Source organism: Xiphias gladius, chromosome 18, assembly GCF_016859285.1.
Source record: "Xiphias gladius isolate SHS-SW01 ecotype Sanya breed wild chromosome 18, ASM1685928v1, whole genome shotgun sequence".
NCBI lineage: Eukaryota > Metazoa > Chordata > Actinopteri > Istiophoriformes > Xiphiidae > Xiphias > Xiphias gladius.
In genome coordinates, this window is record NC_053417.1 from 28,268,730 (window position 1) to 28,557,087 (window position 288,358).

At 44.5% G+C, this 288,358-nt stretch overlaps 5 protein-coding genes and 1 long non-coding RNA gene across 17 annotated transcripts in view; 2 read left to right on the top strand and 4 right to left on the bottom strand.

Moving 5' to 3' along the window:
• LOC120804085 (neural cell adhesion molecule L1-like) overlaps window positions 1–16,963 on the bottom strand; it is a 56,619-nt gene extending 39,656 nt beyond the window's left edge. For 5 of the 6 annotated variants that reach the window (XM_040153289.1, XM_040153288.1, XM_040153286.1 and 2 more), the window contains exon 1: window positions 11,376–11,410. The gene's annotated coding sequence lies outside the window, so the exon portion shown is untranslated. Of the gene's footprint in view, window positions 1–11,375; window positions 11,411–16,879 lie in introns of those variants that run through there. The other variant, XM_040153285.1, reaches the window with a different exon arrangement.
• An 11,941-nt stretch (window positions 16,964–28,904) lies between these two features.
• LOC120803300 lies at window positions 28,905–38,977 on the bottom strand. 4 transcript variants are annotated; one of them, XM_040151641.1, is made up of 10 exons: window positions 38,672–38,977; window positions 35,921–36,974; window positions 34,101–34,400; window positions 33,318–33,451; window positions 33,116–33,206; window positions 32,660–32,761; window positions 31,362–31,469; window positions 30,628–30,665; window positions 30,491–30,541; window positions 28,905–29,841 (listed from the first exon to the last, which is right to left on the bottom strand). In XM_040151641.1, exons 2-10 carry the CDS (start codon window positions 35,958–35,960, stop codon window positions 29,689–29,691), a joined length of 1,017 nt encoding a protein of 338 aa, XP_040007575.1. In that variant the 5' UTR covers window positions 35,961–36,974; window positions 38,672–38,977; the 3' UTR covers window positions 28,905–29,688. The 4 variants fall into 4 exon arrangements, with proteins under 4 accessions (XP_040007575.1, XP_040007573.1, XP_040007571.1 ...); XM_040151639.1 differs by having other exon boundaries at window positions 33,116–33,451; window positions 35,921–36,801; XM_040151637.1 differs by having other exon boundaries at window positions 33,116–33,451.
• A 1,307-nt stretch (window positions 38,978–40,284) lies between these two features.
• On the bottom strand, window positions 40,285–45,722 carry LOC120803462 (polymeric immunoglobulin receptor-like). Of its 4 annotated transcripts, XM_040151930.1 has the most exons (8): window positions 45,239–45,722; window positions 44,438–44,782; window positions 43,386–43,709; window positions 43,030–43,068; window positions 42,679–42,843; window positions 42,331–42,480; window positions 41,860–41,975; window positions 40,285–40,852 (listed from the first exon to the last, which is right to left on the bottom strand). In XM_040151930.1, exons 1-8 carry the CDS (start codon window positions 45,276–45,278, stop codon window positions 40,814–40,816), a joined length of 1,218 nt encoding a protein of 405 aa, XP_040007864.1. In that variant the 5' UTR covers window positions 45,279–45,722; the 3' UTR covers window positions 40,285–40,813. The 4 variants fall into 4 exon arrangements, with proteins under 4 accessions (XP_040007864.1, XP_040007863.1, XP_040007865.1 ...); XM_040151929.1 differs by having other exon boundaries at window positions 40,285–41,975; window positions 43,386–43,706; XM_040151931.1 differs by having other exon boundaries at window positions 40,285–41,975; window positions 42,679–42,704; window positions 43,056–43,068.
• Window positions 45,723–51,297: 5,575 nt separating this feature from the next.
• On the top strand, window positions 51,298–53,786 carry LOC120804193. The gene is made up of 4 exons (XR_005709419.1): window positions 51,298–51,466; window positions 51,829–51,930; window positions 52,019–52,059; window positions 53,380–53,786. It is a non-coding gene; the product is annotated as an uncharacterized LOC120804193 (long non-coding RNA).
• Window positions 53,787–59,606: 5,820 nt separating this feature from the next.
• On the bottom strand, window positions 59,607–116,376 carry LOC120803992 (PDZ domain-containing protein 4-like). Its single transcript, XM_040153084.1, has 19 exons — window positions 116,317–116,376; window positions 93,878–93,931; window positions 89,652–89,754; window positions 87,509–87,749; window positions 87,284–87,368; window positions 84,107–84,205; window positions 83,569–83,631; window positions 79,667–79,768; window positions 74,593–74,596; window positions 72,593–72,717; window positions 72,275–72,561; window positions 71,838–72,039; window positions 69,211–69,664; window positions 67,493–67,892; window positions 67,297–67,367; window positions 65,648–65,994; window positions 63,691–63,831; window positions 63,403–63,515; window positions 59,607–61,413 (listed from the first exon to the last, which is right to left on the bottom strand). The coding sequence occupies exons 1-19, from the start codon at window positions 116,374–116,376 to the stop codon at window positions 61,170–61,172; spliced, it is 3,195 nt and encodes a 1,064-aa protein (XP_040009018.1). The 3' UTR covers window positions 59,607–61,169.
• A 42,144-nt stretch (window positions 116,377–158,520) lies between these two features.
• The window catches only part of LOC120803864 (IQ motif and SEC7 domain-containing protein 2-like), a 147,041-nt gene continuing 17,203 nt past the window's right edge, over window positions 158,521–288,358 (top strand). Inside the window, exons 1-6 of the mRNA XM_040152844.1 lie at window positions 158,521–159,671; window positions 282,098–282,266; window positions 284,309–284,476; window positions 285,138–285,311; window positions 285,471–285,566; window positions 286,135–286,766. Coding sequence (XP_040008778.1) covers window positions 158,941–159,671; window positions 282,098–282,266; window positions 284,309–284,476; window positions 285,138–285,311; window positions 285,471–285,566; window positions 286,135–286,766 — 1,970 coding nt within the window. The 5' untranslated portion in view covers window positions 158,521–158,940. The remainder of the gene's footprint in view (window positions 159,672–282,097; window positions 282,267–284,308; window positions 284,477–285,137; window positions 285,312–285,470; window positions 285,567–286,134; window positions 286,767–288,358) is intronic.

The following is a 288,358-nucleotide window of genomic DNA, read 5'->3' on the forward strand; positions in this document are numbered from 1 at the left end:
ATGTTGTTAAGCGCATGGAGCGGTCAAAGTTCGGTTAAAAAAAAAGACTACCAAAACCACTTGGTTAGGTTTAGGGAAAAAAAATTGTGGTTTGGGATAAAAGAAGTTCTTTGTTGAGGTTAGAGGACCGTCGTCGTCACGGCTACACCAATAAACAAGCAGTTCGGGTTGTGGAAGGGTCACGGTTACAGGAAACACAACACTGTTTTAAAAGGGAGACAAACGGCGGCTTCCTGCGTGACGGTCCTGTGTTTTGTCAACTTGTCCGTCCATCCCAGCCTCCTCCTAATGCGGACTTTGTTTCATAGCAAGGACGCCTAACGATAAAACACAACTCTGGGTTGTAATAAGCTGCTGGCAAAGCCGGCCTATGGGCTCGTTCTTTTTTCAGGAGGACAGTCTCAACGTGTGTGTGTCAAAACAATCTAGTAGTATATACACATAACAGACCGGGCTGGTGTGTGTGTGTGTGTGTGTGTGTGTGTGTGTGTGCTGACTTCATCACCGTCAAGATGTGGGTTTGTTTCCCCGAACCACAGTGACTCAGCATTTCTGCTGCGGTAGCCTGGGTTCTCTTCCAAGCCGCGGGATTTGCCGATTAGGGTTGGAGTTGCGTCACCTGTCACAGTACGTGTGTAAAAACCTTCGTTTCCTCTGCCCCTTGCAAACGTTTCTTTGGCTCCACGTTGTCACGTGCTGCAGCCCTATTTTAAGACAGTGCACATCGGAATAATGCAACAGGAATTTTGTGCACCTGTGTGAGACAGAGAGGCAGATTTTTTTTTTTTTGGATAACCGCCGAGTTAAAGATGGACCTAGCATGGGGTCAACATAGCACCAATGCAATACCCTCCTCTTTCGAACTCGAACGCGTCCCAAGTTTTCGATGCGAGTCTCAAGCCCAAGCCGAGATGACCCCGATGACATCATGATGACATCATCAGGGCTATGGTCTTTAGACGAGAAACGCCCCCTTTAAATTGTTGGTATCAGAAATATTGAAACGCAGTGACAAGAAGAACATTTTTTATATCCTCTAAAACTGAATTACAGCCTTCTGGAAAACGAGCCTTTATATTATGGCAACAATGAACATTTTGTTTTGGGTGAAACTGACACTAAATTCTGTTCTTTTCTGCATCTGCGGTCAGTTTGTTGTCCTCATGGCCGGACGCCCACCGCTGCTGGATGGTTCATTGTCCAGACATGAGATGTGATTTCACCATATTGAGTTCCACGGCATTCGGTCCCGTGACAACCGGCTATGTTTCTGGTAACTGACGCACTCGTTTTTTTTTCTGCTTTATGACGGTGTAAGACACAAGTCGCCGCTCCGATGTCATCATCAGCTCCCTTATTTATAGTGAATGACCTCAACTCGATGAATGCAGGGACACACACACACACACACGTGCACACACACAGCCTGGTGTCCGTGTTAGGCTGCCTTTGTGTGCGTATCTCATAGACTGGGAGTCCCTGTGGATGAGCGGAGATGAATAACTCAACACGAGGAGGTTTCTGACCCAGGAACAAAGCACATCCACTGACAGGCCTCCAACTACCCGCTGTCGTCTTCCTCCTCTCTTCCTTTGTTTTCTCGCTGCTTGTACCTATTCTTTCATCATTATCTACTTTTCTGCCATTCTGTTCGTCGGTGCAGCTTCTCTTTCTGGCTCTATACCGGGGACATGTCTTGCTCGAGGCAAGACTTAAATATGAAAACTCCCCTGTCTTATCAGCTTCAAACATAAAAGAAGGGCTATTAGCAGGAGAAGCACATCCAACCCCCATTAATTGAGACACTTTAGATTTGCCCAAATAACATTCTGGTGATGGGTATGACCGCTGGCTGAGACGTCTTAGCTATGCTAATGGTCTGGTTCTACTGAGGGCAATGCCGGTCTTTCAGCTGGTCACCACTTTTTCCCAGATTGAAGTGTCTCAGCAACGATGGGAGGGACTGCCATGGAAATGTGTACATTCGTGCTCCCCAGAGGATGACTCCCACTGACTCTGGTGATCCCCTGACTTTTCCTCCTGTGCCACCAAGAGGTTACCAGTTGTAGATGTGAGTGAAATGTCTCAACAATTGTTGGATGGATTGCCACACAACTTGGTTCAGACATTCATGGTCCCCTCAGGATGGATTACACAGATCCATAAACTGTTTATCTTGATGCGTGCAATTCCTAATATTTACATAACAGTAGTGGATGGAATCATGCATTAATCCTGTTTTTCTTTTTGCCGATTTTCAGGAAATTCTGTTAAAATTTGCACCAAATTCGGATGGAAACTTGACCAGAGAGCAGCTGGTGTAGCTGCAAACTCTTAGTTTTGTTCCTCAGAAACACTGAAACACTGAAAACTTCCTTCAATCCAAAAACCTGAAATCCAGTTGATCTCAACAACACGCTACGTGGAATAAAAAAAAGAACAGATAATGAAAAAGAAGAAACGCTTTGAGCAAGAATCGAGAGGACGAAAAAAGCCTATTATTGATTTCATTAGATAACTATTAGTCCATCAGCCTCTCAGTGCCTGCTTCTATTAGGGCAGCAACTACTGATTTTTTTCATTTATCTGTTGATTATGTTCTTGAATAATCTGTCCCAGTTTTTCGAAAGAACAAGGTGACAGGCTTTTTGTTTTTCCCCGGCCAACGGTCCAAAAACACTTTATTGATCGACTGATCGTTTCAGCTCCAGCGTCTATAGATATGTATGTTTGTCGGACTATTGAATTTTGCCTTTGTTTACCACTTCTGTCTATTTCCTTTTCAAATTACCCGCTGGTCCCAGAGCACAACCCAAAGCTTTTCACATTCAAATCAGCTCTTATTGGCGTGACATTGTTTAGCCACCTCTGGATTACCCCCGCCCTCCTCCGACCGCACACCCACACACACACACACCTCTGCAGGCACAAAGCCAGTTTCACGTGTTTGTTTCTTATTTGCCTCTCTCCACACGACAAACGAAGCAAGTGCATGGGAGCGCGTAAATCAGTCATTAGCGACGGTATGTTCCCGGATAAACAACAGCTTCCGCGCTGGGCGGCTTCCCGGGCTCGGCTGGGGTCTATTAGATTTAGCCGAGGGGGCGAGTGGCACCAGCTGTGAGAGGCCACAGTGTAACAGAGCGCTCTGGGCATACATCTATCACTGCCTTCACACAAAATAAACAGTGAGGAGAGAGCAGAGAGAGGAGGCAGCAGGGACTTATACAGTAATTTAACCGTCAGTGAGATAAGTGAAAGGAACAATAAAATACCAGCATGAAACAGGTCACGTTACAGAGGGATCTACGAGGTATTTAAATGAGGTAATCCTCTTAGTAGACTGTAATTGACCAATCTAATCTAATGATGTTAATAAAGTCTGGATTAAAACGTGAACTCATGTCAACGTCAACAGCGATAAGTGCGGAGCGATGCTGTCGAGCCTCAGCCCCGGCCTCGGTGAACGAACGAGGTGTCCCAGCCAGCGAGACGGTTCGTCGTACGGCAACTTCTGTCAATACGCGGCAGGATTATACATCACGTGCGGGACGGGTGAAGTCAACCGACGCCGTGAGAACACTGCTGACCGACCAGATCGGTGAGCAAGACCCACTCTGTGTCTCCTCCCTCTTCTCTGAGAGAGAACTAGAACAAAAACAGGTTTGAGGCAGGAAATGTCTCAGACTTCTGAGGACCCAAACAGGCCAATCGTTATCTGCTGAGACTCATCCACTGTTGATTCTTAGGTTACTGGCATAAAGGCATCATTTGTTGCAAACTCTCTCTGCCGTGTCTGCATCTGATTGTGTTTTTGCACAAAATGGATAAAAGTGAATCAGGCTCTAATGAGAAATCTACTACATAAACATAAACATGCTCTTTTTCAGGTTTCACAATATATATATATATTTAATGTTTCTTTTCTATGGGCTTTCATTATATGTATACTGTATAAAGGCCTGTATTGCTTTGTCAGTCCTGGGGAAAGTCAAACGGACCTGGGATTCTCTACTTGTACACAGCTGTATAAGTCTGGTGTGTGTCCTCTTTCAGATTGTGAGTCTGGCATTTGGGGGTTCTGTGAACCTGCTTCTGGGAATTCACATGTCTACATCCGTTTCATGACTGGTTATATGGGATGGGGAACCTCCAATGGTTGTAGCGGCTTTAAAATGGCACTTCTAGGTTTCCGTAGTGAGCAAAAAGGACGTGGCTGCAAACCTTTGTGAGGCCTGAGGCCGTAGCCAGCCTAAATAGAAAAAATGATCCTACATACATAGTTCCACAGAAATGATTGCACCATCTTCATCACGCACACACACGCGCAGTATCACCCACCCGCCTACACACACCCTCGCTTCCACCCACCACAACCCAGCGGCCCATCTGGCTCCCCTCCTCAGACTCTGAACCTTTTTTCTTCACAGCTGCCGCCAATCCACTGAGAGCAGAGACTCCCCAGCAGCTTCAGCAGACACTCACATCACACCTAATCCCTGCTGGCAGGTGGAAGAAGTTACCCTGCGCTTTGATTTTGGCTCTTCACTTAATAACCTCGTCCTCTTGATCGTCAAGGTGTGAGGTCAAGCCCAGCGGCTGCTCTCCAGCTCAAGAGGATCGGCGCTTTCGTTTCGGGACACAAACACTTGGATAAAAGTCACTTCTGTGATGAATTGACAGCAAAGGTACGGCGGCCCCGAGAGCTCAAAGCGCTTCAAACCTAGAAAACACAAGCAATTGAAGAAAACGGCTTCATCTGGACGGATCATGCTCAGAAGCGACATTCGCTTTCGAATGAATGAAGCACTGCATTTATTAATGGCCGCAGAGTCACACATGGGGTGGTTGGGGTGGATGGTGGGCGTACAAAGCGCACGGGAGTCCAGGCTGTAGCCTGCAAACACGCTTCCTGCAAAAAGTAGTTGTTATACACATCCTTTCTAGGAGACAGGGTGGCAGGAGCACACATGCAGATCGACCAAACACAAGCAAATGAAAAAAAAAATCCGCCTAATGAGAAAAACACAACCAAGTAGAGAAACACTACAGGTCACGCTGAAGACAGAAAGGAGTCACAGTCTTTTTGGACTCACATGCTGTTGCAGGTATCTGCTGTTAACCTAGCGTTAGCCTTTGGCTGATTACTGGCTCACCCCTTCAAACACTGGGACATAATATCGGAATCGTGCGCTTAGAACACGGATTGCTCATTTTGACTAAGTGAAGTAAATTGTTCAGGGACTAATTTCCAGTGCGTCTCTATGACTGTTGTGCTTTCTGCTTTTGCACTGCGTGTCTGTGTTTGGTTGTTTTCTCATTTGTTACCAAACTGATGAAGCCGTTTTCTTCTGCGCATTGTTTTCTCTATCATGTTTTGTCTAGGTTTAAGAGCGTTGAGCTCTCAGGGCCGTTGTAGAAAGGCTTAATTAAGTAAATGTCCTCTGGGAAGCACTTAAAAAAAAACAACCTGTCTGATCATGTCCTTATGTCCTTTGTCCAAAAAGCCCCAACTCTGTCTCCGAGTTACACCGCTCCCAGGCGGGAGATCGCATTTCTTCATCTCCACTCAACTCAGAGAGCCTCTCTCTTTATCTCCCGTTCTCCTTCATCCCTCCCCGGCATCTTTCCCTCTCCTCCTCCTCCTCCTCCTCCTCCTCCGCATCGTCCTCGTCCTCCCCTCACCCCACTCTCGGGGAACAGGAAGGAAGGTTTAAATTAAAAGGAGATTTGATCCTTATCATATTATTCAATCAGTCGGTGAAAATGTCAATTTTATATTGTGTTGTAAGTGTGTGTGTATGAAGCCAGTCTCACTCCCATCCCATTCTGTCTTTTCCCCATCACCATGGTAACCCCCTGACTCCAGCAGCACACAGTAATGTTTCTCTCCCCCATCCCCCACGCTGCCCCTCCTTCTTTTCTCCCATCCCCCACTCCATCCCTCCACACCTCTCCCTCGCTTTCTCTCCGGTGCCACTCCCTGTATCTCCTCGATTCACCTCTCTCTCTCTCTCTCTCTCAAACAAACGTATATAAATGTGCGCACACACACACACGCACACACACACACACACACACACAGTTTTTGCCATTGTCTCAGTTCCCACCTGCCTCTCCTCCTCGGCAGGACACGACTGGTCTGCAATGTGTTAAAGCAGCCGTCTGGTTTTTTGGAAACATTTCTCCCTTCTTTTTTTCCGCCTTTTGTGCGGCTTCTTAACGTGCAGCGACACAAACTCGTCAATATCCCCCAAATTCAGGGAGACAGATGGTCGGCTTTGAGAAAAGTTATGGCATCAGGGACAAACTGCAGGTATGAGGAGATAAATGACAAGCACGAGGAAGGTTCTGCTTCTTAAAAGGCTCGCTCATAATTTTGCATTATAAGGGACATTATTTTTATGTCTGAATTAATTAGTACGATGCCAAAAGGGTTTTTGTTACCCAAGACTTTTTTTTGTTTGTGTATATAGGTATTTATGTATGTACCCTATAGGTGTATGTATTTATTAAATATGTCTCTTAAAAAAAAAGATTTTTTTTATCCTGTAAAATAATCTTTTTCAAGTTTTTCAGGTTTTCAAAATTTAAAACCCAAAGATTTCATTTGAAATTCAGAGAGCACTGATATTTGATCAGTTGATAATTCAAAACAGTTAATCAATTCCAAATAGGTGCAATTAATTTTCTTTGAATTGATTAATCAAAATCGACAAACCTTTGTAGTTGTAGGTAAATGTTTTATCTATATTTTTAGGAGTTTTATCACTTCTAAGACAAATATCAACTAAAAAACCAGGGCGATAATCACACGATCAGCACACATTTTAACGTCTTTAACGTTTGAGCACACATTTTCACATTTTGTGTGGCCAACAGTTTAAAACCCAAAGATACCCAGTTTACTTTCCTGTAAGACAAGGAAAAAGCAACACATCCTCACAACCAGAAAATGTTTGGACTTTTTGCTTGAAAAACAACTTAATGGCGTATGTGCAAGTCTTGCCTCTCATATATTTTATTGGAAAATGGCCGAGTTGTGCCATATATTCACTACAGATGAGACACTATATTTCACAAAGGTGAAATATAGTGTCTCATCTTGCAGACTGAAAGGTTCCCGCTATTCACAACTTGCCCACGTATGGGAAAACACTTGTGTGTTATGACTCAGATTTACGTCACATGTGAGTCTGCCGCTGGTCACTGTTCTTTACGCTAAGTCCGAAATATGGTTCACCATGTGGTCATTTGTCAGTTGAGTGACTGATGATATTGTTGGTCAGATGTTTGGCTGATAAAGTGTCCTCTGTGTTTGCGGTCGCGGCATGAATGGACTCTTGTCACGGTTCAACCACACTGGCCAGAAAAACACAGAAGGCACATATTTGTAGCAGGATATAAGTGCGTGCGCGTGTGTGTATGTAAGTGTGTGGACGTGTGCGTGCGTGCGTGTGCGCTTGTGGGCTTGTGTGTGTGTGTGTATGTTCACACGTGTGTTCACTGCATGTGCTAAGGCCATTGAAGTTAGATTAGCCCCAAACACAGAGGCGCTGTTAAATCCGCCTACAGTCCCTAATCCGAGCTAATGGACGCACCCCCATCCAACGACACACACACACACACACACACACACACACATACACACACACACACAAACACACACACGCGTGCTCGCGGGCACCCATCCAGAGGAAGATAAGGGTTGAAGGAGGGAGACGATGTAGGAAGAAGAGCCGAGACTATGACAAGAAGAAGAGGAAGAGGGGGAACATACAGTAAGAGGCATTCCTCCCATTTCTCGACACAAAGGCCTCATTCTGTCGAGGAGAAACCGAAAGACAAGAGGGAGAAAAAGGGAAAGAAAGGCCAGAAGAGAGGAGGGATGAATCAGAGGGGAGGGAGCGGGGGCATGAGAGAACTGGATGAAGATGGATAAGAAAGTTTCAGATGAGAAATACAGAGGAAGTGAGCAGCAGAGATTAAGGGAGGAACTGAGAAAAAGCAAAAGTCAGACTAATCTAATTTTCTGGGCCCAGACCTCCTTCTGACCCACTGTCCTGCAGCTCAGACCTTTTAGTCTGGCGCTGAACTGCATCCTCAACCTTTCTCCTGGGACTTTTATTGACTTTATAGACCTGCCAGCACAGGAGAAATTCACGTTGTCCTTTCAGTCCAAACACACCGTTGTACAAATCCAGATGCTACCACGAGGTCAGAGAGTCTGGCTGGCCGCCTACAAGGTACAGTGACGCTTCCACAGTCAGATAGAAAGCAGCTGTCTGACTCTGACTTAACGTTAAATACCAGTACAAGTACAGGACTTACATGGAAGCCGAGAAGGCGTCTTAATTGATACCTACTTTTTTTTTTTTGGCACTATTATGGGGACTGAAAAATCTTTCTAAGACGGCTCTGGCAACTGTCTGAAACAGGTTCCAGAGCCAAGGAGCACATCATTAGCTCACCGTACTACATGATGTTGTGGGGTTTCGGCTGTTCGTCCGCATACTGACTACGGTAGCAATGCTAACGTTGCATTGCTTCCGAGGCCGAGGAGCGTACCACTGGCTATCCACACGAATTTGTGGGGTTACAGGTTCATTTGGAAAAAGCCCTGTTCAGGACTGGGACTTCCACTGTGTGTGAGCTTAGGCAGTGACTCTGTTCTGCTTTTACCGGCATCGAGAGCTGAGTGAAACCGGAACTTTAAAGGTTGTGATCCAGAAGTAAGAAAACTGTCAAAACCCCTGTATTGTCATAACTACGCTAATAACTATAGATCCAGCCTCAGAACACAACCTTTGTCAACAGTTTCACATGTTTAGCCAAGGATGACATTAGATCCTTTGAAAAATGATCTAATATCCTTGTTGAGGCAACCTGTTTCAGTTTCCCATAAGCCCGAGAATTTTGCGGGCTAAACGTCACAGCTCGACAGAAGAGGCTAATGTTCAGGCATGTTTTAGGACTTCAGATCTTAAGACTAGAGTCATGTTCTGTGAATATGGATGAAAGCAAGTGACAATGACGTAAGTACCCGCGATGCCACAAGGTTTTTTTCATAGCAATGATCTGTCCCAGAATGTGGAAAGTAAACTGCCTGATTTTTTTTCATGCTGACCAATGAGAGAAATCCTGAATGTGAGAAAGTGCGAAAGTGAAAGTGAAAACATACTGTTTCAAAATACTATAAAGCAGTCCGGAAGTTTGGATTCTCTGTAAACAGGGTTACGATAAAGAAACAAGACCCTGAGCTTATATTTGTCTTATACCTACATTACTACGGCTAAGTAGCTCTGCGCTGCAATACAGGACCACTCATTTAATTCCGTGTCTTCTACATGGATCATCAGCTGGATGGTTGGATGATGACTGTGAATTCTTTCAGTCTTTCAGCACAATATCCCGGTTGTATCCATAAATATGCATTTCTGTATATTTAGGACCATTTCCCAGGGAAAAAGCCTTCTCAACCAAACCCGAGCGTTAACATTAGCTTGCTTAGCTGGATTTCGTCTACCCCGAGGACCCATTATTTAAAAACCCCAGTGGTAAATCTGCTATCACTGTAAACTGCACGTCTCCTCTCGTCTGTCAGTTTGGAGGTTGAGAAGTACAAATGAGCGTTGATATAAAATCCCCCCAGACGGTTTCGGGCAACTTGTCTACTGTCGAGCGTGACTGGAGGGGACAAAGAAAGACACTGGACTAAAAAAAATCCTCCTACGCCAGTCGACCCTAACTTTCCCTCCTCCTCCTCCTCCTCCTCCTCTACCTCTCTCATCCTATTCCCAGCCCAGACTTTCTTTTCATCTCCCTATCTGTCCACCCATCCTCTCTTTCCCTGCTCTTTTTGGATTCATTCTCTCCTGGACTAAATCTTTCCTCCTCCCCGCCGTTAAACCTCGCCGATCTTTCAGCCTGTCTTTCACCCTCTATTATCCCCTCCGTTCTCTCCTGAGCTTATCAACTTTCCCTCCTTCGGTCCTCCTGCCTCTCCTCTCCTTTCTTCCTCCGCCTCCTCCTCTCAGGTTCTGGCCTACTTTGAGGCGATCCGCTGCCAATGCAGTCACGGTGAGAAAACCCCACAATGCGAACGACAGAAAGGGAGGCAGAGATGTTTGTGTGGCTTAAATGACGTTGCTATGAGTGAAAAGAGGAATTCCAGAGTAAACAGACAAACAGAAACCTGGTGAGAGTATGAAAGGGGCACACACACCAAGGAGCAGAAGACACAAAGTGAAATGAATCCTCTTTGTACATTTGTCTGCCTTAAGCGCTTAAAGCTGCAATGAGTAGTCAATTAATTGATTAGTCGATTGATAGTAAAATTATCGTTTTAGTCATTTTTTAAGCAAAAATGCCAAACATCCAGTGGTTCCAGCGCCTTAAATGTGAGGATTGGATGCTCTCCTTAGTCATACATGATAGTAAACTGAATTATCTTTGGATTTTGGACCAGTGTTCGGACAAGACGGACTGAAGCTTTTTGAATTTTTCTTTTTCTTTTTCTGCAGAATAGTTGATAAGTTGCCGCCTTACTTCAAATCATGAGAGCCGACAGGTGAGGAAGCCCGAGTCTCTGCCCTGTGGCACTCCGCGCTCACGCTATGAAATCGCTGCCACAAGAAAACACCACCCGCAGAACAACGTAAATCTACCGCCCCGTCTGCAACATCAGGGGTTGAGGAGAGAGAGGTAGACAGTGTGAGTCAGTCGGGAGAAGCCAGGACGCACACAGAGCTTGTGATTTCGCAGATATGGAGATGAAAAAGAACTAAATCATTCCTGACAGAAGTGTGTCTGAGAGTTTTGGCATGAAAGGACGCATGCCACAAATCAGTCTTGAATAATTTACCACTATATTGTTGTACAGTGCATTGTTTCATTCAATATTCATAAAAATGTGCTGCTGCAGATGCTTTTCAGATACTGAAAAGCTGTGTCAGGCCAATCAGACACTCCCTACAGGCAGATTTGCCCTCACAGAGCCTGTTTGTCTGCACATGGAAAACCCTGAATGGTCATCTCAAAGGTTTAGACAGTGAAAACAGACAGAGGGGGAAGAACACACATACACCCACAGGCACGTATGTACAGTGACACAAACGCACACACACACACACACACACACACACACACACACACACACCTTTAGCTCAGTGCACACCCAGATCAGCCAGCACACTTGTTCATATCTGCCATCGTATTATGTAAGACATCATCCACATCCCCCGGTCCACACACACACACACACACCTATACACACAAACACACACTGATCAGCGTGGATACAGATGCGCACACACATTCATGCATGGAAACCCAGACGCAGGAAGCATGGTGAGATGCTATTGTTTTCATCTTACTTCTGCAGGTGTTGCGCCTCTGTCTCCTCTGCTCTTCTTTTCTCTCCTCCTCTCCTTGTCTTGCTTCTTGTCTCTCTCTTTATTTTTTCTTTCCTCTCCACTGAGTCGTGCCTTTTCTCGTTTCTTTTTTGCACTGATGCTGCAGTGGTACATAAAACACACCCTTCTGAGCTCTGCCTGTCATCCCTCCCTCCTTTCCCTCCCTGCTGCTCTCTGGTTGGCTGCTTCAGAGGGATGACATCAGCCTCTTTCATTGCAGCCTCGCTCTCTCTCTCTCTCTCTCTCTCTGACTGTATTCCCCTAGTACCTCCTGCCCCTCCCTTCTCCGTTACCTCCATGCTACCCCCCTCCTCCTCTATTTTTACCTCTCTCAATCCCTCTCTGTTTCCTCTCTGTTCTGGTTTTCTTCTCATACTGGTGGCCGACTGGTTGGATAGTAGGAATATCAGCAAATAATATCCTGATTATGTGGATTTTGAAAATGTCACAGGTTATTTTAAATAAGTAATTAACACACAATTGAATTGTTGGAAAGAATTCAGCGATTAATTTGTGAATTACTTCAGTTAAATTTTGCGAGAGGCTGCGTCATGATCAGATTTATACAATTTTCTTGAGGCGATTTTCTCGCTAAACCAATTAATGCATGCGGTGCTGTCATGATTGTGATTAACCATTAAATTGGCAGCATTGCAGTCACACGTAATTACATTTTTGTGCAAAAGACTTTCATCACTTCTCGATTGCATCATATGACCTGATGTAAGCGAAACAATATGACAGTAAGCGAAACAGCACAAAGTTGTCACTCTTGACAGTACTATCCTTTTTAAGATCTGCTCTTGATCAAAAACTACATTTGAACTTTATTTAGCTCAAGCTGAAGAGGCTGTTTGACTTTGGACACTACAAATCACCCACACAAATTACTACAAACGTCTCCCTATTATTAAAACAAAAGATACTGCAGGTGACAGGGATATAGAGAAGTGAGCAGTAAATGCGGAGGTGAGAGTGCTGCAGCAGCCCAACCGAAACCCTTGGCTAAGGCTGAGTGTGACGCCTTGGTCTGAAACCTCCAGCTGTGTCTTACTCTGTCCACCTCACTTACAATGACTTTTCACACATCGCGGTGGAGAAGAAGATTCCAGAACAAACTCACAGCAAGACTGCTTTGATGGATTTAAGCACCATATTTTAGCTCCGTTTAGCTCTTTCAGTTCTAAATGTTAAACGTACTTCGCCAGCTGGTTGCTAATTTTGTCTCCCCCAGATAGCGTACAGTGGGTTTAGCAGAGCTTGTTGTTGAACACTGCTGCTGCTGGAAACAGCGCGGATGAGAGCTGTGAGACTGAACCGTAAATCAAAACAATAAGCTTAGAGAGGCCAGAAGCTGCAGACTTGGATGATAATTTTGTGAAAGTTCGTCACTTTGAGTGGCCCCTGATTCAGTGTTAATGTAAAAATATTGATTTAAAGTGACTATAATCAATATTTTTATAATACAAATTATAAATGTTATTACTATTTTTAAGTGAAAAGTGTCGCTCTCAGTGTCGGGTCTCAGGTCATTGTTTGTCTGCGCTGGTTCAGTCTCACCGCTCTCACGGCGTCGTTTTCAGCCGCAGCAGGCAGATGTTTTCCGAGAAACAGCTGTAAAAAAAAAAGCCACTGTCCACTACCTGCTAAGCAGCAAACAGCAGACGGACTCAGTCAAGGACCAGCTGGTGAACACAGAGGAGCGTTTAGCAGCTAAAGAGCCTCAGGAGCTGGTGGAGACCAAAACGAGAGCTAAAAGAGAGGGAGAAATGGACTTGGATTCATCAGGTGACGCAAACACCAGGTCCTGATGAATGATCATGTTGCTCTGTAGCTGCTGGATGTGGAAACAAGCGTTTGCTAAAAAGTTCAACATCTCAACATAAAATGTGATGATATGTTAACGTTGCGTTCACAACTTGTTTCCACTGCCCCCAAGTGGCCAAAAATATACTGCAGGTTTAATTTAGCTTTAAATTGAATGCACTATAAAACAGCGGGTAAACGACTGATCTCGGGATTAAAATCAACAACGTCATCCTAAAAAGCTGCAGTGGACTATGACAGACTGAAAAGAGTACAAAGTACCTTCAGACCAGCTCAGGCACTGCACTCAAGCAGCAGCATTAGTAGACCACGTCCTCCTACACATCAATCTCCTTCACTCTCCGTTCGGTCTGTCTGGATGCTTTTCCCGCTCGGCTCCTCCTCCCTCTCTTTCTCCTCCCGTTCTTCTTCTCCGTTACTGAAATGAAGATTCTGTTCTCTCTTAACCAGACTATAAAGGCCAGTAAAACTCATGTGACATTGTGTTATCTGCCAAACAGAGCATCCAGCCAAAACACCCCTGCTCTTCCTATGTGTGTGTGTGTGTGTGTGTGTGTGTGTGTGTGTGTGTGTGTGTGTGTGTGTGTGTGTGTGTGTGTGTGTGTGTGTGTGTGTAAGAGAGAGAGAGATGTACAGAAAGAAAAGAAAAATGTGTGTGAGAGGACAGATGGACAGGGAGAGTGTCTGTGTTTACGGGTGTTCTTTGGCAGCACTATACAACAACACAACAGTGACCAGTTTTTATGTGTGTGTGTGTGTGTGTGTGTGTGTGTGTGTGCGCGCGTGTGTGTGTGTGTGTATTCCTCAGCTGTCTTTCCTCCTCTATCAAAATAACATAAACCAGCAGTCAGCTAACAGTAAATCTGCACTGTGGTTGCTAAGCCGATGTTTGGAGCACAGGTCCTCATGGTTCTAAAATGCTGGACCTGAGTCCACTGGCATCAGTTAACAAGCAGCTGCCGTCAATGAGAGCAGCAGCGTAAACGTAATACTGTTCTAAAAGTGAAACTAAAGTCACAGAAATCCTGAAAATCCTTTATTCTCCAAAGGCTAATCTCTAGGAATCAAAGTCCTGATTTCACCTCCCGCACCAACAATCAATGATCAGCCGTTCGCAGTTTTGTCCGCTGACAATAGGTCTTTTTTCTCAGCAGATATTTTGACCTGTAACAGTAAGAAAAGATGTCGCTCGTCACACTAGCGACGGCGCCGTGTGTCCCGGTAAGGAACGACATTGTGACAGTGAGCCAGCATGAGCGACAGCAGGACCCTGAAGCTGAAGCAGCTAAATGGAATTCAGCCGTCAGCAATGCTACGGTTCCTGCGGGTGCTTTGGTCAGAAACCCAAGTATTGTACAAACTGAATTTCCGACCTGTTGACGGCACGAAGGGAAAAGTCAAAGTTATAACAGTTCACCCTGAGGGGGGGGCACGGATGTGTGAAACGCATTTCACGACAATCCGTCCAGTAGCTGTTGAGATACTTCATAAAAAACTCCACAAAACGAAACACTTGGTGCCACTCCATTAAGTAAATGTTGACATATTTCACAGCATGAATGAAAACTTTGACCTTTAAGGGAACCACCTTCTGGGGACCAGTGTCTGTACTAAATTTCATGGTAATCCATCCAGTTGTTGTTGAGATATTCTATGACACCACAGCGCCGGTCGTAGAGCTGCATTGCTAGCATGGCTGAATAAAAGTGAATTTGGTGTAGGAGAATACCATCCAAGGCGGCCTTAAGACAGAAACCGGATTATCTCCACATCTTCCTGTATCGCCTTCTCTTTCATTTTCATCTCCTCTTCTCCTTCTGCACAGCAAATTGAGTTTCCTCTCAAGCAGACAGCAGCTCCATTATCTCCTCCGCCTCCTGCAGGTCGTCTTGGCCTACCACTCTCCCCCTCCCATACCTTCCCTCCATCCCCATGTCTTCCCTCACTTAAGGCTTAATTCCCTTAACCTGCGTGCGTGCGCTGCGTGCGTGCTTGTGTGTGCCCGCGCACATATGGGCACGAGCGTCCTTGATGACATGTCCCAGACGGTGTCGGACATGGGACAAGGACGTTAGAGAGGAGAGGGAAAGATTCTCATCTGCTGTATTGATCACTGCATCTTAAGAATCGGTCCTCGCCCACACACACACACACATCCACTCCGTGCGCATGCAGTTTACCGTAAGTGTGACTCAGCCTTTCTGACTGGAATACAGAAACACCAAGGCTGAAGCACACAGATAGACACGGCTCGTGGATTAAATATGACCTGTCGTCTCTGTCATCTTGCATGAGGGTGGAGTGAGAGAGAGAGAGAGAGGAAAAGGGGAGAGAATAAAGAGTTAAGGGAAGGAGAGAGGTGGAGAGAAAGAGCGGCACCGATGGAGGGAGAGACCGGGAGAAGCAATGAGAAGATATACAAGGGTTAACAGTTTTATTTAATTACACATCAATAAATCCTGTTAGGCAATTAGACCCATTAGGCTTATGAATTCTGTACCCACCCAATTCTGCTGCCTCTGTTCTCCTTGCAAAGCTCACCGCTGCTCACATATCATTGTAGCTTCATCCTTATTCACTTCCTGAGGTCTAACCTGATCCCTGTCCAACAGTGCCTAATTCAAATTCAACTTCTTTTGCTAAACCCTAGATCCTGAACTACTAGGAAGGTTAATCCCGATCTAATTTAAATCCTGACCAAATCGACAGTTTAAAATAAGAGCAGCTTTTATGTTAATTTAATCTCAATCCTAAATCAGTGGGCATTAAAACTGTCTGTACTTTTGCCTCAACCTTAAAGGAATAGCTCCACATTTTGGTAAATAATTTTTGCTTTAGTTGGGTTCTTGCCAAGAGTCAGACGAGAGGATTGGTGCCAGTCTCGTGTCTGTGCAGTTAATATGAGGATACAGCCACCGAGGCGGAAAGAGAACGGGGAAACAACTTACCTGGCTCTGTCCGGAGGTAATACAACCCACCTTCCTGCTCCTCTAAACCTCACTGATTATGTGACATGTTTGCTTCATCCATATCAAACCTGGCGTAAAAATATGTATTTCCCAACATGTTGAACTTTTCCGTTAATCCTCATCCTAACTCAAACCCCTTCTGTCTCACAAGTCCAACTCTCAAGTTGAAATGTAAACATAGTCCGAATGTCTTCTCAGGAACTGTAAGTTCCAGCCAACTGGTTACATAAAGGTGGTTTTCAAAGGACTGTTCAGTCCACTCGGAAGCTGAGCACAGATTTGTTGCAATCAATATCCGTCACATAACGAGACCCAAGCTTAATTTATGCCTGTGAATTAAAGGGACATGTGGAGCCTACGACAGTTATGTGCACGGGCTTCGGGTTCCCGGAGTTCACTACGCCATAGCTGTCATGTGCCTCCTCAGAAATCTGACTACACATCAGGGCTATGGGAGCTGTGGAAATACCACATGGTGAAGACGAGAACTGTGATTGGACAGCGTGGGTGCTTGGGTTATTTATTTATTTTTCCTGGTCTCTGATGCAGGTGAAGAATGCTGAGAGTGAAGACGACAAACTGAGAAAAGGCTCTGCTGTCTTCTCCTTCTACTGAGTAACACATAGCTGTGTCCATCAAAGCCATTTCCCCAGCAAACCTTCTGCTCACCTGGCGCCTGTACTGCAAAGCCGGTTCAGCGTACCCAGGACATCTTATCCTTATCTGGCTTCGCTGATCCTGACGACCGTAAACACGCTAAGCGGTCACACGGCGGTGGTTATCAACTTCGGGGCGGTGTTTGCAGCATACGACCGATTGCGAACGTGGACAAGTCCACTGGCAGCAGAGCGGCGGATTTTACAAACCAGGAGCCAACTATAATATTAGACCTGTAGGAAGAAGTCAAACACGTTATCCAGACTAAAAGCAACAGTTGCAGGGACATCTCTAGGCGAAAAAAAAAAAAAATCACAAATGCATGAAAGTGTAGGTTAAACGGATTATAAAATCATGGCCCCATCGTTAGGACATGAGTACATCTGACTGTAATTACATTTGTGTATTCCATTGAATTAATGCGTCGCTCAGATGCATTCTAATGGCGTGTGTGACAATTTTAGCTTTATTCTTTTAGCTGCAATCCCCGCTCCCAAGTCGCCAAACCGACTTGGGAGCCAATAAAAAATAAATATAGAAAAAACAAAAGCACAGTGAAATGTCTCTGACATTGCTTTCAGCCAACAGGAAAAAAAATGAAAATAAGTCCTGCTGAGGAGCTGGTCCTCTGCAATGATGACGGTCGCTCATGCAGAATAAAAGATTGTCAGGGAAAGCCAAGGGGGTTTGCCGAGCTCAGAGCGCCAGAATTGACCGGTCGGTTGGCGGGGCATTCACACGCATTGATCTGTTCCCTCCGACGTTAGCTGCTCCGGAGCAGATTAGGTAAATTACCATGGTGACGGTAAGACGTGAGCCACCGTCGTAACCCTGAGAAAACCCGGGTGTTAAACCCGAAGTTACCTCGCTAACCACAAACCCTGCTTGGTCGTACAGGCCTGAGACCCCTCCCCGCTCCGTCGCAGTGAATGAAAGAACGTAAACACGGCGACTACAGGGAATAGTCTCATGTTCAGTATGAAACGAGGCAAACCCTCCCACTATCACTCACGTCACAAAGCAAATGTGCTCACAGTTAGGCTACTTTAGAACAGGGGGACTCAAATACCACAGTGACCACACGGAAAATTTCGACAGCGTCAATTATGTTCACCAAACACCACTCTGCGTTCATGGGGGAAGTTACACCTCAGTTGTGTAACCAAGTCTTGCTGTGATGGCCAAGCACAGACACTGATCCAAGTGAGTTTCTGCAGAAAGTTGTGGTTGAAAATGCTGATTTCATCATCTGCTCTTGTTGTGTCATTGATTTACAGTAATTCAGAACAATACAGTTATTGTGCTGGTGGCTTGATGTGACAAATTCAGCGAGGGGACGTTCTCTGAGCTCTGCAGACAGAATTGTTCAAAATTGCCACGTGTCTGTGTCATAGTGGCCTTTCACCATTCTTACCAATGACCACTGCTTGATTTCAAATTAGGCAAATCTGTCTGGCACTTTCCCCACGTAAAAAGAACACGTTTTTCCTATGTGCTCATGCATAATTTGAGCACTTATCTCTGATATTTTTCTTGCTATCGTGCCTACTGGCCGCTGGGAGATGTGCATGGGAGGTGACACGATACTGTAGCAATATGTCACTAACAAGTGATCTGCTCCGCTTCCTTTGGGTCCAGATTAAATTGTGTTTTGGTCCGGATCCAGACCAGAGTCCATCTACTGAGAATGTGGGACGTAGAGAATATAGTTAAAGCAAAGTACGGCCAGATCACATACAAGACACAGGTCAAGTGCTATGGGGGTGAAATCCTACGTTTAACTACAAATCAGCAGCTATGCCAAAGGTATATACGGCAAGACTCCTGTTACCCTCCTGTGTCAAACACAACTTGTCTAAAGACTCCAAAGCCAAACTAGAGGCTCTTGTCACTGTACTTAGCGTTAGCTCGCAAACATGTCCACAATTACAATGCTAACGTGCTGATGTTGAGCCGGTATAATGTTCACCGTGTTAGCATTCTAATATTTGCTAATTAACACAGAGCACAGCGCACAGCTGAGGCTGGAAGCCTGGAATGCCATTAGATTTGCAGGTATTTGGTTATAAACCCAAGTAACTGACAAATTAAGACTTTTACCTGAGGATGGCGCCTGATGAAAAGTCAGGCGATCAACGACACTACAATTCATCCTGAGAAGAAACATGAATTTCTGGATCAAATTTCATCTCAATCTATCAAATAGTTGTTGAGATATTTCGCTCAAAACCACAAAAGCCACGACCTCACTGTGCTGTTAAACGGATTCAGGGGATCACCGAAGTCGTTAGGGTTCACCATCTAGTAAATCGTCCAGTAACCGTTGAGATAATTCAATCTGGACCAAAGCGGTGGACCAACAAACTGACGACAGACTGAGCAACGTTTCCATTCCTAAAACATGCTGCTAATGCTGCCAAAATGACCGATGGGCGCCACAGGTGTCTAAACCCGCACAGTAGCTCATAGTCGTACCAAGAGCATCAACTTTCTCTTTAAATTTTAGATACACAAAATGTCTGAAAAATGAATACAAGCCATGCAAAACAGCAACAGTGCTGTAAGAGGATGACGTTGTTGATGAGAAAAGTCTCAAAATCCCTAATTCTGCACTCAAACTGCGGTTGTTCTGTTCCATCGCTGCGTGTCCCTGCATGTATTTAGCAAAACTAAATCAATCAATCACTAAATCAATAGAGACAGTGACTTATCGACACCTGCCTCGATGAGAGCTCTGCATCACCTCTTTAGGAATCACATTAACAAATTTAGACGAACTCAGTGTGGCTCAGTTATTTTCTTTCATTACTGCCAAAAAGAGTCAACTAATGTGAGCTAGCGGCTGTCGAGATTATTGGAGAAACAGAGCAAAAATCAAACTGGGAAAAGACAGAAGACCACACACACACACACACACACACACACACACACACACACACACACACACACACACACAGTCTATGGTTGGTCTCAGTGTCCCTGTGTGAATGTCTCCACCCACAGGACTCTCTGTGAACAGCACTTCCCTCTGCATGCTGGGAAATCCGCAGATCACAGATGTGACTGCGCCTCATGAATCGGCATCGGCATCACATCCATGAGCCTGCAGCATGACAGGGCACTTCAATTCACTTTTGCTTTTATGGATAGACCTTATCTCATGATTATGCGAAAACAGCTCCTGTTGTCTCATCCTACACTGGATTCTGTGACCTATATTGCCACTGTTAACGTTCATGGTCATACTTTATTGCAAGCTTTATTTTGATAACTGTTACCAAACATTGTGGTATTTAGATAGGGTGATTTTAACAGGTAATATTACATATTACATATTTAACCGTTTTATTTTTGATGTTTATCGCTTATTGCTCCAATTTTGTCAGTCAGAGCTAGACACTAAAGTTTGTGCTATAACAGCTCTCAACATTTTAATATCTGAATATGCACTCACCGAGCACTTTATTAGGAACACCAGACTAATCCTGGGTAGTTCCTCCCTCTGCTCTCAAACAGCCTCAGGTCTTCGTGGCCTGTATTCAACACGATGTTGGAAACTTTCCTCTGATATTCTGGTCCATGTTGACATGATTGCGTCACATCATTTCTGCAGATTTATCAGCTGCACATTCAAGCTGCCAGTCTCCTGATCTACCACATCCCAGAAGTGTTGTGCTGGATCCAGATCTGGTGACTGGGGAGGCCACTGAGGTTCACTGACTCATTGTTATATTCATGAAACCCGTTTGAGAGGATTGTTGACACGGCGCATTATCCTGCTGGTAGTATCCATTAGAAGATGCTAAACTGTGGCCATAAAGGGAAGCACATGGTCAGCAACAAGACTCAGACCGGTTGTGGTGTTCAAACCATAATTGGTTGGTATTAAGGAGCCCAGAGTGGAGCCAAGAAAACCTTCCCCCCACCATTACACCACCACCAGCCTGGACTGTTGACTCAAGGCAGGTTGGGTCCATGGATTCAAATTCTGAACCTACCATCTGCTGCCTCAGCAGAAATCCAGATCCATCAGACCAGGGTCCGTTTTTCCAGTCTTCAGCTGTCCAGGTCTGGTGCAGCCTGTGTCCACTGCAGCATCAGGATTCTGTTCTTGTCTGACAGGACTGGAACCTGACGTGGTCTTCTGCTGTAGCTCATCCACCTCCAGGTTGGACGTGTCGTTCGTCCTGAGAAGCTTCTCTGCTCACCACAGTTGTAGAGAGTGGTTACCTGAGTTACCGTAGCCGTTCTGTCAGCTCCAACCGGTCTGGACGTTCACCTCTGACCTCTCTCACCAACAAGACGTTTCCATCCACTGAGCTGCTGCGCTCAGTGAGTGTATGGAGTCACAACTTTTGGTTGGCAGCAACAAAAATTTATGACCCAGTTTGAATACTGTTTTGCTCCAAAATGGGCCTTCCTTTCACAATAAAGTATTATAAAATGTGCAGTGGCTGTGGAGTTGAAATTCGTCATCAGGTCACAGAATCTGTTGTGTCAGGTGAAAAAAAATACAGGGAAAGCAGCTTGGTTGCATTTCAGATGCACGTGTTTGTATCCATGAAGCATCCTGTGGTAGATCAGCTGCTCCTGAAGGAACAGAGCAACTCTGAGCAGGTCCGGTCAGGCTCTCTGCCCCAGTTGGCAGTTTATTAGGGACACCCATCTAAAACTGATGCAGTCTAATACAACAGTCCCGGAATAAACCATCCCTTCAAGAAGGTTATAATGTTCAGTTTTTGTTGGAACTATTTTACAGAGGTGCTGATTCAACTTTACCATCATTTTGGAGGCTGCAGTTTGTGCGTCTGTACCTGTTTCTCATGATACAATGCACACTGCCACCTACTGGTACAATGACCGTACTGCAAACAACCTGGCACTTGAGTATTCCACAGTGGACACAAGGCCACTAGTGCCATAATGAACAGTGTACAGGGGAAAGAATTTGGCTTCCACGCTAATTTCATTCCCCTGGGGTCACCAGTGTCTGTGTGTGTGAGTGTGTGTGTTTTAATCATCAACGTTTTTTATTTCACATTTGAAGATTACATGTCTGACAATCTTCATAGGAAATGTTGAAATAGAAAGTAAATGAAAACCAGTAAACGAGCTCCTAGGTCTTGTCTAGTCTGTGCCGGGGCAGGCTACGTCTGGAAGGTAGGCCGACAGGAAACTCAAAATCCAGAATCGGATTCTTTTATATTGTGTTTGTTTTTTGACAACATGGACGAACCAGGCAGCAGCCCAGCCGCGCCGCTGGTATGGCAGGTAAAGCTGTGGAAGTGTTATATCTGTTGTTTTTGATTCAGCTGCTGTTGCCGCCTCTAGTTCTCAACGCATGCAGTGGTGCAGATGGAAAAAACAGAGATGAAGAACCTGTTAAATCCGGTTAACCTGTAACAAAGAAAGTTTGCTTTTGTTACTGCTAAGTTTACCTGCTACTGGACAGTTTAATGTTCAATGCAAAATCGGAAGGAGACTAGCGGCTGAAAATACAGTATTACTAGAAATATTTGTAAAAGATAGAGACCATATAACTGCACAATTAAATTCATGTTAAGTTGATTTAATTCAAATATGTAATTTACTGCTTCTTTTCTTTTGTTCTTTTATCATCTTAACTTCGGAAAGAGCTTTAGTTTGGTTTCTTAATTCTTAACAATCTTAATACTAGTATTTAAACAATATTTAATATTTATGTTATATATTACATAAATAAAAAGTAATATATTTCTCTTTTAATATACATACTTTTTCTTGAATATACCCATGCAAATAGTTTTGGTCTTAAAGTGTTGAGGATTTCAGACAGTTCCCAACAAGAACCACAGTATTTTCAGTGTGACCAACTGTTCGTGTCATTGCAGAACGAAGTGAAAGAGAAGCATTAGACTGCAGCTGGCCGTCAGATTTGGGTTGTGAATTATCCTGATATAGACATGGTGAACCCCAACTTTATCTAGAATACCGTCCACTAATTTTAACAAAAAGTTCAGTTCCTCCAATAGTACTACTTCAGTAATATTAACCAAAATTATCTAAGATAAGCGAAATTAAACCTAGAAGTATTAAAAGCTGCTTTAACCTGAAACATATTGTTGTCACAGCAAAACAATGTCGGCCACTTGGTAGAAACAGAAGATCTCGAATGTTTGCTGCATATCAGTGGAGATCGTACAGTAACTTAAGATATCCATTCTTCCGATTGCTCACATTTGTTAGTGTGCTAAACCCATTAAAAACAGTTGAGTCATGTCTGTTTGTGATGCGATGCTTTGGGAGCCTTGCTACCCTTCACGTCTAGCGACACTTCGACCTGAGCCAACTTGAACATTCGACTATATTTCTTATATTTCGGTGGCGCTCTCATAGAGGTGTTAACTCAGTTCTAAATTTAAGCACTGCGGTCATAGCCGCTGGTGGTTTCGTAGAGGAGACCATTATATTCACAGGTTTTTAGAATGTTTTGCCCACTTGAAGTATGTAAATAGGGAGGATGAAAAACCACCTTTAACTACGACCTTGCAGATGAACATTCAGTCCAGACTGTAAGATTGCAATAGATTGTACAGGTTTCCCCAATAAAGTGGCCACTAACTGTGTTGGCCGGTGAGTCAGTTCTCTTGCTGTAAAACATGTAAAGAGCTGCTCAGGGTTTTTTTTTTTATTGACAAATCTCTTGTTCAATATTGATATGAATATCTGAATTTTTGTGTTGCAGCTCTTCCTGTCCACATTAAACGGATGGTCTGAGGACTTCCTGTTCGATACACCAGAAGCTTGTGGCTTGAGGTATGACCACAAACTGGCCAGGTTCCTGATTCTAGAGAAACAGCTGCTGTGAAATGTGTGAAGATCAAACTATGACCCTGTAGGGTTATTGCGGTGGATAAAGCCTAAAGCTGCTGTTCTGAGCACAGTCCTACCACAGGTTTTCCTTACTTTGTGCGGAGAACTGGCTGCGTCGGTGCAGTTTGGGTCGGGCGAAGCTGTAGTCGTCGTTGGTTGCGACTTGGGTTTGGGTGTGGTTTGCACAGGAGGAGGTCTGCGCTGTCAGTCCTGCTCCCTGATATCCCCGTACACTCGGCAGGCCTACTGGAGATGAGGGCGGGTTTGTACAAATATCAGATGGATGCACAACACAGATGATCCTCAGACGCCCAAAATGTCCCCGAGCTCACCTCAGTGACAATGGCTGCACTGTTTCCATGGGAGGTTCTGTAAAAACATGCAGTTCCAAACATTATGAACACTGCTAAAAACAGCTTGGTCAAAAAAGAAACATATCTTTAGAAAAAGACACCGTCAGGTTCAATGTTGAGTTTTGGTCCATGACTATCAATAGTAGCCGGCAAGCTAGCTAGCTTTGACCTAGTTAACTAAGATCTGTGTGAGGAGACTGGAACCGTCCTCAAGTTAATACATGAAACAAACAGAAGTGTCAGATTTCCATCATGTTTTCTACATTGTTTTTCACCAACTGACCTTTGACTGGAGCTCAATCAGTGACCTCATCTTGTTGCGTCCTCTTCCTCTGCAGCGGTTTACTGGCACTGACTGCAAAATCAACCCCTAATATTCGCACAATGGTAGCGGATAGAAACGCACATCCATTCGCAGAATCTTAAAAACTCGGTTAAGATGTGTGCAGCGTTTGGACGGACACCTAAGCTGGTGTAGAGGGTTGCTACATTAATCCCACATCCCTCTGTCTCGTCACAGAGGTCTGGAGAAAATTGCAGCAATAATATCGAGATGACAGGATCCTCAGATCCTGACACCGAGCCAGTCTTTGAGTCTTTAGGTGGACGCCTGCTAATTATTTGTGGTAATTTTGTTCCTCTTCCTTCAAACTGACTTTTGTGCATGAATTTCTGTTAGCCAGCCTGATTCAGAGTCTTTAACCTACCGACAGTTGCCGTTCACATGTGAAATCCAGCAGAGAGGCAGTTAACAGCCGTGTGTGTCTGTGGGAGTGCGTGTTTCCTGTCAAATTACTTTACTGGCATTTCCCCCTGCAGAATAACAGCACAGCCAGTGATAAGGCAAAGATCTTGACAAACAGAATCCCACCCACATACAGTGGAAGCGGTGGTTTCTTTTGCACTGATGCTTCCTGATTTAATATAACATAAGATATGGTGAATCTGGGAGCCTGGATAACAGGACTCCAGGGCACAACGGACTTCAGAAGCCTCATTCATGCAGTTACTGTCAATCTACAACTCCAATTCAATATTTAAATCTTTAAAGACTTTACGACTACTATATAATTATTTAAAATGTTAATGAATATTAGTTGTACACATACAAGCGCACTCATTAATTTACGTACTGACCATGCATATACTACTGACTTTATGCAAAAAACTGAAGCACACTTTTGTCAACAGTTTAACCATCTTTCTAAATCAGTACTCAAGGTGTATAAATATCTAGGTAACCATAGCAACATTACATGCTATAGCCGCTAGATAAACTGTGGGAATTATCATCATTTTAATTCATATATAAATCACTAAGTATAGATTATTACATGGTTATATTTACTTCTACATGTCTACACACAGAGATTCCTATTCATTAATGTCCAGTTAAAGTTTGGGAGTTTTAACCAGTTCTGGGTGCAGGAGCGTTGGCTGGACTGTTAACCATCAGGGGCTAAGCCCAGATTCTTCTCCATCGCAAAACGTTTAAAAACGTTCTTTTAATATGTCTGTGGAGATTCTCAGTCATCGAGGTCTCGGTTTTCTGTAAGTGCTACGCGAAGGCAACTGGACTTGCTTGGCCTCTTATCCGAAAGGCTTCTCCAGTTCTACCTGACTAGTTGGGAGTTCCAGGTATTGATCCCCTGGTGAGATCAGCAGCACTCGTGAGTCGTTGACTCTCCCGGTCATCATGCGAGTCGTTAGGACAACATTAGGGTCTAGGTGTGGACGGGTGCTGACACCTTGAGGGTCGTCAGGGTGACAAGCGAGTCGTTGACCCTCCCGGTCATCATGCGAGTCGTTAGGACAACATTAGGGTCTAGGTGTGGACGGGTGCTGACACCTTGAGGGTCGTCAGGGTGACAAGCGAGTCGTTGACCCTCCCGGTCATCATGCGAGTCGTTAGGACAACATTAGGGTCTAGGTGTGGACGGGTGCTGACACCTTGAGGGTCGTCAGGGTGACAAGCGAGTCGTTGACCCTCCCGGTCATCATGCGAGTCGTTAGGACAACATTAGGGTCTAGGTGTGGACGGGTGCTGACACCTTGAGGGTCGTCAGGGTGACAAGCGAGTCGTTGACCCTCCCGGTCATCATGCGAGTCGTTAGGACAACATTAGGGTCTAGGTGTGGACGGGTGCTGACACCTTGAGGGTCGTCAGGGTGACAAGCGAGTCGTTGACCCTCCCGGTCATCATGCAGTCGTTAGGACAACATTAGGGTCTAGGTGTGGACGGGTGCTGACACCTTGAGGGTCGTCAGGGTGACAAGCGAGTCGTTGACCCTCCCGGTCATCATGCGAGTCGTTAGGACAACATTAGGGTCTAGGTGTGGACGGGTGCTGACACCTTGAGGGTCGTCAGGGTGACAAGCGAGTCGTTGACCCTCCCGGTCATCATGCGAGTCGTTAGGACCACATTAGGGTCTAGGTGTGACAAGCGAGTCGTTGACCCTCCCAGCCATCATGTGAGTCCTTGAGGTCACATGAGTCCTGGTGTGGATGGGTGTTCAGCTGTCTGGGGACTGAACTTAGAACTGCATTGTAGGTGGTCCGACAGGTGGTGTCTCAGACCACCTCCTCTGTTTAGTGACGGTTGTTCCAGATTCTTCTAAATAGACGGTTTCCATGCATGTGAGGGCTACATATGAAAATTGGTTTATTGTTACTATTATTATTACTGCTTAATTGTTGCTATGACATTTGAAGTAATTTGCTTTTCACAGTTGAAAAGACATCTTTAAATGCAGGCCCATTGTAGGCCCAACTACGGTCCTTTTGGATCCACGCAACTCAGGTAACGTGAGTTTTTCTATTTTCTCTGTCTAATTTCTAGTTCCCTTTCTATCAGTGAACCACATCATTTTTATGACCACGGGTTGTTGACTGGGTGGGCGTCTAGCTGCCTGTCAGTTACACCGCAGAGTGTGAGGAGGACAGAACAATGGCAGCTTTTCTTCCATCCTAGATGAAGTGCAAACTAGTGGGGCATTTTCTGACAGGCGATTGTTCGTCCACCGCCTGAAGGCCCCCGCTACGTTCGTGATCGTTCAATGATCACTATCACGGACACCTGACACTGACCCGTGGTGGTGTGTATGTGTTAGGTTTTAAGACGAGATTTAAAGCCAAGTAGGGGTGTTCATCACGTGTACAAACAAGTCTTTAACAAAAAATCTTCAAAGCGAACTGACTTTACTGAATCCCCCTTGCCACCACAGGCGAACATTCGGGTGCGGACGGTAGGGACATACCAAAGTCAAGGAACTGCCGAAATGTCCTTACCAAAATTTCGACAGATCCCATTCATCTTGTCATTTTAACTCTACGTTGTGTTGCTGGTTAGGTCTATGCAGAGTTGTCACGTTTGCGTGTTTTCTGCAAAATGTGGGCTTTTATGACAAAATGAGGAAAAGTGGCTTATGGGGGATACCTGCCTTGACGGTCTGGCACACCACAGTACTACGCCTTGTGACCTGGCTGCAGCACTGGCGGTATAGTATAGAATCTGAACAGTAATGAATGGCGGTTTAAAGCGGTACTGTACTTTAAACGTTATAATTAAAAATGTCTTAGCTGTAAGGCACGTTTTTGCTCGCTATAAGCATTCCTGCTGTTTCAGTGTTCATATAGGCAGACTTGAACCTTATCCTTTAATTTGTCAGTGGATGAGGGGCTGTTTGCAGCCGGAAAGGAATACCTGCAGACACTACTCTGGGCTGAATAAGCAAATTCGCCTGGTCTGCATGTTTTTTTTGGATTAAAAAAATGTAATCTATGATTTTATTAATGAACACAACATAAAACAAAGACTAGACAGTCTGTGATAAGAGTTCCTTATTGTTAAGGTGCAAATACAATATTATCTACCAAGGAAACTAATCAATTTTTTAAACAGGGCTACTGCATTAACAATAAATATGCGAAATATAATATAGAATTTTCATTTTTTTCTATGTCATATAAATATGCTTCTGAAACCAAATCAACACTTTTGTGTTAAGGTGACACTGTTTGTAAATGACCTCAAACCTAGTTGGGCATTTCTGCTGAGCTGCACGTTCACGTTACTCATCGGCCGACCAGTATACCTGCAGTAAGTTAACTCACCTTGACATTGGTGGGGGGCACGTCTCTACCGTCCATACCCACATGATGAGATTGCAGAACTGCAGCCAATCGGTGTAGTGGATCATCAGTAGTAGCCGGTATGTTGACGAGCTGCGGCCTGTTTCGGCAGAGGCCGACGTGAGTCCACCTCAGGTGAATCCCAGCAGCTTCCTCAGGTCACCGTTTCAATGTGAAGTCAATCGTCAACGCGCAGGTAAGATCAGACCCTGCAGCAGGGAGAGAGACGGATGGAGAGTGGAGCCGTGTGTATTCAGCCCGGCGATAACCCCATTCGGGTGACGCTGCTATTACACGTCACATGGCTCCGAATAGATGTCGATGTTGCTCGGTGTGCACTGGACGTGTAGATAGGTGCCGGGCGATCACTGTTTCCTAACGTGATCGCCCAGTATCAGCTTTTCAAGGTGCTAGTCTCAGTGGGGGGGTGCGAAGATCAATGCAGGCAGGTTTCAAGTGCTTAAAAAAAAGTGGTTGCAGAAGAAGAATGTCTCTCGCTATTGACATCATACCTTAGTATATGCTGGTAAATGCGAGGAGGACCCCTAATGTTCGCTAAGGATGCAAAGGTTTGCTGGAGCCGCAGTTCATCAGCACAGCTGGAAACACCTGGGTCCAGCGCTTCACCAGCTTCCTCAGTCAGTCACGTCTTTGTTTGATTTATGCAACGTCACACACACACACACACACACACACCCTCACTACTGACTGTATCCACTGCAACACCTCAGCTTGTTTTTTGTTCATTTTGTGTTAACGTTAGGCTCCTCTTTTAAAATAAACGTGTCATTTATCAGCCTTCAGCCTGCAGCTCCCTCTCTTTTGTCACTGTTCTTGATAACCGAGGAGTCTCAGAAAGACGCGTGTCCCTAACTTTACAAAAAGACTTTTCATTACAAGGATTTTTCATTCAAAATGTTGGTTGCCTGTGTTATTAGTTTGACTGTGCCACAGCAGTGTATGAAAACCAGCATTTCTACTGACCTGCTACAGACTGTACAGAACCTTTCAACAAGTACTAGTCATGACCAGATCACACCTTTACAGATATCACACATTTGGGAAAATAAGTTGTCACATTTATTCATTGATGTTACTGTTTTTATCCTATTATTTTAAATTTGTGTAAATTTAGCCTTTATCCTAATTCGAACCAACTATTTCATGGTAAGCCTTATGCTGTCTTCTCCAATAAAGAGTTTACTTTAACCCCAATAACTTACTGTGATAATAATACTTTAATAAAATTAACTTAAAATAAGATTAGCAAAAGTAGAAGTAGTAAAAGCAGCTTACAAAGTGTTGAGGCAGCACATGTGTGGTTACGTTACCGAGGACAGAAATATGACTTTTGATAAGATGTCACAGGAAAAGTCATGTTCACACAAACACACTTCTAATAGGTTTCAGATTATTTGCACAGTTGTTGCTCGTTCAGACCAGTTTCCTGTTGTACGTGAGCGCAGAGGGCAGAGGTGGGTCTTCTCAGGTGCGACTGGCACCGGAGCTCGCTTCTGCCTGAAGGACGGAATAAATAACGGAACCGTCGTCGCCGCAGGGGTCGCTGCTGGATGGACCGGCGGTTTTGCTGGAAAAATTCACCCTGGCGTAGATGCATTTACTGGAGTCATCTTCATCCTGGAGAAAGAAAACGAAGAGAGAGTGTAAGGACTCAATTACAGCCTGCCTCACACGTAAACAACGTAACGGGGCAGCAGATTACCCGAACTGAGTTACTAACCGGTCTAACAAATTACTTTTAGAGGTGCAAAAAACAAACAAAGTAATGTTGACATTCAGACATGAATTATTGAGGCTGAAAAAAACCTGTTGAATGTATTTCCTTCCACCTGAAACACATGTAAAGAAATCCAAAACCCTGCATTGTTTAGAGCCATGCTCAGTGGCTAGTGTTCTTCTCCTCTCCTGCCATTGCTGGCACACTTGCTACATTTCTTGGCAGGTTACCACCACCACCGACTGTCAGCCTGCGTCAAACTGTCTAACAGTCCTACACTGAAGTAAATTCACGCATACGGCTTCACACCCCAAGTCCTGTGGCTACCAGACACAGACGTTGTCCAGCTGAATCAAGGAAAAGCCAAAAACAGAGTTATTTATAAGAACTAGAGATCTGGAAAACCTTTCCCAACTACCGTTCTGGGTTGGTGTCTGCGGCTGGAGAGACAGATTGCGAAAGGTGTAAAAAAAACAAACCATCATCTTGTCCAGTTTTGCTACTGTTGTCTGAGCCCAAAGCTAAAATCCTATTGACGTTCTTCCTTACTTTGCGCTGGAAACTGGCCTCCTCTCTGATATCGTCGTACACTCTGTTGGCCTACAGGAGATGAAGAGAGGTTTGGTTTGTATTAATATCAGCCGGTCTCACAAACTCTCAGGTGTCTCAATTTTCCTCAAACTCACCGCTGCCACAAAATCATCCTGTTTCCCCTCAGGAGGTTCTGAAAAAAAAAACCAAAAAAAACCCCACAACAGTCAGTGCAAACCATTCCAACCAGTAAGAGGAAACCATTAGGGACAGGTGTTAGTTATTGTAGTTTGGCCCACTTATCCACACCGTCAGCGGTTGGAGCTACAGCAGTGAAAGGAGACAGTTAAGCTGCTGTGAAACCCGTAACGCCCGACTGTTGCAATTTGCGTCGCAATTCGTGTTCCTTCTCACGTAATTCAGTCAAATCTGAACACACAGCCATGACATACGTGCTGTGTTTTCAGACCTGTGCCTCCCCAGGAAAATCGTTATGTCCTATGTCCATCTTAGAAACCACAGGGGAAAAAAAAAGGAAGGGGGCCCACAGAGTCAGACTCTGATAACCCCTGCTCTAGGGGCTCATAAACAGATCTCATTTCTCCAGAACTACCGGTCTTGAAAATGAAAAGGTTTGATTCCAGTGACTGATACGAGATCAATTTCAATCATTAGGAAGATGTACAATCCTCTGGAGCTGGACAAGTTGTGCAGCAGTTTTTTTACTCCTGCTAATGCAGTGATTCTGGATTAAGTCCAAGTCTTCAATGAACTGGAAAAACATTATGTGCTAATAAATAAACTGTAAGGAACTAGGTTCCCTAGTATGGTTGCCTGCCTGTGTGTGTGTGTGTGTGTGTGTGTGTGTGTGCGGTTCCTCTTGCCTCACCCTTGGGTTTATAAATCCTCTTTTTGCAGAAGATCAGCACAGCCACCGTTAACAGGACGACAACGGCGGCGAGGGTCAGGCCCACATACAGCGGCGTATCCGTGGCAGCTTGAGGAGAACAACGAGCTTGTTTCACAGCAACACTGACCATGTTATGATACTCATGTTATGTACTGTCCCGTGAAGGAATGCACACAGTATACGTACACATATTTCACTTAAATACACATATGCATACACCTGAACATAAATACATCTGTAAACATCATATACCTGTATGGTAAAACCTCGCCATTTACAGGTTGAGTGGGAGGGGGGAACTGGGAGCAGGGGGAAACAGCCAGCCTGGCTCTGCCCTAAGGTAACAAAATCCACCTACCGGAACCTCTAAAGCTCGCTCTTTTAACATGTTCTACACAAAAAAAAAACGATATGTAGTATTAAGCGTACGGGCAAGAGCGTGGCATCTATCTTCTCATCTAACTTGTGTCGAGAAAGTGAGTGTGTCGCCCATAATGTCAAACTATTTCTTCAAGAAACAGATGACCATTCGGACACAGCTTCTCTGTGGCCGTGTTATCAGTGTGTACATATATCGTTTCTCAGCTGATTCTGGAGCAGTTTATGACTGCGACCAAGGAACGCGAAACTCTACCGCGCCGCAGGAAATGTTTCGTCACGTTCATCTCTGAAGTCATATCATTTTGGTCCCATCCGTTACGGTGGCTTCTGTCGCACCGGCTTCCATTCCCCACACTATTTTCTCAGAGGGTTCTCTCATTGGTGATTCGTTTACCATAGACGGGTCTGAGTTCTCACTCGGTCCTGATTGGTCGACTGTTAGCATCTGAAATTAATGATGGTTGCCGTTTGGAATAAGGTTGGATGAAGTGGTCACGTCGTTTGTGTTTGATGGATGCGATGTCTTACGATATATACACACACATTTACACACGCATAGAAAACCGATGCACTTACATAAACAACACGCCAATCTGCTGTACACACACACACACACACACACACACAGTATATAAGCTCTGATGCCACAGGCTGGGATCTGGAACTGAAGCTCGTGGGTAATGTAGTATTTATTCATTCCAAATACCTAAACTGACGGGGAAAAACTCTTTTTTCCAGGAAGCCACTTCACTGAGAGGCGTCACTAGCTACTGAAAGGATAATTACATGCAACTGTTTAAAAAAAACCAAAAAAAACCCCCCACCTTGCATCTCTGCACTCAAACGATATAAAAACTCTGGGTCATGGACCTTCATCTAACAGTGTGTGGATGTACCTTCAGTATTTGGTGCCTCAGACTCGGGTGGCAGGTTGTTGATTTTACGGAAGGCTGATGAAGTTGATGATGATGTTGCCGGTGGCGTGGAGGCCGATGGGACTGAAAGAAAAAAACACACGATAAGAAAAAAAACTTGACACAAATGAGACGATGAATTTGGATGCTGATCGAGGAAATCTGGGGCAGGAGCGTTTTGAAATTTCTTTGCAAATTAACGGCACATTATGCTTAATTCCTAAAAAACATGTGACTGGGTCATTAATACGCAAATGAAACAAAAGTTTGCACATTTGTGTCACATGCTTGGGTTTGCCAGTTATTTTCCGGCAGAGCTGTTGTTACCAGGGTTGTAGGACTAAGTCTCAGGTTCTTTAAAACATCAGCGGCTGTCAGTGAATAAAAATATCCAGAGACATTAAGGACATTTTTTTGTTCTGGTCAGTGGAAACTCACCATCTGTTACAATGATCTCAAAGTCCCAAAAGTTCTTTCGTGACCTTCTGCCCACACCACACCTGTACCGTCCTGAGTCAGACTTGGTCAGCTGTGTGACGGTCACAAACACAAATCCTCTCGTCAAAGAATCCGTTAAATATCTGAGGCTGTATTTGCCTCGCTGATCCAAGAAACCAGGTGTTTCAACGAGAATGTCTACCTCTTTACATTCTTCCTTACAGAAGTATTTCCATTCGCCTCCGTTACGAAAGATGCATTTAACTGTGACATTTCCTCCAGCTCTTTTATAGAGGGGTTTTTCCTCCGAAGGACCGCGGGTTCCATCCAGCTGCACTGTTGAAAGGACAAACGACAGTTACAATCTGTACTTACTGACTGCTCCACAGTCAGACTGGGAGCCTCCCAGTTCAACCAGTCTGTGACTGGGGCAGTGTAACACAACAGTTAATTCATCAGTGATCGGTTTCTATTTGATTTATTAATGCTGACACTTAAATAGAACAACCGGCTTTGCAAGTGTAGTTTTCTGCTTCGACAACGACATTTTCACCTGCTAAATTGCCTCTTTGCAAATGAAAAAACGATTTTTTTAAAAACAGTTTACCTATATTAAAAATATCCAGTGGTGACGACTGAACACGTGGGAGAAAAATACTGGCAAATTTCCGACCTACTTTATCTTCAGAGGCACGAACAGCGCATCCAGAATCACCTGCTGTCATTGGTCGGCTCCTGCTCCCCGTGTAACACAGGAAGTTATGTGTGCGTGTGATCCACTGACGTCCAAATGAACCGGTGTGTGTGTGTGTGTCGCAGGTGGAGTTGATCAGCTACTTCACAGCAGCCCTACTGGTTTTACAACGAGCATCTATCAGCGTTCACAGTGGTAGAGAATCTAAAGCGTGACATACAGCAGCAGCTGTCGGCGAAGACCTTCAGAGACGAGACAGAAACATTTTCATGGATTTTAGTAGAAACTCACCATCCGTGACAATGATTTCTAACTTGGTTTGTACAGTTGTTCCTCGCGAACAGCTGTACATCCCCGAGTCGGACTTGGTCAGCCCTGTGATGGTCACAGAAACCCTATTTCCACCGTCGTCGATGCGGTATCTGCCCCGCTGAGAGCTCTCTCTCGTATCAATGAGGACGTTGCCCGTTTCACACGTTTCCTTGCAGAAGATCTTGGTCGTTCCCCACGAAAAAACGGGACACTCAACTGTGACGTTTCCTCCTTCGGGGCCTGAGTAAATGAAGATCTGTGCGATTCCACCCTGCAGAGCTGCCGGACAGATGAACAGTCAGCAGCGTTAGTATCTGTATTTCCTGTGAGATGCTGCAGTCTGATCACCGTATGTCCTGCTTCACACTGGCAGAGCTCCACAGAGACTCGCCCGCTGAGCCAATGTTACTGTTTTGTTTGACGTCTTTGTCTTTCCTCTGCCCATAATCTTCTATTCTTACTGCAGGACTTTCCCTGGTTTAATAAAGTTTTCAATGGGTCAGTTATAAATTGGATCATTTCACGTGTTTCGGTAATGCCGTCATCCTCTCTTTTTCGCTCTCATACACCTGGGAGCCACCATTGGCATCACAGCAAATAAACCCATGTAAACATATAACCGAGGTTCCGACGTCAACATTCACGTTCACTCACTGTAGAATAGAAACTCTCTGCGACTCGCGAAGGCACAGAAATTTACGACAGCACAACATTTGGCAGAAGCAACAAAAAAAAAAGAAAGAAGAAAAAAAAGGAGCCCAGACTTTAAAAAGCTACAGCCAGAAAGCCACAGCGGCCCAGTGCGACTTTCAACGTTTCACTCAGTTCCCGTTTACCAGAACAAGGAACCGGCGGAACGTACCTACATTCGGTAAACCTCGAGCTGCTGCGCCGTTAGATGTGTTATCAGCCATCAGTGGTTTGTATTTTAGGAAAAAATGATGTAAATGATGTCACTAGATCCATTTGATTTCCTCCCACCTTTTCAAACCAGTGCGGTTCTCTTTTCTCTCTCCAGCTCTGAGAGGGAAAACCTGCGAGCCAACAGCGCAGGACGCCTCCACACCACCCTGGCTTTTCCCAACGCTGTGGCTCACAGGTTGGTGGCCATCAGTGGGGTCTGATATCGTTTGGTCAAATCTACCGCGGGCTCCAGCCTCTCAGATGGGAGGATCTGACGGTTTTCTGTCATGTATGATGGTGAACTGGGCGTTTTTGGGTTCGGGACCGAGGGTCAAATTAAAACCAGCCACCGAAGTAGATTGTCTTTGGCTGTGGAAATTTTGCAACTGACTGATTATTCAGAAACTCTTGATTCGTGGTTTTTTTAAGCAAGAATGCCGAACTCCTGATTTCAGCTGCTTAAATGTGAGTAGCTGCCACTTTACTTCATCATATATGATAAGGGAAAGTAGTGGTGTGAGTTTGTGCCCTTCATTTTCCCTCTGATGTACTGTTTATTATGAGGAAGTGCCTGTAATGATCGACTTTCAAAGGAAGTGTTGACATTTTTAAATGTGTGGTAAAACAGCGCTCAGGCGACTTTTTGTCCTCTGTAACCTTCTGTCCATACTGGGATCCCTTCTTAAAGTTATTTCAATGCAAGTGATGGGGGACAAAATCTACAGTCCTTTAAAGTGAATCACAACTGACTCTGATTATCACGTTTAGGCACATAAACCACTCACGAGAAACCACCGGTGCAAATGTATCGTCGACCAACTGTGAATAAACCTAAGACGAAATGATGAAGTTAATGACAAGAGAAAGTGAAGGAAATGCAAAGCGAATACACTCACAGAGGTAGAAGCAGCAGATCAAAGTGTGAACGATTTTCATGTTGAGGCGCCGAGGGTTTACCGCTGCCTCTCTTCCTTCTTCACTGGAGAGTCCTGAACTTCTCTAAACGATGGAGTCCCTCCTCCTCCAAGCACACACACACACACACACACACACACACACACAGCTCCACTCTCCATCCGTCTCTCTCCCTGCTGCAGGGTCTGATCTTACCTGCACGTTGACGATTGACTTCTCATTGAAACGGTGACCTGAGGAAGCTGCTGGGATTCACCTGAGGTGGACTCACGTTGGCCTCTGCCGAAACAGGCCGCAGCTCGTCAACATACCGGCTACTACTGATGATCCACTACACCGATTGGCTGCAGTTCTGCAATTTAACTCTATCACATGTCTCATGGTAAGACGATTCAATAAAATAAACAATATGTAGGAGGGTGGCTTTTTATTTATTTTGTCCTACTTGCTGGACAAAATACTGGTGGTGCCAGATGAAAAGTTCAGTGATCAGCAGAGTTATTAAAGCTCATCCCGAGAGAAACATGAATGTGTGTACAAAAATTTCAGGGCAATGTATTCAATAGTCACTGAGGCATTTAACTACAAACCACAAATGTACACCTCCTGGTAGCAGCAGAGGAACGGTCCAGGGATCACGACAGTCAGGAGGCTCCGTAAGCCTCCGTAGCAAACTTCACGGGAATCCACCCAATAGGTGTCGGGATATTTCAGCCTGGACCGAAGTTGGGGCCTGAGCAACGGACAAAGCCATCCCTAGAGCCGCACTCCCGGCGCGGCTGAAAATGCCCAATAGTCCCAGTAGAGACCTAAGCACGGTGAGCACACTGTGGGGCGCAGGTCGCTGTGAAAATCTTTTCAGCTGGTAAATAGAAGAAAGAAGAAATGGGAAGTTTCAGTTGCTCGTGTTTTTCCTGTTGCCTCGCCATCAGGTTTGGCGTCGCTCTCAGTGCAGATCACCATCAAGGCCAGCCCTAGGATGAGGGCAGGGACGACGAGAATCCCGAGCAGCTACAGCAGCACGTCTGGGCGCGACTGAAGAGAAGAAAAAGCCGGTTTTACGGACGCCTCCTGGTTGAGGAGGATTTCACATGTGTTAGTCCAGACATGTGAGACCACAGGCCTTGTTCATGTAGTGCTGTCAAACTAATGTCGAGTGAGGACGATATAATAATAAACACAAGAATAGAGGCTACATACACGCAGACACATCCATGTATTTAAGTACATATATGCATTGACATACACAGTTAAAATCGCAGGTCACATGACGTCCCTCCGACCCAAACAGATTTCTCTGACTCTACCGAGAAGAACAAGTACTCTCCATGTACGACGTGAGACTCTGTGTCCTGGAGGAGTTAAAAGGGTTAAAAGGAGCTTTCTCGGTTTTTAGTACTTGGGTCACTACGAGGTGCATGCGGCCAGTCGGCTCGGCCAGAGACGGACTCTAATGTTAACGCTCTGACCATGAGCCCAAACAAGAAGGAAGCCTCAGCACCTTTCACCACACTGGAGTCCAACGCGACGACATAGTTAGTCTCTGTACTGTATAAAAAAAAAAAAAAGAATATTTGAACTCAACTTGTTTTGCTTGTGATAAGGAGCCATGAATAAGTGCAATAATCTGCCGGTCAGTTACTGAGGTTTGTCTCAGCATGTAGGTCTATAATTGTCAGCAAAATTAGTTCAGCTTCTAAACACGAGGGAGGGACAGATGAAGAGAGGTAATTTCACTGCCACTACGTGTCTTGCTCTTCATCCCGATTTGTTCAATTTGCAGCCAGATGTATTTTACTTTTGCATTAGTTTTGACATCTGTCAGTCAAAACAAAGCACATCTCTTGCAGTCCGTGATCAGCAGCTCTTGTTAAACAGGATCCTGCCACCACTTGCTCGTGACAAGTGCTCGCGAGGATCTTCTGTGAAAGGGGCCCCTGGTGGGGACTCGAGACATCCAGCCTGGTCTGCAGAGCGTCAGCTGGTTAAACTTCTCTTCAGTCCCGTCCCGCTCATGATCACATGTACTGTGTTTTACATACAGGCACATTCAAGATTTAATTCTTCTCTTTACGTGGATTTTTTTGTTTCTGCCCACAGACCAGTAACCGCTTATGGACCGGATTTAATCGTCTGTCCGGTCATTCCAGAGCTGCTGCACTGCTGATCATGTCATTATTTTATGACGACAGCATCTGACAAAAATCAACGTGAATACAAGCAGCTGTACGGTGTGACCGGCTACACTGACATTTGAGACGAGCGGTCAGAGGAGATGACGTCTTCTGTCTTTTAACAATACCGGCATGTCCATACACCATGTACATTGAAAGATGTACGGGTTGTTCCTCCAGGCCATACTGGCCCTGAAGAGATCCCTTAGCTTCTTACGCACTGTAACGTAAGTGATGGGGAACAGTAAACAGTCCTTGTTTTGTGCAAAAATGGACGCTGACGTTCAACCGAAGCTAATGTGAGGCTGAGTTAGACAAACCGAGAGGTTATTTTCCAAAAGCTACAGTCATTTTTTAATGACTTGCTTTTTTGCTTTGCTTTTTTTTTAAAACAAGGACTGAGGCCAGTGGATTTTTTCCCCCCGTCACTTACACCGAAGGGACCTCTTCACAGCCACTATGGACAGGAGGAACAATTACCACAACCGATAGCTCTTTTAATGCAGATTGGCATTTCGAGATTGCTCTAAGATACACTTGAAAAAAGATGGAACCCACCTTTTTATTTCACAAGTCCCTCGACCTCCGCTGGGCAGGTCTATCTGCCGGTTGGTGTACGGAGCACAGGAAGGAGGATCCAAATGCAGACGCAGGTGGGCAGGTAGGTGCAGTGAAGAAAAACTTTAATCATGCGCATAGTGATGACAACAAAGTCTTACAAGCGGGCAGGCTCAAAAACCACCAGTAAAAGCGAAAGAAGCAGGTGGAAGTCAAAGACAATGGCAGCAGGAAAGCGGGAATGGACCAGTATGTATGCTGGGGAGCTAATGAGGGAAATGGGAACAGGTGAGTAAGGTGGGTGTGGGGTGTCAGGTGACTGAGACAGGGAGGAAAGCCCAGGACGGGACCAGCGCATCTGGGGCGTGGATGGAGATGAAATGCTTCCAGTGGACACCGAAACCGTGATTTAAAGCGCGACTTAAGCCCTATTAGGACTGGGGACTTGATAGTTTCTCCACTTCCACAGCACAGCATACACCACACACTTTATGCCTTTGACAGACTTTAAACATCTCAGCACTTTATTATAATTAACATAACACTTGTTTTAGATCAAGAGACTATTTTCCAAAACTACTTACTTCCTCAAATTTAACATTGTTCCAGTACAATTTCTTTAAAATCAAACATGTTGGTAGTACAGATTTGTTGTAGTAACACACATACTGTAGTTACATAATGAGTATATGCAGATCTCAGAGATTATCACAATACCTTCTCAAACCATTGCTTAAATGACTACCCCTTTTCAGCCCTCCCTTCATACTGCTGTGTCCTCTGGTTGCTGTTGTAGCTCTTCGATAATCAGAAATTAGAGACCATTAGAGTTGCAAAGTGGGAGGAGATGCTGGTTTCCACAAGGGTTTTTCCCCATTCCGTATTCCCATTTCAAATTTTTCTTTAAACTGTATTCTCAATGTTGCTTAAAATATAAACACAAAACTCTCCCAGATAAAGTAAATATCCAATAGATTTATGCTTTCAGTTATTTAAACATTGTTTTTATAAAACCGGTTATGAACCGATGTTTTTTTCAGTTCAGAAATAGGTGCCATGGCTGCAGAAGCGACCCAAGAATGACCCAAAATCGGAAAGCGAACCGACCCGAGCTGCAGATCGTATCGTCGGCTTTCTCAGCAGAGTTTCTCACCGAAATATAAAAAATTAGTCGTTGCAGTAAATTTCCCCCTGGTTTTTTTTCGTACACAGGTTTGTACATTCGAATTTAATTATAGAACCACATATTTTCTAATGCAGTTGTTCATCGTAGTTTCATTCCCATCCAAGCCACATGAGTGCTCCAACTATTAGTCACATAACACTGACAATGGAAAACAAGACTAGGTCAAAACCTAGTATGTAGCTGCACTCGCCCTTTACTTGTTTCCTTCTCTCCTGCCCTCTGTGCTCACATTTACAGTACGGTACATTTACACGTCTGTGTCTGCTGCTTTGCGGTCAATTGAAAGAGAGAATGAGATATAGAGAGGTGTGTCTACGGAGGACAAGCTCAACCTTGAGCTCGTGGGGTAAAACTGGCGACTCTCTTCTACAGAAAGTAGCTAAGGTTTGTCTAAAAGTCGCTAGAATTGTCGCTAGGTGCTTTTGTGAAGAAAAGTTGCTAAAGCGGTGTGAAAAGTCAGTAAATCTATTGACAAAGGCGCTAAGTTGTCAACGCCGCCTGTGAACGCCCCCCTGATGACCAAATAGAAACCGTTTGCATAAGTTCATTCGAAAGAGCAACCGATGGAAAGAGCCGATCGTATGACGTGAGCACTCAGTCACGTGGCATTCGGATGACCAGTGGTGTAATTTTATCATGGACATTCGCGTTCGTTAGGTTGGCCCTGCTCTTGCGGTCCAACCAAAGTGGACACTTTACTTCCAGAACCAGGGGGATCTGAAATAGCCTCTCCCATTTTGCAACTCTGTTGGGAGTATTGCAGAGAAAATTCCAGTACAGATATTTTTAATGGCCTGTGTCATGTGTGAGGGTTTAAAGGCCTCATACTGACACATGTTGACCTGAACAAGTGACAAACAAAGAGTCCAAATTGAAACATTATCAGTCGTCTGCTGTCTGAATTACGTGTAGAGTAGGTTTGCTCCTTATCCCTGCTGGTCTCGTAGGTGGAGTCTTCACATGACTGGACTAACCTTCTTATAGATGACAGCGAACTAAAAAAATGACATCAGAAACTTTACCAAGTTGACAAGAAATGACCCCACAACTGAAATATAGAAGTAGCCGTGGTACCAGAGGGAGAGAGGTGACGCAACGATACTGTGTGTGGTGAAAGGGACAGGTGCAACAGGAAGTTAGTTATTGTAGTTTGGCTGCTTATCAACACAATCAGCGCTCGTAGCATGGAGGCAATTAGGGAAGGCTACATCAGAACCCTATTGTCCAATTGCTGCTGAGTCACACAGACATGCTACACATATTTCAAGATTCAGTGTGCATTACACTTCCTGATGATATCATCCTCTCTGGTATCCATCACAAGTAAAGGTTCATAAACCTGCTCAGAAAGACACACACTCCTCAGAACTCCAGAACTTGCCTGCGAATAGTCAAGTTTTTCCTGTTTTCTTGTAACATTTTACATCTGACTTTTAACTTTTAATGTACCCTAAGCGTTGTTTTTTAAAAAAAATAAGCCTACATAATGATAGTCACCATGTGTGCAGGAATTACCTGCTAGCTTATGTTTTAAATCAACCGACCCCATGATTCCCTGCTTTGTAGTCAGAAAACACATTTCAGCTAGAAAACGTGGCACCCAGCCGGCGAGAGACTGGAAAGAGGTCGGCAGGATTGACCAAAGGCTGATAAACTGTCATTTAACGTGTTTTTTTTTCCCAGTTTGCATCTCACTTCATTTGATTTAGGCATTTAAAATCTTCCAGAGTTTTCAACCAACTCAACAGATTGATATTAAATAGCTAGCTACCTGCGGTAAATAATATCCACCTGAATTCTATCCATCTAAATCAATAGTTGCTGAGTCACTAAGAATGAGAGGCCTGCTTTTGTCTACTTCTATCTGAAGTCAGACAGGTTTCCCAGGTTTTCTCTTAAATCTACAGTGAAGTTTCAAAGTTCCTTTCCTGTCCTTTTACAGAGTAGAGGTAGAGGCTGTCAGTAAGAGTGAACAGAGACATACACAGTCAAAGAAAGTCACCTCAGTGTTTCTGCTGTTTGTGGTCCTTGTCTTCCGTATGTAGAGGAGCAGCAGAAACGCAACCACCAGTAACACACCGACTAAGGGCGCGCATACAACCAGAGGCAAGAAGTAACCTGGGCGAGGGACATATGACAAAGCAGGGAGGGAAGAGAGAGAGAGGGAGCGAGAGCCCCAGTCAGTGTACATAAAGGAGTTTAGCCTGTTCAAACGTATAACAGGGAACTAAATAAACGTTTTAAAAAACCCTCTTGTAAGGAAATTAGTCTTACTTCATTTAAAACATATGACATGTTTAGCATGATATGTGAAACCTGATGAGGGTGACATCGTGTCAACTTCCTCATACTCTTTGAACTACTCTGAAGATAATCACATTTTTTCTAAACCATTCCTACGCGTGGAATCGGAAATGCTATTATTCTTGGAGTTGGCAAGTGGACCAACAGTACGCTGTGAATTGTCCTGTACTTGCAAACTGTGCGGTGCTCTCAGAAAACACTGATGGAGTTGCCGAGCTTCCCCAACCGGAGCCTAAGCTCCGCGTTGTTGCTGTGGAGGCTAACGGGACTGATGTCGAAAAAGGTCGGCGAGTCCAGCTTGGTTTCGAAGTGGTTGGAGCTGTGAACAATGAAAACACAAACAAGAACCACATACTGAAACAACACCGGTGTAAATCTAAATTCAACAACCCTACATAGGAGGATTTCATTCAAAAGAAAAGAGAAGTAGGTAGAAATGCAGTAACGTTTGGAAAAAAATGGTGAAGGTTTTTCATGTTGGCCTGAATGTTTGAAACAGCAAATCCATGACGTGTACCTGTGGTTGCAGGCTGGCCTTTGGTTTCAGGGAAAGCCGATGAAGGTGGGACACTTCCTGAACCGGAGCTTAAGCTCTGTGTTGTGGATGGTGTTGCCATGGTGGCTGATGGGAATGTTGTCGAAAAAGGTCGGCGAGTCCAGTTTGGTTTCGAAGTGGTTGGAGCTGTGAACAATGAAAACGCAAACAAGAACCACATACTGATTCAACACTGGTGTAAATCTAAATTCAACAACCCTACATAGGAGGATTTCATTCAAAAGAAAAGAGAAGTAGGTAGAAATGCAGTAATGTTTGGAAAAAAATGGTGAAGGTTTTTCATGTTTGAAACAGCAAATCCATGACGTGTACCTGTGGTTGCAGGCTGGCCTTTGGTTGGTTTGGTTGGAGCTGTGAACAATGAAAACAGAGTGAAACAATCAGATACTGAACCACTAGAAATCCTGACGAGAGAAATGAAATGCTGCTGTAGAGGGATAGATCATAAAAAGAAAAATATGGTCAGCTCTTCATTTCTGTTTCTGTCTAAAAGGACGTTTTGTCAGTACAATGGAAAAAAGGAAGAAAAATTGTTTCTCATGATCTAAAAGACAATAAAACAACATCTCACTCTCTCTTCCTTAAAAAATGAATGTGCATCTAACAGAAAACACAAGGATTATGAAGAAACATTTTCACGACTTTCAAGAAAAAAGAGAAAAACTCACCGTCTACAATAACGATTGAAAACACGTAGTATGACTCTGGAGACAAAGCTCTGCCATAACCACACCTGTACCGTCCTGTGTCCGACTTGGCCACCCGTGTGATTGTCAGATACAGTCCAAATACAGATCTTTCTTGATATTTGAGGCCATATCTGCCATTCTGAGCTCTGGTCTGATCTGTTTCGATGAGGATGTCCTCTTCTTTTGTGCATTCGCCCTTACAGAAGAACATTCTGCTCCTTTTGTCGGCGTGCATGCATGGGTATGTGACGTTTTCTCCTTCAGTATCTGTTCTCAGGAAACCAGACTTTCCAAGCGGCTCTGCTGCAGAAGAGATGAACAGTCATTATTTACAGTCTGCACGTCCTGTAAGATGCTGCACTTACTGTATCTACAGAGTCACACGGGGAGCTGCTTAGTTCAACCGCAGTCTTTGACTGGTAATGCAGAAATGTTATCATAATCATAATAATACTTAATGCATGATAAATAACCCATGTTCTTTCTGCAATTTAATTTGATTCCATTTGATTTAATTTATTCTTACACTCTAAAAGTCCCTAAATATAGCGAATATACAAAATATATCAGTTTTAATGACTTTAAAGGTCGAATTTTTGACACTTTTCCGGTGTTTTATTTGAAGTTTTGATATCCACAAGAAGACGTATTGTATTTCTGTATGTATTAGCTTCCTGACGTCCATCGATTGTGCAGCGTTTCCTCGACAGTTCTCTGTCTCGTAGCTTGCTAGCTCAGCGACAGAACCACCGCTTGGCGTCGTGCTGTTAACGGAGTTAAAACCAAAAAAAGGTTGGACGGTGGGTCCGGGTGGGGGGCCTTGATGTGGGTGAGGGCGGCGACTGTTTTGTCGTGACATCACAAAGTTAGGGAAGTCCCGACGCTGCGCTTACAGGCACAGTTTCTGAATACGGGCTTGGTGCGTTTTGATACGTTCACGGTATTTATGCAGCATCTAGACCTGCTTTATGATCAAAAGAGACATGGAAATCTCACTTTTTACAGTACGGGACTTTTAAGAAGAAACTCACCATCTGAAACTCTGATGTCAAAGTCCGTGTACGAATCTGGAACCAAAGATGTGCCCAAGCCACACCTGTACCATCCTGAGTCAGTCTTGGTCAGATGTGTGAATGTCACAGACACAATTCCTCTTTCAGCAGATTTGTTTCTATATTCAAGGCTGAATCTGCCATTGTTTGCTCTGACATCGTCCGTTTTAATAAGAATGTTTTCTCCTTTACATTCTCCTTTACATAAGAACTTCCTGCTTCCAGGCAGAGTCAAGTAGCAATTAAGTGTACCGTTTCCTCCTTCAGCTCCTGTATAAATGTTGAGTTTTGCTCTGACGAGCCCGGAGTCTCCGCCACACAGTGCTGTTGAAAAGATGAACAGTGAATACCGGTGGTCAGAACTCTGTGTACTGTAGACTTCCTGTAAAACAGACTGAAGGTTAATGAGGGTTTAATCCGTCACTTCACAGAGGAGCCGGGACGACGCAGAGGCAGACGTTGGCAAAGTTCGACTTCTCCCCGACTCCGCGGCAGCTGCTGTCGTTCTACCTGTAGCTGCAGTAGAAGGAGTCACAGTGTCTCCGGGTAACATCTGTACCTTCTAACATTAACCGCATAAACAGGCAGCAAAATAATGGATAAATGACAAACCTGAAATGAAACTGGGTTACATTTACTGGGAACAGATTACATCAGGGAACAACGGGACATCTCAAAGAGAAGACAGCGACTGAAGAAGACCGACAAGTGTGGACAACAAACGTTGAAAAGCCGTGTGTGCTGCGGCATCGAGGAGACGGTCAGGTAGTCAGTCCTCACCTGATAAGGAGCCGAAGAAGAGAAGATGGTGGACGTTCATTCTGAATTTGGGTCAGAGGGAGAGAAATCATGCGACCGCAGGACAACTGTCTCTGTCGCTTCACTCCTTCCACTCGCTCTCTGTCTGGTCAATCAGAAAGCTGAAGCTGCCCAATTTAATGATTTACCTGACCTCCAGTGGCACTGCACATCTTTACTTTTACTTTTTACTTGACGTTGACAGATGCCTAAAAACTCCATCTTAGCTGTTTTTCTTCCTCTTTCTGATATCCCATCTGCTGATGGACGCTTCCCGTTAACTCCCCCGCCCAAACATCCTGTTTTAGCAACAAATATATCAGTTAATGGAAAGAAGATCAGAAATGCGTATCAGAGCAGAGCACTGTCTCAGAAATTCCCAAATGAAAAAAGTCGGTTTAAAAAAAAACAGCTGCAAACGGAGTTGCGTGCGCTGTCTATGTGAGACACTGTGACCCTGACAGATGCAGGACGACTTGTCGGATACATTCGTTAAAACATTTCCACTGGCATCCCTGCAGCGTAGGAATGAAGACGCCGGCCTTTGTTGTATCTCTTTCTCTTTCATTTGCTGTCACCTCTCCACCGTCTCTCCGTAATGAAATGCAGAGAAAACACATTGAAAACATTTCCTCATTAAGTCGATAAAGAATGGATTTCTCTTAGAACGTATCTGCTGTTGTGAGTGAATTGCACGTGAAGGTCGTTTTCCTTCGCCGGCTAAATCTGCAACTTTCCGCACATTTAAACTACATCGAATGAACAGTCACTCTCATCAGTTTTTAACCCTTTTTTATTTGTATGCAGTGGAAACGTTATCATTGGTTTGTTTAACACATTTTTTTAAATTTACTTAAGTAACAAAGGGAGAACTGTAAAAACTTGACATTGTGACATCAACTGCTGATTCTAATCGTGTCAGTTCATCTGCTTGGTAATGGTCTGAACAGTGAGCTCATGCCTTAAATATGTGGTCTAAGCTGCATAAATGAGTTCCTCTTTTGTTCTCCTGGAAGATTTACATGTTTCATAAAAATCTTCTGACATTACAGGAGGTTGCTCTGTCTTTCAGGCAAGCCGCCACGGCGTCTGATTATAGGCTGCAGGAAACCCCTGATTAGAAAAATACTTACTGAGAAACAAAACAGAGAGACAGAAAGAGTAAATCACCCACGCCGGGACAGTTCAAACGAGAAAGGCACCGCAAGTGATCCAAATACAGATGCATGTTAGCTTTCTGATATTTATCAGTTGATGTTTACACCACTGCACCTTGATGACACCAAAAGAAACTGTGCCCTTTGCACCCACATCACTGACCTTCAACACAGAGGATGACACACACCCTTGTTGTGCGCTTCACTCAACATGGACACTCCTCCACAGACATTTACTGAAAAGAAAGATTCACTAAATGTCACTGGAGAAACCCGTGCACATGCTGATTAAACAGTCCCGCTCGCCCTCTTCTCCAGGAGGAAAGAGGAAACTAGCAAACTAAACACATCAGAATGAAACCTCTCTAATTTTTGCTCATCTGTCCACCAAAAAATATTTGGGGATTTTGTTGAGCCATTAGATGGAATAGCCCCCTCTTGTGTGTAATACAAGAAAACCCCCAAAAACTGGACTCACTTTCCACTTCGTCCGAATCACACAGCTCACATTTTCCTGCTGAATATTTCTGGATCAACCAACCGCAATGGCCAGAAGAGAAACCCCAGTTCTCCACTACCACGCGACAGGAGATCTTTAGCTTTGAGATAAATTAGGTAGAAATTGTGATTCAGGGCCAAAGTTTTCACAGCTGTTTGGCTAATGTAGCTATGTTAAGACATAGCTACAGAATAAACCTTTCAATGTTGAGTGAGACGAGTGTTAGACGTAAAAGCGCATTCAAAAGTTTATCTGACGCCAATACGAGGCTTCAGCAGCTAAATCAACTGGATTTTTTTTTTTTCGTTCCAGTTTGGTGACTCGTTTACCTACAAATGTGAAAATGGGGACAATCCAGATGTCTTCAAAGTCCTGCGTGTCTGTGTGTAGACGACCTCGGTCGAGCGGATCATAACTAAGCACCTACAACTAGATCCGGACACGCAAGGCGCGATGCATGTAAGTGGTATAACCGCAGCAGGGCGTTAGCCAGCAGCGAGCACTTGGAGGTAGATTTTACAGACGTGGCTGTCGTCATTAGTAAGATGAGCGAACCGGCGGACTCCCTTTGCTGTTTGATTTGAAAGACTGTGGTATTTTTCGGTCTCTGCTGTCGGAGCGCAGTGCCATCCGTCGCCGCACAGGCCTCACTGCTACAAACCCGGGAGCAGCTGTTTCACTAGTAATTTAGGAAACTCCATGAGAAATTTGAAGTACGTGGATCCAGCAACGGGATGCAAATAAAGTAACCTACATGACAAAGAAAATGCTTTTGGTTTTTCATAATGACAATAAAAACCAGATGATAAAAGTCTGGCTTCCCTTTGCTTTCCGGAGACATCTTTAACCACACTGACCGACTGGCAGTTTACCGGCTGTTACAATCCAGGGACAAAGTTTCACGAATGTCAAGAACTCAGTGTAAAATTGGGAAGAAAGTTCTGCAACGATGCGACACATTTACAGTGGCAAAGAAGAGGATTTAATCACAATATCATCTTGAATATCAGGGGAAGTCTGGTTTTTCTCTGCTTCCAGGAGACATTGCTACTCCTCCGACATGTCAGCCGGTCCAAGCTAAAACTGCACTGACTTCTTCACGTGTCACTCAAAGTTTAAAGGAGCAAATACCGAGGACATCTACATGTTTACCGAAGGAAATGTATTTTAGAAAAATATCCAAAACCAAACACTAGCAGCTACAGAGAAATCTACGCTAACCACAGACAAGAGTCTTGAAGAACATGCGAACCTCCACAGTAACGAAATCCAAGTCTGATTTCAGACAGTCTCGTGTGTGTGTTTGTGAGCGTTGGAGTAGGTTTGGTCCTGATCCCTGCTGGCTTGCGTCTTCACATGTGGCGGCTAGAGGACGGTCCTCACAAGCGACACACTGAAAATACAAGTTAACCATCATACATGATGAAGAAAAGCCTTAAATATGTTGAGCTCCTGACAAGATTAAAAATCAACAGTCGTTGTCCACAGAGTTCAACCACAGTCTGTGACTGGCGGGGTCATGATTTAATCCAACAGACAGTTAATGTGCCATAGAAAGTCTAAAACGATTCTGCCCACAATTTAATCTGATTCTAGTTCATTTCTGCCCAAACCTGCCCAAACTGTACCGTCCCGGAATCAGACGTGGTCCCTGTGTGATGCTCAGACCGACATCCTCCTGTCGTCGGTCCACTCTGACCTCTGTCACCTGTTCTTTCAATAAGAACAGGTTCTTCTCGTAGAAGAGCGTCCTGCATCCACGGGAAGAAAAAATACAAATATTAGCATTTCTTCCTCTGGTTTTTGGATTTCTGTATCTTCAGTGAAACGCTGTAAAAATAAATTTGACTGAAGTCACTTTTAAATCCCACATCGCCTCCTTCCGATGAAAGATCAACAGAAACATCAACGGATCAGTGAGAGACATCCACCTGTGTTCGTGATGTATCTGACAAACCTGATCATCACATTGTCCTTCAGCGGCATTTCACTGGCCGTTGCTGCAAAGTGAATGTGGCTCAGCTTCATTATTCATTTATAGTCTTTGTTGGTATGAGAGGATGAGAGTAAAGCAAATCCTAGATATCCACTCGGAATTGAGGATGACCCAACCACAAGGCTTCAAACAGCACACTGACATCCCAGCGAGACTCCGGCTGGTTCTCACCGATCTGACTGAGCTTTGACAACTTTAAATCTAAACCCGCATTTCTCAGACAACTGATTTTGTTATTTTTCTTGGAGGATCACGTAGTGCAAATTCACAGAGGGAGGAAGGAAATGTCAAAATGTACAACTTCTGCTTATTGATTGACCAGACAGACATCGAGCGGAGTGGAAGGAGTGAAGCGACAGAGGCAGGTCACATGATTTTTCTCCCTCTGAACCAAATTCAGAATGAAGGTCCACCATCTTCTCTTCTTCTGCTCCTTATCAGGTGAGGACTGACTACCTGACCATCTCCTCGATGCCGCAGCACACACGGCTTTTCAACGTTTGTTGTCCACACTTGTCGGTCTTCTTCAGTCGCTGTCTTCTCTTTGAGATGTCCCGTTGTTCCCTGATGTAATCTGTTCCCAGTAAATGTAACCCAGTTTCATTTCAGGTTTGTCATTTATCCATTATTTTGCTGCCTGTTTATGCGGTTAATGTTAGAAGGTACAGATGTTACCCGGAGACACTGTGACTCCTTCTACTGCAGCTACAGGTAGAACGACAGCAGCTGCCGCGGAGTCGGGGAGAAGTCGAACTTTGCCAACGTGTGCCTCTGCGTCGTCCCGGCTCCTCTGTGAAGTGACGGATTAAACCCTCATTAACCTTCAGTCTGTTTTACAGGAAGTCTACAGTACACAGAGTTCTGACCACCGGTATTCACTGTTCATCTTTTCAACAGCACTGTGTGGTGGAGACACCGGGCTCGTCAGAGCAGAAAAACGCGTTTTCTCAGTAACCGAAGGACAAAGTATAACAGTTCAATGCCACTTTTCTTTCTCTGGAAGCGAGAAGTTCTTCTGTAAAGGAGAATGTAGAAAAGAAAAGATTATGATTGAGACCACTGCCAGCGTGGCCCACAACGGCCGATACAGCATCGAGTACCAAGGATCTTTTCTTTTTTCTGGGTCTCTGTATGTGACCATCAGACGGCTGACCAAGGCCGACTCGGGACGCTACACGTGTGGTTTGAGCATTTTACTGGATTTTTGTGTGGACGTTGACCTCACAGTTAAAGTCGGGGAGTTTCTACTGAACGTTATAAATATGATCTTCATTGTCGGTTCAGTCTATACCGCTTTTAAAGTGAAAAAAAAAAAATCAGAACTTTTATAGTTGTAACAATTTGTGTGAGCTTTCCCTTTTTTCTTTTTATTCAGACAGAAATGAAAAACAGAACAGTTTCATGATTGGGAGCAGAATGAACGATTATTTTTTCCTTTGCATGACATCCGTTCCATTGGAAACGGACGTCGTTTTTCCTGAATTAAAAGGGCAACATTTGTTTTATTTTTATGTGTTTGAAAACAGAATTCTTACATTAGATGGTGTTGCAGCCTGATATGTTTTAGACAGCAAACAAACTTTAGCCAGCGAACTGAACTTATCCAGTATTCTTCAAAAGAGAATTTAAATAGCGCTCTATAAGAAGAAGAAAATGGAGTGAGGGAGACAGAAGAGAAGAATGTATATTAACAAGGAGAAGTAAAAGGTATTAAAGAACAACAAAAACTGTGAAAACACTGTGGGGGTTTTGAATAACTTTTTGATTAAGCAATGAAGCTACCGAGCTTCTTTTCCGCTCCTCAATGAATCTTTATTTGAATGAAACGATGTAGAACCTTGAGAACAAAATGCCTCAGTACTTCATTAAATATCAAGCCCATCTTGTGGCAACACTTCACTTCCTGTTTTTGTGACAGTGACACACACACAAATATATACATATATATCCACACATATATGTATTTATCTATATGTATAGATTGATATATATACATCTATATACATATAGACAGACAGACAAGTAGATATAGATATGTGGGATGGACAAAAACCCTCCTCTCCTAAACAGGCTCTAACTGGTCAAATCGGGTAAGACTGTTCATAATGAAAAAGAAAATCACTCTGGCAGTTTTTTATGGACATCCTCGTACTTCTCTCCTTGCAGCTGTAACCTCTTGCTTGCGCAGCCATGACAGTCATGACCAAACAGCCGGTGTTGTCATTTTTTCTGGAGAGGACAGTCTCGCAGTGGCGACCTTTGGGGCAACATGAGGAAAAAAGATTTATTGGCCACTAAAGACAAAAGACAAACAAACGACTATTTACAAATCCAGCAGACGCAGAGTAACATCATCATAAATGTTAGTCCAGGACTGACTGTCCTTTTTGGATGTGGTTTGGTCTTTGGCTGATCCGTCACGAAGATGAGATCATGATTTTTCTGTATCAGAACTGGATCAATATCTGATGTTTTTTTTTCTCACGTCTCTTCGCTTTCCACAGGTGCAAACACCACTTCAAGCGTCCTTGAAGCCGCCAAGCAGGCATCAGGTGCAGGTAGGCTCATGAAGTGCAGGTCCAAAGCTGCAGAGCTGCTCGTCTGATTTCTGCTGTAGCACGTGACATCAGTCCGCACACGGACGAGTGCATTTCACATGGAACCTGCAGCGCGTACAAGATCTTACACAATGTTTGCGTGATGCAAAGCTTGTCACATGTTTCACGCGATAACATGATAACAATCTATACTCATGGGAAGTTAAGAAACACTGAGACTCCGATTTCTAAACTTTTTGACCAAGGTCTGATCACAACAGTTTTTCTTCTATTTTTATTACTAAGATTCCCACAGTTCAGTTGAGTGAAATAAGATCCCTCTCTCTCCCTTCCCTCGCTCTCCTCCTATGTCTGTCGCCCAGGTTACTGCTTGCATCTGGTTGTATGTCTCCCTGTGATTTTTTTGCTGTTGGTTTTTGTTCTGCTGCTATTCTACAAAGTGAAGAAAAGGACGAACTCTGATGGTGAGTATCCCTCCAACGCAACTCGATCTGCACCTCGATAATTCGTCCAAATAGAGGCCTAAATGCTTCCCGTCTCTATGTTTCGCAGGCTTGAACACGAGGGAAAACGTGGACGACCGAAGCACGAAGGTGACTTTTTAAAACTCCGTGTGCGTGCTTTCTCTCATCGTTGGCTTCCACAGTGGCACCAAAGACAGGAGAACAACATTAGAGACTCATGACGGCTCAGGGTGTAAAACATGTTGGCAGCAGGGCAAAGCGATAGCTGGCAGGCAACCACACCTTTCAGCCACAACATTAAACTCGGTGACTGGTTTCAGTGTTGTGGTTGATAAATTTAAGCTTGACTACTTTAGGCCAAAAAATTAATAAATGAAGGATTCAGTGTTTCATTCCTTGCTTTTATTTCTCCGTTTTCAAAAATCTAATTTACAGAACATGTGACCATCAACAGAATAACATTAACTCAGTAAGTACCTTACAAAATATCCACATGATTGAAAAATCAATGAAAATGATCGCGGCTCCCAGCCGCGAGCAATACGACCGTTTTTTTCACCCACGACAACCTGTTCAACATAACGAAAAGCACAGTTTCACGGACCTCTGTGGGTAGAAAGGTGTAAGTCTGACCACAGGGGTTGTGCTCTGTTGTACCTGAGTAAAAGTAGCAATACTATCATGTAAAAATCCTCCGTTGCAGGTGAAAGTCCCGCATTTATAATCCTACTTACGTGAAAGTATGGAAGTATCATCAGTAAAATCTACGTAGGGTAAGAAAAGTAAATTTACTCAGACCCCCATGAGTTTTACATTAGTATTTATGCCATTATGGCTTAATTATTACTGATGCTTCACCATTTCACCGTTGGTTGAGCTGAAACTCATTTGAACTATTTTATATGCAGTTTAGCAGTTTATTGATCAATAATACATTGATCTTTGTATGTAAAATCATAACATGCAAAGTAACTCGTGACGAACGCTGCGACACACTGTAAACACAGCAAAGCATCGAGTGCAAATATCTCTCCCTGAAATGTAGTGAAGCATCGGTATAAAGTAGGTAACGGTGATACTCTAGTAAAGTACAAGTACCTCTAACTCGTACTTAAGTACAGCACTTGAGCAAACCTGCATTCCCCCACAACCAGCTGTGCCGCACAGAGTGTGGACAGAGGAGACTGTCACCAGCAGATGGCAGCGCAGGCAGGACTGTGAGAGTAGGTGCAGCAGTTCCTTAAACCGGGGTTTCACACTTGGACTGAAATGCAATAGGACAAACGATGAGTAACACTGGAGGAACCATGGTCACGGACGTTTGCTTGGTTTAATTTAAATGCCGAGCACAGGACTCGGGTCAGACGGAGGACTCAGCTGGTTACCCTCGCATTTTAAAATGTCTCACTGCTTGTCACCTACTTGAAGCTGTTGTCTCTATTTTTACAGATTTCCCACTATGAGAACTGGCCTCTGGTCTACAGGTGTGAAGACCCCATCTACCAGAGCCTCAGTCCGGCCAGCAGGGATCAGGACCAAACCTACGCTACGCTCACACACTCAAAACAGACATGAGAGTGTTTGGACTTTTACTCGTTTAACCAGTATATTCTAAGTTAGTATGGAGCCACTTATTCCCCAAGCTTTCTCAGATGCGTGCCTTCTTAAATTCTACTCCTTAGGGAGCTTGATGAAACATTCAGTGAAAGAGTCTGTGAAAATGTGTTTCGTGTGAGGTGGAATTACACGTGTATAGTGTATGTACTGTGTATTCTGATCCACCTAGAAAAGGCTCCACCTCAACCTCTCTCGCTCTCTCTCAGTCAGCAGACTCTCCCCGAGCGGAGTCTCCCCACACACACACCTTGGTCGTTGTTTTCATTTTGTTTGCTTAATAAACTTAAAGTTTGGTTGATCCGACTTGGTTTCCTCCTCCTTGCTGCTTCCCCCTGAGCCGGGGTCGGAACATACTGGGGCTCGTCCGGTCCACAGCCACACGTTTCCTGATTGTCCCTTAGATTTTGGTGGCTTTGTGCTTTGTTTGGTTTTCTGGTGTGGTGCGGCGGGAACAAGTAGCCCGCGTCTGCTTTTTCTTTGTTGCACTGTGCGGCATGTTATCTTTGTGTTTAGAGGTAAACTGCAGTACGTTCGGCACCAAGGGATCCAGCTGAACTGATTTCTCACTTCTTCCATTGGATCTACTTTGGCCTTTTTTTGTTTAGGGGTAAAAACTTGGTACATACCTACTGTAAGACCATAGAAGAATGCATCTCACTCAATATATGTCATGCTTGATTCTCACATGGGAGAAATTATTTTACAAAATCACTGACAAAAATATGAGAATATTTTTCTCTCAAAGTAAATATGTAGATCAGTCAATCAGCTGGGTGTAGATCCACGCTGAAGCAAACACATACAGAAGGTCTAAGGTCAAATACTAAATATAGGCTACAACCATCAGGAAGGGTCCTTCTGGGAAGAACAGTGTCCACCTTCTCATTATTTCAGTCACTGCACTGAATGTATTATTACATTTTTTATCTGTTTTTTTTTGTAGGAAACGTTTTACAGCAATTCTCTTCTATTCATCTTTTCAAAAGCGGGAAGGAACAGAGTTGCGTGACCTGGAAATTCATTCCCTGTTCTTCCGCAGGGATGAATGTAAAGAACAAGAGTTTCTCACTGATGGCAAACAGGTCCAGGGCTCAGGGATGTGGATTCAGGACTGAATATGAGAGGAGCTCAGAGTGACAGAGGTTGAGTTTCTACTGAGAGTCATGAAAATGCACCTTTCTTTCTTTCTGTTTCTATCTGTCTGTATTGATTAGTGTATTCGGTATCTGATACATTCCACTTCAGCGTGTTTGCTGTTCACAACTCCGACAACTTCACGACCAAACTGGCCTCTCCTGCCTTTTGTATCAGTCGTATCGGCCACGCAGTTTCATCTCCAGCTCAGGAAGCTGCACAACTTCCACAGCTTTCCCTTCGATCACCACCGTGTCTGCAGGTACAGGTAAGTACAGGTCATATATGTTTAGCCGTCGGTTTATTAGGTACACCTAGCTAAAACTAAGTCCTGCAGTGAAACCCTATCTTCCAGAAGGTTATGATGTTCGGTATAAAATATTTATTTTCCAGTCCGGTGTTCATGTTCCTCAGTCTCTTGATAACAACCTGACCATCCTATAACCACGCTACTGGCATGGATCTAATGATGGCAACGTCAGTGGGTTGGTCCAACACTCTGAAATATCCCAACAACAGATGGATGAACCTCTACTGGACCTTTTGGCACAGACACACACACTTTTGTACAAACATTCATGGATCCCAGACAACGAATCCAAATAACTTCAGTGATGCGCTCACTTTTCATTTAGTGCCACCATCAGGTCGACATTTGTGTTTGATGGACTGACATTCATGGTCCCCTGAGGCCAAACTGCAGTAACTTTGATCTCCTGACTTTTCATCTAACATCATCTTCCTGTTCATACTCCGTCCGAACGCTTTGTGTGATCGTGTCCCATAGTCTTAGCTTCAAATCCGTATAAGTTCATGAAAACTTGCTTGTTTGCTGACAAAACTTTCTCCTGTGTCAAGGATGGTTCAAATTGAAGACGCGGAGACAGGCGACCAGATTATATAGAGATTAAATTCAATTGTGCAGCACTCAGCTCCCATTAAGGATGTGACAAATCATAGACAGTGCGTGAGTGTGACCAGATCTGGTAGTGTGACATTTTACAGAACCAGGTGTTGCCTGACTTCACATTTCCAAACACACGTATGTATCTACTGGCAGAAGCTGGAGGCAGGTGAACCTGCGAGTCTGCACCAAAACAGGAAACCCATGCTCCAGTTCGTCCGTCGTTTGGGCTTCAGTTGAAGTAAAGAGGAACCAGCGCTTTCACTCCTAGAATCAAAGTGTAACGTGACCATAAATTAACAGACAGCAGCGGCTCGTAGCACTGCATTTTCAGCTCAGCTTAGCTCGGCTGCAAAGACAGAATTTCTTATTACAGGTGTGCTGTCATCACTCGATGAAACTGTTCATCTACTTGTTTGTTTTTTTCAGTGGGCCACATTTAGACTTTGCTCCTGTCTCCAAACGGACAGACTCCACCTACCACACCAGCAAATCTACGCTAAGAGCGCGTAGCCTGTTACCAGCGTCCTTCTTGTCGGATGAGGACCTGTATTTGGTTACTTCCGCAAATTAGCATGTGCTCCGTGTTCCAGCTTCCGCTAAAGTTCGATTGCTTTGAACATGCTGCAACTGCAATATACCGTATAATCTGTAAACATTTAAAGATGAGGCTTCTGATCAGCATTTGGAGAATATTATGGGAATGAGGGACGCTGTTAGGAGCAGGTTGTGTTCTAATGTTAGGTCCTTAGAGGGGCAGTTTGCCTCAAAGCAAAAACATGCGTCCCTATGTACTCACCTCTCCGTTTTCAGCGATGAGTTCATTTCGCTGTAATGATCGCACAGCTGTAAACTACATAGTCAACTACGTTCACAACAAAGACAGGACGCTGCTCAGCTTTCAGTGTAGTCAAGTCATATACAAGGACCAATGTCACATCAGCTGCGTTGAAAAAAAAGGACAGGAAATTTTTAGGACAAATTATGTTCACAGGGTGTAAAGCCAAAAGTCACCAGGAGATCAGTTTGAAGCGATTTTTGCCTGATCCCCACACATTGAAAATTGTTGGGTTTCTTGCTGCAAGAAGACGCCGGTCACTGCGACTTCCAGTGAACAGGAGTCAGAATGTAATCGTGGTGATACAAGTAAAGAGAAACGTTCAAATGAGCTCAGTATTTTGCACATGTTTCCCTGGTGGTTGAACTTGAAACCAAATGGTTAAACAGCGGAGCATTTGCACTGTAAAAGGCTTTTTTTTAAAAACACATTTTTTTAAAAACACGCTGTTTTTGTGTAGTGATAAGAGTAAAACATATGATAATATGTCCAAAATAACATTCCAACAAAAAAATGACAGCATAGGTGGTCTGTTGTGAGTATGTGGAGACCTGGTCCGGTGTCAGATAATCCCCGTCCAGCGCCGTAGGCCCAGTGTCTTCCCTCTGTCTCTCTGTCTGCTGTTTCCTGTGCACGTCTCTCTAACCCTCACTCTGTGTCTTTAACAAATGCTGGACAGGCCCGGACCAGCGCAGTCCGTCGCTCAGGAATCAGGCCCGCTCTGGTAGTGAGACTGTGATCGATTGGGCTCGTCACCATGGAGACAGAGGATTAACGAGATGCTGTGCTCTGCCTGCTGCGACTACTCCTGTCTCCATCTGCTGGTGTTTCATTGACGTTTACCTTTCTGCTGGTAGTCGTATCATTTCTGTCTTTCTTTCTCGCTCGGTATAATTCTGTCCCTCTTGTGCTGTCTGGCCTTCTCTGCCCAGCCTGCTGCCTTCCTCTTCTTCTCTCCTTTGCTTTTTGTCGTCCCTGGTTGTTTTGTAGACTCACTCTATTTGAGATTCTCTCCTCCTTCATCTGTACATTTTCACGCATTCCCATCCAGTCCTTTGTTTTAAATTTCCTGTGCTGTGCCAGAATAAGAATGAGCCTCTCTTCATTTCTTTTTCTTCTTTCCTTCAGCTCAGTTCTCTCGTCTCTCCTTCCTCCTTCTCCTCTTCCTCTTCCTTCGCTCCCAGCTGATCTCCGAACTCCCTCAGCTTGTTACTCATTGTGCCGAACCATCTCATTTTTCCTTTCTTTCACTCTAAACCCTGGATTCAGCCCATTACCCAGTTTCTCTCTCTCCCTCTCTTATTAGCTCAGTGGATCAGGGCTGTAACACTGACTGGACGTGGAAAGATGACAGATTCGGGACTACCCTCCTTGTCTCTCTCTCTCTGTCAAATCAAATCGCTGCAACTCTTTGTTTCATTCCCACGTCTTTTATTTGTCTCGTCAGTGTCAAGTCTACAGTCCTAGCTAGCACCCCCTAGAGGCTGTTGTGTTCGTTACAGCCACAGTGTCAAAGTGTTGGACTGAAAGAGAACCCAACACACTGGGGACTTTTCTAATCCTAGAGCCTCAGAGGTAGTGAAGCTAAATAAATGAAACTAGATAGATTTATCATGATACAATACAATTATGGGACTATTCCAACTAGCATGTGCCCAACAATAACATCGCACTTCTTTTGTCGCTGTTAAGTGTGATGCACGTGTTCAAAAGATTGGAGTACTTCTTCTGCCACCGCCAATACTGAGCTGCAGCTGATGGATGGGTGGTAAAAATACAAATGGAGACCCTGTGCCAAAGTTTGTCCAGGGCCACCGAAATACTAAATCCGCCCCTGCCCGGGGGGGGCGCCAGATCAACAGAGTTCACCCTCTGGGGAGCTGCAATGTTTCCCATCAGATTATGACATATTGTTACCTGTGTACGAAACTGCCATGTGGTCGTCAGGGAGGAAAGCTGATGGGTCTTCTTCCCGTAGGGAACATGGATACCCACGCAGTTTTTGGAAATCCAGCCAATACAATATGAGCTACGTTGTCACCAAATGAAGACTCGGTCGGAGGGAAACTTCTATCTCATGGTGGCGCTACAGCTAAAGTCACTAAAGCATGAATAACCAGAGGAAATTTCTCTGGATCCGTGTGTTACTGCTGTTTCCCCGTCCTCAGGTGCCGCCACTGTGTGGGTTGTAACAGAAACAGGATTAAATACTGAAATAATTAAAAGCGTTCATTATTAAAGCCACTTTGTAGGATTTGAAAAGTCCTTATGTTGGCGCCATCCATTGGTTATATAGAGAATGAGCACCTCTATGCTTCCTGCTCTTTGCAGAAATTTTCATCTGCACAGTGGAAGCAAACACACTACTGAAGAAAGGTAAAGCGTGTTTGAAGATTTTGCAATGAGTCCCCTCATGGCACTGAGCAAACTCCAGCCACTGACCTACTAAACTAAACACCTATAAACATGGTCATTTAGTTTAGACATGTTTGTCGAGCTACTGTTCTGAAGTTAGTGCAAGTGTTGTTCTTCATTCTTTCACCCGTAAAAGAAAGATTTGTTACATTGGTTTTTTCAGTTCGGGGGGAGAAATGTACTATTCAGCCAAAGTCAGACAGAGAGGAAAGTTTGTAAAATGTTTAAACAGCCAACTTAGTTTATCTTAGCGCTGCAGCTACATGTCAAAGATACCAAATAGCAGCTCCAGTTAAGAGTAGGGGAACACACCTAATCCTGTACACGGAAGGTTTCATATCTTCTTCCCACCATTGACTGACTCAGAAAGAGCAGGCAGCACGTCGTGTATCTCATTTCACTTCGTTTAATTTAACTAACTCAAAATCTTCACGATTCACCACTCAAAATGTCTGCGCAAGGCTTTGTACACTACATCACTTTAGATTCAAGAATTATGTCCAATAATCCACAATGTTCAATACGTAACTCATGCATTTCATTACTCAGTATTAATATTTCATTTTACAAAGGCCCAACACGGTCGTAGACACAGCCAGCCTTCTCTGAAGCCCCGGCCACGCTGTGAACCATCCTGCTGCCAAGGAAAAAACCCCATAAGCAACACAATTGAATGGACATAAAATTAGCAGTTTTACATATTATAATAATGTAAAAAAAAAAAAAAATTGCAATCATACCAGTCCCCATTCCCCCTCAGGAGTCTCAAAAGGCATTCTGGGAAAGTGATTTACAAATGATGCGCCTGTAAATGTAAAGGCAGGTGAGAGGTAAAACAAGTCTTCATCATAAATTAAACAGTGAACTTCACAGATCAATGAGAGCTGACGGTCAGATATAAAAGGGGGATTTTTCCTTTAATGTACATAGTGGTTGGATACTGAATATTGGTCTTCAGCTTCAGTGTATCTATAATACTTCATGATTATTTTGTCAATATGTTCCTGCACCAGTTTCACCACCGTACATTTCTGTACATTTATTGTCCTCTGAGAATAAAGGGGCTTATCCTCAGACGTGAAGTCAAATTCTGCAGAGGAAAAATCTCTCAGCTTTTCCTTCGGAATCTTCTGAAACTTTTCTTTTTTTCGATGAAAACCGAGTAGGTAGCGTTCAAAAGTTCTTCTCTCCAAGGTTGTCATCGTGTTTCCAAGTTCTTTCGAGCATCTCAGTGTCCATGCCGGACGCAGAGGAACTGTATTACCACGTGTCACGTCGCAGTCGTGGAGTGTGGAATTTCAACCGGAGGAGGCGGCCATGAGCAGGTTGGCATTTCAAAGTTTCTTTACATGTGATGGGGCACTTTGTCTAAAGTGTTCAGACTTAAAGCGAAGTCGTGAGTTAGCCGGCAACCAACCATGCGTGTAGTCAGTGTCTGCAGTGTGTGTTCAGCTCAACCTCTGACCGGTCTCATGAGTCCTTCCTGTAATTTCCCTCCAGTCTCTCTCCTGGGACAAGCAAAGGTTTTGGCGTCTTTGCCTCGGCTCGTGCCCACTCACATCCCTCCTCTGACTCGGTTTTTAGTTGCCACATCCGTAAAATTCACCTCATGTCTTGTCTGAACACACTGAGAGAGACTAGGAGATCAAACCTGTGTCCTTCTCACTCAGAGGACAGTCTCTCTACCTGCTGCGCTATCATGGCACATTTTCAAGACTGGGGCAGAGACATAGAACCCTCCTTTCCTCAGCCTTTCAAAGCCGTTCCCTCCTTAAATCTATCTTTACTAAGTTCGAAGGGTCGTGCTAAAAGAGAGAGGATGAAAAAACCTGGTCCCTATCAAGTGTCGTCCTTATATCAAAGATGTTTCGGTTTGAGAACCATGTCCCCATCAGGATCCAGTCCAGTACCAGCTGCAGAGTTAAGCATTAGCACTTATTTTATACATCCTTTCTTTCGGCTATCAGGACCTATTTTCTGACCTGAAAAGTTGTAAAGTTGCTTGACTTTTCAAGTTTATTCACAGTTTTTCTGTGAATATAATCCAGAATAAAGGGTTGTCCCAGATATTTTTGAGGCCATTGCCGTTTGTTCAGTGTTAACTCCAACTTTTCAAAGTCATCGCCAACCTTCCAGAACTATTTTCTGACATTTCAGGCTTCTCCTTCTGCCTCACTTTTTCCGTACAATCCATCCTCTCATTTCCTTTACTTCTTCCTATTCTTCCTTCCAGCTCAAAGAAATCTGAATCTTTTTTATCTTTTAGTTCCAAGTTTGAATTGCCAGTTTCTTCCCTCTTCTCTCCTCTTCATCCTCCTCTCTGTCCTCGGATCACACCGTGGTCACAGAAAGCAGAGGGTTGTATATTTTCTTTCCGTCCGGCGACCTCGAGCCATGAGCCAGCAGCTCCTGGATGGTGATCCAGTTGTCGAGGATTCGCCGGTTCCTCTTCTTCATGATCTTCTTCTGGCTCAGTAACAGGATGTTGTTGCCGGGGGAGTCCTGTCGGGATTGAAGCTGGGCGCTCTGGGGGGGACAGCGGTCTTCGGTGCTCCCCGTTGACGATGAAGGGTCCCTGGAAGTAAAACCCAAAAGTAATACTGGGTTAGATCACTGTCTGTGTTTTAGGAGAGATCAGCTAAATCTGTAGTGGATTTTCTTTTTTATTTTGTGCTCACATGTTTATATGTTGTGGGCACAAGTTGCTGTTTCAGGTGAAAAGATGGACCGAATACCCTGGCTGAACAGGATTATAATTTATCTTGCTCTTCATGATAACTTAGGATAAAAGAATATGATCTTTCCGGAGTTTGGGGCCGTTGTAATTTAGCCCATTAACTACAAACACCTTAAACCTGCACTAGGATACATTTGACTTACCTGACTGTCTGTAACATGATTAACTGCAAAACCTTCCTTGTTATCAAGTATTCTGACTGATTCTGTGGTGCCTCTGAAAACATATCTTGCATGAGCAAGTTTCATATCATGTTCCCTCACGATTCTATCTTGCGAGTGTAAGTTAATATCTTGTACGTACTGTCAGGACTTTGGGGACCTCGTAAGTCTCATTTTTTTAAACCAATTGGAAAAAATCTGTCAGTGCAGTAAGAGTAATTCAACCTATTTCCAATGCAAATTAATTAGTTTGAAGAAAATATATAATTCTACTTCCTTTTCCTTTTTTTTCATTCTTGTGCAGCATCCGGCAGACTCTCGTTTCTAACAAACTTAAAATAACTTGATTTCTGCGGGAATCATGGTGAAATGCTCTCGTTAAATTTGCAGATTTCTCCAGTTTTCTTTAAGAAGCATTTTAATCATTTTTAGCCACTGCCAGGCCAACACTACAGCTGCGTGCAGCTTTTATCCTCTTTTAGTTTGTTGTTTTGGTTTTCCGGCACATACGCTGAATGACTGAGTGTCGCGACTCAAATCCCGGCCCACTATTGATCATACATAGCTTCATGTAGCTTTAAACTTTTTGAAGCGCTTCCATCAGAGTTGAAAGTTCCACTTGCAGAGACTTGAAACTTGCTCGAAAAGCAGGGATCTGTCTTTCATTTCTTCTGGTCAAAGTTCTGTGATCATTGCTTGGTAATACAGCTGTGAACCGGGACTCGTAACTAGTGTGACTGCCTGCGAGTCAGTTAGCGAAACGCAGCCTTTTCTGTTCAAAAACAAAAGATGGAAGATGAGAAAAGAAAAAGGAAGCCTTCAGTTTCAGCTTTATGCTTGTAAAATGCCTTTCAGCGCCCCATGAATGACTTTAAACAAAGTCTTATTTCACAGATAAAAAGTTATTGAAGTTTTTATATGACATGTCACAACTTTTCACTTATTATAGTCATGTTTTATTCCTCATTTTGAGGACTGGCCCTTTAAAACCTTCCCTCACAGGTTTTCGCTGAGCCCACAGGTGATGGTAATCACAGCTCAATGTTGCAGTGTTTAGATCTTAGAGTGGACTCTAAGATTCGACTAACAAGAGAAGATTCACTGATTTGTTTGAGCCTCAGTGTTTCAGAATGTGGGATTTCCATAAATTATGCTGAAATGACTGTTTGACTGACGGATTATTGGTTTGGATTAACAAGGAGTTTGTCTTTGGGACGTTTTATGGATTCTCACACTGAATGGCATCTTATCGGCAGCAGGAGGTAAGAGGATTTTGCTGTCATTGACATTGATCTCATCTTAATCTCATGTTAGTGTGTGTTATACACAGAGATGGATAAATTCTGAGCTCTTGGCAGAGACAAACCTCAAAGAAAACAATTACTTGAAAGCAAATACAAGGCTTATACACGTCCAAAATAGCCCCCTTCATCTCGACCAAACCTCTTCATGTAAATCAAGAATACTTAAAATGACACCCAAAATATTTCACTCAATATTTTCCCACTTTATAAAGTTGGATGACAGAAAAATTTACCTAAAAATATATTTTGTGTGGTCACTGTACGTAATCCATTCTGCAAGGAGAAATTAGGCACCGTTTAGCTGTTACCTTCAGTCCTCGTGTTTCTTTTGAATTTTGAGGATAAAACGGGACTTGTTGTACCTGTCTCCTCTGAGGTAGTCCAGGCGGCTCTGCATCATGAACTCTCTTCTTCGTCTGTACTCTCTGGCTCTCAGCAGCTGCTGCTTCCTCTCCTCTTTGCTCCAGTATCGGCCCTGTTTGCAGAACGGATTGTAGAGCAGTTATAGGTGGTTTTAGGAGCAGTTTGTCACCCTGTATGATGGATACTTTGCTGGTCGAGTGATGTGGTGCGTAGGCGGTTGGATGCCTCTATGTTCTACATCCATACTTGAACCTTCTCCATTTCTGTGATCGCTGTGCAGACTCTACCTGTTTCATCTCGCTGGCAGCATCGTCGTCGGTCGTCATGCCACTGCGTTCCTCCCTGATCTTCATGGCTCTGGCCTTCAGCAGACGATCCCTGACCGGCCGCTTGGCTACGTAGCGAGTGCCATCACTGCGGACCTTTACCTGGACACAAAGAGGACAAATCAATAGCCTCCCGTTTTGGCCAAAGTCACACTAAAAGCACCCACTGGGGTTAATTTAGCTTTATGTTATGTTTATGCTTTAAGTTATTCTTGAGAGGATTCTTCTTTTCCTTGATGCTGGACTTAGGAAATGGCTTTGATTCTACAACTCCATGAAGCTGAGTTCCTCAGACACAGTTGAAGGGGGTCCTTTAAAAGACTGTACTGTGGGTTATACAGATTCAAACCCACTAACTACAAAATCATGTATACTTTACATTAGGGCTCGATATGACTGAAATCAATGTCATGATATTGAACATTTTTCTAATATCAATATGCACTCACCAAGCACTTTATTAGGAACACCAGACTAATACTGGGTAGTTCCTCCCTCTGCTCTCAAACAGCCTCAGGTCTTCGTGGCCTGGATTCCACTTTCCTCTGAGAATCTGTTCCATGTTGACATGATTGCATCACATAATTTCTGCAGATTTTTCAGCTGCACATTCAAGCTGCCAGTCTCCTGTTCTACCACATCCCAGAGGTGTTGTACTGGATCCAGATCTGGTGACTGGGGAGGCCACTGATGTTCACTGAACTCACGGTCATGTTTATGAAACCAGTTTGCTTCCTGCTGGAAGTATCCATTAGAAGGTGGTGAACTGTGGCCATAAAGGGAAGCACATGGTCAGCAACAATACTCAGACCGGCTGTGGCGTTCAACCCATGATTGGTTGGTGTTAAGGGGCCCAGAGTGGAGCCAAGAAAACCCCCCCCCCCACCATTACACCACCACCAGCCTGGACTGTTGACCCAAGGCAGGTTGGGTCCATGGATTCAAATTTTGACCCTACCCTCTGCTGCCTCAGCAGAAATCCAGATCCATCAGACCAGGGTCCGTTTTTCCAGTCTTCAGCTGTCCAGGTCTGGTGCAGCCTGTGTCCACTGCAGCGTCAGTTTTCTGTTCTTGGCTGACAGGACTGGAACCTGACGTGGTCTTTTGCTGTTGTGGACCCTCCTCCCCAAGGTTCTGCTCACCACAGTTGTAGAGAGTGGTTACCTGAGTTACCGTAGCCTTTCTGTCAGCTCCAACCGGTCTGGACGTTCACCTCTGACCTTTCTCATCAACAGGGCGTTTCCATCCACTGAACTAATGCTCGCTGGATATTGTTACATTAACAACATTAACTGAAGCCCCTGACCTGTATCTGCAGGATTTTAAGCTTCGCACTGCTGCAACATGATGATGAACAAGCAGGTGTCATAATAAAGTGTTTGGTGAGTGTATGTCACCATATGAACATGCGAAGGAAAAATACATGTAAAACACTCAAATTTATGCTCAAAGCAATAAACTGTGTACGGCTATTTATCTCTTACATCAGACAATTTGTTAAATTTGAGTTAGCTTTAGCATCATTAATTTGTACAATACAGTTTTAAAAAAATAACTATGTGATCTAAAGATGATTATATGATCATACTGAATTCTCCCTTGCCCTTGTTTACATTAGTGACGGCTGTTTTCCACAGTATACCATCAGTTTTTGGGTTTTCTTACCTTCCAGCCAACCATTAGTTCCCCTGCATGATGTTGATTGTTGCAGGTTGATTAGGAGATTTGATTTTAAGTCACTGTTAAGTTTAATGTTTGAAAAAACAAAAAAAACAAAAAAAACAGCAGGGTGACTCAGATATCAAAGAAAGACTTGCACCTCAATGGAAGAAGCCCTGAGTGAAGTGTTTGTGAGCAGCGTTTTTACATTTGACCCTCCATGTTGACTTTCTATTACCAGTATCATCACACTATTTACCTTCCACTCCATACGTTGCGGCGAGGCAGTTGGTGATGAGTGTGTCAACCCAAGTGGTAAGGCCAGTCCTAACCGTGAGGCACCTGTATGATGGCCCTCCAGACCGCAGGGGGCGCTGCTCACACTTCTGGGGCTCGCCGGGCCGCTGCTGCCTGTGCCCATCCCTCTCTCCTCCCCCTCGGCCCGTGCTCTGCCTCTCACTCGGTCCAGAGGGTCCACCAGGCCCTCGGAAGGCAGGGTCATACAGCTCTGGTAGCGCTCTAATGGTTTGTTGTGGTTTTGCTGTCGCCTGGCGAAGTAGGGACTGGACTCTGCGCTACCACCTCCAGACCTGTTGGTGGCTCCGCCTGCAATGGTAATGAATATAGTATTTGGTCAAAAAAGAATAAATAGTAAAGGAAAATCACATTTAAAGGTACAATTTTGGAGTTGTGTTGTTAGCAAACACAGCTCTTGTCACTGTTAGTCAGCAAGAAACGCTGTGTGTATCCTCGGGGTCTAGCAAATGTAGTCGCATTTCCATCCTCATAAAACATTTGAAACATTTTTGAAATCCAGTCTTCTTCCACGCCACTTCTGTTGGCACACTGTAATGCTTACTGGAGCGTTACTGCCACCAGCTGCCGATGGGTGGAAAAGCGTGAAACCAAGGACATGATGATAAAGTTTGATGAAGTCTGATTTTCAGCTAGCAGACTGCTTGGCATAGTGCTAGCATTGTCGCTACAAAGGGCAGGACATGTAGTGGCCACCAAGGCAACCCCGTCTCTCGTGCTGGGTTCTCCAGTGTCGGCATATTTGAAAAGCTCGGGGGGCAAAAAGCACATTTCTGCGGCACCTGACATGAAGGTAGTTCAGCTGAACAGTAAAGTAGGCTTCACTCAGGAGGCCTGAGTGTTGTCCTGCCAGTGCTATAACCAGTGCTATGCCAACTGAAAAATCCGTGTTTTCTCAGGTATTAGATCCTTTAATGATGCTACTTTTTTCAGGTCAATAAGTTTATTTAATAGAAAAGGGGAAAACAAAAAAAAAGGTTGGCAATACTTTTTTTTGGTTTGTTTTTACCTTAACACAGCATTTTAGCATGGACCACTTAAATTTGCTGAGCAGAGTGAAAAGACAGACCATCTCATCTATGATGCTGCTCTGCTAAATAACGTGTTACAGGCTTTTGCAATTAATGCATTTTGTTGCACAATCTATGTTATGATGATGCAGATCTGAAATTGCACTGGTCAGCCATTTACTGTAAAATTGATGGTTCGATCCTGGCTCCTTCTGTCTACATGTGGACATTGAACCCTCAATTGCTCCCAATCAATGTGTGTGTGTGTGTGTGTGTGTGTGTGTGTGTGTGTTTGAGCACAAAGCAATGTTTGAGTTTGGATCTCTCTGATGGAGAGAAAAAAGGAACCAGGCATCACTTCAGATTTTGGGGCCCCTGAGAGACTCGTGTTGTCTGTCTTTGTTCATAAAGTTTTCCTTTCCTGGAATTTTTACGGCCATAAACTGTCGCCCTTCAGGCAATAACACAATTGAGCTTTTGTGTTTTTCGGTCTTTTTAAAAAATGAACTGGTTTTGTGTGAGTTAATCAAAACACAGAGTTAGCATTTTAAGTTTTTCAGATGCAGAAGCTCGTATTGTGTACCTGCTCCAGAGCCCCGCCCTCCGTCAGACACACCCCTCCTTGAAGACGACCCCGCCTCTCTGGTCAGAGACCTGGTGATGGCACCAAACACAGCGAAATATCCAGTATTATTGAGGTGAAAAGCTAAAATATACATGCAATTCGAGGAAGTTTATACTAACAATGTGTTAACAGCAGTAAAAACCATGAAGAAGACCTGAACTTGGAGGGTGTAGATGGGGTGGAGCTTGAGCCGCTTGCCACGTTGCCGTTGGCCGTTTCATACTTCCTGTAAGTGCTCGGGGAGAAAGAGCAGCTGAGGTTCGAGTGGCGTCTCTCTCTGTCGCGCCGGTGACGCCGCGGGGTAAGAGGGGAGTTCAAAGGGGGGAGGTGACCAAGGGGGAGGAGAGGAGGCGGAGACATCAAGCGTCCGCCTCCTTCGTCTTCCTCTTCAGGGAGAGGTGGGATCTGCTCAGTGCTGACCAATGGCGTGCTCCGACAGCTCTCCCCTCCGGTGTTGTAGGCGCTGGTGCTGTCTTTGTCGTCCGATCGCTCTCGTTCCGGGAGCTCGTTGATGGCCGACAGCTCGTGATGGTGAGGGTCGTCGTTGTCGTCATTATCATCGTCCATACCTACAAGAAAGGATTTTGGATTTTTTTATTTTTTAAATTATTTTCAAGCTTGAAAAAGATTAATACATGCGCAGTTACTAAAGTCCACAAATTGTATTGAATTAGGACCTTTCACTACAGGCTTTACCTTTTTATCAGATGAAGGAAATTTTTGAAAGCTGAATTTTGGCAAGTTTAACGATAACCTTCGTGTTACCTAAATATCAAATGGTAGCTATATCACTATAATGGTAGCTCATGTGTCACTTTAAGATACTATCGTATCCAGGTGAAGGCTGATTAGAAACTCAGTACAACAATACTGTTTGTGGGGATAAAGTAACTGACACTGAATTTTTTTTTTTAAGGCAAGAGCAATGCTACAGGGAGATACATCTTTCAAAAATTATGTCTGCATACATGCATTTTGCCAAATACGTTTTGAAAGAAAAACATAATCGCAACCTGGATTATGTTAATTTCCGAAATTTTTTTTTCTCCACTCCAGGAAGTGGTTATGTTCTTTTTATGTAACTTTATGCCACCAGGAAAAGGCTTCACTGAGAAGAAAATAAAAAGCTTTTTTCAACAAGCGTCCTGGTTCCTGTACCGGACAGACATCATGATGTGGTTGGGGTGGATGGGGGGCATACGAAGTGCTGTACTTTGAATGAATCCTGGAACCTGGTCTGTGGTTTGGTTCAGATTGCAGCAAGTGCTCTGAGAAAACACAGATCACGCTGTGGTTGCCAGGAGTGGCCATTTTAGAAAAATATTAACGACATCCATACTTACTGTATGTTTCCTAATTATTCTGATAAAACAGTATTTTTAGTGACAGTTCCAATATTTTGTAAAATGCGCTGAGAGTTAGATGAGAAGATCAATACCACTCTCCTGCCTGTCCAGCAGCCGGTTAGCTTAGCCTTGCGCAAAGAGTGGAAAGAGGAGGAAAAACAGCTAGCCTAGCTTTGTTCATAGGTTGAAAAAAAAATCCTCCTACCAGCGCGTCTAAAGCTCACAAAAAAAACAAAAACAAAGTTAAAAATCGTCAGGTTGTGGTTTTCCAGGCGACTACTTCTTGGCTCGGCGGTGACTATCTCTAATCTCCGGCAGTTGCCTGTCAATCCCACGTCACAACAAGACAAAGAATCACAACGTGTTGAACCATTCATGAGCTAGCACAAGGTGGGATTCCTCGATTTACAGAAAGAAAAAAAACTTCCTAGAATGCTCCCGCCGGGTCGTAATTCACATCTCCATGGACACTAAACAGATCAGACGCCAGACTTTCCTCCACACATTCCCTGTCAGTTGTTGTCATGGTTACCTGCTTCAGAAGGGCCCGGTCGCCCCGCTCCGGCTGCCACCGTCTCCTCCTCCATCATCCAGGCTTTCAGGCATCTCTCTCTGAGCTGCTGCATCTTTTGGGCTCGGAGAATGTTGCGGCACTTGAACTCCAGGTGGCGTAACTCCTCATCAATGAGCGCCATCTCGTGCTCGCTTGAAGTTTCGTTGCAGTTCACATCCACCACAGAGGAAGAAGCAGCTTCCTCTTCTCCTTCCTCTTCCACCGTTCCTTTTCTTTCTTCCTGGTCGTTCACTTCTGCTCCGATGTCATCGCGATCTTTTTTCGCCGCCTCCCTTTGCTGTTTTTCGTTACGTCTCTCGATCTGGCATTTTATCTCCAGCAGCTGCTGGTATCGCTGGCACTCCTCCTCTGTCAGGCCCGGCATCATCATCATCATCGTCAGAGGCGGCTGGTGGTGATGGTGGTGGTAATGCTGGGGGTCAGAGGTCAGTTAGCAGCCAGAAACCAACAACAGGCCATGGGAGAATAGTTCATAGCTCCCGGTAATCGTAATAATTTCAATCCAGAATTTATTTTTGTGCTGGAGAATAGCTCTGATAAAATATCATAGATTGTTTGACACAATACTTTTTTTTGACATTGATTTTGAGGACGATTGTCTGTGATTGTCTTTCCATGGCCGACTTGTCCTCTTACGGACTCCCGAAGATTTGTTGTCGACCTCCACTATACATGGCAGTTTCAAACCAACCACTGCTCTAGAGCTGAAATGGTCGGTTGATTCACAGAAAATAATTGGTAGCAATTTTGATAATTAACTGCTTCAGTCTTTTTCTTTCTTTTTTTTTTTTTTTTTTTTTTAAAGCAAAATGCCAAAAACTCACTGTTACCAGCTTCTCCAATGTGAGTATTCGCTACTTTCAAAGTTTTCTTTGATAGTAAACTCAGTAAACAGTTAGTAAGAAAAAATGACACAGTTTCAATATGTTAACTTGGGTTTCAGGGAATAATGATGCATATTTTTCACTATTTTCTGACATTTAATACACTCAAATGACAATTAAAGAAAATAATTGTCAGACCTTGACTGTAGCCTTTCAGTTCTCCTTTGATGGAACAATACTACCTTTACTTAACAAACAGAAAAAAAAGAACTTTGATAAAACACAACCTCAACAACAAATTATCTTAATATGAACTAAAAACGAACAAGGTCTTAAAATGAGATTTTGACACAGATTCCCTGGAGGACGTGTCATGGCTGATACTGTAGTTCAGTGGTGCAGATTTCAAGCAAATTTGTGAATGATCAAATTATTTAGACAGAAATAGAGTAGAGTGAGCCTGGGGCTCTTTGGCGCCCTGAGGGTCTGAGGCCTCTGGGCAGTTGCCCACTTTGCCCAGGTGGTGATCCAGCCCTAGTGCTTTCAGAAGATATTCATGTAAAGGAATTTTTTTGATCAGCGCGGAAAGTCATTCAGGGTTAATATTAGCAAGCTCAAACAGTTGAACAACGCTGCTGTTACATGGCCTACACTGAAAAGCAACACAGCCCTGTGATAGAATGGCGACCTGTCCAGGGTGTACCCCGCCTCTCGAGCCAATGTCAGCTGGGACTGGCTCCAGCCCCTCCATGACGCTCAAAGGATAAGTGCTAAAACTGATGGGTGGATGGATGGATGGATGGATGGGTGGATGGGTTAACATTACAATAATCCTCCCAATGTTTTGTTTCATGTCACAATATTGGTTCATCCTTCTCTGTGGAGAACACTAGTGAAATCTTTTCTTCCTATTTGTCTCTGAGCTGAAGATACTGATTATTTTCATTACTGAATAATCCACTGACGACATCTTTGGTGTATTAAATGCCAAATACTATAGTCAACAATTATCATAGTACGCTCACATGTCTCCGCCATAAGATTTGTGGGTAAAAATTGTTTTTTCACAACTGATAGAAATGAATTCCAAATCTCTTAAAAACAAAAACAAAAAAACTGCCGTATAAAAGTGTCCAACCATACTGAATGTTAGATGAAAGACAAATTTTGCTTTGACAGGAATCTTCACCCTGACAGCAGGTGTAACTTTTTACCTCTTTTTATCCAGCAGCACTAAACACAGATGACACAGAGGCACGTGAGTGCTTACGGTAAGTTATTGAGCTCATCTCAGCAGTTAAAAGAAGAGGTCAAGCTATATGCTATATTTTTGTTGTTGTCAACAAATTTCATGAAAAGACCAAAACCGACAACGTCTTGGTCCGTCTGTCAACACTTTGCGACTTCCCTCCTCTTGTCTGTGGCTCTCAGCTCCGAGCCCATTGGTTCCTACTGAATATTTAAATCTTTAAAGACAGCTCATGAACATATATAATTAAGTTGTTTAAAAAATAGAGGCTAAAGCTGCTGCTCGCTGTAGTTTTTAACAAACGAACAGGAGGAAACAGTGCATTTTTTGGGGACTATTTTCAGTGGCGGATTAATCCACATTTTGGTGCTGTACTGAGTATTTTGGAGCAGGATGGCTCAGAGGAACAAGATATATGGATCTTTTTGGGGAATTTGTTGACAGTAAGTAACACATAGAATATCCCCAGACTTATCCATTAGCAAGACCTCATTTTAATCTACCATGTGGTGGTGGTGGTGGTGGGGGCTGTACGCTGCCCCTCCTGTTCCTCCTCCAGCTGTCCAGTCGAGGCCGGGGAAAGAGTCTGAGCTGAGCTGGAGGTCACGCAGGTGGAGGGAAGGAGGGGTCGTGTCTCCTCGTCCGTGCCCAGGGCTGGAGATTGGCCTGGTGCTTGGGCCAAGGCCGGGACTGGGCCTTGGACTTGGCCTGGGCACAGGAGACAAGGAGGGGTTTTCTGTGGTACACTAAAACTGAGAGTATTAGATATTAAAATTCCCCCTAACATTTGTACTTGTTACTGTTCACATGGCTAAAGTCAGTTTTAAAAATGTAAATTTTGCTGCTCTCATGAAGAAAATTTGGCAAAGTCGTTCTCTACAAATACTGACATAGTTGGATTGGATGTCGGCCTTTAGCACCGACACTAAATCTCCCGTCCTACCTGGGGCTGGGTCCCGGTCTGAACTTCCTGGTGCTGCCCGGCGTGTTGGTGGTGTTAGTGTTACAGCCACTGGTCTGGTCACCCAGCAGGTCTTGTTCGGACAGCTCCTCATAGCGGGTGCTGTCATCGGTCCGCCCCACTCCGCTGTCCAGCTCCTGGCTATTGGACAGCAGCGGAGCCAGGCTCAGCAAAGGAGGGAGGGGGACAGGTGGGTCTCTGTCCTCTTTCTCTCCTCTGTCTCCGTCCTCTCCCTCTTCATCCTCTTCCTCCTCCACTTCCACATCACCCTCCTCCTCCTCCTCCTCCTCCGGGGCAGGCCAGGCCGCCCCCCCCCCGGCAGAGGCGATAGTAGCCAGGAAGGTGAGACGAGTTGAGGGAGCAAGAGGAGGCTCGAGGGTTTGGGTGGAAACCTCCTCCCTCCAGAGTCAGCGCCATGTCCTCCTCTGGATCAACAGGGTTGTCATTCTGGAAAGAAGGGCAGAAAATTTATGTGACTATCAAAAAATATAGTTTAAGGGTTCAGGATCTATATTGCATCGGGGAACAAATGACTTTTGAAAGGGTTTGTCTTGGTGGACAGTGACTTTTAGCAAGTTTAATTTAGAGGGTAACAGCTGAAGCAGGTGGTGAGCTGGACGAGTAGGATCTTTAGATAATTTTCCATTATCTTTTCAGTCTGTTTTTGGGAGGGGGTTGTTACTGATGGGGGTGCCAATGATTTTGGATGACCCATCAACAGTCCACCGCAGTCTTTTGTCTTTTTTTTTCGAAAGTCTAAAATGTTTTATCAGCCTTTTATGGACAATGTGTTAATACTCTCAGCTGGTGTGGTGTAGAAATGGAGCAGGAGCTGTCTCAGTCTAAACTTCTTGAGCGTCCTCGCTTGGGTTCTTTGACAACGTGGTCTGTGCTGAGGTTCCCTTTGATTGTGGTGCAGATGTGACTGTCAAGAAAACTGAATGCGGCAGAGATGGACATGGGGTCTCTCTCTATGTACGTGGGGATTTTGTGTATGAGGGGTACGGGGGTGTGGCTTATGCCTGAAGTCAATAATAAATGAATGAGTTTGGGATGTGATGAGTTTCAGATTATTGTCTGTCCAACAGGTAACCTCTTGATTTACTTGTTCAGAGTGGCGTCTTTCAATGTTGTTGGAAATAGGAGCTGCTGTTGTTGCTGTGGCGATTTGTGCATAGTAAGACTAAGAGTCTACAGCCATGCTAACAACCAGAGGTTTGAGATAAGTGTTAAGGTTGCTCATAGTCCTGTAGGTACTGTTTTTGACTGAAGGGCTGAGAGACTGGATACAAGAACTAAGCTGCTGTCCTCTTCTTCCTTACAAATTTTGATCATGCTGCAAAAGTTCTCTAGGCTTCCAGATTTTTTGGTCCCATTGCACATGCTCAGTAGAGTCCCTGCTTCAGTGGCTGGCTGAGCCAGCCAACTCCCCACAGACATGCACTTTGCATTTGGGCCTAACGGCTCACGCGCAGCCTGGCGCTGTTTCTGCAGAGGGATCGTGGCCAACAACTGCGTTGCACCGCCAAGACATATCATCCCTGCATATGATGTCAAAATCAGACTGATGCAGTGTGAGGTGTCAGATTTGATAGAGGATGGGGAGAAAGTTACCTTCTTAATTTTATAATTAAAGGTGGGAACCTGAGAAACCTCTGGTTTTTTGTCTCAGCGCATCGATTGTTTCTTGAGAAACAACTGAAGAGGAAGAAGGAGAGGTAGAACAGGCATGAGCCAAGGAGCTAAGAGGAGCCTCCCACAGTCACACACCAGTGAGTGTAAAGATTTAAAAGTTAAATTTCTCCAATACTGTCAGCGCAGTGACACAGAACGGCGGAGAAATGCTGCCAACTCTATTCTGTGTTTTAATGGGATTATCTACTGTGAGAAGCTCCACCAGCTCTGTTGTTGTTGACAAGAAAAAGGTCTCCTGTGCTGGATTCATTTAACTTAAATATGCTTTATCGACACTGCAGCGTGGTTTCTTCTTTACAACCTCATGTGTCTGCGTTTCCTACAGGAACGTATTTGCCGTCTTGGAAACGATGCTGTCAACATTGTATTGTTTCCTGTAACATCTGTATAAAGTATAGGGTGAATCTGGATGTATGGGAGTCTGTGTATTTGTCAGTATCCATGTCTCTGTGTGTGTGTGTGTGAGTAGATTTTTCTCATCGTCAACATACATCTCCACTGTTTCCAAAAACTATTTCGAAACACATCAGTGAGCCACAGTGTTGCACTGGGTGACATGCTCCTTCAGTTTATTTTGATTCAGTCACACACACACACACACACACCGTCCTGCTGCGGGAAATAATCACTACAGCACCAAATGTAGATTAATCCGCCGCTGAAAATAGTCCCCAACAAATGAACCATTTCCTCCCGTTTGATCGATTTTAAAAACTACAGTGAGCAGATGTTTTAGGAAATTAATGAGCCGCTTTTTAAAAATGAAATCACATGATCTTGACCTGTTTTTTTTTTTAAAGATTTATGTCTTCAGTAGGAACCAATGGAACCAGATGGCAGAGAGCCACAGAGTATGAAATTCAGAAAGTGTTGAGAGACGGAGAAAAATATTTTTTGGTCATTTTCTAGCATTTATTGAGAATTAGAAAAAAAAAAAAATCACGTAGAATTGGTGTTGCAGTCGTGTGTCTGACCTTGATGGAAAAAATAGAACACACTATATAAATAACTACTCCTCCATTTTCCTCTCTTCATCCATCATCCCTTCATCCCCCTCATCATTTCCTCCGACTGACACCTCCACCTCGCTCCCTCTATGTCTCTCCTCAGTAGGCTCTACAGCAGGTTGTTACAAAATAGAGTCTGTCTGCCACTAGAACTACGGCACCATCCACTCAATGATGTTTGCATTTTACTGCATGGATGCAGTTTCACTTTACAGGATATTACCATATATTTGACATAAAAAAAACACCCCCGTTTTGCTGTATACTGCATTTCAATGAACAAAACACATTTATAGAACACTCCTCTGGGCGTTTCTGCTCTCTCTCTCCTTCTCTGTCGTCTTAGCTGCTCCCCATCACGTCCTAATTTGTTGTTTGCTTGGTCAAACAAAACATCCATCATCTCTTGTTCTCTCATTACAAGGAGATGTGACCGGCCGAGGTGTCAGAGTTGTCTGAACACCGACGGTCTGACTGAGTGACGGCCCATTCATTCGGCGAAACACACTCACTGCGCTCATTCGTCGATGAATATCTGCGGAGGAGCGTGTTTTCGCCGACGGGTGTGAATTTGCCATCTTGCAGTCCCTCTCTGTCAGCACATAGGGACACACACACTCTGGGACCTCCTGTCATGCCAGAGACATTTATCACGGTCTCTGTGTGTGCGTATAACATCATACATGGAGCACACACAGAACCACGAATGTCATGTACATGTTGTTTTTCATGTGAAGGGAAAAGGCTGATTGGGAACATGACTGAAGGCAGAGTCTGGTGCTGCATGGTTTCAGTTAGTTTCCAGACCGAATGCAAGTCACAGCGCTGGATCTTTTCCTTGTTACTGGACAGACCGCTCACCTGGACTTTCTTATTCATCACATTATGTATCACATCACTGTTTTTGCTTTGATTTCACCTTAACCTTGCTGTATTTTTATTATTTGTCCGTGTTGCATTTGTGGCGCAAACACTAAGACACACTCTGTCAACCTACCTACCTATCACAGTACAGTGTACTGCAGTATCATGTTGTGCAGTATTTATCCTACGCTATACTTGTCGTTTTATGTTCAATATGTGCAGGTAGTGCAATGAGTTTTAACAGAAGTTACCATTGATAACCTGCTGTGAATCTCTGTCAATATTTGACTGTAAATAGTGAGCAGTGCCTTTATTAACCTCAAGTGGGTGGGGCACCAGGCCTTTAACTGAGACAGGCTGTTATTTGAGAGATGAATTTATTACCTATTCCCCTGTTTTTACAAGTATATTTGAGTAGGAAGCTTCCCAAGTATACGCTTTTTTTCATCCCCTTTTTGTCGCTCCAGCCTTTATCTGGGGGGACCAGCCTCGATTTATTTGTCCAGCTAAGATGTCATTACTGGCTTTTGTTTGAGCATTTAAAGAATTGGTGCTGGCTGTGGATCAAGATCCTCACAGGTTGGCGCATCCCCAGCTCTTCCTGTCCTTGTGGTGAAGGGTCCTTGGGCAAGAAAAACTAAACCCTAAATTACTCTCCATGGTCGGGCATAACACCTCGCCGGTGTATGAGTATGTGTGTGAATGGGAGAATGAGAGGCAAACTGCAGAGCGCTATGGGTAAAAGCAATGTATAAATGCACCCAATTGCAGATTAAAACAAAAAATTTACTGTTGAAGAGAAACTACGTGGTAGTTTTTGCTGGTATCAGACTATTTATTTTGCTTTTGTTTGAGGCTTTTACGTATTGAAATAATACCCTTCCACTCCCCTCTTCAACTAGTCAGCGAATAAGTTTTCAGCCGGCCATTACGGAAATGTATGGATTTCGGTATATTTAGCTACACTTGATCCCATCTCCAGACCTCAGGTCCCAAACCAGTCCTGACTTACAGGCTGTTGATCGGCGAAATTAATATTCCTGAAATAACGAAGATCATAGACGATAGATGATAGAAACAAAAATCACAGAACTCTAAAGCGTCACTGTCACTGATCAACAAGTGGGACATTTCTTACATTACCTGATCTTTTTCATATACAGTTAATGTAGAGAACTGTAAACTATACCTTGCACCTTAGGACACAAAACTGCCCATGATTTCAGATACAATACCAAAGACACGTCATCATCACTGGCTTCAGTGATTGTGGATCTGCACTCTTTCTCGCCTTTGTACCCAAAATACATCAAACAAGTGAACCAACTTCATGTGTCCAGACGCCACACTGAACATCCAGCACTATTCTCCCCCTTTAGTTTAGCTTTAAAGTCAACATTATACTGGATGCAGGGCAGAGCAGTTAGTTCTAGTCAAGGTTTGGCCTGATGGTGGCATTTAGAGAAATATCATGAGGTCAGTAGCTTTCTTCTTATTCACAGTGTGAAGTGTTGAGCAAACGTTGTGTGTTTACAGCTACTGGGTTAAACAAATCTAATAATTTGAAAATGTAAGTTTTGGGCTGATGGTAGATGTGATAGAGGAAACATCACAAGTTCTCTGAAACCAATCACTCGTTGAAGCAGGAAATCAAATTTCTTGGCAGTTCATCCGTTAGTTTTCCATATATGTTAATCACAGACAGATGAATCCATAAGCAACAAAAGAGCAGAAGGAGGTGAACACGGAAAGTCCCTGCTAGGGAGAAACCAGAACTGGGACCCCACTGCGAACTAGACTGTGGCTTTTTGAGTCTTCCCCCCCCAGTCAGCCACCTGCGGCCGCAGCAGTGACATGTGGGGAAAGTAGGTTAGTAAACTAGGCTGCAGTGAGCTGAATGACGAAACGGGAGAGACACTGTTGGACATGAAGTTATTGATGAGACGACTATTTCTGGACCTGAAAATGAAGAAAACCCTTTCTCACAGAAAAGGATTCAGTCAGTTCAAACTAGTGATTAATCACTTTGTCAATTGACAGAATAATAAGCAACTGTATAAATAAACTGATCATTTATCAATGATAAATGCTTTACTCTGTTTTATATCCGTTCATATCTTTTGGACTGTTGGTTGAACAAAAGCAATTTGAAAACGTCACCTTAGGCATCACCTTAGAGAACATTTTATAACAAGAGAATTCACTTTCGCACAGCGATGGTTTGTGCTATCGACAGCATCAGTGTCACAAACTGAAATTTTGACCAGATGATGGCTCTCAATGAAACGTCCGAGGATCAGAGTGATTACGATTCCTTCTCAGGGCGCTATGAATGTCAGTACTAACTTTCATGACAGCCTCATTGTTTCACGGGAGGAAAAGTCAGGGAATGACGAGAGTCAGTAGAATTCATCCTCTGGCGACCATGAATGTCTGCATAAAACTTCAGTCTCGACCAAAGCGGTGGACTGACAGACTCACCGACATTGCCAGCCATAGACCCACGATGCTATCATGGCTAAAAAATGGCAGATAGATCGACTGATAATGAAAATAACCATCAATTGTAGCACTAGTTGAAACCCTAATGAGATTCTCATAATGTGAATTAATGAGACCCTCTCGAGGCCAGATTTAGCTCTGGCTGCTCGGCTCCGAGTATAACGCAGGATCCTCATGTTACCCTGGGTGGTTTTCCTGCCTGTGAACAAGCTGTGACACTAACTATGACTATTCTGAACACGTGCTGGGTTGGGGCAGGGCAAGTCAAATTTATTTGTAGAGCACCTATCAACAACAAAGAAATTCAAAGTGCTTTTCATTAGATATAAAGGCATTAAGACAAGATATAAAAGAAAGACAAGTCTTTATAAAAATATGACACGAAATAGGATTGAAACAGAAAAGTCTTCAGCCCAGATTTAAAGAACTCAGAGTTGTATAATATCTTAAGTTTTCTGGAAGCTTTTTCCAGATATGTTGGGCAATAAAACGGAATACTGCCTCTCCATGTTGGCTGTTAAAATTTAGGTCTGAGTCCATGACTACAACTTTCTGACTTGTTTTGTACTCTTTAAAGTTAGTAACTGAAGCTGAGCGCTGACTTTTAATCATTCTTCTTTGGCTCCAAAGACAGTCATTTCTCTTTTTTCTTTGTTTAACTGGAGAGAATTTTGGCACATCTAATTATTGATTGTTTTTTTGTTTTTTTCAAGGCCACTACTCAGTGCTTATATGGGACCATAGTAACCTGGTGATATTGTTATACAGGTTTGTCTGCATAATCTGAGCTAGTGGGAGAATGTGGATGTTGAACAGAAGAGGCCCAAGAATGGAGCCTTGGGGAACTCCTCGTCATTTTCGAACACTCAGATATGTAATTACCGATCAAGGCGAAGTAGTCCCTCTACTTCAAAAAGGATCAAAATCAGTTTAGCGATGTGTGTTAATCAATATCCTACCCAGTTTTTCGGTCTGTCTAAAAATAAGTTGTCGACTGACCTGAATCCAATAATACCAAGACTGAAACTTTTCTACTGGCTGTGGCAACTTATATTAGTTACACAAAACTGACCAAAATTTGTGATGTGCGACGATGAAGGCCACTAAATACAAATTAAACCTTGCATTAGACCTGCGTCATACAATACATGCTTCTCCTGTATGAAATAGATATTAGTTTCACCAGTGAAAGTTAATCGGAAACGTTGGTTGATATGGTTACCTGCAGTTTGTATGCTCTGCGCACTGAATTAGGAAAGTGGTTTAACTGTGTCGTGTTGTGTCGCGTCGCGTCACGTCACCTCACCTCTATGTCAGGCCTGGCCAACAGCAGGGAGAAGTTGATGCTGTCCTCTCTGGTCAAAATGGCCACTGCTTCCTCTCTGTTCTGAATATCCACTCCATTAATCTAGTGGGGGAAAGGAAGAAGACGTGATCAGTTTCTTTATATTCCTTAGCACAAGCCACCGGTCGTTGCGGCAGTCGAGCCTAAAATTCTGTCGCACCAGCTTATGTGAGGAGGTGCTGCTTTTCTGTGTCGTAGGATGGTAAAGTGAATATCCTTGGGTTTTAGACTGTTGGTTGGACAAAACAGAAATATCTGAAGATGTCACCTTGGACTCTTAGCAGATGTTCTTTTTTTCTCATTATTATATGCTTAAGTTATTAATCAAAAGGATAATCATCAAATTAATGAATGAAAATAACCTTTAGTTGCAGCTCTGGTACAAATAGCTGTATAGCTGTTAAGCTAGATACTGTAACTAATCCATCACAGTGAACATCGTGTGTTTTTATTATTGTTTGTCGTGTAATAGTTTCCCCTGTCCTACAAGGGTTTTAGGTCTTTTCAAGTTATAAAATTAAAGGTTTTAAAATTTACAGTACAGTGTAACCCACTGTATGATCCGCAGTAATGTGAAATATTATCTTATTTTTGCAGTGCTGAAACAGGCAAAAACAGCAGTAAGGCCCTTTAACCTTGCCACAGCGAAATGTGACATTTTGAGTAACCTGAGACTTTGTTGGGATAAAACAGATTAAAAATGGGAGGGAAGTGGACATAACACTAAATTCTCATTTCATTCACTTCAGCACCTGTGAATTATTTATGGATGCGAACCACGTTACGGGTCTATATGGTATGATATGGGCTGTATTGTAGGTATTGACAGGTATGTTTCCCCAAACTGGCAGCGAGACACCGCATCTGTCCAAAAGGCCTTTATCGCTGTGGTGATGGCTGTCATGGGAACCGGTGCTGACATCACTGGTCCGCTGCCAGGTAACCATAGCGATGCCAGGTGCTGCTGGTCTATTCTTATCACATTCCAACTTTACCTTTTCCCTGACACTGTTTGCACAACACCGCCAGCCGGCGGGTCAGAGGATAACGAGGGCAGAAATGTCAGGAAGATAAATTTCATGGCGCTCATTTTTCATCGTCGAGGCTCTTTTGGAAAGAAGAGTCAACACATGTGGGGGTGTAGCTTTAGAGCAGAAACGTGAATCCTGTTTCAACAAGATATAGAAAAGGTTAAACTCCAGTTAAACTCCCACTGATGCCTCCTCCTCCAGCGCCTTGAGCATTTTATGGTACCGTGTAATGCTTTACTATTAATTATAACAATTAATTATAAGACAAATTCAGTCCTTTTAAATCTAAAAAATGATACACTTTAAGCAATTACATAGGTTGTAATGATAATAAATAAATGTTCATAAATAAATGTTAATACTTTATATCTATACTTTCATTGTCATATCCTTGTAAAAAAAATAAAAATAAAAATGTTGCAATAGGGAGCCGTCAAACTCGGTACTTTTCTTTTGGCAGATTTTCAGTACTACAGAAACTTTTATCACAGAAAGTATGGCCAGATAGTTGGGCAGAAATATTTACAAAAATTTAAATTCACATGCGGCCACAATTCGCTTGTCTCTCCACTAAATAAAACAAGTTTTTAATACAATTTGGCAGGCGACAGCAGGGTGACCTCGGTGTGATTCACCAGGGAAAAAAATGCAGCAAAGTGCAGAACATCTGTAACCGCAGTGTGACGTCTCATCTGTCGTATTAACCGATCAATCGGAGAGCCGAAGAGCATCTCATCCTCACTCGGTTTTTGGTCCGTGTTTAGTCCAACACTACACCGTGTAGAAAAACACAGCGCCCTCATTCATTTCAATGAGACCACTGCGCTGGCACAGCAGGGGTCCCAGCGGGGACGGCTCTGGCAGAAAGAAGATGAACTTAGTTTGTCTCTGGCCACAAAGCAGTGCAACGTCATTGGGCAACGCACGTCGTCTCCTAGTATGATAAACGTCCCTGCAGTGTTTTGGTGTCTGATAAACCTTTAAAACTCATAGATCTGTTGCTCAAACTGAACTGGCTGGACCATATTTCACTGTCTCACCGGCTCACGTTGGAATCCAGGATACAGAAACACTTTCCTCAGGAGGACTAGAGCTGAATCACTGCTGCATCACAGCAGACAGAGAGGATTTTTTTTCCCCTTTTTCTTCTTTAAATGAGAAAAAGAAACTGACAGTTTTATCAGTGGACTCTACTGTCTGACAAACAGCTGAGCAGCGAGGTGGTGACAATGTTGCCCCCCCCCTCCATCTCTCACTCTGTCTATTTTTAGGACAGCAGTAACTGGGCTGCTGACGGCGCTCTGTGATTGGACAAGACTGTCCCAGGGGTTTCAGGTATACATTTACATAGTTTGATTGGAATCTATTTTTAACCCTCGTGGCACCAGTTGATCTGGCAAAAGGACAAGTTTGTGTTTTCAATATGCAGGAAATGTATTTAACTGAACTGAAGGTCAAATCATTATTATCTATGAATACCGAGAGTTTTTTAACAGTCGTTGAACTGCGGTCACTTAGAAAAACTCTTGTTTCATTGTAATATGTCTGAAAATGTTATTAAAACCTTATGAAAAAGTGGGAAAATTTGGCCCAATGGCATGAAGAGAAAATCTTTTGTGAATCTTTGATCTATTTTCTCACTAATTTTCTTTGTTGCTTCAGACGGGACTTGGATTACCACATCTGTTCTGTTTTATTGGCATGCTGTTCATGTTGTTGCCAGTTTACCTGTAACATAATACCTATAAAAGTTACTCAGCATTTCTCCAGACAGTTTTAATGAACATCCATCCGTCCATCCATCAGCTATACCGCTTATCCCTGTGAGGAGTCACGGGGGGGGGGGGCTGGAGCCAATCCCATCTGAAACAAAGGGCTAAATCACAGGGCTGTAACGTGGAGACAAACGACCGTTCACGCTCACGTTCACACCTACGGGCAATGTAGACTCGCCAGACAAACCTAACCTGCCTGTGTTTGGACTGTGGGAGGAAGCCGGAGTAGCCAGAGGAGACCCACGGGAGGGGTCCTGGCTGGACAAGGCCCCGGCTGGACCGGGGTTTGCTGTGAGGCAACGGTGCAAACCACCACGAACACACTATTAAAAAAATCAACGGTGACGCTATTGAGCGTAAAAGTTCAGTTTTCACCTTCCAAACAGACGTTTGGCAAAAAACAGAGGACCACATCCTACTGTCTTTCTCAGCAGATAGTTAATCAGTTGTCACGGAGACAGCACATACAGTAGGTCATGTGATCACAACTGAACAAACTCCATCCTCTAAAGGCCTGGTACCTAAAGACCAGTTTAAAAAAAACGAAGCTCAGAAAATCCAAAAAAAATGAATCCACTTTTTATGTATGAGGTCTTTGTTTTGTCTTCTTTCCTCTCTGATCAATCACCTCACGGCCCCTAAGTTTTCTGACCCTTTGGAGGAGCCCGGCCCCAACTCGGGCTCAGTCCAGTTCACTGGACTGAACTAGTTAAAGTGCATCTAGCCAAAACCGGCTCCACCTCGAGCAGCTAAAACGGTAAAATGCTGCTGAGGCATCGATGCATCAGTGTTAACAAATCTAATAATGTCACACATGTATAATAATAACCGTTACAGAAGCCATTTTACTGCAGAATGAACACTTTTTTTTTTGACACTTCAAGAATAATTTGCCGATAATACGTTTGTACTTCTACCTAAATAGGATTTTGAAGGCAGGACTTTTACTTTTAACGGAGTAATCTTAAATTGTTGTATTAGTCCTTTTACTTCTGTAAAGTTTCCACCACTGCTCGAGACAGAATAACCAGAAGAGTCTAAACTTGTGTTTGTGTACCTGTAATATTCGGTCCCCCTCTCTGATGCGTCCGTTCTTAGCCGCAATGCTGTTTGGATTAACCTGAATTCAGATGGAGAGAGACATTAAAAAAAAAAAAGGAATGGATAAATAAATGACTTCACGAACTAAGGATGAGATAAATGAATAATAATGAGTAAGTCAGAATACATTGGCTTAAAAAGTGGAGAGAAGGAGTGAGTAATTGTTTGGATGAATGATTCAAAGGATGAGGTAATGAATAAAGTGATTAATGGATGAATACAATAAATAAATAAATAGATAAGAAAATATATGAACGAAAGGTTGATTAAATAGAAAGATAATTAATTGAATGCAATGAAATCCCGTGAGAGGCAGTTACACCGTTACGAGCCGACTTAATGCATCTTGCCCAGATTTCTCTGCATTTTTCCATTCAAATGAGTGAAAATATAAATGAGTCAGTTGGAAATTAATTCACTGAGTGAGTGCGCTCTGGTGTGAAGGTAGCGTTGAATGAAGGGATGAAGAGTAGATCAAAGTTTCCAGTCGTCACCTCTCCAACGTAGATCCCCAGATCCTCCTCGTCGTCCGTCCTGTAGCAGACAGTCAGGCCCAGCTTCTCCTGCTGACTGGACTTGTACAGCTCAACCTCCTGGAGGAAGAGGGGAAGGAAGAATGAATGACGGGTTTATGATGGACAGAGCCGGTCCTTAGCTAGTCTTTCTCTGGCTCTCCGCTCCCTCAAAGGTCAGCCCTGTCAAAACAGTTAGCAATTATTGATGGTTGTTAGACTTGTAGACCTCTTCAGAGTTGAAGCTTTGCAGGGATGTACGTTGTGCCCGTTAGCAAATCCGCTGACAGCGCTGAGTCCACTGCGGTGACTTATTTTACTGCACAATTTCACCGTTTTAAACGTTGCTGCGACTGGGACTTTAATCTGGACAGAGGCAGTCTAAAGACATTGAGCTACATCAAACCGGTCTAGCCTTTTAACCACCTTTAACAGCAAGATAGGGCCCTCTCAAAGACCAGCTCAGACTAGTTTGGATTATACAAGACCATCTTAGACTATCAGAGACCAGCTGACGCCATTAAAGACCATCTTGCGGTGTCTCTAGACTGTGTGACAACAATTATCGTGCAAGTTGACTGTAGGTCAGAGTGTGTCAGAGTCTAATAAAATCTTGGTTGGCAGCCAGTGTCAGACCGTATGGCATCAGTCTGAGGCATGTCATATTGTGCAATGAACGGCTGGTGAATCGTAGCTCACGTCTTCCGTCTCCATCGCTATTATGCTTTGGAAACTCAGCAAAACAATAACCAAGCTCTGGCCACAGTTCTGACGCTTGTATGCATAGAAAAACCACTGGAAAGGAGCAGGAGAGAGTGGATCCGGTCGCGGCAAGGGAAAAGTATGTGGGTTTTTTTCCTAAACTTTATTGAAATACCAGATTTACAAAATTGGAGTCATTTCATGTTGTATTCTGATTGGTTAGTTTGTAGTCCCGGGTCGTATCAGCAGCCACTTCGTGAGAATTTGATCCTAAATTTCGGACTCTGTCTGCCTTTGGTCACCAAAGCTCTAAATCGGCCGACTGTGGGTTAGTCTCAAAGCGGGAACTGGGACCAACGTTTTGGACGAACACAGATGTGATCACGTCTCTCTCACGACTGTCAACCTACTGAATGTCTCAGTCAGCCCTAAATCGCTGCGTGTAAAGGGACCTTTAGAACTTAAAAGATCCTCAAACGCAACCTCGGACCACTGAATATGGGCTTGGATCAAAGACCATAGGAAATCAGAGACCGTCTTCTACCAGACCAGCTTACAGGAGGTCATAAAGATCTACCTTAAAACCATAAACCATACCACATCTTACATCAGACCATCTTAGATCCCAAAAAAGTCCCTTTCACCATCAAAGATGAGCTTAGACCGAAGTCCAGCTCAGACCATTCATTTTTGATCTTATTGGATCAGAAACCATAGACCACCCCCTCAAAGACCACAGTTTACCATCAATAATAGGCAGGGACTTTGAAAGGCCATTTAGGACCATCAAACACTATTTAAGTCCACCAAAAACCAGTATAAACTAATCATAGATCCAGCAACCGCCGTAATCTGCTTTTAGTTGGACATCAACAGAGGAAAGGAGCAGAGAGGAGGAGGTGATTTAGGGAGGAAATGAAGGATGTAATTCAAGAAAGAAAAAGTGGGAGATTAGGAAGTAATTTATGGGGATGTAATGATGGTGGAGATTGTGAAAATGACTGAGGAAGAGAGAGAGAGAGCAGAGGAAAGAATGGAGACGAGTCGGAAAAGGTAGAGGAGGAACAGGAGGATCTTTGTTATCCGCACCAGAAAGAGCGAGATTGTTTCCACTTTACTGACTTCCTTAATGACCAAACTGCCGTTTGTGTCAGGAAACAGCAGTGAACAAATGGTGCAGAAAAAAGAAAAAGGGCCATTCAGCTAAAAACAGTGGTCCATTAGGCTTATGTAAACTGAACTGAGAGCCTTTTTTTTTTTTTTTAAACTTAAAACCAGTCTGACATAACTCATCCTGATCCTGATTTTCTCCACCAAAAGCGACAGCTTGTAGAGCTCGATTTGTTTCAGTAATATTTCTGAGGACTGCGGATTATTTTGTAGCACCGGCAGAAACACTGCACCTTTATTTCCCTTTTCCCTTTTTGTCCTCATCCCTGTCCCTTTCCATCCCCCAGGTCCCTGCTCAGCCATCCTCACTTTTTCCTTCCCTTTGTCCTCTTATCCTTCCTCCTTTTCTTTTCTCCATCTTCTTTAATTTTAATATTCAATTATTTATCTCCTCATGCTGTTATTTCCTTCTACCCTTCCTCACTCATCCTCCTAAATCCCATACTTTGCTTTCCATTTCTTTTCCACTTCTTGTGTGTCCTGCTGAAATCACCAAAGAGAGAAAGGAAGATGTATTTTATGGCAGTGTCAGGATTTTTCAATTTTTTTTTGTGGGTGGATATAAAATAGAAAACACCCACAAAAAAAAAAAAAAGGATTTTTGATGATTCAGTAGGAGGTCGACATTTTTATTGCAGGGGTTCCATCGAGGATATTTAAACAAATATGCCTGTACACTCAATACACTTGAAAAGGAAGCTTTGCTTCTCCCAGAGAAGACGGAGAAAGTGATCCATTGCACGGCCAGCGCAGGCAAAGTGATCCAATCTGAAGCACATCTGCTCTGTCAAATGTGTTTAGACGGACGTCGAACGTTCAAATAGCCTGTACCTCAGCAGACAGATGTCGTCGAATTCGTTCATTTTTTAATGGCCTTCAAATATACTGATTCACTGATTCTCTCTTGTTTTCACATTATATGAGTGAGACCAGCCCCTGAAAAACAGCACATCAATGAACTACGATGCAGGAATAAGCTATTGTTTCCTCTCTTAGCGAGTCTATCCTCGTACGGCAAATGTGAAGAAGTTGGCCCGCTTTGTTAATATTCCACACGTATTCATCAGGCTAAATGATTTGCACGTAGCTTTATTCATCTTCTTTTCGCATGGTCACAAACGCGTAGCCGGAGATGCCAGTATTTTCTCTCAGGGAGGGGCACATTGGGGCATTTAAGCTCATTATGCTGGGTGCAGTTCTTGGAAAAAGATTGAATGAAAAACTGCCTAATCTTTTTCATTTTACGGTGACATTTGGTTTATGGTAATACAGCAGGAGGGTTCTCACCTCGTACTCCAGGTCATCCTGCCTGTCCACCTCGTGATTCGAGACGTCAAAGTAGTCATTGGGGTCATTGTACTCGAACACGCAGCTGGAGGGGGAAGACAGGGAAGGCAGAAAAATCCATCACCATCATATCCAACGGTATTGATTTTTCATATCCAGAGGCTTGTCATTTTTTTTCTTGACACCCAAAAAATATTGATTCAAAAACAACAGGTCGGCACATACAACTCATTAATCCCATATGGTCCCACGAGGTGAGGGAGGGGAGGAGAAGGGGGAGGAGGTGGAGGGGAGGAGGAGCCTCCTCGGCCGTGGTGGTGGTGGTGATGGCCTCTGCTCCTCCCCAGCGTCATGATGTTCTGGAAGCTGATGTCTGTCTGCGTGGCGTTGTCGACGCAGTCGGGGATGGCCACCATGGCAACAGAGGAGACAGAGGTGCTGCCGGTCCCACTGCACACCAGCGTCCCTGAGGGTTGGAGGGTGTTACAATTAACAAGAAATAGACGGAGTCCAGGGGCTGAATCCAGCTGTTAAAGGGGTACCCCGGTGATTTAGCATAAAATCAGTGGATTTTATGGAAACCAATTTAAAAAAAGAGAGGTCAAAATCAAAGCAGCGGCGGCCAACGTATCCTGACTTGCGGTCTCTCCCACCTGGTCGGAACACCTACTAACGAACCTTTGGGGCTGTACTTGGGGACGTCGGTGATTTTAGCTGAACATTAACTTCAATATAATGTTTACCAAGTTCGCTATCACAGGTTAGTGTGTCAGCATGTTAACATTTGCTAATTAGCACTAACATAAAATAAAAAAGTACAGCTGAGTTTGATGGGAATGTCATTAGTTTTCTGGTGTCTGGTCATAAACCAAAGTATTGGATAATGGTACAGTCAGTACTGTCTACACAGTCTAATAGTCTATTGGCTGTTGAAATTCATTTGCCTTTGCATAAAACAAAACTTTCAATCTGCTGGTGGCACAAGTGGGAAAGTCGGGATTCATTCCACTCAGGGGACCGTGAATGTCCTCTACGTATTTTCGTGCCAATCCATCCAGTAGCTGCTGATATATTTCACAGGATTAGTGAAAACTTTGAACTGCTGGTGTCGCTAGAGGAGAAGTCCTTAGTCTCCAAGGATCATGAACGTCTGAGCCAAATTTTAATGCAATCCATTCGTCCAGGAGTTGTTGAGATATTTCATGCATCTGTGCCCTGGAGCCTATTCTGTCATAATCCATCCATGAGTCAACTGTGCCGAAGCCACAGGCTGTAGAAAAAAAAACGCATTTCACCATGTTCCAAGGAGTTGAATTTCACTTTAAGACCTTATTGCTCTTGTGAACTAAAGGTGCAGTCACGTTACACCTCAGTCCTGAAAATATCTGATTTGTCTCCGTTCCTATTAGTTGGGGCCCAGATGATGGATGGATTTTTTTTTGCATGCGTTTTCTGTTTCACTCCAATCTCCAGCCAGCTCTGACAGGCTCCGAGGTCAGACTTCCCCTTTTTGACCAATTTTGACCTATGAATTTGCATGGTGGGTCCATAAAATATCTCACAACACTAGAAGAGCTGCTGCTGGACTATTCAATTCCAGTATTATGTGGACTTAGTCCTAATTTAGCTAAAAAAAAAAGTCCAGGTTTGAAAAATAGTTTATTTCCAGATCATCATGAAGAGCTGAGCTAGACATAAGCAAGAGAAGTAGATTATGAAAAATGTATAATATGGTACCTAAGAACCCATAGAAACCCAAAGAAACTGATGGAAGCTGCAAAGCTGAGGAATCTACATTTATTAAGTATTTTTATCATGGCGACAGTTTGCTTGAATAAATGAAGCATTAAAAAAAAATGGGAGTTGGGAAAGGAGACAGATGACGTACAAGTGGTACTGAGACAGATAAGCAGAAATGATAAAACGATGCAGTCACTTAAAAATGATGGTAAAAGTCAAGTGGCAGCACACGATGGTTTGATATTTAAGAAGACGATAGGGAAAAGATGAGCGGACGTGTCACGAGATAAGACGAGGGGCAAAGATGAAAGATGAGAAAATGTGACAGGGAAGAAGGTGCAACCTCAGCTGAAAGTAGATGGGACAAAGAGAAATCAGATGAAATGATTAGAGGAGATATAACGAGGCAAGAACATGGAAAGTGATGAAAAGAGATGATATTAGAAGATGGGACGAACAAAGATGAGAAGAAAAAAGAGGATTCCTGTCTGGCAGCCGCTCAGAACTTCAGAGAGAGCAGAAAAGAGAGAACCAACACCTGCGTAAAATGAAAGCAAATAAAACAAGTGACTGAAAAATAAAATATGTGCTCATGCATGTAGCTGTCAGATAGTGGGATGTGATTTACCTTTCCTCCTGTGACTCTTGCGGACCGAGCCGGGTTGGTGCAAGGACTCCTGGGAGTTTTGTGGTCTGTCTAGTGGGAGCTGAGAGGGTCTCCGTCCTCGGACCTGAAGAGGGGATGAGATTTAAGGTCTGTCATTTATAGATTTGTCTTTTATATACAGGCAATGAGTAAGTAAAGAATAAATGCAATTCATATGAAGGAATAAAACCGCTAGTAAACATGAGTACATTTCTGCTGCAGTGAGATTTTTTGTTTTCTGAACCGCTTTTGCTTTCGCTCACAATAATCTAGCATTACCTCGCAGTGCTTTGTGCCTTCCTGCAGACCCATGCAGGCCGAGCTCTGAGAGGAGCATACAGCAGAGATGCATCGTGATGTAGTATTATGTATTATGTCTCTAAAACTGTGACCGCAACGTGAGTGGGAACAGCGGGGATATGGGCATACTGTCGTTCTGATTACAGCAGCGGCTTCGGTTGTGATGCTTTTAGTGGGTGTAACACTAATCGCACACAGGGGATGTGTGTGCAGTGAGTTCTATCGAAATTAGAACACGTCACGCCAACTCTTCTTCAGTGCACCGTGCTTTCTCCACCAAACGTTTCCGGCGACCACAGCCGGAGTTGTGCGACGTGTTGTAATTTTGATGAAACCGCTGGTTCGCACTTCGCTGTGTTCTCATATTAAGAAACTGTGGTGAGCACATGGCATGGTGGTGGTGGCTGAGCATTGTGGCTGTTTCTGAACTCCTCTGGTGTATATCAGTATATCGGCAACACACCCAAGGGGCCAGTGTAATCCGTCAGAGCTGATTGTCAGATGGCAACCCCCCCAACACACACACACACACACACACACACACACACACACACACACACACACACCTTTCCAACATCATGTAACTTTGCGAAATTCTGACGATCTGACATTCACACCGATTTAACGCCATGATTGGTCAGCTGTGTGGAGGTGAGAAAAGAACCGGGGACCGACCTTCTCTCGCTACCTCTCTTTTTCATTTGTTACAAAACTATTTGTGACACTTTTCATGTGTCCAACTGAATGCAGCACAATGAGCATCTTCCTGGTAAGACTGTCTCAAAATGAGCACCGTTACCCCCGTTTTTTGACAACTGGCTTTTTCGCTCTGCCTTCGAGTCTGGCCGTTCTCTTCAGGAATGAAGACATTCATATGTGGATATCCGGCTTTGTAATGCTTTCTTAGGTAATGCTAGGCTATAATGACTAGCCACAGTAACCACAGCTACAGGTGTAGCCCAACCCGCAGCCAGGCGGAGGCACTCAGTAGTCACTACCACATTATTACAGTGGTACTCAGTAGTCACTACCACATTATTACAGTGGTACTCAGTAGTCACTACCACATTATTACAGTGGTACTCAATACACCCATCTCGGACCACACCCATCTGAAACCTCGCCCTTCACTTGATCTCAACTACACATCTGTTTGGTGACTCGGTGCATCTCATGTGGTTGTGACGCCGTTGTGGTGACAAATCTGTCCACGGATGGACAGACAGACGGACAGATGGACAGACACCTGCCACAGTCCTCAAAACCACCTCTGCGGAAGTTCCCGCTACAGTAGGTGTCTCCAGGATCACATTTTGCTGTGATTTAATGCACACGCGCACACACACTCACACACTCACAAGGTGAATACAATACCAGTCACGCTGTCACTGCTGGTAATTATGCATCTGAAGAATAAAAGGTATGATTAATAAATCAAGGACCAATTTAGAATTCAGGCATCTGAGGAATATGGTTAAAAAACTAAAGGTGAAACTAGAAAAAGCAAATTCAAGGTCAGAGGCTGACTAATAATGAATCATGCAACTGCATAATTCAGAACACCTATGGTCTCTCTGGTTTGACATAATAAATCAACTTCTATCAGCTTGTTTCTGAAATGCTCGGTGGTTCTACCACACAGTTTTGTTCGTAAAGTCTGGGAAGCTGCTAAATACGACACGTAACAGAAACATCTGGAAAACAAGAATCATCCTTTTGTCCATTTCCAAACTGGCATCCATGGGCCTGCAAAGGTCCTAAAGTGGGTTGATTGGGTTTCCCCAAAAGAAACGCTCAAATTTTACACTTATCAAGGCAAACCGTAACTACAGAACAAAATCTGACAGCAGTTTTAGCTCATTAAGTTTGACTTTTAAGGTGTTAATACAGTTAGGATCGTGTAAACAAACACAAACAGCCCAGATTTCAAGCAGTAATTGCTTAGGCTTCTTCTAACTCCTGTCAGTGGACTGAGACACACTGCCACAGCGCTCTTTGAACACGTTTTGGTGCCATCATACACCGTAAAAATGCCAACTTATACTTTTTGGTATAAATAACATCAAGCTAGTCTCTTGATTCAAATAAAAAAGTAGTGAGTCCTGAAAACTTTGAATCTCAAACTGTGATGAAATCGTGTAATTTAGTTGCAGGAAAAATCAATTTTCACTCCATGTTCACTTTTTCCTTTGCACTGTAAAATCTTGTTAAGTTATATAAAATAATTTATTTTTTCTATGATTAACTCGGTGTATAAGGATAGGCGCGCACTTCAAACAATTCCTGCGCTCTTGTTGTAAGGCAGTTGAGCAGCAGCGGTCATACTGAGCGGCATTGATTATTGGTTTATTGTGACTGCTGGCGGTGCAGTAAAAGCTCTCATGAGGGATAAACAAAGTAAATGCTAAAATACTAATTAAAGAGGGATCTAAGCTCATTTTTAAGCAGGGAATGTCTACTGAGTATAGCATACAGATTTGATTTCCTTTAACTCAGAAGTAAATTAAAAGTACATTATTAAAATTATCCAATAAAAGAGTAAATAAAGAGAACATTAACAGAAGAAAAATTCAGAGCTGTGACTCTAGCTAGGAGTAAGTTAACAAAGGTAAAAAGTTAAATCAAGAAATTAAGTGAAATCGCCCAATTCAAACATTTTATTGAAGTTTGTTGCCTTGAAATTCCAGGTTTTCTCAACTTTTTCTTGTTTACAGTGCAGGTTCATCGGGATTCTTATCAGGAGGAAAAACCATCAGTCACGGGTAACATCCTGTCAGTAAACCAGGAAATTTAGGAAGTTACGTGTTGACGGGGACTGTCGGGGGAAGAGCCAAGGAAAAACAAGGTTGCCATAGAAACACCAGTCACTTCTTTAAGCACGTCTGGCAGACTAAAATAGTGTCACTTAAACTATATCATAAAAATAGAAGTTCAACAGCATCAGACTTTATTAATGTCCCAAAGGAAAGTTGGTTTGGTTTGCAGGAAGGCATTACGATTTTTCATTGATGTCTCAGAAGAATATTCAAGTGCCCATATGGACACGGGAAGAGGGTTTTCTTGATGTAATCAGTCCGGACGCCTCAGATCGTCTGGGAAAGGGCTCCTTACTGTGCCCAGAGTTTCTATGCAGCTCATATCGGGACCAAACTCTCGGCTCTCTGACCAGGGTTTTTTCTGTTCTGCCACTGCATTTTATTAAATCAAACATGGGACCTTTTGTTCATATCATGCACTGCACCGTACCTCCACTGTACTTTTTTACTCTCCTGTTTCTTCAGTCTTACTCTGTTTAATTTTTATCTATTTTACTTGACTCTTTTAAAAAGCCTAATGTCTTTTTATATCGTCTCTTTTATAACTTGTCATAAAGCTTTTTTTTTTGTCTTCGTAAAGCACTTTGAATTGCCTTGTTGCTGAAAGGTGCTCTACAAATAAATTGCCTTTCTATTCTTTGCCTCCTGATCATATTGGCCATTAAAAGATCCATCCCTGAGGTGGTTTCATCGTAAGTGGTGAGGGACGAAATCCACAGTCCTTCCTCTGAGAACTACTATGTACACGCAGTTTGGAATCGGGACGCCGTCGATGTCTTTCTGTGGACTGTCACTGAGGTATAAATGCATGATTATACTGTCCTTTGGTCAAGAGGCAGAGTAATTCACAACCTAGATGTTGCTCAAAACACTTGTCGAACCTTCCTCAGATAAATCGGTGCTTAAAGACTGTACAGGTGCCGGTCTGGGAGGAAATGTTCTCTATCATCAGCTTTATGGGAGTGGAACCTTATTAAAGATGAGTGAAAGTAGGAGGATGGAGGGATGTAGGACAGCAGAGTCAGTGAAGAGGGAGAGAGAAGTCACTGATGGAGGAAAGCCGACGGATGGCAGCTTTCGCGAGTGTTCTACCTTTATGTTTCCGTGTCTGTCCATCGGCCGCAGGGAGTTACTCCAGCCTTTTTGCTAATGAGAGAGAGAGGCAGACAGAGATAGGTGGTGTTACCGAGGTTAGGTGGAGAGCAAGCGGGCTAAGAAATCACGGAGTAAAAAAACCAAGAGGTAAATTATGAAAATCCAAAACGAGACATCGTTACATTTGGCAAAAAGCACGGTTATTACAGCACATTCATAATGTCAGTGTATGGTACTTATTGTTTCTGTAAATTCATCTGCGGTGTTTTTCCTCGTCTTGGTTGTACTGCAGTAGAAAAGGCATTTTAAAGGCCCTGCACAGCCCTGGTTCTGTGTGCGCCTGTTTAGACCCAGTCTGAGGACTGCGTTGACAAGTAGGAAGTGGACCTTTTTTTTTACTTTACTGGCATAATACTGAATACATGTAAAAAAAATAAATAAAAAACATTTAAAAAGTAAGACATTAAATAGAAAAAAAACAGAATTACAATAAAAGATCAACATAAAGGAAAACACCTAAAGGTGCAGTGAGAAATAAAACTAATTTTTATTTTTTAATGCCAGTAATATTGTGGTTCCTCTTATGGCTCAAAAAGGAGACTGAATATTGGTCTTAGATTCATCAGGTGGACAGACACACACACACACACACACACAGACACACACACACACACACACAGACACACACACACACACACAAACACACAACTCCAACCGGAAGATTATGTTGCTCTGTGTCTAAAGTCTAAATTATGTCGGGGTTGTGTCTGTAGTGGCCGAGAACATCATTAATCCTGCAAGTACGTCCCATTTTCAACTCCGCACTCGCTTTCATTCGGTGCTCCATGTTGGAGGATCACGTTAAGGCCATGCCACTTGGCAGCCACCTAGTGTTTTGCTCAGGGGCACATACTGTGGGCAGAACAGATGCTAATTTCCAGGGAGGTCTCTGGTCCCTGGTTCGCTCCCACCTCAATCAACTGCTCATAACTAGCTTACACGCAACGAGCCGCCAGCGACACCCACTAGCATACGTAATATAGCTGTAAGCAGAACAGAATGAGTACACGCATCACTCTGGGGGCAATATGAAGAGAAACACCTGCTCGGAAATGAACATGGAGGTAATTATTTATGAGAATGTTCAGTGTTTCCACCGGCGTGTGTGTGTCTGTGTGTATGTACTGTAATGATGAAAACAATGTCTGCGTCTTTATTATTAGGTTTTCAAGCATGCTGGAATCATCACTCATCAAGTTAATGTCTGCGGACACACACTCATCAAACTGATGCCTGAGGAGACATGCAGGAGTCCTCTGAACGCACATGCTAACCTGCTACTTCCAGTAGTAACACACACACACACACACACACACATTCGCGCGCCAGCTCATGAATACTTGCATGGATGCACACACACACACAGCCCTGTCGAACACACCTCTCCTCCTCCCTGACTTTGTTTCCGAGCTGATTGTTATGCATTACATGGCCTCTGCAGGTTGTGTGGCAGTGTGTGTGAAGTACGCGTGTTTGTGTCCGTGAACACAAGGCCCGAGCCAGTCAATACCCACTCAGTAACGACAATCATCTATCAGGCCTGCTGTCGCCTGCTTGGTGATTGTGCGCGTTTCATCCGGCATTAAAAACTGAGGGTTGACCTGGAATTTCCCCCCTAACAAAGCACCTTTCTCTGGGAGACAAGTGTGTGTGTGTGTGGAACACGAGCATTCGTCATGGGGCATCGCTCGGTTCCAGACCTCCGAATCGCCGCACACGTCTTCCGGCTTGTCAGCGATCTAAAAAGGTCGGCCACGCCGTTCCTGGACATCATTTTTTTTTCCCGTTCGATTTCAGATAGAAGTCATTTCAGACACAAATGTTTGCAGGTTTGCAGGATCAGAGTCGGGTCAGGATGTCTTGTCATTTATTTAATCGCAGGTCTAAAGTGTTGCCTATAATATAGACAAATATTAAACATGCTCTTGAGCTCATTTGTTCAGCTCACAGAGCAGAGTTCACACACACAGTGGGACTGTGTGTGTGTGACTGCTAACCTTTTTAGTGGCAGTTTGCAGCGTGCTTCATCTGTAAAGGTCCGCACACAAATGTCCGTCTGAAACAAGAAAGGTTGCTTTTAAAATGACCCGGTTGTAATATCGTCATTAATGTCAAAACGCCCGAACCCCCCCCCCGTTTTCCAGAGTAACACTGCACGGACCCGTGACGAATGTGCATCGGCTCGTCAGAAAAGCAACAGTTTGATCACATTCCCTCCCAGAAACAGCGCATTGTGGCTACTGGGCCCTCGATACCTCCTCCGTTTGTAAACGCCCCGGGTGTGTGCTACAGGTGTCCAGTGACACGCATCCAATGATGGGTCGCCGCCCCGACGCTGCCAGTGTGTGTTGCACCTGAGATTTCCTCCTCCGCTGCTCTCCGTGCCTTCCCAGGGAGCGAGGTAGAAAAATGATTCTTGATTCTGATTCTTTTTTTAAATGAAAGTGGACATATTCTACCTGACGTATGATATGCGCTCCTTTTAAAAAACATGGGCAAGCAGCAGCACTTCAGGAAGCTTGGTAATGCAAGGAGATAAAAACGTGCACATTACGCAACATATAAATAAAAAGGTGTAACTGGAATGGTTCAAATTAATATTTTTTAATGTACTTTAATTGTACATAATCTTTTAAATACAATCTCCTTCGTTGTCTTCTACAACCAGCTCCGTCTCAGTCTTAATTGATGGTAATAACATTGATGTTTACACTCTCTGTTCGGGGCTGTGGTTACGACCGTGTGCAGATGACGGAGCGGCAGATTTGAATATTCAGCAATATTCAGCTGTGTGGACTCGGCAGTCGTCTGCGAGCGTGTGATTTTCCTGTGCGTGATAATTACAACCTTCCCCGGCCCCCTGCTGCGCTCCTGCTCATTATACTGGGGTGTATGTGTGGTTACAGTGGCGGTGACAATCAGCGGCCCGACTGGGCTCCCCCACATTAGCCTGACGGAAATCACAGCCAAGTGAAGTGTGAAATTAATAACTGAATGGGAGCAAAGCGCTGACAGGTCTCTTTGGTGGAAATGGCCCTGCTATCTTCCCTACGAGAGCTGGCTCGCACCTAATGGAGCTTTGTGTTTGGCTGGACAGGACGAATCTCAATCAGAAGCCTGTTGTGTTTTTATTCCCGTGAAGATGGATTATTGATCGTTTTCAACAGGTGGTCACCACAGAAGGATCCTAAAAAAAAAAAGCACACCCAGCTGTGTGTTTTATGAAGCCATGTGGGGGCCGAGAGGCTAGATAACAGTTTTAAGTCACGGAAGCTTGAGGTGAGACTTCATCATCCCTCATCGCCCCTGGAACACTGATGTTATACAGGCCGGTGTGATCACGCTGCGCCTTCGTCATGTTCCAGGCTTCAGTCAGCACTGGCTAGGAAGGCAGGGATGGAGCTCTAATCCACGGACCCTGTAGTTTCAGCGTTTCGGAGAGAAGCGAATGAAATATATACGTCAATGAAACAGCAAACATTTTCTTTATTACCAGCCCATTAGAGCCCACAGCGCTGGTAACTTGTTACTTTGGGTAAAGTGCTATTTTTGATGTCGTGGATCTACGGATGGCAACGTTGTTCGGTTGGTCAGTCGACCACTGAAATATCTCAACTGCTATTGGATTGAATGATATAAAGTTTTGAGAAATCCATCACAGACGATAGATCCTACTGACTTTGGTGATCTCCTGACTTTTCATCTAGCGCTACCATGGGGTTGAAATTTGAGGTTTTGAGTAAAATATCTCGACAACTACTGGATATGTCCCGAAATTTGGTTCAGTCCTTCATTTACCCCCTGGATGAATTGAAATTACTTTTCTGATCCCCTTAACTTTTCATCTAGTGCCATCATGAGGTCAATATTTCGATTTGTCAGTACTTTGGTTTATGATCTGCCAAACTAGGGACTTTCAACTTTCCCATCAGCCTCAGCTGCACAGTTCAACATGTTATCATGCCAACGTTAGCATTTGGCTCAAATCACCACTGTGTCTACGTACAGCACCACAGAGAAACGAGTGTGACTGTCAAGTCTTTGTCTTGTTTTTCTTTCTTTCTTTCTTTCTTTCTTTCTTTCTTTCTTCCTTCCTTCCTTCCTGTCTTTCCAACTCACCCACACACGGCTCCTTTCCACAAAGAAACAACCCTATCAGCAGACAAAAACATTGCTATTGGGCTTGAGTCTGCAAAACCTGTCGGATGTCTTTGTGTGTTAGCATTTAACACCAAAGCAGTTTAAAAACCTTTTTTCTTCTACGATATCTTTGCATGACAACAAAGGAATAGCTGAGGTCAGTGAAGGATCGTATCTATATTCTAAATGAAGAAGTGAACATTAATTGCAGATTGGTGACACAACGTAAAGTCCTGCATGAAAGTCTGACTCAAGACAAACACATCTACAACCCTGACCTCCACACACTTACGGTGGTTTCCACCTAGCTGCATAAAGGACACACTACTTCCTCCATTGGCACTAAACCTTGGCATTTGATGTAACTTGTGAAGTGCAGATTTGTTCGATATGAACGTAATCCCTCGGATATTCTTAGTTAGAATATCAACGTGAATTCAGTCCTTAGTTTTTAAGAGGTACTCTGTGAACCGAAGTGCGGGATCACGGAAGTCACTGAGATTCACCCTCTGGGGATCATTAATGTCCGCAACAGAACGAATGGCCTCCAATCCAATCGCTGTTGAGGCTGGACCAAGGTGAAGCACCGACAGAGAGACAAAGCCATCACCAGACCAGAGCCTCACTGCTTGTTCAGAATGAGACTTGACAAGCAGGCGGCAGCATGGATTTACATGAAAGTGTTAACGAGGAAAAACCACCACTGGAACAGAAGGTGCACCTTCAGCTTATGGGTCCGCTGGGTTTTTATATAAAGCGACTCGCATGCCGCGGCTTTAAACTGTTCTGATCACTGCAACACATGAACATATGGAGCCGATGGAGATGACTGTTTCTGTCCTGTACTGTTGTTGCCATGTGTTCAGTGTGTCGGAGTCTCCATCAGTATCACCTCCTGGGGCTTCAACACACTTCTCCTCCCCACTCATTAACTATTTACTGATTCCATCAACACACACTTCCACCACATCTATCACCCCCCCCCCCCCCTTCCACACACACACACACACACACCCACACACACACAAACAAACAGAAATAGTTCCACATCACAACACACTTTTCCTGTGACATTTGTCTCTTTCAACCACCCACTCCCTGTAGCGCATGAACACACACAAACACACACACACACACTAAGGAGAAAGAGATGGGATGAGGGGATTCATTTTTCATTCCCAGCATGCTGAGGGGAAAGCAGAGATACTATAATCATACCCAAGGGAGGGAGGGGGAGAGAGAGAGAGAGAGAGAGAGAGAGAGAGAAATTAAGGAGGAGACAGGGAGCGGCCAGAGAGAGAAAGAGAGGAAGAAAGAGGAGATGAAGGTTGAATCCAGACAGTGATAAAGGGTGAAATCAGGAGATACTGGGTAACAATGGAGAAGAGAGAGAGACAGAAAGGGGGGAAGGTGAAAATGCAAAACACCAGATGAAGATGATGAAAGTGGGAAAAAAAGAGGAGAGAAGGAGCAACAGCCATTAGAAAGAGATTTCTTCTTCCAGTCTCTCTCTCTCTCTTTCAATTCACCTCTAACCTCTGTCAGTCTTCTGGACTTTCAGAGTCTAATGGAAGTCAAGCTGGGGATTGAAGCTGAGAACAGACCTGAAGATTACTGAAAACTACAAAGACCAGACAGCTCACTGCAGGTTGTAAGAGATATATAATCTCTGTCTTCTGTGTGTCGGACAAGAGACAGTATCTGCTCATCTGCAGTCGTTTGCAAGGAGAAAGGTCCCATTTCCAAATTTCACATTAAAAAAAAAACATCACGTGGAAACGGCAGGAAATGAAGAAAAGCTGAAAATTAAAGAAAAAAAATCGGAAAAGTTGTTGTTTCAAAGAATAAAATATGAGATCAAGGCTGACAACTCAACCTTGTGTTGGGATAAACCCATCGTAATATTTTGATGGACACAAAATATACAGACAGCTTGAGACACATTGTAATGTCCATGAGGTCCATTGAGTAGCTGTTGCTGCTAAACAACAGGGAGAAGTGTCGCCATGGGCAACCCCAACAAATAATTCTTGTGACTGTATCATCATCGTAAATGTCCAAATGCAAACACCTGCTTTCTGCTTGCACGGATAAGGCAGTTGAAGCCAAATCTGGATAAAACAGAGGGGGGGGGGCAGACGTGTCAAGACTGTGGACTTCAGAGCGAGGTGATCTTTGTTTCGTGCTTGTCAGACATGTAAAAAAAAAAACAAACACATTTATTCAACACAGACTTTAACATCAAAATTAAAGAGCACAAATCTCAGCACCACCACCACAATGACTGACTACAGGCCCTGTAGCCTGACGCCCCTCCCCCATCCCAGAATTATTCTGCCACAGGGGAATGAATTAGTGAATAGATGAAAGAATAAATAAACAGATGCACGGATAAAAAAAAAAAAAAAAATCTGAACATACAATGAAAATAAATAGATGATTAACAATAAAAATGAAATGACTTCTGCTCACACATGGGACACAGACGGGCCTGACTCCAGTCCTAAAAATAAAACCAATCTAATTCTTAGATTAGTTTTAAAATGTTCTCATCAAAACGAATGGCAGCAACAGTAACAGAAGGTGAACAACGGCAATCAATAAATACCAGAAACTGTGACTGTATCTCCCAACTATCCACACAAACTGGCCCAGACGACAATAGATTCCAGCCCACTCGGTCCAATCAGTCGTTAAGCTCAAATTTGAATTATTCCAATTACGCCTCTCACAAATCATTTGGATAGCAACTCCCTAATGCACTCGTAGTTTCTAAACATGTATTTCAGAGATAGAATAATACACACCTTCATTCAAAAGACAAAAAAAACATCAGCACACACACACACACACACACACACACACACACACACACACACACACACACACACACACACACACACACACACACACAGGCACACATCTGCTGTGTTTTAGATTCGGTAGAATCACCACAGAGCTCCAACCTCCAGGAAAGCTCCAGCGTTTCCTCAAAACGCTCTTAATTATGATTCATAATCCAATCACATTTACATTTTACCTTCCAGGCATTTCATTGATGCCTCTGTCAAAGCAAAATTTAATCCACAACAGTTCCTCCTACATAAACGTCGGTTCCTGTTTCTCTGTCTGACTGATGCAGCCTGTTTGGAGCCCTAAACCACAGACCGTAGAAAACAACAACACCAACACGTCTTCATACACTGCTGTTTTTCAGCACCTTCTTAAACCACGCGTGTGAGCATTTTCTGATCTGCAACGTTTATGGTTAAGGTTTAGTCGACTAGAACTACTTGGTTACGTCCTGATGATTAAAAGAAACCTACATCCACAGGATGCAAACTCCAGTCACCAGCACTGAACGCTTTGTGTGTCCACCTACCGCCCTGACTTTGGCTCTTTAACTTTCCTCCGTGCTATGAGAACGTCGCACTACTTGGTGCTTCAGTGCTGAATCTAGACGCGGCTTTAAGCAGCTTCATTAACATTCAGTTCCGCTGTTTGAATGGATGTAGCTTCATTTGTGCCCGACAGCTGGTCTTCACTGCCAGTTTTACAGGTAGGGGTTTGGAGTAGGGGTGAAATTCAGGCTGCTACCTGTACCTGTCTGTGTCACTAAAATATCTGTATTTATATTTGTATTCACATTATAGTAAAAATGGGTATGGCTCATACCGTGAATTGTTAGAAATTGTCTCATCTGCTTCATTTTCTGATTTAAATTGTTTTCTGCTGCCATCTAAACTCCTCATACATACATCTATGAGTTTAGCTGCCAACAAAATACCATTATATTATAACCATGTCCCTGAATGGATCAAATAATAAAAGACAATTTGAACCCTATCTTCAAAAAAAAAGAAAAAAGGCCATCGATATTGAGGAGGTTAGTGTAAAAAAAAGTCAGAATTGCATTCAGCCATATTGCATGATTTCTCATACAATGGTAGGAGGTGCATTGAATGAGAGGCATAGAGAGGTGTGTCTGCGGAGGGAAAGACCGACCTCGCACCTGGGGTAATACTGGCGACCCTCTTCTACGGAAAGTAGCCGAGGTTTGTCTAAAAGTCGCTAGAAATGTCACTAGATGCTTTTGTGAAGAAAAGTTGCTAAAGCGGTGTGAAAAGTCAGTAAATCTAGCGACAAAGGCGCTAAGTTGTCAACACCGCCTGCAAACGCCCCCCTGATGACCAAATTGTACCTAATTATTTTGAAAGAGCAACGACCAATGGTGCAACTTCAGCGCTCAGTCAGTCACTCAGTCAGTCACTCGGTCAGTCACTCGGTCAGTTAGTCGTGCACACTTGTGTCTCCAGGGCTGGCCTGGCTGTTGTAGTCCAGACAAAAATAGTCAAATTTTCAGCAGTGGAAACAGACTTATTTATACTTCAAGCGAAGTTTCAGTTTTACTCAGGCTTTGGATGGAATTATTTTGAATATGAGGGCAGCAAAACTTTTCCAGTTTGAAGTCCTTGTCATGTACATGTAAAAGGAAATTAGGTAAGTGGATCAGAAACCCAGGTAATGTCTGGTCTGGTATACCAGGTACAAGAAAAGAGCTTTCTCCAGCTGGAGCTGGAGAATTCATGTCTCTTTAATACAGAAACCGGGTTTCTCGTTTGCATGACAGAAATTAGCTTAATATAGAAACCCGACAGAAACAGACTGAAAACCGTCACCCTTCTCAGGGCAGCCATTTTTGGCTGGACCGCTGTAGCGGCCAGCCCAAGATACGCCAATGTCCGCGACTTGAGTGACTGACCGAGTGATATAGATACACCGTTGGTCAGCCGGCTGAATGTTGTTGTTTCCCCATTGGCTGTTACTCTTTCAAAACAAATTGGCGCAAACAGTTTCTACTACAGCACCCTGGCTGAGGTACCAGGGTTTTGAGAGACCTGCCTCTAATGTACTGGTGCCACCCAAGCATGGGGGTAAGTGGAAATTCATTTGTGCAGCACTGAAAATTCATAGGTCAATAACAACTTTGTCTTTCCAGAAACAGTGTGTGTGTTACTCCTGATAATCCACAAGACTAATGTTTTCATAGGGTCTATGAATGGCCACCATGAGAAAAAGGTCTGTTTAGATTTAGACTGTACATACACCGTCGTTCTTTCCAAGGCTGGAGCACAAAATCAGCAGAACGTCAGCAGGCCATCAAACAGTTGTATTATTCAGATTTAGTCGTACACATTCAGCTCGCCATCCAAAGTCATTTCCAGCCCTCAGAGCCGTTTCAGCATGCAAGTGATTTCCATTCCATTTTTGAAAAACAAACAAAGCCTATAAATATGAAGACATAAATCATTTGAATTGTCCATTGTTAGCTTTCAGCTGTATGAGACGGGCACTGCCACACACTGACACGTAGAACACATTCGTTCCACGGTTTATTCTCCGTCATGTGGCTTTTATGTAAATCCGCACAGCTCGCTCCACAAACTGCCTTCACATAAACATGTATCACAGCCATCATGGCTCTTAAGATTCAGACCATAAACACCATTACTTTCATTAACTTTACATTTATACAGTCCTCACAGGAGCCGGCAGCTCCACACAGCAGCTCGGGGTTTACTGCCTTGCTCATGGGCGTCACGTTGTGCGGAATATTAACTGTTGTCCTTGAAAGTCAAGTTCTGATGATGTTGCTGGTGTTAGTTAAAGAGGTATGAGTTATCGTTGTATATCAATTCCCTGCGTAGGTTGAGAAAAATGTTTAAAAACCTTTATGAATAACATCGAAACTGTTGCTGTTCAGTGAAAACAAAGGCGGTTCTGAAATTCCCGCTTATTCAAAACCTTGTATTCTGCGAAACATTTATCAAAGCAAGCAGCACAAGCCCCCGTGAAGCTTTCCAGGTAATCATTTCAAGTGGAAACGGGTTTTTCTCTGAGCCTGACTGAAATGAGCCCCCTGGATTATCAGGTTGAAAAATACTGCAAAGAAAGTCTAATGTGACTGAGGTTACTTGCTTAAGGCTGGGGACAGAAACTGACATGGAATGAATAAGAAACATGATGTGTTTCTTATTCAACCGTGGTCTCCGATGTCGGAGTGACACACTTTGACCCGTCCATTACCCCCATCTCCTCCTTACAAGGTTTACAGCTCTGTAAAGACGTCGTGCTACTTCCGGTCTAAATTCACTCGGCCACTAGAGATCCTTGTCTGATGAAGGAAACCATAGCTCATTTGAGGCATTTGAGCGACTGACCGAAGCTTCAGTTTTCCTCGTAAGGACAGTTTGGGGGTTTTTTTTGTTTTTTTCTAGCTGCTTTTCCAGAGCTGGTGTGAATATCTTATGCACGAACCTTTCACATGTTTCCACACTCTGTTTTGGGGCTTTCAATATCTGCACATAGACACCAGTGCAACACGTGCGGTGTCAGCCTAAATTTAACTGCATGAAAAGATCAGAATCCTAACACACAGATTACTTTCACCTTGTGTGTTTAAGATTCATAACCGCACCGTAAACACAACCCTGATACACGCCCTCATTTCCCTCCTGGGGTTGTCTCATGATCTGAACCGCCATTATATAGGGAATGGAGTCCTTAACTCATTCTCATGCAATGTTCAGTTGAAGATCATGTTTGTGGACACATTTCTTCTTATGTAGCATTTCTTATATATATGAATACCCATAAATATCTTTGATGAGATTAGAGGAAATAAATCATCCATTCACGCATTTACACATACCCACTTATTCTGTGCAGGGTCACGCGGTGCTGGAACCTTTCTGGATTTCTCCCAACAATCTGTGGCCGGATAAATAAAAGTCCGCGTGGGTTCGTGACCAAAACTCCACGTATGCAAGTCATACCATGTACAAACCATCATCGGCTGTGATCGGTCGGAGAGGTAATCAGCTAGTTGGTTTACAGCGCTCATGTCGAAACAGACATTACACAGTCCTTCACAATAAAGGATGAAAGGAAAAGAACACAAACACAGGGAGAGAAAAAAAAATATGCCTGTAAATAAAAAGAATGACTGGGTTTTTATAGATTACTGTGTGAAAAAAAATGAAACAATCGTTTATTATTAGATTTGGTCGCCCGCTTTATTTAATGTGCCTGTGAACACAGTGAACAGTTGAAATACAGACGATCTAACTATGTCTACAAACTATAGATATTCAGTATGCGGTTTATGGTTAAAATTGGGGCTGGGGTTATTTGCATGAATGGTGTTAAGGTTAGAATTACAGTAGAGACGCAGTAAATTTAAAAAAAAAAGAGTCCCAGCATTAATACTTCATGAAATAATATTTCACCAACTTCGCCTAATGTTACTAGTGCTGTAAGGACAACGTTTAATTCCCCCGTACTTTTCATAGGGTTTTTTTAGGGCTGCAAACAAATACCTTTTTTCAACTAAAAATACGCTCAGTAGAGCGCAGACCTGTGCCAAGGCCAATGTCAAACAACAGACACCAGACTTCAGAGGAAAAAATTCAAATTGCTCGTAACTGATCCGGATCTGCCCAAAAAAGGGAACGGGTTCTTCCCTGGCCCACGTCCCATCCCTCCACCAAGTCGGTGCAAATCGGTTCAGTACTTTTTTGCGTAATCCTGCTGAAAAATAAACCAACCAACAAACAGACACGGGAGAGGCGGAGGTAGTAAAATTTGATCTTTTGATTCGTTTTTTTCCATTAAATGTTTAATCGTCTTGTTTATTAAATGTCATAGACTCATAAAAATGCAGACCACAGTTTCCCGGAGCTCAAGCCAACGTCTGATGATTGGTTATGTCTGACAAACAGCTCAGGTAACTTCCTGTTGATGGTTTAATCAATTAATCTAAACCTGGCTGCATTTTCGCTTTCCGTGTTCCACACTGAACCGTGACTTCCGTGTTTTTCCACGCTGCCTCCTGTGGATGCAGCAGCAGCGGCAGCAGCAGCAGCAGCAGCGGCGGCGTGTTACCACCTGGTGTGGAGCCTGGGTCCAGAGCTGAATGCAAAGAAGCCGCTTGCGTCTCCGGAGCGTCTCTCGGCGGCTGGCGGCCTAATGAGCCGACAGCTCATTAAGGCTAATGAGGTTTTGACAACTCTCAGATACCATGAGTTCTTAACGACTGACGTGCAAACAATGTGTGAGAGGAGGCTTTTATTCTCTCCTCTCGTGCCCTCTCTCCCTTTTAGTCTATCAATCACGCTTTTCATTAATGATTTCACTCTTTTGTGGGTCAAAGGTTAAAATGAACAGACAGTGTCAGCAGTTTTTTTTTTTTTTTTACTCATTTCAGTTTCAGTGTGTTCCAGTTTGTCTGACCTGTGTTGTTTTCATCCCTCTGCCATGTCTTGTCCCCCCCGGACACAAAGGTCTGATAGAAGTCTCAAGTAAAAGGATCCATTTAAATTATCAGTGGTCCAATTATGATTATTTTACACCTCGATCTGTTTACTCATGGGTTCACTGGGCTTTTGTTTTGTGTTGAGTTGTGTTGTTTTTTGTAGCAAACATCAGTGGCAAAAGTTACCTTGGGCAAAGCCAGCAACCGATAGCACTCTGTGAAGCTAACAGTGGAATACTGCAGGCAGTTAGCTTAGCTTAGCTTAGCTTTAGGCTGCAGTTTTTAAATAAAATCGGCTCTACAACAGTCGGATGTCATTTCTGCAGTCCCACACCAAAGCAACACGCAACTAGTTGAATATTTTCAGGAACTAAATTTGCTCTGTTTCAGGGCCTAAGTTTGTTAAGTAGCCTAGAGAGCTGCGTTCAGGGTGGGGTTAGCCTAGCTTAGCATAAAGACTGGAAGCAGGGGAGAACAGCTCGCCTGGCTCTCTCCATAGTTCACTCTGTGCTTTTAAGGGAGCTTACTTGAGATTGAAAACCCTTGTGTCTACTGGCCACGTTTTAGTTTAATCTGAATATCAGTAACAGCTCTAGTCCAGATTTAGCTCAGTTTAGTTGTGACTCTAAATTGTTTTGACGGCTGAACGCTAACCCTCAGTTCTGTAAACAAGTTGTTTACATAATGACACATATGTCGGCGTCTCTCTTTCGTATCTCTCTGTCTCTCTCTCTCTTCTATGTCTTTTTCATCCTCTCTCTCTCTCTGTAATGATGCCAGCAGCAAAGAGAAGTCGTTTACAAAAGCAGCTGGTGGGGTTTTCCCTCTCCCTCTCTCTCTCTCTCTCTCTTTTGCTCGGTGTGTGTGGGTGTGTGTGTGTGTGAGCGTGTGTGGGGGCTATTTTACTATATTCGCGGGGTCCAAAAACCGGGAGCCAACTATACTCGTGGGCTCGACAGCTTATGGGGAACAAGATGCTTGGACCCTACAAGTTTAAACGGCTATTTGAGGGTTAATACCTGGTTTTAGGATTCAGGTTAGAATTAAGTCTGGGTTTGAGTCAGGCGCTAGGGAATGACGGGTCCTCACGAATATAGTAAATCACGTGTGTGTGTGTGTGTGTGTGTGTGTGTGTGTGTGTGTGTGTGTGTGTGTGTGTGTGTGTGTGTGTGTGTGTGTGTGTGTGTGTGTGTGTGTGTGTGTGTGTGTTCATTACAGCGGATCTGCCAGCTCCAGTGCAAGAAAGCATAAATACAGCTTCCCTAATGACCGTGGTTACTGCGGCAACAGCATCCCATTGACACAAATCTGACAGCAAAGTGGGGAGACAGAGATGGAGGGAGGGGGTGGGCTGGGAGGGAAAGGAGAAATGAGAGTGTAGACAGAAAAAAGAGAGGGTGGGATAAATATATCTAGGAGAGGAGGGTGAGAGGTGGATGGCTGGACAGAACTAGAATGAATGAAGGGAGGAGAGACAGAGGAAGGTTTAAGGGAAGAAAATGAGATAATATGATGATATAAAATGTCCTGTATATACAGTCACACATTATACTTTACTGTAGACTTGTGCTGAAAAGTGCTCCTCAGTCTTACGTCGCTTCATTATGAACCAGGTCCAGACCTTCTAGATCTGTGGCACTTTTTTACGGCTTTCGAGTACCAGGTGCTCTGCGCCTTTTAGGCTACAACCTTGTGGGGAAGGAGAGAGCTTTTGTCTGGTTTGGACTCAGAGTATGAGGCTGCTGTTATTTCCTGGGAGCAGTGCGTACAGGTGCATTCCTTGTGTATCCAGCTCTAAATAGTTAGCGGTAGAAATAAGTGATTATCAGAATGTGATCAAAATGAAGTTTATGATTGAAAAAAAAACAACCCGCTTTGCTTTGAGTCTGCCTGTTTACCATTTACAGGCAGTGTACCAACATCTAAGAAATGATCTATAACACACTATAATGTAGTTGAAAGCAGCTATGAGGACATTTTAAGTGTAAATTAATTTGCAGTATTTGACAACAGTTACAACTTCTCCTATATTTTATATTATTACAACTGAGTTTTATTAAAATAAATGTTTATTTGCTGCTTGTAAAGAACGGAAGATTTTAAAGAAAAATGTTGCCCAGGGCTATTTAAAATAAAAATAAAATTTGGCTGGGTTTTAAAACCCAGCCAGACCTTTAATCACCTGCATATCACCAAAACCACAGGGACTGTTCAGTCAGTTTCTGCCAATGCTACACTTTCAGCATACGGCCCTTTCATACAGAGGTCGGAGAAAAGCATCGCACGAATGTTGCTTTTTCCTCAAAGCTGGCATCATGACCAGTTTCTGAATAGAGACTGAATAACGTCTGCATTCACGCTGGCCACCCTCACCTGTTTGAGGGGGCGATTTCTGAGCATGATCAACTCAAACTTTCAGCTCAGCTCTGCCGGTGGATTCATCTATGTACAGTATGAAACATGAAAAAATAGAAATAAAATACAGGTCATATAAATAAAAAAATGTATGAAGACTCAAATACTCACAAACAAAAAGAAAAGATGAGGAAACTGGAATAAATGCATTTAAAGGAATGGAATCAGAGAGCAGTGATGAAATAGAGTTATTCTAGGAGCAAAACGAAATGTGTTAGAAAGTCTCTTAATGCCAAGTTGGGAAAAAAAACAAGACTGGAAAGAAAGAGAAGGGGAGATAAGGAATGGAGAGACTGGAAGAAATAAAGAAAAGAGAAACAAGCGGTAGAAGATTAAAAACGGAGACAGGGAGAGAAAGACGGCGTTAATAAGAGTCCGAGATACTGTAGATCAGGTGAAAAGAAGAATGAAGAATGGAGGGAGGGGGGAGAAAGAGAAGGAACGATCAGGAGATAGAAAGATAGATAGATTCCGGGGGAGGGGAAGAATAGGAAGATTAATGGAGAGACGCAATAAATAAAATACCCACTGTTTAATTTTCCAATTTTAAGAAACATGACCAGGAGAAAAGAAAAAGACAGAGGAAGAGAAAGAGAAAAAGAAGAGACAGAAGGATAAACTCAGGTAGATAGATGGACAGAAAGATACACACAGGAAGAGGGAAGGAGTGAAAGTGGAGCGGTAAAGCACAGAGAGAAGAGGAGCATGAAGAGGATGGAGAGAAAGGAAAGTGTGGTTCTACTTGTATTTTTATTCGGCTGTGAGTATGTTTGTATGTTTAGTGTGTTTAGTGTGCAGTTGGACAAGGTGTGTCTGTATTTATTGTATCCATAAGCGGGGCTTACGTGTGTGTGTGTGTGTGTGTGTGTGTGTGTGTGTTTGTGGTGTCCAGACAGGCCCAGGCAGCAAAGAAATGGAATGAAATTAAATTAGCCTCTACACCTGTCAGCTCTAACACGCTCACACGCTCACACACACACACACACACACACACCTCTACAGCTCCAGAGAGCCCTGAGGGACACACTCTCTCTCTCTCACACACACACACACACACACTTCTCTTGGATTTGCTCGGTTTGATTCCTGATGTTTGATTTTCACTTCAGACACCGAGGTTTTCTTTGCTTCCCAGCAGCCGTTTAGCTTCACTCAGACACGAGGAGCCTGAAGCCACCGGAGAGGCGTTCAAATGCTCCGAGTCAACATGGGACAACAGGGATTCCATTCACACACGAAAGAAACATCTCCGCTTCTGTTTGTGGTGACGTTCGATGACGTAGCCGGGGCGTGGCGTCGGCGTGCTGAGAGCCAACAGGCCCGGGTTTTCATTCCAACCGATCGCGCTACAGCCAATGCACACAGGATCCGGGATCCAGGATACACAGGATCCGTTACGGCTCCGTCACGGCTGTCGGGTGCCATGTGTCCACCGGGTCCATCTCACGCGGGCTCTTTTTCCCGCCCCGTTATCTATACGTCTCTGGAGCGTGGAATACAAGTGTGTGTAAATAAATGCCTACATTTATCGTCAGTCGCCTCAATACAATCAAAAAACATTGCAAAGCTCTTACTTTTGACTGTGTTATCGTACGTACATATGATTATATCCAGGTTAGTTTTTCTCCATAGTGCCGCACAAACGTAGGCAACAGGCCATCGACATAAACACATTTCTTCAAATGTCACCACCTGTAGACAAAACTTGTGGGTTTCTGCATAGTCCTGTTTTCCAACTTCGAGTCGAGTAGAGAGAGCGAGAGAGGAGGGAGGCAATGTCGCGGGTTTCAGTAGCCCAGGAGTCGGCATCGGGTCCGGACCGCTGCGTCGACATGGATGACCTGGGGTTCCTTGTCAGAGCGGAGGAAAACGAGGAGCCGTATTATTCCAGACACCAAAACAAAGCCAATCATCTGTCCGTCTTTCCGACTGACAGGCTTCCAGAGGACATTAAAACCTCGATGCCGACGTGACCGGGTCGGACCGCGACGCGGCCGCACCTGTGTACATGAGGCGGACGAGTTCCTGACCTACCTGAAGGACTGGACTCGTCGGGTCCTCTGGTTTCTCTCCTTTTTCATCATTTAACACGGGGTCAAACCGCTTTAGCGTTATGGGGGATTTTCCCAAGTTAAAATATTTGTAAAATGTGCAGATGCTCCGTCTTCATCAGGTGCGAACCCACGTCTGTTTGCATCCAATCACATCTTTCCATTGACTTTGTGAGCGAAATGCAAAACCACATCTATAATTAGCCTAGCATGTTCAGGGTGAATGATCCTACGAGTGCGTGCGTGTGTGTGTGTGTGTGTGTGTGTGTGATTAATGAGGTCTGTAATGGATTCTGATGACCTCATGAGATTTGAAGAGAAGATGATAAGCAATCACACACACACACACACACACACACACTGAATGTCCCCAGTCACCTTGGCTACATATGAGAGGGTGTGCGTGTGTGCTTGTGTGTGTGTGTGTGTGCGCGCTGGTGAGACAGTTGGGCATAATAAGCCAAAAACTGTATAACTGTTGCTAGGGGAGAGGAAGCCATCTGTGAGTGTGTGTGTGTGTGTGTGTGTGTGTGTGTGTGTGTGTGTGTGTGTGTGTGTGTGTGTGTGTGTGTGTGTCTAAGACAGGGAGGGAGGAGATGAGGGGAAAGACGAGTATGAAGAAAAACCAGTACAATGAAAGTTAGTAGCAGGGAGTACAGGAGTAAGAATAAGAGACATTTCAGTCGACTGATACTTGGAAAAAATAAAGCAACAGTAAAATGACCCTCAGCTGCATCCCAGAGTATCTGACAGTCTATTAACACCAGCAGGCTGGTTTTACTGTTGTACACTTCACACAAAGGTTTGGGTCCCGCCTGCCTGCCTGCCTTTTCCTGTCCTTTATTTAAAATGCACGAGTATCCGCAACCGCGCCGGGCAGTAAAATATTTATATTGCCGGGCGAAGCCGTTTACAAGGGTGTGAGTTCGGTTCGTTTCAGAAGTGGGGGACACACACACAGTTATGCACTCACTGAGCACATTATTAGGAACACCATACTAATACTGGGTGGGGCCTCCCTCTGCTCTCAGAACAGCCTCACTTCTTTGTGCCACCAGCCACTGCTCATCGTGTGGCTAATACCAATACGGAGCCGAATACGGAGAGGTCCTTGAAGAAAACCTGCTCCAGAGTGCACGCAACCTGGGGGACGTGGGACGACAGTCACCTCTACCTGAAGCCCACGGCCAAGACAACACTGGCCTGGCTTCGGGACAAGTCTCTGACCGTCCTTGAGTGGCCCAGCCAAAGTCCAAACTTAAACCCCACAGAAAATCTGGGGAGAGACTCTGAAGGTGGCAGATCACAGACGCTCCCCATCCAATGTGACGGAGGTTGAGAGGATCTGCCACGAAGAACGGGAGAATGTGACCAAATCCAGGTGCGCAAAGGTCGTAGAGACTTAACCGAGGAGACTGAGGATTCTGTAATTAACGTACAGATTGAGCTGAGAGAACAAAGCAAGTAACTGCATTAGAGAGTGTCGGTGTTCATGTACTTGTGACAGCAGGAGAGACGGATTTCCGTGGCGCACTCGTGTGCAACAGTGTGAGTCGGACCCATGTAAATACCCATGAGAGTGTGTTTGAGCGTAGAGCTCGGCTCACACTGTGTTCAATACGTGAGAAGTGAAGGAGACGTGTGCTCGCTTGGTGCGTGAGAAGGTGAAAGAAGAAGAAAGTTTACAGGTGTTCTGGAGACAAAAGCAGGGATATGAAAGTGTGTGTGTGTGTGTGTGTGTGTGTTTTATGTATGAGGGGAGCTCAGGCCTGCAGCTCCTCCATAAACATGTGCAGTTGGAGGTCGACACGTTTCCTGAACCCTCACATGGTTCTCGACACGCTGAGCAGCTTCAGCCCGTTTGAAACATCAAACCCGGCGTCAGAAACCACAGAGGTTTATGTAAAGTGTGTTCAAACGAGCTGACGTCCTGCTTAACATTTGCAGCTCATGCTTTTACGCCGTCGCACCGGGAGCCGCCTCCACTTTTTTCACACTTTCTCGTGTCGCAGCCTCATGCTAAGATCGTTTGATTCCGGTTCTTCCCTCATCCATCTCCACTCAACGCCTCGTAGTGACAAAGCCAAATTAATCAACAGGGAAAAACTGAAGCGAGCATTACAACACCGACATCGCCAACTGCTTCCATCGGCTCACATTACTGTGAACTCCTTTAATGCCGTTGCTTTTAGCCTTCCGCCGCAAAAGATACGATCCGGCTGATAAACAGTCCAGCGGAGCCATCAAATCATCAACATTACAAGCAGATTAAAGCTCTCCCGTGAGGGTCGTGCTTCAGACAGCATCTAGACGCATACTGTGTGTGAGTCATGGATATTTAATATTTAACACTGTTCTTTTTTTCCTTTTTTTTTTTTTGGAATATTTAATGGGGTGTTTACTCTGTCCCAAACTGTGCAGAACAAACCACAACGATCCTGGTCGAAATGAGATCTGAGGCAGAGATGACCCAGGCAGTGCTCGGCGGGAAAGTACGAGAGCGGCGGCTGGACTTGCTTTTCGCACCACTGACAGCTCCTCCGTGTCTGAGCCATGAAAACCAGCAGCAGTGCTTGTTTTAAATTCTCTCTTAATGCCTTCTGTGTCTTGTGTAAAACACTTTGAACTGCCTTGTTGTTGAAGGATGCTATTCAAATGAAGTTGCCTTGCCTATGAGATTTCCACCAAAAACAGATTAGCCTCTGAACTTCCCGACGCTTTTGTTTAAATAACATTTCGAGCCCTGAAGAAGTCAAATTATCCAGTATTTCACAAAAAAACCCAAAGATTAGAGTAAAGTCGGTAAAAATCAGTGCTGACTGGGTATCGGAGCTTAGTTTCTTCTTCTTTCCTCTCTCCCTCTGGGGGGGCCCGACCCCTGAGCTGGGAACCAATGGACCGACCCACTGAACAGTGTATAAAGTAGCTCAAACCAGCTCCTCCTCAGGCGGCTGCAACAGTAAAAATGCTGCTCACACGCTGATGCACAAGCATTAAAATTCTAATGATGTCAAATAATAATCAGCCACAGGGGAAATTTGGCTGCAGAGCCAGAACTGTTCGTTTTGAAACTTTAAGTAGATTCAGCTAATAATACCTCTGTACTTTAGGATTTTGAATGCTAGACTTTTACCTGTACCGGAGTATTTTTCGCTTTGTTGTATTGGTCCTTTTCACTCAAGTGAAGGCAAAGAATACCCCTTCCATCACAGCTGGCTGGTGCAGAGCAGCCTGCCGTACTGTGCGGTTCTCGAAGCTGGGAACGGGGCCACGTCCACCACGGATAAGGGGATCTCTGGCGTAAAGTTACCCGCAGCGTTAACCAGCGTGTTGCTGCAGTACAGTTAGCTTGTGGTTAAAACTTGCCAGAGCGCTGACTCTTAACTCATCAGTACAACGATGCAGGCTGTCGTCGATACCTTAAGTTATCGACGACAGCCGTGATCAACCTCTCACTGGAAAACTACCACACCCTCCTTTCATTACCCCCCCCCCCCAGGCTACTAAAGCCCCCGTCTCTATGAAAAACACTTCACTTGAAGCCAACAGTCGACTGCGGGTGTATTTGGTGGATATTAAAAAATGGTCACTTCAAATCACTTCTGAACAGGTACACGCATGTAGTCTCAACCTCTGAGACCTTGGTATTATCTTCACCTCGTAGCTGCAGCGTTTCAACAATCTGGCGTCGTGAACGGGATCCTAACAAGAACTCTGTCTGAGGTGACGTTTGCTGGCTAGGTTTACTCGGCCAGTGCTTCTCCAGTGACAGATCATTTGGAGAAAGTTTAGTTTTTCGTGTCCGATTTCTGATTTAATGGCTGAAAATGAGGGCGGACCCTAGTCTGTGAATTGCCAGGCGTTGTGTAATGGTGGGTTTCCTTAAGAGGGAGCTGTGGTTGCTGGAAAGTTGTCTTTTTTTTATTTTTTTTATTTCACTGTTTCACTGAGTGTAATGTGTGGAATGGAAGAAGATTTACACTTTACATAGTGAAAGTAAGCCACAATGAACAGTAGTCATCAGATCAGAACTGGGAATTTGGCCTCACGTTTCATTTCAGGTGAACTTGATTTGCCCACACAACAGCGGTGGGACGGTAAACGGTGAAAGCATCAAGATAAAGCAAACGTTCAAAACAATGTAAAAGAGGATTTAGAGAAATGTAAATGGATTTACATTTTCTTTTGATCTGAACTGAAGTGTTGCAAATGAATGCATGGAAGCACGATCATCCATGCACGTTCACACCATCTCTCTCTCTCTCTCACACACACACACACACACACACACACACACACACACACACACACACACACACACACACACACACACACACACACACACACACACACACACACACACACGCTGTTTTCCATGAACAAGCAAAGGGTTGTGAGCAGGATCTCAGTCCTGAGTCCTCTGTGACTTTCAGCCTCCACTGGAAAAAAAAACAAAACAACAAAAAAACCCAGCAGGATAAAACCGTGACCTTTACAGAGAGTAACCAGACCAACCTGCAGTGATGAATGCCAGTGTAGTTTCCTCTAGAATATCACACACACACACACACACACACAATCTCTGCTGAAACCTTCATTTCTCTCTCCAAATCAGGTTACGTTCATTTCCTCCTCTCTCTCTAATCTAATCAATTCATTATTTGTCCTGTTTTTTTTTCTTGTTTTTTTGCCAAAATACTTCATATAAAATAAATAAAATAAAAACCACTGCGTGTAATGATTCATTCACCCAAATACTGTCCCTAAACAAGATTTTGAGGTCATTGTACTTCATACTTCTACTCCACTTCAATTCACAGGCAAGTGCTGTACTTTTTACTCTGCAGATCCAGATTAGTAACACAGCAGCTCAATTATGATGCATTATTATAGACCAAGATAAGACTTTATTGATCCCAGAAGCCTATACAGTCACTTACCGGCTCCAACATTCAAGTGATGTACACATTGAGGCATCAATAATTACAGTATCTCTGCACAACGATTACCTTTGCTTGTCGTACCTAAAGTATATTCGGAGTGTTATATGTACAGTTTCACCTCAGTAACATTTTGACCGAGGGCGGAGTATTTCAAATTTCCCTAATTCAAAGACTTGAGTACTTCTTGTACCACTGAGGAGCATTTCCGTTTCTGAGATTCAAGAGCTGGCTGCAACAACCGAACTCACGTTTTTGTTTCTCACAGGCTCCAGGCTGCATTACAGACCGGGAAAGGCCCTCGGGGGCCTCAAGACTTGCTCGTTTCTTGGTTAATACCCTATACACCTCTGAAGTGCATCATAAACTGAAATGACAGGGGCCCTAAGCAATGGTCCGATAATGAGTGAATGTCCATTCACTGGTTTTTTGGTTTCATCCTTTCTTTTCCTTTTGGATCAGCAAATGACGTTTGATGGGTCAGAAAAAGGACACAAACGTCCTCAGATCTCTTACCTGGAACATGATCCTGTACTGCTCCTCCGGACGTTTGACCACACACATGTTGCAGCCCATGGTGACGCCTGACACTCGTCCCCTTTCTTTCCGTCTCTCTCCGTCCCTTCCCTTCTGTCTCTGCAGGTCCCGCAGGAAGCAACTGACAGCTGTAATCCAGCTCGTCCGTCTGACCTTTTCACCTTCAAGTCGGGTGTCTTCAGGTCAGTCCTCGCTGTCTGATTTCTTGATTGTCAGCCTCTGACCTTTGACCCGAAATGACCCTCACAGAGATAAATGTTTGTGCAGACAACGGAGTCTAAGGCTGAGATAAGGTCATCGGAGTTGAAAGGGGTCAAGTCGTAGAAGTTGAATCAGATTTGAGGTGTTGGTCAAAGTTGAAATCCTTGCTGACAAAGATCCTTTATGTAGGAAGATTCATCGAAACTGAGCGATCAGTCCAAGCTGTTCATTAAAAGACGTTCCAGTGAGATTCAGACGTCTTCTGCTGTTTTCCAGGTTTATTTATAAAAGCCACAATAATCTGTGTAGCCTCAGTGGTTCTTCTGCAAAAGATAATATCCTGACAAAAGGGAATTTTCTCTCAGTTTTTTGGCAAATATGCTCAAAAGAAGGGAAGCGTAGTCTCGCTTTTTCTCTTTTAAAACACTAAGGGGTCCCACGGAAAATGGAGCCACTTCATCAAAAATCCCCAAATGTGCTTTATTGAGTTCCCTAAAACAAACACAGATGGTTTTATCTGTCAAACTTCACCACTTCTCCGACAAAGACGTCCGTCTTTGTTTGAAAAAAGTGTCACTTCTGATAAAAACCCAGCTGAGAGTCAAGCTGAGTTCACTTCCTGTTGTCTCCTCTCCTCTGCTCTGTCACTCTGAAGACAAAAGCAAAACCCACCCCTGTGTTTCTCAACGTGTCGCGCTCGCAGGCACAAACAATGATGAAACGGAAGACAAAAGGAGCGGGACATTGTTCTGTCCTGTGTTGAAGCTGTGATGCTCAAACGGCTCCTCAAAGCAAACAGCTTTTATCTGTTGTGCTGCGGGCGGCAAGGAGGCGAGACGCCGTGTCTTTTCATCACGGTGAAAAATTAATTCTTATTCATGCGTTGCAGATTGCTTCAGCCCTGCAGGGGATGAAGAGGAGGGAGATGAAGAGGCAGAAGACAAAAAAAAATCAGTTTGTTCGAGTCCCAAAGAAAAAAAAAAACTCCAGTTGAATTGTTCCTGCTGAGGGTGACGGAGGGATGAAGGAGGGGGAGCGTAGTCTCCGGAGAGACGAAGGTGTGTGTGCTTAATCAGTGTGCCGCCTTGTGTTTCTGATCAAGTTCCACCTACACACCGTTCACACTGCCGTTTCTGGCGGGTGTGTTTGTTTTCAGTTTGTCCTTGGTGTGCACGCTCACGCGCACAGGTATGTGTGTGTCTACAGCATCATCAGGTATCACTCAAACCGCTGAGGGAGTCCACGTTATCTCCTCTGCTGGTAAACGGACGTTTCAGGCACAGTTTAGCGGGAGAAAGGATTTTTAGTGTCAAGGTCCCTTTATTTCACCTGCGCCGCCGTCTGAAACGTGGATCTTTCCTAACAGGCTCCGGTGCATTCACTGTCACTTAATCTAAATCTCAGTGCCGGGAACCAATTTCAGCGTCGGGGACTAAGTCAAACATTTCGCACTTCAAGCTGTTAGAAACATACACGAGCCAAGTTTGTAGCTCAACCGGCCAAAGAAGGGAGACAAAAACACAATCGATCAGATTTATCCTCTCTCCCCGGGGCTTGTAAAAAGTTGATAGATGGATGAGTGTCCATTTGCAACGTGCAGCCCAAAGGTAGAGGACAGATGAATGAAAGGACACTGTAAAAATCTGACCAAATTTAGTGCTCTCTCTATTTGAGTTATGAGATTATTAAGGTCTTCTGGCAAACTGCAAGAAAACTGACAAAGGAATAAAGTGTTCAAGCATCGTTTTTTTTATTTCTCATGCTCTGCCGGGATCAAAGTGACACCTGCTCACCTCGTAGAAGTGGATAAGCCTAGAGTCAAACCAGTTACAGGGGTTTTTCTAGGCTATAACCTTTCAAAGATCTTTACAAAACACTTAAATGTTAAATATCTCCGGCCAAATGATGAGTTTTCTGACCCCTGAGGTTGGTTTGAAGCCACGGTGGAAACAGGGCCGGTGATGATTAAGGAGTTCTCGAGGCTGTAAACTGTTCCAGCAGTTTTCACTTCACTTCAATAATTCATCTGAATATCAGCGAGTGTTTAAGCCCACTTCCTTTCTCCCCAGACTGGCAAGAGAGCACAGGAGATGATCTGCAGCAGATAGACTGCTGATTTAGATCTGAAATATTAAATATCAGAGGCAGCAAGAACTTTAATACGGGTTCTGAACAGGAACGTTTATGCTTCTAGACTGAGAAGAGAAGAGACGAGAAGACGCTCTTGAGAAAGTCATTGATTTTCAGTCAAACATGGAATATTTAGTCATTCATCTAAACCTAACTGGGTTTAAAGATTTGACACCTAAACAAATAAGGCCCCTCCGACGTTAGCATTGGTTTGGAGGTTTAACCAGCTTCCTGCTCCTCTGTAAAGGTCCTGGTCTCGTTGTGCTGTGTCAAAAATTTTTAAAAATATCAGCAACTGAATCTTTGTCAAACCAAGAGCAAACAGAAAATCAACACAAATCAAGCTGAGAGGTGTAGCTAAGCCCCCGCCCTGTGGTGGATGTTAAGGCCCAAATGTTAACGTTCGATATCTAAGTGTCTTTTCAGTCATGAAAACTGATACAAAATGGTTTTAGCTCCTGAGTATTTATGCTGAAATCCGTCAGAGCCACTTTGAGCAAAACCGTGTTTTTAGCCACTGAGTCCCTGCTCGAAGGGAGTTTTTCTCCTAATTTGTGCTTTCAGAGCGACTTTTCCAATCAACAGACTCACCGGTTGTGAGAATTCTGAGGAAGCGGAGGTTTTTCATTTGAGTGAAATAAAGACTCTTTGTGCTTTTCTATCTTTTTTCTATTTTTTTCCTTTGGTAGCTTTTAGCAGCTAAATGTGGGGTCATTAGGATAAAACTCTATTTGTGCTTAAAGAACGGGATGATCTTCGCAGTGTAGCGATAACATGTGGATTTTGGAGCCAAGAGTGGAATTTCTAGTCAATGTGGTGTTTGTGCTTTAAGTGGTGACTTAATCAATTTACTCTCAGTCTTCGTTTTCTCAACTTAATCTGAGAAATGTGGTGGCTTTTCCACAAGACCAGACCAGAGAAATCCCTGCAGTTTCTGCAGCGTTTGTATCCAAAATATTCAAAGTTCCCAAGGAGGTTTTGTGCAGTCGAACTTGTGCAGTCTTCGATTACTTTTATGTGTCAACGCGACCCTGTTCCATCCAGTTCAGCTCAGTTTATCGTCTCTCGCAGCTTGAATTTGTCTCCTTCTCAGCTGCCGTTTGGATGCTGATTTGACTTTAGCTTCCTGTAAAGATGCCTCTCCCTGTGTATGGTTACAATCGTTTGCGTCGATCGGTTTGAGGAGCAGCGGTTCAGTTAAGGGTGGATCAACCACTGTGCTTATTCCCGAAGTCTTCTTTCTCCATTTCGATGTGCATCTTCCCACATTTCGGACTCCAGTTGCTTTAGTTTCCTGTGGGATTCCGTCTTGACCTTCTCCGGGCCCTTTTGTTTATTCTCTCTCTGCAGGTTTTCGGTCTGAGAATGAGCTGCAAGAGCTCGACGTTCTGCCGCCTTGTGGAAACTTTGTGGAAACTTTGTTTAACTCACGCCCCTGTTGCCCATTTGTTCATAAGCTCAGACGTATTTACGGTTTCTTGGAAGATAAATCTCCGAGCCCCACATTCATCTGTAATTTGGATCTTTTCTAACAGTCTGGTGCATTTACTGTCCCTCCACGGAGAAAACGCAGTTGCAAGTGATGCTTTGACTGATTTTACTTCTGTTCCTTCTTTCCTCTGCCATGGTGAGGCTCTGCAGAGACGAGCATCTAACTCCCCCCTTCCGGTTTTATTACTGCCCACCTCGCCCACAGACGGTCCTTGGGATGGAATTAGCCTGCAGAAGGATGACAGACAACGCCTACCCTCTGCAGAGGAAATCCAGCACGTTCAGCCTGAGCTCTGCCTGTGCTACCTGCTGATCCTGTCACTGAGCGTCACTTATCTGGTTTTATCCGTCTACCGCCGCCTCTCTGCTGTTATCTGCCATCAGCACCTTCTCCACGCAACTCGATCCTCTCGGGATTCCTGTCAGACGGTGCGAAGGAAAAAAAGGGGCAGGACGCCACATGTGCGTGCAGAGAAAAGGAGGTAGAAGAGATAAGTCTTTCCAAAGAGAAGCTAGAGAATGAGATGGAGAGGAACAGAAGGGTCAAAGAGGGTAGTAATAAAGACTTGTCATCCAAGAACGTCCCTTCCTTCAAGCTTGTTTGGGCTTTTTATTAAAAAACAGGAAAATTAAAGAGGTTTTTTTGCAGCCGGATGGATCTTCGACCAAGATGGAAAATTCTGCTCTGTTTGACTTGTAGGTGCTCGCACAGGCTCGTCTCCTATCAACAAATATCTTGTTGGCCAGTAAACGCACAACAGTGACTGGAGAAAATGCTGTTGTCCCTCCCCCAGGTGCCACTACGCAGAGACCACGCCGCTTCCCCGCCTGACGAAATATCTCAACTTTACGAGTTAGTGGAACGTTCCAGGGTTTTCTGGCTCTCACGTTGAATTCCAAGTGTCTTCACGTCCGTTGCTGAGCTGGAGAGATCAGTTTTCTAGGACGCGTTTGAGTTTGAACCAGTGCAGCTTAACTCTTATATCCACAAAATTCTCCTTCAGGACTGATAATCCAGAGAGGTGAAGACTGGTTTGGTTTCTGTCTGCAATGAAGCCCACTTTACTCCCCAGAAATCCTCCTCCAGGAGTGGAAGGCAGACTGAGCTGGATCCTGCCGGTTTCTAGTAGAGCTAGATCCTCCGACCATCAGCCTTTTCTCTTCCCCTCTCCCTCCCTTCATGCCTCGATTTCCTCTGCTGCTCCGACATTTTTCTACAGAGGTTAAATCTGGCTTAGTTTCGCTCCTGGACACAGATGCAGAGGAACAGAGAGAGAAATGAGATTGTTACTGGTTTTACACACGGTTCAGATGAAAGACTTGAACACACACAGAGTTTTTGCAGTTTTGTCTGAATTTTGACTCTTTCTTCCTGCTCAGATTTCAAATTTTTTGTGCCACTTAAGGGAAGAGGTTTAGCCGGCTAAAATTGATTTTCCCTATTCATAATTTGGAATTTCATCAGTGGCTTTACCCAATACTTTACAGGTTTTTTTCCCCAGCAACAGTTTGTGTGTGAAGATGACCACTGAAACACTAAATCTCCATTTTATCAAGTCGCTTTTATCAAATCGTCTTTACTAAAGAAAAGTGAAAGAATCCGCCGGCGCGGTGAGGGTGTTTCAACCTGTTTCCAAAAGAAATCAAATTCAGAGCCGAAACGATCAGTCTATTGATTGATCCGTTCGGTGGTTGCACATTCAATCTGAGCGGCTGTGAGATTATTAACAGGGCAGAGAATTTAAGCAGAGAAAATATTTTCACATATTTTCTGCGTCACAAAATTCTGCTCAGTTGTCAGACTTCCCTCTGATTTTTGCTTTTTTCTTGTGAATTACTGGGTCATTTAAATCAGTTCTAGTCTCTTGAAAAACATTCAAATAAACTGGGGGAAAAAATCCCTCTTTTATGAGAGAGTGATTTTTTGGGGGGGTTACAGGTAGACGTTGGTCTGTTTCAAGCACGAAAGGTTGCGAACCACTAGATTAGTCGTTCAACAGAAAATTAATCAGAAACTATTTTGACAATCGAGTAATGAGCAACATTTGTGAAGTAAAAATGCCAAACATTACTTGGTTCCAGCTGCTCACTTGTGAGGATTTTCTGCTTTTCCTTTTGTCATTTAACAGTAGGTTGAGTTTTGGGCTGTAAAACAGACCGACCAGGCAACTTGAAGCCAACATTTTAAATTGTGATGGGAAGTTTGACCATTTTCTGACGATTTGTGGACTAAATCATTAACCACTAAAGCAGGAAAATAATCTGAAGATTAATAGATACTGTAAAGAATTGTCAGTAGTAGCCCAGACAGAATAAACCCACCTGCTGCACCAGAACTGCATCTTGTAAAAATACAAACTGACTTGTATCACAAACAAGTTGACACGCTGTTATCGCCGTGACAGATTCTCTCGCTTGTTTTTAAGAAAATCTCGCTCCAGGGCTCAAATGAAATTTGGCAGAAAGGACTTGATTAGACACGGATTCTCGTAGTGCACCTTCAGAAGTACAAATACAAATAAAAACTCTCAATCTTCCTGCTGCCGGTGGTAAAAAAAACCCCCAAACATAATCTGTGGCGATTTGATTTGAAATTTCTTTTAAAGATCCCCCAGTTGTACCTTTCCAGATGTTTTAGGAACCACCCACTCCTTGATTTCCCCTGGGAATCAGCCTCCAAGTGCACCCACAGAAGGTGATCCTCCTCTGGGCAAAGCTTCCACACCGGCGTGCCTCCTCCCCCTCTCCTCCTCCTCCTGCTGCTGCTGCCGCCGCCTTCCTCCTCCTCTTCTTGCGCTCAGAATAATGACACAGATCCAGCGTTTCCCTCCCTGTAGGAGCAGCCCCGGCTCTTCGCAGATGTGTGAAGGGATGTTACGACGAGTCTGCGGTGGATCAGGAATCAGTAGACGGATCTGCAGCTCACTGCTGCCTCTTCTTCTGCAGGATCCTCCCCGCCTCCACGGCAGCACAGCCAGCCAATAACCTGCAGCCGACAATTAATTTTCCTCTCCACGATGGCTTTTTCCTCCTCCTCCTCCTCCTCCTCCTCCTCCTCGTCTCCCTCCCACCTGCTCTGAATCCCTGTTTGTCCGCTTCCCTCCCTTCTCTCCTTTCGCTCTGTCTCTGCCTTCTTATTGTTCACTACCTGTTCATTCATCACTGACATTCAGATGTTTCCTCGGTTTTCTCACGTGTAAACATGTTTCCGTGTCTCCTTCACGGCTCAAAACACACCCGGCAGACTGCTGTCTACATCTGCACGTCGCGGTTGTCGGGGGGAATCTTCCCTTCTCCGAAATGTCAACTTCAACAGGAGTGTTTGAGTTTGTCTGGTTGGATTCTTCCTCCTGCAGAGGAGGCTGAACGTGTCTGATTACACACAAGTCAGACAAAAGAGTAACAACCCTTTCTTGCCTTTTCTCGATTGATCTGCTGATAATTTTCTCAATGGATAGTTTTGTCATCAGAAAACTGTCAGGATTTTCCTTGTAATCTTCCTCTGCATAAGGTCGTCTAAATCCTCACGTTTGAGAAGTTGGAACAAGCAAAAGTTTGGCATTTTTTTCTTTAATTAAATTACTAAAATGATTATTCAATTATCAAAATAGCTGTTCATTAATTTTTTTTTATCAATCAGCCAATCGTTCGAGTCTAATTTATTTATAGTTTCTTTAGCTGATAAAAAAGAATGATTTTTTGGGATTTCCTGTTTTTGTTTTGTTTTTTATATTCATGTATTTTTTTATTTTTGTGCATGACTAACTAGGGTCCAGTTTTTTGGATCAGAAGTCTTTACGCTAAAACGTGTTCAGTCTAAGTAGTTGTACGATAACTATATAACTACCCTAGAAAGCGGCCTTGGTGTGTTATAGGGAACCACGCACATGGACAGAAATCCAATGTGCCAGACCAGTGTTCTAGTCCAGCGAGGACCGGCACTAACAACCACTGCCCAAAGCTGAAATAAAGCAGCAAAAATACATATTTGTGGCCTCAACTTGTTGGCTGAAAAGATGCAAAGTCATAGTAAAGAATGCCTGATCAGATACCCCTCACTCTTGTGAAAGTTGCGGTAGACGTTCATGCTCCCCGGAGGATTAATCCTAAGGATTTTGACGAGCCCCTGACCGTCCCTCTGGCAGCTGCATCCGGACAAAGCCTCCGCCGGATCACATGAAAAACGTAGATCTGTCGAGCAGATTTCCATAAAATTTGCCGATCGCATTCCTGCTCTCCAGAGGATTTCCGCGTTCAACTAACGTTTCCTCCTGAGCCACCCACATAACAAGCTTTAGAGTTTTAGCTCCACTCGTGGTAAAGCTCTAAGAGTGGTTAAATGATCAGTGTGTCGTTCATGCCTTCATCTTAATGACCCCGCTCTGCTGTATATTAGGAATAAAAACTAATTTCCCCAGTCTTATGTCATTAATGTGTCTCATTTTTCTCATTTTCTGTCTTTGTCTGCTCATTTCCTTTTTCCTGTGCACTCTCTCTCTCTCTCTTTGTTACCTGGACAAACTGGTGCCACATTATTCCAAGGATTACGGTGTGTGTTTGTCTGTGTGTGTGTGTGTGTGTGTGTGTGTGTGTGTGTGTGTGTGTGTGTGTGTGTGTGTGTGTGTGTCTGTGTTTCCAAAACCAATTTTTCTTTTGATAAATTAACTCTGCGGACACTCATATGAATCTAATTTAATTGAATTTAGTCCTCCCTGTACAACATCCTCACAGACACACACACACTGACACACGCAGAAACCAAACATCCATGATTTATTTACACATTAACGTACGTGAACACAACCAACAAACGACTGTATGTTAATGTGAATCTGTGTGTTTTTTTCAGTGGCTCTTCATAAGCACTAAATGCCTGTGGCCCACCAGTCTCGTTACAACAGGAAAATATCGAACACACGATGTCTGGTGTGAACAGGGAGCAGTGACTCCGCACCACCAGGACAAATCAGGCCTCTTGGTTACTACAGAGCTACAATAGTAAAATATTGATTTTCGATTAATGAGATTACCAGTTGAAGCTGATCACACAGGACACTGTGAAGCTGCAAAGGTTAGAGGCACAGGAAGCATCTCTCTGATGTTGCTAGGCAACTGCAAAAAAAAATCCCTGCTGTCCATTAACTAGATAATGTAGCTAACGAATGGAGATAACCGAGGAATAACAACTTTGCAGCAAGCGAAGGGGCCGAAAGGAGCTTACAACCACCCTTCATGAATCTGGGTTCAGTAAAACAACCCACAGACATTTCCTCCGTCTCGCCCTGAATGTAAGACAATATTTTTTTCTTGGGTATTTAGGTCTAGGTATTAAGTTGGTGTTGAATTGAATGATTGTACATTTGCATGTGTAGTAGTGTAATGTTACGATCACAGCACTGTACATTCCTGCAACATCCTTTTATTTTGGGGGATAGCCCACATACATTTCCGGGGTTGCGTCTTTTAGAGTTAGCCGGCCCTGGAAGTGTTTAGTTAGCCCGGCCTAGCTCAGAGGAGCGCCTGAGGGCTTGTACAGCGAGCCTATGAGGGAATAAACTCTTCCGACTTCTCACATCTTAACCACAGAAACTGGCCGGGCAGCGAATCATTGGTCAAGCTGCCAAGAGGATGAGGACCTCAAAAAGACAACCCTGTGAGGCCGCACGTAGGCACAGCTATGCTTTGAGCTAACATGCTAACACTCCCACAACGACAATGCTAACGTGCTGCAGGGTGTCTGCAGGTCTCGAAATGTCTCAAAATTTTGAGAAGACAATTTCCTCCGAAAAAGGCCTCAGAAGGTAAAAAGCCTGAGGATTCATATTCAATAGATACGATTCTTTATATCCTAAACATTCTTTATGAGTGTTATACACTTCGTCTCAAAAGTGTGATTGTTGTGACAGTGGATCGAGCCGTTCAGTCCTTTTTCGTGGCGCTTCAGTCCTTTTTTGTGGTGTTTCAGTCAGCGCCATGGGACTTGTAGCAAAGACTGTTAGCACTGCTGCCACGGTGGCTACGACGCCCATCCACTCACAATGGGAATTTTTCATCATTTGAACCATCCATCCGTTCTCCGCCGCTTATCCAGGTCCGGCTCATGTTCGTTTAATTCAGTTTATAATTATTGGTACATACTGCAATGATTCATTCCAGGCCTTATTGTCCCTTCTGGTTCTCCATCATACTTTCACATTTTGGCCAGTATGATGGTACGGGTATTAAAGCCTAATTCTGTGTGGTATTAAAAGGGCTTCTCTGAGTCTTAAATTTAACCCGGGGAACCCCTCAGAGACCCCTCGCGCCGACGTTTACCACGGTAACCGTCTATGTTCAGCGTGTTGGCGTGCGAACGTTGGTTTTGCTGATGCTAATGGATCCGGGGAGGCTGTTGTCGGTCGGTTAATCAGTTGGTCCACCACTTTGGTCCAGACTGAACTTTCTCAGCAACAACTGGATGGACTGTCGTGAATTTTTCTAACGCATTTGGTGACCCTCCGGCGTTTCCTCTAGCGCCACCAGCAGGTGCAGCGTTTTTACTTTTCCGCTGAAATATCGCAGCAAAATTTGGTACAGGTATTGATGGTGCCCAGGGGGTAAAGCCCGGTGGCTTTTGGGGCATTGTGGGGACATTTTGGCCAGTTCCTCACCCCTTGAAAGGGCTGTGTGAAGGTGAAGACTTGGTTTTAAGGGTAAGTTAAGACTTAGCTTGAGGTTGGGGGTCAGCGAATGCATTATGTCAACCGGGGTCCTCACAAGTACCGAGAGACGAACATATGCGTGTGTATGAGTGTATTTATGGTGTGACTCCAGCTCTATCCAACTGAAATACATCCCTGCTGTCAGAGTACTTAATCAATGCGCCTCCCCTCTCCTCCTCCTCCTCCTCATCGTGTTCACCTCCCTGTCCATCCTCCAATTCTTCTTCGTCGCTCCTCCTCGTCCGCACCTTTCTCTCGCTTCGCTTTGTTCTCCTCCTTTTCTCAGTATTTATCCCTCATCTTCTCCTCCACCTCATTCAGACCCCTTTGTCTCTCCTCCATCCACCCATCCTTGTCCACAATGCTCACCTCCTCTCCTTATCTTAGCCCTTTCTTCTCCTGCCCACCTGTGATCAACTCCTTTTCTCCCTGTGCTTGTCTGCTCATCTTTTATCTCGACCCTTTATTTCCTCCTGATTCCCTTCCCTCTCTTACCTCATCTCCTCTCTTCTCCTCCCTCTATCCATCTACCTCTCCACCTTCCCTCCCTTCCACTCCTCCTCCTCCTCCCTCCTGGCGGTGAATCCTGCGAGAGCAGTAATTCAGCTCAACACAGTAATTACATTGACGCGCGGAGAGAGAGAGAGAGAGAGAGAGAGAGAGAGAGAGTAAGGGAGGGATGCTCTGCAGGGTCAACTCTCCGTCACGCCCGCCTGATACACAAACACACACACACACGTACGCGCGCACGCACGTTAAGATGCACAAACAGATAAACACACTAAACAGAAAAGTACACACACACACACACACACACACACACACACACAAGCACAGGTAGCTGGGTTATAGACACACACAGCTGGCAGCTCACACTGAAACGTAGACTGAACACTGTTTACACAGACACACGCACACCTTTTGGTTTGTGTGCGTTCGTGTGGCTGTTGAGAGGAACTCCCCGTCGACGAGTGTGTTGAAGCGAATCTGCTGCCCAAACATCTATTTATCTCAGTCACTTAAGCACAAACACTGTCTGAGTGTGTGTCTGAGAGTGTGTGTGTGTGTGTGCGTGTGTGTTAGTCATGTTCCCGTGAGCATCCATCATATATAACGAAAGCGTATTACTCTGCACACTGCTCGGTCTCTATTCTCTGTACTGTGCGTTTCAGTGTTCGTGTTTCATTTCATTTTGCTTTCAGTCAGTTTTTCTATGAGTCTGTTTTTCTGTCATCTGTCTTTTTTCAGGAATCATTACAGTTTGACAGTAATGATAAATTGCAAACGACACTTTGTCCTAATATTTCATACATTTATTAATGATCTTGTGGGAAAATGCCCCAGCGAGTAGCACTTCTGCTGTTTCTGCCGCAGCTGCAAATGCCCAGCGCGCGCACACTTCGTTACCGGGAACAGATTCCATCGTCTCTCCTGTCAGACTCTACAAAGAAAAACCTGCCGCGATAGAAATCTTCCTTTGCTAAAGCACGAGCCTCATATAATCATCCAAACAGAAAAGGACACTTTATTTGAAAGGAGAGCCCCTACATCACCCTACAATGATCAGTACATATACAGCGGAGTTTTCGGTCTCATCCGAATCAGAAACAAACAAAGACCCCTCAGGGTTGAAATACTCAACTCGGAAACTATTCACGGAGCTGCATCCGTTTACAGGAGTGGCAGCCGCCCCCTCTCCTCGTGCCGTTGCTCCCACCGTTGCGGACCAGCTGCTGTCGCGTCGAGTAAAGCGTATTTATGGAGCACGTTTAAAAAACAACAGTGAGAAAAGTCCTGTACGGAGAAATTTAAAATTCAATTACGGTTCGATAACTGAAACAAATATAAAGTACACCCTTAGCACAGCAGTGTGACTGAGCAGTGTGACTGGTGCTGAACACTGAGACACTCCCATGTTTTCATGTCGCTTTCTCTTCATTTCGAAATCCATTTTATTTCAGTCGTTCAAAGAGCTCCAGGAACATAAGGTGGAGACAGAATCGAGGGACAGATTAGAGAGAAGTCCTGTGTGTGTATACAAGCAAAAGCACACAAGCGCAGAATCGTGTGTGTGTGTGTGTGTGTGTTTGTATCAGGGGACACATTAGCGTGCTGGAGACCGTTCACAGGCTGTAATCTTCACAGGCTGACAGTCTGAAAGCTTCAACAATCAACAGCTCACTACACACTCTGGAGGTTAAAGGTCGCGCACACGCACGCACGCGCGTGCGCACACACACACGCACACACACGTACACAAAGTATAGGCGTCATCAGCGAATACACACATGGAATACACACTGAGTACACTGATGCATAGACACAGCGGGGAGTTCGATGTGACGGTGACAGTTCACTGGAGGATCTGCCTTTAAATCACACACACACACACACACACACACACACACACACACACACACACACACACACACACACAGAGTCTGTGGGCTTGACAAGCAATTACAGAGAGATGAAGAAGAGCAGGAGAGGAGAGGAGGGAAAGAATAAGTCAAGTCAGCATTTGTAACAACAAAATATCAATGACTTTGTTTGAAGGAAATCGTCCTCGTAGACTTTAAAAATCCTGTTTTTCACAGAAAAAAGGGCGTTTTTTTGTTAACTGCTTCACTGTTGATATTTACCGTCACGATACCGTGTTTCCAGTCAGAGGTACGAATACCTCATTGATGAACTTCCTGTCTGGTTGGTGACTGAACCAGCCGGCTTGCTGCCTGGCAGGTAGGCAGGTTTAGCAGACTATTGAGGCTGACGCGCAAGGGCGTCCTCCTGGGCTTCTCGCCCAACCCTGTCTCCTAGAAGACCGTTTGCATACGTAACCAGGCGGTAAAAGTCAGTCTGTTCAGACTCTCACGGCACCTGGTTCAGGTTCAGGAAAGATCCTGGTCTGGTTTGATGCAGAGAAAGTCCACAGCGACTTCAGACACAACCTGTTAAGGAACATTTAACAGCATAAACTGCCACCTCCCTGCAACCGAGGAGCCGTTCATCGAATGAAGCGCTTCATTCATTCTGGAAGAAGAGGGGACGAGTAGAGATGGAAGAGAAGAGAGGAAGGTTAAGAGGAGGTGGAGGGAGGAGAGGAGAGGAGCCTCCAATCATCCGACGGAGTGATTGTAGTGATGGAGGCGGAGGGGAGAATCGAGCAATGATGAAATTATTACGAGCAGAGAGCGAGAGGAGGAAAAAGAAAAGGAAGAGTGGAGAAATAATAAACAGAGAGGAGGAGGTGAAAGGAGCTGCACCTGTCTTATCACCTCAGTTCATCTTCTCCTTATTTTCATTTTTATTATAAGACACATTTCCCGTGTGTGTGTGTGTGTGTGTGTGTGTGTGTGTGTGTGTGTGTGTGTGTGTGTGGTCGATCCAGTCACTCACCTCCAGCCATTTCTATTTCACTTTTTCAATAAAACAGATAAACAGTTTTACATATTCAAATCTGATTTCTCTTCACCTGCTAATCAATTCCATTAATCTCTGGGGTTTATTGTCCAGATAAAACACAGTCAGAGACTTGGATGCTTGTTGATTTATTCAGGAGCAAAACTGAAACGAAAACAACGAGACCGTACTGATCACAGGTCGAGCTCGTCACCAAGGCTCTTTGGGACGACACTCGTCTCCTCCGTCTTCGTGTGTGAGAAGTTTTCTTTGGAAAGTGCGAAACTGAAAGGTCAACGACCTTCTTTCTGTGGAAAAGCTTCAAAAAGTCCTGACATTTCTGGACATTGGGAAGATTTTTGGAAAGTGGAGATGTTTATGTAAAGCAAGGGCATGAGGACACCCGGACTCTTTCCGGAGGTGAAGACGCTGAGAAAAGAAGTTAAGAATAAACCGAATCTTCGGACCGAGACGTCGCTGGAGACCGACGATCAGCCAAATGCATTTCATTTGCTGTCTTAGGTTTTAACCATCAAAATACAAATCGATGGCTTGGATTCAATTTAAACCACATTTACATTTGGTTGAAGCTTGGGTCATTAAGTTTTCTGGCCGTGTTACAAAAGGTTGAGATTATTATTTAAGGAGTTTTCATATTTATATCAATTTTTTACGTTTCTTTTAAAATGAATACACCTGTTCTTTTACTGTATTGTAATCTATGATTTAATTTTTTGGTATCGTGCATTTTAAATTAAGTGGATAGATCATTAAATGGTCAAATCTCCCTTGAGAACATGAATGAATCCATTTAAATGGAACTTACCAGGTTTGTTTGGCTCAGAAAATGAGCACAAGCGAAGGAAGCTCCATTCATTTAATGAAAGGAGTCCTGTTGAATGTTTTCGAGCGAAGTGCGTTGGCTCTTTTCATGTCAGGAGAAAAAAAAAAAAAAATTCCCTGAGAGCCCATAAGGAGGACGAGAGAGCGGGTCAATGGGCTTTAAGGCTGAAAGGAGTAAATCTTGTTAATTGTCCTCCTGGTATCTGAGATCTATATTCTCTGAGAATTAAAGCGGGGTCACAGAGAGGGGAGAGGAGAGAGGGGGGGGATTATTGTCAGAAGGAGGGAGGCAAATGGAGTGAAAAGGCATGTAAACGACTTCCTACGTCGAAAGACTTGTGAAACGTTTGAATCACAGCAAACCAAGTGAAAACATAATGGCTGATCTCAGAGGAAGGAGGCTCCTTCGCTCACACCTGCAGCGTCTGGGCCGAGCCTGTGAGGAGGAGAAAGGACCGTCCCTCAGGGCTGTCTCTCTCTATGTCTCTCTATGTCTCTCTCTATGTCTCTCTATGTCTCTCTCTATGTCTCTCTATGTCTCTCTCTCTCTCTCTCTCTATGTCTCTCTCCTCTCTCTCTCTCTCTCTCTCTCTCTCTCTTTCTCTCTCTCTCTCTGTCTCTCTCTCTCTCTCTCTCTCTATGTCTCTCTCTCTCTCTCTATGTCTTTCTCTATGTCTCTCTATGTCTCTCTCTATGTCTCTCTCCCTCTCTCTCTTTGTAACTCTCTATGTCTCTCTCTCTCTATGTCTCTCTTTCTCTCTCCCTCTCTCTCTGTGTCTCTCTCTCTCTATGTCTCTCTATGTCTCTCGGCCTCTCTCTCTCTCTATGTTTCTCTCTCTATGTCTCTGTCTCTCTCTCCCTCTCTCTCTCTCTATGTCTCTCTCCTCTCTCTCTTTCTCCTCTCTCTCTATGTCTCTCTCTTTCTATCTCTCTCTCTCTCTGTCTCTCTATGTCTCTCTCCTCTCTCTCTCTCTCTCTCTCTCTCTCTCCTCTCTCTCTATGTCTCTCTATGTCTCTCTCTCTATGTCTCTCTCTATGTCTCTCTATGTCTCTCTCTCTATGTCTCTCTATGTCTCTCTCTCTCTCTCTCTCTCTCTATCTCTCTCTCTCTCTATGTCTCTCTCTCTCTCTCTCTATCAGCTATAAAGTGTACTACTGTTATTACTGAAATAAACAGCATCTCTCTCTCTCCTCTCTCTCTATGTCTCTCTCTTTCTATCTCTCTCCTCTCTCTCTATGTCTCTCTATGTCTCTGTCTCCCCCCCTCTCTCTCTTTCTCTCTCTCTGTTTCTCTCGCTCCATACTTGTCGTTCACGCAGCACACACACCACTGACTTCTGCTCTATTTACACACCTCACAGGTACGTTTGACCACTTTGGTCATTCAGGTTCCGTAAGTGCCCTTTCGGGTCATAATTCGATGCCTTTTCCAGCCTCGGGCCGAGCGCTAACACGTTGTTATACCGGACGCCATTCCATTACGAGCGGTGGGGGAGCCATTGAGGGATTTTTCACACTTGTCGGAAGGATCGGCGCGTGATTCTTCACATAATGAAGAACCGGCGTGCAGCTCCGTGTGGCTCAGCAGCCCGCTCACCTTCGCGGAGACGAAAGGCTTCATTGTTCTGCTGGACGGAAAACCGAGGCCGCCGCCTGCCGGGTTTGAACCCGGGCTTACTGAGTCTGTGATCAAACAACAACTTTGTTGACTGACGCCGTAACGGGCCTGAGGAGAGAGAGAGGAGGTGAGAATTGACTGTCTGAGTGTCTATGGCTGGTTGTGTTGAAGAGGGTCCTGGTGGCGAAATGCGCTGAAGGCCAGTCCGCACCCACGGTTTCTTCGGAGGCATTTTTAATGTAAATCTCTTGTTCGGTTCACAGAACAAATACGCGTCAATTTTACACTTCAGTGGAACGATCCCGGACGTATTCTACAACAGGATGTTTGAATGTTTTCACGGCGAACCGCCATCTTTCCCAGAACTTAGCCAAAGTGGTTTTGCTGCCAAAACCTACAACCCAACAGCACTTTATGCGCTCACACCGTCCACCTTGACAATCTCCCAAATCTGGCCTTTCAATATAAAAGAGGCAGCAATCACTGTGCATTTCCCATCAAAACGTAGCTGGGAAAGGGAATTAGTAGTATACAAACTCAGAGAGCCACAGAAGACCTGTTTTGTTTGGTTTCTTTGTTTGTTGTTTTACCTTTGGCCCATAAGTGAAGCTCGATGTCTAGTATAGTCAGCTGTTGTACATCCGAACATGGTCAAGGCCCAAGTTTCACTATGCACAGATACCATATGAACATTTGGCCCATCCCACAATGAACTACAAGCATGATACATTTGTTTCTTTACGCTGGTTTCATCCCATACTGTTGTGATCAGACTTGATACTGGTTTCAGACCCTCTTGATTTTGTCTTGTAAGCTTTAATGTTTTTTTTCTAAATGTGTTGCCTTTGCTTTTATTGTTCTGTGAACACAGGGCAACCGTGCAAAAGAGATCGAACTGAATAAAGGCTGAATGAATGAAAACGTACCAAATATCCCAAATATATTTAAGGCATCTTCTAGTAACACAAATACAAAGCAAAAAGGAAAAACATCCTATGTACAACATTTTTTTATGTAAGTTTATCCTGATAAAGGGCTTTTCTCCTCGTCCTGGGTTAAATGTCTGGTAAGAGAATAGCCAACCTGGAAATAAAGTAAAGAATAAAGAAATAGTCCGTAACGTCTGCATGGAGCCAAAAGTGTTTTTTTGTTCTGTAGGTTTCTGATGTTGCTCAGCCTGGCGAAGACGGTTTGTCCTCTTGCTGTGCCGATGACGTCGCAATAAGCCGTCTCGGTTTTGTAACAATACACATGTTCCAGGGCCTCGTCCCCCCCCTGCTGTGAGAAGGTCGCTGCCCCGCTGTTCCCGGGTGACACGGCCGCACCTGCAGGGATTCCCCTCCAAATCCTCCTCTGACGGGAGGCTGCGTTAACGGTCCAGAGGGGACGATGTGAGACCTGAGGAGGTCAGACTGGTCAAGAGCTTTGACCTCCTTCCCTCTCTGTCACCACGAATTCTAATTTACTCTACACTGACTCGCCCTGAAGGCGGCCTTGGAGGAAAGGTCACAGGGCCATTAAAATTCACAGGTTCATCCTCGGGACGGCCGGAACGTGATCAGTGCATGTCCTGGTCAAAGGGCGTGTTAGAGGTGGATTTTGCACATTTCCTGTGCACGTCCTGAAACATCCCCTGAATATCTGTACAGACGTGTGATCACAGTTCATAGTAAAAACCAGTAGAAGACATCTTTACTAGGTTGTGTATGAGTGTCTCTACCTGCTCTTCTAAGACTCTGGTATCAGCATTTTTACAGTTGAGTCATTTGACCCTGTGATGCAAGCAATATTAACTTTTTACCTACTTTATAATTATTACTAATGTGTACAAAATATGGTTAGAATTAGAATGGCTCATTTGTGTGGTGTTGGCTTACATGGCTTCGCTTCTGTCGCCGATGTGGTCGCTGCCACGTGCGGGTGTTCCCCGTCACCTCACCGAGGCCGCGCGTTTGTTCCCCCTTTTCATTCAGCCGTCAGTTTGTCCATCTGCCGACCTGCCGGCCCACCAGTAGGTGGCAGCGATGGGCCTTCAAGCTGGTTTGCCCGTCGCCAATAAATTCAAAAGAAGGAGAAGGTACTCTTTTGGCCCAACATGCTGCTGCGAACAAGGAGGAGGTGAGTCGGCTAGTGCCAGGATCCTTGAGTGGGTTTTGTTTACTCCGTATGTACCAGGTCTGCGCCTCTAAATGTACCAAGTGTTTCTCACCCTACAGGCCACACTAACGTGATATGTCGGCACCGAGTGGAAGTAAAACGATACGTCTTCATTATCCTCCCAAAAACATCAAGCTGTGGGCCACACGGAGCTGGCGACCTGTGAAAGCAAGAAGTAGTTTTACTGTGATAACAAAACTCGTACGCACGTTGTGTCATGGCAGTTGCAGAAATAAGAAATGAGCCGGAGAAGCTGAAAGTATTTTACTCAGGATGTAAAACCATTACCAGCACTGACAGGCACTAAAGGTCGTGTAAGCCGGGAAGTCTCCCAGCCCCAGGGAGAAAACTGGATTCAGTCCGTCACCACCTGCCCTGAGGGAGTTTCTAACTCCATTTAATGTTGTAGTGCTTTCATTGACATGGCCGGCAGTGAGTGTGGTAAAACAGAAAGAAGCTGAAAAGGTGGGAGAACGTCAAGGAGAAGGAGGATATGGCTATTTCCCGGAGGCAGTGTGTGCCGCTGTAAACTCTTTAAAAATGTAAAATTACGTTAAGAATTCCTGACAGACTTTGATGGAGATGAGTGCGTTACTCAAAGCTCTGTATGAAACAGTGGCCATGACATCTACCGGTTGAAAGAAAAAAAAAAAGGCAGTGAAGCCGCATCTGATGTAGTGCGGTGAAAAGGTCTCTGGGTTGATTCCCCCTCTGTGACCACTTTTGCATGAGGATTGTTCGCTTACGTTTTGAGGATCTTTGCTGACAATGTTGAAAGACCTGTTGGGAGGAAACAGGGCAGTGCCTTGTCTTTAGACCAGGACAAGCCAAGTCTGGATTCTGTCTTTACATGCCGCTCTATTATACACATCTGTGTGTTTTTTTTTTTTTCTGTCATTAGTCTTGCTCTAATCACTTTTATAGAATATAGTGTAAGAGCAGGGCCATCCCCAGCCAAATGTATGTACCTGGTATTTGTCACCTCTACCTGCTGCTGCTGAGGAGAGTTTGGAAGTAGAGCTGAAAACTGCAGCCATGCGTCTGTCCCTTTTTTCTTTTTTTGCAGTAAGTCTGTTCTTATTTAGGAAATATCATTAAATCTCCTGGACAGACAACCCACAAAGTGTGTGTGTGTGTGTGTGTGTGTGTGAGAGACTCATCTGCGAACCTCACAGCATTGGACACTGACACAGGAAATGGTAATATTAGGAATGTCCTATAAAGAGCTGGAAAAGAGTTGTGTGTGTGTGTATAGAAAAGCTGTGTAAATATTTCAGTTAAAAATACAGTTGCTACAAATTAATACAGTTGGTAGATGCATAAAAACAGTTTTGGTCCAGGTCTTGTGAGGGGACACAGTTAATTCAGTAGATTAGACATGTAGTCAGAGAACACACTGTAATGTAACCTGACTTTACGAGCTTTGTGTTTCAGATATAAAAACCAACAACAGCGTCAGAACATTTCCACCGAGTTATTGGACGTGTTTGTTTTGAGCTTTTGATGCAGTTGTCACACATTAGTTTTTTGTCTATTTGTGACCAGTTTGTGTTTGTGTTTCCCGCTGAGCTGCGAAAACACAATCAAAGGCAAAGGTCTGAACACATCAGCACCTTCCCTCTGGTTTCTCTCTGCCGGTGGAGTCCGAAGAGGTTTACTGCCACCCAGTGTCTGAAAATAGTTACTGCACCGGTCAAACTTAAAGGGTAGGTTCTCAATTTTTTCAAGTCTGTCTTAAAACAATAGTTAGGTGCCCATATGTACATGGAGACCGGTTTTAAATACCGTAATCCTTTTCACAATGGCCATTGAAAGATGATTGTGGATGTAAGTGATGGGGCACGGTCCTCGGTTTGTGCGAAAGTGTAACCAAACCTTTATCTAAAGCTCACATGAGGCTTCAGCAGCCTGTGTTAGATAAATCAGGCAGGAATCTTCCAAAGTTACGGCCATTCTGTATAAAATTTCCTTTGTTTTTCCCCCGTTGACCTGCGGTAGAGGCTTATCCGCTCAGACGGAGGATTTTGTAAAGCATCTTTACACGGAACGAGGTCTGTGGATTTTGTCCCCAATCACTTACATGGGAAGGTTCTTTTTAGTGGCCAGCGTGAAGAAGACAAAGGATTCTAGCGCTTAAACCTGTATCAGTGTTCATCGGGACACCTGACTGTTGTTTTAGGACAGACTGGAAAAACTGTGAACCTGTCCTTTAAAGGATTATATGCCACCAACTACAAAACCTTTGGACTTTATATGACCAGCAGCCATTTTCCACAATAGTGCTTGTTTTAGATCATTAGTTTTCCAACCCGGGGATCAGGACCCCCACCCCCCAAGATAAAAAACAGGGGGGGCACAACATTTAACAACATAAAAAAAAATAAAAAAATGAATGGTGACTTACTGGATATTTTTACCACAAGTCAACATGGCCTCTTTTTTCCAGGGGTCACTTCAAACCAAAGAGGTCGGGAACCACCGCCCAAGATGAAGACTGAGTGCGTTTGGCTTCCCGCCTGCCACTGGTCTCCAGACCAAAACGTCCTTTTGTTTAACCTGCTGTTTTACGTCTTCTCCACTGGAGAGCAGCACAGCGCTGCACAGGTGGTTGCTGGTTTGCGTTGGACGGAGCAGTGTGTGAGGCGAACTGGCGAGGACACCCGGGGTGTTGGTGTTGATGTTGCTACAGTTCTGCGAGGAAGACGACGCCACGCGGTGTTCGGTGAAGGTGTGTGGGAAGGAGAGGGGGGCAGATGATTGGCCGGGAGGCGGGAGCAGGGCCAGAGGCAGCCAATCAGTTATGTCATTTATACTCAATTAAAAAGAACAACTTTCCTGTCGGACCAACGCGTCCTGGCTTCGGCCAGTTGGATTTTCTACCAGCTGTGGAACAAAACATTATCTGTACTGAACCAAACACCTTGTTGGTTTTGTTGTTGTTGATTTCCACACTGATGAGAAGATAAATCATCACAGGAAACATTCAATCAATTATTTCCGTCCTGTGCTCCACTGACAAAATATACAGGAGATCAAGTAATGAAGACACGGTCGCCACCGAGCACTGTTCAAGCACTGAAAACATGTCAGTATTTGGGGGCTGAAACTTACAAACCTTGTTGTTTGTGTACGTGTCAAGACAAACAAACAGCTCCCCCACGTGGCCCTTGACAAAAACAACCCAACGCTCAGGGATAAATATCGAAATCGTTTTCCTCCGTCGCTGCAGGATTTTAAAATGTGAAGAAACAGAAGGTTTGACGTCGCTTGGAGATCTGTCCCGAGTCCTGTCTCAGCCTTGTTTAGGTTTGCCATTCGGCCTTCTCCATCTGCCCACCAGAGGTCCTCGGACTCCCCGCGCACCCCCGCTCGCTTGTCTTCACCCAGGCCCGAACCAACACACCGACCTCACCTCTTCGCCATTCCTTTAGTCTCAGTATATCCTGTGAGCTGTTCTGTTCCTGTTCCCGCCTCCCTGCCCGTCAGCCTGAAATGTCACCATCTCTTCCTGCCCGGTCTGTGTCTGCGTCCGGGTCCTCCTCCACGTGGCCTCATGCAAACCGTGACGGTACGGTCCGGCCAGGTCGCCGTGTTCCCGTGCAACTTCTTCATTTACAGCATCTTTATTCTTAATATAAACTCAAACAGAAAAGGGTATAGGAGATCAGTTCTTGTCGTGATCGCCCCTCGTTAACTATTAGGCTTGTGGGAGGAGGACCTGAAGCTGAGACTGGATGAGGACACTTGAGATTTGATCCTGAACGGGGTCCATTCCTCATCCATCTGTGCAAGACACGAACCTCTGCATTTAAAGTTCTCCATTACCTTCTCTACACTAAAGAGCAGTTAGCCAAAGTACATCCCGAGACAACCCCCTCTGTGTGCTGGGTGCAAAAATCAAAAGGGGCCCCTCATCCGCCCGTTCTGGACTCGTCCCCTACTCTGTTAGCGCTGGAGAGAGAGATTCAAAACTCTCTCCAGGGTGTTTGAGATCCCTCTCAACCCATCACCTCAGAGTTGATGCTGAAGCGAATCTTATAAATTATAGATGACCTGCTACTGCCTCCGTATCGCCGCCTGCTGGACGACTAATTCTTCTTCTGTGGATGAAACACAACGCAGCCATCCTCGCTGGATAAGAGATCCGGCGCAGTTTTTGCAGTTACAGTAAGTTAGGTTCCCTCTGAGCCACAGACGGTCCCCCGTCCCTCCTACATAGGAGCAGGACACCCGAAGCGAAAGCCACACGGAACGTTTTGATTCTCTTTTCTTCATCGTTGTCTGGAATCATTTTGTCATTTTGCATCTCTCTGTGTTGTTGTTTTCCGTCTCTCTGGTCATTTTGCGTCTGTTTTTCATCGTTTCAGATCTCTACAGTCATTTAGCATTGTTTTGTAGTCATTCCTTCTTTTGCATCTTTATGGTTGTTTTGCGCGTCTTTGTGGTCAAATTGGTTTTGTCGCGGTTCATTTACATTTCTGTGAAGTCTTTCTTTTCTTTAAGTCTCTTAATGGTCGTTTTGCGGCTTTTTTTCTGGTGGTTGTGTGTCCCTTTGTTGTCATTTTGCATCCCCTTTGTAGTCCTTTGATTTTTCCAACAAGTGACTTCAAACAGGGGCCCTTGGGTCCCTGGGTCTGTGCCTGATGGGCCTGTTCAGTTATCCCTCCATGATCTGAGCGGATCTACTGACTAGTTTCATAAGGACCGGCAGCCAACTCATGCTGAGAATTACAAACTGGAAACAACATTTTGGGTATGATGATGTCTGAACATGAATATTACTGACACGTGGAGCAAGGCTGACCACAATATATCTGACTGCCATCTTTTTTTGTTATTTTGTTGATTTGTTTATTCCTAAAACCCCTTATTTATTCACTTATTTATTTAATCATTGATTTACTCCTTATTTGCTGTGGTTTTTTTTCCTGTGCTCGTGAGAGATGTTGGGATCTGCTGTTTTAAGGGCGGGGCTAAGGTAGCTTTCCTATGAACTAGTTGTGACAGACCATAAACCGACCCTTATACTCTAAGAGAATCAGGTCACATGACGTCCACGCAGCCGGCCAATCAGGGCCTGGAGCAGGGGTGAATGTAAGATTGTCGCTTTTGGACCGCCCTAATCCGACGTTGGACAGGTCCGGGAGGAGGTGGTTCCCGGATTGAGTACACTGGCCCCCGTAAGTGTTGTAGAGATGTTCACTGTGGTGTCATTTGTGCTTATTAGACAGCGAACCACAGCGTCCAAAGGCAAGAAGGAAAACAAAGGCTGACACATTAATAGTCACATAAGACGATTCATTTCCTCAAAAACCAAAGAAAAATCTAACGGGGGAATTGCAGCACAGAACTCGACACCTGCTGTATATCTGCTGTACGTTTCGCCCCGGACGTTGAATGTGATCACGCTCTGCTGCTCTCCCACGCAGCTCGCAGCCCTGCAGCCCACACGCCGGTCCGAGTTCAGAGGTGGATCTGCGTGAGCAAACGGTGGAGAAGCGACGGACCAACATCTGCTCACGTGGAGGGCAACGGAGGACGCCTCGGCCTACACACACACACACACACACACACACACACACACACACACACACACACACACACACACACACACACACACACACACACACACACACACACACACACACACACACACACACACACACAAATCACACTCGGAGGCCTGCTCACACGTTTAGGTGCACAAGGCGGAAGATCCCAGCAGCTACTCGTCCACTCGCTGAAAACGAGTTCCAGTGTTGAGGAGAACGTAGATTTAATATGATATAGTGAAAGGAGCGCGTGAAGTCTAAATAAAAGGTCAAGGGTTCCTCAAATTAAAACAACTCAAGTCTGGAATTATAGATGTTAATAAGTTCTAAATAAAGGATCATGGGTTTCTCAATTATAACCTATCAACACAGCTGCTGTTAGTGTCAATAATTAATAGTAGTATTGATTTTGGTGAAGATGCTCTCTTTTGTAGAAGAACTTTACAGGAAGGAGTCTTCCCCAATATATCAACTGTTTATTTTTAGAGCATAGTCTTATTAGAAATAAATTCAAAGTGTTCATCACGTTGATTAAAAACGGAAAGTCAAAACAAATTGTCGATACAATCGTACAACACACATACACAGCAGCAAAAAACGTGACTTGAAAAAATCTGAAAGCAGGTGGTAACTAGCTATTCTGCCCTACAGAGGCAAAATGCAAATTAGAAAAGCAGCATTTTGAATTCACAGTAACTACTAAACAGAAAACCGATCTAAAACCCGAAATGCAGCTTTGAGCTGTCGCTTCAGCTAAAACTGGAGCTCAGTTTAGTCATGGATTTTGAGAGTTGTTATCCGTAAAGGAAAATGATCCATTTTTGTCGAGCTGCTGTTCAGTTTGTTATTCCACATAATTAAAAAGGGCAGCAGCTACATCGGTTCATGATGGCGAACATCTTAGCTAGCTTCGCAGATCTCACCAGCTGCCATCTCATCTCCCGACTCTAGTGAATTTCATGTGATTCGGTTGTTAAGGTGCCTTTTACATCACACACTCAAATGCATTAAAGTGTAAATTAATGTATTATATTGATTTCAGTTATAAATATTAATAGCACAAGGACAAATAGCCACTTAGCCAAACACAGACACACTTGATTCCTACAGGCTATGGACCGTAAATAATAATCAAGCTACACTTTTCATACAGAGCCCAGGCTAGCTGTTTCCCCCTGATCCCAGGCTTTATGCTAAGCTACGCTAACCGGCCTCTGGCTGTAGCGTCATATTTAATGGGCAGACATGAGGGTGCAATGGAATTTGTCATGTAACTGTCAGCAAAAGAAGCAAACAAGTGTGTTTTCCAAAAGCCTGAACTATCGCTCAGAGGAAAAATAAGAAGATTTTAAGAAGTATTAAGAAGATGTTAAATATTAAAATAGTTCCCTCTTTAATGGAATGGTGCAGAAGTGTAATGTAGTATAAAATGGACATACTCAAGGAAAATAACACTTTCTACCAGATACTGCAGTTTTGAAGTTTTAAACAGCTGAAAATTCAGTTTGTATTTTAAGAGCGTTTTTTCCCCCCATTATATAACTTACTTTGAAAATCAACTATGACAAAATAAAAACAGCAAAATATCTCCTAATGTGACAAAAATATTAAGAGTGGTGGTAGTCGTTCTGTTTTAAACTGCCTTCACTATATGAACAGCACTGTACTACACGCCCACGCATGAACACGGAGCCTACTGTACAGAGCCATCGATCTGTACACACACACACATGCGGTACACACTCAAATCAGTAGGAGGGATAATCACAGCGCGGATGCTCCTTTTCTGCGCCTTCATGCCCCTGAAGACAAACGCGCACACGTGATAATATGCAAACACATTACACACCTACACACGCAACAATACACTACAAATCACGGCATCTCACACACACACACACACACACCCCGTGCTCCACAAATCGCACCAACTAATTATACTTTCCTGAGCTCTCTGCTGTTATAAATGCATGCAGAGGAGGACAGAGAGCAGCTCCGAGTTGCTGAAGGCTGAAACCGATGATGATGATGATGATAACACTGACGCTTGTGTGAGCTTGCAGTAATCTGAGCGAATACTCGATGCATTGGATCTACTGTATCAGACAGAACAAACCCCGGCCACCGGTAGTATTTTAAAGGTGTAATTCAGGAGTGGGGGCTCACAAGCTGTGGTGGTCAACGTCAGTCAGTCCCCTGCCAACGAAATGCTGGCTGCAATTTCAAGCTTTCGAAACGGACGGATCTGAGGGATCGAAGGAAGATGATCAAATGCTGCCGACTGACAGTATAACGCAGTTTCAATTAAACCTGTGTTTAATCACCTCCAACTATGGCCCTTGGCCTTCAAGTCCTTATACTGCGGGTCGCTGATGAAAAGTAAATAGCTACCTGATGTGACAATGCTGTGGTAAAGCTTTGGTTACTGTTAAAGACAACAGCTCTCAAACGTCCCAGGAAGTTCAACCATTCCTTTAAGACTTGTATCTGTCTCGGTGCTGATGCTGAGGTGGTCTTCTCTGTGTGGGACAGATCAGGAAGCTGATAAAAGATAAAGATAACTTTAGCCTAATTGCTTTTTTTTTGTTGTTGTTGTGGATGCAGCCGAGGAAACAGCCACTGGATTGAACTTTATTTACAAAATACATATGACGCTTTGAATGTTAGCGTGCTACCTTTGGGGGCCTTACTCTGGCTGTGTAGCACCACCCGACCTGATCCAGTTTCTACTGCGTGACCACGGTGCCAGGTGTCTGCTGACCCACGGGACAAGCTACAGATACAGTGTAATGTCAGGCAGGCTGCAGGGCGCGGGACGGTTCAGCGTCGGGAGTTTGATTTCTCCTTGTTTGAGTTATTTTCTCTGTGACGCTTTCAGGTTGGAAACATTTCAACATCAGTAAAACCGCATCTTGTTGCAATGGCTGCGTGTTAGATATTATTGATTTCTGTCATGAAATATTCTCTTTGTAATCAGTTTCTACAAAGAGAGAGTGGGAGGGAGTCAGAGAGCAGAACATAGAGAGAGAGAGAGAGAGAGAGAGAGGAGGAGGAGGGTTATGAAAAGAAAAGATCCAAAGATAGAAGTTAGAAAAGCAAAATGACAGTGAATGTAACATTACATTCATGTAACAACAGGCTTTCTAGAAATCACTGCGTTTTCAGCTTGTTAAATCACCTCAGCTGTGTTGGCATGAACTTCTGCTAAATGATACCTGCACCTTTTTGTATGTAATGATCCAGCCCAACCATATTCCCTCCCATGTTAGACCTGTGGACACGGGTCCAGAGAAGGTGAAGTAATACACACACGAAGACAACTCTTTTTATTCCTCCCGGAAGCTTTTCAACCATTGAGGAGGGAAACACTGGCACATACGGCTGTTTTCGAACAAATGAAAAACGTCAATAAATCTGCTCGACAAACTTCTCTCTTTCTAGCCTTTAGACCTTTGGATTATTTTGCCAAAGTACTTTTACCAAAGTCAAGAATGAGCCGTCAAAAGGACCAGCGAACGAATTCAAATATCCGCATTCATGGCAATTTGACCGGACGTTCAGGTCTCTGATCTGCGGGTGGAGGGGCTGCACCTCTGTGTAAATAAAATCCTGCTCACAGACAAAAACATACAATATTAAAGCCACATTACCGATGCTTTCGCACACAAATAAAATGTGTCAAATGTGTCCAGCGTTGGCAGCTAAAGCGGAGTCCGTTCATTCACAATAGCTGTGCCCCTGAATGTGTTACCATCCATTCAGCTGCTGATCAGATCACCTGAGATCACGCACGTTAATGTCACGTCTGAACAGGTGTGTTCACTGCGTCGGTGGTGAAAGACGATTCAAGTCTATTTTTGGTTTTCTCTCGCTATCGGCCCCAAAATGGCGGTCAGCGGGATTCTGGTTTCCTGGTGTGTCGTCTTCGCTATGCGTAGAGCTTCTGGCCAACATCAGAGAAGAAACTAGAGCAGTCAGCCTCCCTTCTCTTCTCGCTTTCCTCCTTTCCTCACCCACTTACTCTCTCCCTCCGTGCCTCTCTCTTTTCAACCCCCAGTTCTCTCTCCTCTCCTCTTTTTCTGCTTCTCCTCTGTCCCTTTTCCCTACTCAGCCTTCTCCTCCTTTCCGTCCTCCTTTCCTCCTCATGTTCCTTGTACTTGTAGGTAACCTCAATTTATAAAAAAAAGGGGGTGTGCAGAAAAAAAAACCATGTTAAGAGGAGATGTAGGAAGAAAAGTGAAGAAAAGGAGGAGGAAGAGAAAGTAGGAAAGTAGGAAGAAGAGGGGGATCAATAGAAAAAAGGAACATCAGGGATTGAGGACTACATAAAGAAAGAGGAGGAGGAGAAATTCTGGAAAAGGAGGGGATGTAGAAGCAAAAGGAGATGGAAGAGGAGGAAAGGGAAGGAGAGATGCGGTAGGAGGAGGAAGAGCAGCAGCAGGTGGAGGAAGATGAGGAGCAGGGGGAGGAGATGGAGAAGCTGAGGAGGGGAGGAAGAGGGAAGGAAAGCATTGGCAGAGAAGGAGGAGAATGAGGAAAAGAGAGAGGGAGAAAAGGGGAAGAAGGAGGTGATGTTGGTGAATAGGAGGTGCAGAAAGAGGAAGTCGAGGAGGAGCAGGAGGTGGAGGAGGAGGCTGCTGCAGGTGCAGCAACAGAAGTGCAAGCAGGATGCTGATGAACAAAGCCATCAGAGATGAGAGAAAAGCGCTGAGCTCTCACTCTGCTGCTGTTTTCAGCCCCATCTCACAGCTCTGCTCTTAACGTTCAACACAGTCAGGTTAAAAACAGCCAAAGGCAAGTAACAACTCCAAGCTGTTTTATTTAAACTGTGTGTGTGTGTGTGTGTGTGTGTGTGTGTGTGTGTGTGTGTGTGTGTGTGTGTGTGTGTGTGTGTGTGTGTGTGTGTGTTCGTGTGTGTACTTGTATGGCAACACGTTGTGAGGACCAGGTTGAGTCTTAAACCGCTGGAGTGAGGACTTTTAAGGGTAGAGCTGTAAATTTGGAGCACAACTGATGAAGCTGGTGGACAGTTAGCAATGACAGCACTCTGCTTTACTGTAGTAAGGTTGACGTCCCTCAGATACTCATCCACTCAAGGCAGCGTTTCTCTGCTAAACAAGCAGAGCACTGTGACAGGCTGGAGAAACGGGCTGCTCAGCCTCAGACCAGTTTCCTATCCGAAGTTTAATGAACCTTGAGCAGTGATTTAGCAGAGTGATTAAACTCTTCATAATGCTACGACAGAGACTGGCCTCCCATAAACAAGAACAGGTCAAAACCTAGTATCTGGCCGGACCGTGAACGGTCGATGTGCAACATTGAGGATGTAGTTGAAGACCGTGGTGGAACGGCTATAAACTACTACTTTCAGTGGAAGGTGGCTAAAGCCCTGCTCAAAAAGTAGCTAAATGTGGCCAGGTGACATAATACGCTAAGTAGTATGTTCATGACGCCGTCGTGTCGTATTTACCAGCTGGTTTCAGCCTTTTATCTGTTTCCTTCTCGCCTGCCCTCTGTGCTCACATTTACAGTAGTTTATTACAGCTGAATTCCCAACGAAGCTTTTCTCATTTACATGTTTTTCTGTTTCCGTTGTCAGACGACGGAACCGGTATGAAACGGTGACGGAAACGTGGCCCATTGTGACGACATGTTAACCAGCAGTCGCTTCCGAGACATTTCCAAGCTGCTGCTCTGCTGCTGAAATCCTGGTTTTATAACCACGACGTCGTCTGAGAGAATCACCAGGCACATGAGTTAAAGACGACGGCTGAGCTGTGATTTCAGGTGTATTTACCTGTAAAATGATCACTCAGGGAGAAAGTTAGAGGCTCATTCACGTCTGTGTCAGCTGCCGTGCGGTCGATTGAATGAGACGCATAGAGAGGTGTTGTCTGCGGAGGGAAAGACCGACCTCGCGCTCGTCGGGTAAAACTGGCGACCCTCTTCTACAGAAAGTAGCGAAGGTTTGTCCAAAAAGTCGCTAGAATTGTCGCTAGGTGCTTTCAATCTGGCAACAAAGGTCCCAAACTGGCAACCCTGCCCATAAACGGGCCCTGATGACGCAATAGAAACTGTTTTGAAAGAGCATCAGCCAATGGGGACACTCCAACACTCGGCCGGCCGACCAATGGTGTAACTTTATCACTCAGTCAGTCGCACATTCCCGTTTGTGAGGCTGGCCTTGCTGCCATCGTCCAGTAACCATGACAACAAACGTCCTCCAACTTTAACGAAAGTACTTATTTCAACCCGAACCAGGATCTTTTCCTAAACCTACTCAAGTTGTGTTTGTGTTGTTTTCAACAGCGATTTTTAACAGTTTATCTGCGGCACATATCCTGTTGCCATGAGTTTGCTATTTTAGGAAATCGTCCTGCGGGTCTTATCAGTGGGTAGGGACCAAGACCTCTTAGGTGAGCCACCGGAGTCAGGCGAAGGCCTGCCCCTGCCCTGCCCCTGTCCTGCCTCTGACCCCGGCGTCTTCTCCCGACCCCGACCGTCTCGCCACTCACCTCGCCACCCTCCGGCTAACCAACCGAGCCGCTCGGAGGTTGGGGGACTCGTGAGGAGACCTTTGGGGTTCATTTGGTGAGTGCAGTAAGTGCTGGAGTCAGGCTTTGCTCCCACTGACTACAGCTAGAGTCTTTGTGCCGACCTCATGTGAAACAAGGCTGAACGGGTCCCAGAGCTCTGCCTGTATTAAACACACCGAGATTCAACTGGTCTTAATCGTATCATCTGGCTCTCGGTGAGGGGTCGTGGCGTTCCCGTTAATTGTGCTGAACTCCAGCCCTGGACAGCGAGCAGCTTGCAGCACCCACGGAGTGATCGATCCTGCTGCACCGGGGAGGATCTTTGGAGCCGTCTGCGGTCACACAGCTCCCAGCGGCGGCGGCGGCGGCGGCGGGTCCCGGTGGCAGAGGCCCGCGTGTGATGGGGATTATTGTGGTTTCGCGGCAGAGGACCCAGGACCACCTCCAACCGGAGGTGAATCATCATCACACCTTAAATGAGGCAGCCTCCTGTTTCTGCATGACGTCAGCTCGGCGTGTTTAACGGCGGTGATGGACGCTCAGACCGTGAGTGTGTGTGTGTGTGTTTTTTCAGCTCTGGATGGATGAATGTCCGCGGACGGCGGCCGAAAGGATCAAGTTGAGCGCGGATGAATTCTTAATGTGCCAGCTTTATCAAAACCCGCTCCGTTTTCCGCACGACGCCGACCCCGCGCTCGGGCGCGCTCGCGTCGTTAATTAGCGCTGGCGGTTAATTGGTTTTCCTGTCACATAGCGCCGAAGCAGCGCGGACGGGATGAGACCTAAAACCCGGAGACCTCCTCATGGCGTCCCTCGTCTGCGAGGCTGAGGCAGCTTGGCATCAGTGAGCATTAATAGTATATCGATCTTCTATTGGCTCTGACTTCCACCGCGCGGCATCTGCAGGCCCGATGCGGCCGCTGTCGTTTTCGGCTTTTGAGCCTCGTGTTACGTCCTCGCGGGAGCTGTGTGTGTCCGCTACCGTAGTCTGCGATCTGGGCCGACCCAGCCCGTCGGACCGGTTGTGGCCGTATTTCACGAGCTGTGGCACGCGGGAGTTTTCCCCTCATTTGTGACCACGGTTCACTGCAGCCTCCGTGGCTCGCAGTCAGCCGAAGTGCCCGTGATCCTCGAGGCTCTGATCGGGTTTTACGGTCTCTTTTCAACCCAAACCATCACTTTACTGTTCCTACCGTATAGAGTCAATTTCATGGCTGTTGTCTTTATGCGCCGCCTCTGTACATCTACTGTGTAATTACCTAGATGATATAATTCAGTGCGCCCTAAAAGCATTGGTCGTCAGAGACTTGGATACCGTCCGTGCAGGAGTTTGGTGCAACCTCCCTACGGCATCTGTAGCATGGACGGGCTACGACGTGAGACGCTTTATTTGTCGTTGCAGGTTAAAAAGCGTTCACGTTGCTGAACGAGCCCGCTGCTGGGCACGGGCCCAGGGGCCCGAGGGGTCAGAGGGCCCCCCCCCCTGGGCCGGAGCCCTTGTTTGAATCAAATGACCGTAAAGAGGCGTGAAACAAGCACAAAGAGACACAATTACCAAGAAGAAGTGTCCTTTTTTCGGGGGGGGGGGGCAGTAGTATCAGTTCAGTGCTCAGCAGAGTTGAGGTATAGGACTCGATGTGGAGGGGAAAACGTTTGATTGGTGCATTGCTGTCTCTATTTTACCTCTTAACATTCATTGCTTTTTCACGAACGCCTATTAACCGCAGTTTGCGCAGGTTTTAAGGCGTCTTCATGTGTCTGGTGGTGGGTCCAGGGCGACGTTCAGCCTCCTGGACACGGATCGCATGTATTAGTTCTTCCTGTACCTCTACAGTATGGTAACGTGTTGTTTTAGGGTTGGATAACCACCGGCACAGGAGTTTAATGGTATCTCTCGAGCGTGGCTTCATTACTATAGGACGACATACAGCCTGTGTGGACATCCTGCGTGTTTACAGGCCGTAGCTCCAGTTGAATCTCTACAATATCCCTTTATCATTCTGTAGGGTTTTCATCTACATCTAACAACCGACTGACGCGGTTTGCCGTGTTTGAAGTGTCCAGGGCCTCAGAGCTCCTGTGGTATAGATCTTTAGTGTGATGAGGATTATTTACACCATCGAGAGTCAGTCCTTGAAGTGGGAACTTTCCCGATCGGCTACATGAGTTGCACACACCGGTCTGTGTAATTCCCCTGTTCCTGATGAAGAGCCAATTTAGGCTTGAAAAGTTGGGTTTGCTCATTGTAATAAGGAAACATTTTGAAAGCGTGTTGATAACTTGTTAACACTTAATACTTAACTTAATACTTAAAGCAGTTGTAATACATTTTATTTATAGAGTGCTTTTCAGGAGGCGCTTTAGTTGACAAGTCACAAAAATATCCTACGAACCTCACGAAAGGCTCATTAAATTCTAACATTAAAACAGCTCCGAAAAGATGAGTTGTGTTGGAGTGATTCCCGAACATGGCGGGATTAATGCACCACAGATGTGTTTGGTAGAAAATGAAACGCGATCACGGATGGCATACGGCCTCTTGGAGTTGAGCCCATTGGCAGGGCTTCCATCAGGACATACAACATATCACACGACTGTAAAATTTATAGATGTAGATAAGGCAGGTGCTCAGGATTAGTGGCGTAAGTCTCCCTCTTTGGACGTGTGTTGACGGTGATATTTTGGTGGTGTTTATGGGATTAATGTCATGGTTAATGGTAAGAAAATACTGGAAAATGCCCATCACATATCGCCGAAGCCCGGGGTGACATCTTTGTTCTCACCAACGGTCCACAACCCACAGATGTTCAGAGTGTTATCACATAAGAGAAGGAAAAGCTGGAGACAGAGTGTTTTTGGCATTCCGCTTGTAAAATGACTTGTATGATGAAATGATCACCATGGTTAAAGGAAATATTGTGATTTAATTAGTATTTATACAGTACAGCATCCCAGACACAAGTTTGCGTATTGCATGATATGTGAATAATATTATAGTCTGTTGGTATAAGATCAAGGCTTTAATCCTTTCAGTCATTTTTCAAGCAAAAATACCAAACATTTGCTGGTTCCGCCTGCTCAGATGTGAGACTTTCCTGCTTTTCTTTGTCACATATTACAGAGAATTCATCATTATAATTATTTATATTTTGCGCCGGTGGTAAAACAAAAACATGAGACATTTGAAGGCATCACTTTAGGCTGAAAGCGGTTATAATCAATATTTTTGTAACAACAGTGTATTGAATGACAATGTGAAAACTCCCCTTGGCTTCACTGAGCTTTGCAGTGATTCTCGGCTCATTGTTTTTGTGTCCGAACCCACAACTTCCCTGTTCGGGTTCACTCTCACCGCTCTCACATCGTCGTTTTCTGCCCCTGCAGGCAGATGTTTTCAGAGGAACAGATGTGAAAAAGCCACTGTCCACTACCTGCTCAGCAGCAAACAGCTGTTTTCAGACACAGCCGGAGACCAGCTGGTGGATACGGTGGAGCATTTAGCCGCTGTAGAGCCAGATATTAACCTCAAGAGCTGGTGGAGACCAAAACCAGAGCCAAACTTGGACTTGGGTTAATGAGGTGGACACAAACACCACTCCAAATGAATTGCTCTGTCAGTACTGGATGTATAAATAGTTGGACTGTTTGCTAACAAGTTCACCGCATCAAATTAAAAGGTGATGATAGGTCATTGTTGCGTTCACAGCTTTTTTTACTGCTGAAGACAAGTGGCCAAAGAATCAGTTGTTGCAGGTTTAAGGAAATTGTGAAAGACGTTTCCAGAATTTTTCTGGCTCAAACATTCAACTAGTTGGTCAAGAAAACAATTGACAGATCAGTCAGGAACGAACATGATATTTGTTGCAGTCTCAAAAATTGTACCGCAGCGGGGGCCCCCCTCGCTGACAGGCTCATCTGGTCATGTGTAAAATGTCATGATCATAGCCCTGGATGGGGTGTACGGAGTTTGGTGTAATACAGCATGGTTTCATTCCTATGGGCTGACACAGACTTACCGTAACTTAGGTTGGAATTTCCGTAGTATTATACGATATTACTACAGTATTTTTACGTGTTTTTCCTCTTTCTGTAGTGGTTCTAATCTACTGCATTATTTGTTTAATATTCCTGGATTGAAGCCTTTCTGGATAGTCCGTTGCTTTAGTGCTGCAAGTCCTTATGTTTTTGTAACATTACTCAGTGTGGAGCGACATTCAAACACAGCCTCGTGACTTATGGCAGTTCTAGAGGAATCTGTGTAATATCCATACATTTTTCAGAAGCTACAGACCTCTGTGCAGCCTCTGACATCTTCTGTAATATCTTTGTGATGTTCCTGGTTGTGCGGTAAACCGGCGCTCGCCGGCGATGTGATTTCTGCGTTTGCGGCTGCGTGACAGTGCGCGTTTTTTCTCTCCGCTACGGACCCACACACTTTTCCTCTCTCCTCTCTCCCTCTTCCCTCTGCTCTCCTCTGTTTCCACCTCCTCCATCCCTTCGTCCATCCGTCCTTCCAGGCAGCCGGTCTGGTCTCGACACCTCCTCCCTCCTTCCACCTCCTCCGCCTCCTCTCTCTACGGCAGAAGAGCGGTGAAGAAAAAAACTAATATTTCACCAGTGATAATAACCAAAGCACCGTCCGTTCACACGCACATACAGAGAGACGGGGGGGATCAGCAGCGCTGCAGCAGCGGATCGCTCGGCTGTCAGACGCAGAGGAATGATAATTAGAAAGAGATTGACTCGGCAACAAGAAGAAAAAGAGGAAGGAGGAGGAAGAGGAGGAGAGGAGCTGGGCCTGCAGCAGCAGCAGCAGCAGCAGTGAGGCAAGCAGAGGAATACATGAAGAAAGAGAGAGGGAGAAAGAAGGAGGGGTGAATTGATCATAATCTGATCAACAAGAAGAAGAGGAGGAAAAACCGCGGAGCAGCAGCAGTTGTGTGTGGTTTTTTTTTTTTGGTTTTTTTTGTCGGAGGGAGATGATGGTGACAGCAGCAGTGGAGGAGGAGAGAGAGGGGTAAGCTGGGATCAATAATCCTCCCCCCTCTTCCTCCTCCTCCATCTTCATCCCTCCATCACCTCTGCAGGAGCCGCTGAGACCTGTGAGCCTCTGCCTGGTTTTTATTCTCTTCATTTTTTCTGGGTGCTGCATTGTGTCTGTGTGTGCGCGTGCGTGAGCGGGTGCGCAGTCGCACGCGTGTCATGTACGTCTTACTGTCGCCTATCTAGGCCATAGGGATTATTATGTGAGTGGGTCTGTTCCTATACGTATGTGCATGTGTAGCCTGTGTGTGTGATGCATGCATGTCTGTGATGCATGTGTGTGTGTGTGTGTGTGTGTGTGTGTGTGAGAAATGTGTGTGGGCTGTATGAACTACTCTGTGTGCACGCGTGTGTGTGTGTGTGTTTGTGTGTGTGTGTGTGTGTGTGTGGCAGATGACATGACTGTAAAATTGGCCAATTAGAATAGTCTACAGTTAAATTAGACCAAAATTATATAAAAGACCACGAGACAAAAAAAAACTGTTCAACGTGCCTACACAGGGATGGATCCAGTGGTTTTATAAAGTAGGTATTGTGCAAAGAGTGAAGATGTCTTACGGAGCTCAGTCTCAAATTTAAAACTCAGAAAATTTAAATATGTTCTACAGTATATGGCGGATTTCTATGAAAGCATCTTCCCATGGAATGAGCAGATATTAGAGGATCAAAGCACAAAAAGAAGAAAAAAACATGTCCTACGTGTTTCTTGTGGTTTCATTGAAATAGTTTTGGTTTTTATCATAAAAGTTATTTATTGATGAAAACTGTCGTTTGACCCAAAGAAAATAAAAATAAAAAGGAAAAAATAACAACTAAAATAGCAACAACTGATTGTTTTTGCCTCATGGGGGCAGAGAAAACGAGTAGTGATCATAACACTGACATATCATCACCTTTTAATTTGATGGGGTGAACTTGTTAGCAAACACACACATCCAGTGGTGACAGAGCGGTGGTGTTTGTGTCCAGCTGATGACCCTGAAGTTTCGGTCCTCCCTCTCTCTTAGCTCTGGTTTTGGTCTCCACCAGCTCCTTAGGGAAACATCTGGCTCTTTGGCTGCTAAATGCTCCACTGTGTTCGCCAGCTGGTCCCCGACTGGGTCTGAAAACAGCTGCCTGGTGCGGCTGAAAATGGCGCTGTGAGAGCGGTGAGGGTGAAACAAAACAATCCACGTTGTGGTGCGGACAGACAAACAACGAGCTGGGACTTGCCGTAGAGAGTCAAAAGCGTAACTATGCTGATAACTAAAAATCCAGTTTTGGATCCAGTTTTTTGCAAAAGTCGTGTTGCTCGCTGTATATTTATTTAGATAATTACAGTAGTTCTTTTTGAAAAACTATCCGATAGCATTGTTTATTCAGTTTGTCTTTTAGTGGCCTTTAACGAAAACCATTTCCCATAAGCCCTTCCCCCGTTCGTAGGCTAAACGTCACGGCTCGACAGAGGAGGAGAGTCCACGAGCGTGTCGAGGGGTCATGGTTAGTTCAGACCTGTCTGTAATAACAACAGGACGGAGACAACTGAACATATTAGAAGTTGTTAGACAGCAGAGATTATAACTAGAACGCTGTAAAAATGTCTTTAGAAGAAAGCGTTGGTGATTTTATGGATGTGGACGAAACCAAGTCACAGTGATGCAAGTACCTGCAATGCCACGCTTGTAGTCTTTTTTTAATGGGAGCTGTAGTTGTTTCTGTGCTCTGAAAATAATCGTCTAACTTTGTTAAAATCATGAATGATTCTCTGTAGGTTCATCGCTACGAGTGATCCCTTTCCACATTGTCACGCTGTCATTTGATACATTTTTATTATAACAATACAGATTATAATAACTTTGATTTCATGTCCACTAATTAACTTGTTCAGAGCTTTCAACAACATTTCACATTTTTCTTTAGTAGACGTAGTTTGTTCAGTCGTGGAGTTTTCTCAGTTGTCATGGAGATGGCTCAGTCGTCCATCCCCTGGTAAAGACGGATCCCATCGGTTGAATAAGACCACGAGATGTGTCTGAAAGCTCCGGAAAAAGTCAGTAAGGGGACCATATATGTTGAGATTTTGTTTTTGTCTTTGTCAAAGTTTTGACCAAGCACTGAAATTTAACAGGCAGCCATTTGATAATTGAGGTATCTTTTTAAGTAACTTTTTAAAGGCCCAGAAAATTGGTTGGTTTCAGCTTATCAAAGGTGCGGATTTTCCAGTGGTGTGATAGTAAATTTATTATCTTTGACTCCTGGACCGGCGGTCAGACAAAATTAGGAAATTAATATTTCAGTCTGGCTTTTGGGAAATTATGACGGGCATTTTTTCACCGTTTTCAGACATTTTATCGACCAAACAATTAAAGGTGTCCTGTGGAGTTTCTGACCACAAGTAGGACTTTTATGAAATGACTGTTCTGTTTGTTTGTCGTGAGGAGCGTTTGTTTTTCTATCACTTGTAAGTGAGTTTATGGAGGTTTAGTATTCGCAATGGATATTTAAGTTATGGAGATAACGATGTCCTCGGGGAGTGAATCCAAAAATACATACAAATTTTAAGGCAAATTTTGAGGCAAACTGCCGGTGACATCTCTCCCTCCACTAAATTTAAAAACCTTTTAATGGGTGGAGTTTCATCCGTGGGACCTGAAGGGCTGTTTAAAACCAGTAACAGTTTCTTCATTCCCCCTGATTCTCCACTGTCACTGGTTCAGAGCCTGACTTGTTTGAGCAGTGAGCTAGAGAAAACAGAGTTCGTGTCAAGTTACTCTTTTGCGCAAATTAGAATTCAAAACTATGGATTCAAATAATTTGTTCCATCATTTGTTATGATAGTATTAAAATGATTTCAGGAAAATGTAGTATGTTGAGACCAGAAAATAAGTTTCTCATGACACAAATTAAAAAAAAATATATATATTTTTAATCAGCTTTACCTGTGTCTTTCTGTAACATACGTTATAGACTGTTAACGTCACCCATTTGCTTCGGACGGGATCTGATGACTGATTCCTGGCCGGTGAAGTGTCCGCGCGCAGAAAAACTTTAACCAAATGCTTTCTGCCTGGCTTCATATAGAGTTATGTTTGGAACAGACAATTCAGGCACAAACCAATGATCTGCAGAGAGCCTGCACATGAGAGAGAGAGAGAGACCCTGACAGACAAAGGGAGAGAGAGAGAGAGAGAGAGAGGCAGAGAGGGATGGTGGTCAGTTAGTGAGTCATGAATAATTGAATGTGCTTAATGGGAAGAGATATAAAAGCTAAAACTGTTTGGCCACTTTGCAATAGAAACCAAAGAGCTAGCCATTTCCTGTGTGTGTGTGACTGTGTGTGCGTGAGTGTGAGTGTGAGTGTGAGTGTGAGTGTGAGTGTGAGTGTGAGTGTGTGTGTGTGTGTGTGTGTGTGTGTGTGTGTGTGTGTGTGTGTGTGTGTGCGCGTGCGTGCGCATTGACTGATAGTGCAGTATCTACAGTTGAGGCTTTTTCTAAAGCAGTGCACATTAGTGACTAAGTGGGAAGAGGCAATAATTACACTATAACTATATTATTTTTGACAGTGTGAGGGACTTCATAACCCAGAAATCCTTTTAGGTGATGTCACTAAACGTCTTCCTCTTAGTGTGCGGTAAAAAAAATATCACGGTGAGTCCAGCTTGGATGGACAGTCTGTACTTTTAAAATCGTTTCTTTCAGTGTTTACTTACAGGACCAAACGTCCTGGATCTCCTGCACAGCGAATGTTCCGGTCCTGAGCAGGGATTTGAATTTAACCTGTAACTCCACAAAATTATATAGTCACCAAATTATAGGGTAAGTCTCGACCTTGGAGGTAAAGCTAGGTATCTAATGTGTGTAGTAAGCTAGTTAGCCAGGGATGCGACTGTTTGCAGCTTATGTTTAAGCGCGTTAAAGCACTGTTTAATCCATTCTTTACACTGGTGTTTTTGCAAACTCTTTAGACACCGAATGTTGTTCTTACTACACACCGCTTCAACATGTGTAGATATCCAAGCTTGGCAGATCTGTTGTGCCTACTGACAGCTGCTAAGTTGTGAGCTGACAATTGCTATTCGAGGGAGAGATCAAGGGAGTGGTGAATTTAGAAATTCAGAAAAATCCAATTTTAGCCTTGAAAGGACTTAACTTGGGACTTTATACAGGACCTTTTCGTGATACGGTCCCCGTAATGTTTAATGTTGTGTGGCATCAGACGGGACTCTGGATGCGAACCTGGTCTCTGGTGTGACAGTTGTGCACTTTGTGCGCCCACGATCCAGCCCAACCACCTCTTTCTGACTCCACTGCCGCTGATACGTGTAGCGCTTCATTCGTTCAGAACAAACATTGCCTCTGAACATTAACCAGCCAGAGATTATGGTTCCTAAAAAACATATTTGCTGTTGCAGTTTAGGCGTATTGAAAGATAATTTCTACGAGACAGAGTTGGGACTTGAAACCACCTGTACAGCTGCGTCCATCTCATCCATACTTGCTTTGATTTTTCTGTTGCTATTTTTCATGAATTTCTGTAGGAAGATAATGTCCACATTTGTAATTTGACCCACTAAGCTTTGATTGGTCTCCAACTGGCTGACACGGACCACCGGACCTATTTGAATTACTAAACAAATGTGACATTTGAGCAGTGATTCAGAGTACTGGACCCGGGCTACGGTGCCACGTGAGCTGTCGAGGATTCGCTGACTTTGCCGTTTACAATAGTTATCGGCTTTAGATGTTGCAGTTGAATTAGTAATGCCCACGATACTGCACAGGTTTGAATTGGTAGAGATAGGCAGAAGAAGTAAAGCTATGTGACAAAAAGAGAGCAAATGGAAAGAAAGAAAGTAGGATAGATAGAAAGAGGTGGACGAAGACAGACGAGGGATAGTGATAGAGTGTGGGAGGAGAGGCTGATGGTGTGTGATGATTTTTCTTGTTTCTGGCTTAGACAGAGCATGTCATTGGTATTTACGGGCTGAGAGACCCCACACTCCTAGCAACCACAGTGAAAGAGAGAGAGAAATGAGAGGGATGGAGATGAGAAAGTAACAGCAACATGAAAAGAGAAAAGTACATGGAGGAAGACAACAGAGCATGGAAGGAGGGCAAGAGAGAAAAGTAAGATCAGGAAGAGAGCAGAGAGGATGAAGATAAAGAGGCAAAAATTAAAAGACACAGGAGGTAAACATGAAAGAGAAGAGAGAAACAGGTGAGAAAATCAAATTAAAAAGAAAGTGAAATGGAAGTAAATGAACTAAAAGAGAGGGGCAAAGGCAAACGAAAGCAGGCAAAGAAAGAGGTGTTTCTCCCACAAACAACATCGTGAAACTATTGCAAATCGATATTTCCCGTTGACTCTGCCTGTCCTCCTTTACAAACTACTGTCTTCTCATCTCCCCTTCCTGTCTCTTCTTTTTCATGTAATGGATGGATGACACGAAGATGGATCTGGAAGTGCCATCCAACGGGACGATAATGACGGTGAATCCCAAAGGCCTCACGGTATCCACGGAGAAGACAAGCATCTGACATGAGATTTAACCTTGGCTTATCACTTCCCCTGAGAGACCGACTGCGGGAAGACCGGCTGAGTCCTGCAGGTGAACCCATGGACCAGGAAGAGGTCAACCTCTCGTCTTCCATGTTTGTAAGAAGATGATCTTCGACGGACGTTACATTTTCAGTTTGTGGAGCTTTGCGTTGTGTTGATATCTCGACGTTTGGTTCCAGACTGTTTTGATGATGGAGAGGGTCTGAGCTGAGCTCATTTTATTTCTTTCCCTACTCAGAAAAATTTCCAGACTGTTTGATTTGCAGGACTACCACAGGGTTACTGAACCTGGGATTTTAAATGAGGCACTGTAGGGAAGCGGGCGATTAGTCAACGTGTTTTGGAGTTCATACATGGTGGTGCAGACTGCATTCCTGCTGCAGCACTTGGAAAAACACTTGCATTTGTTGCTGGGAGAAAAAATATCACTTGAACCACACATGCTGGACAGTTTGTAGTCGCTCAACAATAATAATGTGCTATATCTCTGATACAGAGAGACAAATAAAGTCTCTATCAGCTATGGTTTGCACACTGGCTTCTTGGAAACCAAAGTTCTGATCTTCTGCATGGAGTGCAGAGAGTGGATACCACAGACTCACTGACAAACACAAAGACAAACAGACTATTCTGACTGTCGGGGGAGTAGAAGACAATTTCTATCCCCTAGAAATTTGTTTATAACCGTCATGGGTGTGAACCCCAGCAGGAACACCTGACTGAACCAGGGAATGGTCAACGACGCGATAAACCTCTCCGATTGGAGCCCACAAGGACGAGGTCCATCCTGATCTTCAGATCAGTACTCTACGAAGAAAAAGTCCTCTCCCCCCCACTTACCTCTGGTGGGGGGGGGGGTTGAAGGGTAGTTTAGTTTTTAGGGTGTAGGGCTTAGGGCCATAGGCTGTAGTTTTTTAGTTATTTAGACATTAGGTTTTAGGTTGTAGAGTAGACTGGAGTACATAGTAAGGCAGCTCTGCTCTGGGTCTAGTTAGTAGTTTTAGATAGTAGTAATTAGGTGCAAGGTCTTCTCTGTTGTGTTGAGGCTTCCTCTCAGTTTTTAGTCAGTTGTGCTAGTGGTTCTTTTTTATCCCGTTGGCTAATTTGCCTGTGTCACCACTCTACTAGCGTCTCTGGTATCTAACACTCAGCGAGTTTGCCTTTGGCTCTGCACCAGCTGTAGCTGTGACTCAGGCAGCATTTCGTCTAGTGCAGAAGTTTAGCGTTTAGCCTTAGTGCTAGCTGCATCTAACCAGCTGTGACATCCAACAGCATTTAGGCTCTTAAGTTTAAAATAAAGCATTAATTGACCTTGGTCTCTAGCCATTTCCTCAGCTGTTATTTAGCCCAAAGTTTGCATTAACCTGTGTGCTAACTCTCAGTCCAGCTAATCATGGATGCTAATCAAGGCCCAGGCCAGGGCAGCCCAGAAAGCCCTAACCGGGCTGTGGAATACCTTCTTGAACTCAACAACATCATCGAGAGCCAGCAGAAGCTTCTAGAAACCCAGCGGCGCCGAATCGAGGAGCTGGAGGTCCAACTGGACCGGCTCAGCCAGGAAAATAAGGACCTGCGTTTGGACCGACAACCTGTCGCTCCTCCTGCACCTGCTCCTCCTGAGCCTCCTCTACCTCCTCCTCCTCCGCCGCCCCCGCCGACTCAGACCACATCGACATCCATTTCTACCAAGAACCACCACCACCACCACAACAGCCAACACCAAACTCCTCCCCAGCCTCTTTCCTCCATCCCGCTCCACCACAGCCACCACCATCAGCATCATCAGCAGCACTACCACTCCTCCGCCCACCACTCCTACAACAGCACCAACAGCACCGGTACGACTGCTATCTCGGTTCCTGCTCCAGCTTCAGCCCCAACCTCCATCTCGATCCCGACCCAAATCCCAGCCTCGATCTCCTCCCCAGCCCCGGCTCCACCTCCCCCTCCTCCAATCCCACCCAGGGAGCAGATGCGGGCCCACAGCCGGTTGACCCGTGCAGCCTCCACCAGCACCGGCACCAACACCAACTTCGTGGAGAAAGAGAGGGAGAGGCTTGAGCGCCTGCACAGAGCCAACGCCACCAACAACCACCACGCCCACACCCTTCACCATCAAAAATCGTAAGTTAGAGTTTAAGGCATAATTACTAAAACCAAAGCCAAAGGTAGCATGAGAGGATCTCAGAAGTGGGTTGACATGAACAAAGCCGACATTCTAAATGCTCGCCAGCAACCTTCGCTGGAAACAACTAGAATTTTGAGTTTCTACTTCAGAATCTCTGGTAAAATAGTGAAATTGGCTTGAAAACCTTGCGTTAAAGTTAGATTTATTTTATTTTATGAGAAAAACGAGAGAGGATGCCATATTGAATACAACTCCATCATACTGAGGAGTTATCAAAGAGCTATTCATATCCCTCAGATGCACTCTGTTTCAAAGCAATGAAATTGCTCTGTTGGAACATTCAAATGCCTCTATAGAGATTCAGTTTTGTCTTCTCTTATATGTAGCATATACCTCTAAATCTTGATTGCAGCTATTATTGAACTGCTGTAGAACATTAGTGTTAATATGGCTTCCTTTCACTAAACTTCCAAACTCAGATTTGGCTGCCAGCCTGTCATCCCACTGTCTGCTTTGCCAAAACTTGTGTTAATCTTTGACTTTGATTGCCACTAACTCTGCAACTTCTTTCATGCAGGTTTTTTGTAAGCCTAGAAATATGTGCCCATGTGTTAAATTTGACCAGGAAACATCTTTTTGCTTGATTCTTCCACTGGCTCAAAAATGAAAGCTACCGGTTTTTAAGGCAAAGCTGTTTTGTTGAACGTGGTTTATTGTAAAGCGTTTTGGACTCAAACAAACAGGAGAGGTGACGTTGTCGAAGTTTCACATCGAGGCGTTTCTTCCTCGCCTGATGCCTACTGTGCATTCTTTCTGTAATGATACAGGGTTTATAAATATTCATTCTTTTATCAGCTAATATGGCTACAGAGTGGAAAGTTGTAGTGGTAATTTACATATTGCAGGAGAGCAGGAGTGTGTGAGACTCCAGAGACAGACGAACTAAACGACTACAACATCTCTAGCACCGATAATTGGTGGAGCAAAGACTGAACAGTGTTACGTAATACATATTTCTGCTAAACAGTAGGATTGGTTGTTCTCTATGAGACTATGAAGAAAACATGCTTTATGTAAAAGTGAAGTTGTTTGCTGTACCAATCACCATGGTAACCACTTACCAGGTAGCTCAGTAGCTTCCTCTTTTGTTTTGTTTTTTTGCTCTTATTTTATTGTAATTTTCTTGCTCTGAATAAATTTCAGTCTGTTCACTGGCTGGAATTGGGTTTGTTGCCTGGCAACAATATCTCAGGAGCATCCTATCAGGAAGTTTTGAGAAGAACGGAGCTTCGCTGCCGCCTTTGGCATTCGTCTTTGTACAAAGGGCTGCGAGGTGCCATAGGCAACAGGATGCCAGGTTGCAGTTGTCCCATGCAGCTACCAGGCAGTTCCTTTGTAAGTGGTAACACTGATCTGTGGGAAGCACCGGTCATGGCGATCGCTGTTGCCATGCAACTGTGGAGAACCTGTTTGACGAGACACAGTCTCGCTAACAGTTATAATGGTTTTAACCTCGATTGATGCTCGGGGTGCTGCAACCTTTGCAAAGCTCACACCGCTGTTGGGAACATAGAGCGTCGCCTCTTTTCCAGACCGTGAGCAGAAGAAGAGAAGCTCCCGGTAGACCTGCGGAAGTGAGGGCTGGGGAAACGCAGTGATGACTCATGGGGACAGATTTAATAGTACTATTGCTTTGTCTTAGGAGCTCTCATGTGCAGCCAGAAAGTAAAAAAAAAAAAAGATGTGTGCACAGAGGTACATAAAGTGTGACCCAGACTTTCAGATTTGGGTGTGAAGCATCAGAGTTCAAGAAGAAAATCCTCTAATCTCTGAGTCGCGGGACGTTCAGGTACAGCTGATATCGTGAGAAAAAGCTGACCTGAAGTTTGCAAATGATGTAACAGGCGGAGAACAATGGTGGAGTCTTACAGCGGTGGAGATAAGGCTGATTGGTTATGAAATCACACAGTACAGTCGGCTGCTTGCTGCCTCTTCAAGTGACCGAGCGCGAGCCAGTGAATCCCACGCTGCACTGGGGCAGATTATGGCGTGGAGGCATGACAGCATGTTGCAGTGCTGCCTACACTGGTTTCTGAGTGATTTCGTACGGGGCATGATGCAGCAAAATGCAAAAACACCCTCGCACCGATTTATCTTGCAGCACCTTGCAGCACATCAGGGCGAAGCGGTGAAAAACGAGACGCACACACGAGGAAGCAGTAAATAGTGCAGGACATGAGAAAGCGGCACACGGACTTGCATGCAGCAACTTCAGTGTTATAAACTGTGAGTGCTGAGTCTCAAAACTAGGTCACATGGATATTTTCATAAATAGTTTAGCATCAGTTTTGATTTATGGAAGCCATATAGCAATGAAAAGCACAGTGAATTTCCTAACATGCTACAAGGGCTTAAGAAATCTAGATCACACATCAGTTACATATATTTATGTTTGACTTCCACTTGATTTATATCTTTATTGATTTCTCATTCTATCATTTTGAAATGAACCTGTAGGTATTAGCAGTGAAATTTAGCATTTGATAGTTTCCCCACAGCAAACGGAGAGTGGAGAGGGTTAGTGGTTTTGGACGTCAGGCTGCGTTTGACCAACTAGTCTTGGTGGGTAGCTAGTAGCCAGTTAGCTGAAAAATGAGTAACTGCACGGTTAAACTAAGATTTTACGTTATTCGGCGAAACCGCGGATACAACAACGGGCGAAGGCTTTGTGACGGGCAGCACACGAACACAGCACAATAAGTGTCGACTCCACACAGCGCAGCCTGAAGTAGACTCTTCAACTGAGGCATAGTAAACGGAATATAAACTGTAAAACGCTGTTATGATCCTTGAAAGCTGCCATAAAAGATTTGGGAGTAAGGACAAGAGAACAGTGAACTAACCATCCTGTGGCCTCGTGCTCAGCCTCATGCGAGGGGGTGGGGCTTTCTGAACCAGTGGACACACTGTGCTAAAAATACGAGCGACATATTTGCTTTTACCAACAGCTCAGTTAAGATCGAGCAGTTTTGCTCTGACCACAGTTTCAGGCTGTAGCAGACAGGCAGTGGTCACATCTGGAAAAAACGTGATTCCTACAGTTACTGACTTTTTGGTTTTCTGACAGTCAGCAGCAGTAAACGCAAATATTCTGCCGGTACCGATGGTTTCCTTTCCGCACATGAGAGAAACAGGTAGTATTATCGCAAGAGACTGTGACGATGCCATGACCGTCGTTGGACGTCGGTGCTGTGACATACCATTCATCCAACGGGGGAAGGCCGATGAATAACGGTTTCGGCAATGAACAGAGAGAGAGAGAGAGGGAGATGTTTCTCTGCAGTGTGGGTGCGGAGGAGTCAGATCTGTAGGATTCAGATGGATGAAGAGGAGAGAAAGACAGACATTAAAGGAGGACGCCTCGCTCATTCACCTCTCTGTCCTCGTCTCCAAATCCCCTATTTCTCTCTCTCTCTCTCTTTCTGACCCCATTTTGACCTGGTATTCGCCTGAGGTCAGTATCTGTGTGGAGGCAGGCCTTTGCCTCTACACCTGGTCTTACTAAGTGTTCTCATCATCTCTGTTGTGGTCACATCGAGATCAGATCACGGTATGCAGACTAGGTGGGCGGAGCTAAAGGACTGACCGACTGCCCTTCATGGGGCCGCTATGATGTGCAGTCTGAGGGTCACGTGACCGACAGAGACGGCCTAGTTAGCGCGGCTACTTTTTTTTGGCTAATGTAAGAACCTAATCGGAGCCAGTGGAGACACTTGCTCACAACAGTGCCAGGTTCCCGTGACTGTGGCGTTGCAGGTCGAGTCTCCTGGAGCGATGCTACTCTAAACGTTCTGCTTATCTGTCCTTTGCAGAGGAAAAGGTTGGTGTTAAAAGGTTAAAACTTCAGCAACACGGTAAAAAAACCTTACGTAAAAATGATTCCAATGAGTTTCACACAGTGAGAAATAAAGATTTTTTGAAACTGCGAACACTGTGTGTCTTTTCCTGGTCAGAGCAACACCAGAGTGGACACGGTTCTGACAGGATTTTACTTTAGGACTCCAGATAGCACCTGCCCCTCCCTCTCTCTCTCTCTGGCTCTCTCTCTTTCCCTGTCTCTCTCTACCCCCTCCTCCCTCTGACCTTGTTTTTTTTAAACAGCTGCTGAGATCTCGTCCTCTGTGTGCTGATGAGGATAAGAGAAGAGTAAATGAGCCCGGTCGGCAGTGTGTGTGTGCCAAGTGTGGGTGTGTGTGTTTGGTTTAACCCCATCAGCCCAGTGTCCTGGAAACAGAGTCGTGCCGAGCGTAGATGCTCAGCCAGCGTCCTCAGTGTGTTAAAAACATCAAGTTTGCATTGTGTGTGTGTGTGTGTGTGTGTGTGTGTGTGTGTGTGTGTGTGTGTGTGTGTGTGTGTGTGTGTGTGTGTGTGTGTGTTATAGCTAAAAGTCTTGATTCAGTAGTTTATTAGAGGTGGACTGGAGGCTCCGCATCAGCGCTGACTGTTGCCTGATGGTCCTGAGCTAAACACGTTCTCACCGACAAACTGCACCAGTTAAACAGTTCAGATCAGGCAGGAGGCCGGATAGAGACGAGCACGCAGGTCTTTGTAACGAGGTCAGTTCACAAACGGGACACGCTACTGTATATGTATCTTCTTAGCAAACCCTCAGATGTGTTGCAGTTTCTCCTTTTAATAAATTCTGCTCAGCACACGCCGGCATGTAACTATGAAACTGCAGGTTTGGTTTTTATCTCTGCAGTTCTGCAGGGTATTTTTTGAGCCCTCCATGGCAGGGATTTGACCCGTAGATTTGGTTTGAGGTGGCCTTCCGTGTGGAGTTTGCGTGTCCTCCCCGTGCCGGCGTGGGTTTCCTCAGGGTGCCCTGGTTCCCTCCCACCGTCCAAAGACTTGCAGTTTAGGTGTGTAGTGTGAGTGTGAGTGGTTGTGTCAGGGTGCCCCTTGGCCAGTATAGCTAATGGATGGACGTTTGAGTTTCGTTATGCAGTTTCTGTTGGTGGGACAGGTACTGTAATGTCGTTGTCCAACGCCGTGTCCCTCAGAGATTCACTGCCAGATAGAGATTCAGAAAAAATCTCCGTCTCTTTCGTGTACACTGCATGCTGGTTTTTACAGTGTCGCTTTGTAACAAGCCCCGTGAGGAAGTTTGTTTTCTCTGCTCCACAAACCCCGGTGCAAAAGGCAGCAAGCTGTTAATATACTTTTAATATGTTGGATGGAGAAGTGGTGCAAAATATGACTCCTAAATGAAGTAGCAGTAAACGCGATTGTATAAAAGTAGATTTACTTCCTCCTTAGGTCACTTTTTTTAATAACCTTAGATGATGGGAGTGAGTGTAAACTGAGTTTGGGCTGTTTTGGACTTTGAAGGCAGAGAGACCATCCTCCTACACAGCTAGCTACCCAGCTACTGTTGTAAGTCGACTTACAGAGATAACAACTCTTAAATCAACAAATTTCTCCAAACGCTGGGAAAAAGGTAACTCTACTGCTCTCAGCAGTCACTACCGCTGTGGCATCCTGGAGGCGGATGTGTCACTCTATACTCATTTGTTTGAGCAAAACTGGGCAAAAGAATCCCCCTCTCCCAACAAGGAAGCACGAACATGACGTCAGACTGAAGGTAGTGAAACGAAAAGGCGGCGCGCTCGGGCTGGTGATTGTCAAACTAGCTTCAGCCTTCAGAGGGTTTTCTTTCTCGCCATCGTGGCGTCGTGCTGCTCGGATTGATTGTCAAGGAGCAAACATACACACACACCGTGTGTCTGGTCACATTGACATGATACTGTACGTCAATGTTGACAACTCCTTTTTGCCCCCCCCCTCCCTAGCGGGCCAAGAAAAACTCGCTTATTGCAGGTCGAATGTTCTCCAACCACTTCAGCGCCACCAGAGGCGGCTTTACGGGGGACTCCCCCACAGTGAAGCCGGCAGCTACGACTGTCACTTCCAGCCGTGTGAGTGGAAAAGCACCGCTGACATAAATGAATCAGTTCGCTGCTAACAATGTTACTATCATGATGTGTCACGTGCCCCTCTCTACCTTCACCTCCTCCCCCACCTCCCTCAGTGCAGATGAATCTCACCCCCAGTTTGAAGATTGAATGCGTGGGGATCAACATGTTAGAACCTATCAGGGCCATGTATCTGCTTGTTTGTCAATAGCTAATTGATCGGTTTTAATCCACGGCTCCCGTCTCTGAGGTCTGCATCGGACCGGCCGCAGATTACCAGCGGCGCGACTCACCATAAAACACGCGAAGAACACCTCCATGAAGTTCTCTGGCAGCGGGGCTGCCGACGTCCATCTCGGATTTAATCTGGTCTCCCGAGAACCGGACAAAATGAAAACAAGGGCGGGCAATGCCACGAATGAAGAGAGAGAAATGTGTTTCAGTCTCCGGCAGAAGAGCCTCAGTGGGATTCACAATCTCTTCTACAGGTCTGTCCTGGTCCAGACAGCTGCAGAGGATATGTGGCAGATTCTCTTTTTCTTTTTAGAAACATAAATACAATCAAATGAAATCATAAAAGAAATTTGTAAAAATATCACAGTCAATTAAAAATATCAACCAACTAATTTGTAATGAGCCTCAGTACTAGAGTGCGACGACAGAGAGCTGAGGCACGTTTGAATTTGACGTCTCCATAATCATGAACAGAAAGAAATGTGCAGAGACTAATTTTGTCCTTTGCCTCCGAAGAGAAGCAAGACTTCTTTCTAAAATCAGCCAGGCCTTAATTTTTGGTTGTTTTTTTTTACCAACTCAGCAAAGTGAGGTGTGAAAGAAAGGGAGTCGTCGGTTACAGATCTGATCCAGAACGGACTCTATGGCTGCACCCTGAAAGGTGGTGGCAGGTGGATGCTCAGCGTTTTTCTTTTCCACACCAGGCCATTCAGTCTGTGTTTCCCATAGGTCAGTTGTACTGATGAAGCAGTGCTGTGGAAATGTACATTATGCTAAATTTACCGTGTCGACGTAGGCTACAGGTAATTCCCACTGTCTGATTTTTTTTTTTTGCTCAGCCTTTTTTAACCACCATCTTGTATTCATTTATTTGTGCTGATTGCACCCTGTAATATGAGACTCGGCCATTGTTTGAATAAGAACTTTTACATGAGAACTTAGGGCATTCATATTTCACTGCAGTGTTTTGCTCACCTACCAAAATAATATGAAAATACGATTCCTGCTTTAATACTGATGCATTTTCAGTTTTGTGCGACTTAGCAAATGCTTGTATGCTACCACACTAAACTAAGATGGTAAAGGTGGTAAACATTATACCTGCTAAACGCCAGCACGTTAGCATATTCAGAGCCACAAGCAGCTGGAGACCCTTGGTCTTTAAAAAGGCCTGTGATTTTATTTTATTTCAAGGTTCATTCGAAAGGGTTTTTTTTTTTTTTTCCTCACTAAGTGAGACATTGACCGTCTGGAGAAAAAGACAGACGGTCTGAGGAATGACTGACATCACAGGAATAAATCAAATCACACCTGATGTCACTGGCTGAGTTTTAAAAACGGACGCTTGTACAAACCTGATCGAGTGTTTTCCCAGAAGCATTTTATTTCTCTGTCTGGCTTTCTCCAGTTGCTCTCGTCACTTGTCGTTAAACGTCGTAGTGAACATTTTCTCAGCTGTCAGTCAGAGCCAATCGTTTAAAATCTCCCCAAATCCCTAATACGATCTTTTTTATAATTAAAAATAACTTTTAATTGCTTTACATCATTTCTTAAATCACTTCCAGTCCAGTTTGAATGCAGCAAGTCACAAAAACTCCAAAACTTTTAATAACACTTGTCCCCTCCGGCTCACCGTAGTCACCCTGCGACTCGCGCAATCTAATTAGAGAGATTGTGTGTGTGTGTGTGTGTGTGTGTGTGTGTGTGTGTGTCCGTGTGTGGTTGTGAGAGACAGAGAGAGAGAGACGGGAGTTAGATGATATCGTCTTGTTGATTGGTGATTTAATCATTGTACATCTGACCTGGGTGTCGAGGCTCACACACACACATGCGTGCACGCACGAACACACACACGCAGTCAGTTTGTAAATCAAGCATAGTGTCATGTCTCTCTCCCTCCCTCTGTCAGTCCGTATGTCAGTTATATTTGGCAACATGGAAATGAGACACGGAGCCGGCTGCTGGTGTTGCGGGGGGGGGGGCAAATGCCGTGCTGTCATGGCAACAGCTCGGTAGGCTGAGGAGGAGGAGGAGGAGGAGGTGGTGGAGGAAGGAGAAAGTGCCGGCGGTTTCATAACAGCACACACACTCGTCTCCTCTGCAGCTTGTCCTTCCACTCGCTCACACACAGATTTCGCACAGTGGCTCGTACACTGCGTTTTGCTTTTTTAGTTTTGTGTTTTTAATTTCAGACAAATGTGTCCGGTGCAGAGAGAATCAAAAACTATCCAGAACCAGAGAGCGGTTTTCAGTGCGTGCTACTCCTCTGTCCCTTTTTCTCACAGTTTGGGTTTCAAGTCCCAAGTTCGCTGCTTGTGTTCAGACAGTATTTAAACATTTGAGGACTTTGGCTTCTTTTATTTGTTGTTAAAAGTTTTGGTGTCGGTACAAAAGCTTGACATTTGTTTATATCAAAAACTTTCAAACTCTACTGAGACCTGGCTTTGAAGCACAATGTGAGGTTTAAAATGTTCAAATTTCAACTTCTGCCCGATGTGAACTGAGGAAAATGTCACATAAAAATCAGGTTAGTAATGTATTCTGTTCCCCTCCAGCCTGTCTGTACTCACCTGAGTGCAAGGCATTTTAATACGTGTTCATTTGTAAAGGTTTAGTTACATAAAAGCATTTTTTAATCAGCGAGCGAAGCCCTGTTGTAAAAGCTGAGATTTGGCAGCGGACCTCGCAGCACACAGATGGCACCGAGAATACTCTGGCAGCCAGCTGATGTAAAGATGTGCGGTTTATTTCACAGCGCATCTGTCCAGCTCTACACTGAGCGGCAGACTCGAAGTGAAGACGCCGGCCTTTAACGCTGGACCAAACGTAGAGGAGATGTTTGAGTTTACCAGACACATCCTGCTGGAACCTTCTGGGCTCCCGGGCAGTCCACACTCCCCCACCTCCACCCTCTGAGACCCCCACCACACTATAACTAGTGCTGTAGGAATACGGTGTGTTAATGAGGCTGTGTACTGGCAGAGGAAGACATTTTCAAAAGGAAGAAGAAGGTGAGCTAAAGGAAGAGAGACTGAAGATTTAAAACAGAATCACGCAAGTGTGGTCCGCTGTTAAACGTGTGTTCAGACGGAGGGTAAAGCTGTTCTTTGCCGTGTTTATGTAGTAGACGTTCATAAACTTACTGTGTTTGCTTGTGTAACAGATCAGAGTCAGTGTATCCTCAGGACTGACCGGGATCTCTAGTTTCTCACTTTTACTTTCTGTTGGCGGAAGAGAAAGCGTCAGACTCGATTTGAAGTGATTCCGAATCATTTACGTGTGTTTGCCTTAGTCCACTCCACACAGAGGCAACCCGCGTCTGCTCGCTCCGCGTGTTTCCACTGCGCCGTCGAGTTCAGTCTGAACGCAGGCGACTTGCATGTCAGGTGTTAATGTTGGCTGGACACTCTTAACGTTGCCATTAAGCCTGAGAGCTGCCTCACAACAGTCACTCTCGGTGACGAGCACGGACTTGACTTCGACGACCACGTGTTCAAAAATTAAATTTTTTCCCACGTTTGAACACAAATTTGAATTTCAAATTTAAAAAAATGAAACAGCATCTCCTATGTCAAAGTCACACGCACCCTGACCTTCTCCCAGTCACGTTCAGGGGTCAGTAACAATGTCAGGCTACGTCAGTCGCCTTTGCCCCTAAAAGAACGAGCCAGAAGTCATACGTCTGCTCCAGGTCTTTTTCGGTCAACGTAGGGAGGACGGCCTCAAATCAACGCCTCTTCAAACCAGGGATAGTGTCACAACCCACTGGAGAACGGGCCATGCGGTGTGTGTGTGTGTGTGTGTGTGTGTGTGTGTGTGTGTGTGTGTGTGTGTGTGTGTGTGTGTGTGTTGAGGCCGGCAGTTTAGGTTCGCCTGTGTCGTTGGCAGAAAATGTCTGCTGCTGTGTGTCTCGGTCTGATGACATCGCCGGTAATCCATCCACGTTGCTGCAAAACCCGAGAGGACAGTCGCACTGCATGCTGGGAAGCTGGGAGACAAATCTCTTCAGCATCGAGAGTATGCAACACTCCCCAGGAGTTACTGAGTGATTACGTGTGTTTGTTCTTCACTGAACCCAGCCTGCCTCCTCTACCCCAGTTAGTGATTTCCTACATTTCCCATGAGGCCCGTGGAAATCCCCCAGCGAGTGGGCCTGAACTCGTCGCTTTCGGCTTTTGATCACGCGTGTAGGCATAATGAGAATCCGCTGCAGTGCATTGCGGTCTGGCCTCTCGTCTTTCTGACACTGCTTTGATGCAATCGTCAGCATCCGTGTCAAAGTGAGGGTTCAAGAAAAACGCAAAACCCTGATTTCTGCTGTTGAGGTTTCAGGTGCTGCTGTCAAAAATGGAAACACCTGGGCGAGGTATCTGCATCGTCTTCACTAGCTTTTAACAGCATGAAACGGCTTTTTAAGTTGCCGTAGCAGCAAACAGATGAAGCTTGGGTTTTCAAAATGTTATCCGAGATGTGAATCATCTTCAGCAGTGACTAAGTTTGATTAATGATTCAGTAAATCGTTACTGGATTCTAATGTTCTTCATGCTGCAACTTCAGATTCTCTTGATCATTCCCCAGTATCCTGCACCAGACTGAAGGACTGTCTGTTCATATAAGTTCCTGAACTTGTTAGAGCTCAAACCATTAGTCGATTTATTGATTAGTTGATCGACAGAGAATTCATCTGCAACTGTTTCGATAGTAAGTTAATGGCTTCAGTCATTTGCCAAACGTGCTTCTTCCCGCACCTCTAATGTGAGAACTTTCTCTCTGTCTCTGTTTTATGTCATTGCAAACAGAATATTTTTGGGTTTTGGAATGATGATCAGAAAAAAAGGGACTCCGTCGACATTTTTTGCCCCGTCCGGCTTGTTAAAGACGAATCGGGTAATGGAAGAAATAATTGTAAGATTAATCAATAATGAAAATAATTGTTAGTTGCAGCCCTACAACATCTTACCTGTGCATGTCAGTTATTGCTGAAGCCGGAGACTAACTCTCCTTGTCTTTTTTGCAAGTTACAGCAGGATGGAGCTGCTATAATTCAACTTTTTTTTTTTTTGTTTCGTTTAGGTTTGGTCAAAGGTCAAATTTGGTGACTTTTAACACACGAGAAGTCCGGCTGAGGTTTTGTGTGATGTCTGTAAAGATGGAGGAGAAACCCATCTTTACAAACCCGTGAGATCGTTAAATCCAGAGACTACCTTAAAACTGGATCCGCGTACTCCAGTGAGAAAATGACTTGTACAGTCACTTTATTATGTCATCGATCGATTCTGGTCTCAGCCTGTTATATTGCAAAAGTGTCTTCTTCCAAAGAAAATCAGCTAATTCTGTCCTCTAGACGTTGTCTGGCACACCGTGAAATCTAAAGTACAAGACAACGTCTGTCAGTGAAGGTGACTTGGGAGGGAGACTAGAGGAGCTGGAGTCGCCGTGACCGTTTCAGTGTTGGCTTTTAAAAAACACGACTTCAGGCCAGAAGAGGGGAACGGGACATACAGTACGTAACTGCAGTCCTGTGAGTCCTGGATGACCGGCACATGGGAGATCTACAGTAAGCATTAACACGGCTGAAATGCGTCGTCACGCTGGACGCTCGGTAGGAAAGATCGGGGGACAGTGGAGCAAGGACAGCAGGTGCACACACACCTGGTTAGTCGGGGCTGACACACTTACACGGCGCTTTACGTCGAACTGAGCGAGACTCAGGGCAGGAACTCATTCAGCACTCACCTACAGGAATATACCGCAGACAAGAAAACTCTACTGTTTGATTATTTTAGATTAGAATGAAACATGAATCTTTTCTGCAGGGAACCTGGGTTGCTGCAGCAACAAAGTGAAGTGTACTTCACACCTGTATGGAGAGCAGGAAGAGTACAGTATATGTAGGGTAATGCAAAAAATAATTCTGGACTAGTGCTCCCCAGTTAGCATCCCCTGGAGGCAGCCGTGATCATTGCACACTGTAATGTACGTCACATTTCAGCATGAAATAACTGATTAATTTGGCCAGTGGGGGCAGCAGAAACAAGTTGTGAACACATCATTGACATATCATCATTTTTTAAGTTGAAATGTTGAACTTCTGTCTTCTAGCTCTTTTAGCTCCTTGTTTGGTCTCCACCAGCTCCTGAGGGAAACATCTGGCTCTTCAGCTGCTAAATGCTCCACTATGTCCACCAGGTGGTCGCTGACTGTGTCTGTCTGCCGCTTTGCTGCTGAGCAGGTAGTGGACAGTGGCTTTTTTACAGCTGTTTCTCTGAAAACATCTGCCTGCAGGGGCAGAAAACGGCGCTATGAAAGCGGCGAGAGCGACCAAGAACCATGAACGGACAAACAGTGAGCCGAGACCCACTGTGAAGCTCAGTGAAGCCGAGGTGGAGCTGCAGGTTCAGCTGATAATTCCCACTAGGTTCATCACTGCCAGAGACGCCTTTCACACTGTCACAGTGTCATTTCGTACGCTGTTAGTATAAAAATATTGATTATATCGGTTTTAAGTACTGGTTATAAAATAAAGCAAAATAAATAGTCACAGGACAATAATGCAAAAAAATAGCAGCCCCTAGAGACTGAAATATTAATTACTGGACAGTGACATTGAAGATTTTGAATTTTACTTGGGTTTATTTGTGTATTTGTTTGTATTTGTCGAATCTTATTTCTCATTTATGGTTCTCCATTTGAGGTGCAGCCCTTGTGAAAAAAAATTACAGTGAGTTGACATGTATTTTTATTACATATGAAGCATGGTTGTACCCACAGATGAAGTCCTCGAGCCGCTGCCTAGATGGTGACGTACAACCCGAAGTGCTGTGTCATGGTTTTGACAAGGCACAAAAGGGCCTGTGTTTCTGTCTAAAGAAGGTGCCTGGCGTTAGACGTGAACGTCCTGCCCGATTCTTCTCTGGCTGTCCACTGGCTCCCGGTCGATGACCTTTGACAGGGGAAACTTAAAATGAAGCCAGAGGTCCGGAACAAAGCCAGCACAACACACCGACGCAAATGAGGTTATTATATAGTGCATTGGACAGGCAGGCAGCTCGACCGGGGGGAAGTTTGCTTGTGACCAGAGGCCTGAACCTGCAGGGCACCAGATCAGAGGCACTGGTCCTAATAGTTATGGGTCAAGGAATTGGAGGACGAGCACACGTGTCCAGCGCGGGACTGTGGAAAATTTCATGCATATTTCTATTTGAATTCCCTTCATCTACGTCCTTTCTCTTGGTTTATCAGCGTCAATGTCTGCATGTCACTGACTGACGCTTCCTGTGATTGGGCCTGAGTGAACACACACACACACACACACACACACACACACACACGCAGAGAAACTGCGTCACATACTATACATGGATATGCAGCAAGTTCAGTCACAACAAAATAAATCCTCACGCAACATAATAAATGTCACGGCCAAAGATCTGGATCAGTGCAAATTGATCCGAACCACACGACGATCCAGACTTAAACAAGCTCAGACTGGAACTGGAAAGAACAGTTTCATATGATTTGGGTGAAGTGACCCTTAAAAATACAGTAGAAACCGTGGGGAAGGGCAGAGTTGGCACGTTTGGTGGGCGAAAGTGAGCTACGGTATCTGCTCGCTGTTTGTCCCAGAGTGTGTGACAGCAGCAGCTTGGTGCTGTGTGTGTGTGTGTGTGTGTGTGTGTGTGTGTGTGTGTGTGTGTGTGTGTGTGTGTGTGTGTGTGTGTGTGTGTGTGTGGGCTGCAGCAGTGCTGAGTGCCACAGGCTTCTTGAATGGAGCTGCACTGAAGTTAAATATCAGCAGCCTGGCCTGCACCTGTGGCCGTGTGTATGTGTGTTAGTGTGTTGTCCTCTGTTTGCCATTGTGTCGCTGTGTGTGCATGAACTCGCTGCAGTGTAAGTAAGTGTGTGTGTCTGTGTCTGTGTGTGTGTGGGTGTGGGCTGCAGGGGAAACTAGGCTAGCTGATATGAATAGAGAGGTGATGAATTACCTCTCAGAGCGGAGCCGCAAGACAACACCCTGGGGTCCAACTGTGTGTGTGTGTGTGTGTGTGTGTGTGTGTGTGTGTGTGTGTGTGTGTGTGTGTGTGTGTGTGTGTGTGTGTGTGTGTGTGTGTGTGTGTGTGTGTGTGTACAGTCAGAAGCCAGGAGTTAGGTTACTGTAGAGGCACACAAAGGCCAAGGGAGACAGAAAGTTGTGGAGTCCGTAGCCTCCCATTATTACGTGATCTATAAATCCCGTTTCTTGCTCAGACCGTCCCACATTGGCCCTGACAAATCTTCAGAGTAGCAGTGCAGATTTAAGTAAACATGAAAATAGAAGTCTTTAAGGAATAGTTTGACATTTGGAGAAATACACTTAGTCGTATTGTTTCTGAGAATTAGTCAGTTCCTTCATGTAATTCCCTCTGAAATACAAAAGAGTTGTTTTTATTTCTGTTTGTGTGCTGATTTACTTGCCAGATAGATGGTGTTGAATTTTATTCTTAAAGGTCTGTAACTTTGGCAGATGGTGTCTTCATTTGTCTAACTCAGACTGCCGAAGCCTCCTATTAGCTTCAGGTCCATTTGTGTCCAAAACGCAGAAAAACACAGCAACATCTGGCGGCCTGCAGAGCAAGTAGCAGCCTCTCGAGACGGGGGCTGAGGCGCCAGAGCAGCCTGCTAGACGTAACGGATTCAGGGCTCGGATGTGGGCAGTAAACCTCCAAGCAGCTTGTGTGTTGTCATCAAATCTCTAATACTGTCGCTCAGAAGCGCTGCAGGAGGTGCAAGACGTTGTGCAGTAAGTTATGGTGGATATTTACACCAGTCACAATGTGATGCGCATTGAATTAACCCATTGCTGTGCCTCGGGCGCACATCACCACGTTTCCTCGCTTCTTATTCCACTGGGGGCGCCCATCACATGCTTCAGCCGCAAGACTTTCAAAGTTGTCGGGACTGAATGGTGCGTTTTCTGAAGCAGCACTGATGTTTGAAGCACACTCCAGCACAGTGCAGCGTCACAGCGCACTTCACGGGACTGAAGCAAGCTTCGGAGTTCTCTATCGTGCATTGACCCTGGGTTTGGAAAGGGGGTCTGTTAACGGCCAGGACAGGAGGAATGATCACAGCAAACTTTGTGGAAAGTACAACGTCCTTTATTTTTACTCCTGCACAGTGGCCGTCATACAGCGGCAGGATTACGTGTGTCTCTAACTTGACGCGTGTGCTGTGCATAATTTACAAGAAGCTCACACGGCTCAGGCGCATTTCTTAACCGCAGAAATCCTCAAGCACGGTACCGAGGTCTAACGGAAATCGAGCTCCCGTGCTTTTGGTGCACACTTAAGTGCTTTTCTAGACACATCACAAGTTAATACAGTGAGATGATTTTGAATATAAGCATTTTGTTTTTTTAACTTTAAGCAAATCTCCAAACTACATTTGCTCTGAGTAGTTTAAATAAATCCTATCTAGTGTTAATGTGGCGAGTTCACGTTAGGTATCGTAAGCAGCCACTGTGCCAAGTGCTTTTCTCCAGAGCTCGTATTGTACACATGTAAACCTACTCTGAAAAAAAAATTATTATCAACACAATTAAAAACACACACACATATGAAGTCAACGGACATTAATAATGGAAATCTATTTGTATTTGTATTTTTCTACACATCCTGTGCACGCTGACTGTGGTTTCGGTCCCTACTGGCATAGAAATTCAACACTTTCTGACCTTGTGCAGTTGAATGTGCTGTATATCAATATTTTGTATAATGAAGTCATGGAGATTTTTTACAGTGTATATGCTTTCACATGACGTGTGTGTGTGTTTGCGTGTGTGTGTGTGTGTGTGTGTGTGAGTGGGTATAGGGACACTTTTCAGATGTAACCTTTTGGAAACAGTAAATCATCTGTGAGCATCAGCATCGGAGGATCTATTTAAAACACACACACACACACGCAGTCCTTGTTACCGTGACAACATGTTTCTTCATTTGCAACGGTTGCCCTTAACAACACTTTTGGCTTGGCCTCCTTTCTGGAGCTGCTAAAACTGAAATGCAGCATCTCTCGCTCAGTTGCTTCCTGACTCTTCGTGCTCATCCATCTTTCTGTTCAGTCTGCCGGTTTTTCTCTATATAGCTCGATCTGATTCTCAGTCTGCGGATCCTCTGCAGAACGCCACGTTTCAGGACATACAGATGATCACTGCCGAAAAAGTGTTTCAACCTGCACGGACTCATTAAGGTGGCAGGTCCCCAACACGCTCGCAAAACCCAGACAGAGCAGAAACGTGTGCGTTTAAACATTCACACTCAAACAGCAACAAACTTGAATTTCAACAGAGAGAAACAGGAGCCCACAAGGAGTTTTTTAGTCAGTGAAATAAAACAAAGAAAAAAACACCTTGTACCGTCCTCCACAGGCTGCAGTCTTCATTAGAGCCGCTGTAGTAAAGTGTTGCCCAGAACAAACAGAAGATTTAACTTGTAATTTAGTTATTCCTAGGCCCCATTTCCACTTGCTAGGTCGGATGTCTTGTATCCAGATAAAATCCAGATCTGATTTAGGACGCTTTCAATTTTGCTCAGCCACCTACCTGCGTCTCTGTTGGTCGAATCACAAATCTGATTACGGCCCATCTTTGTCCTCCCTGCTCCATGTAAATCAAGGTCGGCGCTCCTCCGGCCCAGAGGGAGGCGGTAAGGCTCCTGAAGCTGTTGGGTAACTGACAAAAGCACCAGACGAAGAACGTCTGCACTCTCACCTAATGGTTTAGCTAGCGTTAGCTAACAACTCTCCACAACCTGACACAGACATATGAATGAATCCTGTTTATGAACTATGACCGTTGTCTTCATTGCTTTAACTCACATGAGGATCATTCAGTGGTTGAAGTGATGAGGGATCAGATAAATGCTACAGCAGCTCAATGCTCCTCATTTTGGATCCTACGTGTAGAAACGTCTGGAGCTGTTTCCCTTGTTGCTCTAATGAGGCCGACGGCTCATTACGGGATTATCACAAGGACGGAGCAGACAGACCGCGGACGCGTTAAGAAAATCACACAGTCAGTGGCTGATTCCACGCTGCTGACTGACGTAGTTACACCGTGGGAGAAGTAAACATCGCCTACCTTTTCAACATCTGGCTAGAATGTCTCTCAAACCTCCTCCGGAGGTGGTTTGCACGTACAGATTTCAATCCGTCTTGAATGGATAGTTGTCTTCTCCGGCCAAGACGCGTGAAGTGACGCAGCGTAAATGGGGTCTTACCCGGGCCAAAAATATAGAGTTTGCTCAGAGGGTGGTGCTACAGGAGAGGTCAAAGGGAGTCGTTAAAATCTAAAGGGCTCATCCTCTGAGGAGCGGGAATGTCTTCCTGGGCGAGTTGGCCGGTGAGCTGGTGATGGAAGGAGGCCTTAGTCCCCGTAGTGGTCGGTGAATGATATTACAAGAACAAATTCTAATGACTGGTGACACTGATGACGGGCTGCAAAGCCCACAAGGAACAACCTCCATCAGTCTGGGAGTTGCTCCGTTTGGAAAACAAGGTGTCACCTGGGATTGGTCGGCCTCCTCACGCGGCTCTGAGTGCGACCACAGCGGGGACACGCTCCGAAACGTTGACGTTATGAGGGGAAACCTGTAAAGTTTGTCCTGAGGGTGGCGCTGGAGGAAAGGTCACGGGGGTCATTGAATTCACTGACCAGGCTCCGTCTTCTTCTGTCTAAGGCAGCCCTCCATTCAACCCCACACATCATATGTCACATTTGACATATATTAAATAATATGAAATGAAACCATGTAGGCCATTATTCACCAGAGTTTACAAGGGTTTAATATGATGATTTCAATGTTTACGCTTTATTTCTTCCATTTGAACACATTTGAAACCATAATATAAAACTGTAGTAAATGGAAACGTCACCTCATTTTCAATGAGGTATAATATTATTGAAAATTTAAACTAGAGTGTAACAAAGCTTGCTCTCTGCCTGGCCCGTCCTGGCCTGAATCACAGCACTAGAGGAAGGTTCGGGAGGTTCAGGTTCACAGTCATTATTCTGCATTTTGTGGACCAATTTAACCCTTTCTTGGATCCTAATGCGCCATCTTTATATTGACAACGTTCTTGCAGATCAGCCAGCGGGAGTGTGGCGGTGTCATAGAATCTCAGAAGTGCTCTCCCAAACTTTTTACTCTTTGGTTACAGAACCACAGCAAATCGGACTGAGGAGCCACGCGGTTGGTTATGAGCTGATAATGGACATTTCCTTGCAGCCCAGAGCCAAACGTTGTGTGGTTCAGTCCAAGTCTGCAGCCGAGGGTTTGGGAACTGCTGTCGAACATGCAAAACCACTGATGTGGTTCTTTAACTAATACAACTTAGGGCTGAGACATTTATGTGTCTGTTTTTCTTTCTACTTAGATTTTTGGGTATTTTGGTTAACCAGTCCTTTTACGTGTATGTAGATGAACTGCAGTTCCTTTCTTGGGACGTGGAGACTGCAGTGAGAGTACATGAAGGGTTTAGATGCTCTGAAATGTCTTCCTGCTTTGGTTGGTGCAGCTGCGGTGCCCAGTGGCGGCCGCTCCCGCCGGTCACTCTGTTTCACACCTCGTGTCATGACAGAGATGACAAGTAACAACTTCTGATCGGACCATTAATTGATTAATCGATGTCAATTAATGTCATGTCAGATAACTGACATTAATTGACATTGCGTAATCAGTTCGTTTTTCCTTCCTGTGAGCTTGTCAGGATGCTTTTCACACCTCTCAGAGGCTGTTAACGGACCGCTAGTGCAAATGCGCACACACACACACACACACACACACCTGTTTCCATTTCTTCAGAGGACATTACATTGACTCACATTAATTTCCTTGAAAATTACCCTAACCATAACCTAATGGTTAACATTAGAGGGACTTGCTTTTCGTCCCCAACAGGAAGTCAGGAAGTTAAGTCCCCACAGTGTCACTGCGTTAGACAGATTTATGAGTAACACAAGTGCACGCACGCACACACACACACCGCACACACTGGTTGTTGTCTCACTGACTCTGCATCTTTGCAAAGCAGAAATCCTTTTTTATGATGGTGCAATATTTAGTTTTCTCGTTGCTATCAGGTTGTGCAGTCATTGCACTGCTCTGATGTTATTCAGCTATTATAACATTTATAATGTGCCTGTCGGCAGCGAGCATGCCAACGTAATAACTGCACGAGCTTCACATTTTCTCAGTTTTTCTTCATCCAACACTTTTGCTTCCCGGTGTTGGATGAGCACTCGAGTTTCACATGGTGGCCACCGTGGCTTCAGACGTCTTGGTCCTGTCTCACAACAGTCATCGCAATTGGCGACGATCCCAAAAGCACTTACCTGATTCTTGTGAAAGATACGCCGGCATCAGATTTCCATAAAAACATACTCTGAAAAATTGCTGTGTACTGGTGTCCCATTACAAACAAGCCATTGCTCACACTTTGTACCGCAACAGGGACCCGCTTTATCCTTTTGGACGTTTTCAAAACGAATAAAATAGTAAAAGAATGTTCAACGTCATTATTTATCCATTAATCACAGTAGCAGCAACAGAAATGTTGCGTCCAGAGCGTTTAAGAATCTACTGCAGCACTAAAGTAACCTCCGCAGATGAAATAAGTATTAGTCCTCTCGGTGCAGCACACGTACAGTAGAGGTAGTGCTGAAAGATACTGTAAACTACTGTAAACTTGTGCCTTTTTAATATCAAATTAGTGCAAATATTTATATAGAGAGTGATCAGAGGACCAGATTATTGGGGAAAAGTGGCCCATAGTTTAAACTGGAAAAAGTTTTCAAAAAACATTGATGATTTGTTGCTTCAGGAAATTTCAGGTTCAACCAACTAAAATGGCCAAAAAGGAAATGAAGTGTTTGATTCCAGAATTAAATATTTAGAGTTTGACCTAAATAAATAGGAAGTAAATTGATTTCTAATATAAAATTGGTATCATAAAGCCTAATAGTTTTGGCTACGGTATACAAGTACTAAGCCTAATACAGCCTACGTTGAAGTCCAAAGCTCACTTCACTTTCCCTTTGTCCTCCCTCTGTCCTCAGACGAGGCTCAGAGGTCACAGCTCAGTGAGGCTACATGACGAAACGGAGTCATTTAAATTGAATGTGTTTTAAAATGTTCAGATTGCGTGGGTGCGTGCGTGTTTTATCCCGTGTTTGTGATGTGTTATGACAGGCTGGCCGGCATGTGGCGGTGACTCAGCGACGCGCGGACGTTAGATGAACTAATGAGATTGTAATCAGATTAGAGCGGCCTGTAATCTGACAGAGCCGGGCCGACGGGGTTGGGACGAGGACGGGCAGGGGGGATGATGGGTAATGAAAGGACGGGTCCTCTCTAAGTGTCTGTATGGAGGTTTTCATCCATTTCTGTTAAACTGTATTTGATCTAATTATAGAAAAAGCTTCAGTAAATACATTTTAAGGCTGCAGCAGTCATGTATGTGATCACAGTGATCATTGTACCTTCTTAAACTCTGTTGGACCCACTGGTTGTTCTCCTGCTCAAAACCCACTGTGTGGCCCAAAGTGTTGTTCAGAGCCGCAGAACTTTATTTTATGTTTTTTTGGTCACAACTTTCCAAAGGCAGCGGATTCACTGTAAATCGTTTTAAACTGCTAAATCTCCTGCTGCCTTAAAAATGTGAGTTAACTGAACTTAGGTTGAATGATTGGTACAAAGTCAACTTACGAGTTTTGAAAATGTAAAAACCAACTGAGTTAAGTTCACTGACCTTGAGGAAAAGTGGAAGCAGGCCTGGGCGGTTGTTTTCCTGAAACCACTGCAACCACGGTTTGAAGATGATCATTTTCTGCTTTTTGTCTGACTTTCTCTCCCAGTTCTCACCCTCACCGACAATCAGAGGAGAAATCTGGTCTGGGACCTTGGTCGGTACCGATATTTGGCCCAGATTATCTGGTAATGTGAGGGGCTCACGGATCCACTCTTAAACCTCCCCAGCTGCTCGCCGGCTCATCGAGGCCGCCCCGATAACATCAAACGCGTCTCATATTTCAGAGTTAAAATCTGGACGATTATGATTACGATTGAATGAAGTGAACGAGAGGCTAACGTCAGTCCCGGAGCAGCTGACGGTGTTGCCAAGCAACGGTTGAGGCTAAGGTTAGCTAGCTATTGAAACTGAAAATCTCTCCTCCAGTTCTCGCTGAAGAAAGACGCGTTGACCTCGTCTCCCCAACCGTTTTCTCATCCGGACCCGTTCAGCCTTCCGCCGAGTTGTTGCACCGCAGTTTCCATTTTGTTTACATCTGCTTCCCCGCGAGATCCCGTGAGGCGGTGCATCGCTCGCTGGTTGCTCCCTCTGGTGTCCTGCAGTGTGGGGATGTTTCAGATCAGAGAGATGGTCGTCTGTGAAGTTTCTCCTTATGTGTGAGATGCAACCAGATTTCAGCGAGGGTAGGACTTTAAAACTCCGTGCTGGCTCTCCCTGTTGCACAGACGTCGATGAACGGGCCGAATAAAAGCGGCTTTTCTTCTTCTGTCCAGCGGATTAATCACGGTTTAGAGCATTGCTGCCTCCCACTGGTGTCGTTACGTAATTGCTGCTTTCGATCCGCGAGGGCTCTACCAGTCCGCGCGTTATGGTCACAATCCCTACCACGGGAAGGCCGATTCATACCGGGGTCCTTTCCGGCATTTTTAAACTCAACACTGATCACAGCTGAGTTTTAATACATTAACAGCAAGTTGAGAGAATGTGTGGGTCTTTAACCAAAGTGATGGCAGGAGTATTGAGATACAGCAAAGTAAAAATACTCCATTACAAGAAGACGTCCTGCTTCCAAATCCTACGTATGTTTTTCTATATGATATTGATTGTTAATAGTGACCCATCCATGTGTGAGCAGCATTTTACTGTTGGGACTGCTCCAGGCGGAGCTGGATTTAACGGCTTTATATGCAGTTAGATAGTTCAGCCCGGTGGTTCCCAACCCAGGGCTGGGGCCCCTCCAGAGGGTCACCAGGTAAATCTGCAGGGTCTTGAGATAATAAATGGGAGAGGAAAGAAGAAAAAGTTAGGTTCGGCTATATATATATTATGTAATTTATATTATTTTTATATATTTCTTTTTGATGTTTCTTTTAATCTTAGTTTTTTGAGAAATATTGGATAATTTGACCTCTTCGGTGTTCAAACATTTATTTAAACAAAACCACCTGGAAGTTTCTGTCTGTGGTGGAACTGCTAGCAACTCACAGGCCGAGCAGCTTTAGCTGTAGGAAGCGATTCAGAGCGTTTTACGTAAGACATTAAAGGTTTTAAGACACCCTTTAAAAGAAACGCGAGACGCTATAAAAAGACACATCTAAATAGGATTGGAAAGAGCAATCGACATTTGAAGCCGACTAGACACTGTGATTTTTTTTCTGTTAGGATTCACGGGCCAAAAAGGTTGAGAACCCACTGCTTTAATCTTTAACAATGTTTTGGGTTTAATATCCTGTGTTTTTTTTATGTGAAGTCGAGCAACTATTGTTGTCAAATAAATGTAGGAGTGGAGTAAAAAGCACAATACTTGCCTCTGAATTGTAGCAGAAGTATAAAGTAGCATGAAATAAAAATACTCAAGTTAAGTACAAGGGACTCAGATCCGTGCTGAAGTAAACTTAAGTAATTGTACTTAGCTAAGTTGCACCACAGGCGCTGAGTTAAGAATTATGTCCATTTCGAGGGTCAAATCCTTTTAAACTCCATTTTAGAACTGAATAAATTCCTAACACTCCTCCGTAGGCGGCGCTGACTTATCTAAGTTAGATACACAGGTGACTTATATTCCTTAAAATCATCTTAGGTTCGTGTCAGTTTTCTAGTTACGTGTCAAGCTTCCTCCAGATGCACATTTTATGCCAAATACTCTCCAGTAAATGTGATCAAAATCATTCGAACGTATTGTCAGAGAAAGAATAAGAGTAAAGGGAGGAAGAGGAAGGAGAACGAGGGTGAACAACTGGATGAGTGTCACGGCAGGACGAGAGCGAGGCGGCGTGAATAATGAGAAGGTCAAAGACAAAGTGTGTGTGTGTGAGAGAGAGGCAGAGAAACTGTGACGGTGTGTAAGTGTGATGAAACGGTCAAGGAGAGAGAGAGACGAGAGACCAAGTGTGATAGTGGGAGATATTCTCTCTCTCTCTCTCACTTTGACCTTTTCATTTCTTCCTCTTTCATTTCATTTCAATTCAAACAGATAATTAGAAACGAAGCTCTGTTAAGCAGGTTAACATCCACTATGCACCGTGTGTATAAAAATAATGAGCAATAAACCTGAAAGGCAGATACACTGTAAAACATCATGCAGGATTTGACCGCAACCAACTAATGTTGGTAAGCAAGAGGCGTGAAGACTGACGCCGACGAAGCCTGCAGGTGACGCCACTGCCTCATTTAGATTGAGGTGATTCAGACTGTAACTTAACACAAAACCCAACATCGGATTCTCTTCGCTGATGACGAATCCTATTTTCGTCCCTTTTCCGTTGTGTCAGGTGGATTTTTCTCACTTACGTCTCTTCGAACATCGTTCTCCTTCTGCCCAGCCACCACGGGCCAGGTATCAGAAGACCTGAGTGAATAAAAATGTCGATACACTCGGATCAGCCGCCTGCAATGCGCTTAACGAGCAGCAGCAGCGGGTGCAGCGAGTGCATGGCGAACTTCTCTTATTTATATTTTTCTAGCGTTCTGTGTTTTATACTTCAGTGGGGCATCGCCATGGTCTCTTCAGTGTCATTCTGATGGGGGGGACGTGTTAGTGCAGCAGGTTGTGTAAAGCGTGAAGTGAGGCTGACATCTGGTCAGAAGTCCCGCTGCGAGTTCTGGGAATCCCGAGTCCCATTTTGGTATTTGGTTCGTTGGTCGTGTGGGTGCGTTCCACCACGTTAGCTCGTAGCAGAGGAAGTCGTCTCCTCACCCGTAAGGCAGGACACCCAACGAGAAGTAATCTGAGTACTCTGTGTCACAAAAGCACAAGTTATCGACCCTGCTCTCAGCTGTATTATACACACACACACCCAGAGTGCCCTATTCCATGCATACATAAGCTGTTTGGCATTTTGAAATTGTACTCTGTGGTTGTACACACTTACACCCTCATGCACCGAATATAATTATTCATTTTTGTAGGTTACATAACAGCTGTTAAAGCAGCGCACTGCCTCTGCCTGTCGCAGTCCATCCACACATCTATCTGTCTATCTGTCTGTCTATCTATCTATCCATTTATCTGTCTGTCTGTTTATCTACCTGTCTGTCTGTCTGTCTGTTTATCTATCTGTCTGTCTCTCTATCTATCTGTCTGTCTGTCTGTCTCTCTGTCTGTCTGTTTATCTATCTGTCTGTCTCTCTATCTATCTGTCTGTCTGTCTGTCTCTCTGTCTGTCTGTTTATCTGTCTGTCTGTTTATCTATCTGTCTGTCTCTCTGTCTGTCTGTTTATCTGTCTGTCTGTCTGTCTGTCTGTCACAACCCTCTTTTTTGATAGTTGCTGTGATGTGGACTAAGCCCGTGATGTCCATTCAGTATCATAGCTCCTACTGTAAGTTGACTGTCTGTCTCCCAGCAACACCATCTCTTCGTTGTCAGTCAGCTGTTGCCATGGGAAACGCCCACTCAGAGGCTTTAGGTTTAGACGCTGTTTCCACTAATATGTCCTAAACCTGTCTTGTTATCTGCTGAATCGGCTGGATTATCATCGTACCTGACTGAATTTTTGCTGAATTTTACATTGTCCATCTGATTCTCTGGAAATCTGTCTCGTAATTTCCTTAAAAATAGCTGGTATTTAGCTGTAAATTACAAGGATAGTGTTTAGAAAGACTACACACTTTGAGATTACACCCAGAGTCAGATGACAGGATTGGTATCTGTTTGATCTCCCTGCATCCAGTACAGACATGTATTTCCAGGACGTGGTTAGCCTAGCTTAGCACAAAGACTGGAAGCGGGGGGAAACTGTTAGCCTAGCTCCATAAAAACAGAAAAAAGGACCTTCCAACAACTCTGGCGCTGTTTGCTACAATCAACCTTTAAACACATCCATCTTATCTTTTTATTTATTTTATTTTATTATTTTTTGCTACTGCCCCTCTAAGCTAGGTTAAACATGATCTTGCAGGCACTGAAACAAAAAAAAAAATCTTCTCATCGGATTGTAGTTAAAACAGATGAGGATTTCCTAAAATGTTTGCATTTTGAGCGCCCCCTGCTGGCACATGTACAGAGGAACCTTCCTCTTTTCTACACTTAGCACTTTATTTAAAGAAACAGGAGACGTAGTAACACGACAGGCGAAAACTGAACAGACCAATTACCTCCAACATGATGTCATTAAAGACTAATTAGACCAAGGCAGCAATTAATTTGACAGTGATATATGGATTATTGATCATAAAATAACTGATGATAGCAGTCTGACCTCACATTCTGCTAGCCCCCCCTCTCTCTCTCTCTGTATGTATCTGTGTCTCTCGCCCTCTGCAGTATGGTAGCAGTATGGTAATGAATGGCTCCAGCCTACTCTGCAGTGGCAGCAGCTCGCTCACTCCATACTAATACACCTGGTACGTTGCCTGGATGGAGAGAAAGTGAGGGAGAAGAGATAGAAAAGGCTTGGGGGGGGGGCAGGACCGAGAGGGAGAAGGACCGAGTGGGATGAGAGAGAGGTACTCTATGTTTACTGAGGGCGGAGAGAAAGAAGAAAGTGAGTTTGAAGGGGGAGAAAGATGGAGAGAGGGATGTTATTGTAGTGCAGAGGGTCCCCGACCTCAGTTTCATGTCACGTGTTACCACAGTTTTTAGGAACAGACGTGTCTTTGCTGTCGGATAGGAACTGTCATGGCTTGGGATTCTCGCCTGTACGCTAAAGGGCCCGTCGCAGCGGAAAAAGTGGCCCGGAAAATCCATCCACAGTAGGCTGAATGCGTGATGATACAGTGATTGCTCACAGGGCAAGTTGGTAGGCTGCCGTCGCCGGAGGGCCGTGGGAGCTCACATCAGAGGTGCACAGTGGAAGGGGTCGTATAGTTTTGTGTAACCTGCCCCCAGCTTTGACCGTTTCAGCTTTGTTTTATGAGAAATCACGTTTTCTCCATCACCTTGACAGGGCCGACACTTCGGAATACTACAGTACCCATGAGGTATTGTACAGATGGAGCCCTTCTACGGCTCCCGCCTGTTGTTACCGACTTACATGACAGAATGTTAGGCTCAGTGATTGGATGTTTCTTCCTGGAATGCATTTTGGGAGTTGTAGTTGACCTCCACCCAAAATATTTACGTACACAGACCTACCCATGGGTTCTTGTGGTATTCGTGGAGCCGAAGCCAGTCGGAGTGCGACTCGAAGCCGTAGGGATTACAGTTGTCAACAAAACACGGCGCCATAGCTGCTGAATTCATCCAAACCTGGCCCCAAGAATGAAAGTGAACTGATCCAAGCTGCAGATTGTGTTTTCAGTTTTCTCAAGAACAAAATCTTTTCCTCTCATCCACTGTTAGCAACTCACGTGACAGAATTTTAAGTTGGCTGATTGGATGTTTCTTGGTGAAATGCACCCTGGGAGTTGTAGTTAACCTCTACTCCAAAATCTCTGTGCACACAAGCATGTACCTTCCACTTTTTATCAAAGAACCAGATACTGTGTCACGCAGTTATCGATCATTTGGACTGATGATTGAACCTCGGGAGCCTCGGAGGAGCTCCATCACAACGGGAGTCACGTAACATTGTCTATGGGAAAAACGAATGGGATCTTTACATCCAGGAACGGGGGCACCTGGAATAGCTCTTCCCGCTTCGCAACCCCGCCTTGAGCGTCTCTCTATTTTCTCTGGGCTGAGCTGTATACTCTCTGAGGGGGGGGCAAAGAGCTCGGTCTCCAACAGGAATAACACGTTCGCGCGGTTAATTCGTGTCCCTTGTGTCGCAGTTTATACGTCAACAGAGGAGATTAGATAAAACTGGATGGTGACACACAGCTAATAAACCACGATAGCCTCATCTGTTCAGGACGCTTTGGCTCTCCATTCTGTCAGCAAAGGTCAAAGGTCACCAGGGTTCAAGCTGATGCAAGAGATTTGCATGGATTCACTTCGCCCCCGTGACCAAGTCCACTGTTCCGGCAGTTCCTATGTTAAACGCTGGCGTGATGGAGCCTCAGCAATCACACGCTCTGCAGTGTCACACTGTCTATTAGACAAACTCCTCTGGACAAAAATACTTCTGCAAAAGCCAATTTTGATTTCTAAATAACGTCAGAACATCTAAGAACAATAACCACGGCTACCGTGTTCCTCTCTTCCTTCTTGTGATGTATTTAGCCTTGAGTGTTATTTAATTCAGGTGTGAAATCAGAAATCGCTCAGTACAGTATCCCAGAGATAAGAAATTAGAGATCTGGAAGTTACTTAGTTTACCTAGTTTGCCTTCAGGAGTCAGAAACATCTCAACTCTTATGATCCAGAAATCCTGGTACCACCCCTACTGGTTGTATGACTGGTTCCTAATGGCCATGCAGCTACCTGTGACCCCTCATCACGGGTTATACAACTGTGTCTCTGAGCTGTGAGCAGTTCGACCAAATGTTGCTTTTATGGATTTTCGTATTTGAAGAGTTTCAGTTCCCACTATTTCGGCAGAAAAAAGCAAAGCACAGTAGATTAAAGAAAAAAATGGAATGTGTTTTTTTTCTTTTTCTCTCCTTTCCTGTAAATCATCCTGTGAAGCCTCAGATTTACCTGAGCACCTTAGCACAGAAAAACCAAAGAAGTGCTGACCCCACTCTCAGCCCGGAGACCCACGTGGAGGACCGTATTCATCAGTGGACAGGGTGTAACGTAAAGAGAGTTCCAGCACCCTGATCATTTTATTGGTCATGTAGTGTAAATGTAGTTGTTCAGCGCGGAGGCACGCTGACAGCCAACTTTACTTAGGCTCGTACCAACTCACAGCGTCAACAGGACGCTACACTCTTGGGAGCGTGTACGTCCGCCTGGATTTACACTGTACATCCAGCACTGTGTGACAGCGTGCGTTCCTGCGGCGCGGCGTACATCCATGCCCGCGGCCATACAAAATGACAGTGAGTGTGCAGCCGTGCGGCGGACCAACAAACTGTCACATCGCAACCAGTGGAAGGAAATGTGAGGGATGAGGTCTGAGCTTGCTGAAGCATGGACGCGGCGCCTCAGGCTGCTCTGCAGTCTACTGCGCCGCGGTCTTTGTAGAGACGTTACAGATGTCAGCGGGTAAACCTGTGTGAACACAAGAGACAGCGTTTCAGCCCTGAGTTGTTGACCCCGGTCCAACCTAAATCCAAGGTTACAGAAAGCTCGAGGCGGGCTTAACCTAGTTTTACAGTTTGGATATTAAGCAAAGGGAGGAAGCCCAGGGTTTACAGCTGCTGACTTTTGGCTACATTACCTTTCTTTGTGCGGATGAACTTGAAAGGCCGGGGCTGAGGACTGAGGTCAGGACGTTGGGTGTCGTTAAGCCACCGGGATTTGGGCTAGCGCCTTGCCCGCGCCACGTGAGATGGAAGTTGGTGATGGGAAAGACTCCCATGGTGGGAACTTGTGAGTTTTCACACTGTGGGACACCTCAACATGGCAGCTGCTAGTAAACACGAGCAAAAAAGGTAACACCTCTTTCTTTTAACTCCCCCTGCTTATTATGTATAATGAAAACATAAACACGTATGAAATGGTTTATAACACGTTACGATGTAGCTGTTAGCAGATAAAGGGACATTTTTAAAAGTGTTTATTAAGGTACATCCTTTGTTCTAACTTATAACTCTGTTTTAGCATATTATCGTTCGTTATCTGTTTATTCAGCTGATGTGTGTCCACAGGAGGAGTTAGAGCTGGTAACACACACATTAATAAACACTCATCTGTGCTTACAACTACATTATAGAGTTATAAACCAATTATTAATATACTGATTATACATGGATTATACAGAGGGGGACTTAAAATAAAGTGTTACCGCAGAATAGAAGACAAACTACGCTAAAGTCTGAAAGGTATATTAAAATCAGTACTATGCGTTTAACCAATCATGAATAATGGTTGTATGTTGTCAGAGAGTCAATATGTCACTTTTTTTTGAATAAGTCATCGAGGAAATCATTTGGCCTGATCTGTAATTTACAGTATCTCCCACGTAACACCTTGTATGTGGCGTAAGGGGTCCTGTAATTGGTCTAAAACCCTCTCCAATCGAAGTATAGATCATTAATGCCAGGCTAGCAAAGTTTAATGGCTGGCGTGGCCAAATCCCGTTAAGCAACAAGTTAAACAAGCATCTTTCCTTTTTCTAACGTGTGTAAGTGCAAAAGAGCAGCTTTTATACACTGTATAGTGTTTTATAACAGTAGTGACAACAGTCAAGATATGGATTAGTGCTGCCTCACTTTGAACTAGAGCTGACACATATAACCAGTTAATCAATTAGTCGACTGACAGAAAATTAGTCTTTATCAATTTTGATCACCGATTAATCATTTAGTCATTTTTTTCATTTGTTCCATCGTTTGTGAGAATTAGTTGCTTTCCTTTGTCTTATTTGAAATTAAATCAAGTACTATTGGGTTTTACACTGTTTGTCTGACAAAAAAAAAAAAAGCCATCTGAACATGTTCGATAGACCACATGATTATTGATTAACCAAGAAAATAATCTGCAGATTAATCGATAATGGAAATAATCATTAATTGCAGCCCTTGTTTGTAACAGATTATAATTAGCACAGAATTTGTTAAAATGAACTGGAACACACCTTGTATAGCTTAATCATAAAATATATTGTAGAATTGCCGTTCTTCCGTTCATGTGCGGTGCCTGGGCTTTATTTTGTAGTAATGTTACTAAAGTCTCTGCTACTAGAGTTTTCAGCATTTGAGCGGTTGAGTAAATTAAAGGTAAAAAGTGAAATGTGGATGTAAAGGAGGGACTGTAGTTTCATAGTGTATTTTGATGATTCAGTAGTCTGCATAGATCTTGGTTTTGGCAATATTGAATCCTTAATCATTTTTAAAATTTTATAAAAATTTTATTTCAATTCATGTCGACGACCAGCTCCAATCAAACATAATGAAGAGTAGCTCTAATTGGTTGTGACAATATGCACACACACAAAAAAATTCATCACCATCATGGTTCTAACCTTTGGCACGTCACTCTTCATGGTGTCACCGACTATGATTATGGTTCATCATGACATCTCAACCTTCAGCTTTATTACAGTGAGGTCTGTCAGGGAGACAAGTGACCCGCCAGGGCTCCTAGCATGACTCTTCTCACAGCTCTTCTGTGACAGGCTGGTCGGTCAGTAACGTGCCTGGCGGCCGGGTTCAGTGAGCGGTTAGAGAAACCTTCCGTTAGCTGCAAGGTCGTCCGTCCATGGTCCGTAACAGACCTCGACCATAGCGCCGTCCTTGTCCCAGGCAAGCAAACCTGCACCTGCTCCAGATGAGACCATCAGTAAAACGGCTGAACTGTCATGTGGCTTTTGGTGTCATTTCTACGCATCAACAGCCAAGCGGCTAATCAGTGAGCACAGTTAGCGAGCAGGATACGACTGGCTTTCCTCTGTCCCCCTGAAAATACAGTAAACTATCTATATCTGTGCATCATCCTCCCTCTCCTGACTCACTGTACACTATACATGTACTGCTGTGATGCTAACTGCTAGTGCTAACGGCCGAGATTGACTGTGTGCTAACCATGAGCTGATATATTGTGTGTTCTCAATGCTAAGCTAACACTTGTGATTGTATGTTAATGTTGTATGCTGGTAGGAGTAGTTTATTAACTAAACTTTATACTAACTGCTGTATGCTGCTATTAATATTGTGTGCTAAGGTAATGCCAACATGGTAAGATATGCTAACTATAAGCTAAGTGTTAAGACAGTTAGTTGTAAGTGTGTGCTAATGCTATGCTGCTGTTATTTATTGTGTGCTAAGCTAATGCTGACAGATTTAAGTGTGCTTTTTGCTTCAACACTACTAGCCATACTTGTTTGCTAATGCTGCTATTAATACTGTGTGCTAAGCCCTTGCTGATAGTGTGCTGTAATGCTAACTGTGCTAATGGTGTGTGTTTTTGTGTGCCTGTCTGTTGTTGTTGTTGTTGTTGTTGTTGTTGTTGTCTATCTTTCTCTGTTTCTCTCTTGACTTTATTTTTCTCTCTTTTTTCTCTTTCTCCCTCTCCCCAACTCTCTATCTTTCTATCTCTCTCTCTATCTCTTTCTGTCAGGTCTTATTCCTCCTCCTCCACCTGTTCTACTACCACCACCTCTTGTCGTTCCTCCAACAACCCTACTAGCATCACCACTCCTTCCTCCACCTCCTCCTCCTCCTCCTCTCTCTACTCCTCCAGCCTACCTCCTAACAGCCACGCCACCTACCATCAGTACTGCTGTCCCGCGCGCCTCCGCCTGCCCAAGCCTCCCTGCGCCCTGCCCCCCGCCAAGCACCACGAGCAGGCAAGGTAAGGGCCAGAGTCCCCCCTCCTCAACACCCAGCCTCACCCAATGCCCCCCACTCTGCCTCCAGCCACCACACTGTCCCTGGCAGCCTCCCCCAGACCACATCCAGCAGCAGGGAGGGGCAGCGACCCCAGACGCACTGAGGGCGAATCTGACGCGCGTCTACGTTTGATTTACAAACCTCGTGTTTTTACAGTTAGCTACTAGCCCTCCACTTGTGTGAGGCACGTCGAGCCACGCTAACCAGTCTGAGTTTTCAGTTTTCCGAAGGCGTCATAAAGTCAGTGAGAGACGAAAATACCATATAGAAACCGAAAACGACTGATAATAAAAAGTGATTTGCAGTGAGGTCATGCAAAACATCTGATTTAATGCTACTGTCATAGATACACTGTTTACATCCTACATCCTACAAAAACTATGGTAAAACACTTTGACTGTTGTTACTTTGACTTTAACTATTATTAGTAATAATAATAATTGTGACAATTTGCTGCTTTTCTTTGTCTTGTGTGGAAGTAAAGCTAGTATTTTTCTTTTCCATAGACAAAACAAGACACTTGAAGACATTTTTTTATATTTTCTGTCATTTTATAGACCAAATGATTAATCAGCTAATTAAGAGAATAATTAGCAGATCGACCGCTTACTTAACCACAACTCTAACCTTATTTGTAAGAGAACAAATACTACATACTGTAGAAGGACACTATTAGTTTACGACTAGAAAACCTGACTAATTGCTACGGGTACAGATTATAGCCATTTCTGCGTTATTATTGGGATTTTCCACCCCTGTAAATAAACACTGGCGGGGGTCAGTGTCTCTGTTAGTGGGGTTTTAAGTGGACTCTGCCGGCCCACATCAGCCCTACCGTTCGGTATCACCAGTAGGATGAAGTAAATAACAGAAGACAGTCCAGGACTATATTATTAGAAGGGGACACAGAATTCCTGGCTCAAAGCTGGTCAATGTTTGGCTCCAAGTCTTGGCATTTAGCTTATTAGGTTTTTGGAAATGAATAATGAATAAAGACTATAAAATATAGATCAATCAATCAAAATTAAGCACAAAAGTTCACCCTTGACTTTTGAAGATTCAGACTCGCGATTCTGCCTCGCTGTCGCGGTGAAACCCAACAAGGCCGAAAGTTGATTGGATTCGCTCTTGATGCATTTTGGCGTCACGTCAAGCCTCACCTGCTCTCTCCCCCACCTTGCCTCCCCCACAGAGCTATAAGAATCTGCAATAATAATAGTAATACCTCCCCCTATCGCCCCCCACCCCCACTCACACACACACGAAACAGCACTGAAGGTGAAGCAGCCTCTGTAGTCGCTCCTTCTCGCTCATCCACCTTCTCCCCCAGAACGCCATCACATCAGACCTCACCCTTTTTCTCCTCACCCGCCTTCATCCCCCTCTCCCCCTCTCCCCCACATCCGCCATGCTGCTCTAAAACCAACCACCTGGAAGCTGAGCTCAATAAACAGGCCAGTTCAAGAGTCAACAGCAACGTTATGGAAAGTGGTTTTGATTATTTTTAATTTATCCATTAAATGTTTTGAATTATTTTTTAGTTTTTAATCTACGTGTTCGGGTCAAGCATATATTTTGGCGCAAATGGTGACTTCAGAAGGTGCCATGACAAGACCGACAGCGATAAACTTTCAAACCTTTGTTACAATATTTTTCACAAAGCAACAAAGACAATAAATAAATAAATGCATATACAGGCAGATTAATAAAAAAAACAAACACTATAAACTCAAATAAATGACCACACGTAACTAAGTAAAAATGTTTAAAAAAAATAATTAGTTTAAGTTGGTTTAAGGGGAGATTTAAAAAAAAAAAAAAAAAAGAGACAAGACTTGGCCTCATCAAATAAAATATTAATTTCATATATAGAAAACCTGAAATTTGAGTGCCAGTTGTGGTGAAACCCTCCTACCACTCTGACCTCAACAGTATTTTAGCCTCAGCCGACTTCCTCTTTCGGGTCGTGGCTCCTTCATATCATCTTTCTTCTCTTTTTGGACGAGGGGCCGGGTCCGCAGCCCCCCAGGTGCTTTACGTATGGACTGCGTAGCTTTCAAGTTCCCATCAAAACCAGGGCACACAGAGACCCAGCCACCAGCCGGGACTCCTCTCCCCTGTTGGAATAATAGGAACTGATCCCAGGTTTTCTTTGAGTTGGGTTGAGGCATTTGGAGTAAGTCCAACTTTATTTAGGAGTGTGCACTGTGCGAGCACAATATTAATATTGAAATATGGTCTCAAAGCCAGATTTTAAAACAGGAACCCCTCTGCGACACAAAGCAGGTGAAAAACATGATTAGTTAAAAATGCACTTTAGTTTTCGAAATTCTCTAACAAATTTGCAATTAATCAAATCACCAAAAACCACTTAACTAGCAGCAAACCTGGGGGCCTTTTGGGGGGGCCCCTGTTGGGGCCTTTTGGGTCCAGTTATGGGTCCCACCTTCATGTGTTTTCATGTGTGACGTCAACACACCAGTGTCGGCATTTTCAAAGTAAGCATTAGCTGCCCTTCTGGGCGCTGAACCTCAGGTTGTTATAAACGACAATAGTTGCGTTAGTTCATTGTGATAAGCTCCGTGAGCTTTGAATGATCAAACCGAACCTGTTGTTAAACGCGTCGTAGGAGGGAAATGTCGACTGTAATCATGTGCGCCAACTGCGATGGGTAGCTATACTGATTCCTAACCATCGTCTAACAGTGGTTAATGGGTCAGTGCTTTACGCAGTCTTGAATACGTTGTCCATTCAGACATTATTCGAGACTCGACTACCTGGACGGCTGCAGACTGAGGTCAGATAATCAGAGATCAGTACGTGTGTAGACACCCTGCTGTATCTGTCTACTGGGACTTATCCAGGAACCTGTTTCAACAGCAGGACCGCTTTGGTGGTCGCACCTGACAGCGGGGCATAACGCGGTCCTGCTTGGTAGCGGGGCAGACCGAGGCCGACCTGTGCGGGTCTCGTCCCTCAAACCAAAGCTGATGGCTCAGCAAGCGTGGCTGCGCTGGTGACAGCTCTGCGTTCCAATCTCATGATTTTTCCAGCTTCGAACTCAGTCTAGTCCTTAGTTTCACTCCTACATTTCTGTGGCGACTTTCGGATATTAGCCGTCTTATGGTGCAGTGTCTTTACAGCTGTACCGGAGCTGTGTTAAGCCACTGCTAATCAGGGCTCTAGCTGCCGTTGAGGCACTGACTTCATGTCTTTTAGGAATTTTACAACCCGGCGGTTATTTTATAGGCTGTTTACAGTGTTTCCTGACCCAGTATATTTAAATACAACTGTAAATAAATGACTCCATATTTCCCTCCCACTAATGTGTCCCTGGCGATGTGGAGAAGGCTTTGAAAAAGTATTTAGACCTTCATGTTGTAAAAGAAACTGACATTTTAGATTCCTTGTCTGGTCAAACAATTACAGAACGTGTTTCATCATCATCAGCGGTTATCGGACGATATTCGTCTGGTTTGACATCAGCATCTCAGCAATTTGTTTTGTTTTTTTTGGAAATGATCTAATCAAAGCTTTGATTTTGCTTTTTCGCTGTAAAATCTCGAGGCTGATCTCGCTACACAGCATAGAAAGACACAGCATTTCCGTCATATGCGTCCGCAGGTGACTGTCGGAAGTGGCGCGAAACACTGACCTTGTTTCCTTCATGTAAATGTGCAACACAAGACACAGGCCTGGAGGGTAAATGCCTGAACCACACGAGGTTTCTGGGTAATTCTCCAGTGCAGGCAGAAGATCTGTAGGCTGACCACAGTCGGGTGTGTGCGCTGTTGTTAAAACCAACGCTGTCATCATTTAAAATTGGGAATTAAAGATGCAGAGTGAGGAGATGATTTCTCAAACAAAGTCTGTGAAGGGAAGGAGTGTGTGTGTTTGTGTGTCTGTGTGTGTCTGTGAGGCAGGAGAGAGGATGTGTCACCGGCAGAGGAGGGAGATTTTCAGTGGCTGTCCTGCCTACGTATACACACACACACAGAGTAGAGGGATTCACCGGGTGACCAACATGCTGCTGATGACAGCGCGAGGTCATATGACCACATTCAACTCTGATTCTCCTGTCGTCTTAAGCAGCATCACTTCAAACGCTGCACGGACACGACAACAGTGCGTTAGCACTTACCGGACGTCCCGTCAGCACGTAGTGCTCTAACCAGCTGGAAGGGCACGCAGACGTCTGGACACTCAAGTTTACGCCCTGACACATAAGTTGTGTTCTGTCCCGGTGTCATTAAAAGCATCACACTGTAAGAAAATGACAGAAAACAACACACACGTCACTCAGATTGGACGAATGTAATACTGCTGTCAGAACTGTAGTTTGATCAAAACAGAACATTGGGACTTAAAGGAAGTTACTTTAAAAAATATGCAAAAGTTGCAGAGTTACAAGGAAAAAGCCGCTCAGATACAATGACGAGAATAAAGCCTGTAAACTAGAGGTCTTCATAGGTCCAATAGGTCCAATAATATTGGACCCAATCCAAAACTGACCTGTGGAAAACCTACCCAGACCCGACTTGCATAAATTAGCTTTCAGAATAAATAGATTTGATCCTAAAGGGATCCAAGGAAACTCAGACAAGATTCAAAAAGGCCTGAGGATAATCAAATCCAAAATGCTGTGTATCATCCTTTCAGATCTTCAGAATGGAAAAAACACACCAACATTTGGTGAAGTGTTTTTTTTGTAGGCATCAAAAATGGAAAAGGACTGTGTGTTTTCCAGTTTGTGTCAAACCAAATATAGAAGAAAACCAAAAAAAAGTCTCATTTCTATTTTTGTTTTGCGGATTCCGGCGCTTCTTCGCCGTGCAGGTGCATAGAAAGTCTGCTGGGGAGTACAACACAAACCTCGCAGGAGCGAGCATAGTGACGAAGGAAACGCTGTTACTGTACATAAACTGACAAATCAGAGACCTGCAGCAACACAGCTGGACCAAACCAAAGCCGGTCAGGCTGAATTTAGTTTGTCCTGTGATGGGTGTTGGTTACAAGAACCAAGTGGACCCCTGAAGACCCCTCATGTAAACACTGAAACCACTAAATACACTAAAAATTTCACAAAAATCTGTCAAATTGATGTTAAAGTCTATGTTATCCCCCAAAAACTAATATATAGTCAATTCAAACAGCATCGTAGTTCAGTTACTTAATATTTCTTTAAAATCCCCTTAAAGTCATAAAGTCTGTATTGAAAATTGTACCTTTTTTTATCTTTGTTTTTTTTTTAATTTTAGACGGGTTGACTTTATTATGAAGAACATGAATCCAGACTTTTAGAGTTTCTTTCTAATAAACGGATATTTTTTGTGTACAGGTTATTCCAAAGACATCTGATCACACTTAGAGCTCCAAACCTTGACCTGAACCTCTCTGAACTTAAAGTTGAACTTAATCGCTTTCTGTTACTCTTCGTCATCTGAATGATTCCCCGCAACATTTCTGGCTTTGCATTCAGATGAAATAAACAGTTGGCTAATGCAGATTCTCCTCCACAGAGGACACATCCAAAAAACATTCTTGCTCGGAGAAGTCCCTGAACTACTCCTGAGATGTTCGCTTACCGGTAATCGATCAGAAAATTCAACTCAGAAAGCTTCATTCTTTGCATAAAAAGTGTCACATGTGAAAAGCCCAGGATGTCTCGGGTAGGGACACCCAGGCTCCGCACCGTGTGTGAACCCGAACGCTACTTCAGTTCCCTTTCAAAAGACAAAAATGGGATTTCCCGGGTTTTTTTTCAGGCCTTTACAAAGTGCTTCAGCTGGTCAATACATCGTAACCAGGCAGCCTGTTTTTTCCTATGCATTTTACATTATATTTTCTGTATTTTTTTTTAATCTAAATGTATTGCTAAATAATTTTAATGAATAGATGGAAACAACATTTCCACAGAAAGAAAAAGGTAGAAAAGATAGTAAAATGGAAAGTATGTAAGTTTCACAGGTCTCCAAGTTGCTTGAACTTCCTCACATTTCATAGATAATCGTATACTGTGTGTCTCTGAGTCAGACACACTGACCATCATAAGAAAACGAGCCGCTCTCTCAAACAGCCTAAAGACACAGATTTAACTTAAAAGCTCCGATCGAGGTCCTCGCAGGTCTCAGTGTTGAGAGGTCGAGGCTTGATTTAAACCCTCTTCTTACATTGTTTGATATTTTAAAAATGCTTCTCTGAACTGTTGAAATCTGTCCTGAAACCTGCCCCAAAAAATGGAGAAGTGTCACCAGCAGCCGACAGGATGCAGAGAGCATCTACGAAGACATTTGGATGATGTGACAGAAGTGAATGCTGCACCTACACACCTGCACACCGTTTCTCTCCACCTCTGCTGAACTCCCAAATGTCCCCAAGCGGATGAATTATAGTCGGTTGCCCCATTTTGGAGCCATTAGATTATTTAACTGAAACAAGGACACATAAAACCGCTGAACGGGATCCAGGTGATGGATTACAGCCCCGTTTTTAAAATCACAGCCGCGCTGATTATCGCACCTATTTGCACTTTTTACCGGCGTTCGCATGAATGTGTATTGGCCCCGGCCACAATCTCAAAACTACCAAAGGCTCGGCTTCCCCGTCACCTCCCCCCTCTTCTCATCATAATTCATTCATTCCTCCATGCCTCCCTCCCTGTCCTCTCCCCTTAAGGAGAATATCCAGACGTCACCTTTTGACTCTGTAAAGTTTATAATTTTAGAGATTAATTGTGTCCCGGGGCGACGGGAGAACGCTGCTTCACCTCCGCCAGGGAGAGTTAAACTCAGAAGGTCACTCCTGCAGTCAGAGATGAGGGGACACTGCCATCTGGTGGCCGGCTGCAGTACAGCACACTTGAGCTCATAAACCCGTTACCAGACTGCTCCTCTTTTTCTGTCTGCCTTCCTCTTCTTCTTCCACCCTCTTTCCTTCTTCTTCTGCTTCCCCTCTCTCGTCTCCTCTGCTCTCTATCTGTCTCTCTTGTCTGTGTGTCTGTCTGTCACTCAGAGAGGAGGAAGATGACGACATCGCCCATCAGTTCTGTTGCCCCGCCTCCGAGTGCAGTAGCCCCTCTTCTAGGTAACCAGGGGCGACCGCGAGACACTCCCCCGCCCCACCTGACTCTCCCCGGTAAATCGAGGGGGGATTACAACCCCCCCTTCCTCCCTCCTCCGTGGCCGTCTCTGTCTTTTTTTTTTTTTTTCTCTCTTTTGCCCTCTGATCACGAAACAGCGAGAAAACTATCGATGACACTTGTTGCGTAAGAAACGTAAATTAAAACAAAAGGAGGAAATCCGGGGTTTCTTCAGGAAAAATGTTCTCAGAGGAATCGCTCGTTGGTTGAGGAGATCTTTGGCTGACAGACTTGCAAAATGGACGACTTCAAATTCTCGTGCAAAGTGAGAACACTCAGCGTTTAAAGGGAAATTCCTCTGCTCCTGATCCAACTTTTTGTCTCTTTTCCTTTAAACCTGGCAGCAGATTTTCATAAAGATCAGAAAATGACACCCTGGGTTGCAGCTTTAAAGCAACGGGACCGATCATCGCCACCACGGTCTGACCTACCTGGAGACATTCAAACTCACTCCTCCTTCGGCTGGTTCACTCGGCACGATGCAGTGACTCAGCTGAACGTCAGCAGTGAGTCTGCACTTTTTCGTGCATTTCAAACAGACCAGACGGTCTTTGACCTCCATCTGAGAACAAACTCAGACCTCGTCTCTTCCCCTCGTCTCCTAGTTCGGGTCTGATCGGGGACTCGAACAGTTTATTCTTCCCGTCCGAGCATGAAGCCATGACCCCACCGTTTCCTGACAACGCTGTGGCCGGAGCCTGACACGGAGTTCGGCAAAGGGCCGGCCAGCACTTGACGCGGCAGCGCGCTCCAGGGCGGCCCACGACATCACAGCGAGAGCATCAAAACATCTGCAGGCCTGTGCAGGGACCTGGTGTGTACAGCATGTCTTCTCCATGTCACACCAAACTCTTTGGGACGAAGGACTGAAGACTCTTCTGGTCTAGGTGGGACATAACACCGAAAGGGTTTGCTAGCTATTGGTGAAGTGTGCGCGCCGCTCTGGCAGGTAACCAGACGTCCTGTGGAGGTCCTCTTCTGTAAACACAACCTGGTCGGCTGGTGGAACGTGGCTGAAATAACCAGCCGCTGGTGTCATGAATTTGGTCTTTTGTAGAGTCGTTATCATCCCTACATACTGCAACCAGGGTTCTCCTTACAACATATTTTTTTCTTTCTTCAACAATCTATTTGCACCCAAATACAACAGTGGAGTGTGAACGGCAGCGGGTTCGAATTCAGAACCGATTAAGTGTTGCTCCGTGGATCAAACGTTGGCCCGACTGAGAGTCTATATTTTTGTTCTGCAGTGTGAACAAGGTGACACTAAATTGCCAGAAATAGGAACAGAGTTTGGCGCAAAGGTCACAAGAAGCAAGATATATGGAAAAAGGCACGTACTGAAGCAGGTGTCCGCTTCAGGTTTTTGCTAAAAAGCATGTGAATCAAGATAACTGGCTTGGTGCTAAATTGACTCGGTCAGGATTAGAGACTGATCTCGGGTCTGTTTTACCAACCGAGTTCAACTGAAGGTGAAACAGCGGTCAGGCCCGCGGAGAGCGTTGGGCCGTACGCACGGTAACGTCTCTCTCTGTTTTTGGCAAAAGTGACGGAGAAAGAAAAACACTTGTGAAGTGCTTCCCCCGTTTACAGTTTTAGGGAGAACCCTGGTGCCTAACGTGTACAGTGCACACACATGCAAACACACACGCACACAGCAGTTGGAAAGAGTCCTCAGAGATAATGAAAGGACATCAGTGATATCTGGAAGACATTCAGTATGAGTATGTTTACATGCACGTCAGTACTCTGATCGACGGGAGAGATCAGTTTTAAGGCAAGACTTTCATGGCATCATGTAGCTGCTTTTTAACCGTATTCATTTAATAATCTACCTACTATAGACACGTAGCGTGACATGTTGTCTGCTTCATAAATACGACGGCTGCTCCCGATCATCTTACATGCTGACCAAGCGCTGTTTTATGAGACGGACGGTCCATCTCCACTCGTTGAAATGGCTACATAAGCACGCCGCGATTCTGCATACACCACGGACTGCAGGAAATCACGTCCGCTTTCACCTCTGAAGTCACCCAGGGGTCTGTGAGGGGAGGTCCCGGTCGAACGTTCCTCACCCCCGTAGTCAGTCGCTGGTGCCAGAGAAGGAAGCCTTTGGCAACCGCCATGGCCGGTGATCCTGCGAGAACTGTCAACCAAGACAATCGAGTCAGCAGGCCCCGTTTAGCGCGGCGGTTCGGTCGGGTACATAAGTAACACGGTGCTTACGGATTTCAAAGCAGATGTCCATAAAAATGTGTCAAAAGGGAGGCGCTGTTGAGAGCGAAGCTTGGTCTGTGTGTATGATCCCCCAAATTAAGATGAAGGTCAGATAATTGGGTTTGAGATGACAGCTTCAGAAGTCACGGTGCTGCCTTAATCACTACAGTGCATGTAAACACACTCATGACTTCCCTCCGAGTGAGAGGAAGCGGATGGAGGTGGTGACGAAGGGAACGACAGAAGTCAAACCGCGGAGCCCGTCGACTCTTTTCTCATTCTGTAGATCTGTTTTCTTTATGCTGCCATTTCTCATCTCTTTACCTGTGTATTTAACTCTGTAGCTTTGACTGCCTCCTGTTCCTCCTCTTCCCCTCTCCTCCCTCCTTCCCTTCCAAAAAGAAAAGAAAGTCTTCTTTCTGACTCAGTGCCAAGTAAATCAAAGGAAAGATGAAAAAGAGAAAAATCTCTCTGTCTCATTGCCAAGTAAGATGGAAGGAGGTATTATCCTCCTGTCGCAGTGCCAAGTAAACGAAAAATAAGTCTCTGACAGCCAAACCCGCAAGCAAATGTAATGTTTTGTGAGCAGAAAACGCTGTATGCTGTATGAGCAAGAATATCTGAGGACTTCGTCCAGTCCTCCTGAGCTGTACAGTCAAATCTATATCCCTTCTTCCTCATAGTGAGCCTGCAGTTTTGTCTTTGGCTTCTTCTCGCGACGTGTAAATTTAAAAAGCAATACGTATGTTTCCAAATCTGGTATGAGAATCTCCCCGTGTACGTCAACTCATATTGAGTGTGAGGAGTTTAAAGTGGAGCTAGACTGTGAGCGACGAAGACGCTGGCTGCTTACAGCGGGTGGTTGGCGAGCGCGGCGCCCAACGCGCTGCGATCCAAAGTTTTATATGCAGCACAATGACACATAACATGACGCGGAAGCTTTCCAACACGAGCCGAGCGCCGTTTTCCTGTATTTGAGAAGAAAAATAAAACTTGAAATAATGGCGTCTTATCTTTAAAACATAACTTTAGAACCATTAATAATTTTACACTGATCAGGATTCAGAAAATGTTTTAAAAATGATAATACATCACTGAAACAACTTTTAAGGTCCTGAATTTTTTTTCTTTTTTTTTATTTCCCCCTGTGCTTTGAATTGTCTTTATGATTAGAAATGGGTGGTGGTGAGCTCAGTGACTGTTTTCTAAGAGTCTAAGATGTTGACGGTGTCGTTGATGCCAATTCCTGGATCACACTTCTTTCCCGTAACTTTGTCCGGTGTCCGTGTCATCATTACGTTTCCGGTCCTGCTCGTCACTGTCGGACATAGACAGACGCGATGGAGGCGTCAGCGGCTGCGTGACCAGGTTTAAGAGAACATGGCTAACGTAGATGTCTGGCAAATCTCCCTACTACTGGTGAATTGCTCAGTGAAAGTTGGAGTCATTTAGCATTTTTGAGAACGCTCATTTAACGTCTACTGTGGATGATGGTACCACAAACCTGCAATACACAAAATATTGCAAGGCAGTTATTTACAATACAACGAGACGTTTACAAAGCCGTACATAGCAAGTTATAATGAGATGTACTTCCGATGTTTGCGTATCATTATGTATACAGTCATATAAAGGTCTCTGTCGTTATCATACACAGCGGTAATTAGCTGACGCGGCGGTGCGCGTTGGGAAACCGTCCCCCTGCCCCTCTCATCTGATGCCATGATGGGACAATACACGCCAGCTTTCTCTCCAGCTGTGTCTGAAATCACTCCGTCGGCTACTGACTGCAGCACATTTACCTTCCCCCATTTTATCGGGGTGTGAAATTTATGTTCCGTTTCCCTCCGAAATTTCCCGATTGGAATGAAAACAGAAACGTTTTTTTTTTGTTTTTTTTAACAAACAGAGGCAATATGGTACGTTTTATGGATGTGAAAATTACAACCGTGCAACGTGGCGCCTGTGGAGAAAGTTCTCAGATCCTTTACTTAAGTAAAAGCACAAATACCTCATATAACAATTCAAGACACTCAAGTACAAGTAAAAGTCCTGCATTCAAGATTTTACCAGGGTGTAGGTACATTAGTATTATCGGCAACATGTACTCATTATACAGAATGGCCCTGTTTCAGAGTGTTATATCGTTACACGATATGAATTTTAATTTTACAGTCGTAGATGCATCAATGTGTTAGTGGTATTTTAATGTAACTGGTCAAGGTGGCATTAAGTTTGACCTACTTTATCAAGGTTCAGGGTTCAGTACAGGGTTGCACGGATATGCAGTTGCAGCCCCTGCATGCTACACACATTTACTACTTGATAGTTTAACCTATAACAAAGCCTCATATTTTATTCACTCTAACTAAAGCTCTCAAATAAATGTTATAGATTAAAAAAAGTACCGTATTCCCTCTGTACAAGTATACAGTGGAATAAATTGGCTTTATATCGTACTTAAGAACAGTAGTCAAGTAAATACTTAGTTACTTTCCACCTCTGCTCCGCTCTTAGAGTAAGCTGTTGAATGTCTGTTACACAGTGAAGAGTAAATGAGCAAACGAGGGAGTGATTTTGGACACAGTCCCTATGTCTGCTCTCTCTCTCTCTCTCTCTCTCCAGTCATTATTTGTGTCTCTTCACCTCCTGTTTGTCACTCAGTACAGCCCTACTTTTTCTGTGAAAATCAGTTAAAAATCAGATCATAGATGATAATACAAGGCCGTAAATGAGCTGCAAACGTGTTTTAAATGTGCTGTAAAACATGAAAAAAATGTCAGCAGGGGGATTTTTTCTTTGAATTTAGTTTAACGCAAGATCGTCAGCTTTACATCCTCTACACCCTCGTTATGAGGCTCTTTCCATGACATTAAGTGCTAACTGTCAGTGAAACTGCAGTGATTGATGGACTAAACTGCTTGAGGCTAAATGGTATTTTTCTGCAGCGAAGAGGTGAGAACAGATCAAAATGTCATGTCCTTGTTGAGGTCCTGGTCCTGTCATCTCAGTGTGCAGGGAAATCACATCACGTTTGACAAGATACGACTTTCAATGTGCCATAGTTTGTATGAATATATTCTCTAACACACTGCACTACAGCCAAATGACATGCTGCAATTCACCCAAATCGGTGTTAGTTTATCAGTCGTGTTAGCGGAAATTAGCGTTGTTTGCTAATTCAAGAAATCTTAATGCAAGGAAATAAGTAATATTCTATTATTTTGCTTTAGTCGTTTTCAGCATTATATAATTGTTAAGTAACTCAAGTTTCCTATTTAGAGGCTGTTACAACCTGATGATCATGAAGCACTCTTATTTTAACTGTGACATTCTGCAGACACATAAAGTTTGACTTGAAAATGACGTGGTGACAATCAGTGTATTAAGAAAAAAGGATTTGAACATCGAGATCAGAAGAAGCTTTGGAATGTTTCCCTTTTAAGACGGTTAGCAACTTTAGGTAGTAGACGTTTTGCACTGTTAGCTTGCTTAAAGAAATATTAACCTTTTAATCAGACTAATGTTTAGCATGGCTATTTAGCTAAACTGTGAAGCATCCATTCGTTTACGCTCTCTTTTTGTGCTGGGACATTAGTTAGTACCAAATGGTTTGGTTTAAGATAAAATCTAAGGAGCTCTAAAGGAGCTATTGTTTTATCGCTAATCACAGCTAGCATCACATAGGCTTTACTGAATATTAGAAACAGTTGGTGCTGTATGGTACTGTAGTTTTTAGAGCTCTATCTATTAGCATTTAGCATCGAATGCTAGTTTAGACAGCGTTGTCATTGTTTTTAGTTGTTGGCAGTACATTTACAGTAGTCGTAGGGCACTTCATTTCCACTACAACTCACAGCAGATGTTTTCCCTTTTTACAGGTCTAACTAGAATTACACCATTATTTACTGTACTCCAGTTAGTTGTACCAGTTTGTACCAGTTTTTGATGATGTGCCAGCTGACAGTGTTGCCAGATTTAACAGACAAAAAGTAGCTTAGTCAAAGTCTGAAAAAGCCCAATCGCCAAGAAAAGCCCAATTTTTTTCATTTTCATGTAAGAGGGGTTTTAGGCTGTGGGCTAAAACTTAAGCCCCCTTTTTTTTAAGCCTATATTTGTTTATATTTTGGAAGTATGCTGAATTTAAGGCGTACTTATGGCAACAATCCCTCGCTAAGTTCGAGACTGGAGAAAACGAAAAAACCGGATGATTCCCAGGCAAGTTCTGGAGTAGTAAGGAGCATCTTTTTTCTATGATTTCTAGACGTGTTTATGGACATTTTTGAAATCCTGGGAAGTGTAATTCACACTGAATCTAAAACTGTATTCAGATTCAACTGAGCTATGACTCCAAATCTGACACAAATTGCAGCAATCAGGCGCTAAGGGTTTCAAAGTGGCCCCCATGAGCTGTAGGTCACAGCCTCTGCTGCTGCAACTGTTGATCCTGTTGATAAGCAGCCAAACTACAATAACTAACTTCCTGTTAACAGGACAACACCTGACACCTGCACTCTTCTGTCCTTTTCACCTCACACAGTATGTTTGCCTCACGTCTCTCCCCCTGCGCCTCTTGCAGTTTGAAAACCTGTGGACTATAGCAGAACTTTTCACCCTCATGGTTACCCGGTTTACAACAACCAGCCCAAATCTATTTTTACCCGCCCAACTACAGAAAAAGAAAACAGCCCAATCTGTCAACACTGCCTGCTTTGTATGTCTCTCTTTGGCTTGGTAATGTTTGACCTTCTTCGCCCTAGATTGTTTACTTCAGCTCGCTGCCATTTTGCACGAGGCTGCTAGCGTACATTTGTCTTGTGTTGCTGTAGCTTCTGTGCTCGCAGATGCTGTCCATGGTTTTTCTAAAAAGCTTTGTTGTTTTGATTCTGTCAAAGCAATGGACCGAACGTAGCTGAAAGCCGTGTGGGGCTGCAGAGTGGGTTGTTGATTCTCAGTGGTGTTGGCAGTACTAGCATCCCTTTGACGTAACCTGGTATCTTTTATTGCAGTGTTGAATAATATTGCCTCATACGTTTTTAAGGAAATTACCACAGTCATTAGCTTCTCTTTCTCGCTTGTATCTACGCAAAGTAGCATTGCTAGGTCGTGCTCCAATGAATATAGATTCATAGTTCTAACTCTCTAATCTGCTGTTTGTTTTCTCAAATATTTTTGTTCAGTCATTGAAGACTCATTGGTGCTAAACACACACACACACACACACACACACTCAGACACAAAAAACACACACACTACACACACACACCAGCATCCTGCACTGATAAGCAGGGGCCATGCAGGGATCCGTTAACTATTACACAGCTGGACATCAACAATCAAGATGACATTGGAAAAACCTCTTCATCTCCAATAATCAGAAGTTAAAAGATGATTATATAGTGCTTACAGCCTGATTGATTCGCTGGGATCAATACATGTCTGTGTTGATCTGTACGTGTCTCTAACTGATTGCAACTCTTCCTAAAGTATCCACAGAGTTGCATTATACTCTGTTTCTCCAAATGTCACTGTATAAAGCCATAAAGTATTGTATAAGAGACTTACTCGATCCTCAGTGATTTTCTTTAGCGTACTTTAATTACTGTACACCTTTAATTATGTCATTTTTTTCCTTTTGTGAGATGCAGATTTCACAAAGGATTGCTTTTTTTGCTTGTTTTATTTTTCCTATTGTTTTGTGCGTTTGGGGACAGTCTCCTCCCCTGCACTCTTCTGTTTTCACTGCAGCTCATTACGACTTGTCACCTCACATCTGTAGACAGACAGGCAGGCTCTGCTGGTCTCTGTGGTGATTATATAACTACGTTCCTGCACAGAGGATGGCAGATGCGTCATGTTGGAAAGTCAGAAGTGTATGGTTTTGGGAACGGGGAGCTGAAGTTGCCGTGTTGGTGTTTGCCGACACGGCGTAATAATCCAGTTTGGTGTTGGGTATTTCATTTGTAGCCTTCGCTACCTTTCAGTGTCTCTGCAGCCAAACTTCTGTTCGTCAGTGCAGCTGTGACCCAGTTTCCTTTGCAGCTTCTGCTTCGTGTGTTTGTCGTTTGACATAAAGGGGGGCAAATTTTTCATTTCTTTTTTCAAACACAACGACAATTAAAATTAAGGAAAACTGAGAATGCACACAGCGTCATCATATAATAAAAATGCCTTTGTCAACATTTTCATCGAAATGATAACAAATACGCATAAATATCCCTATTAGATCTTATAATATGAAAATCAAGAACGTAAAAATCTGTCAAACACAAATACATATCTATTTCACGAACAGACCTGCACTTAAAGGTGCTCTGTGGCGTTTTTTTTTAAACAAACAAATGAGTTGAGTGTCTTCCCTTCGTCATAGAACATTTGCAACGCAACGTACAAATAAACTGCTTTCACCAGGGGAAGGGGAGAACATCCTCTGGTATATAACACCTGACAGTGTAAAGGCCAGTTGATGGTTTGTGTGTCCGCATGGCCACGAGGGTCTGCATGACTTGTGGGTCCAAATTTTTGACTGCGTGGACTTTCTGCACTACACATCCGCTAGACTGGACGCTTGTTTCATGTGCTGTATGTTTGTACTGTGTTCCCCGTCCAAGGGGACCGTTCCTCTTGCTGTCAGGAGGTCACCATCATTCTGCGCAATGACGTCCGCAGCTGTCCACGTCGGTCCTGGACCAGATCAAGGCTTGCCATCACCTGCAATAGAAGGTATTCTGTCGTCCATCTCCGTGGCATCAGGTTGACTTACCGTTTTAGTCGTGGACCGCTTTGCTTTAGCAAGATATATTTTGGCGTCCAACTTTATGTCAAACCCTTTATTCTGTAGTTCTATCACCGTACAGCTCTCTGATGGAAAGGTGTTGACAGATGTAGGAACAATTTATCCAGTTGAAACAAGTGACTTAAAACAAGTTCGTCCAGTTAAGACAGTTTGCTTAATTCAAATTGGAACAAGCAGGGATAACAAGTGTAGGATAAGGATACAAAAATGTTCTTTCATGAGGCCCAACATTGGCACCCTACAGTTTATGCCCTCTATATCTGACATAAATGTTCAGACGAACACTGTTCGACATCAGACTGAGCTGCAGACACATGGAGTTTATGGATATGGCTGAACGTTGGCATGATTTGTGATTCTTACGTGACAAAAGTCTCCTCAAGTTGTTTCTGTAGGAGGTAAAGGAGGCAGAGGAGCTTTTACAGGTCAATACAGCTGAAGTCACAGCTCAGCCGTCGTCTTTAACTCGTGTGGCTGGTGATTCTGTCAGACGACGTCGGGGTTTTACAATCAGGATCTTAGCAGCAGAGCAGCAGCTTGGAAGCGGCTTGGAAGCGACCGCTGGTTAACGTGGTCTTAACGGGCCGCGTTTCAGTCACTGTTTCATACTGACGTCTGTTCTGTCGGTTCCGACGTCTGACAACAGAAACAGAAAAACATGTAAATGAGAACAGCTTTGTTGGGAATTCATCTGTAATAGATTACTGTAAATGTGAGCACAGAGGGCAGGAGAGAAGCAAACAGATACAGGGCGAGTCCAGCCACATACCAGGTTCTGACCTGGTCTGGTTTCTCTGTAGTGATTGCCTTCTCCCTCATCTTCTTTCCTAAACATTCAACACTATCTGCATGCTGATACTGTGATGTTTTATTTCCAGTCAACAGAACAAATCACCCTTTGATGAGGTATTTCTACCTACAGCACCAGTTTTACTGGGAAATTCAACAGTGGCCAAGACATCAGCTTTATTTATTCATCGCAGTTGCTGATTATTGAATGTGCCCTTAATGCACTGTTGAACAAAGTGTGGTCTAAAGAGCGCAGTTATGGTTTGACACATAATTCTGACAGATGCAAACTCAGCTTGGGTGTTATTGGGTTGTTTTCTGATTCGTTGGTGAGCTGACTGGATCCTTGTTAAATTGCCCAGCATCGAAATGTGTTTTTTAAAATTCGTTATCGTAGGTGACTGTGTGACTGTGAGTTGGCCTCAGAAACGCAGGTGTACTCTGGCAACCCTGTCTTCTAGAAGTTGTGTTTGAATACTTCACGCTGCCTGACGTGTGTCTATTATCAACATAATTAAGGAACATTTTTAATTAACATATCAGCTGGGATTGGCTCCAGCCCCCCCCCCCCAATGTGGAACGACGTATTTCATTTGCTGTTCTTACAGTATCCACACTTGCAGTACAATATCTGCTCATAGCAACTAAAGCATTATTAAACTTTCTATGGTGAAGTTTAACACTTGTTTAGGGAAAGATCTTCTTCTGGCTCACACATTGAAAAGGTTAATTGTCTATTTCTTTAAGCATTAGCTTCGTTAGCAAATGTAGCTTTTCAATATTTTAATGGTGTTTCTTCCCTGTTTTTTTGTTGGGTTGTTTTGGTTTTTTTTTATGAGCTGGACTTCGGCACACGCAGAGTTGAGAAGTAGAAAATTTGACCTTGGAACTTTTAACACAGAAAAAAACTTGTTTTCATGTTATAAACAGGAGGGAATTTTTTTTGGAAATTCAGTTCAACTTGACCAGTTCATGCTGCCTCCAGAATCCCGACTTGCCCTTCTTTATCGTCCCAATATGTTGTGTTCAAGGGACAAATAGATCGGAAAGTTTTATGGACCTTAAAAAAAACAAAACATTATTATTTCATCTCATCATGACAGAAAAAATGTTGTATTCCCTCTTTTCTCTCCTTTCTAATTCAAATTTGCCATCAGAAACACAGCAGGTTATGAATGGACACAGGTTGACTCTTACCGGTTACCGTGGCAACCGGCAGAGTCCTCGCAATCTGCTGCTATGGTGACGAAACAGTTTTTGGTTCGGGGGTCATCACCATGAGACGAGAGATGACCTCAGTAGCTTCATTTAGCCTCGTTCTAATATTTAGGGAGGTGTTTACATGTACGACACACACACACACACACACACACGCAGAGGCTTCCCTGTCGGTCGCCCTCCCTCCCCTCCTCTCTCTCCTCGTGCTGCTTCTTCTCCTGCTCTTTATCGCTGTTTTCTTTCATTTCCAGTCATTTGCTGTTTTCTATTTGATTATCTCTCTTTCTCTGTCTCATGGTGTAAATATACAGATAGTCATTCTTCAGTCTGTTGACTTTATTCTTATGTAAATTATTTAAAAAAGAGATTGACCATGGATGATATACAATATACTATAAAAAGTATGAAATACAAAAGAAATCTATTATTCACTGAAAACAACGAGAATGTACCTGATGATGATGATGATGATGATGATGATGATGTGACGATGGAGGAGATGACTGTTTCTGTGCGATGATTAACAACTGTGATGGTGATGCTGATGATGATGATGATGATGATGATGATGTCATGACGGTGACTGTGACAATTGTTAACAGTGAGGATGATGATAGTGGTGAATGATGAAGATTGAGATTAAAAACTCCTATGATTCTAAAGAAATCATTCCTGAAACTGACTGGTTCATTCTTGCTAAGCCATTTCCCGCCGGTCGAATGTGATGACATCACACCGAGTCAAACGGAGGACGGTCGGCGTTTAGAAATGCGACGCGGCCCGTTCAGATGTGTGTGTCCAGAGCAGCTCTAAGGGAAGAAGTAAGCTAACTGGTTGAGTTAGACGACCCTAAACATATACCCGAGCCGCAGCCACCACGGCTACATGACTCAGCGCAGAAGTGCCAAAAGATGCAGTTCCCGCAATGGTCCCTAGGGGCGGACTGTATTGAAGTGAGTAGGAAAAACCCTAATATAGAAAATAAAGTATGAGACTAATAATATTTAATTTTTCCCTGTGAGCATGGGCCGTGTTCATGGTAACGCTGGAAGCTCAAAAATGATCAGCCGCAATCAAAAAAAAAAAAAAAAAAAATAGCAAGTGGACCTTGATTTGAGATGATTTTGACAAATTTAACCAACGTTTTACAGAGAAAACATTAGGGTGTCAATAGCTAATTTCAAGTCTACTATGTCTTTATGCGCCTGGATGCTGTGTGAGGAGAAAGGGACACGTACATGCAGGGAAGTTAGTTATCATAGTCTGGCTGCTTATCAACACGATCGTGCTAGTGATGCACGGCAGTTAAGGTCGGCGACTTTAAAAGCCCTAGAATCGTCGCGTTTTTAAGCTTTCCTCAGTGTCAGAGTATTACAATGATAGTTGTCCGAACATCCAGTGGTACGTAGCAAGCAGGAGCTGCTAATAATGAATCTGGTGTACTTCATCTTCCAAAATGTAAGCAAATATAGGCCAAAAAAAAAAAAAACAGGGCTCCAGTTTTACCCCAAAGTGGAACTCACCGAACCAATGGCAGCGTCATACTGAATGTTTCTTGTAAAAGTTGACATCTGTTGATATAAGTGAAGCTTTTTAACACTTTAAACTTCATCCAAAAGGCTTTGTAGAAAGAAATGGGCTAGTTTTAAAAGTCATATGTGACAACACTGACCAAACTATCTGTGGTCATGGCAACGAAGGAAGATGTCACATGGTGCACCAGCGCGGCTCGCTGATGTGTTTTAATAGTCTTTAGACAACAGTGGAGCTCTGTGGCTCAGAGGGATAAGACATACCAGGCTGTGATACACACACACACACACACACACATACACACACACACACACACACACACACACACACACACACACACACACACACACACACACACACACACACACACACACACACACACACAAAACACTTCTTCTCAAGCTAACACTTGTTAGCAGATACATTTGTTGTTGGTTTGGATCTTTTCATGGGATTTGACAACAAGAAAAATATAGAATATCACCAGACTTATCATTTCAGCAAAGAGTTTTAATCTTCAGCAAAGAGAATTAATCTTCTCAGATATTGTTTTGCAACGGACAGCTCCTCAATCCTGAACTACACAGATAAATGTCTGAAATCGTTTAACGAGCAAACAGGGGAACATTAAAAGTCAGAGCTGGAGTCCAACATGCGTTCTGACTCAAAGCGTCATGTTATGTCACGGCGGGAGGAGTGCACTGAGTCACGTTAACAGCTTCGATCTGCCCCCTGACTGAAGCCGAGGTCAAGGGGAGGCGAAGTGAGCAAGCAGGCGAGGGATAATTCGATTAAAGTCTTATTGAGTGAGAGGAGGAGGAGGCGGCAGGAGAGGGAGAAACACAGATCGAACTCGTCCACACTTCAGGTAAACGCGCATCAGCACTTTTGTCTCTCGCCCGCTGGATCAAACTGGATTTTCAGGAGCCTGACTGGAATACAAACGCGCTCCCGTCGAGCTTTAAAAGCCAGCCGAGGGGGCACAGGAAGCCGAGAGTACAGAGAACAGGAAGTACCATCAAGAGCGTGGGGGGCGGGCGACTTTAGACCACAACACCCCTACATTTTTGACTGGCTCTTTGAACCCTGTATGGGACTGATTTCGACACCTTGTGCGACCGCTTCTGCCTCTCGACTGACTGATCTGACCAACACAGACTTAGCTCAGGAGTGAATGACGGGACAGGGCTGGAGGTGAAACTGGGAATTAAAAGCTTCGCTTCACCTGCAGTCAGTTTAAAGACAGGCTTTTACTAACTGGTTTTACCTGCTAACGCTGCAGCTTATCTGTAGCCAGCAGCTAATGGAGAGGGTGGATGAGGTGGAGATGGGGCATGAATAGTCTGATTTAGTGCGTTCCCCTGATTCTGCCTCTAGTCTTTCTCCCCTTAAGGGAGTTTGAATCAATTGAAACAAACAAGGTTGCTATGAAATGAGTTTATCTGCTAGCAAGGGAGCTAATCTGTAGCCAGCAGCTACCGCAGCTTCCCACAAGGATTAAGTCTTTCAGCTTGTTAGCCTACTGACTTACCGGGCCTCTCGCAGTGAGAGCAGTAGACAGAGAAATCAGATGATTTGCATCTGGGTTTTTTTTTTTTTTTTTTTTCTTTGTCTTTTACAGCTCAAAGTCAGTCCAGTGAGTGCAATCTTGTGTGCTGTTGCACATTGCATCACACATCAGCAGTCCTCCCTGCCTGCCTCTAGCCAGCTGCTGTAGTCAGCTGCGTCCGAAGCCTTGTTGAACCCTCATTGATCTGTAAGATACATGTAGACGCATATAAACATGGACAATTGGCCTGCGGATGCATCGACTGAGAGGAAGTGGCTGTACACAACATTTCTCTGCTTTGACTGAGGTGTAACTGTCCTTCACAAAATGTCAGACCTGTTTTAAAGTATGTCCAGGGCCTGACTCTGCTCACAGCGACACTCTGGATTCCTATGGAGGTTTGTGTCTCTGGGTATTGATCCGCTGCAGTCGATCAGTACGTGAACACCAGCTGTGATCCATGTCCCACACGACTCAGTGTACGTGGTTGATATTAAATTTGACTGACAGACTAACCTGAGGCTCTGTGCTTTCACATCTCATTTATTTACTGACCAAACAGCTGTTTAACTGACTGACTGACTGACTGACTAAATAACTTGCTATAGGTTTTTGATTATCTACAATATCAATTAATTCTGCCAACTAGTTTCTTGATTCATAAATTATTATTATTTTTCCAATCAGATGTCAGAAAACAATGAAAAACGCCAACTACGCTTCCTTAAAAATCGCTTGTTTTATCCAACCAATAGTTGAAAACCCAAAGATATTCGATTTACTATCATAGGGCAAAGAAAAGCATCAAATCATTGATTTTGAGGAGCTAGAATTAGCAAATGTTTGGCGATTTTGCTTGAAAAATGACTGAAACAGTCGATAATCAAAGTAGTTGCTGGTTTTGATCGGCTCATCGATTAAGCAACTAATCATTTCAGCTCTAGATAATGGTGTCCCGTCATAACGAGAGCTGCATCTAACAATTATTTTACATCGATTAATGTACAGGTAAATTTCTCGGTCAATCGATTGATCGTTCAGTCTATGAAGCGTCAGAAAACAGTGAAATGTCCAAGAGCCCACGATGAGCTCATTAAATGTCTTGTTCTGTTCGACCAACAGTCCAAAACCCAAAGATGTTTAATGTAAGAAAAAGAAAAGCAGTAAATTCTCACATTTTAGAAAACTGGACCATCAGACTTTTGGCATTTTTTTCATGAAAAATGACTCAAGTAATTAACTCATTACTAAAATAGCTGATTTCCTGCCGTTCGACCGATCGCAGTTCTGAATATAATGCAAATCCTCCCTCAAATTTTGTGTAATCCAAAGATGACAGGAGATTTCTATGACTGATGTATTGATACTCGCTCGACATATTAGTAACCGTTAAAGACTTGTTAAATGAATAGGTTTTAAACCATCGCGAATTCTGTAAACCCAAAGCTCCACCTGTGATACAGAACTCAGAACAAGTATACCAAGATCAAACAACAAAGATGGTTTCTACTTGATGGGGTCACGACATTGGGCAGAAAAAAAAAAAGGTTGAGAAACACGGGTGTAAATATTTAAACTTGAATCCAAGCCAGCGATTTATGAAGGATATATCATATAATGTCTCCTTGCTAACATTTTCACAGCATTTTCTAAACTTTGTGAAATAAAAGTCTTTAGATCGGATTAATCAAATTATTAGTCTGCAGAGTTTGCAGAACGTTGTCGCAGTCTGAGAACGGCTGAACTCAGCTGTAGCAGTGCGTCCGTACCTTCTTAACCTGTGACGTCTCCAAATGATGCCCCTCGTCGCAGCACGTCCGTATGTCAATGAGTAGCTCAACCCAACGGTGATAGTTTCATCTGAATGGTTTGTCTGAGGAGCTGAAAGTTTGTCGACTTTCGTACAAGAAATGAATTTGAAGTTGTGTAGAAGAAGAAAACCCAAATCAGCCGCAGGTGCAGACTGAAGGGTCGGAGGCTGAGAGCATCCGTGAGGTTGCTCTGCAGCTTTTAGGATCATTATCTCAACATGAGGACTTAATTATGTCATTACCTGAAGATATTTTTCTGAAAGTGGTTTATCTCCTTTAATGTAACTATAATTACAGTTAATCTGTTCAAGCAGGGAGGAACGTTTCCCCATTTTTCCGAGCACTGTATCACTCGTTTGAGTCTTTGTTGAAATCGGGATTTTTAAATTGTCTCGAATGGTTTAGAAGACTTGACACAGAAACATTATTTAGTGCTGCAGGATTGGAAATATAATTCTTCAGAAAGAAGTAAAGAAAAACTGCTTTAATTATTATTTATACCTAAGACTTTAAAACTCAACAGCTCAACTAATCTGCTCCATTCGGACTGTGTGAGTGTGGTTTAACTGGATTCGATTGGTTATATTCATTGTAGATTAATCTGCTAATTATTTTCACGATTAATTGTGTCCGTCAAATGTCAGAAGAAGGTGATAAAATCCGGGTATTAACCTCCCTAAGCACAAGCTGACGTCTTCAGATGTCAGACGTTTGTCCGACCAGCAGTCAAAAACCCAAAAGATAATCAGTTTATAATGATGCAGAGCAGGGAAAAGCAGCAAATCCTCAAATCTGAAAAGCTGGAACTAGCGCCTACTTGACATTTCTGGTTGAATAATGGTGGATTATCAAAACAGTTGCTGATTATTTGTGAAATTTGTTCTAACAGACAGGGAATAATCAAATATATGAGGGAAAATTTGGCAGTGTGTTGATGTAGGGCCCATCAGTCGCAGTAAGGAGCTGACTTGGAAACCCGGTTTTCTGGGCCTTTCAACCGATCGAAGACGTTCCCGTAGGGTTCGTGAATCAGCGACAGACTTTCAAACTCTGCTCAGAACTTTCTCAGAACATTTCCTGGACCTCACTTGGAGTTTTTGGACATTGAAAGAAAAAATACAGCCTAACTTTGCGTTTTTGGTCCCCGACTGACTGAAACCTTTTATTTTCTAACTGTTGAGAGTCCGACTTGCTGACTGCCTACCTGCCTAACTGTTTGACTGACAAGCTTACTGACTGTTTGGCTCGCCTCACGTTTTCAGCTGATAAGACCTTGTACATCACTAGAGTGAAGTGGCACCGTCTGACTCCCCTGACAGAGAGACGGTCGCTTGTCTCCGCGGCCCGGAGCTGCTGGAAGACGCCCAGCCTCCTGCGCCTCCACTCGTCGGAGGATCGCAGCCGATGTTTTTAGTCCCTCTTCAAGGACACACAGCAGAGTGACGAGGCACCTCCAGTCATCACCTCCAGGGAAACCATGGAAACAAACGCCTTTCAAGAGGCAGAGCCCACGGCATCCATCACTTCTTTACCATCTCATCAACTCTGTGTACCAGTTGCAGCCGCCTGAAATATTTTAAAAACAGTCTGTGTCCATTAAGTGGGAGGAGGACATTCCCTTATGTGCTGTGTCACTGTGGCACCATTTGTTTTTCAGAATGATGCACTTTAGAGCAAAATCCTCTGCAGTCGCTACACCAAAGGCAAATGAGTTGCCGTTAGAGTAAAACCTTGTGCTATGAAGTAAATGTGACTAAAACTGTTTTTGTTCACTAAAAAAATACTGGAATACTGTCTCTTAAAGGAAGTCTGATGTTAACCGACGATGACTGACGCGTGTGACGGGACGGCAGATGTTCACGTTAGGAAAGTCGAATGTTCTCAAATGTGGCGAGAAGCAGGTGTGTGTCAATAAAACCTGATGAAAAGACGACCTTGTGGACGTGAGGGAAACAGAAAGCAGCTGATCCCGAGTCAGAGGATTACCGGGATGTTTGGCGTGCCGGGTGTCTGTGACCTTTGCCCTCTGTTTTGTCTGCGATCCGCTGGGACCTGGTCGCCTCTCCGCAGGTAGGCAAGAGCACCTGGCTGACCTCTGACCTCTGAGAACCTTCACGTTAACCTGAATCCCTGCTGTGGCTTTGTGATTTTTCCATCCTCCATTTACATGCTCTTCCCTCTTCCACTTCAAAGGGAGGTTCGGAACATTTAACTGATACTCCGCCACGTGAAAAGCTCCTAGGGGGTAGGAAACAAGGATACAGAGGAGGAAAAGAAGCAGCAGAGGGAAGAAGAAAAGGTAAAGAAGGAAAGGAGGAGATTGAGGAGGAGGGAGGAGAAAGGTAAAGAAGAGAGCGAATGAGAAGGTTAGAGGAGCAGAGGGGAAGCAAATCTAGAAAAGAGAAAAGATGGAGGTAGAGTGGGTAATTAGCAACGAAGGAAAGGAGGAGATGTAAAGGGTGGAGGAGGTAGAGGAGGAAAAGGGAAAAGGTAGAAAACTGGGTAGAGGAGAGGTAAGAGGAAGAAATGTACAGGAAAGAGGTGGGAAGACGGGTATTTTGGAGAAAGGAGAAATGGGAGTGTTTGAGGAGAAAAGGAGGTGGAGAAAGAAGGGGGTATAGGAGGAGAGGAGAAGGAGAGGTGGTAAAGATGGAGGAAGCACAGAAGGTGGTAAGGAATGAAATAAGGAGGAAAAGAGAAGAAAGGAAGAGGCAGAGGAAAAAAGGGGGTGGTACTGCAGAGGAGAAATGAGGAAGATAGAGAAAGATGTGGAAGAGAAGGAGAGGAAGAGCCATCGAATGGAAGGCAGAAGTAGAAAATGGAAGGAGGAGGATGTATAAGAAGAAAAAGGAACATTTTAAGAAAGGAAAAATGGAGAAGGAAGAATGGAGGGGAGGACAAAGAAATGCAGCTGAAATAGAGAAAGAAAAAGGGTTGAGACAAGGAAATGAACAAGTAGAGCAGGAAGATACGGGCGAGAAAAGAAGTAAAAAGGAAGAAGTGGGGACAAAATGGAAACATGAAAGAAGGGGTAGAGGAAGATGTGGGGGAAGACAGATGTGGGACTGGTGATGGAGAAAGGGAAGAAGCAGTGAAGGAAAGGAGGAAATGAAAGGAGGGGGTAAAAGAGTAAGGTAGGAACCGGAAAAGAGGTGGAGAAGAAAATGAACAGACAGAAGAGGCACGGAGGAGAATAGGGAGAGGTAGAGGAGGAAAAGAGGAGGATGTAGATAAGGAAGCTAGACAGAAGGAGACAAGGAAATCAGCAGACACAAAAGGGAAGGAAAACACAATGAAGGAACTGTGGAAATAAAGGAAGTGTTTATGGCAGATGGGAAAAAGGAGGAGATAAGAGAAAAGGATGAAGGAGGAGGGGGTGATGAACTGGTGATGGAGAAAGGGAGGAAGCAGAGGATGAAATGAGGAAGTGCAGAAGTGGTGGCAGGGAATGGAAGGAGAAAAATAGAAAAATAGGAAGAGGTCAAGGAAGAAGTGAGGTGAGAGAGGGAAAGAGGAGATGCAGAAAATAAAGGAGGGAAAAAATGAGATAAGTTAGTGGCCAAAGGAAAGGAGAGCGGATGAAGACAAGAGATGAGGAATTAGATGCAATCAAGGAGGCAAACGAGAAAATGAACAGAGAAAAGAAAGGAGAAGAAAATACAAGAGGAGGAAGTCGGTACAGGAGATACAGGGCAAAAGGTTTATGGCAGAAACTGAAAGAAGATTGGTAGAGAAGGAGGCGGAAGAAGACAGGAGAGGAACTGATGATGGAGAAAAGCAAAGAAGAAAGAAGTAAACGGGTAGAGGGACAAGGTAGAAAGTAGAAAAGGAAATGAACAGGTGGATGAACAGATGAAGAAGTAAATAGTAGAAGGAGGTAGATGAGAAAATGAGCAGAAAAAAAAGAGGAAAAGCCACAGGAGGAAAAGAAGAGGTAGAAAAACCTAAAGGAAAAGTGTAAAGGTTGTGGCGGAAGAGAAATGGAAGAGAGAGAGGAGGTGATAAACTGGCGTAGAAGCAGAGGATGAAAGGAGAAGGAAAAGGTAGAAAAAAGGGGGAAGCAGAGAAGTAAGGTGTGAAGGAAGCATGGAGTAAGACGAAAATTAGCAGATAGAAGAAGGAAAGAGCAGGAAAGGAAAAGGGAGAGGAGGAAACGAGGAGGTAGAGAAGGGAAAGAGGAGGAACAGAAAATACAGGATGGGGGAAATGAGACAGAAAAAACTAAGGAAAGGAAAGGAGGAGGCAGAGGAAGAAAGGAGGGAAGGAAATCAGAAAAACAAGGAGGAAGACAAGGAAATGAGCAGATGAAAGGAGGAAGTAGAAAAAAAGTAAAGGAAAAGAGGGAATAGAGGACAAACGGTAGGAGGGGAAAGAAGGATATGAAATGAGATATGGGAAGAAGTGGTGATGGAGAGAGGGAAGAAGCAAAGGAGGAAAGGAAAAAATGAAAAGAGGTGATAGAGGAGGAAGCAGAGGAGGAAGGTATGAAGTGAAAAAGGAAACGTAGGTAGAGAAGAAAATGATCAGATAGAAATAGAAAGGAGAAGAGAAAGAGGAGGAAATGAGAAGGTAAAAAGGGAAAGAGGAGGTACAGAAAGTACAGGAGAGAAAATGTGAAACGGTAGGAAATAAACAGAGGAAAGGAAGAGAAAAGGTGAAAAAGATAGAGGAGATAGAGGAAATGAAGCTGTGAGGAAGAAAATGAACAGACCAAAGGAAAGAGGAGATAGGGGAGATAGAGAAGGTTACAGCCAAAGAGCAAAGGAGGAGATGGGAGGTAGAGAAGGAGGCGGAAGAAGACAGGAGAGGAACTGATGATGGAGAAAAGCAAAGAAGAAAGAAGTAATCGGGTAGAGGGACAAGGTAGAAAGTAGAAAAGGAAATGAACAGGTGGATGAACAGATGAAGAAGTAAATAGTAGAAGGAGGTAGATGAGAAAATGAGCAGAAAAAAAAGAGGAAAAGCCACAGGAGGAAAAGAAGAGGTAGAAAAACCTAAAGGAAAAGTGTAAAGGTTGTGGCGGAAGAGAAATGGAAGAGAGAGAGGAGGTGATAAACTGGCGTAGAAGCAGAGGATGAAAGGAGAAGGAAAAGGTAGAAAAAAGGGGGAAGCAGAGAAGTAAGGTGTGAAGGAAGCATGGAGTAAGACGAAAATTAGCAGATAGAAGAAGGAAAGAGCAGGAAAGGAAAAGGGAGAGGAGGAAACGAGGAGGTAGAGAAGGGAAAGAGGAGGAACAGAAAATACAGGATGGGGGAAATGAGACAGAAAAAACTAAGGAAAGGAAAGGAGGAGGCAGAGGAAGAAAGGAGGGAAGGAAATCAGAAAAACAAGGAGGAAGACAAGGAAATGAGCAGATAGAAAGGAGGACGTAGAAAAAAGTACAGGAAAAGAGGGAATAGAGGACAAACGGTAGGAGGGGAAAGAAGGATATGAAATGAGATATGGGAAGAAGTGGTGATGGAGAGAGGGAAGAAGCAAAGGAGGAAAGGAAAAAATGTAAAGAGGTGATAGAGGAGGAAGCAGAGGAGGAAGGTATGAAGTGAAAAAGGAAACGTAGGTACGGAAGAAAATGATCAGATAGAAATAGAAAGGAGAAGAGAAAGAGGAGGAAATGAGAAGGTAAAAAGGGAAAGAGGAGGTGCAGAAAGTACAGGAGAGAAAATGTGAAACGGTAGGAAATAAACAGAGGAAAGGAAGAGAAAAGGTGAAAAAGATAGAGGAGATAGAGGAAATGAAGCTGTGAGGAAGAAAATGAACAGACCAAAGGAAAGAGGAGATAGGGGAGATAGAGAAGGTTACAGCCAAAGAGCAAAGGAGGAGATGGGAGGTAGAGAAGGAGGCGGAAGAAGACAGGAGAGGAACTGGCGATGGAGAAAGGGAAGAAGAAAAGGAAAAGAGGGTAACGTTTGGGAGAGAAGAGGTTAAGTAGAGGGGAGAGGAGGAAATGAGTGGAAGAGGGAAGAGAAGGAAAGGAACTGACAGATGGAGGATGGGAGGAGAAGGAGGAGGACTCAGATAATGAACTGGTAATGGAGAAGAGGAAGAAGCAGAGAAGTAAAGGAGGAGGTAGAGAACAAGGAGAGCAATAAGATAGGAAGTACAGAAGGAAAGTAGTCAATAGGAAAAGGAAATGAACCTACAGAGACAGAAACGAGGAAGTAGAGGAAAGAAGGATGTAAACGAGCAGAGAGACAAGTATGGCAGAGGAGGGAAGGAAGAGATGGATGGAGACAGAGGAGTGAGTGAACAGGCCGCAGCATCTACAGTCTGCAGTCACATCACAGAGTCCACAACTCCCAGCCACACCTGCCACCGACTCGTGTGTGTGTGTGTGTGTGTGTGTGTGTGTGGAAGCACGCTAGCACACATGCTAATTCGCTTGCCGCACACATCTTGAACAAGCACGTGACGATGATGCTCGCATACATTTGGATCGGATACCCACCCGTGTTACTGAAGGTGTGTGTGTGTGTGTGTGTGTGTGTGTGTGTGTGTGTGTGTGTGTGTGTGTGTGTGTGTGTGTGCGCACATTCAGGGGTGTGCCGCTGCTAGAAATGTGAAATGTGAGGCTGCCAGCTGCTCCGGCGTGAGCTGAATAAAGAAGGAAAAATAGAGAAAGGTGTATAAATGGAGAGAGATGGAGGTGTGTACAGAGAGAGAGAGGACGAGTTAATGAGAGGAAGATGTGAGTGTGTGTGTGTGTGTGTGTGTGTGTGTGTGTGTGTGTGTGTGTGTGTGCAGAAGAGAGAGAGAGACAGAGAGGAAAGGATGGAAAGAGCGGGTGAGCAAGCGAGAGCTATCTGATGTGTGTCAAAGGAGATGACTGCATGTATGTTGCCAGATGAATATTGCTTTGTGTGTGTGTGTGTGTGTGTGTGTGTGTGTGTGTGTGTGTGTGTGTGTGTGTGTCAATGGCTGAGTGCACATGAATGTGACTGACAGGCTGAGTGTGTTCACTGGAGGGTGAACACACACACACACATGCGCACGAGCCGACACGTGGAGAAGGGGCTGTCAAGAAAGCAACCATGCATCTCCATAGAGAATGCAACTGGGGGGTGGTGGTGGGGGGTGGGGTCGGGGTGGGTGGGGGCTGCTGGGGGGGGCAGAGATATATGGAGAGAATGGGGTGAAGAAAAAGAGAGAGTTGGGAGGGGGGTGTTTGGAGGATGGAAGCAAAGACAGAGGGAAAGGAGGACAGAGGTTAAATGGAAAGAAAAGGCATGGAAGGGAGGGAGGGGAGAGGTAGGGCGAGGGAGGGGGAGTTGGGGGAGTGGCTGGGTGAGAGAGGTAGACAAAGAGAGGGAGGAGGTGAGAGAGAGAGAGAGAAGGGGGCGAAGGGAGAAAGGAGTAAAGGGAGGGCAGGCTCAGAGAAGGAAGCAGTAGAAGAAGAAGGAGGAGGAGGAGGAGACGAGGCGAACATGTGAAAGAGAGAGAGAGGAGTGTGTGTGAAGGTGTGTGTGTGTGTGTGTGTGTGTTTTATTCTCTCCAGTGTAAATGAATGAAAGGCGTCTCCATTGTCTTCAGAACGGTAAGAAGCGCTACTGCTGCACAGCATCTGGCTGATATTAATAGTAGACTGTACGTGTGTGTGTGTGTGTGTGTGTGTGTGTGTGTGTGTGTGTGTGTGTGTGTGTGTGTGTGTGTGTGTGTGTGTGTGTGTGTGTGTGAGCGAGAGTGTTAACCACAAGTTCATCATGCTTGCAGTACCTGTACACTCAGAGTGTTTGGTATGTGTGAAACAGCGTTTGCCTTTCAGACAGGGGATGTAAATCTATGTCAAGTGTAAATCATATGCGGTTCAGTGTGTGTGTGTGTGTGTCCGTCCACTTGCATGTGTCCTCTACGTTATCAGTTGTTCCCTTCAACTGATTTTTTTTGGAGCGACAACCTGACAATCAGCAAACCACATCATTTATGTGTGTGTGTGTGTGAGAGAGCTTCACAGCTCTTACACTTCCATCTTTCTGAGGACCAGACTGAGAGGATTTGCAGCATGAGGACGTTGTTGGTTGTTTGAGCGGCTGGTTTTTAGGGTCAAGGTTCGAATCAGGTTGAGTTTGAGGTTAGAGGAAAGTTCTGGCATTTTTTAGCCTTACTCACACGTCCGTGGCCGTTCTGGCCGCTCTGGCCACGTTCCCCTTAAGTTTTCCAAATAACGTTCAAATACCAGATCTTCAGGTGGGAAAAGGCTTGTGGTCTAAATCGAGGCTGAGGTTGAAGTAAGGTTCACGTTTATGTTACAGTTAGGGTTAGGTTAAGGTTAGAATCCGGCTAAGGCTGGGGCTAGAACCAGGTTTAGGTTTTGGTTAAATGTGAACAAAGTAGACATGTCGAGTCACTGCTGACGATATTTAACAAAGACCGCGACCTTTATCGAACCTTAGCCGGACGCTGTGAGTCCCTAAACCTACCACTAATGGTGCTTTAGTTGCCACGAGCAGATGTTGTGGAAAAACATTGTCGGCGGTTGTTTAGCTGATGTGTTCAGTTTAAACATTTTGCTACTGGGACACATGATCATAAAAAACACGGGCGGAATTACGTTTCTCTAAAAACCTATTTTCTAGCTGATTGGTTTGTAAAATAAGATGTAGGTTAAAATTAAATTTAGATCCACCCATTACTTTGTTCCATTCCTAAATTTAATTAGGTTGGGGTGGTAGAGGCTAAGTGTGTGGCTGTGACGGTCAGGTGCTGAGGAGTGCGTTTTTCTCCACCGGGGTCCTCAGAAGAAGAGCAATCCAGACCTGCGTGCTCCCTCCTCTCTGTCCTTATCAAGCAGACTTAAGTGAAGCAGCAGCTGAATAAATTTGCAACTCGTTTTAAATCAAACATGAATTCATGTTAAATACTGCAAACACTCGGCAGAGCAACTCTGCTGCTGCTGCTGAGGAAGGTCGAGCTGAGCTGTGGCTACTGGGAGCAGACCAATCGCACCAGTACACTGGAGCAACTGGAGCGTAGAGAGGCCGTTTGTCTGTTCCATCATCCTGCATCCTTTATGTTTCCTTAGGATGTTTCCAGAGGGACAGACAAAGCAGTAGATGTGATAAAGATCCCAGACTGGAATCAGCTCGGACCTCCTTCGGCCATTTTCGGTCATTTGGCTGTTTTTTTCGTGGCGTCTTGCGGGAAAACCTAAAAATAATGTTCTGTTGTCTAAAGTCATTTTTTTCTTGCTGAAGATAAACTGGGTTGTCATGACGAAAACAAATTGAAACACAAAAGCCAGAAGAAGGTCCAGTCTGTGCCTAACCTTTATTTCTATGTCCTAGTTTTATGGTAATGCAGTTTTGGAGAATGGATTGAAAAACGTTCACCTTGTGGTGCGTTCGGTTGCCGGTGGGAAACTCCAACATCTTGGACTTTTGATACAGCTGCTGTTGAGGGTACTCAACTTTTTTTTAATGAATCTCAGGTCTGCTGGCAGAGCTGGTACAGGATCTGAACTTAAGTTCGGATAGTTATGGACACAAAAGTCTGAGAGTTAATTTCTTTATATCTAGAAACTAAAATCTTAAAATCAATCGCGACGTTTTGTAGAAGCCGGAATGAGCTTCATCTGATCCGTCTTCTTTCTTCCAGCTGGGAGAAAAGATTGTATGTTTCTGGATCCACGACCTAAAAAAAAAAAAAAAAAAAGATTTTACGATCATCCTAGTAGCTACGTTGATCGTTCGGGTTCGTCACCTGACAACGGAAATGGAAAGAACTGTAATACCAACACCTGGATGATGTTGTAAACTGTATCTCTAACTGATTAAACCCTGCAGAAACACATCGACCACGCTGGGACAAAGGGTCCGGCGCCTGCTTTGCCGCGGTTGTTTGAGCTCGGGGACGATTTGAATCAAACGCACCTGAACTGGGTCGGATGAAATGTAAGCGCATCCTGCCTTAACTGTCAAACGGAAGCATCGTTTCATCATGTCAGTGCCTAATTTGGGAAAAACGCTTTTCTGTTTCATTTGTGGAATCCACATCCAATGTTTTTGGAGAAGAACAGTTTCTGTGGGTTGAGGACCGTTTTTTATCCCTTGAATCTCTCTTGACGAATTCAAAATTTCAAACAACACCGGTTTCTCGCGGTAGTTCTTGAAATGTTGATATTTTGCAGATACCGTATACTTTTAAAACTGAGAAAGGGTGGGCAGAGAGATTATCGTCATAGGGAACTCCAGAAATGGCTGCACGATGCTGAGGTGAAAAAAGCACAGACCCATCCAATATGGAAATAAAGAGGGCTCACCTTAGCCCTGATCCAGGACTGCACACTACTTATCGCAGTCCTCTGTGCTTACCTCCCAGAACTTGGACAGTTCAGTCATATATCATTTCGTAAAATTTGTCACAGGTTAAAAATACAACAAGTTAAAAGCCGGCAAAGAGACAACATCCGGTGACTGTAAAGTAACAAAAACAGGATTTATTCCAGGTCTCCTCCATTATAGTCAAGATCAGAGAAGACCAGACTTCTTCCTCTAGATCCCACAGACAAATTTTCACGAGAGGATTTGTGACTGAAATGGTCAAGTTGGTTGACCATGGTTTTATAGTACACAACCCTGGGTCACAGCTGAGAGCGCCTGTGATTTTATCATGTGGGAAACGTAGTTCACAGTTGTGGTTCCCGGGGTCCAAATACATGGGAAGATCCTCGGATACGACCACAAAAGCTGAGGAGAAATGAATACAGAGAGCCACGGAAATGCCCATCACAAGTGAAACCTTCTTTTTCCATCTTTAATCGTTTTTTGAGTTACATTTTGCTTGATGATTCAACTTACCTCCCACTCCGAGCTCGTTCCTCCGTCTCTCCTCTCTGCGATTTCCCTTATTTCCTGGTTATTCATCAGAAAAAAGGAAAATACAGTAGGTAGAGCTTTTACTGTGAGGTGGGTTCGGAGGTTTGAGAATGAATCAACATTTGATCTGTTTCATCAGTGTTAGTCTTAGTTTCTGTCTACCCCCAGCGTGTGTGTGTGTGTGTGTGTGTGTGTGTGTGTGTGTGTGTGTGTGTGTGTGTGTGTGTGTGTGTGTGTGTGTGTGTGTGTGTGTGTGTGTGTGTGTGTGTGTGGTGGGGGGGTAAACACAATGAAAAATTCATAACTTTGACCTATTTGTTCAGGTATCTCACCTAGAACAAATAACAAGAACACAACTCCAGTTGCGGATACCGTCCATGTATCGCGATCCAAACATTCAAAAGACGGTTGACTGGCAGTTTCTTAGCCATTGTCTAAGTCTCAGTTTCCACCATTTAATCTTGTTTATTTCCCCTTTATCACATCGTCATAATTGTGCTTTTCTGTTTCTAGAGCTGAAGTCGTATCGTCGAAAGGCTAAAATGCCGATTGTTGTTGATTCTTCCATTATTTAGCTCAAAGCAGAGTTGAGCTTACTGTGGATTTTGGGGGGGCCAGAGCTTGGTGGAGAAGAGGCAGCAGCCCCAAAATAAGCCGGTCCCGTTGGGGCTGCGGTGAAGCGAAGTGTTAAGGCACTCAAGTGCACCACCGCTCAATTATTTAGCGAGCGAGCTGCTGGGATGTTTGCTAGCCGCTGTAGCTAGCAGGACAGCCGGGTGGGGGTTTGGTGGCAAAAGCAGACACAGGAGAGGAGCGTTAATTCTTGAGAAGGTAGCCTGTATCGATGTTCACTATTTCTCCGTGGAGATCTGTTCTTTTTCTTTTTCTTTATTTCCTTTGAAGCGACAGTGGCTCTCAGAGGTTTGCATGCAGCACAAACTAGGGCTTTGTGACAGTAACGCAGGTCCTGAAGTGGAACAGCTTCAGTCTGGAAATATCTGAATCGGCCCGTTAGGGTGTCACTTTCTTACGTCTCCAGGTGGTTCTGCTTTTCTTCGCAATGGATAGAGAGACGATGTAGTAACACACACACTTGATAGTCTTCATTTTGTCAGCTATTTTTAGATTTAGTCTCAATCCCGAGATTTAAAAAAGTCCTCGTTAGTTTCAGTCATATTTAGTCAACCTTACCCTTTTAATTTTTAGTCAATTTTTAGTCAAACTCTGGAAATTTTGGTCTCGTCTTAGTCAGCGAAAAACATAAACATTTTAGTCAAACTTCTTTCAAATAAGATTTCATCCAACTGACTGAAACAGCTAAGTCTGGAAAGATGAAACAACATCAGCAAATCCAATGCAATCTAACTCTTGCGATATGAAATCAATCAGAGAGTCACCAGAAAAAATAAATCCCTTCACAATCAAACAGAAGCTTGTACAACAGCCCTGCAATAAATCCTGCCATCGTAATGTTCAGTTTTGTCAGGACTGTGCCAGAAAGGAGTTGACTTTATTCTGTGATTTTTTATTTTTATTTTTTTTTAGGCCATAGTGGTAGTGTTGTACTAGATTATACAGTCAGTCTTTATTATAGGTTGTTCACTACCGCTTCAATAAACTAGTAAAGAAAATATCAGGAACCTCTTTGCGCACAAAGCAAGCTGAGCACTAGACAACTAACTGCTGCCCAACAGACTTTATCTCAAACCCAAAACCATCTTCTGCATTAAATGCTGTGCAGTATAATCACCAGTAGAGGTCTGGGAGAGGCCATATTTAGCTGTCATGGACCCAGTCAAACTCGACAAGACCTGAAATGCGTATGGCAATAAAGTTGTGTGTGCTTTAGCACGGAAAGCATGTTCAACACCTGAAACAAACAAACTTTTCTTGAGATTGGCCGACGCAGCTGACTGGGCTTCAGACTTTCAGTGCAACTAAACGCACCTCTTCTGGTGAGATGCTAGTAGATAGCGCGACACCGCTGCCTTTGGTAGTTGGCTTAACGTGGCTGTAAGGTAGCGTTATTTAGCATCTTGACGTTATGTTACCTCAGTTTCTGTGTGGTGCACCTTAAGGTGTCTCCCTCAGGTTGGTGGTTGTCTTCCCAGAAGCTTCCCTCCTGACAAGAAGCTACCACGCACTCCTTTCTTCTCTCGGCGGCGTTGATATTTGGAGCGGGTCCAAACGTCAACCCGTTTTGTTGCCATCCTGTTCTTTGCCCTTCGCTGCATGTTATCCGATCGCAGCCAGGTCCAGTCTAGCACTGCCGGCGGTGCGTTCACGGCTCATGATACTGCTGACTTCCACTGCTGCGGTGAGCAGCACATTTTACAGTTGAAAAATACACTTGTCACTGCCTTTTGGTGGAGAAACTATGTCATGGTGATAGTTTCTACATGACCTCAAACATCTTTGGCATTTCTGCACTGAAATCTTTGTTGTGATCGCCTGACACATACCAGTATATCTGCGATAAGCTGACACCAGCCGAGGCCAGCGTGGTGACTCCATTCACTCGGGTCCCAGGCGAGGTTTTGAACTGCCTGGTAAAAGACTGCTTTCTGACTGGGTGGGACAACGGCTTTGACCTCAGCCATCACATCAAGGTCAGCTTTTATCTCCCATAATGGTAAACTATCGCATGAATGTTGCCGGGTACGAGGCAGAGCGGTGACAGTGTTCGTCAAGGCCGCTGAGGTTTGTAGTCCTGCATCGGCATCCTCTGCCACGCGGGCTGTACACGCACTCCATCAAACCTAAACTATAAATGTAAAGCCTGACGCTGCACAACTGTCTGCTGTCTGGGAAATGATGGGAGAGAGAAAGACAGAGTGTCAGGGAGCGAGTGAGAGAGAAATGACAGTGACACAAGGAGAGAGACAAATATCAACTGAAGAATCCACTTTACTACGTGAAAGTGCTGCGTGTTGCGTTTTAAAGACCAGTATATCATTGCCAGATGAAATGCTACCTTGTCGTAGTGGCTGTGAAGAAATGAAAGTTTGATGGGGAGCATAAGTGTTAGCGCTACTATTTTTCCAGACTCATCAGAGGACCACATTTCCCATCAATCCTGTTGGCTCCTTTAGAAATAGATTTTTTTTTTGATCCTTCACTAAGTGGCAAGACTATAGGTTCAGAAGTCATGGAGATCGTTTCTTTTATTTTTATTACTCAATTTATTTCCCTGACATCATTTTTTAAACAATTTAAATAAAAATCTTGCACATCATTAAGTCTTATCTTGCAGGTGTATAGGATCAAAACCTCTTGACTGAGCAGAAAACACTTGGCTAAATGAAACTACCTAAAGAAGGTGTCTCGGTTGTTAACTTATAAGTTCGCAACTTCATGGTAACGATACGATAACTGTGCCTGACCAAGATACAACGTGCTAGTCAGTGAGCTCTGGACAGAGCCCGGCTAGCTGTTTCCCCCTGCTTCCAGCCATTATGCTAAGCTAGGCTAACCACGTCCCGGCTCCAGCTCTGTACCGAACACACAGACGCGTGGTCGATCTCCATCTGAACATCTCGCTCCCCGAGACAAAGTGAATAAACCGTACTCACAGAATGTTGAACTTAAGCTTTAAAACATGACTAGCGAGAATTCTGGCGATTTTCCGCCGGATTTCAGAGACGGATGTGCAGTAGCTCGTAATACTCGGCTCTCAGATCTTACGTGACCAGCAGAAGTCTGAATACTGACACACGCCTAATCTTTCCTTTAAGGATTGTAACAAAGAGAGAGACCTGCAGCAATAAATTACCACTTAGACACAGTGGTGTAAAGTAACTAAGTAATTCCTGTACTGAAGTACAGTTTTTGGATACTTCTGTGCCTCTTTATACTCCTGCTCCACTACATTTATCTGGCAGACAGTCACTTTTTGGATTCAAATTACAAAAAATGTGATCACTTTATAAAATATGATTGCTTATTAAAGAGTCAAACTGTTTATGAAATAGTCCAGATTAGCCCCAGCTTGACCAACTACACCATTCAGTGCCTTACATTATCAATACATCACATAACAGTAGCCATCCTGCAGAACGAGTACTTTTACTTTTGATACTTTAAGTGCACTTCGTTTCTGATGCTTCTATACTTTTACTCAAGTAACATTTTGAATGCAGTTTTTATCTTCTAATGGAGTATTTTTATGGTGCAGTATTGTTACTTTTACTGGAGTGAATGAACTGAATACTTCCTGCACCACTGCTTGTACGTGGGCCTCAAGCTTCCAGTCTGCTATTTCCGACAAGACCTGAACATAGCATAAGAAGGTGGAACCTTTGCCGAGTTGTTACACTGACGGAAAAAAAAATCTAACAAGCTGTTTGTTGCATCAGTGGCTGGACTGTTTTTACAGGAGAGGGTTGTCTGATTGTTATAATACGTGACTTTGTAACACGTAACCTCCAAAAAGAGAAATAATACATTTCCATACATGCAGGATACGGTTTATGTCTCATCTTTTTTCATGATAGTTAGAATTCACCGTGGTTTGGCAAAAATACATAGACATCTGTACCAAAAAAAACCAAAAAACCTGAAAAAAAAGACTTAAGTCACAAAAGCATATGCTAAGGAAAAGATTCTGAGAAAGGTGAAGACAAAGAAAAAGACTGAGACTCAGGAAACGAGATCACAAACCACCGCAGACGTGAGTCAGGCCTAAGCAAGGTTACATGTGCATAAAGTTGTGGCTCAGGCAGAGTTTGTTTGGGGAGGAACAGGGAAACGAGGAGGAGGAGAGGGAGAGAAAAATAGTTGAAAACAGAGGAGGACAGGAAGAAGATAAAAGAGCAGCAAACGAGGGCGAGACAAGTCTCCCGCTGCTTCAAATCCTCTCAGGTTTTAGACGAAGGAGGTAATTACAGAGGATGACGGAGGGAGTCAGAGAGAGAGAGATGACGAGAGAGAGAGAGAGAGAGAGACAGGTGGTGAGCAGGGAGAGAAGATACAGAGTGGGAGGAAAAGAGGGAGATGGAAATATACGGTATATATATATATAAAACTGGTTTGGTAGGAAGAGAAGAGATAGAGAAAGAAAGGGAGAGAGGGAATGGAACAGTGATGAGCGAAGAGAGACGTGAAGGATAAAAGAAACGGGGAGAGAGAAAGAAAGAGAGAGATGAGGGCTGGTGAGAGCCAAAGAGAGTGATAGAGAGACTTGGAGAGTGAATGAGGCGAGAGAGAGAAGAAGGAAAGATGATGAGTGAGGTGAAAAAAGGAGGACTGGATGGAAAGAACTGATTAAGAAAGAGAAAAAGGAAGCAAGTGAAGGAGGGAAAAACTAAGGGAGGATGGAAAGATTCAACTGTTACAGAAGTGGAAGGGAGGAGAGGAAGGAAGGAAAGAAGGAAGGAAGAAGGAGAAAAGTGGGGAAAGATGAGAAATCAGAGAGAAGCAGATGCACTACGTGGCCAAAAGTTCGCGGACAACTGAACATGACTCCTACAGTACATGTGACACTATCGTGTGAATGTGACACCATGTTCATCAACACGCTGCTTCGACAGCCTCCAGTCTTTCCACCAGATGTTGAACCAGCTGCAGGGATTCGCTCCCGCTCAGACACCAGAGCATCGGTGAGGTCCGGCGCCGACGCTGGTGACGAGGTCCGGCTCACGGTCTCTGATCCACTTCATCCCAGAGGTGCTGGATGGGGTTGAGGTCAAGGCTCTGTGCAGGCCGGCCAGGTTCCTCCACATCAAACTGGGGAAAAAAACCATTTCTATATGGAGCTGGTTTTGTGCACAGACGCGCAGTCACGTTGACACATGAAAGAGACAAACACAAACTGTTGGCGCAGAGTTAGAAGAAGATGGTCGTCTAAAATATCATGAAAAACAGCCTCAGGTAGCAGGTTCAGGGACCATATCGTGTGGAAAGGGGGATAACTTGGTGGCAGTGAGAGATAAAGACAGAGAGAGGGGTTTTGAGAGAGAAAAAGCAAGAGAGAGAGAGAGAGAAGGACAACAAGGGGAAGGAAATGACAAGAGTAAGAGAAACAGAAAAAGGAGCAGAGAGAATGAGAAAAAGAGAAAGGAGGAAAGTGAGAGGGAGAGAAGAAGGGAAGAAAGAGAGCACTTGTCAGAGACAGAAGAAAGGAGAGGTGTGGATTCAGTGTAATACAAATCTCATGACAACCCATACAGCTGCAGTGTGTGTGTGTGTGTGTGTGTGTGTGTTATATGACATTTTTAAGCTGCTTCATGTTTCTGCCTCCATCTTGCAGGAGGTGGCGCTGTTTCCCATCCTACACAGGACCATGAACCGACCTGCCATGTCCTTCATTCAGACGTTTACTCTGAGTTTTTTTTTCGTTTTTTTTCTTCCACTTTCTTTTTTCTATTTTGAGACGACAACAGCAGAACGTGTGGGGATCAACCTGCACATGTGGTCAAATCAAATGCAAGCGCGGTCCCTTACACGGCTGTCGCAGCATGAAAGCCTACACACAAAACAAACAAAAATAACTGCATTAATGATCGTTTTTTTAAAAAGAAGGAGACAAGGACACGTTAGATGTGAAATCTCACAACGCACCTTTTACATTGTACCGCTTTGGTTTTTGTCTTTTGATCGAACTGCATCTTTTCCTTTCTCGCGAAGTGCACGTTGCACTCGGACGGATCGATAGACAGTCGGTCGTGCGGTCACATTTCTTAAAGCTTGAACTGATACCAGCGTGTTGGATCTGAACATGCCGCTAGCTGGTATCTTCAGCTGATATTTGGGATGGTTGCGGTCATTCAGATGTGAGAGCTTCAGTGTCGTCGGGGAGGCGGGTCTCGCTCGTGGTTTCACACCCTGGTAGGACTGAATGTCGCAGCGCTTTCGCATCAGAGCCCAGTTTTCCAAACCCGTAGGGTTCGTCCACACCTGATTTAGGACCGGGTTCGTCAAGCTCCAACTCTAACGAACCTCTCATCAGAAGCTGTATCCCTCCTGGTTATTTTTAGTAGCAAAGACATCGGTGTTGGCAGCTCCTCGTTTTCCTGCGACTGGCGGTAGATTATATCAGCTGCAGCTGCTTAATCTTAACTGCGTATCGTGTCCAGGGGAGCTCTGGTCTGCTGGTTAATGGGCTCTCTCCAAGCCGCCGCCTGGAGCGAGAGGACACGTGGCGCTGTGGCATCCCTCTACCGTCACCAGTGAGCTGAGTTCCTGTGGGTGGACAGAGCGGACGCTCTCTCCAGAGAAATGATCGGCTGGTCTCAGCAGGTTAGGTACGGGAGAGTCCCCGTTCAGCGTTTTCTGCGGATCCAGTAGTTGGCAGCTGTGAATCAGGACCTCCAGAAGTTGCTGTTGTTCCATTTTATCACTGTTGTTATTTCGGGTGTCAGAAAAATCACTGTCGATCAGTAACGAACATTGGGTATCCTCTGCTGCTCGTCCCGTTTTCAGGTTGGAGCTACAGGTTGTGAAAACTAATTAGGCTTCATTAATGCTAATGTAATTGATGTAATTAAGTTAGTGGCTCCCACTAAACACTATAATATTTCTGGCCTCTGATCACAGCTGATCACAGATCTGAACTGAATCTTTGATGTGTGGTTATTTATAACTTCAGTTTCTTACAAATGATGAAAGCTGAACTTAATGAGATCTGATAAGGGATTTGAAAGGATTCAGCTTTGTGGACTTTATGGGACCATGTGGGCTTTATACTGGATTTGGATTTGGTTAATGCTGTGGAACCCCCGATCCTTGCCACCCCACGCCCAGGCGAACTCGGAGCAGTCGTTATCAGGATAGCGCCCATGAGCACGGTAACGGTGACACCTGCAGTGACGGAGAAGAGCAAAACCTGGTTTCCTGACTTGTGGTTGGCTAAAGAAAATGTTGTGGAGCAGGTAACGAGATCTGACCGGTGACTGACCAGTTGGAAGGCGTACCGAGTCCCGCCGCGCAGTTCTGCTACACGTCTGCACTGAGCTAAGAGTTTATGTTACTGGCAGTGTTGTGTTGTTAAACTAAACTGTCCTTGAAACTGTTGAATCCTTCCAGAATCCAGCCTGACAGAGCGGAGCCGAGCTGCTTGACGTGGCTGCCAAGTCTTAATTTAGCTCGGTGCAACAGATGAGTTTAGACCTCTATCTGAAGTCTTAAGTCTGAGGCCGCAGTCAGAGGCTGTCTTCGTGAAACCAGCCCCTGGTCTGATAGATTCATACTGTACAGTGGCTTAGGTCAGTAATCAGAGCCCTTCACGTTATTGTGGTGGAGATTGAATTATAAATGGATAAAACTGCTATTTCTGCCCTCGGTAAAGCGTGTTTTCTAAGTACAAGCTAAAATCTCTTAATTTGAAAAGCAAGGTTGTAGGCAGGTCGCTACCTGCGTTTGGCCACTTCATCCCATTCCTCCCGGGAGATCCTCTCACGCTCCGTCTGACTGGATGTGAAGCGTCTGTGAGGTGCCGTCCTCAGGTCTCGCCACGTGAGAAATCCGCTGCGTCAGAGCTCGTGGTCAGTGTATTCATCAGTAAATATTTTTCATTTTTACAAAAACTCAGGATCTGCCTTGTTTTTTTTCTGCAGCCTCCTCTTTGTATTTTCGGCACCTGTTGCGAGCCCCAGTCTTTCCGTGGGCCCCCGGAGGCATCTGTGCTGTCTCCCAACGGCATTTCGTCACCTCAGTAAATCTGAGTCAACCATCTCAGTGGTTGGACTGGACGCTGTGTGTTAATCAGGGGAATCAAGTGTTGTCTGATGGACGATCGCTGCTCGGCCGTGACGGTATGAACTCCTCTTATTGATGCCTTTCCTCTGCCAACAGTGGAGGAACAGCGGGGTGGGAGCTATCACAGTGGATGGACGTGGACTAAACGGGCCAAACCTGGGCCCAAATGTTGTTAACGGTTGTTGTTGGACGGAGGTCGATCCGAAGTGGGGACGTCCTCCTCGTTGTATTTACATCTGATCCTCTGAAACCGAGTTCCTGCCGATCCCAAGTCTGATCCATTATTTATTTTTATCATCTTTTCCCATACTTATGCTACAATAAGCCTGTGAGAAAGTCAGTCGAATTTAAATGTGTTTGACTGGCGAGCAGCTCTACATCAAAGCTTTCCCTTAATCATTTCCCTGGAGTATTTATCACAGTAGCCTATAGTATTTTGTGAAGCGTGCGTGGAGCAGGGCCGTCAGTGCGGATCTGCTGCCGCAGCAGCTTGACCGAATACTGACGTTCAGGGGCATTTTTCAGCCAACAGCGGCACTTTAGAGTAACGATTAACCACCAACATGAAGCTAAAAAAAAAGGGGGGGGCCATACATATGAAGGAGGGGCCATTGTACAGTATGTCCGTGCCTGGGGGGAGCATTGTCCCATAATCCATCCGTGATCACGGTATTCTGTACCTAATTTTATACCGAAATGTTGACTGTATATTCTATGAAGAAACACACGGGGGGAAGTATTTTTCTGAAGGGAAAGAGCTACGTGAAACAATCCGCAGAAATCCTGCAAGTCTCACCGTAAATTAGCCCTGCACATTGATTAGCGATGCTGCCTGCATCGGTCGGACACAAGCAGAGATATTATATGATTCGGCTGCCGCCTCTAGACACTTTCCGACTTCCCTCCTCTGTCTGTGGCTCTCAGCTCCAAACCCACTGAATCCTGCTGAAGACGCAAATCTTTAAATTACTTTACAAATAAACAGTTTCATCTTTAAAAAGTGCTCAGGAAATTACTAGAACATCTGCTCAGTGTAGCTTCTGTCAAACTCCGGTGCTATAGTGAGTATTTCTGGCAGCAGGACGGTGTGTGTGTGTGTGTGTGTGTGTGTGTGTGTGGGACTGAGTCAAAATAAACAGTGTGTGTTCATGGTGATGAGGGAACATGTCTCCCCGTGCCACAGTGCGGCTCACTGATGTGTTTCAATAGCTTTTGGAAACAATGGAGCTCTGAGGCCCAGAGGAATCAGATACATCAGGTTGTGACACACACACACACACACACTGCTGGTCAGTAGGAGACATCCCGGCTTCCCATATTTGTCATCATTCACCTTAAAGTGGATCTGTAGAATTACGCTGGGTGTTCGATGGATCGGGCGTTCGCCTCACCAGAGGGTTCAAAGGTCAGAGGTCACCTGAGGGCAGGTTGGAGGTTCTCCTGGGAGAACAGCCTCCGTTTGCTCAGCACGTTCACTCTTTTCTCCTGAACGCTTTGTTTTTCTTTTTGGATTCCTGAAAAGCTTTTTTCCACGCTTGAATTAAGAGCGTTTTCCTGGCCGCGTTGTGCTGCTCCCTCAGGCTGCTTCTGGTTTCTATTTTTAAAATCCACATCGTTTCCTGTAGATCGAATTAACACAACAAAGACGCCTTAACCACAGACGCCGCACCTCGTCACACGAATGGAACTCTGGGAGGCAGACGAGAGTTTTTTATTGATAATGGAGAGGAGGGACCAATGCGGTGGAGTCAGACGTTTAACTCCGTGTCAGCGCTGAGGTGCCGCTGAGCAACACGCTGAGTCGCCGTCGGGGAGCAGTCAACTGCATAATTCAGTGCACAAATGAGGTCCGTCCTCGGTGTCAGCCGGGACGGTTTAAATGGTTTTTAATGGGTTTGGCTTCAGGATAAAAAGAACTTAGTGGAAAATGGGATGGAATTAAAGGAAGAACCCACCCTAAAATAGAATTTGCATGTCTCCCCGGTCATTAAAGTGCTCGGTTTGAATTTCTGAATCTGAATGATTCTGTCGTGAGGCAGAGAGGCAGAGCGCCGATCAGTGCTCCAACTACACCCAGTGCTTGGGGGGGACGGTAAAGTGTAACCGAAACAGATCACATTATAGGGCATTTTTAATGCATTCATTTACATTTTAACCCATCGTGTTCGTATGAAATGTGTTTAGGAAGTACATCTACAGCCTTCAGGCATCAACACGAGGCAGAGAGTTGAATGCTGGGCAAACACTGAGATCCTGTTCTATACAAGAAACAACCTGGAGATTAAATCTCCACGATACACAACCAGTGTTAATTCTGGTACCTGAGCTTGATTTAAAGCGGATATAATCGATATTTTTATCATGACAGTTTGAAAGGAGTCTCAGGTAGTGATGAACCTACAGAGAATCATCAGCTGAACCTGCAGCTCCTCCTCAGCTTTACTGAGCTTTACAATGAGTTTCAGCTCATTGTTTATCTGCCTGGACCCAGAGCTTCACTGCTCTGGTTCACTCTCACCGCTCTCACAGCGTCGTTTTCGGCCCCAGCAGGCAGATGTTTTCAGAAGCCACCGTCCACTACCTGCTCAGCAGCAAACAGCAGACAGACTCAGTCAGGGACCAGCTGGTGAACATAGTGGAGCATTTAGCGGCTGAAGAGCCAGATCTTTCCCTCAGGAGCTGGTGGAGACCAAAACAGAGCTAAAAGACTTAGATTCATCACGTGGCCACAGACATGATTCCACATAAATAATAATGTTGCTCTGTCACTGCTGGATGTGGAAATAAGTCACTGTTTGCTAACAAGTGGCCAAAAGAATCAGTTATTGCAGGTTTAAAGTTTGCAATGTATATTTGTTTCAGTCACATTTTATTAATTTGATTATTTTGTGTTTGAGTCTAGTTTTCATTAGTGAAATTGTTCTCGTCTAGTCCAAGGTTTGCGGATAAGCCGCTGGCTACAGCAGAATTAAGAGACTAAAATAAAGACTCACGCTCATCAGTAAAGCCAGTCGTCACTTCCTGTTCGAACATAGCTGGTCATTCACACAAGGACGAGTGTTGGAAAGTGACTTAGTACATTTACTGAAGTACTCTGCTTAAGTACAGGTTTGAGGTAACTGTACTTTTAGTATTTCCATTAATTGCTAAGTTATATTTTACACATTTCAGAGGTAGATATTTCACCTCAGACTTCACTGTACTTGCCTCACAGATATTCTGTAATAATAATAGTCCAGTAACATGACGTAGCACTGACAGGGGTCATTCTGCACTATAATGGCCACTTTGGATACCTATAAGTATCAAAGTAAAAGTTTTAAAGCGTGCCTTTTATTTGTAGTGGAATATTTTTACCTTATTACTTTTGTTAACGTGAAAATCTGAACTCTTCACCCCTGCACAGGTGTATGTATTTGTAAGTATTCCTTGAATACAGTTTTGTTTGGATGCTGGACTCAGACATGTGGTTGAAGTTTCAGAGACAACGCTGCGTCGTCCTTGACATCCCTTGAGTGTATTTTATGGGATAATAAATTGTTCCTGTTCTGTTGATGTCAATCCATCTATTGTTTACAGCAGTTTGTCATTTCCAGCACATGAATTATAGATGGTTGATTGAACAAATTCATTTCTCGGGGGAACAGGAAGCGGTGATTTGTGTGCACGAGTCTTCCAGATGTTTCTCCTGACACCTGCCGGGCTCCGTACAGTTCAGTAAGCGACGGGCGGGTTTTATCTGAATGGGGTGTGATTTTCTGCCTCAGTGTCAAACTGCTCCCTGTTTCTGTTTCTGGTCGTGTCTGCCCTAATCCCCTCCTGCAGGGAAACGCAGATCTGACTCGGCACAGGAGCCCAGCGGTTTGAATTTTAAAACGCCGAGCTCAGCTGAGAAAATGTAGTCATTTGATAAAACTTCAGTGTTGAGACGGAGCAGGGGTGAGCGCTGAAGAGACAGCTGACTGTCCTGAGTCAACCCCAGCTGCTGCCCGCACGCGAGCACACACACACACACACACAGATCTGAGGCATCAAGTATGCTTATAATCACCAGTGATACACAAAAATGCACTCAACTGCAGGTATTCAACCATACACACATTTGCACCCTGACTGGATGAACATGCTGTGTGTGTGTGTGTGTGTGTGTGTGTTTGGTGCAGTATGATGCTGCAGTGCATCTCCAGCACACGTTACATTACATTCTATTGCTGCAGACTGTTCTCAGCCGAAAAACGGTCGCACGCACCGTTTGTTTGGATACTTTAAAAGACTGGCAGTATTTTCATGACAAGCGCCCCCTTGTGGTTGTGTAAACAATGACTGTCCTCCATCTGCAGCAAAGGATGAAGTAGTATGACATTTTTTACAGAGCCACAAAACCTCTCGCTGCAGAGTACAAGCTCAGACTTTGACACCAGAGACCCCTGTTTACACTCTGGCTTCTACACAGTGATGGAGGAGGTAGAAGTAGGAGTCCTGCATTCAGAACCTTACTTAGGTAAAGTTATGTAAGAATTATCAGTTAAAATATTGAAGGTATTAAAAGTAAAAGTACACAGCCTGGCTAACTGCTTTCCATGGCAGCCTGTACAGCAGATGCTTCGGGTCAGGCGACTGAAATTTGAGCCATCTCGCAGCCGGCGTGGACGTTAAAGCAAGGGTTGGCGCGTCACTATGAATTCTGCATGACCTCCGGATGTATTTTCTAGGTATTAACACGTGAAATTTGCTGTCAGATGGATTCCCATGAAGCTGTGAACAGACATCCGTGATCCTCTGACACCAACTGATACCTCTGTTTGTGTTTTTACGTGAAATGTCTCAACAGCGACTGGATGGAGAATTTGGTTCCGACATTCATGTTCCCCTCAGGATGAACTGTAAACACTTTTCTTCCAGCACCATCGTCAGGTCAAAGTTATAACTTGTCCGATGCTTCGGTTTATGACCAAATACCAGGGAAACTAATGACATTCCCACCGAACCCAGCTGCACTTTGTGTTTAGTGCTAATTAGCAACTGTTAGCATGTTAGCACGCTAAACTAAGATTGTGACCATGGTAAACATCATACCTGCTGAACAGTAGCCTGTTACCTGGTCATCCTGAGCATCCATCCATCCATTTTCTACCGCTCATCTGGGACTGGGTTGTGGTGGCAGCAGCGTAAGACAGGTAGTCCAGACCCTCTCCCCACCAACATTTTTCCCTCTCCCTGGGGGGACCCCAAGGCATTCCCACGGCAGAGGACACACGTTACCCCTCCAGTGCGTTCTGGGTCTATCATTGGGTCTCCTGTCCTTCGGACTTGCCTGGAGCACCTGCACAGAAGGCGCCCAGGAGGCATCTATGTCAGATGGCTGAAGCACCTCAGCTGGCTAAGTTAGACGTGAGGGAGAATCGGCTCTGCTCCGAGCCCCCCTCCGGATGTCTGAGCTCCTCACCCTACCACTACAGCCCCGCCTCCTGGAAACCACATTTCTATACAACTAAACTGCATCAGCAAACATGTTCTATAGAAAAACATAATCATTGGCCGGTTTATTTTCAGAGGCAACGTATTTTTTGAATGATTGAAGCACTAATATATTAATGGCAGCAGAGTCTCCAGGAGGTGGTTTTGTGGTGGTCATACAAGGTCCACGACTGTGACACCAGAGACTGGGATTCCCGCCTGTGGTTAAGGTTCGGGAAAGATGGTGGTTTTGGTTAAATGTAGATAAACAGGTTGTGTCTGAAGTCACTTTTTCTGTATTAATCCAGACCAGGATCTTTCCCGAAGAGAGTCTAGACAGAACCATAAACCGGTTTAATAAAGCTGGAGTCACTACAAGTGGATGTTGTGCTGCAGGATCAGACATTACTGTGGAAAACAGACACATTGTCTGTGAACACCGGACTGATACGTTCAGTATCAGCGGATTTACAACTTTCCATATACTGAAATAAACAACATTTCCTCATTGCACAGTGAAAACATTATAACACTTCCTACTAAACGAAGCTATGTTGCTGTTTAGTTGGATAGAAACATGTGCGTGTGCACAGCTTCCACTTGAAATCCCTCTCTCGCTGCACTGCCAGAAACATTTTAGTTACGTTGCATTTTTCTCCCAGCCACCGTGTGTGTGTGTGTGTGTGTGTGTGTGTGTGTGTGTGTGTGTGTGTGTGTGTGTGTGTGTGTGTGTGTGTGTGTGTGTGTGTGTGTGTGTGTGTGCGCACGTGCGTGTGGGGGGGTTGCATTCCTCTCCATATGCTTCTGATCCCAGGCCCCTCCCACTCTGTGCTAAAATCAGCAACACACACACACGCACACGCAGAGTGACAGCGTGAAACCCGCGTTGTCATAGCAACACCTCACTTGACTCTGCGACCATCCCTCCGCCCACTTCCCTTCTGCCCCTCCCCTCCCGTTACATGGCAACCGTCTCCAAGCAACATCATCTTCCCGCCCTTCTCTCTCTCTCATTTTCTCTAATTGTTGGAGCCGAAGTTGATTATGAACGAGGGAATGAAAAAGGATGGATGGAGGGAAGGAAAAAGAGAGGAGGGGAAGGACAGGGGGAGATGAGGGGAAAAAGAAAGGGAGGATACAACAGTGGAAAGACAAGGATGGAAGATGGAGGGAGAAAATGGAAAGGGAGGGAGTGGGAAGAAAGGAAATGAAAGGAAGCAGAGGAGGAAAGAAAAAGGGGGGAAAGGTAAAAGAAACAAGAAAAAGGAGAAAAAGCAAGGAAGGAGAAATGGAAGGAGGGAAGGAAAAAGGACAGAAAGAAAGAAGGGAAGTAGGGGGAAAGGAAAAGTAAAAGTGGAGGAAGGAAGGAAGGAGAGACAGAAGAAAAGGAGGAAAAAAGAGACAAAGGAAAAGAGAGTAAGAAGAGAAGAAGTAGGGAAGGACACAAAGAAGGACAGGTTGAAGGAAAGAAGCAGGGAAAGAGACACAAAAGAAAGGAAGATGAAAAGACGGAGGGAAGGAAAGAAAGAAGTGAGGTAGAACGAACGAAGGAGGGAATGAGAGAAATAAGGAAAGTTTGGAGGGAAGAAGAAGGGAAGGATAGAAATGAAGGAAATGAAGGAAAGAAAAATAGAAGCAAAACAAGGAAGAGAAAATGGGACAGGAAGAGGGAGAGAAACCGATGAGAGGAAGAAATGAAAGGCAGAGTCTGTGAGAAAAAGAGAGACGATGGAGAGAAAATGAGGAGGAAGATGGAGAGATTAGTAAATAATGGATGTGTAGAAAGTGAGGGGTAAATAAAAGGGAGGGAGAGCTGTTGTTTACATTATTAATCACCTTTTCTTCATCTCTTCCTTTCATCATCTCCCTTTCCCTCCATTTCCTTCCTTCTCCTTGTCTCTCCCTCTTTCTCCTTCTCTTATCTTCCCGTTTTTCTATTCCCATCTTTATTTTTATTTTTACTCCCCTCATTTCCCTTTTTCTTTCTTCTCATCTTTCACTGTTTTCCTTACTTTCACGCTCTCTTGCTTCCTGTCCTCCTCCCTTTTCTTTTTCCCTCCCACTTCTACATCATTTCCTTCTTTCCTTCTTCACTCTTTCCTCCCATTCTCCTCCCCTCCCCTCCTTGTCTCCTTTTCTCTTCTTTCCTTTCCTAGCTCTCCCCAAACGTTTTCTCCTCTTCCTTCCTTCCTCTTGCTGTTTTTTCCGAGTGAACAAAAACCAACAGAAACTCTCATAAAAGCTCTGCAGGTTTCAGAGAAGAAGTATTGTTCTACATGAACAAGCCGCTGATTTAAAGGAAAATATTTCAAATATCTCAGTAGTCACAGAATTTCTGCGTAAAATACGTCTCAAACAATGAAACCCATTTAAAAGGCCGATATATTGTGTTGAAAAAGACTTTTTACTAAACATTTACAAAAACATTGATATCGGACCATTTTTTTAAACCCTGTATTATGTGCAGTGACAACGATTTCCAAATTCTTTCTAAACTACAGTATAACATCAAGCAACTAAAACACTTTTAAACTATATTTTTCTTACTATCAACAATGAACACGTCTGTCAACACTGTCTTATGTCCCTCCTCTTGTCTGTGGCTCTCAGCTCGGGATGATGAAGGAACATGTCACCCAGTGTGTTTTTAACAGGCTTGAGGGTTGAGGAAAGATCACGGTTCCTAGTTAACATTCATGGAGCAATAATTGCAGGTCTGTGTCGGGAGGAAGGTCAGAATTGCTACGCACCCGTCCACTGCTCTGACCTGCACACCCTTAGAGACAACACACCCCGGCGTTGCATGACGAGCATCGCCGTCCCCTCACCCACTGTGTTCCGTGTAAGCCGCCGCGCCGCATCTGGATGCGCGTCACCATACCTTCACCTCCTCAGCCTGCGTGTCGTGTCTGGTGCGTTCTGCAGGCACCACCTGAGGCAGCACTGCGGCGTTTCCTTTAACGAATGGCCGTGGTCGCTCTCTTACCACAACCGAGTGGTGGTAGTAGTTTTAAGCCGAGCTAAGTTGTTTTTCTGTCCAAACCCGTGAGATAAGACAAGTGTTTTCTGTGTTGTTGACAGTGTCATCAGATCAGAAAATGTTGGACCAACCAAGTATTTTGTTTTAATTTGGAGGACTTGCTTTTCCTGGGGATACTTGGCTGGTCTGAACACGTGGCTGCAGTCTGAGAGTGATGTGTGGTGTCGGTTTTTTGAGCGGACTGACCCTTTAACCTTGAATAATCTTGAAATACTACTAGATTCTATTTTAACAAGGGTCACCCTCCTTTTCTTTCCCTCTTTCTTTCTTTCTTCCTTCCTTTCTTTTTACTCCACAATGTACGAGCAGGGAGAGACTAAGGGATAGAAGAAGAGAGAGATAAGTAGCGATAGAGGAGGAGGAGGAGGAGGAGAGCAGCTTATGAGAAGTAATGATGAATTATAGAAGCTTGTCCCCAGGCTGGAGAGTCACTGTGGAGGGAGTCGGGGGGCGGATGGATGGATGGATGGACGGACGGATGGATGGATGAGGGATGGAGAAAAAGGGGAACGAGAAAGAAAGACAGAAAAAGGAGCAGATGAAAAGGATTAAAAAAAAGAGGAATAAGTATCTGAATGAGAGAGAGCAAGAACGAATGACTGGTCAGAAAGAAGGACAGATACTGAAGGATGACCGAGAGGGAGAAGGATGTGTGGGTCAATTCATTTTGTCATCGATGAGAGCAGAAAATCATGAAATGCCCCAGCTCCCGTTGCCGTGGAAACCAAGGGGAAGCTCTTTCATGTTTCATGCTTTGTTGCCCACGGTAACTGTCCTGAGATTGAAGGATGGATAGTGAGAAAGAGAGAGAGAACTGGGGAAGAATGGAGGCTGGCTACTTACAAACTAGGTGATCACTTAAAAACATATGATGCATGTTTGTACTGCACATTAAACTGACCAACGGTAAAGAAAGTCGTTCAAATGACTTTAACAGGCTGCAACTTAGAATGCTGCGCACACGGTAACGCATCCGTAGGCACAGCCGAGCTGCCGAGCTGAAAGGTCATTTAGGTGTTCCACGTATTCGTCTTCCTTATCATGACCTGACCCACAAGGCGTTGTGGCGAGATCTCCCGACTGGTGGGAAGAACTTCAGGGTGGCCGCAAAAGCGCCGCCGCTGGAAGCTGCGTCACGATAAAAGCCAGTAGCACAATCGATTCGGCTCGTTTTATAGGAGCTAGACGCTGTTTGCTTCTATCTGCTTCCACTTGGTAACGACCCGCACCAGGTGTCTGCTGAGCTCACATCTGTCTCGCTCCACACCCCCAGATTTTTTAACTTTTCAAACTTCAGCTCCTCAGCCCCACCCACACGGACTCGAGTGACATCGCTCGAGGACATTTGTCAGACTTCACACGGCTCCCTCCGGAGACGCAAAGGCTTCATACACGCGCAGCAGTGCTCGCCAACACCTGGAAACTTTGGACTTTGCTGTGTTCCCCTTTGAGCAGTCTGAACAAACAACGTCTCTGTACACCTTCACCTGCAACTGGTCAACGGGGTCCTGGGATTCGTTGTTGACTGCACATTTCAGGTCTATTAACACTGATTTGCATGCACAATGCAAACACAATAACTCTCAGAACTCGCACTTTTCATCTCTGTTTTCTCTAATTACCTGAAATAAATCTGTGGCTTCCTTGTTGTAGTTACTGTGTCTTCGCCATCTCTCTCGGCTGAAACTGAACAGACGTAGTGAGTAGCTTCTCTGCTAATGAGCAGCTGCTCGGACTGGCAGCTGTACGGCAGTTAATCGAGTGAGCAAAATGCGTTCTCGCACCTTACAAAATTTTATGAAATATTAAATGTAAGTCTAAACCGTAGCTATCACCTCGTTAATCCAGAGAGCTGGAGTCCTGTCTCACATATGGTCTTTGTTTCTGTTATTTTACATGAATGGTTTCTTTTATAAATCTTGGATGGAAGCACAATACCTTCTGCTATCAACTTTGTATTTTCAGTTAAATAAAAAGCTTATTATTTTAACATAGAATGATAGAACTGTTGGCAAGTTTCTCCAAAACCTTCCACAAAAATCTTTTTCTCAATGGATGAAGGGTCAGAAATGGGACACGCAGTTGCAGAATAACACTTCATTTTATCTACAATGCCGGTTTTAAGAAGATGTTTCCACGGTTTAGGAGTTTCAGGAGGCAGCGAGCCAAGACTTCTGCTAGGCCCATAGGACGTTCTGCAGAGCGGTTTGCTGAGATTGCACAATTTATTCTTTGATGCATCACAGTAGTTCAAAAATTCACACATTTGATTTCCTCTTTAGTAGTTTGTCTTGAGCTGTTTCTAAAGAAAACTGAAAGAAAGTCAGAACAGTGACTGACCGTTTACGACAACGCTCCCGTGTTCAGCAGTTGTCTAGTCGTAGTTTAGTTTCCGTAACTTGTCACATTAAGCTTTGGATTTTCTCAACCTGTTGAAGTTTCACGCATGGAGCAGTAGTAAGAGAGATGCTCGGTTTACGAAGGGTTTGGAGGGTCGCGTCTTCTTTTACCGCCTCTCCAAAACCGCAAAGAGCAAAGGTTGTAAGGACCGGATTAAACTGTGTGTCTGTCTGCTCTAAGGTAAGCTGCTAATGTTAACAAGCCCAAATAACTGATGTTACCTCCAAGGTCAAGAATAAGCATATGATTAGCAAACTAGATTTTTCTGTGCGGTTTGCAAGTTACGTTAGAAAAATCCTGGGTTTAGGGTTTAGGCTAACGTTAGCGGCTCTGTCTCATTCTCCACTGGATTTATGGAAATTTCTCTGATGTTTGCCAAACTCCTCAATTTGTCCTCATCCTCAAAGCATTTTCACATGAAACGTATTGTATGAAAATACTAACAATTAAGCATAATTCTGATCTTTGAGTTGCTTTTCCAGGTTTTTGTTATTAGAAAAAACCCTTAAGTCTTTTCTCATTACGGCACTGAGTTAGCATGATATAATATTAGCCATCAAACGTATATTTAAGAGCCTTTTGGTAGGTTTCTAATTTTCATATGAGCCAAAAGGAAATATTAGAAATTCGACTGGCGATGGCGTTTGCAGCAAACTCACAGAGATAACGTTAATCAGCTTTACGTTAGCTTGCCGTAGCTAGCTAAATAACGTCGCGTACAACAAAATCGGTTGTCAGTTCAGATGAAACAACACCGGGTAGCCGCCTAAAAATGAGAAGCTGTTTTTCCATCTACGTCTGTAAGAAAACATGGACCCACTGTTTAAAAAACTGCGTCGTATGTAGAGTATGATCTGTTATGGTTGTAAACTGCGACATGCGGGGCTCAAATGGAAGGCGACAGCAACGAAGGCCTGATGAGGGGTCAGGGTGTTATATTTCAGAAATAAAGGTTACACGATGAGGTTTCCAGATGCAAAGGCCATGACGACGTCCGTGCCAATAAAAAAGTACTGACCTGGGCTAAACAGAGAAGGAGGCAGAGAGAGAGGGTTGGGAACAAGTGACGGTGGGAGCGGTAGAACGACCGTTAAACTGAATGCAAATATCCAGAGAGAGGGTGAGAAAACGGGGCGAGGCAGAGCTCATTAGTGCCGTCTTATCAGTATCGATTACTATTGAAGTTCTGGCAATACACACTGCAGCTGAGCTTTTTCAATATAGGGAGGGAGACAAAGAGAGAGAGAGGGGAAAGATTGGTATAGAGAACAATAGAGAGAGGGGGAGGGACAAACAACAATCCTTAAGAAATCGAGATTTAAACCTTAAATTGGCAAATTGTGTGAATCGGGTTTCCCTCATACTTAGTGCTTAGATGACTGGACACTGTCACCGTCACAAACTGGGGACCTGGAGTTTAAAGGATGTGGATGTTTACCAGGCAGGGAGGGTCTATCTAAGAGATCTCGTTGAGATGCATCATGTGGAGCGCAGCTCACAGCGTTTGTGGAGCCTGACTTATTGGCTACTACGGTCCAAAGGGCTCAGCATGGACCCCGTGCCAAAGATACACGCCATCTCCTCCGCAGCTGTGTGCACACTGCCCACAACGGTTAATCTCCACGTGCTCTCATCCTCGCGGGAATCCTCATTACTCTCCGGCGCTGCGGTGGGCGGCGTGGACGGATCTACGGCAAGAACACCTGGAGCCTGCTCCTGAAGTTGACAAAAGCAGGGAAAAAAAAAAAATGCATGTTATGTCAATGTCTTTAAACTTTTACAAAGACTACTTGTCGCCGTTGTACAGCGTGTGTTTTGTTTTGCTTTCTACTTGCTTCCTAAATAATACTGTATGGCGACTTTCCGGTGAAGAGTGTGCTTTTGAAGGAGGCAGAAGAAAAAGTGATTGGGTAGGGGCGATAAACAAACCAACGGAGCCAGTCATCGAAAGGGAGACGCACGCGGTCAGTCCAGCGCCAGATCGCAGTGTTACGAGCGTCAAGGCAGATATACCGGGTCTGCAGGCCAGCTGCAATTACATAACCATAAAGGTTTGTGGGTGCACACGCACATTTTCTATGACTGGTGCAAGGACAATGCAGTGAGCTTACAGAGTGACCTAACACCCCCTGTAAAACTTGCTTTCCGCCGAGCTCCAGTGGTTTGACTTCTCACTTTGCTGCAGCGACGGAGTATTGTACTCCGGGGTGCGTCAGTACACCGCGACGTCACCGTTGGGTGTGGTCACAGGTCCGACGCTAACGGATCTCTTGTCGAAGGTTTTTTTACCCTGCTCGCTGTTTTTAAAGATGTCAGTGGAGAAAAAAACATGCAGGTAACGTCAACAGCTTCTGATTTCTAGCCGGCGCTTTCCCTGGTCTGAAAGAGAGCGACATCGTCGGCGAAAAGTCATCTCACCTGTAGCTAATCGATGGGCGAAAAGACACATCACTGTGTAACATCTCTCTACGGCCTCCAGTGAACTGGGTTTTTCCTCCTCTAGAGGAACGATCAGCTGATCAGCTGAACCTCAGCGTTTTATGCAGATCAAACTCCGTATTTGGAGCTGATTAAGCTCATAGCTGTGAATCAGGAGCGCCATTATTTGGATCTAGTAGTTTGCGAAAAGTCCGGCGTAAGAGCTAAACTCACTCAGATGCGATATGGGATTCGAAAGGATTCAGATTTGATGCGATAGTGGATGTGATACTGGATTCGGATTCGATAAAATGCTATCGAACCTCAAGCCTAACCCCAGGGTAACGTCCGCCGGACGGTCCAATACGATCAAAGGCATATTCCTGGTCGACGTAACGTGAACTGTCTAGTTCTACTGATGGTCATCAAGAGATTTAAATGAGTGTCCCGTTGATAACCCTCCGGAGTTGTAAAATCCTGTCTCTGTTGAATTACAAGCTGCTGTACAGTGTCCGATAAGCATTCAAACTCTTGGACCTGTCACTCAGAGCAACGTTCTTGGTTTGCACGTCATCATTTCCCCCGGACCTGAGGCCGCATCTTCGTGTAAAGGCGCGCAGCCCTTTGCGTCTCTCTTAACACCGCTGGCATTGGTCTGAACACCCTCAAACAGCCTGGGCATCTCCGGGCATCTCCTAGATTTCGACCGGCCTTTTTTCAAACGTGTCTCCTGCGGGTCCCCCGGTGTAACGGAAGCGCCGGGGGTTGGTCCTCCAAGGATGAAATTCAGCTCTCGGCCCATTTGGTGGACGCGCGTTCGTCCGTCTTCAGAAGAGGGAAAGTTTTAAGGAGTTTGGCAGAAAAAAAGCGGGGAAGAACAGAGGAGTTATATATAAACACAGTACAGTGTAGAGAGAGAGAGAGAGAGAGAGAGAGAGGAGGGATGATGATGATGCGCCTCTGACGAAGAGCGAGGGAAGGAGAGAGGTAGACACAGAGCAGGAGAGAGAGGCTCTCTCTCTCTCTCTCTCCTCCCCACACCCCCACCCCACCCCCCTTCTCTCCGGCCGCTCGCTCGGTCTCCTCCTGGTTGTTGTTGCAGCGGCAGCAGCGTTGATCAGCAGCAGCAGCAACAATGTGGTGCATCAACTGCGCCTCGGACAAAACGCCCGCGATCCTGCACAACAAGCTGCTCTACTGGTAAGAAAACAGCGAGAAGCCGGAGAAAAGCCGCTTTCAAACCGGCACGTCGCCGGCTCAACCTGCCTCCTCCGCACCGACCGACTGGCCGCGCGATTTCCGCCCGTGATGCCGCACTGCCGCGCGCCGCTCCTGTCACCGCCGTGCGCTTCTCGAGCGGCCGGCGGGTGGAAATCTTGGGGGAAATGCGACACGACGGCGCGGCGGGCTGCTCCGGGAGCTGCGGGTGTCTGTCGGTGCCGGTTGCAGGGCGAAAAGTGCAGACGCGGCTGGTATCAGTGGTCTTTTACTGGAGTTACCGGTGCTGTCGGTCGTGTTGCATCAGCGGGGATTGGTGGACCGTTAATACCGTTTACCTGTCGCGTGTGTGCGCGTGCGCGCCCGTGCGTGTGCGCGTGCCCCTGTCTCTGTACCTGTCTCTCCATTCCAGGGTCTCTCCTCTTCTCCCCTCCCTCTCTCCCCCTCTCCCCCTCTCTGCCTTTTCCTGCCTCTGTTTACCGATGCAACCTTGAAGTCCTTAAACTTTTTCAGTGACCATGGAGGAGAGACCCGACCAGAGCAAACCCCGAAGTCTGCCCCCTCGGTTTTCAGGCCTCGTGTTCTGAGCGTCTCGTCGTTGGCCTGGAGTCCGAGTGGAATTTAAGTCATGAAGTTATTTATATGACGGTGCGTTGGAGGCAGTTGTGACTCTGAAGTTCAAACGGTGACGAGAGCCACCAGCTACCTCACATCTGTAGTAAGAACGGACTGCCGACATACAGCGAGACAGTGTCCATGTTAGACCAGCGTCTCCATTTGGTGTGTGTGTGTCCTAAACTCCAACTAAAATGTGCCGTCTTGGCATGACAGTGAAAAGCTGTGTTGTCAGAGCTGCACAGCCTGCAGTGATGGGTGGGGGGCGGGGGGGTCATCTAAAAATGAGCTCAGTAATAGGACAAAAAAAGCCCTCAGTCAGGCTCATGTGGGTCTGTAGCCATGTTGTTTATCGGCGGATTGTGTCCACCGCCTGAGCTGGGGCCACCACGATGTACTGCAGCGCCTGCCCCAAAAGCCACACTTGATGTGTTTGCAGGTAGCCAGGTGGCTACTTGTGTGTGTGTGTGTGTGTGTCGTGGTGGCTGCCGACAGTGTCCAGGTGGCTTGGTTTGATTTAACTGTCACGTAAAGAAGCGGTAAGAAGGATAAACCCCGTTACAAGAAGCCGGGGAGGACGGACGCAGTCAAAGTGAGCTCTCTTCAGACACGCAGATCCATTGTGCATAAAGCTAAATACGTTTGAACTGATTGCCGTTTGTGGAGATCCTGCCCTCATCACATAGTGTTTGCATATTTGTGAATAATTGGTCCAGTGAGTTTTCACTGATAGAGGCAACAGATGTTGACCAAATAAATAAAAGCGTAGAAATAAATAGTTTTGGATGAACCCATAGAAAGACAACAGCGTTGCACGGGGAAGAAATAAATAGAAAGAGCAGGGTGTGACCAGTCATGTCTGGGATGACATCATGTTTAAGGCCGAGTCCAGTATGAGAACCTCTTAAACTTCAGCTTCCTCATGTGTGTTGATGTGGATCCTTATTACGTGCTTTTCCACCGGCAGCTGGACTGGTGTTGCATAGTGGTTAGTGATGAATTGTGGGATACGCTTGGCTCCGAAGAGCACTCTGAAGTGGAATCAGGGTAAATGTGCGTCAAGTGTGGGTTCGGTGAACTGCATGCTGGCGTTTTCCAGATGTGGGGCACTCGGGCCTCGGGCCAGACGAGCATGCTTAAAGGATAAGTCCGCGATTTTGCCCGTGTGATCCGTGAGGAAGATCCTTTCCCAGTGTGCTTTCGGTGCAAGTGATGGGGGTCAAAATCCAGAGTTTGCGTTGGAATGGGATCTCTGAGTGTCCGGTACAAACTTAACCAGTCTGCCAGAAGTTTCATTTACATTTGGTGTGACGGTCATGAGCTTTGCACCCAGTCCACCTCCTGGTGACTCAGCAGCGGTTAATAAATGCGACAACTCGTTCATTCATTCATTCATTCAAAAAAAAAAAAGAAAAGCTCTTTTGCCTCTGAGCGTCTTCCAGCCAGTGGTTTATTGGGAAAGAAGGTTGAGCAGTATAAGAAAGCAATTTTTAGGAGACAGGGCTGTAAGGACAAGAAGGGAAATTACAGCATGGAAAAACAGTTTCAGTGTAAAACAAGTATTTAAAAAACAGACCTGAAAAATTGTGAAATTATCCTTTATTACCTTAACTGCCACAGGCGTGGTTAATCAGCTGTTAGTGTTTAAACAGAGGTTATTTTAACAGAGGCAAACAGTATTGAGCTCCCAGTCAAACGAATGCCCGTCGGATGTCTGGAGAAACGTTTGACTTCAGTCGGTTATGACAAAAAAACCGTGAGCTACCTATCGGTGTATCCCACACATACAGGTCCCTGGCCACGTTCCCGGGGCCCGGGAAACAATCGGGAACGAATTCACTGATTTGGTAGTTTTACGTGGGAACGGACGCAAGTGGTTGATTTTCTCTCTGTTACTCTACTTAGAATTTTCAGTTTGGTAACGGTGTCACATCTGACTGTCAAGAGACAGACTGAATAGCCGGTAAAAAATTTCTGAAAGCACACAATCCCTCTCGCTCTCTCTCGCTACGCGGGGTCATGGGGTTAATCTGCCTCACGCTGTGAGCCGGGACAGAATCAGACGGCTGTGAGGCCGATCGCCGCTTTAACATTTTCCTCCCGTCAGACCTCGGAGTCACACTGCGATCCAGCGAGCGAGCGCAGAGACGGACAGCACCCGGCAGGATGTGTGGTGGACGCTTCCCTCCAAAACCAGACAATAAAATCGCAGTTCGAGTCATGTGGCAGTCAGAGAGTGGAATCACACATATAAGCTCTTTATAGCCTTTTACTGTCGGAAGGATCATTTCTTTATTTGAAGCACTTCTCTTCAGCAGTTTTTATAACAACAACAACCTCTAGAAAAACTTTTTATTATATAGCAGTTTTCTGAAAGGTTAGAGCATCAGAAAGAAATCAGACTATAGAAAGACAAAATAATGGACAGCTGGTTTTTTGTTTAAATCCTCAGTTTTGCCATTCTCGCCCCTGATTTACCGCGGCACAAACCCCACTAGATTTAAAAATAATTTTTATGTTTGCACCCAAGTTAAATCACGCTTTCACTAGGCAGTAAATAGTGTGGTTAAATAAATTGTTTTCCTTTAGGGTCATTTCATGCCAGCTCACCCAGAACTCGGACCTTTTCCCAGTTTCACGTCATGGAACACGAGCTGACTTTTATTGTTATGAGGTCCTAGTGGAGTTAGTACGGAGTGACCCCTCAGTAAATCAGGCACAAAGAGCTTTTACTGGAGCTATTATCGTGATTACTTTCAGCCGTTGGCAAATACGTGCTTATTTCCACATCCAGCAGTTAGGGAGCAACATGATGATTCATCTGGATCTCGTGTTTGAATCCCGCTGATGAATCCAAGTCCAGTATTGCTTCCCTCTTAGCTCTGGCTTTGGTCTCCACCAACTCCTGAGGTTAATATAGCCGGGTTAATCGGTTAATCTCTGGCTTTTTAGCTGCTAAATGCTCCGCTACGTCCACCAGCTGGTCCCTTACTGTGTCTGTCTGCTGTTTGCGGCTGAGCAGGTAGTGGACGGTGGCTTTTGTGTTTTGTTTTTTTTACAGCTGTTTCTCTGAAAACATCTGCCTGCTGAGGCCGAAAACGACGCTACGAGAGCGATGAGAGTGAACCAGAGCAGTGAAGTTGTGGCCTAGACAGACAGACAATGAGCTGACATTCACTGTAAAACTCAGTGAGGCCGAGGGCGAGCTGCAGGTTCAGCGGATAATTCACTACCACAGGCTCCTTTCACACTGTCACATTGTGATTTCATACACTGTTATTACAGAAATATTGATCATAGCTGCTTCAAATGGGCTGATGCTAGAAATGGTTCGTGTCTTGTCAGACAGCAAAATGTGATAACAGATCTCAACTGAGTATTTCAATTTAATAAGTCTTAAGTTGTTGTTTTTTTAACTTTATTCCCTTACCAGTACTGAAACGGAATCAGATAAGGGATTTGGAGGGATTCAGATTCAGTAAGCAGATTGTTCAGTACTGGATTCAGATTTGATAAAATGCTAACAAAGCCCCAAAAAAAACCTGACACTTGTCTCTCTTAAAAAAAAGATGATTTGGATGAAGTCAAAGGACATTGGCTGAGTTTTCGGTTTTTCAAACTGTATCTTCTGTGTTTCAGAGATGGTAAATCATGAATTCCAGCTGTTTATGTCTGAACAGATGTGTACTGTTTTGGAGTAGAACTGTGTTCAATCACTGCTTTGTTCCTGTAGTTTTAGTCCTTCCAGGACGCTGGAGTACAGCATCTAGAACCAATGCAGACATGTATAGTCACTGTTAAGACATTAGTTAGGGATCTAGGTATCCGTGATGTGGCTTCTTGTCAGTACCCAGAGGAGGTACAGGTGGGAATCCACCCCCCGGCCCCAGCAGTGTGGTGCTACATTAGCTCTCCGCTACTTCCACTGGTGGGAGTGTTGAAGAAGAAAAGACATAAACTGAGTCATGCATTCTGTTTGGGAAGCGTTGCTGAAGGAGTTGACTCAGCAGCATTGTTGCTTTAATCCCAGAGGAGCGAGGCTGTTGCCTGGAAACCTCCGAGCTGACTCTGACCCGACTCCCCGCCCCGGCTTTCTGGGACAGACTCGGGCTGTAAGGTCTGCTGGTAGCGCTGAGCAGGACAGACGCTGCAGGGTGAACGATGCCACGGGCTGCTGCGCTCATTACAGAACATTATTATATATGAAACTACATACTAACGAATCAGCTATCCATAGAGTCCTGTTAGTAGTGGAGCTAAAGATGTGACGTTTGTTCTGAAAATGGAACTAGAGGAGAGGTCATAGGGTCATGAAAATATGAGGGGTTCATCCTCTGGGGAGCAGGAATGTGATCTGTACATTTCATGGCAGTCTAACCATTAGATTTTGATATTTCTTGTTTATAAGGGGAATTTTTCTCTTGATGATGGTCCTCAATGTCTATTCTCTGGGAAACTTGACTATACCTGCAAAGAAACTGCATAGCAATTGTTCTATTATTCAGTTATCTGCAATGGACAGAAAGACCGAAAGTTGTGTTTTTGCAGTTTGTGACTCTGAACCAAGGAAGTGCTAGAAACTGGTGACCCATAACATAAATTAATATTTTTCATAAGGTTCCCTTCCATTTTTTATCAACAAATGCAACCAACCAACAGTGTGGCTCAGTGATGTGTTTTAAATAGTTTTTGGAAACAAATCAGCTCCGCACTCGGAGGAATAAGATATGTCAGGCTTTGGATACACACAAATGACTTGTTAAGTAGATATTTTTCATTGTTGGTTTTGTTCTTTTCATTGGATCGATTGGCCTTAAGAAAACTGTGGAATACCACCAGACTTGTGCTTCGTCTCTGGGCTGTGTGGGCATGTACAGACAGGGGCTCTCCTGCTAGTTGTTTCTTTAAACTACGTCGACTTGGGTTTTTAACCGTACTGGCGACATCGGCAAACTCCAAGCCTGGCTGTGCCCCCCTTCAGCCCGAGCAGAGGTACACCACAATCAGCTCCAATAACTGATAACCAATTTAGTGGAAGTAATGGCATGACAAAGTGAGCTGTTTCTACTTATCTATAAAGATAAGTTCACTCCCAGCATTGGTTTCATATCTCTTCATTCTCCCGCATCAAACAACCAAACTGTTTAATTTTCTGCCTATTTATCGCCTCCGAGGCCTGTAACAAAAGACTCGCTGACGCATCAGTTTTCGCTTCCATGGCGATTTCGTTTTCCATTTCCTCTTTTGTTTTCCCTCGTGATTTCGCTGGTTCCTTGATGAAAACAAGGCATGACAACGTGACTAACTCTAAGAGAGTTAGAAAGGAGGTGTAGCTGTTTGATAGCGACTCACATTACAGAGCACAGTGACGTCACATCCATTAGAGAGGGAAAGGAGCTAAAATACTCTAGAGCACCGATTTATCCTCGCTCAGGTCATTCTTAAGGCTTTGAAATAACCACCATGTTGCTAAAGATGCAGCAGCTCTTACAAAATGGCTTCTAGCTAAAAGAGAAAGCAAACGAGTGAGTGGTTAGGATAATATTGGACCCTCCAAATCTTTATTTTGGCTCTCTAAACTCTCGAGGAGTTTAATTCTTCTGCTGCCGACAGTTGTGAAGCAGAAAATAACGTGTTCCCATGCCAGTAAAATCCCTGAAAGGCCCAGCAAGATCCACAAAGGCTCACAAGAGTCCCAGCTTTCAAGATTCTATCTGAAAATGCCTGGCCGGGGTTCAAACAGAACCTCCACATTTCTCTCTGTCACCTTAACCTCAGAATCTGCTGACTGAGCATCTAAGTTAGGATTTCTATCCCTGAAGTTATTTTTCTCCCTGAACTCGTCCAACAAGTCACTTTCTTGTTCTTCAGTGGTCTTCCTCCCCAGATCGAACTGCTTCAGGACTGTTCCCACCTTGCCACCACTTACTGCGTGTGCTTAGAGACTGCCTTGAATTTTTAACTGCTGAAGATGTAAATACGTTTGATGCAACTACTTTGCGGGCGCCCTCCTCAACCCCAACCTCCTCCTTATGTGCTGAGCTTTGGCATTTTTGATTTAACTAAGATCTAACGTTCGTGTATATGTTTAAGGAGGATTAGTTCTCCCGGCAGAATCCTCATTGCTCTTCTGACTCCTTGAGAGCTCCGTCGAAGACCAGATGCTTTTCAGCCCAATTCTATTACCATTTGCTCTAAAGGTTTCCAACACTTTCTGTAAGTGGATTTACGGTATTGATGTATTGATTTTTCTCCCCTGTAGCTTATCACTGTCTGGTTGTCACCAAACCCCCTGGAAATCATCCTCACGGGAACATGAATAACCACAGCAAAATTTCATGGAAATCTGACCAGGAGCTTTTAACATTACTCCTTCGGGACCAAAGTGTTGGACAGACAAAACCATCACCGCTGGAAAAAAACATTTAAGACTGGAACATTTCCTTATAATAGCCACACTGGAAACAGGAGTCCCTACAAACATGACAGAGACAGTAGAAGCCTGAACGCATTATTGTCCCGTTGGGTTGGACAGAAAATGTTCTTGGCAGATTCAGTGTTCACTCCTTCACTCTTCTTCTCCTGTTCCCTCTGACAGATTGAGGCATGATGCAGCAAAATACTAACTGCCCTGCGCTATACAGTATCTAGGTGTGGTGTGTGTGTGTGTGTGTGTGTGTGTATGGCTGTGGGTGGATGATCAGGGCTTATTATGTCTGCTCAGCTCAGATCCTATATACACATCGACAAGCTTTACTGCAGCAGGGGGAGAAACAGGCTCTTATAAACAGCTTGCACTGTTCCAACTGTGGCTTGGAATGTGTGTGTGTGTGTGTGTGTGTGTGTGTGTGTGTGTGTGTGTGTGTGTGTGTGTGTGTGTGTGTGTCTGTGTGTGTGTGCGCGCGTGCGGGAGAGAGAGAGAGGGGTGGGGGGGATTAATGAGTGTTTTGTGTTCTGCAGTTTTTTGTGGGCTTCAAACACCCCCAGGAGAACAGAACAACCAGAAGGTGCTCAGATGTTTGTGTGTGTGTGTGTGTGTGTGTGTGTGTGTGTGTGTGTGTGTGTGTGTGTGTGTGTGTGTGCGCGCTATCGAGCGAGTAGGCTGGCGTGCGTTTGTGTACTTAATTGCGTCGAGAAAATAACTGGCTGAGCAGGACGGCAACAGTCAGGCTTCTGGGGCTTGAAATTAACACCCGCCAACCCTCCAAATGCAGGTAAAATGAACTGAGGTGGTTGTTGCTGCAACAGGAAAACAGGACCCACAGAGTCGACTCTGTGGGTCAGAGGTTTGTGTAGAATCAAGCTTGAGATTTCAGTTTCAGTTTAAGCTTCTTGTCGACCATCGATACTGATTATTGATCTCTGAAGACAGCGACATTAAGCAAACTGTAGTGAGATATTTGACAGGGTTCAACACGACTAACGGACAGGGAAAGGAGGAAGGACACAGTCGTTTGAAATACAGCTGCAACTGTGAGCACTCCGACAATTACGCTACTTTATTTTATTGATTCATTGTTCTGATGAATGGACTAAATGTTGAGCCTATGAATTGTCAGTAGCAGCAGAGGGATACTCTCTGTTGGCCGATATGAGGAATCAGCAGTCTCTGAATCTACTGTCGACGGCAGTTTGTTTTTGACTGGTCCTGCTTTCCATGCCTGGCGCTTCTTAGATAGTGAAGTCGATAACGTCAACTGTTAAAGTGTAAAGGACAACATACACCAGCCTCCCGTGTGCTGCACCTCAAATACCTCGTCTGCCAGTTAGCGCTAAACACAAAGTGCAGCTGAGGTCGACGGGAATGTTGCGAGTTTTGCAGGTATCTGGTCATAAGCTAAAGCATTGGACAAATTAACATTTTGACCTGATGCCGCCCCCAGATGAAACGTCAGAGGATCACCAGAGTTATTAAAATTCATCCTGTGGGGTAAATGAACATGTGCTACAAATTTTATCCATTCAATAGTTGTCAGGACACTTTTCTCAAAACCACTAATGTGAACCTCATGGTGGTCCTGGGGGTGACGTCATCGCACGCCGGCCTTGAGCGTCTGTGCAAAATTTTGTGCCAATCCAGCAAGTAGATGTTGAGATATTTCAGTGGTGGACCACCTGACTGACCGACGCTCATGTGGCCAAAAAGTAAAAGAGTTCAGATGCTCTGTTTCTGAGCTGCTGTGTGCTTTCAGAAAGGAAACTGCTCGTGAGCTGCTCTGTTGAAGCTACGGCAGTTGTCTGATGGGTGGGGAAAGGAAGAGATTGTCCACTGACTTCGGATAGAGCTGACTGACACCAGGAGGGGAACAGGTTCGCTTTCTTACACAAAAACAAACGTGTGCTTGTACAACACAAGTTGCCACAAATACGCAAGTGCTCAAAAACTCCACCAGGTTTCAGGAACATCAGCATAACAGCACTACAAAGTCGAAACGTGGCCTCTGATGTTGTACATGTTCTAGCAAATTAAGGCAAAAGTAGCTAAACTGGTTCTATATTTAACTGGTTAACAAGATGTCGTTTAATAAACACAAAATCAGTCAAATGAATCAGTTCTTGAATCATCAGTTACCTCTCAGAAACAGACAGAAATGAACCAAATCTGAATGCAAAGATTTAAAAAGAAAGATTTTTCTATCAAGAAATGACTGAATATGATGAGCTGCAGATGGTCACTGCTGCCCAAATGTTTTCACTCCTCCTCACTTGAACTCACAGGTGTGAGTGTTGAGCAGGGATATGCTATGATTCGCTGTTTGTTGGTTTCATTCAGTCAAATATTTAGTGACTAAAGTGGCCTATGAGTCAGCTGAACTGATAAAATGCGTCCACATCATAGTTCAGGAAAGAGAGAGAGCATCATTCTTTTACCGTACATAACCACAAGTTCCAACTTTAGAATGCATTTGTATATTTTCAATGTTTTTGACATCCACTATGAAATGTAAATCCCTTTAACGTCATAAGCTTCAAATTTAATCAGCACAGGTAATCATTATGTGACCTACTTTTCAGTTTGGTCTAACTATCCAGGAACTGTACCAGGATCAGTTGGCTGAACCTTCAAACACTGACAGAAAACGTTTCCAAAACCCAAACAAACACAAAAAATCAGGTCAAGTTCCGAAACAGGAGAGAAAGCAGTAACTGATGCTATTATTGTCTTGACGTGGTTGTTGAATTTAGGCACATTACTACATCAAGATTTCTGACTTGGTTTGTGGACCTCAACATTAGGGATTCCAGGTGAGCAGTGACTTTTGATCGGTCATATTTGGCACCGTAAATGATTCCTGTTTTATCTTCGTTTAGTCGCAGGACATTTTGGCCGATCCGGTCATTGATCTGTTTAGCGCACTAATGCACTCAGTGATTTATTGGGACAGTGATTACTGTGTGATATCGTTTATTGAATCTGTGTGTCACCTGCGCAATTTTGAAAAAATATTTGGTTTAAGGAGGTATTTTGTTTTCCATAGTCTTAGCTAGTGGGAGTAAGAACATGTTGATCAGAAGAGAGCCAAGAATGGAGCCTTGGGGAACTCCAGGTCGTTGCCGATATATACATGGATATAACATCTAGGACTGAAGAAATAATTGGTTATGGAAATGGTGATTTGAATGATTGCAATTCTCAAATCACAAGAGCTCAGCTTTAAATTACATTGTTAATGTCTTAAAAAGCTGCGAAGGATGAAAGTTTTATTCAGCAACCACGACCGTTTATCCAGCTGATGTGACAACTGGCGCCAGTGAGTTTAGTAACCAATTAACTCTTGTTGAAATATTGAAATTTTTGGCTGTTGTCTCATTGATAAACTCTCTGCATGCCATTGTCTGTACTCTTTTTCATTTGAATGTCTGAAAAGATAAAGAGTGGGCTGCAGTTTTGAAAACTCCAAGTCTGTCTTTACAACAATCTTGCTGATCGCGTCACTTCATTTTTTTTTTTTTTTCTCCTGTCTCTACAGCTTTGGTTCTGGTTAGCAGCTAAATGACAAGGTGTCAGGTGAAGGGCTGATCTCAAACAGTAGCCTGAATTTTTTCAGTTAAACTTGAATGTCCTTCTCTAATAACAAATAAAGCTCTGAAAACTGTGTGGAAGCACACAGCTTTTCCGTGTTTTTTTTTTTTTTTTTACTGTATGTGTTTTTGTACACATTTTCAATTATTTTTCAATTCAATATTTTCCAATTCAATTTTAAATAAACGCATATAAAACCAATGGTTTAATGGTAGCGACTGGAGAATTCTCTCCATCAACTGTTGTCTCTCCACTAACCAGCTCTTAATGTTCACAGAACAGTAGAGGATGGAAACCCACATTATTTCACACTTCCTTTTACCAATTTTTCTGGAATTTCGGTAAATATTTGCACTAAATTTGGATGTAAACCTGACTACAGACTGAATATTAAGTGCTCTATACTTCTTACCATCAGCACTGACACAGGCAGAGGTCTTTTGAACTGAAACAGTCTATGCACCAAGTGACCAACTTATTTTCCAAGAACCCTTTATATGTTTTATACAAAGTATTCTCTAAATGTGCCACTTGCAGCCAATTATTAGGCTATTAAAGCCAAAATGCACCCAAACACTGGCCTTACACTTTAGCGTGGGCCGCTGTCCACCATCGTGGTGCTGCCCTGTGCCCTCATGTCACAGATAAGCGTTTTCCGTCCCACCAACATATACAGCATTATGAACACTGTCCAAGAACCAAACCTCCTGCAGTATATGGCATACCTAGCTAAGACATCCTGGTGACTTAGCTAAACCTGTAATTAAAGGGGCGTGAAGACTGAGCGAAAAAAAAAAAAGGCGAGGATTCAAAGGGTTATTTGGTGTGTTGCTGTAACGAATGAACACTGTCCCTGTTTTTCATTACAGGCTCAGTCCTCCCAAGAAACTGTTATGGAAATTACAGTCACATATCACTTCATTTCTAGGACATTATTAGGAAACTAGGACCCATAAAATATCGTGTAACAAAGAAATCTGAAAGGTTAAATGTGAAATTATGGTTTTTGTCATTACTTTGTCAAAGCAAGAATAAAATAATGATCTCAGATATTGTCATGGAGCAGAACACTTATTTAACAGCATTTTACTCAGCGTCGGCTTCACAGGAACAGGAGCGTTTAGAGAGACAATTACCCAAGAGGTTTGTGGTGATGAGCCTGAATCTATTTTTCTGTGGTTCGTCACTGTTAAAAACGGCTTCGCTTTCTCACCTGAAATGTAACTGACTTTTTCAGCTCAGAAATAGACCTACAGTCTGACGCTTACGTTTTAATGCATGTGATGGAGTGCGTGTGCGTCTGTGTGTCTAGTGTAATTGAACTGGTAATACCCCGTAGGGGTTTTTGTAGAAAAGCTCTCCAAGTGGAGGACTGTTTGCAGTCTGTTGTGCTTGTGACAGAAATGGGAAATGTGGTGACATAAAGACATAAAATGTTTTCTTAACTGCCACCATCTATTTTACACTGAACCAAAAGGGAATTGTACCGAGGCGACACTTGTTTTTCACTCTTTTTTTTTCTTTTGGGTGTTAAAAGATGTTCAACTTTTCGTGCAAGCAACCTGTTTTCTCCCTAGTCGATAAATCATGACAAAGAAAAGTCAAAGTTGAATGTTTCCTACGTTAAAAAATGACCATGACCAAAGTAGACCCTGGTTCCAGAGCTCTGAATCACTGCCCAGATGTCTGAATATTTCAGCGGTTGTTTTCTTGCTGTTGGAGAAACCATCCACCAATCAGAGCTTTGTCCTCGGGATTAAAGGTGACTTCAGCGAGCGGTTTCTGCCGCTACTGGCTCTGTTAGATCCAACCACGGACCCGTACTTTGCTGCCGTCCACTTAGCAACCGCAATCTCCTTTTTTATTGAAATTTATAGAAAGACAAGTACAACAAAGAAAACTAAGAACAAACCCGAAACAGGGGGGAAAAAAACGGCAGATAGTCGAACAGGCGTTGATATGAGAAAGGCAGTAATGCGGTGGGCATTAGTACGTGGCAACAGTTACGGATGTACTGTACCAAACCATCAGATTCTCGTCAAGGTTAGGTTGTCCCATCCGGACAGGTACCCACCACAGCTGTCCCACAGCAGCTCGAGGCTCTTTCCAACATCTAGGAATCGACCGGGCACAGGTGATTAAGCCAGTCGCTAATACTCTAAAGACAGATTGACTCAACTGCGGTGCTTCAGTTTTGTCCCATATATTCCGGAGCATTCCCTCATAAAGGAGACACCGTGGGACGTTCCCGTGATGCGTGCATGTATGTGCCTTGTTCTTTCTTACATTTCCAACATAAACTATCTTTAATTAGACCCATTTTATTGAGTCTTGTTGGGGTATAATAATATCTATGGAGCATTTTACAGTGAATAAATTTGCCTCTGGTTTCTCTGACGTATTCCCCGTTCTTGGAAAAGATCCTCTCCCATTTTTCTTCGTGAAATGTAGAACCCAAGTCTTCGTCCCATATCATCCCAAGGCTTTTACAACCACGGTCATTTACCCACGGGCGTACTTTATACCGCTTGGATGCTTTATGAAACATTGTTGGTAGTTGTAGGTAGAACTCTATTGGGTTTTTTTCTTGATGGAAGTAAACTTTCCCTTTAATATTTCAGATATGGCCATGTCCCCCCAAGACTGAATTTTCCCCTCATTCTGATGCATAACCTTAGGTTCTTTATTTCTCTTTCCTCCTATCGAGTTACACGCCACCTCTCATCCTCCCTGTCAACTGCAGTATCTTTTTTTTGTGTTTTTTTTTAGCTATTACAAGCAGCACAAGCTGCTCAGGTGGTTTCCCGTAGTAAGCATTAGCATGTAGTGCTTTGTCTGTATATTGTTTGGTTGATGCAGGAAGGTTTGGACTAGATACAGACAGCCTCTCCAAGAAAATAAGACAATAGCCAACTGTTCAAATGTGGTTTGGTTGTCATGAGTGGTGACTTTGTATTTATCTTAACAACCATATTGGTCCCAATTTTAGTAGATTTTTATTTTTAATTTTTTTGGAAATAAGGTTTAAAGCAGTGGAGCTACAATATAATACGGTATGCTGTTTTCATACTGTCATATTGTTTGTTTGGCATAACATCATATGGCAATGTCAAGTTGTAATTTACAATGTTGTCTGGACACATACTGTGCTTTTATTGCTGATATACTGTATGTAGCAGGTTGTTTTTCTAATATTCTAATCCAGTGTTATTGTTGAGGCAAATTTTCCTTTTATTTTGGGGGGGGGGCAGAAAACATGCGCCCCGCAGATATGGGCAGCATGGCTGCTGTTGTGTTTGCAACAGCGGCGGCAAACTACAACGCACTATCTGAAAGTACCTGGGGAAAAGGGACGTCATTTTCCTTCATAGCTAGCTACCGTCCTAGCTGCACCAGAAAAAAACAGCAGCAGAAAAACTGGCGGCGAGCATGGCAGGGCTGTGCAGGCAGTTTTAAGACGCAGAGAAAAATCAGCTCTTAAACAGGCGCGTTTCTTTGAGCGTCAGTCGACACAGAAGACACCGGATTCTTGCGTGGGATGCATCCAGGAGGAGGCTTTGACAGCAGGAACAGGTACAAACACGTTAGCCTTTAACCGCGCTCACGACGACACGGTGGTCAACCGGGTTCATTTGAGGCCCACTGAGGCCTAAGTCCAATCCATCTCTTCCTTTTCTAAACATTTCCTCCAGTTATTTGATCCCTTTGTCCTCTCTCCTCAATATTTGTCCTCCGTTTCCCCACCAGCCAATCCCCTTCCCTCCTCCTCTTCTTCCTCCATCCTCATTTGTCCTTGTGCTTCTCATCACCTGCTGTCCTCCTCGGCGTTTTTTCCTCTTCTTCTCGTTTACCCTCCTCTTCCTTTCTTTTTGTCCTCAGCCGCATCCGTCTTTTTTCTCCTCCTCCTCCTTGTGTAACCTCCTGCCGTCCTCCTCCTTTTTCCCTCTCACCCTTCTCGTCTTTATCTAGTTTGCAAGCTTCAGGCCGTATTCGATTTTCCTCTCCCTTCTCTCCCTCCGTCCTCCTGCCGTATCTCTGTCCTTCTCCTTTTTCTTTACGCCTCCTTCAACTCATCATCCTAGTTTAACCTCGTGTCGTACTACTCCCCTTTCTCCTCCTCTTTTGCTTTCTTCTCGTCCTTGTCCTTCCCATAATCCTCTTACCCAATCCCTCCACTTCTCTTTTTTGTGTACGGTCCTGCCATAGCTCCTTCCCTCTCCTTGTTAAGACCTCCTCGCTCTCCTCCTTGTTTTTCCTCTTTGGTGTTTTTGAAACTCTAGCCACATCCTTCGTCACTTCCTCATCCTCCTTCCCGCTTGTCCTTTTCCTCGCTCTGGCCTAGGCCCCTTTGTCAGCACAAACAGAAACGTGTTTTGAGGCTCAGCCATCGGTCGCTGCCGTCTCGTTGTTTCCTGCGGCAGTGGGTGCAGCGGGTGACCCGCAGTGACTTTGCTGAATCCGTGCTGCAGGTATCGCTTTGGTGACGGTGCAGCCGTACAAGAACGAGTGTTTATTTTTAGCAGTGCACAGGATCATTCGACAAAAGCAGCCATGACTACATCAACACCACTGAGAGACTTTTTCTTTTAATCACAGCTAAAGCATAAACACATGACAACCTGTCATCATGTAGTGCTTTTTCATGTTAAGTAGCCTCTCCCCAGTATAGCTTGCCACAAATACCACTGAAATAAAAGAGTAAAAAACTATATACAGATGGGGGACAAATTAAAGAAAAAATGGTAAAAATAAAAATGAGGTGACAGATGGGAAATACATGGTATCACTGAATAGTTTGATTAGTATGACAATGATGTGAATCTTATGTTATGGCCTCCCCAGTCACCAGATCTCAACCAAACTGAAGACCTCTGGTTTGGAGCAACATGTAGAGGCTTTTTTTTACACAGAGCATGTCAGGAATAAACAGCATGAAAATAGTAAAACGTGCCTGTATTTACGTCTACAGACAGTTTACCTGAAAGATCTGGATAAAGCTCCACGGCAAGACGACGATGAGCCAGCCTGAATCGGCACGTTTCCCATAAAGAAAGAAGTTGAGGATGTGCATGCAGCCGGGAGGGGGGGGGGACACGATAGCTTTCATGTGGAAATTTCAAGGACAAAACGACATTTTAGACTTAAAATTCGTATGCCAGGGAGAAATTGCTGCTACTAGCAGTGATAATGCTAAGTAAGACTACATCAGTTTTGATCCTTACTATAAGCGCTCGGTCATTCTGGTTTGTTTGCGACGTTGCCTGTAAACCCATCAAAAAGTCTGGGATGTCTGAGTCTGGCATTTGACAAAAGCCCCTGTGATATCAGCCCCGGCCACTATGACACAGGCTGTAGGCTACATGTGGACTTGAAGGCATCTTTCTAGATGGACACGTATTCTCATTTCACGGCTAATTGTGTCTGAAGTGATAATAAGACAACCTTAGCATAGTATTGACTCTTTCAGCTGCTGCGACATGTAAACAAGACGGTGTAACACTGTTTGCTGTGATTGGCTGGACCTATCTCATCAGATTTTGCTCAGATTAAAGGACTGGAAGTAAATGTCCTAAAATCATCGCCCTATTATTAAAACAACTGATGAGCATATATCATGTGGAAAGATTATATTTCTCCCTCCAGCAAAGTCTACGACAAAGACAACTGAGGGTTCCTAGTGGAACAACACAGACTGTTAGCTTTTCCTTTTACTTGTCATCCAAGCTTCTAAATAAATTCAAGCTTTTAAATTATTTATCACTAATTTGTACAGTACCTTAGTAGAAGGCTTCAGCGCCGCAGATTTGGGCGCCCCTGCCAACCCCTGAGATAAATATCTGGTTCCTTAGCTGCTAGATGTCTGTGAAGATTCGCCGTCATCCAGGTCAGGGTTTTCTGTAAGTGCTACGTGAAGGCAACTGGACGTGGCTTGAAGTTCATCTGGTTCCTTAGCTGCTAGATGTCTGTGAAGATTCGCCGTCATCCAGGTCCAGGTTTTCTGTAAGTGCTACGCGTAGGCAACTGGACGTGGCTTGAAGTTCATCTGGTTCCTTAGCTGCTAGATGTCTGTGAAGATTCGCCGTCATCCAGGTCAGGGTTTTCTGTAAGTGCTACGCGAAGGCAACTGGACTTGGCTTGAAGTTCTTGAAGACGTTCATTTCGGCCAGAGAAGACCGATGTTTTGAAAAAGGAATGAAAGAAGCCATCTTTGTCACTCTGGAACAACCGTCACTAAACAGAGGAGGTGGTCTGAGACACCACCTGTTGGACCACCTACAATGCAGTTCCAAGTTCAGTCCCCAGACAGCTGAACACCCATCCACACCAGGACTCATGTGACCTCAACGACTCACTTGTCACCCTCACGACCCTCAAGGTGTCAGCACCCGTCCACACCTGGACCCTAATGTGGTCCTAACGACTCGCATGATGACCGGGAGGGTCAACGACTCACGAGTGCTGCTGATCTCACCAGGGGATCAATACCTGGAACTCCCAACTAGTCAGGCAGAACTGGAGAAGCCTTTCGGATGAGAGGCCAAACGTCTTCTAGAACTTCAAGCAAGTCCAGTTGCCTTCGCGTAGCACGTACTTAGCTGCTAGATGTTTGCTTTTCTTTACCAGCCGGTCTCCGACTGTGTCTGTCTGCCATTTTATGCCGTCCACGTTGCATGCACTCACCTTTTGTGAGGTTGTTCGGCAGCCACAGGGAGAGCTGCGGTTGCCATGGTCACACTGACTGGTGAGCTGGAGTTCAACATCTGTCTACCTTTTCCTTATTCTTGCTTTTACTTTGGCTGTTCTTTATGTTTTGTCAGGCAGCTCTGACCCCTGACCCTCCTCGCTTGTGATGATAGTGATGTAGGAAGTGAAGCTTTCAGGATTTTCCTTGTTGACCTCAGCTTGCATTCACACTGCAGCGTTTTCCTCCCCAAACAGCTCCTCTGGGTGCGGAGCAGCACGAGGCCCTTCATCAATCCGCACTCACATGATGCCACCAATCATATCTTGTCAGATGCTTAATAAAACATGAACCAGCCTAATAGGGATTTGCAAGTGGTGTCTGTTCGTGTGTGAGGGGTCGGCACATTACAATAGGTCGATAGTGGTGAATAATTAACTGAATAAGAGACGATGAATGTTCAGCTGTGGGTGAATTTCTAAAGAACGCTGCACTAAAAAATGCAACCGCAGCATCCGCTTGAAGGCTCGCTTCTCTCTGGCATCACCCACAGCCACAACTTATAATTCGGTGGTTGGCAAACTTTTGTGAACCAAGGCACCGCTTCGTAGTGATTTTTTTTTTTTTCATGGCACCTCCCCTGCACACACTTTTCAGTTAAAAATGACGGATGTCTGTCCTAAGCATTCACTTTAATAAACAGATAACACAGAGGTAAAATATGTGACATATATGAACCGACAACAATATGAAATGAACTAATTCTGGCCTGTTCCCAGTCACTCCAAAACTAAAAGTCAACTGTTTTAGACTATGGTGCTGTATGGATTTGCACGTACGATATGTTTTAATGTTAACTTAATACCAGGCATCACTGTTGGGTGTGGTCAGTAGTGCGATTGGTCGCACCATGACCAGACCCAGGTAGTGATGTCACAGCGTACTGACGCACCCTGGAGTACACATCTGCATCACTGCCGCGAGGCGAGACGTTAAACCACTGGAGGTCAGCAGAAAACAGCGTTTTCAGTTGGTGCTAAGATGCTCCTCAGAATAAACAATGAGTAAAAGTTAAATGTCACATTTAGGGCTGCAACTAACGGTTATCTTCATTATTGATTAATCTGATGATTATCTTGATTCACGATTTTGTTTATAAAACACCAGAGAACGGTGAAAACTGCCCATCACATCTTTAGATCCCAGGGTGATGACTCAGATGATTAATCATTTATCAGAACAGCTCCCGATTGATTTTCTGTCGATCAGCTAACGGACGAATTGAATCAATCTTGCAACTTATTATTATATTTATAAAGTCAAGAAACGCAGAGGGAATCACAAGTAACGGAGAATCAGTATTGTTTTTCTTCAGTACGGTTTTGCAGACACCACATTTTCATTTATGTCATTTGGACTCTTCCTCCTGCATAAACACACGCACACACACACACACACACACACACTCACCTTCACAGACGTGATTCATCCTGTTTCAGAGGGAGCAGAGGGCAACGATGCTGGACCAGAGTGAGCCAGCCAAATGATTTCGGCTGCCACACAACCTCCTGAAATAGACTTCCAAGCTGCTTCGCTGCACAAATCCTCCTCGGGGGCTGCCTTATGGCTGTCGTTAAGATTAATGACGCCGGATATAATAGTGTTATGATATTGATTTTTTTGTTTCTTTTACTACCTCCTAATGAATGAATGGTTATAAATGAGATGAATGTCATGTGATAAGACAAGATGAACTTTCTAGATCCCTGAGGGGAAATTAAATTATAGTAGCAGCAAAGAGGAGGGAGCGGGTAGGGGGAGCACAGACTGACCAAGAGTAGGCGATAAAGGACAAATATGATGATACACAAGTTGAAGCGTCGGATGATTAGAAGAGGTTGTATGCGTGAGAAGAAATGTTGCTATAATTTATACTGAGGTTGGGTCTTCAGAGTAATCCTTCTACTTCTGTCCAGCTACGTTTGTTTTTATTTTTTCAATGGGGCGCGTCAGTTTGCGACACTGACCTGACGATGCGGGACTGAAACGCTTGAAAAACTCTCTCTCCCCCGACCCTCAGTCGTTTTTAGCCACGCTAGCGATCTGGCTGTATTACAGTGTTGACCGCCAGGCCCAGTCGGTCCCACACTTTGATCCAGACTGGAAGATCTCAACCAGCACTGGATGGATTGTCACGACAAGACCTTCGTGGTGCCCAGAGGAGGAATCGGGACTTTGGTGATCCCTGACTTTTCCTCTAGCGCCACCGTGAGGTTCTTCATCTTCAAAATTTAAATTTTTCCAATATTTTGGTTTATGACCGATTACCTGCAAAACTGGCGACATTCCCATCAGCCTCAGCTGCGCTTTGTGTTTACCGCTAATTAGCAAATGTTAGCATGCTAACGCACTAAACTAAGACATTGAACGTATTAAACATTGGGCCTGCTATAAATCCACGTGTTTGCATTGTGATTGTGAGCCTATTAATTTAAAAGTTTTGCTCAAGTTACCGCTGTGCCCAAGTACAGCCTCAGAGAGCCGTAGGCTCTCAAAAAGTGGTACAATGAAATTTGCCTTTAGAAGCTTGGTAATATAGCGACTATACTCATAAGGCTAGTTGGTAGCCGCTAACGCTCTTGCTGGGCCGGCTAGAGCTATCCAGTCTTAATAGCTCCCGTATCTTATGGTTTCTCTTTAGGTGCCGCTCTCTCCATCCCCTCAAAGTTCAGTTTTGCGGGTCAGAGTTTGCCTAAATTGAACTTACAGTTAAAACTCCATGCTTCGGGGGGGGGGGGGTAAAAAGCACACTCACAGGCCTTTGTAAATCTGAGTGTTAGTCTTAAATATATGTAATTTTACATGCAGTGACCATATTGAACTCTTTACTGTGTCGCTTTGAAAATATACACTCTCATTAATGCCATGATATTGATTTCAGCCACACTGTCCAAATTTCACTCTAGTAAATGACATTTTACGGTGTCAGAGGTCACTGTAGCACTGCAACATCAGTGAAACTCTTTGTTTATTTACCCTCCAGCTCCCCTGCTCATACAGCAGGTAGCTGTTGTGGGAGACCTTCGCCCTGCATCAGTCTTACAGCGTAGAAATCCATCATCACGCCGTGTTTCTCCCGCTAAGCACATCTGCAGAGATGCTTTGTTGACATATTTTCCGGCCTTTAGTGGAAGTCCTTTGCCTGCATTCTGACGAGAGTCCACCCAATGAAAAGCACAAACTTTTTTTTATTAAGAGTTTTATCTGCACTGTAAATAGAGCCGCGGAGGGCTTTGTTCTTCATTAGACCAACAGGCGGTAATGGTTTATTTGGTGTGTTTGTTTTCGGAGCAGCTCTGCTTTCCTCTGCGACAGTGAAATGTTAATGCTTTGTTTGCAGCTAGTAAAGCTGCCGAGGAAAAGATAACAGTTTATTACATGGGAATTAAAATGTGAGTGTGCGAGTTCATTTGTGCCAGCTTTTACATAATGTGTTATTCTTGAGATTGACAGTTCAGTCTTGACAATAGGAACAACCGTTGGCCAAATAACCTCACCGCGAGCTCCGCTTTGAACATCTCCGTTTCCATGACAACGTGAAGATCGTGTTAGACAACAGCTGCTAAATGGCCCCTGTGGTGCGATTGTTTTGAAGCTGCGCGTGATGGTAGATACCGAGTAGTGATCCCATCCCAAAATGTCAAACTGTTAATTGAAGGATTGAATTTTACAACTCTATTATCTCCTGTCTGGATTTCAGCCATAAAGCTGTTTATTGGGTTAATCTAAATGTTTAAATATTGTAAAGTGATTTTTGATGATTTTTTTCTTTCTTTTTTTTGAATTCAGTGCATAAACTCTACATCCAACCTCAGGCCTCCTCTCGCTGTCCTCAGTTATCTCTGGTGGTTGTAGAAATAAATCTATAGCCTGAGCCTGTCAAAGCGACAACGTGCTGAAAGGTATTCCTTTATGTTTATCGTCGACAACCACTTTCAGGAGAAGAAGAAGAGTTGGTCTTTCTGCTGAGTTAACTTAAGCTTTTAGACTTTGATTCCTCCTGTATCAGCTGACACCCGGGGGAGCAGCAGAGCCGGTGCTTACAACTCTGCGATAGAGCCTGGGGATAGAAACTGCGATTCAGCGGACTACAGCAGCACTGCGGGAAAAATGTAGGATTTATGTAAAATACAGAGGTTTCTGAGGAGTGAGTATGTAAAGGTTATCACCACTGAAAAAACCCAGGTTATAGTATGCGGCACCAATCCTGATAATTGATTGATCGATTAATCATAAGCAAAAATGTCAAAAATTCACTTCTTCTCAAAAGTGAAAATTTTAGTTTTCTATGATAGTGAATTTAAAACTTTGGGTTTCTTGACTGTTGGTCAGAAAAAAATGCTCTTTGAATGAGTTAACTTGCTCAGCCTCGGTGGTCGCAACCATCCTATGATGGAGAAATGGTTCCTTGCCCTCACTGACAGTTGATATTCTACTTCAGTGGTGCGAGCTTCAGTTGCCCGCTTTGCCCGGATGGTTATCCAGCCCGGACAGAAATCTGCATCAGGGACCCACAGTTGGTGTTAAAAGCCAAGGCAGCCAGAGTGAGGGTTACATGACCCTGAGTGAAAGCTCTGTCCATCCATCCATCATCACCAGGCTGAGAAATGGCTGTTTTTAAGACTTGATTGACTGGATTTCCAGCGGCCATCATTCATAATGACACAGTGGAGTGGCTGAAGCTCTGACAGGCTGATGGATGGACGGTTAGAGGTCATCTGAAGAGCAGAGACCTGGATTAAAGTGCATGAAAAACATTTGCGCCGTTGAACCCGACAAGCTAACAGACAGTGGTTTGACTGGGAACTGATCAGGTCATCGCTCATTCTCACTGACTTTGTCTTTAGATAATGTCAGCTAGCTAGTAAGCTAATGTTATGACTAATTGATGATAATGAACATTATACCTAATGATAGTAAAACAGTAGTTTGATTTCATGGCTTTCTTTTTATTTTTGGTTATGTTCAATTAAAGTCACTTTTTACCCCCTATGAGATGGTCAGGACGGGACAACCAAGGCAGCGATAGCCCCAAAACGCACTTGTTGCTACTTCCATAGCCTACTTCTTTAAAAGTAACAACTAAAGGTGAACCTGAATGAGGATATTAGCCTTTTCATCAATTCTATGGCAGCCAGACGGTGAGAGGGCACAGCTGAGAGACGTTTTAGTGAGTCTAACTGAAAATCTAACTGCAACTTTAAAAGTGGGAGAAATGAAAGTAGGACTTTGAAAAGTGAGAGGACGTGTCCCCCTGTCTCCAGTGAAAACTGAACGTCAGTGAAACCCCTTTTCAGTAAGCTTTCGCTTTTCAAAACCAGAAACACAAGCTAGATCGGCTTTGTTTATCCCAGTGACAGCGGCGAACCACTAAAAGCGCTGCGTGGGGAAGTCTGGTTAGTAACGGTATTCATTTTCCGCGAGACACGCGTGGTCGCTTCTCAGGGAAGTGCAGCCGACAGCATTCGCGGTCACGCTCTTTGTTTTCTGTGTAAACTCCTACACACCGGAGGCGTCTACTGGACTACCGTAGCCTGAGACAGGGGTTCTGTCACCTTCTTCTGCCCACTTGAGTTTGCAGCTATGCAATAACGTCTCTGCCATGTCTCATCTGACCAGTCACGGCTATCTGTCCAATCTCATTAACTCCACCACCCGACTCTGCAGACGGAGATAAAAGCAGATCTGATATGTGGCCAATCAGATTCTTTGCAATCTTGGAAAAATTAGCTTTCAGACGTGAGCGTTATGCTCCGCGCTTCGCCCGGATTAGGTGATGCCAAGCTTCATTTGACCAATCGCGGTTGACGAGGAGGAGGAAACGAGAGATTATGGGTTGGAACTGGGGGGTGCTACGGACATGAAATGAAAAGAAAAGTGGTGGGATAAACGGGGTGGGAGAAGAGTGCTGCAGGCCTCAGGCAGATTCAGAATTTATGGAGCAGTGCTCGTCAGCACACGTGGCTGACGACAGGACGTTTGGTGTCCAGAGGTGTTTGGTGCAGCTGCAGCTCAGGTGGAAACACGAGCAGGACGGAAAACAGATTGAATCCAGGATCAGTTGATGTGTTAGGGGCCTAAACCAGTCAGGCCCAATCAAATCACATCTTTCCTTTCAAAACAGTGCGCTGTGCCTCTGGCGCTCTGACAATTTACCAATGGAGAGAGCAGATTGGAACAGGCTGTGAGAGAGGAGCAGGGAAACCACAAGAGAATAAAGCACACCTCAAATTAGATCAGCCGGCGAGGAGAGAACGTGTTTGCTTAACTTGTGTTCTCTATCCTCTCTGTAGAGATCCATCAGCCTCTGGAGAGCAGGGAACATTTAACTCAGGTCCCAAACTCAGTTACCTGAGACTTAATTTCAGTTCAACGACGATGAGGAATTTATTTAAGTTGAAACTGACGGTACCTTCTGTGCCAAAATTGATACAGTGGAACTGGTTCTCTGTTGTTATGCCTTCGCCTCATTTGTGTTTCTACATTTGGACCTGATAGTGTTGACATAGATTAACATCGAGCCCATTGTCTTAGGACTCACGTCCGTGTTGGATGATTCTGAAGGACAGTTAAGCATCGGCACGGGGTGTCTACTGGATGTTGACTTATTTTGCCGCTTATGCCAAAGGAGGAAGCATTGTTATGCAGCATGTGTGGAGCTCAGGGTGGGGATTTGTATGTAAGGCATATGTCAAAGTCTTCCCCTGCCCAGTAATTTACAGGTCAAATGATGTCAAGATATTAAAACTGGGTTAGATTTAGCTGAAAATTAAAAGGTTTTTTTAGGTTAGATACCATCGTTTAAACCGCATTTAACTGACTATATTTCAGCTGCTTCAGCCACATAATGGGACTGAATTGCCATTTTGATTCCTTTGATCCAGTCAGTTGATGACATTGTGCTAATTGCCCTAACCAGCCAGTGGAGAGTGACGTGTCCATCCCTCCAGCATCATTTTCAGTCAGCACAGATGCTCTGGTAGCCGTGGCCGGAAGCAGATAACTTCATGTTTGCCGGGTTCATCAAAGATATTTGTCTCTGAGTTATTTTTGTAAGTCGACGCACAGCGACCCCGTACAGCTGTTTCGGTTCATTTCACTCGTGATTGTCACAGTTTCTGTTGTGATTTTTCATGTATATGTAGGTTGATTTAACCTACAAAGCTCTGATTGGTCAACTGTCCTCCAGTCAGAGCCAACAGTGACCACGACGCCAGACAAAGGCTGTTTGAATCACTGAACAAATCAGAGATCTGGAACCAGGACAGATCTGCTGGTTAATATATTATCACGACTGTTATATTCGACTTATGTGTCTAACGAACTAACTTTCCAACCAAATGTTACCCCTCTTTAAGACTGATATTAACACTGTTATTCTGTAGTTTTGATATTGTCAAGAAACCCAAGGAAAAGACCAAAGCTGACAAACAATCTGTTAGTCCATCTTTCTGACTTCCCTCCTCTTGTCTGTGTCTCTCGGCTCGGCGCCCGCTGGTTTCTACCGAAGACGTAAATCTTTAAAAACACCTCACAAATATTTAATTTTCAGCTGCGTTTAATCCACATTTGATGCTTTAGTGAGTATTTGGGGCAGCGGGACGGGGTGTGTGGGATTCAAAATAAACTACAGTGTGTCTGTGTGTGTGTGTGTGTGTGTGTGTGTGTTCACGATAACGAAGAACAGGATGGGTGTTTGGACGGCAATAGAGCTCTAAGGCACAGAGGAATCAGATAATGTAAATCAGGCTTTGGATATATACACAATACCTGTAACAGGAGTAATTCATTGTTGGTTTTGGTCTTTTCATGGAATTTGTTGATAATAATAAAAATATAGAATATCACCTGACTTTAATGACAGAGTTTTGACCACATATCAACCAGACTATAGTTTCCATGAGTGGGTGTAGTGAGTATGGTTCCCCGTAGTTCTGTAGGGAAAGTTTAGTAAAATCACACCGGCACCGAAAGCACTTTTGGAGTTTCTGTGGAATCATCCAACATCAATGTTCAGCAAGTGGGTCGAGGAAACAGAGACGGAAGACAAAAAGTAAAGAGAGAGACGCTAGAAACGCGTGCACTCAAGAAAGAACGCGAGTGAGAGGACATGAAGAAGGACAGAAAACACAAGGCCATCTGTAGGGGAGCATGAGGCAAAAGACAAGAGAGAGAGAGAGGTGGGGATGACTCGCATGTACTGTAGTGGTTGTGAGTAGCTCGATGCCTCAGGGTTTCGTGCCATTTGGTGCCTGTATGGACAACAAGCCACACACACACACACACACACACACACACTCAGAAATTCACACAGCAACACATCAATACAGAAACACACACTCCCTCCCTCTCTCTCTCTCTCTCTAGTAAAACAAGGCGAGGGTAAACTGTGTCTCACTAACACACATTTCCCAGAGTCCCCGTCGTGTCCTAATGTAGAGCGCTGCGAGCCTACGGGGCAGTGGAGCAGGGTGGTTGCTGGTTCCAATCCCTGGGACAATCTGGCCTCAGAAACGTGAATGGAAAGACACTGCCCTCACTGTGAGTCACATTTTCAGTCTGAGGACTTCACACTGTGCTTCAGACCACGACGGAGACAAATGTCAGCCACCACGTGTTCCTCAGTCTGAGGAATAGACATATATATTATATATCAAGTGGAAAACCACACTTTTAAATGTGACGACATGTTTTCGTAATTACCCCAAGCATCTTTTTCTACATTATGTTATGTTAAAAAAAAAAGGTTTTCATATCGGCACATATCGGACAACATATATGCGAGTACTAATACATCTGTAATAGGCCATTATCGTAATATTTTAGTATTTTATCACGGATATCGGTTCCCAAGCTCAGGAAATGAACAGTTTCTTGCTAATATCACCCACACACACAAACACACACACACACATAAGGGGCAGGTGTTGTCCTGAGCTGTGTATGTAATTACGGAGCTCAACAGTTAATCACAGAACTTTATTAATTACAACAGACGGACACACTGACCTCCTGTGTGAGTGACTTTGACAGAGCTGCAGGTGTGTGTTTGTGTGTGTGTGTTTGTTCCCATGTGGCGCCGTGTTCTGAGGTTTGTAAATCAGAGTTGCTCTGTATTATATGCTGCAGCGTGATACCTGGAGGCTACGGTGGCCTACAGGGGACATTAGTGGCAGAGGAAACAGAAGCCAATCGAAATGTCCTTCTCAAGCAAAGGCACTGTAGAAAACTACGGTCCCGCTGGCGTCACCTAGAGGCTGCAGTGTTCACTACAGCCACAATATGAAATTGTTGGACAGAAAAAAAAAAAGGATTTACATTTATTCTTAGAGCCAGAACAACGGCGGAGCTAAAAACGTAAACGTACTTGACCCGAGGGTTAAAATGTGAGGGTTCATCATTCGGGGAGCAGGAATACGATCAGGAAGGGACCATCAGAGTTTGATATTTCCTTTTCCTTTCCTGTGTGGACGTGAATATCTATTCTTAATTTCATCCTTATCTGTCCTGCAGTTGTTGAGATATCTTGATCGAGACCAAAGTGTTGGAGGGAAGAACAGTTGGTTGAGAAGAAAAGAGTTAAATGCATTAAACACCGAGCTGGAATGTTCAGTCTTCTCCTTTGAAAAAGTAGGTCGGCAAAAAGAAAAATGGAATCAATAACTCACCTACGAGCCTTGACTGGATCTCACACTTACCGTCATTGTCTCTGACATCCGTGATGACTGAGCAAACGCCATCCATTGAGGAAGACTGTCAGACGTGGTTAAAAGCTCTGGAGACACACACTTTGGCATACAGTCCGTCACAGTCAGGGAGCCGGGTGCTGCCGTTTCAGGCTTCGGCAAATAGGAATTAAAAGGTCTATCAAATTGTGTTGTTATGATTTATGGTAACAGTGACGCTAAATGAGTATTTAATGTAGGTTGGCCACATCTGGCCGACACCCGTTTGTCTTGATAGCGTCAGCGTGACACCGATTCCGCTCCAGTGCACCAGAGCAGCGGATCACGAACAGGGTGCTGTCACACCTGCAGTTCGCCTCGTGCGGCTCTGGATCAGGGACCAAACAGCCCCTCGAGACGATGTCCAACCTGTCGTTAGTTCTCCTCAGGTGGACGAGCTAGTGAACTTGTTTGGTCAGATCAAGTTCACACCACAAACGAAGGGCTCCGCACCGAGAGCGCTTCCTCTAAAGGGTCTCTGAGTGGTTGTTTTGGTCCACGCCTGAGCTCTGTTGCTGTGTTCTGCCCAAACAAACGTCATACCAATGGGGGAAGCAAACCGGGGTCTGATTCAACCGGATGAAGCAACGCAGGATTAAAAAACGCTCTCAAAGCACCAAACGTCGTCAGAGTTATTGAGCAAACTTTGCTCTCTAAGTAAATAAATGTTTGATTCTCCACATTATCTCCTGGCCCTCTGGAGCAGGGGACATTTATTGGTGAGTCAGTGAGACAGTCAGGTCATCCCCCCCCCGCCCCTCCTCCAGAGACCGACCACGTCTCACTGGGAGTCGCTGCCTGCTCTGTCGCAGTGCTGCACCCTCACCTCCTGCTTGTCATGGCTGTTGTTTGCAGCCGGTGCGGAGCCGCTACCTGCCGGGTTCACGCGGCCTCTCGGCGCAACACACACACACTCACGGCCGAGCAGGGGGCCTTTCCCAAGTCCCATTTCTGTTTTTCAAATTTCAGTGTTTGATGCTTTAAGTGTTTTGGGCACGGGACACCCGGGTTCGAACCCCGGCAGGGGAATTGGCGGCTCTCAGTGGCCTGCAGATGTGTGACTGGTTGTTTGTCTCTATATGTCAGTCCTGGGATAGGCTGTCCGGGGTGTACCCCGCCTCTCGCCCAGCGGCAGCCGGGATTGGCTCCGACCCCGCACGACCCCTCGGCGGATAAGCGGCAGAGTTAATGGATGGATGGATTACCGATTCAAAATGTTGACAGCCTCTTTTAAATGGAGAGATTTTTGTTTTTGGCATTAAACGTACAGCACAATCTGGCTTTGAAATCAAACCCTGAACTCAAAAAGTGAAAAGAAATTAAACTCGGATTTGGCAAGTGATGATCCAGACGCTATAATCTCCCGCAGAGCACTTGATTCATTTAGACCTCTTGTGCATTACAAAGTGTTTCTCCCTGACATTTTCTTTTCGTAGGGTCGTTTTCAGTGGCACTCAGTTTTAGTTACAGTTCTCTGTCAGTATTTTGCTAAATCTGTGCCCATAAATTTCCAGAACAGATCATGTTAAACACAGAGTTGGGGAATCCCCCTTGTCTGCCGTCTCTTAGCGCACAGACAGTCGGGGGGAAACGGCAGAAGACAGTAACTGTGGTTAACATTATGGTCAGACGGTGCCTTGGAAAAGCCGAGGCGGTCACCAGAAGTGACTCTGTTTTCCACCTGACGACGCGAATGTTTCAAGGCTCCTGATGGTCTTTGTGTTCGGCCTGTTGCTGGCTGGGGAGGGGGAGGACAGAGGGAGAGAGAGAGGCAGTCTGTGTGTTAATAACCACATGTGAGTTCATCCACGCTTCGGTGTTTCAGAGTGTGTTTGTATTGTTTGTGCAGGAACTGGCATTATTGCTTTGACACTGTAACCCACATAAATCAGATAGATTTCTAATCAGTGTCTGTGTGTGTGTGTGTGTGTGTGTGTGTGTGTGTGTGTGTGTGTGTGTGTGTGTGTGGTGCTACCAGTGTGTTGTTAGTTACCGCCCCTGGCCATGAATGCAGAATGACAAACAGAAACAGAGTGTATGTTTAAGTGTGTGATTGTGTGTGTGTTTTTCTGTGTGTGGAGTAACAGAATATGAGAAAGAAACATAAATATGAAAAACTCTATTGAACCTCATTGCTGTGTGTGTGTGCGTGTGTGTGTGTGTGCGTGTGTGTGTGTGTGTGTGTGTGTGTGTGTGTGTGTGTGTGTGTGTGTGTGTGTGTGTGTGTGTGTGTGTGTGTGCGCGTGTGTGTGTCTGTCCTCTTCCCCCGGACTCATGCGGTTTCACAGGAAAAACAAGCTGCCGAGCAGAGCCAAGGTTTACGTGTGAGTGTTATCTTGTTTCCGTGCTGCGGTGGGTTTATGAGAATTGTGGGTGTTACTGTGTGTTGTGCCGGACTCTGCGGAGTGTAGTTGTGTTGCGGTGTTTTCACAGGTAGATTTTAGAGAATATTACAGTGAGACAGACCAGGATCTCGGCTGTGCATCCAGCAGATACTGGAGTTACATGCAGCATTTTTTATTATGAATCTTACGAATATTTTAACCCCTTGGTAGACGTTAAGCACTTAGCCTAGAAACATCTGGAAATGTGGTCAGATGATGATGACGTGACAGCAGTTACAGATGCATGTCGACTAGAAGCAGCCCCGACTCCTGGAAATTTCATTTCTATACCACTGAACTGCAGCAGGGAATACGTCTGAAGTTGTGATAGAAGTTAACAAACTCCCTCAGATATCGTATAAACCGCTTTTAACTTTTGTTGCACCAACTGGAAAGAAAGAAAGAAAGTGTAACTTGCCTCATGTCTTTTTTTTTTAACCATAAATAGTAGACCACAATTCTTTGTGACTTTTTTTAAATCTTTTTTTAAAATCCTCTTCACTCATCTTTTTTTGCAAAAACAATGTCTGGTTCCAACTTCTCCATTTGGAGGATTTGCTGCTTTTTTCCCCTGCTTTTTTTCTATAAACTCAATATCTTTTAGTTTTGGACTGTTGGTTGGACAAAACAAAACATTTCAAGATGTTATCTTGGGCCGCGAGACGCTGAGTCGTAAAGATAACGGACGACTGACAGACTCGTTAATCAAAAACATATCAACACAGATCTAGAAAAGTGAGGGGGACAAAGGAAGGACTATGAAAAGTGAGGGGCACATGTCCCACAGTAATCCCCGGTGGGAATTAGGCCCTTGTGTCAAGTTGCGCGCCAGGTTTTGATAGCCCACTTTAAAAACAAACAGGTGTTCCACACATCTTATTCGGGGGGTGACTGGTGCTGGTTTTATGAACGGATTAAGATCGCTCCGACCGGGGGAGGAACAACACCGCTAGCAAGAACGGCTCAGGGTGCTAAGCAGCAAAGATGGAGACGGAAGTTTTAAAAGTCAAATCTGGCACAGATGTGATGGTTTTCTAACGTCAGGGTCACCTGAAGTTTACTGCGTGACCTCAGCGCACCGCCGCCTGCCAGAGGAAGCTGCCAGCGTGGTGCTGACTGCACAGCTGGGGTGTAAATCAAACACACCTCACCTCAGTTCAACCCTGCACCTGGCTCAGCCTCAGCTGACTGAGGGAGGAGAGGAGGTAAAAGATTGAGGAGAGGAGAGAAGTAAAGGAAAGGAGGGGAGAGGAAGAATAAAAGGAGAGAGGAGAGCAGCTGCTTCCTCTGTGGTGTCCTGCCACGGGCACCGTGCTCCGTGATCTGTGTATCGTCGACTCGTGAACAGAGATATTAACCAGCTCCAGTGATTCCTTGAAGCCTTTAGCTCTTACTCTGAGTTTCTTTTTTACCTCACTGATCATTCTGCTTCGTGCCTTCGGCGCCGTCTCAGCTCGGCCCACTTCTAGAGACGGAGTAGCCACAGAACCGCATCGTCTCCGTTTATACGCACAGTTTGTCCGAGTGTGGACTGACGAATATCTGAACTCTTAACCTCTACAACTTTACACGAATCAACAATTCTTCATCCTCAGTCTTCTGAGACCTCCGTTTTGCGAGGCCTGGTTCACATCAGCAGATGCTTCTTGTGAACGGCAAACTCAAAATAAGTCAGAGCAGCTCCGACCCAGACCTCAAACCTCCGGGTTTGCCAACCCCCGACTCCAGTTAGCTTTCGCTGACGTCGTTAGCCGAGGGGTTCCCGTTATTTCTTCAACCGACACTGCGAATGTTTGAATGATGTGTTCAGTACGCACAAGAACGACGCAATGACACGATCGATCGTGTCTGTTCATCATTGCAACTCGGTGAAGATCTGAACATATTTTAAGACAGGTTCGGATATAAATGCAGGTCATTTCAAAGGGAGTAAGTGGGGAAAGAGGGCGCGAGAGGAAAGGAGGAAAGGAAAAAGAGGATGAACAGGAGATGGGTGGAGAAGAGAGAGGAGGAAATGATGGAATGATGGAGGAGAAGAGATGAGAGGAAAGTGAGGAAGGCAAAGGAAGAGACAGAGGAGAGAAGAGAGATGATGATGAGGAGGAGGAAGAGGAAAGAGAGACAGTTAGCAATTATCTAGAGTACCTTCCCCTCAGTTTTTAATGCAGAGCCTCACTGGGATTTATGAGTGCAGTCACTTCTCTGCTCTGTGTGTGTGTGTCTGTGTCTCTGTGTGTGTGTGTGTGTGTGTGTGTGTGTGTGTGTGTGTGTGTGTGTGTGTGTGTCAAAGTTTAGGGATGTAAATGCCACATCATCCCCGAATAATGTCTTCAGCTCTTCTTCAATTCTCTCCCTCTCTTTCTCTCACTCACTCACACAAACACACACAGACACACACACACACACACACACACACACACTGAGTCACATGAGGGTGACTCATGGCTAACAGCAGTATGTGTGTGAGTGTGTGTCTGTGTGTGTCTGTGTGTGTCTGTGTGTGTCTGTGCGAGTGTGTCTGTATGGGGGTGTGTACAGTGTATGTGAGTGTGGGTGTACAGTGAGTTTTGTTTGCGAGAGACACAGCATGAGTGTGTGGGAGACCTTGTGTGTGTGTGTCTGTGTAAGTGTGCCTGTGTGTGTGTGTGTGTGTGTGTGTGTGTGTGTGTGTGTGTGTGTGTGTGTGTGTGTGTGTGTGTGAGCTTGGCAGTGCCCACATTAGCTGCTGTGCCAACTTCACAGGTGTCTTAGATTAACACTGAAGAGCCCCTTTGATGATGAAAGTTAAGCTATTGAAAGCCGTCACACACATTCCTTCTCCTCCTTGATTAATCAATTAATAGATTGATCATCTATCAGTCATAGTGTTTCTCGGTGACACTGATGTGTCTCTCAGAGGATGCTGAGCCGGTGACCGATGGTTTATCTGTTGTCAAACTGTCACCTGACCAGTGTGAAGCAGAACCGGTCTGGTTTAATCTCGTTTGTCTCAGTTTGTTTGGTTTGTTTTGGTTTGATTTGGTTGAGTCCAGTTTAGTCTGGTTTGGTCCAGTTTCTTTAGTTTGCTGGTTTGCCTGATCATGATGGTTCTGGTTTGTTTTGGTTCAAAATGGTTGAGTCCAGTTTAGTCTGGTTTGGTGCAGTTTGTCTCTTTGCTCCAGTTCAATCTGAATCGTCCAGGTTTAGTCTAGTTTAGTTTAATTTAATTTGCTCCAATTTAGTCTGGTCCAGTTTACTCCAGTTTGATCCACTGGGTCTGTTTCAGCCTTGTTAGTCTTTCTTGGTCCAAAATTGTCCTGTTTTATATCAGTTATTTCTTGTTCGGTCGAGTTTAATCTGGTTTACTCTAGTTTGTTTTGTTTCAGCTTGACTGGTCTGGTCAAGTTTTTTCAGATTTGGTCCAGTTTGTCTCAATTACCCGCATTTAGTCTAATCTGTTCCAGGTTCACCGGCTTGGTCCAGTTTAGTCTTATCTAGACCAGTTAGTTTGTTTAGGTAAGGTTTGGTTTTCTGGTTTGTTTCGTCTGATTTCTGGTCTGGTCTGGTCTGGTCTGGTCTGGTCTGGTTTGATCCAGGGCAGTCAGTTGACTTGTCTTCTCTCCGCCTGTTTCCCCTTTCTCTCTTCCCCCTCTCCCTTCTGTTGTACCGCTGTCGTCCTCTTCTTGCTCTGTTGTCTCCCTTTGTACTCTTCGACCACCCTCCCTCCATGTCTTGTTGTGTTTCTCCTCCTCATCATCGTCATCACATCGTCTTCTCCTGTCATGTAATTTTCTTCTCCTCTTTCCCTCTCCTTCACTTTTGTCTTTTTCTGTACAATCTTCCTCCTCCTCATCCCACTGTTTGTCCTGATTCTGTTCTCTTTAGTACAGATCAACTCTCCTTTCCATTCATCCTGTTTTTTCTCTCCCTCTTTTTTCTCTTTCTTAACCTTTTTTTTCGGACAGGAAACGCACACACGTTATCGAATCAGTCAGTTTACCTGATGTGATCAACATTAGCAGGTGGATAACCCCCCCTGTCTTTTTTTCTCTCAGTGTGGAGGGCGACTCTCAGTGTCCGGAGGCGCTCACCTTTTCTGATTCATCCTTCGGCCATTCACCTCCCTTCCATCGCTTTAGCAACAGCCCCCTCTCCAGCCCCTGCGATCCCTACAGCTCTGCCTCCACCAGCGGGCCCCTGGGAGCCTCCCACACACACACACAGGTACCGACCCTGAAACACAAACACGGAAGACACACACAACAGGTCTGCAGCCATTGATTTGGTTTGAAGACCACGATTGGTTTGCAGCCAAACCAATCAAGTTTGAGCTGCGTATTTTTGAAGGAAGTTATGAAATCTGATTTCTTGACAGATGTTTAAAATGTGCGAATGTTTTCCGTCTCTCCACGAAGGAAACATCGTCTTCACTGTGGTGCTTCATTCTTGAACTTTGGAACACATACAATCCCAGGGATCCTTTGGGATATGGCCCACATCCTTTACTTAAGCGAAAGCACCGGCGCCACAATAAAAATCGGGCACTAAAGCCCTACTTCAGTAAAAGGCCAGAAGTGTCACCAGCTTAATGTAATTAAAAATCAGTAATAAATTACATTATTAACACTGATGCTTCGATGCTTCAGCAGCATTTTACTGTTGTAGCTGCTCGAGGTGGAGCCGGTTTTGGCTACTTTATACACAGTTAGCTTGTTTAGTCCACTGGTTCCCAACCTAGGGTTCGGGCCCCTCCAAAGGGTCACCAGATAAATCTGAGGGGTCATGAGATGATTAATGGGAAAGAAGAAAAAACAAAGTTCTGCTACATAAATTTGGATTCATTTTCTGACTTTGTTTACTCCTTATGTTTACTTGATATAGTTCCGACTATGTAGCTTAAGTGTTGTGAATCCATTAAAACTGACTCTAAGCCAGTGGCTAAAATGACTTTCAAGCTCACTATCAATGGAAAAAATTGTAATATTTGTAATTCAAGGGAAAATACAGAGACTTTGAAAAGATGTTGGGACCATTTGTGGACTTCTAATGGTGAAAGAACGAATAAGAGAAAAGAAATCTGAACGCATCTGTCTTGGTTTTCGTGGGCTACATGCAGGACAACCCCACTCCCGTCCAGAGGGTGTCGCACCTGCGCTGCTTGGTAACTGCTAAAAATGGCAGGAAAAGAATAACTTTACTGCCAACAACAGTTTAGATAGATAACTAAACTATTCTAGCAGGCTTTCCAAGAAACCAAACGCTAGTTAGCTGGCATGTTGACAAGCAATGCTAGTAAGCATGCTAGCTGACGACACAAACCAGCCATCCTAGCGTTTCAGCAAACAGTTGCAAGGTTAAAAATTTTTGCACCAAAAACCAAAAAGGACATGAGGCCAAATGAAACGATCGGACACTTGAAGCTGTTAAATACAGTCAGAGTTTACGAGAGGCTGTTAGCACTGACAGTGGCTGTCGCACAAGGCCGCAGCACAGATGCGATTGGATCGTTTATGACAGATCCAGGGTCAGTTTGCCTAATAGATTATACACATAGTGAACGTACAAAAAATAATTAGGCTGGTTTCAAATCAGCTTTGTGTCATATCAGTGTCAAGGAAAAAAAAACTGGTCACTAAAAATAATAAATATGGTGTAAAAATCATGATAAATTTTCAGATTTATCTATTGTAAACCAAACAAAAGGCTAAATTATAATACAAACTCAATGATAATCGTACACCTGACAACACTGAAGACTGTGCTGCTCGGTAAGGGCAGCGGCCAAAGCTGCAAAAGTAACCCACACTTTAAAAAAAAAGTTGAACAGCAAGCAACAGCAGCATGGCCGAAGCTCCAAATCGTTACCAACTTACTACCAGGGTAATTAACCCTATAGGCTGGTAGCAAGCTTATAATTATTTTGCTAAAATAAGAGGAATTGTAATTAGAGAGCAGAAATAACAGCGGTTTAAGGAGTTTGACATCCTCAGCTGTCATTAGCTGGTTTACAGGGCTGTCTCTGCGAGCCAACCCAGGTGGAAAAGAGCAGCCTTGTAGAAACTCATAATGGAATAGCAGCGCTAGCAGTGCGTTGAAGTACAGCAGCTCTTAACTTGTGTTTTTGCTACTTTTACCTTATTCTTTCCTCACCACAGACTTCGGGGTATGAATCTGAAACAGCTCGGTCAGCCTCCCCTGAATAAGTTCCAATTAAAACTACCTCAGTCGATACTGATTACCTGTCTCCCTCTCCTCTTCTACTCCAGGGCAGCTCTCCCATCTCTCCCCCCAGCCCGGCGAGCCTTGCCTGGGCTCAGCGCAGCCGACACCAGCCGGCCAGCCTGGCGCTCCGCAAGCAAGAGGAGGAGGAGAGCAAACGCTGCAAGGCTCTCTCTGACAGCTATGAGCTCTCCACAGACCTCCAGGACAAGAAGGTACAGCGCCACAGTAATGGACTTGCGGACAGGTCCGGTGGTGTTTTCATGCCATCGTCTCTTTTACGCTCTGAGCTGAATGCAGCCTTTTCAAACCAGCAGTGTACGATGCCCACGCCCATTGTTTTACATACACACACGCATGCACACACACACACACACACACATTGTGGATGGATGCTCAGCACTGTGTCACGATTTGCCTGTTTTTATCACATCTGATACCCACATCAGTGCATCCCAGTGTTGGGATGTCCTTTGGATTGGTTTGACTGATTCAAGACAAAACCGAGGCATGTGATCAGTCCTTTAGCAAAAGCCGTGTTTACTCTGGGATCTTGCTGCTTAGTCCTGCCGGTAATGAGCAACACAAATTACTGATCTCTGCCTCCATGTGTGGGGCTTGTTGACCTGTTAAATTACCGCTTCAACCTGATAACCTTTATGGAAATCGGTACATTCAGGTTTACAGAAACTAGTGGATCCAGGGATATTTTAAACGTCTACGTTTGAAAAGCCTGGAGATCCTGGGGGATTTAGTAATTATTAATATTATTATCTATTGTCCTGGTACTTGTTAGGCTGCGTAGTCTGTTTTCTGTTCCGTGATTTTCCGAATCTCCCCGATTGGTTGCCAGTGCATGACCCCGCTTTCTGATAGGTGGAGATGCTGGAGAGGAAGTACGGGGGCCAGTTCGTGTCCCGGCGGGCAGCGAGGACGATCCAGACAGCGTTCAGGCAGTACCGCATGAACAAGAACTTCGAGAGGCTTCGCAGCTCCGCCTCCGAGAGCAGGATGACCCGGCGCATCATCCTGTCCAACATGAGGATGCAGGTGGACACACACACACACACACTCACACACACTTGAATAATATATAAATAGACATACACGATAAAAACATAAGGAAGTGTTCCATCACAAAAACATCAGTGTTTGCCGATTCTTTTCTTGTATTGATTGTGTGCGTGTGGTTGTTTTCGGTGGGTCCAGTACTCGTTTGATGAGCGTCAGCCGCAGGGTCAGGGGTCAGCAGGTCAGCAGGGCTCAGAGGACGCAGGAGACATGGACGACTCCTTCTCTAAGCAGGTAAACACACTTGTCACCTCCTCAGCTTTTAACGCCAAGCTCCGGAGAAACCAGTTGACGTACTGATGGAGTCAGCGCTGCGGAAACGTGCATCTCCTTAGATTAGAATGTACAAGCTGGCATTCAAACAACGTCAGCGTCTCAAATTAGCCAGCGTGAACAAATAAAACCCAGGTGGAAACAACTTAAGAGGCGTGGATCTACTCGTAGCCTACTGCAACAGCTCACATGGTAAACTCATCGTAGCGTATACTGAGTTTCCAGAGCACAAACTCCATCAGTAAAACAACGCGTCACTCTCACCAATCTGCTTTTTTTCTGTTATATTCACCAACTAATACAATGAACCACTTAACTGTTCAGACTGTTCATGTTAAAGCCCGACCAATAAAGGGAAGGCTGGGAGACTTCGCACCGGGTGTTGGGTTTCATTCATGCTAGTTTAACATCGACGGACAAAACTGCACCCGCTGTTGGAGACTTGATGGTATGATCATGTGTGTATCTCTGCGTTGTGTTTGTTCACATCGTGTGTGTGTGTGTGTGTGTGTGTGTGTGTGTGTAACAGGTAAAGTCCCTGGCCGACTCCATGGACGACTCCCTCACCTGCCAGTCCGGCCGCGAGGACTCCCAGGAAGCAGGAGGGGAAGGAGAGGAGGACGACGAGGAGGATGAGGAGGAGGGAGACGAAGAGGAGGAGGAGGAGGAGGAAGAAGGGGAGGAGGATGAGGAGGAGGACGAGGACGAAGACTACGGACAGTGTGCGTGGCGCAACACCGGTGCATCCTCCCGACGTGCCGCGGGCCGGGTGGGAGGAGGTGGAGGGAGAGGAGGCGTGGGAGGAGGAGCCGCCATGCACGAGGACAGCACCACCACCTCCTTCAGCGATGTCACCCTCTACATGGACGAGGGCTGCCTCCCCTCCTCGCCTCTCTCCCGCCCGCCCTCCTCACCGCTCTCCCGCCCCGCCTCCAGCTCCGACACTGAGTACTGGGGAGGAGGGGGAGGTGGAGGTGCAGGGGCGAGAGAGGACAGCAGGGAGACGGAGGGAGGCAGCAACACTAGTCGGAGGAGCAGCACCCCCTGTACAGAGTGTCGGGGGGAGTACAGAGGGAGGGCAGGAGGAGGAGGAGGAGGTGGACACCTCCCTGTCCTGACCATCGAACCGCCCAGTGACAGCTCAGTGGACATGAGTGACAGGTCAGCACAGCCAATCAGAAAGCTTTCTCACCTCCACCTAGGAGCTCATGTTTTCATTTGTCGGTTTGCTCGTTTATTTGTCAGCAGGATCCGATTTGCGCCAAACTTTGGCGGAGGGATGGGTCGTGGCCCAGGGAAGAACCCTTTACATTTTGGTTTTGATCCGGTTAAAGGGGCAGATCCAGGACTTTCTTATCGCTTTCCTTAATTGCTTTGCGAGACAGGGCATCATCCTTTACAGTCTTGGGACATAAAGTCGTGGCCACATGCAAAAAAACAAAAACAAAAAAACAAACAAGAATCCATTTCTTCAATCACTCAGTAAGTATATAACTTGCTTTTCTGTAGGTGCTCAGAGTCCCTGCCACTTTGGTTGCCTAGCAACATCTAGTTAAACAGGTAGGGCTTCACGAGGCTCGGCTGACGAGTTTTTGAAATCAGAGAGAAATGTTACGGAAGAGACCGTTGTGTGACAAGGGGGGTCTGGCGACGTACGTGCCCCCCCCCGTCACAGACTCAGTAGTTCTCTCTCACTGTCTCTCTTTCTTTCTCTCACTCTTTACTGCAACTTCTCCTCGTCTCGCATCGATGCTTTATTTGTGAAGACTTTGTAATCGGCTGGACTTCATGATGACGTTTTTTTAGCATAAGCATAAATGAATACATGTATTGTGGTTTAAATTGCACCAGACCTACAAAGTGCCGTGTGGTTGCCACGGTAAACACACGCACAAAGTACCTTCACAAAGACGCCATTTTGGACAATATGCTGTATTTTCACCCTGTCTGGAATTACTCTCTAACATTTACTTTACTGTTCAAATACTAAGGTCAGAGCGAGGAGGTGGAGGGAGAGGAGGGAGGCGTGGGAGGAGGAGCCGCCATGCACGAGGACAGCACCACCACCTCCTTCAGCGATGTCACCCTCTACATGGACGAGGGCTGCCTCCCCTCCTCGCCTCTCTCCCGCCCGCCCTCCTCACCGCTCTCCCGCCCCGCCTCCAGCTCCGACACTGAGTACTGGGGAGGAGGGGGAGGTGGAGGTGCAGGGGCGAGAGAGGACAGCAGGGAGACGGAGGGAGGCAGCAACACTAGTCGGAGGAGCAGCACCCCCTGTACAGAGTGTCGGGGGGAGTACAGAGGGAGGGCAGGAGGCGGAGGAGGAGGTGGACACCTCCCTGTCCTGACCATCGAACCGCCCAGTGACAGCTCAGTGGACATGAGTGACAGGTCAGCACAGCCAATCAGAAAGCTTTCTCACCTCCACCTAGGAGCTCATCTTTTCATTTGTTGGCTTGCTGGTTTATTTGTCAGCAGGATCCGATTTGCGCCAAACTTTGGCGGAGGGATGGGTCGTGGCCCAGGGAAGAACCCTTTACATTTTGGTTTTGATCCGGTTAAAGGGGCAGATCCAGGACTTTCTTATCGCTTTCCTTAATTGCTTTGCGAGACAGGGCATCATCCTTTACAGTCTTGGGACATAAAGTTGGGTATTATCACCCACTTATACCGTGGCCACGTGCAAAAAAACAAAAACACCGTATGTAATCAAAATTTCAAATCCATTTCTTCAATCACTCAGTAAGTATATA

Excerpts from the sequence above, each read along its gene's own strand:
- LOC120803462 (XM_040151928.1), bottom strand. The coding sequence starts at position 45,278 with ATGAACGTCCACCATCTTCTCTTCTTCGGCTCCTTATCAG. Across the intron at positions 43,710-44,437 it reads TGACATCAGAGTTTCAGATG|CAGAGCCGCTTGGAAAGTCT; the intron begins GTGAGTTTCTTC and ends TCTCTTCTGCAG. Across the intron at positions 41,976-42,330 it reads GAGCACCGCACAGTTTGCAA|GTTACTTCTTGCCTCTGGTT; the intron begins GTACAGGACAAT and ends TCCCTCGCCCAG.
- LOC120803300 (XM_040151639.1), bottom strand. The coding sequence starts at position 35,960 with ATGAAAATCGTTCACACTTTGATCTGCTGCTTCTACCTCT. Across the intron at positions 33,452-34,100 it reads AGAAATCATTGTCACGGATG|TGCAGCTGGATGGAACCCGC; the intron begins GTGAGTTTCTAC and ends TCCTTTCAACAG. Across the intron at positions 31,470-32,659 it reads TGAGGCACCAAATACTGAAG|CTGCCACGGATACGCCGCTG; the intron begins GTACATCCACAC and ends GTTCTCCTCAAG.
- LOC120803992 (XM_040153084.1), bottom strand. The coding sequence starts at position 116,376 with ATGGGCTGCAACATGTGTGTGGTCAAACGTCCGGAGGAGCAGTACAGG. Across the intron at positions 83,632-84,106 it reads TGGGGATCTACGTTGGAGAG|GTTAATCCAAACAGCATTGC; the intron begins GTGACGACTGGA and ends ATCTGAATTCAG. Across the intron at positions 72,040-72,274 it reads AGACCGGGACCCAGCCCCAG|GCCAAGTCCAAGGCCCAGTC; the intron begins GTAGGACGGGAG and ends TCCTGTGCCCAG.